The following is a 288,358-nucleotide window of genomic DNA, read 5'->3' on the forward strand; positions in this document are numbered from 1 at the left end:
AAGCTTCTATATTCTTACATTTGTCCTCTAGCCATCCTGCGTAGCTATTTTGCATTTCTTGTCAGTCTGCTGGTTTTATTATTATTATTATTATTATTATTATTTGTGTTCCCTCTCACCTGCTTCATTTACTGCATTTTTATATTTTCTCCTTTCACCAATTTCAATATCTCCTGTGTTACACACACAACTGAGTTGCATTTGTGTGTGTGTGTGTGTGTGTGTGTGTGATCTATTGTTGACAAAGCCCTTAATGGCCAAAAGCTTTATTTGTAATGGTCTTTATGATGTGCCTATCTGCAACTCAGCATCTCCACTATATAGTGAGTAGCAACTTTCCTTTTCATAATATTGTTACTCCTTTTCAACTGTTCATGTAATAAAAGTACCATAAGAGACATGACATAATTTATTAATTCTTTACTACTAACTTATTTAAATTTATTGCTTCGTTTCTACTAACTCTGTTCGCAACACTTTTTGTAGATAGTATCCACAGATGCCGCCAAATGTACCTACAAAATTATAACATTGTATGTGCCACGTAGCTCAGGAGATATGATGTCATAAACATGCTGCGTGGTATGGGTGTGGACGCACAGCTATAAATTAATATCTGGGCAACGCCGGGTTTGTCAGTCAATAAATGGTATATTTCAAATGGAAATGCCAACTTTTTGCATAATATAAATGGGAAAATATCACAATTTGAAGCACTGATTACCAACAGTGCACACAGATGAGTTACTTTAAATATGACTGACTGTTACGGGCAATATAATTTCCAGAATTATCTGACATCAAACAATTATGAGCACTTTCCCCAGTTAATATTGAACTGCATTGTTCAGTACGAGTGGCACATTGCATAGTCGTAGCAAACAGAAGATTCCTCCACAGATGCAGAGAAAGTCACTTTACAGACAGTATTTCATGTTGTGGAATTTGGGTTCTGGAAGCAGATTAATGTCATATGTCTTAGCACAGGGATTAAAAATGGATTTTTGATTATATAGATATTTAACAACTCAAATTGCGTAAGAATGAACATGAATAATGTGACACACTTACATAACAGAAATTATACTAATGACAACATTATTCATACAAAACATTTGATAATACTTTGCACAGATCACTGCATCAATCTGGTTATCTCATCACCATCATCTGCTTCTTGCTCTTCACATGCACCCTCTTCAATAATTTCCTCTTCCACAATGTATCTTCTTACCTGGAACATTCAAGAATATAAACATGCAATATCTTGTACACGATGGAGTAAGATAACTCTGAAATAGATCACAGAGTAATGAAACAATTATCACAAAGTTGGGCAGATTTGTTTATTGTCTGTTTGGGTCTCATGTGATTAATAAGCATTTTTACTTCTAAAGTGCAGCACTATGATTGATGATCATTAGGTTGCACTTTAAGTTTGATGGTGAGTTTCAATCAAAGAACCACAACATGAACCTGGAAATCAAAACCCACTCTGCTCCAGAATGAAAATTAGTTGTGGAAAGAATCCTAGGCTGTGGCTATGTCTTTACTCTGCAATATCCTTTCTTCCATGGGTGAAAGTTCTATCAGGTGCAGAAGAGCTTGGAGGCAGAAGATGAGGTACTTGTTGAATTAAAGCTGTGAGTCATGCTCAGTCAGTACAGCTTGCCTGCAAAAGGGAGAGGTTTCAGGTCAACTTCCTATCTGGCAGAGTTTTAATCTGCCAGTGTCAGTTTCTTGAGAGAATTTTAGAAAAGTGTCATTCTGTGCTAAAGGAGACCACATACAGAACAATAGTGTGACCCATTCTTGAGCACTGCTTGAGGGTTGGGATTCCTACCAGTGTGATTAAAGGAGGACATTTAAGCAATTCAGAATTGGGCTGTTAGATATGTTAACAATAGATCTGACCATTACGTGAGTGTTACAGAGATGCTTCATGAACTGAAATGGGAATCCCTGGAGGGAAGATGAGCTCTTTTCTTGAAACACTATTGAGAAAATTTAGAGAACCAACAACTGGAGCTGACTGTATAACAATTCTACTGCTGTCAACATACATTTCATGTAAGGACAACTAAGATAAGAGAAATTAAGGCTTGTATGGAAGTATACAGCTGTTTTTCCCTTTGCTCGATTTGTGAGTGGAACAGGAAAAACAATGACTGTGGTACAAGATACCCTCCACCATGCACCATACAGTGGCTTGTGAAATATGCAAATAGATGTAGACACTGCTATAAAGCGCAAATTCATTCTGGTACCAAGCATCCTGTTTTAACAGAATAATTTGAAAGTACAAATTTATCCGCCAATTTGAAAAAATGACTTCTTATTTTCAATTAATATATACTGTCTTCCTCAACTAAAAGAAAAAACACCACACATGTAGAACACATTTCAGATAATAATTCAGATATGAAGACGTAATTTTAAGAAGAAATGGATATTAAGACTTAGGCCATATCTGACATATCATGGCCTTTTTTTCCCATTGAGTAACTTGAAAAGGAGTCTTTGGATGTATCAGACTTTTATGTTTCCAAGGACATAATTCCATGTAAATAAACTGTAAACTGAAGGCCCCCCCCCCCCCCCCCCCATGAACCATGGACCTAGCCATTGGTGGGGAGACTTGCGTGCTTCAGCAATACAGATAGCCATACTGTAGGTGCAACCACAATGGAGGGGTATCTGTTGAGAGGCCAGACACATGTGTGGTTCCTGAAGACGGGCTGCAGCCTTTTCAGTAGTTGCAGGGATCACAGTCTGGATGATTGACTGATCTGGCCTTGTAACACTAACCAAAATGGCCTTGCTGTGCTGGTTCTGCGAACGGCTAAAAGCAAGGGGAACCTACAACAGTAATTTTTCCCGAGGGCATGCAGCTTTACTGTATGATTAAATGATGATGGCATCCTCTTCGGTAAAATGTTCCGGAGATAAAATAGTCCCCCACTCATATCTCTAGGCAGGGACTACTCAGGAGAATGCTGTTATCAGGAGAAAGAAAACTGGCGTTCTACGGATCGGAGTGTGGGATGTCAGATCCCATAATCGGGCAGGTAGGTTAGAAAATTTAAAAGGGAAATGGCTAGGTTAAATTTAGATATAGTGAGAATTAGTGAAGTTCGGCGGCAGGAGGAACAAGACTTATGGTCGGGTAAATACAGGGTTATAAATACAAAATCAAATAGAGGTAGTGCAGAAGTAGGTTTAATAATGAATAAAAAACTAGGAGTGCGTGTAAGCTACTACAAACAGCATAGTGAATGCATTATTGGGGCCAAGATAGATACGAAGCCCTTTCGTACCACAGTAGTACAAGTTCATATGCCAACTAGCTTGAATGACAAAGGGACTGATGAAATGTATGATGAGATAAAAGAAATTATTCAGATATTGAAGGGGGACAAAAATTTAATAGTCATGGGTGACTGGAATTCAATAGTAGGAAAAGGAAGGGAAGGAAACATAGTAGGTGAATATGGGGTGGGGGTAAGAAATGAAAGAGGAAGCCGCCTGGTAGAATTTTGCACAGAGCATAACTTAATCATAGCTAACACTTGGTTCAAGAATCATGAAAGAAAGTTGTATACATGGAAGAGGCCTGAAGATACTGGAAGGTTTCAGATAGATTACATAATGGTAAGACAGAGATGTAGGAACCAGGTTTTAGATTGTAAAACATTTCCAGGGGCAGATGTGAATTCTGCCCACAATCTATTGTTCTTAAAATAATTGAAAAGCCACGATCACTTCAATCGTTTACTAGATGACCGGTTTCAGCACTCTGAAGGTGCCATCATCAGATCTGTGAAGGTATAACATAACAGGTTTGAGGGAGGGCTTACATGAGTTAACTATATACATTACAGTTATTACAGAACCACATACCTGAAATGTGGATTAACATTTATAAAACAATATGGACCACATGGCATATGAGGCGGACCGTCTGATAAAAGCATTGTCACATCCAATAAAAAATATGCTCTCATGGTCGTTCTTTCCATAAAATATAAAACTGAAGTCACCAGATAAAACTACCACTGCTCGCCTAACACCGGTCGGCATCATCACTGCCCTAATCTGCGCAGGCTTACCTGCTGTGATTCTAGCGGTTCACGACCGGCCACCAGATAGCGCTGTCCAAGCAGCGCATACACAGTCCCACGGTATAACCATTCATGACTACTAAAACACAACTTTACTGTAACTGCTTGTCACATACCCATGCAAAGCCCACAGTTGCCCATACATTTCCTGTACGTACTACAATCACTATAAAGTACGCCAATTACAAAGTGAAAGCATCTGAGGCACAGACATTATCCATTAGCGCCTTACAAAACTACATATTATAATTTACCTTTATTCATATAAGGACGTGAGGAATATGCACACAGAAAGCTGTTCATAACACGACTTAGGTACAATGTGATGAGTGATAAAAACCTGTATGCTGGGCTTTACCTGTCTAGGCAGTATGGTCTTAGGTATTGTAAGCACTAAAAAAGAACTTATTCACTTGCTATAAAGTCTTTCACCATCTACACATTCGTTATGAGCAAGGAATAAATCAACTACGAAAAACTGCATAGGTACATGCAATTAAGGAATGCCAGGTCAGAAGCAAACCGAAGGGCACAAGAACAGGAGGGAAATTACATGTGGACCAAGCTGCACCGTGACTCCACGTACGCACCCATTGGCATGGCACTCGTATCGTCCAAGGGGCCTCACCGAATGAGGAATAATGACAAACTACATTACTATGATACCAAAACCACAAGCGTTCTAGCTTCATACGCTAATATATCTGTAAAATATAAAAATAAATAAAATAAGAACGTAACGAAGACACGCTAGGCGGGCAATGGTAATCGTCGAGTAAAGTTTTACTGGCAAAACTGGCCAACTACACTTCAAGCCTTATAACAAGTATTTACTTTACCAAGGTAGGCCCTCCTAAAAAACATATAAATAACATTAGCAGTATTCTAAAGGTGGCTTTCTGAGCATAATAGATACACAGCACGCATCACAACGTGTGAATAGGTCACACAGGGTCTCTAGAGCACCACATCAAATATGTCAAAGAAATTATGATCCACCGATTCTAACTGGTCGTTCAACAATTTACTCGAAACCCTCTTTCTGTTTTTGTAAATTTTGATGTTTTCCAAAACGTTGAGTTTGCTTCCTTTCGGTGCTGTATGCAAGATTTTCATACCTTGCTGCATATCACTAATTTTATGGTTCGAATCCCGCAGATGGTCACCCAAAGCGGATTTATTGTGGGCACTCGTGTGCTCACGAAAATGCGTAAAAAATGATCTCCCTGTCTGCCCCACATAAAAGCCTTCAAACCCACCACATTGTGATCTGTATACCCCTGTTTTTCTAAATTTATCAACGCTTTCTTCAATCGTGTGCCTAAGTTTCGAGCGCAAACTATTTTTCGTGCTAAATGCCAGGACCATGCCGGACTTACGAAACTGTCAGTCTATTTTGTCAGACAGCGACCCTTGATATGTCCTTATAACTTTTTATCCCTATTATTGTTAAATGGCCTTTCCTTCTTATCCTTGCTGTTTTTAATTTTTGTGTTCAACTTGTCCACCATGGCTGCATCATACCCATTGCTACAGGCTATATGTTTGAGGACATCTATCACTTGCTTAACGCTACTCCGTTGCAGCGGCAACTTTAAGAGCCTATGTATCATTGAGAAAAAATAGGACTTTTTATACTTAGATGGATGATTGGATTGGGCATGAATAACCAGGTCTGTAGCTGCTGGTTTCCTGTAAATACTAAATGTATGACATTTCAGGAATGTGGTTCTGTAATAATTGTAATGTATATAGTTAACTCATGTAAGCCCTCCCTCAAACCTGTAATGTTATACCTTCACAGATCTGATGATGGCACCTTCAGAGTGCTGAAACCGGTCATCTAATAAACGATTGAAGCAATCGTGGCTTTTCAATTATTTTAAAAACAGAGTGATCGCCCCATGACACACCATGTGTTCACTGCAAAACAGTATGACACGCCAGGCAGTGGGACATATTTACACCTTGTTATCTTTAAAGACAAGAATAGCTAAATATTCATTACATATAGCTTTTGATAAGAAAAGTTTATCGTGTAATGTAATTCCTAAGTATGCCCAGATTAGAATTATGAATATGTCTAAAGTAGCACGAGTAGTGAAGCACAAATCTGTAATATTGTGGATTAAAACGCAAATACGAGATTTTTACAAACAAAGGCACATAATGTTCAGTAAGGTTGAGAAATTGAAGTGTGACCTTGCTGTGGCACTAACTAGTGCACAGCTCGAGGTAATGAGGGCCTTTATTCAAGATAAGGTAAATAATATGAAGTTGCGTGTGCAAGCTATTCATGACAGGAAATTTAGGAAACTCAAAGAATAACCTGCGTATCATTCGGAAACAGTTCCTACACCTAATGTAAAATTTGCAGAACGGGTAGTGAATTTAACAGATATCGTCTTCAGTCAACAAGAAGAGGAGTTGCTCAATAAAGGTTTGCAATACATTATTCTGCTAAAGTGTAGCTCTAAGCAGGTTAGCGAAGTCGTTGCTGAAACAAAAATAGCGTTACAAGTAGCGCATTTAAGAAAGACTCAAGTAATGGCCAAAACGACTAAGGTAGCTAAGATATTGGAAGATAGTACCAAGTTCCGGACACAAACAAGTAAAGACAGTAATACATTAAATTGTATAAATCAAAAATTGCTAGAAAATCGGGCTATTGCTGTCCCAGCAGATAAGTCTAAGGCCACGGTCATCATTCGGGAAGCTGATTGTTTCCAAAACAGAGAAATTTTTTCGTGAAAACAACATCACGCAGATGACTAAGATTCCAATTAATAATTTTAATACGGAAGTTAGGAAAGCAATAGATCGGTCACATTTTTTGCTGGCTGATAAATCTAGGCGTGATTTAAAATTGATGGTGGTCGAATTACCTAAGCTGAGGGCACAGGTTAAGACCCACATCATCATCATCATTTAAGACTGATTATGCCTTTCAGCGTTCAGTCTAGAGCACAGTCCCCCTTATAAAATTCCTCCATGATCCCCTATTCAGTGCTAACATTGGTGCCTCTTCTGATGTTAAGCCTATTACTTCAAAATCATTCTTAACCGAATTCAGGTACCTTCTTCTTGGTCTGCCCCAACTCCTCCTACCCTCTACTGCTGAACCCATGAGTCTCTTGGGTAACCTTGCTTCTCCCATGCGTGTAACATGACCCCACCGCCTAAGCCTGTTCGCCCTGACTGCTACATCTGTAGCGTTCATTCCCAGTTTTTCTTTGATTTCCTCATTGTGGACACCCTCCTGCCATTGTTCCCATCTACTAGTACCTGCAATCATCCTAGCTATTTTCATATCCGTAACCTCAACCTTATTGATAAGGTGACCTGAATCCACCCAGCTTTTGCTCCCATACAGCAACGTTGGTCGAAAGATTGAACGGTGCACAGATAACTTAGTCTTGGTACTGACTTCCTTCTTGCAGAAGAGAGTAGATCGTAGCTGAGCACTCACTGCATTAGCTTTGCTACACCTCGCTTCCAGTTCTTTCACTATGTTGCCATCCTGTGAGAATATGCATCCTAAGTACTTGAAACTGTCCACCTGTTCTAACTTTGTTCCTCCTATTTGGCACTCAATCCGTTTATATATCTTTTCCACTGACATTACTTTCGTTTTGGAGATGCTAATCTTCATACCATAGTCCTTACATTTCTGATCTAGCTCCGAAATATTACTTTGCAAATTTTCAATCGAATCTGCCATCACACCTAAGTCGTCCGCATATGCGAGACTGCTTATTTTGTGTTCACATATCTTAATTTCACCCAGCCAGTCTATTGTTTTCAACATATGATCCATAAATAATATGAACAACAGTGGAGACAGGTTGCAGCCTTGTCTCACCCCTGAAACTACTCTAAACCATGAACTCAATTTACCGTCAACTCTAACTGCTGCCTGACTATCCATGTAAAGACCTTTAATTGCTTGCAAAAGTTTGCCTCCTATTCCATAATCTCGTAGAACAGACAATAACTTCCTCCTAGGAACGCGGTCATATGCCTTTTCTAGATCTATAAAGCATAGATACAATTCCCTGTTCCACTCATAACACTTCTCCATTATTTGCCATAAGCTAAAGATCTGGTCCTGACAACCTCTAAGAGGCCTAAACCCACACTGATTTACATCCAATTGGTCCTCAACTAATACTCGCACTTTCCTTTCAACAATACCTGAGAAGATTTTACCCACAACGCTGATTAAAGAGATACCTCTGTAGTCGTTACAATCTTTTCTGTTTACATGTTTAAAGATTGGTGTGATTATTGCTTTTGTCCAGTCTGATGGAACCTGTCCCGACTCCCAGGCCATTTCAATTATCCTGTGTAGCCATTTAAGACCTGACATTCCACTGTATTTGATGAGTTCTGACTTAATTTCATCCACCACAGCTGCTTTATTGCACTGCAATCTATTGACCATTTTCTCCACTTCCTCAAATGTGATCCTATTTCCATCATCATCCCTATCCCACTGTACATCGAAATCTGAAACATTGCTGATGGTATTTTCACCTACATTGAGCAACTCTTCAAAATATTCCCTCCATCTGCCCAAGGACTCCACAGGATTCACCAGCAGTTTTCCTGACCTGTCCAAAATACTTGTCATTTCCTTCTTACCTCCCTTTTGAAGACTGCTAATTACACTCCAGAATGGTTTTCCAGCAGCTTGACCGAAAGTCTCCAACCTGTTTCCAAAGTCTTCCCAAGATTTCTTCTTGGATGCTGCAATTATCTGTTTGGCTTTGTTTCTTTCTTCAACATAACTTTCTCTGTCTACCTGAGTTCTAGTATGTAGCCATTTTTGATATGCCTTCTTTTTCCTTTTACAGGCTGCCTTTACTGTGTCATTCCACCAAGCTGTTTGCTTCATCCTACCTTCACACACTACTGTTCCAAGACATTCTTTAGCCACTTCTAGTACTGTGTCCCTGTACCTTGTCCATTCCTTTTCCAATGACTGTAATTGACTACATTCAACTAATTGGTACCTTTCTGAGATCACTGTAATGTACTTGTGCCTGATTTCCTTATCCTGAAGTTTCTCCACTCTTATCCTCCTACATATGGACCTGCCCTCCTGCACTTTCGGCCTCACAATACCAATTTCACTGCAGATTAAATAATGATCAATGTCATCAAAGAATCCCCTGAATACATATGTGTCCCTCACAGCCTTCCTGAATTCCTGATCTGTTATTATATAGTCAGTGACAGATCTGGTTCCCCTGCCTTCCAAAGTATACCGGTGAATGTTCTTATGTTTAAAAAAGGAGTTTGTGATTACTAAGCCCATACTGGCACAGAAATCCAAGAGTTGTTTCCCGTTCCTGTTGGCCTCCATATCCTCTTCAAATTTACCCATAACCTTTTCATACGCTCCTGTTCGATTTCCAATCCTGGCATTAAAATCACCCATGAGCAGAACACTGTCCTTGTCCTTTACTCTAACAACTACATCACTGAGTGCATCATAAAAACTATCCATCTTATCTTGATCTGTCCCTTCACAATGCGAATATACTGACACAATCCTAATTTTCTTGCTAGACACTGTCAAATCTATCCACATCAGTCGTTCGTTTACATATCTTATTGTAGCTACGCTGGGTTCCATTTCTTTCCTGATGTAAAGCCCTACACCCCATTGTGCTATTCCTGCTTTGACTCCTGACAGGTAGACCTTGTATTCTCCCACTTCCTCTTCTTTCTCACCCCTTACCCGAATGTCACTAACAGCTAAAACGTCCAGCCCCATCTTACTTGCAGCCTCTGCCAGCTCTACCTTCTTCCCAGAGTAGCCCCCATTGACATTAATAGCTCCCCATCTCATTACCATTTGTTTGCCAAGTCGTATCTTAGGAGTCCCTGGTTTGTCAGTTAGAGGTGGGACTCCGTCACCTCCAAAGGTCCGAGGCATTTTGCTCTGATTGTTGCCAGCATCATATTTAAAGTACCAGGGAAGCAGGTTGCTAGCCTTACTTGCCCCGAGTCCCATTGAGTTTTACCCCTAACGGTTGAGGGACTAACCGGTGGATTTGGTAGTCTTTGCCGTATGAGCACAAAGGCGACCACGACTCAGAATATGTCCGAGATGCCCAGCCTTATTCCAAAGTAACTGGTATCCCGACTGTTGGGACCACTTACTTGGCCACTCATACGTTGCCTGTGGTTCATGAACTAGGACATGACAACAGGAACCCACACCATGAACCACAAAGTAGAAAAAAGCATTAGGCCGATTGTGGATGGAAGGCAAGCTCCGAATGCTAAGTTGAATAAATATCTTAATAGGAGGTTGAAACAACTGTATGTGTTTGAAACCTCTTACAGTGTAAAGAATAGTTACGAGTTGGCACGTTTTCTTAAGGAGGGTGCACGTCTGGTATCTTTTGATATAAAAAATGTATATACTAATATTCCAGGTAAAGAATGTCTAAAGGTGGTCAAGAATAATTTGATAAAGCATTGTAAGCTGAGCCAGGCAGAACTTAACGGAATTTGTCGATCTATTAGAAACGTCGCTATCATTTAACTGCTTTCAGTTTAATAACAAGTATTACAGTCAGCATGACGGCTTAGCAATGGGCAATTACTGAGCTAGTATGCTGGCCGATATATTTATAAACAGTTTGGAAAGTAAGTTATTCAGGGACAATATAACGCTAAGAGAGATAACGGATTATTATAAGAGATATGTAGATGACGTTATAGCCCTTGTGATAGGGAAGATATCAATGAGTATTTAAATGCGCTGAATGCTATGCATAAGCAGATCATATTTACAGTAGAAGTTGAAAGTAATAATAGTATCAACTATTTAGACTCACTATTACTAGAGCGGCCGGCCATCATACATTTAGTATTTACAGGAAACCAGTAGCTACAGACCTGGTTATTCATGCCCAACCAAACATCCATCTAAGTATAAAAGGTCCTATTTTTGCTCAATGATACATAGGCTCTTAAAGTTGCCGTTGCAATGGAGTAGCGTTAGGCAAGAGATAGATGTCCTCAAACATATAGCCTGTAGCAATGGGTATGATGAGGCCATGATGGACAAGTTGTACACAAAAATTAAAAACAGCAAGGATAAGAAGGAAAGGCCATCTAACAATAGTAGGGATAAAAAGTATGTTCCAATGACATATCAAGGGCCGCTGTCTGACAAAATAGATTGACAGTTTTGTAAGTCTGGCGTGGTCCTGGCATTTAGCACGAAAAATAGTTTGCACTTGAAACTTAGGCACACGATTGAAGAAAGTATTGATAAATTTAGAAACACAGGGGTATACAGATTACAATGTGGCGGGTGTGAAGGCTTTTATGTGGGGCAGACAGGGAGATCGTTTTTTACGCGTTTTCGTGAGCACACGAGTGCCCACAATAAATTCGCTTTGGGTGATCATCTGCGGGATTCGAACCATAAAATTAGTGATATGCAGCAAGGTATGAAAATCTTGCATACAGCACCGAAAGGAAGCAAACTCAACGTTTTGGAAAACATCAAAATTTACAAAAACAGAAAGAGGGTTTCGAGTAAATTGTTGAACGACCAGTTAGAATCGGTGGATCATAATTTCTTTGACATATTTGATGTGGTGCTCTAGAGACCCTGTGTGACCTATTCACACGTTGTGATGCGTGCTGTGTATCTATTATGCTCAGAAAGCCACCTTTAGAATACTGCTAATGTTATTTATATGTTTTTTAGGAGGGCCTACCTTGGTAAAGTAAATACTTGTTATAAGGCTTGAAGTGTAGTTGGCCAGTTTTGCCAGTAAAACTTTACTCGACGATTACCATTGCCCGCCTAGCGTGTCTTCGTTACATTCTTATTTTATTTATTTTTATATTTTACAGATATATTAGTGTATGAAGCTAGAACACTTGTGGTTTTGGTATCATAGTAATGTAGTTTGTCATTATTCCCCATTCGGTGAGGCCCATGGACGAAACGAGTGCCATACCGATGGGAGTGTAAGTGGAGTCACGGTGCATCTTGGCCCGCATGTCATTTCCCTCCTGTTCTTGTGGCCTTCAGTTTGCTTCTGACCTGGCATTCCTTAATTGCATGTACCTATGCAGGTTTTCGTAGTTGATTCGTGAGCAAGACGTATGAGACAAGCGAAATACTCTCAGAATTCAAGACGAATATAATAATTCCAATCCCAAAGAAAGCAGATGTTAACAGATGTGAAAGTTACTGAACTATCAGTTTAAAAAGTCACAGCTGCAAAATACTAACGCGAATTCTTTACACACGAATGGAAAAACTGGTAGAAGCCGACCTCGGGGTAGATCAGTTTGGATTCCGTAGAAATATTGGAACACGTGAGGCAATAGAGTAAAGGAAACAAAGGAAAAATTCGGAGTAGGAATTAAAATCCACTGAGAAGAAATAAAAACTTTGAGGTTCACTGATGATATTGTAATTCTGTCAGAGACGGCACAAGACCTGGAAGAGCAGTTGAATGGACTGGACGGTGTCTTGAAAGGAGGATATAAGATGAACATCAACAAAAGCAAAACAAGGATAATGGAATGTAGTCTAATTAAGTCAGGTGACGCTGAGGGAATTAGATTAGGAAATGAGATACTTAAAGCAGTAGATCAGTTTTGCTATTTGGGGAGCAAAATAACTGATGATGGTCGAAGTAGAGAGGATATAAAATGTAGACTGGCAATGGCAAGGAAATCGTTTCTGAAGAAGAGAAATTTGTTAACATTGACTGTAGATTTAAGTGTCAGGAAGTCGTTTCTGAAAGTATTTGTATGGAGTGTAGCCATTTATGAAAGTGAAATGTGGTGCTACAGAAAAATGCTTTAGATTAGATGGGTAGTTCAGATAACTAATGAGGAGGTATTGAATAGAATTGCTGAGAAGAGAAATTTGTGGCACAACTTGACTAGAAGAAGGGAACGGTTGGTAGGACATTTTCTGAGGCATCATGGAATCACCAAATTTAGTATTGGAGGGCAGCGTGGAGGGTAAAAATCGTAGAGGTAGACCTAGAGATGAATACACTAAGCAGATTCAGAAGGATGTAGGTTGCAGTAGGTACTAGGAGATGAAGAAGCTTGCACAGGATAGAGTAGTATGGAGAGCTGCATCAAAACAGTCTCTGGACTGAAAACCACCACCACAACAACAACAGCAACAACAACAAACTAAAGTATGAAACTGTGGTGTCACCGCCAGACACCACACTTGCTAGGTGGTTGCCTTTAAAGCGGCCGCGGTCCGTTAGTATACGTCGGACCCGCGTGTCGCCACTGTCAGTGATTGCAGACTGAGCACCGCCACACGGCAGGTCTAGAGAGACTTCCTAGCACTCGCCCCAGTTGTACAGCCGACTTTGCTAGCTATGGTTCACTGACAAATTACGCTCTCATTTGCCGAGACGATAGTTAGCATAGCCTTCAGCTACGTCATTTGCTACGACCTAGCAAGGCGCCATTATCAATTGCTATTTATCTTGTGATGCATGTACCGTCAGACCGATGTTCACCAATTATGGATTAAAGTTAAGTATTCCAGAAGCTACGTACTATTTTTGCTACTATAAAGACCTTGTCCTGTTCCAGACCTCACGCCATCCTGCGTGAGCTTAAACGCGTGCCTTTCGGCCTCCCGTCCTCGTGGATTGGCCGTCTTGCCAGTCCACAAAAGTTGACGATGAGGATTTTGTGTTCATCTTGCTGTTGCCCTAATTTACTTGTGTCATGGCTTCGCCACAATCTCCAGATGTACTGTCCGAATTTTATCGCTAGCAGAACCAGCAGACGCAGGCCTTATTGGATGCCCTTGGACAGCTCGTCCAGGGTCAACGTGCAATGCAATACGATGCGGCAGCCGCCGCTCCACCGCTACTGCAGCCACAACACACAGTTGCACCGCCTTTTCGTCCTTTTGATGCTGCACTGGAAAGCTGGACGGAGTGGTCACGCCAATTTGGATTCCATCTCGCTGCCTACAGAATTCAAGGTAACGAGCGGCAGCCTTTCTTATTATCGTGCGTCGGAGTGTCCACATACCGTGTGATAGTGAAATTATTTCCCCGACGCAACGTAGCAACTCTGTCCTACGACGAAATTTTGTCTGCATTAGATGCATAGTTCAAAGAATCAGTCAATGTAGTTGCAAAAAGGTATACCTTCTTTCGTACAAAACATACGGCTGGTCAAACTAATCGGGAGTGGGTTGCAACTTTGCAAGGCCTTACTAGGGATTGTGCTTTTGAGTGTAAATGTGGACTCCCTTATTCAGATACTATGGTACGTGATGCAATTGCACAGAACGTTTCTGATGTTCGTGTATGAGAACAGATTTTGAAACTAGTCAATCCCTCCCTTCAACAAGTGATAGACATATTGGATCGGCAAGACACACTTGACTTTGCTCAGGAATCATTTGAACCTTCACCAGGCGTGTGTCACATTAACCGACCTGCCGGGCGAGCTGCACGGAACAGTAAACAGCCCTCGCGCCCGTCCGCGCAGCTGCCGCCAAGCTCTCAGCCACGTGTGCCGTGCAAGCAAGCAAATGCAGTGCTAAAATCATGCCCGTGGTGTGCTACTAGACATTCGCGTGAGAATTGCCCGTCACGCCAGGTTATTTGCTTTTTCTGTAATAAAAAAGGACATGTTCAAAGTGTTTGCCAGAAAAAGCTCAGAACGGACACTCACAACCATTCCAGGCCCTTTGCTTCGCGCCGGAATCAGAATCTAACCCAGAATGATCAGGCTCGTGAACCTTCGCCCATGGAAATTCATGCAGTTCATTCCACTCCTCCCAGTGCCACGCTCTCTAACAGTGGCTGTGTTCGTCCCACACCTAGTGTGCTTCGACATCGCCGGAAATCCCGTCAAGTCGCACGTGATTCTGTACCAGTGTCAGTTCACGTTGCACGAGACAGTCGCTCTTGTCATCAGCAGGACAATAAACTTTTTGTAGACTTGGACATTAATGGCAACGTGATACCATTCCAGCTCGATACTGGAGCTGCAGTTTCCTTGATCAATCACGACACGTACAAACAGCTGGGCCCACCTCCGTTGCGTGCCGCAAATGTTAAGCTCAGTAGTTATTCAGGACAAGCAATCCCTGTGTTAGGACAGTGCAGCCTTCTTGCAACATACAAGGGACAAACAAAACTTGTGTCATTGTACGTCCTTCGTTCTTCTTGTGCAGTGAACTTGTTTGGTTTCGATTTGTTTCAATTGTTTAACTTGTCTATAGTAAATCAGGTCCTATCAGTGAACCAGACTGTGCATTCAGACAATGTTTCTTGTCTATGTGAAGAATTTGCAGACATTTTTGCACCGGGCCTTGGTTGCACTAAGAACTATGAAGCACATTTGGAACTGAAAGTAAACGCGCAACTGAAATTTTTCAGAGCGCGCAATGTTCCCCACGCATTGCGTGATGAGGTCGCAAGAACATTACACGATTTGGAATCACAAGGTGTGATTGAACGTGTGCAGGCTTCTCTCTGGGCATCACCCTTAGTAATTTTGCCAAAACCTTCCAGAAAATTGAGACTTTGTGTCGACTTCAAGGCAACAGTGAATCCACAACTAGTGATTGCAACTTTTCCTTTACCCCGCCCGGAAGATCTTTTTGACAAACTGTGCCCGGGTAAATATTTTTCGAAATTGGACCTAGCAGATGCGTACTTGCAAATACCGGTGGACAAAGAATCCCAGTGCGTTTTAGTGGTTAACACGCATCTTGGTTTGTATCTATTCAAACGACTGCCATTTGGGTGTGCATCCGCCCCTGCATTGTTTCAGCAATATCTACAAACTGTTTGTGCGTAAGTCCCTACTGCAGCAAACTATCTGGACGATATTGTGATCTCCAGAAAGACGGAAGAAGAACATTTAGCCAATCTCAGAACACTATTTCAGGTCTTGCGACAAAATGGTCTTCGCTTGCGGAAGGACAAATGTGTGTTTTTTGCTTGTGACTTACCCTACCTGGGCCATGTACTCAATGCCCAAGGCAAACGTCCCAGTCCCGAGCACCTCCGTGCCATACAAGACTTGCCTTCGCCACAGAATTTGAAGCAGCTACAGAGTGTGCTGGGAAAAATCAATTATTATCATCGCTATGTGCGCCACGCCTCTTCCATTTCAGCTCCACTTCATCGCTTACGCCGTAAAGGTGTTCCGTTCATCTGGACGACGGAATGCGAACACGCCTTTCGCCAGTTGAAATCGGCGTTGCTTTCCAATACTTGCCTTACGCCATTCGATCCCCAGAAACCCCTTTTGTTGATGGTGGATGCATCAGATTTCGGGATCGGTGCTGTGCTTGCGCACAAAGATGGTTCGCATGATCGCCCTATTGCCTTTGCGTCCAAATTGCTCTCGTCTGCACAAAGAAATTATTCACAGATCGAGAAAGAAGCTTTGGCTCTTGTATTTGGTGTTACAAAGTTTCATGATTTCTTGTATGGTCGTCACTTTACCATCATCACAGACCACAAACCTTTGACATCGCTTTTTCATCCGAACAAGCCTGTACCTTCACGTACAGCGCAGAAATTCATTCGCTGGTCTATTTTCCTCTCGCAGTACTGCTACGATATCTTGTATCGGTCCACTGCTAAGCACGGAAACGCCGATGCGTTGTCCCGTTTGCCTGTTGCTGAGGATAGCGCATTCGATTCTTCCGAACTGGCTCGCATGTTCATTGATGCGGAAACCGATGACGTGGTCGAATCATTTCCGATTGATTTTCGTTGTGTAGCTACAGCCACAGCTGCTGACCCTGTCCTTGCTACCGTTTTGCGTTTTGTTGCTACACAATGGCCTTTGTCGAAGTCGCGGATCGCGGATCCGTTGGTTCGCCGATTTTTTGCTCACAAGGAGGGAATTTTTGTACGACGTGGTGTTTTGCTGTTGCGTTCTGATAATGATCAGTCCAGGGTCGTGGTCCCACGTTCGTTACAGTCCTCTGTCTTACAGCTTCTCCACCAAGGACATTGGGGTATAGTGCGAACGAAACGACTTGCTCGTCAGCACTGTACTTGGTTCGGAATCGATGCTGCGATTACGAATATGTGCTCTTCTTGCATGGCGTGTGCCGAACAACAATCCGCACCACCGTGGAAATTCTTTGCATGGCCGAAAGCCACTACTCCTTGGCAATGCTTACACATCGGTTTTGCTGGTCCATTCTGGAATGCTCGATGGTTGGTTGCGGTAGATTCATTCAGTAATTTTCCTTTTGTTGTCCGGATGTCTTCCACGACGTCTTCTGCCACCATCCAAGCGTTATCCACTATCTTTTGCATTGAAGGTCTTCCACAGACTATTGTTTCCGACAATGGCCCACAATTCATGTCCGCCGAATTTCAGTCATTCTGCAAGGCTAATGGTATTCAATATCTGACGTCAGCGCCGTTTTCGCCGCAGTCAAGCGGTGCCGCAGTCAAACGGTGCCGCTGAACGTTTGGTCAGGACTTTCAAGTCACAGATGTTGAAGTTGAAAGAGTCTCATTCTCGGAAGGACGCGTTATTGCTCTTTTTGTCCACGTATGGCTCTCAGCCCCGAGATGGTCGCTCGCCGGCTGAGTTTTTGCACAGTCGCCCTCATCGCACCTTGATGTCTTTGCTACATCCACCGCATCAGGTTCCTGTGCAGCGGCAGACACCTGCTTTTGCCCCAGGCGACGTTGTATTCTATCGCAACTATCAAGGTTCACGGCATTGGCTTGCAGGGCGCATTCTTCGCTGCCTCGGCCGCTCTATGTATCTGGTTTTGGGGGCCTCTGGTGAGGTGCATCGCCATCTCAATCAGCTGCGCCTCTGTCGTCGCACGGGTTCTGCCGCTCCCCGTCTGCTTTCAGCGACGGTGCCGTCCGGTCAGCGCCCTCGGGACCCATCTACTGGCTCGCCTCAGCCCCAGGTGTTACCGACGCTGCCTTCCATTTTGCCCCATGGCGACACGCCGCCGCCGCCGCCGCCTGTTCTCCCGCCGGCGACGCCCGCAGTGGACGCGTTGCTGCAGCTGCCAGGCGCCTCCCTGTGTCACGCGCCGCCGATCGCTTCCCGTGACCAGTTGTCCTCCGCCATGGAAGTCTTGCCCGCTCTGGACCATATGTCGTCTTTGCCCGTCGGGTGCCCCGGCTCGATGGAGGTCGACCCTTCGGCCCCTCCTGTCTCTCTAAGGGCGCATACACCGCATGTTGGTGTGCACCCTGGACTAGGTTTTCAGGCGTTTCCTAGCTCCCCTCGGACCGAATGGCAGGGTGCGTGTGGCACAGCCTCGCCTGTTGTTAGGCTCCCCACCTCGTCGCATACGTCAACATGGGGTCCTCTCCACGGCAGGTGGAAGCTTTATGCCACAACCGTCCGCCAATTTGCGGGGGAGAAATGTGGTGTCACCGCCAGACACCACACTTGCTAGGGGGTTGCCTTTAAAGCGGCCGCGGTCCGTTAGTATACGTCGGACCCACGTGTCGCCGCTGTCAGTGATTGCAGACCGAGCGCCGCCACACGGCAGGTCTAGAGAGACTTCCTAGCACTCGCCCCAGTTGTACAGCCGACTTTGCTAGCGATGGTTCACTGACAAATTACGCTCTCATTTGCCGAGACGATAGTTAGCATAGCCTTCAGCTACGTCATTTGCTACGACCTAGCAAGGCGCCATTATCAATTGCTATTTATCTTGTGATGCATGTACCGTCAGACCGATGTTCACCAATTATGGATTAAAGTTAAGTATTCCAGAAGCTACGTACTATTTTTACTACTATAAAGACCTTGTCCTGTTCCAGACCTCACGCCATCCTGCGTGAGCTTAAACGCGTGCCCTTCGGCCTCCCGTCCTTGTGGATTGGCTGTCTTGCCAGTCCACAAAAGAAACTCCTTCTGTGAATCCTATGGCCCAAATATTTCCACTCCAACCCCAAAACCTTTATGTCTATAAAGCGCGCACCTCCACACCTGAAGACAGCTTTTTTTTTTATGTCACATGTCTAAAAGTCGCTAGTGAATCACTCGATTTACCACCAACACTGATCAATGGCATAATTTTGAAATGTCTTTAATCCTTGCTCCAGCAGCTCCAGAAAAACTCTTCTCTTAATGAGGTACTTTACCATGCTCATTTTCTAAGGAGTGGAGCTCAGGACCTACGTCACAGACTGTTTAGTTGTGACAGACTATGCTTTAACCACTGGCACAATTTCGCTATTTGTGGGGCAGGGGGAAATTCTGCTCTCTTGGTTGACTTGGCAGGCCACCAGCCACACAATAAAGTCAGTCTGTGGTTATTTTTGGTACACTTTGCAAATGTATTATCTGTGGCTGGAGTCTATGCTTTTGCATGCCTACAATAGCATTTCTCTGAAATCCTTCATACCACCAGCAAGTTTTTCTCATCCAACTGAGGGTGCACTTGCTCTATGTGATCCAGAGGTTGGACTGGGGAGAGGGAGCAAGGATAACTGTTAAATTTTTAGCACCATAACTGAATCCTGCTGTACTGTCCTAGGACGTGGCGGTCTGTGACATGGCGACGTCCAAGTGCCCACACAAAGCCCGTTTTCATGCTTTCCCTCTGCCGTGAGTTCTCTGTCTAGCTTGTGAAAGGACACTGCCATCTACATCCCAAGGGAACGACCCCTATGGCGGTCCCTTACTTCCTAGCGCTTACCCGCCCCGGACAGCACAACGTCGGCATCTATGCATAACGATACGGCATGCTTGAAATACCACCGTGAAATAAAAGACACAGCGAGTTAGTACTGCCCCTCAATCATTGCCATATCCCTCCTTATGATTCTAAGTGCAGTTGTTCTGCTATAAATGTCATTAGCATATTACTCCATCCCATCACTTACATGGATGATGTGTGGTCAGCTGGAATAGTTATCAGCCTCTCAATTTTTAATTGCTGGAGCAAAGGGAAACATTGTCTCGAAGGCAAACAATCTCTTTGCCTCACAATGTAGAAAATGTGTGTGTCAATTTGATATTTCACAGTGTAAGTTAATAAGGTGTGTATTTTCACCAAGCAGCCGTACAGTGCAAACACTTACGTACAAAGTTGCTGTGAGCTCTGCAGCAAATTGATGTTACACTTCCAGAGTGATAAGGGGCGGCTGCACAGACATCATCATTGGCTGTGTTCAACAGCTTCTTGAGGGTGACAAGCACTTGATGGTCACTGAGACTGCCAGTGAGGTTTGGATAAATTGTGGTAGCATTTTTGCCATTATCATAGACAAGCTAGTGTCTAGGAAAGTATGTGCCAAATGGGTTCTTCTACTTTTGAAAACTGATCAAAAACTGAACAGTCTGCAGTTATGTGAGCATCTCTTTGCTACATTTCAGGATTAGACTTGTTACTGACTCACATCATTGTCTGTGATGAAATTTGGTTCATTGCTGTACTCCTGTATCAAAAGAAGTGGACAGGGAATGGAGAAAAAAGGGGACCCTGGACCGGTGAAATCCAAGTAAGAGTTTTCTGCTCACCAAGTCACAGCAACTGTTTCTCAGATCAGTCTCAATTGCTGCATCTTGACTTTTGCACAGTAAATCTGCGCACTACAGCGAGGTTTCAAGCAAGTTTAGACAGTTGTGGCAAAAACACTTGAACACCCTCCCTACAGCCCAGACCTATCTCCCTAAGACTTTCATGGCTCTGGTTCACTCAGAGACACTCTGGGAGGCCAAAAGTTCAACAATGACACTGAGGTTGAACCTACAAACAATACTGTTGGGGGAACATCCACAACTGCAACTGAGCATTATACCAGAGGTTGAAAATACCACTTCAGTTGTAAAGTTCTTTTTATTCACACACAGCCAGTTTCAGGCTCTTATAAGCTCTATCTTCAGTTGTCGTAACTTGGTGCTGTGGCCCCTGAGTGCCACGTTGGACGTGTACTAGGCTCGGCATGCTACCTACCAGCACAGAACAGGGAGTTGAAGCCTATGTGTGCAACTGACTGCAGATACCACAGACTTCATTCTACAAGGGTGGGATGTCAGAGTTACCCATTTGCTGGGGAAATGTGTTCAGAAAGCATGGAGCTATATAGAAACATACATCCACTTATACTTTTTATTTTGAAATAAAAAATTAAAAAATATCTCATTTATGTTTGATTCAGTCTTGTGTACCACCCCACACATGGAAACAGTCTTGACGAGTGCATCCTTTCCACTGATATTTGGTATAATAGGTTTAAGCTTCTTACAATACCGGAAACATCTGCTGCCACTATGACATTTAGTGACACATACCGCTCTAGAGGAGTTAAGTGTATCCCTGCATTTTCTTAGTGATGAATAATTCTCAGAAATAAAAGTTATTAAAAGAAGAGAGAGATCGACTGTAAATATACAGATATTGTGTGGGGTTGATATTTTTGTTTTGTATGTCTTCAGCAACGGACAGCGACCACAGCAACTTCGCGAGAGGAATAAACGTTCTGTGTACCGCCAAGTGACCTCGAAGATGCACGGTCTCAAAGCACAGATACATGAACAATGGAAGTTAGTTAACAAAATATGTGAAAATAATGTCTGTTATTAATTCTTATTCAGTATATTGAACCAAGCAGGCTAATGTAATCTGATTACTGTTGTTTTGCAAAGACATTACATACCTTGTTAATTCAACTGGAATTTCACAAGTTATTTGATGGAAATGTGGTATAACAATTCTAAGCTGAAATGTAGTAAAAGGTACAGCAGAAGTCCAAGAAGCATACAAAAGCACAATCGCCATTAGTAAAGATAAAGAAGATCTAAATTATATTACACATTACACTTGAGGCTGCTTGGCAGAAGCACATCAAACACTATGAAATTGTAGTGCATGAAAATTGAATGTTCACCTTCTGTTCCCTTACACAGCATCCAAACAGTGTTTCACCTGCTTGTGCATTCAAATGAAAAGCTATTTTTGTATCAGTGACAAGCCCTAGAATGTCAAAATATTGACTACACAGGGTTTGAGTTTTCTTACACTCCAGCAGTTAAACACTACCATGTAATACAGCTATCACTGACAAATCATTATCTGGTTATAATTAAACAAGTCAGTCCCTCTCAAAAAATGTTTATGTTTCGTGCATTATCAGTATTAACTCTGTTACAACAAACTTGCACATTGCGACAACAACTTAAAAGTTAGAGTCATTGTTCAAAATGTTTACCACCAGCCTGGAATATTGCAATTACTTACATTTTTGCACATTCTCTCAAATGTACATGCTATTTGCTGTACTGCTAACTATTAGACAGGCAGCTAGGACACTACCAACCAGTTCCTCTCCTGTTTCTTACTGTTTTTCATACCTCAACTTCTTCATGTGATCTGATAAGAAAGTATCCAAAGAATTGTGATCCAGTGGTTGCTATGGTCATGGACAGAACCTTCTCCCTTCCCCCTCCCTTTCCAATCCAACCTGTTATTCAGATGCTTTAGTTACACAGTTTGAAGCTGCAGTGGATGGGCATCACTGATGTGGGCCAGCCATGGGGATCTAATGGACGTCCGGCATGTCTAAGTCCACTGATTGTTCCGCACCAGTGACCAGCCCAGCCCAGTTACTGCTCACACTGATGTCTACCCCTCACCCATGGTTGAGTGGTGGATCATGTCGGGGCACAGCAGGTGGTGAAAGAATTCCCTATTAGTTTGACAAACAGGTTTCCGATGCTGTCTGTGGTTGACACTGTCCCTCACCCGGATGCAATCACTTGTCCTGTTTCAGAGGAAACCTCTCAGCCTGCAAGATCTGGGAAATCACAAAGGGTTGGATTATTGGTAGTTGGAGCTCTCCAGTGTTCGGCACATTTTGGGGGCTCTTAGGGACATGACTGCCAACGAGGCGAAGAAATCCAATGTGCACTCTGTGTGCATACCAGGTGGAGTTATTCCATATACTATGAAGAGCACAGGATGCAATCAACTGCAGGTGGTGGCTCACATTGGTTTTGAACGGCTAACAGAAGTGGTAAAGGCTGCCAGTCTTGCTTGCGAGAGGAAATCAGAGCTTACCATTTGCAGCACAGTCAACAGGACCAATTGCAGACCTCTGGTGCAGAGCCAAGTGAAGGGTCTGAATCAAGAGGCTGACAGTTCTGTGACCGTGTAGGCTACAGATTCCTCGACTCGTGCCATAGGGTGGTGGAGTTTTGAGTGCCATTAAATAGCTCAGGAGTCCATTAGACGCAGGGAGTGGCTACATGGGTAGCAGTGGCTGTGTGGTGTGGTTTGGTTTTTTTTTTTAGGTTAGAGGGTCTTGGGGAAATACAAAAAGGGTTTCAGTGTTAAAGACTGCAGGTTGAACACAGGAAGAATATAGATTCAGGAACCAACAGTATACATACCAGTTGTAAATTGTAGTATCTGTGTTGGAAAAGTACCAGAGCTCCAAGTATTAATAGAAAGCACTGTTTCTCGAATCGTTATAGGCACTGAAAGCTGGATAAAGTGGGAAATAAGTTCACTCAAAATTTTTGCGAAGGACCTAACAGTGTTCTGGAAGGATAGGCTAAACATAGTTGGCAGTGGCATGTTTGTTGATGTTAGAAGTAGTTATCTTGTGTCAAAATTGAAGTAGACAGCTCCCTTGAGTTAGTATGGGTAGATGTAATTTTTGGCAACTAGAATAAAATAATAACTGGCTCCTTTTACCAACCTCATACAATTATAGTTGGAGGTGACTTCAATTTACCCTCGATATTTTGGCAAAAATTCACATTTAAATCCGAAAGTATGCATAAAATATCCCCCAAAATTGTGCTAAAAGCATATTCTGTAAATTATTTTGAGCAGTTAGTTCATGATCCCACTTGAATAGTAAATGGTTATGAAAACACACCTGACTTAGCAGCAAATAATCCTGAGCTAATAACCATCAAAATGGACATAGAGTTTAGTAAACCCAGGGTTGTCGTAGTGAGAATGAATACTGTAACCCCCAAATCCTCCAAAAATAAATGAAAAATATACCTATTCAAAAAAACAGATAAAAATTCACTTGACACCTTCCTGAGAGACAATCTCCACTCCTTCCAAATTAACAATGCAAGTTCAGATAATATTCACAGAAATATTACCGACAGCAACTGAGAGATTTATACCAAATAAATTAATAAACAATGGAGCTGACCTTCCTTAGTACACAAAAAAAGTCAGAACACTGTTGCAGAAGCAAAGAAAAAAGGCACGCCAAATTGAAATGAATGCAAAATCTCCAAAATTGGGAATCTTTTACAAAAGCTTGAAATTAAGTGCAGACTTCAATGTGAGATACTTATAACAACAAAACTTTGTCTCGAAACCTGGCAGAAAATCCAAAGAGATTTTGGTCACATGTAAAGAAACCTAATGGCAAGACACAATCAATGCCTTTTCTGCATGAGAGCAACGTTAAGTGCTGTTGATGATAGTGCTGCGAAAGCAGAGTTACTAAACACAGCCTTCCAAAATTCCTTCATCAAAGAAGACAAAGTAAATACACCAGAATTTGAATCAAGAACAGCTGCCAACATGAGTAACTTAGAAATAGATATCTTCGGAGTAGTGAAGCAATTTAAATCACTTAATAAAAGCAAGTCTTCTGGTCCAGACTGTATACCAGTTAGGTTCCTTTCAGAGTATGTTCATGCAAAGCTCTACGTTTAACAATCACATACAACTGCACACTCCACAAAAAATTCATACCCAAAGACTGGAAAGTTGTAGAGTGGTAGGAGTAACCCACTAAAGTACAGACCCGTATCATTAACGTTGATATACAGCAGGATTCTGGAACATATATTGTGATGGACCATTGTGAATTACCTCAAAGAGAACTGTCTATTGACACTCAGTCAAGACAGATTTAAAAAACATCATTCTTTTAAAACACAGCTAGCTGTTTACTCACACAAAGTGTCGAGTGTTACTGACAAGGGATTTCAAATTGTCTCTAAATTTCTAGATTTCCAGAAGGCTTTTGCCACTGTTCCGCCCAAGCCGCTTGTAGTTAAATTGTGTGCTTATGGAATATAATCTCAGTTATGTGACTGGATTCGTGATTTCCTGTCAGAGAGGTCACAGTTCATAGTAACTGATCGAAAGTCATCGAGTAAAACAGATGTGATTTGTGGCATTCCCAAAGGTAGTGTTACATGCCTGCTGCTGTTCCTTATCTATATAAATGATTTAGGAGACAACCTGGGCAGACATCTTAGGTTGTTTGCAGATGATGATGTCATTTACCATCTAGTAAAGTCACCAGAAGATCAAAACAAAGCAAAATGATTTAGAAAAGATATCTGTATGGTGTGAAAATTGGCAATTGACCCTAAATTATGAAAAGTATGAGGTGCTGAAAGGAATCTGTTAAACTTCAGTTACACAATAAATCAGTCAAATCTAAAGGCTGTAATTTCAACTAAATACCTAGGAATTACAATCACAAACAACTTCAATTGGAAAGAACACACAGAAAATGTTGTAAGGGAGGGAAACCAAAGACTGATTTTTATAAGCAGAACACTTAGAAAATGTAACAGCTCTACTAAAGAGACTGCCTACACTATGCTTGTCAGGCCTATTTCGGAGTACTGCTGCACATTGCGTGATCCTTACCAGATAGGATTAATGGAGTGCATCGAGAAAGTTCAAACAAGGGCAGCATGTTTTGTATTATTGCAAAATAGGGGAGAGACGTGATACAGGTGGGCTTCACTAAAACAAAGATTTTTTTATTGCAGCGGAATCTTCTCACAAAATTTCAGTCACCAACTTTCTCCTCCAAATGCGAAAATGATCATCATAATAAAATAGGGGAAATAAGAGCTCGCACAGAAAGATATAGGTATTCATTTTTTCCGCGCAGTTTTCGAGATTGGAATAATAGAGAATTACTGTGAAGGTGGTTAAATGAACCCCCTGCCAGCCACTTAAGTGCAATTTGCAGAACATCCATGCAGATGTAGCTGTAAATGTAGATGTAGCACTACGGAAGTGAGCTGGTGCACTACTAGAATTAAACCACATCCTTGTGCAGACAATACTGGTATGAACTCCAACAATTTTGGCAGCACATCTCAAATCAATACCAACAAGATCTTGTTAATAGATCTTGTACAATTCTAGCCAACAAACTAATGATAATTTCTAGTAATCTCAGACAAATGTGGACACACCATCATGGTTAAAAGCCATGTCTTCTGTGAGCAATACAAATAGCAGTCAGTTCAGCACCGCAGAATTGAACGGGAGAAGTCACTGACAGAAATGAAATCGGGTTCAGAATCATTTGGTCACATTCTGTGTACACATTTTTAAGATAAGAACATAACCTGTACTGCATCAGTAATTTCCACAGTGCATCCATCAAAGCGTGCCTTTGGAAGCACATTGGCATGTGGCTAATGACGGATGTCCTCCCACACAACTCAACACCATCTCTTCACATTTTACTGCATAAACAGTTCTTTGTCAAGAATCTGTGGCTTGGATGACCCAGTTCATTTTAAGTTTCCATCAGTGGCAATAAATTTTCTTATGAGTAGCATACCCCTGTTCAGAAACTTTCTCTATCCATGCATTTGACTTTCTGAGCATTACATTCTGGTGCACTGTACATTAAATGTCTGTCACCAATGTCAATGCAGGATGTGGTTGCGTGTTATAAACTGTAAGAATCATTTGACATCTCACACTACCATAAATTCTCGCACTACCAGAAATACTAATTTCCAATGATTCATTCCTCACATTGAAAAACTCACGATTAGAATTTTTGTGCCATTTACACAATTCTGATACTGAAGGCTGGTGAGAACATGCATATTTTTTTGAATGGGTAACTTGCACGGTAAACTTCATAAATTACTTTATGTGTGTGGTTTGCCATTTTCCTAGTTATACTCTTGCTGAACCCCTATTAACATTTTTTTATTTCTTCTTTTTTTTCCAAAGAATGGAACTGCACTGTATGATGGAAAAAAGTAAACTATTTAAAAGTATGAATTTTTTATTGTTTTGTGTCATTTGTGTTTATGACTTTTCATGACAACATACTTATGCTGAAACATACAGTGCAATTTATTTTATGACAACTAACTGCAAAGGAATCATTCAATTACCCAGATAAGCCTAGTTCATAGTACATATAATGTGTTCAATACAATGTGTTCACTCTGTTTTCTGTGCTGTGCACAGGGATGCTAGTTTCTGCCATCTGTCATACAGCTGATATTTACTCAAAAGCCTAATTTGTACCTTGCTGCACTAAATTTCTTGTGAGTGCTACGTTGTCAATAAACTGAGATGATGTTACACAAATTAGACAGTTAAATTACAGACCCTGGACTGCCCATCATGCCTCCTCACAGTATTCCAGTTGTTGCTTTCAGTTTCACCAATGTTGTTTGTCATCAGCCCGTCAGAGCAGCTTATGCATTCTGGATCATATTCCTCCTCCACTATGTACAACCGTTTGACTTTGTGATTGCCACTGCTATTTTTTCCGATGTCTTCTGTATCCTCCTTGACAACTTCCTCAGGTGCACCATCCTGTTTATCCACCTGTGGAGTTAATACAGTGCAGAGTTTTCTGTCATTTGGCATTACAGTTAGCTCCAGCAGTTAAGCAATCAACCTATCGTATCTTTCTCATAAGAAGAAACACAAATTGTATATCTAGTAGCCACAGTGGGATGAAATTCACGGATCTAGTGATCATAGTTAATTCATGCCTTTATCTGTCCACATCTCATGTTTCTTCCATCTTAACATAAGGCAGAACCCTGAGAGACATGGAACAAGTCAAATGTACATTAGTTACATAAAAAGAAATTTCTCTTGAGAAATCTATAAAATTATGAGACAGAACTGTTGCCTAGTATTTAACTTCATAGGAGACAAAACTTTTAGTACAGCCAGTATTAAAGTACATGAATCTGTCATAGCTTTTGGACCTATTAGTACTTTTCTTGTTAGTTACTTGTTCCACACATAATATTCATGAAAGATGTTATGACGTGGAATGTGTCAACAGAACAAACATATAACTCTTATATACAACTTAATAACTAAAACAAAAATAGAAAATAATATTTATATGGCTGTCTGCTTTTTTCCCTACAGTACAGGAGGAGTTGTCAAGGTGAAACATCTTTAACTTACATTTGAAAACACTATTGCTATATGTCAAGACATTTTATTTCAATTGCTAGATTGTTAAAGAGTTTCATACCCACATATTTCAGCCCTTCTTGTGCCAATGTTAGATTCATTAAACAATATTGTAGATCATTTTTCCTTCTAGTGTTGCACTTATGAACTTGCCTGTTACCCTCAGACAGACAGATTGTTGATAACAAATTTCATACATGAATAAATGTATTGTGAGGCTGTGGTTAATATTACCAACTGCTTAAAGAGATGTCTGCTAGATGTACATGTGTTAACTCCACACATATTTCAGTTCTCCTGTGCAATGAATCCTTTTTGCCTAAGCGAGGTGTCACCCCAGAATATTATCGCACAAGACAAAAATTAATGAAAATATGCTAAATTCATTAACTTGCTGACTTCTATATCTTAACTTATTGACTTCTATATCCCCACCATTGACAAGAACAGATGGACAAACGGTAGTTACTGTTATTCTGAAGAAGGTTGGGTTATCCCGACTGAAACCTAGGTAAATTCTAGGTAAACGGTGCAACTGAGGCTCAGAATAACAGTAACTACCATTTGTCCATAGTGGACAAACAGTAGTTACTGTTACTCTGAAGAAGGTTGGCTTATCCCGACTGAAACCTAGGTAAATTCTAGGTAAACGGTGCAACTGAGGCTCAGAATAACAGTAACTACCATTTGTCCATAGTGGACAAACAGTAGTTACTGTTACTCTGAAGAAGGTTGGCTTATCCTGACTGAAACCTAGGTAAATTCTAGGTAAACGGTGCAACTGAGGCTGTTGATTATTAAAATTAAAATTTATATTTATACAGCTGCTGAAAGGGCCACAAAATGTTGAAGATATTTAAAAAGAATACAGTAGAAGAAGAACTGGTAGCGTTGAGAGATGAAATAACGAAGACAGCAGAGGATCAATAAGTTAAAAAGTTGAGGCTAATAGAAATCACATCACAGGTGTGGAAATTATCAAACTATCAGTTTAATAACTCAGGATTGCAAAATACTAACAAATTCTTTGCAGAAGAATGGAAAACTGGTAGAACCTGACTTCATGGAAGATCAGTTTGGATTCTGGAGAAATGTAGGAACACATAAGGCAATACTGACCCTACAACTTCTCATAGAAGATAGGTCAAGGAAAGAAAAAACCTATGTTTACAGCACTTGTAGACTTAGAGAAAGCTTTTGACAATGTTGACTGGAATACTCTCTTTGAAATTCTGAGAGTTGCAGCGGTAAAATACTATTTACAACTTGTATGGAAACCAGATGGCATTTATAAGAGTCAAGGAGCATGAAAGGGAAGCAGTGGCTGAGAAGGGAGTGAGACAGGGTTGTAGCCTATCCCCTATGTTATTCAGTCTTTACACTGAACAAGCAGTAAAGGAAACAAAAGAAAAATTGGAGTAGGAATTAAAGTCCAGGGAGAAAAAATAAAAACTTCAAGTTTTGCCAATGACATTGTAATTCTTTGAGAGACAGCAAAGGACTCGGATGTGCAGTTAAATGGAAAGGAGGATGTGAGATGGACACCAACAAAGGCAAAATGAGGACAATGGAATGTTGTCAAATTAAATCAGGTGATGCTATGGGAATCAGATTAGGAAATGAGGCACTTAAAAAGTAGTAGATGAGTTTTGCTATTTGGGCTGAAAAATAACTGATGATGGCCAAAGTAGAGAAGATATAAAATGTAGACTGGTAATGGCAAGAAAAGCATTTCTGAAGAAGAGAAATTTGTTAACATTAAGTATAGACTTAAGTGTCAGGAAGTCTTTTCTGAAAGTATTTTTATGGAGTGTAGCCATGTATAGAAGTGAAACATGGACAAAAAACGAAATGAAGAGAATAGAGGCTTTTAAAATATGGTGCTACAGAAGAATGCTGAAGATTGGCTGAGTAGACATGTAACTAATGAGGAGTTACTGAATAGAACTGGAAAAATTTGTGGCACAACCTGTCTAGAAGAAGGGATCGGTTGGTAGGACAAATTCTGAGGCATCAAGAGATCACCAATTTAGTACTGGAGGAAAGTGTTGTGGGTAAAAATTGTACAGGAGGACTGAAACATGAATACAGTAAGCAGATTCAGAAGGATGTAAGTTGCAGTAGTTACTCAAGAGATGAAGAGGCTTGCACAGGATAGAGTGGCATGGATAGCTGCATCGAACCAGTCCTCAGGCTGAAGATCACAACAACAACAACAACATCATCCCCAAAGTTGGCACTTACTCTTACTGCAAAAGTAGCCACGCTTGGGTAGCAGAGAGAAATGGGTTGGGCAAAGTTAAAAAGAAAGGATAGATCACTGAGATACCAGATGAGAGAGGCCCACCTTTAGTGACGACAGAGTAGAGACTACTCTGCCTGTACCCAAGTCAGAAAAACAATGTGACTGACAGGTGGTTTACCAAAGGTCCACTATAACCACAACCAAAGTCAAATAACAAGCTTAGCTGTGCCTTCTGTTTTGTTCACTCTGCAGTCGACAATTATGATCATTAACATAGCTGATGCGCTTCATTTTCATCACATAGTTTGTTTGTTTGTCTTGATTTTTTTTATATATCATTCTAAAGGAAGTGTGTAGCCATGGTGGTCTAGGAGGTAGAGCTCTAGTCTAGGCCCTGGAGTTGCCAGGTTCAATCACAGATGGGGGCCGGGATTTTTCCTGGTTCCAGTTCCTCCAGGATGGTCCCATCTTCACTCAGCCTGCTGTACAAACAAATACCCGGGACCTTTACTGGGTGTAAATGGCAGCTGGGGCAGGGGTCACACAACCCCTCCCTCTCCTAGTGCTGCTGCGGATAGAAGGGCTGCACTCTACTTGCAGTGAGATCAATAGACCAGTCAGGGACTTGCGCCACAGATTTTACCTATAAAGGATGTGTACAGCTAATAGTGAAAGGCAGCAGAAAACTGATAAAGAATGACAAACAACCACTTCGTTGCCCAAGCTTTGCTTAGAGTCAATGGGCAGAAAATTATCTGACAAAGTGGTTGGCCTCGAGTCCGGTTCAGACTGCTGGCAGTAACATGAAAGTGTTGGTGGTGGATTTGCCTTAGGACCACTCTTCTAATGTGAACTCCAGGTCAGATGTTTATTGGTTCAGTAATGATATCCCTTATCTGTTGAATTGGTGTGTATTTATTGTGTTTCAAAACACTGGTATGTGGCATGGAATATGGAGACAGCATTTTATCATGAGTGGGACCCTATGATCTGTGATTGTAAATACAAATTGAAAAGATTAGATGCTTTGAGGGATGTGAGGGAAATAAGTAAGCTGTTAGAAAGCAATGTTCACAATGTGAAAAAGACAATATAATCTTTTTTGACATATTTTCACAGTGAACAAAAAACAGAAAAGAAAACTGGAATTGGTGCTGATGAAGTCTACAAACCAACATGGTTTGCTTTTAGCAGTATGGGGTCCCTGCAGGATAAACTAGCAGTAAAAAAAAAAAGAGGAGACAAAATCTTTGAAAATTTTAGGGCCTACACAATTCAATAACAATTCAAAATCTGTAGCTTTCGTTCAGAAAAAAAATTATCAAAGAGCCTACATTCCAATTCTGCTTTATAGTTAAACATTAATTTTATCACACCACACTGCTCCCAACTTTTTAAAAGAAAGGTCATCCAACAGCAACATTTCTTCTTCTTCTTCTTATTCAGATAATAAGCTTCTCGAGTAAAATAAACACTGCACTTGCAACGGCTGCTAAATCCTTCCCTCATAGTATCGGCTGATGAAACTATAGTTAAAACTCTACTTTATAACAATAACAAAATAGGAGCAACCTCAATAATTTATAAGAGTCAATTGCAATTCCACATGGTCGAATCCCTTGGCCCCAAACCCATCGTTTGGTGAGGATGAAAGGCCAAATGTCAATTTGTTGTCGACCAGTGTTCAGGTGAATCCATTGGTTGTCGTTCAATGGGCCATGTGTGTACGCGTCTTAAGGCTGTTGCAGTACTGGAAGGTGAACTCATGACAGCAGGTTAATAGAAAACATATGAAGGAATTCAGTAATGAACAGCACAGCTGTTGCTACTGCAGCTGTACTGGCCTGCAGGTAGTGGTGAAACACTAGCATCACCCCTTTCCCTGTCTAGCTGTCAATCACTTTGTTAACGAGAATAAAACTTTAATTCCAGTCAACATTATTTAAAGCCTTCTCCAAAACTACAAGTGCAATTTATGTTTTCTTCTATCTCCTAAATCTGTCGTCTTTTTATTAGTATCAGAGTGGTGAAATCATCATTATTTTCACATTGCGAGTAGTCTACAGTTGACACTGCTTCTAGCTTTCCGTATTCAACACGAAATTTTGCTTTGGCATTTTTTTGTAGATGATGAACTGCTGGCTCGATGTCCCAACACCCCCCCCCCCCCCTGGAGGACTGGATCATTTTTACCCACTTTTTTTTCCATTTAAGTGACTGTCTTTCTAGGGAACAATGCTCAGGTCTGCCCCTACCTCCTGAAATCTTCTGCCCTCTACACCAGTAGAATGTTGTTGATCCTGCTCTGCCTTTGAGGCTGCTGGTTCCTGTATGCTGATTTGCCCTTGATATCTTAAGATGCAACAGACTCACCTCTCACCCTACTCTGTTAGTTGCATAATGCAAGTCCATTGCAGGCCATTCACTGTCCAAGGGGCATGTGTCTCATGTCTTCTTGGACATGTAAATAGAATTTTTTGGCAGATCTCACTTGAGTCTTGAGCCTTGAGCCTTCAAGTTTTTCCATTTCACCAGATATCAGTGGATGTTACTTGGGGTTTTATCCTATCTTGGACAGGCTCTGAGGACCTTCAGCAACATTTGCCTTTGCCTCCCCCCTCCTCCCCCACCCCCCTCCCCTGCCCCCTTGCTGTGGCATTCTAATTGACGTATTTTCCTTCTACTTATCCCTGTCTCTTCTTTTAGGAATGAACTAATAGGTCCAAAAGCTAGTACAATTTAGTATATTTGTAAGTGTATCTATCATCAGTACTAAAAATTTTGCACCTAAGCTAAGGTACTGGCCAACCCTTCTGTCTCATACTTTTGATGTATGCTTTAAGACAGACATGCTGCTCTAAAGAGCTGTGTTTGCAGAATACATTAATAATTAACTACAATTAAGTTTAAGTGCATTAAGTATTTTACCAGTGATATTATTTGCATTTAATTTACATTTAAAATGGCTGCAAATCATTATCACACATGATAGTAGACACAGTAAAATAGCGATAGTTTTTTTTAAAATGGAAAACTGAGGAGCAACACATCCAACAAATTTAACATAATTAGTAAAGACACTAATAAGTTCCAACTCAGAATACTCTCCTTACAAGTATATAATGTGTTTTTCAGTTTTAGAGCTACATCAATTCAAATCATACACACAGCAATGCACATGCCAAAACTACTATTTTCTTATTACTGCCATCCATTTACCAGAATCAGAAATGGAACATAAAGAGCAGTAATATGATAAGTTGTTATATGTTAGAATAACAACAGATAGACAGCCATGCTCAAAGACTCAGGATGCTTTAGAAATTTATTTCTTCTTTTTCTTCTGTCAGAGTCATTGTCATTGCAGAAGGAAGGAAAATATACAGATTAGAACAACATAAACGTAATTTGCATTTTCTAAATTAGAGAAGGCTTTTAATCATATGGAAAGGAGTACCATTTATTCTTAGGTAACACTGTATTCCATTACCTTTACCCTCAGTAAACTAGTTTCATTAGCACTAACAGAGCATTACAAAAGGCCATAAACAGGAAAGGAGTAAGGCAGGGTCTATTATTGTCACTGTTCTTCTTTAATTTGCACACTGAAGAGAGAATGTGGGAAGATTATTTTGTTGCGAGAGTCATTTGACATAGAAGATAATCGACGTAATACAGTCTGCTGATGACATAACTGTAGTCACCAAAACAAAAAGGAGCTGAGCTGGGGTCATTTGCCGTAGCAAATAATCGACGTAATACAGTCTGCTGATGACATAACTGTAGTCACCAAAGAAAAGGAGATGAGCTGGGTTCTTAATGAAATGGAACTTGTGCTAGCTGATGGCTGTGATATGAACATAAGCAAAAATGAAACTAAGATATGGTGTATGCAAGACGTGGAAATGCTGCATGGCTAAATGTTAAACTTGGACAAGAGATTATTAATGAGGTGGATGGATTTTGCTAGCTTGGAAGTAGAACAGATGAAGAGGGAGAATGCAAGGAAGACACTGTAGTAATGTTTGCTGTAAAGCACAGGGGCTTTCTATATTACATAAAAAATCAGCAGTTTATGAATAAAATATAAATTTCAAAACAAGAGAGAACTGTGAAAAGCATAACTCTGTATGAGTGTGAAAGAGGGAGTATGGAGAGAGAGGAGGGAAATCATTGAAATATGGTGCTTCAGTAGACTGTTGGAAATCAGGAGGATTGGCAAGTAAATATGTAAGAAGAAATATGTGACTGGATTGATGATTTCTTGGTAGGGAGGGCACAACTCAGACTTTTCACAGATGTGTTATCTATAATGACATATAATGTGAACAAAGTTGTACAAATATTCAGTTAGACCTTGATAAAACTACAAAGTGGTGCAATGATTGGCAGCTTGCTTTAAATGTTCAAAAATGTAAACCTGTGCACTTTACAACACAAAAAAAACGTAGTATCCTATTAAAATAATATTAGTGAGTCACAGTTGGAATCTGTAAACACATACAAATACTCAGCACATAGTAGGGACAAAGTGGAATGATCACATAGGCTCAGTCCTTGGTAAAGCATGCAGCAGACTTCAGTTTATTGGTGGAATACTAGGAAAATGCATTCAGTCTACAAAGGAGATTGCTTACATATTACTCATACAATCCATCCCAGAACACTGCTGGACCTTGCAGGGGATACTGAACGTATACAGAGAAGAGCAGTACAAATAGTCGTAAGTCTATTTGGCCCATGGGAGAGGGCCACTGTTATTTTGAAAGAACTGAACTGGCAGATTCTTGTAGACAGACAAAAACTATCCCCAGAAAGTCTACTGACAATGTTTCAAGAATCAGCTTTAAATGTTGACTGCAGGAATATATTACAGCCCTCTACACATCGCTCCCATAGAGATTATGAGGATAAGGTTAGTGACAGCACACACAAAGGCATTTAAACAATTATTTTTCCTGTGCTCCATAGGTGAATAGAATGGGTGAAAGTCCTAATAATGGGCACAGTGGGACGTACTCTCTGCTACGCACTTCACAGTGGTTCGCAGAGTACAGATGTAAGTTATGATGACATGAGAAAGCTTCAAAATGAAAAAAAAATCCCTATTAAATTATAAAGAGATAGAATGGGTGGGCACACATAAAGACAAAAGTCGTTACTAAAAATTGTAGCTGAAAGGTTGGTGGAATGATAGAAATGCTGGGGCAGGCCCAGTGACACGTGCTATTCATTCACTCTGTTAAGGCTCTTGGCATGGTGGCTGATGGAAGTAGCTGTTTCAATTGAAGCTGAACGGCCTCTGTTAGAACCGAAAGCTTTTTAGCACAGTCAACATAATCTAGCTTGGCTAGCACATGGCATGGTACTCAATGTATCTGCTTCTGCTTCTTCTTCTTCTTCTTCTCCTTCTTCACTACCCAGTTCCAGCTTCCTGAGCCAGGTTGTGAATCAAGGATCTGCACTGGTGTCAATCTCTCGGCACTCCTCTTGTTGTTTAAGTTCATCTACTTTCTTTGTCTTCTTTATGCTCTCTTTCCAACTAACCTTTCAGAAAATCCTTATTTGCCACAACCTCTTCCCTTGGCATTAGTCCTTACTACATCACCTTTGTTGTTTCTGTGTTGTCCTGAAGTTTAGACATTCCCATCCTTTTCCTATCTCCTCAATTCTTTTCTTCCCTTTGATACCTCTATGTGTCACCTACATATGCTACAACAGGTTCATAATAAACGGAATACAGAAAATTGTTACATTCCTTTGGGACTTCCATCCCATAGTTTACCCTTTACGATTTGGTAGGCACTGTTTGCTTGTGTTCTTTTTCCAATTTCCTTGGCTCTCATGCATCTTTTTTAATCACACTTCATAACTAATTCCTGGAATTTTTGACTACTTCTAAATTTTTTCCAGTCAGTTGTACCTTTCTACTTTCTTCCTCCCTTCCTTCCTATTGTCATCACTACTGTTTTGCTCATCTGTGTGCTTACAGACAAGTTCAAATTATTAAAGACATTTTTTCCAAAACTTTACATTTCTTACACATTTACATCCACATACAGATTATATTTGTACAGTCAATACTTTGTATGCATACCATTGTTCTTAATGAACATTTTTATCCTGTTTGGCATAGTTTTTATTAATGTTTCACATGGCATCTTAATATCATTGTCATTGTACCAGATTTCCTTGTTTCTCCATGAGATCTTGCCTGATGGTTGTTGTAAATTTCCTTATCCTCTGTTTCACAAAAGCCCATAAATTTTCAACTGGGTTCACATCAGGGTTTTTCCCTGGCTATGACAACACTTTCACTTTCTTTTCTTCCAAGTACTTGGAAACACTTTTGGCTTTGTGGCAAGGTGCCCCATCATGCATAAAAATGGCATCTTTGTTAGGAAACCACTCATTTATTTGGGGAAAAAGTTCCTTTTCAAGGATTTCTTTACATTGTTCTTGCCTCATCGTCCCTTCAACAGTGTGTAATCTGCCAGGACCTTTCACGGACATCACACTCCAGACCACAACAGAAGTTGGATGCTTCACACATTGCTGCACACACTCAGCTTTGAACTGTTCTCCAGCTCTGTGATGAACATACTGGCTGCTTTCGTCCATCACAGTGAATACAGATTCATCACTGAAGCATACCTGAAGTATGTGTACAAAATTGAAAGTTAGAAAAGTTGGGAATAGTAGAGTAGGAGACCTCAACAGTCCCAAAATTCAAATGTGCATTCCTTCAGTATCAATAAAACATCACAATTTCAAGCCAAAACTCCTAACTTAAGAGATTAGACTCACTTAACCTACCATATCATTGCACATACCTTAACCCAGTCCTCACTTGTCCACTCCTGAAGTTGTTTAGCCCACTGTAATCTTTTGGTTTTCATGACAAGTGCAATTTTCTGATTTTTCCTTAGCCAGTATGCCTTTAAACTACATTCAAACAGCCTTCTCCTCACTGTCATAGGAGAAACTTCAACACCCAAACCTTTCAGCTGATGGCTCATGTCTGTAGAAGTAAGTTTATGGTTCATTGTTGCCATGTTTGTAAGTCTTCTCATTGTTCTAGCACTGATTTTTCTTTTACGTCCACATTTTCATTCCCTGTTTGGCTAGTATTCACGACCTGTCAGCACTGGAAGTTTAATCCTGCTGACAGTTTTCTGTGATATTCTCATTCTGTCAGCAATTTCTTGCTGTGTTTAATGATTTTCAGCAAGAAGTGCTACCACAGCTGAAACTTTCCGAGGTGAAATGTCTTTTGCCTTCCCCGTAACCTCACTTTCTTTGGAAACTCCAGGATTTACTCCTACAGCTAAAAACATGTAAGTTAACAAGCTATTAACGTCTTGTTAATGTAGCAAGGAGTTGATAGAATAAATAACAAGCTGAAGTACACCACAGAAACATAAAACATTACTGTAAACACAGTTTCAAAGCATGTACACAAACAACTAACACCAACACAATTTGGAGGGAAAATGACAAATGTTACCAACTGTGAAAAATTCAGTGATCTGTGAGTTGCTTGGAAGGGAAAATGAAATGATCGTATGACATTTATTGGCTGGGATATCCCCTTTGGGCTTCGGCCACCGTATTGCAAGTCTTTTTAGTTGACGCCACTTCAGCGACATGCGTGTCAATGATGATGAGAAAGATGATGAAGGACACACAACACCCAGTCCCCTGTAGGGAATCAAACCCGGGCCCCCTTGCGTGGTAGGCAGTAATGCTACCGCTGCGCTACGGAGGCAGACGCTTGGAAGGGAAATTTCAGGGGATCAATCAAACCATTAAAACAAATCAATTATAACACTTTTCTCTCCTATTTTTGCACTAGAAAACTTAAGAGTATCAAAAATAATTGTTTAGTCTAATAATTTGAACACGTCTGTACTCTTGTCCCAAATTATGCTGTCTCCTGGTCCCATATACCTACATGCCTTTGCACTTCCTTTCATCCTAACCCCATATCACCATGCAACACAACATTCAGTCCACCTATATATTCGTAAATGAAACTTTGTTATTAACAATGTATGGAAAAGGATACTTTGCTACTCACATAAAGATGACGTACTGAGAAGCAGAAAGGCATAATGAAAATACTGTTACACATCTAGCTTTTAGCTGAAGTCTTCTTCAGAACAGAAAACACACACATTCATTCACACAAGCTAACACACCCCACACCCACACGACTGCCTTCTCCAGCAGTTCAGACCAGACTGCATCTGTCATATTGAATGAAAGCAGCAATCTGGAGTGGACAGGGGAAGGATAACAGGGTACAAATGGAGACAGAGAAGAGCACTGTCTGGATGAGCCTGTCACATGAAGGGGGAGGCTGTGGGGCAGGGAGCCGGGACATAGGAGGGGAGGAGAGAAGAGGGACACGGGAAATATGGGCAGATGCATTTGCAGAGGGCAGCACACAATGAGAGTGAGGGGACGTGAATAGGGAAGATGTGATAGGACACAGAAGGAGGAAACTGTCAGCTGGAGGGTATGCCACAGAATAGTGTACTCTGCCCTTGGCCACAATTTGGCAGTGACTGTTCATCCCGCTGGACAGCTGGTTGGTAGTCATCCAATATAAAAAGTTTTGCAATGATTTCAGCAGAGCTGGTATATCAAATGGCTGCTTTCATATGTGGCACCAGCAGAGACAGGGCCACATGTATGTGAAGCAGCCATGTCACATACCACCACTGCTGCAATCATTGCCTGTGACAGGGCTGCAATAGGAAGTGCTGGGTAGTTGGATTGGGCATGTCTTGCACCTTGGTCTTGTGTAGGGATGAAATTCCTGTGGCATGTAGTTGGGATTGGGACTGGCATAGGAACGGACCAGGATGTTGTGGAGGATGAGTGGGTGACAGAAGACCATTTTAGGAGGGTTAGGAAGAATCTTGTCTAGGATGACCCTCATTTCAGGCCATGGCAATAGATAATCAAAGTCCTGATGAAGGATGTAGTTCAGTTGTCCCATGCTGGTGTGGTACTGGGTGACAATGCAACCACATCCTTTGTCGGGGCTTTGATTACCTACCATCATGCCCTGCAATGAGGAACATCCTACACAAAATCCTTCCTAAAGTGTTGTTCCGTCACGTACCCAACCTCCACAACATCCCAGTTGATCCCTGTGCCACTACCAATTCCCTGCCACTTGCCACAGATATCATGTCACTGTTGAAGACCTGCAAGACACGGCCAATCCATTCACCCAGCACTTCCAATTCCAATTCTGTCTTACGCTTATTCACCCCATCAGAGGTCAGGCACCTGTCAAAGCAGCCATGTCATATACCAGCTCTGATGCAATCACAACACAGCTTTTTATATTGGTATGACTACCAACCAGGTGTCCAACAGAATGAATTGCCATCACCAAACTGTTGCCAACAGAAAAGTGGAACACCCTGTGACAGACAGGCAGCTGAACATAACAAGCTTGATTTCAATGGCTGTTTTGCAATCCAAGCCATCTGGATCCTCCCCTCCACCACATGGTTTTCTGAACTGCACATATGGGAGTTATCCTTACAACACATTCTTCACTCCTGAAATCATCACAGTCTCAACCTATAAACTATTGACCCCATACTTCCCATCCAACAGTTTCCGCCCTCTCTGTTCTATCATCTCCTCCCTATTCACATCCTCTCGCTCTCATTGTGTGCTGCCCTTTGCCAACACATATGGCCATCAACGCCTTACCTTCCAACAGTTTCCGCCCTCTCTGTCCTATCATCTCCTCCCTATCCACATCCTCTCACTCTTATTGTGTGCTGCCCTTTGCCAACACATCCGGACGTCAACCCCTTACCATGTTTCTCTCCTTTCCTCCTTAGCCCCACCCCCACCCACCTCCCTGCTCCACGGCCTCCAGACACTACGCCTGACAGTTTTGTCCAGTCCCTATCTAGCCTTTGCACATTCCCCCACCTGTACCCTGCTGTCCCTTCCCTGCCCCCACCAGATTGCTGCTTCTGTTCAATCTAATAGCTACTTTCCTATACGAGTTCCCACAGATGGTGGACACGTGTGCACGAGGTGTGCTTGCTTGTATGTGTTTTCTTTTCTGAAGAAGGCTTTAGGTGAAGGCTAATGTCTACCAGTCTTTTCAGTTCAATGTGTTATCTTTACAGTGAGTATCAATCTACCCTTTTCCTTATATTGTTGATATTCAAACCTGGAGTTTCCACTGTCTGAGTTAAACTTTATTATTAGTTTTAAATACAAGGGAGAGGATGTCCTTTGTACATGACCATAATAACATGTGGACATTAACATGTACACAACATCGCTACAACAATGCCAGTATTTTAGCACACCATATTGACAGGTAACATTGGTAACAATCAACTACAAGTGGATATCAATCCAAAGTTACACCCTGTCAACTAACTTCTGTCAAAACAGCTACTCCCATCGGCCACCGCACCAAGAGTCTTCTGAGAGTGAATAATATCCAGGGTAGTGTGTATTGTTTTACCAACTGCAGTTGGCAACCCTGAAACATGCATACATGGTTGAATAGATGACAATCGAGCAATTAGTATGCCGTGGGGTGGTGGTCTATCCAGCGGTGAATTGCAGTTGTGGAAGTCTTTATTAGCTGGCCGGTGTGGCCGAGCGGGTCTAGGCGCTTGTCTGGAACCTCGCAACCACTACGGTCGCATGTTCGAATCCTGCCTCGGGCATGGATGTGTGTGATGTCCTTAGGTTGGTTAGGTTTAAGTAGTTCTAAGTTCTAGGGGACTGATGACCTCAGATGTTAAGTCCCATAGTGCTCAGAGCCATTTGAACCATTTGAAGTCTTTATCTGAATGGGCTCTGGCATGTAGGCTCAGTAAGAATTGCAACGGAAAAGTAATGATTGCCATTTGGCTGTACCTGAGAGGCACAGTGTTTGAACATGTAAGAATCTGTAATAGGGGCACATGTAAGAAACTGTAATCGGGGTACATATCATGTGAAGCTTGAACGCAGTCCCAAACATTCACCACCGCGATATGCACAAATATTACAACTGTGATGAATTTTGTTGGGCTTGACTGATTGATTTTAATTTTCATCCATACAAGCTGCAGATGGTTCAAGAGTTAAAAACACAATGACAGGTAAAACATACTTGCAAGTTGCACTGACACTCTTGCAATGATAACCGAGAACCATGGTTTCTACAACAACAGCTGATGTCCAACGAAGCAAACTATTTCATGACTGGATATGCTTAAGCAAACTATTTCATGACTGGATATGTTAACAAGCAAATCTTTTGGTATAGTTCTTGGGAAAATCTATGAAATTTACATAAAAAGACAAAGGAGTCCAAATGCTGTGGTAAGGTGTAAAGTTGCTGTGTATGAGATTATTGACACCTAGTATTATCATTACGTGCATCATTATTTTGAGGATGACATCAGACTTGCAGTAAAAACTGAATGCCAACCACTACTGCGCAAAATTACAGAATTGCAGGCAAGAGGGTTGCTGAATAACACTTGATTTCAGTTGGATGGTGCAATGTCATAAAACATGCCAAAGTATAGCTATACTCAGTAAAATGTTTCCAAACCACGTGATTTCGCACTCTGGTGATGTAACATGGCCATCCTGCTACCCAGATGTAATAGGACATATCACGTTGTGTTATGGTATCCTTTCCATGATGCCTTCAGCAGTACATCCAAGCAAATGGCAGAAACTTATGGGAAGCTGTTTTGAGAGTGTGGTGAGGTCTGTCAATACATTTTACATACTGTAGTGCTTCCCAGTTTACATACTTGTATTTCATTATTGTATAAAGTTATTACTTGCTTTCAACATTTTTCTACTGTCATCTGAAGTTGGTGCATATAATGTTGCCTGGAACACATTCCCTGAAATTCTGAAGGGTTATTTACAATTTCATAAAAATAAAACTGCACTTACAAGAACTGAAGGACATGAAAGGGAAGCAATGCAGTAGTTGAGAAGGGAGTAAGACAGGGTTGTAGCCTATTCTCAATGTTATTCAGTCTGTACTGCTGAAGGAAGCAGTAAAGAGAAATCTGAAAAGGGAATTAAAGTTCAGAGAGAAGAAATAAAACTTTGAGATTTGCTCATGACAATGTAATTGTCAAGAACAGCATAGCACTGGGAAGGGCAGTCAAATGGAATCGAACAGTGCCCTAACAAGAGGTTATAAGATGATAATCATAGAAAGTAAAACAAGGGTAATGGAATGTAGCTGAATTAAATCAGACAGTGCTCAGAAGATATGATTAGGCAATGAGGCACTAAATGTAATAAAAAAAGATTTGCTGTTTGGGCTGTAAAATAGTTGATAATTGCTCAAAGTAGAGAGGATGTAAAATGCAAACACACTGTAGTAAAGAAAGAATTTCTGAAACTTACAAATTTTTTAACATCTAATAAAAATTCAAAATTTTCATAATAAGAATTGAAAATCCCCAACGTCAAAACTGCCAATTATTTTTTCTTATTTTGATATCCAGTTTCAGCTATGCAAGAGACATCTTCAGCTCATAAAAACATTGTTGGTTAGTGTAATTGCCATATTGGCTCAACATATCATTAAAATGACAGCATCCATACAGAATGTATACGTAAAATAACCTTACATAGTTCAAAGGTCATAAAACTGATTCATTTTGTCATTAAAACTTAGTAACTGATACAATTTAATCAGTATTTCCGTCAGCTCATTTCATCATGATGACCTATGCTATGAGATCATATAAATACTGATTAAATTGTGTGAGTTAATAAGTTTTAATAATATAATGCCTTAGTTTTATAACCTTCCTTCTACTTGATTGACAATGAATGATGTAACCATATTTTACCAATATGTTCTATATGGATGTTGTCACTTTAAAAAGATCTTAATGATGTTTTGAGTCTATATGGCAGTTACACTAATCAAAATTATGATAGATCGCTTGTCTCCAATGCTGACAATGTCAACAAAAATGATAAATTTAAAAGTTGGGTAGTCTTTCCTGGGAGTTTTTGTCTGGAGTGTAGCCCTGTATGGAAGTGAAACATGGATGATAAACAGTTCAGACAAGAAGAGAATGGAAGCTTTTGAAATGTGATGCTACAGAAGAATGCTGAAGTTTACCTGGGTAGATTGAATAACCACTAAGGAGGTAATGAGTTGAAATAAGGACAGATATTTATGGTAGAGCCTGAGGAACGAAGGAATTGGTTGCTAGGACAAATCCTGAGGCATGAAGGACACATAAATTTGGTACTGGAGGGAGATTGAATTACAGAGGGAGACAATGTTTGACTACAGTAAGTAGGTTTAAATGGGTGTAGGCTGCAGTAGTTATTCGGAGATGAGCAGGCTTGTACAGGATAGAGTAGCATGGAGAGCTGCATCAAACCAGTCTTCAGACTGAATATCATCACAACAACAACAGATACAATACTTCCCACCCTGTCTTAGGCAGATCATTGATGGTATGGGATAAAACAGTTGTGCTTAAATGGAGATAATATCTGGCAAGTGACACGACTGGAGAACTGCATTAGATTGACCCTAGTATTGATGACAGAAAACAAGAACAGAAGAACACATGACAGTAAATGCAGCAAATAGGTCCAGTGTAATTCATGACAGCCATGTGTGACAGATCAAAACTATGTGCCTATGTAGACACCACACACATAATTCACCATCTACTTCAGCTAGCCTGGTCTGCAAAACATGGGGAGCTACATTTGAGTCCCACATAGAGTCAACAGTAAGTCAGTCAGATATCAGGATAAGAGAGCTAATGCAACAAAATGTATGCAGTACTTCTCATCTATGCCCACATACATGTCTGGATTACAACAAATGCAGATGCTTTCTGTCTGATTCTCAGTGCACTTCAAGTGATTCAAAAATTGGAGGCAGTAGTTAACACTGTTGTGAATTGGACCTTATTTTTGGATTTTTACTTTGGACTCTGCTGTGTTACGGTAATGAGTTGTCACCTTTGCTTCCTTTTAGACTGATTACCTGCGCTCCTAATTACAACAGTTTGCTTGTCTCTGGACTTTCACACAGCTATTACCACTTGTAATTGTGTGGCTGTGCTTCAATTAAAATGCAAGACACGGTTAAAAAATGATTGTTAAGATACCTCTAAATCCACAACTGATTGGGGGATGTGGCAGAATGCAATAGCTTGAAGTGAGCATTGCAAACAACACCAGTCATAAATGTTCATGGCTGTTTTTATGAATTATCTAGGAAAGACAAATGAATTACAGACACTGGCTGTGAGAGGGCATTGAAATTAATGAGGAAAGATGAAAATATGTGCCGGACCGAGATTCAAATCCAGGTCTCCTGCTTATTAGGCAGATGTTCTCACTAGTACACCACACAGATGCATGGTCATTGCAGCTGCACGGACTACCCTAAGATGCCTCCTATCAGACCAAATTTCCAATTAGATACTGCCTAGTTAGTAGGAGACTCAGGTTCAAATCCCATCCAACTCAAATTTTCAACTCTCCCCATTGATTTCAGTCAACACCTGTTTGCAGCCACTGTCTGTAATTCCTCTGCATCTTAATTCATAATGACTGCTGGATCAAAATGATGTCTGTTCTTTCGGACATGTGATGGCAAATGATTTCTTCCATACAGATGCAAACCAGGCTTGAACTCTTATGCAAAATGGTGAAACGCTGTGAGTAAGGAAGATAATGGGCAAGGGGCACTGCATTCCTTGTGTGTGGATAAGTTAACAATTTTTGTCTGATGCGAGGTAGGGTAGTCGTTGACTACTGTGTCCATATGGCATAGTGCTCAGAGTATCTGCCTAGTTAGCAGGAGACCCAGTTTGGATCCTGGTCCAGCAAAAATTTCAACTTTCCTCATTGATTTCAATCAATGCATGCTCGCAGCCAATGTCCATAATTCCTTTGTGACTTAATTCATAATGGATGCTGGATCAAACTAGTGTCTAGGAAACATCCGTGCCAAATGGACATGGTGAATATTCAGAATTGCCCATGCAGCAAAGAAATAGATATAATCAAAATTAATTTGGTTGTTGTCGGAAGAAATCTGTTGATTCATGAAAATGATCGTGTGCTTGGGAGACTACTTGAGTAATCTCCTGCAGCAATTTGCACATTAATGAGCATCATCTGATAGTACCACAACATGCCAGTCCAAAAAGAGTACCTTAATCAATGTTAGCTGAGTCTTTGCATTACTCAACAGTGGTGAATCCAAATAGTCTACCACTGTACATGAGTGGTTAGTCTTTATTGCCTTAATTCTTTTCAATCTCTACCAACTGTATACCTTTACACCTCTAACACCTTTACAAATTGCATTAAACCAGCCTGACAACAGAAAAGGAAGAACACCTGACAGAAAGTGCACTAACTCTACAAGAGTGTAATTTACAACAACCATATGTGACAGATTAAAACTGTGTGCCAAAGTGGAGAGCGCATATACAATTCATCATCTGCTTCAACTTGCCTGGCCTGCAAAATGAGGGGGTCCACATTTGAGGCCCCAGTCTGACACAATGGTTCAAACTCTCACCTAGAGCAACACTAAGTCAGACAAAAATCCAGGCTGAGAAAGATAATGCAACAATATGAAAGGTAGTTTGTTGTGAAGTATCTTTGCAAATGGCCATGAATATAATCGTCAGTGAGGTTTTGTGTTTAGACAAGTAATAGTATAACTGCATAAAAAGTAGTGTTTAATACCAAATAATTAGTGAGGTTTTGTGTTTAGACAAGTAATAGTATAACTGCATTAAAAGTAGTGTGTAATACCAAATAATTAGTGAGCTTTTGTGTTTAGACAAGTAATAGCATAACTGCATAAAAAGTAGTGTGTGATACCAAATAATTAGGAGAGCACTAAAAGGTCATGTGCATGGTATAAGTACTTAAGTGTGAAGAATTCAGCTGTTTTCAAACCATGCTGCAAAATCTTCCCAGCAGGCAACTGTTTTCTTTCATTGAAGTACCACATTATGAAACTGCATGATTCTGTAAAAGACCAAGAGTCAAATCTGTACACACTTAGTCCAACTTGGTGCCTTTGCTCCTTTTGTGTTCTTTAGTGCCTGCTCCACTTCTATACACACTAGGTCTTTCTCCATTTCCAGTTCACCCTTTAGCTGTTCTATCTTCTTACACCGCTAGTGAGTAGTGTTAGCAGAATTCACTCTTTCAGTTAAAGAACTGCAAGGGCAGACATGAGTGTGTAGTCAGCATGCACAGCAATGTGTTAAGACAACAATGGATGTACAAGGTTACCTGCCAATCGTGGCTGACGCTACGAGCTGGACTTGAAGCCGATTGTTCACTGTCTTTTCCTGTGACTGCCAATCGTCTGCAACCAGAGAAACTTCAAGATGAAAACAGTCAGTGTGCACCGTTATACTGCCCCAGTGCCAGATTCGTAGAAGAAATTGAGAGAAAATGATCAATGGAGAGACATTTGACGGTGAGCAAGGAACTGCAACAGTTGTAAAAAAGTACACTTACTAGCAGAAGTGCGGATTCGCTTGTGGCGAAAGCAGCAAGATGAAGCATTTGGCAACCATGAGAATGTCAATGAATTAAAAGAATGCTGAAGAACTAGTAGGGACAATGTGGTACCAGTAGGCAGAACCATGTTAGCTAAGGTAGAACATGTTCCTTTCCGACCACCATCACACGTAGTGTTCGCAAATTAGCTCCTGGATCTCCATTCATAAACATGAAAAGATCAATACTGTTGTTTCATGGGATAGTGAAACCATAAAAAACTCAAAACAGGCTGAAATGCCGTGAAGATGGCAGACATTATGAATGAATCCAAGGGGGGAGGGGTTTTTCATGACCCCCCCTCCCCTTGCAAAGGATACTTTACTAAAAGCATTTATACACACAACAAAAAAAGTTTTGCATCACCTCAGTTCCAAGAGTTTCAGAACCTGTACAGAAAACTGGAATAGAGATCAATACAAACATCATTTCCACCCTTTTTATTGCTCACGAAAACCACGCATTGCATGTTGTACCACCATACAGCGAGACCTTCAGAGGTGGTGGTCCAGATTGCTGTGCACACCTGTACCTCTTATACTCAGTAGCATGTCCTCTTGCATTGATGCATGCCCATATTTGTCATGGCATACTATCCACAAGTTCACCAAGGCACTGTTGGTCCAGATTGTCCCACTCCTCAGTGGCGATTTGATGTAGATCGCTCAGAGCGGTTGGTGGTTCACATCATCCATAAACAGCCCTTTTCAGTCTATCCCAGGCATGTTCGATAGGGTCCATGTTTGGAGAATATGCTGGCCACTCTAGTCGAGCGATGTCATTATCCTGAAGGAAGTCATTCACAAAATGTACACGATGGGGGTGCAAATTGTCGTCCATGAAAATGAATGCCTCGCCAATATGCTGCTGATACAGTTATACTATCGGTCGGAGGATGGCATTCACGTATCGTACAGTCGTTACGGCACCTTCCATGATCACCAGCGTACGTCGTTCCCACATGATGCCACCCCAAAACAGCAAGGAACCTCCACCTTGCTGCATTCGCTGGACAGTATGTCTAAAGTGTTCAGCCTGACCGGGTTGCCTACAAACACGTCTCAGACGATTGTCTGGTTGAAGCCATATGCAACACTCATCGGTGAAGAGAACGTGACGCCAATCCTGAGCGGTCCATTCGGCATGTTGTTGGGCTCATCTGTACCGCCCTGCATTGTGTTGCGGTTGCAAAGGTGGACCTCGCCATGGACGTTTGAAGTTGCCCATCATGCAGCCTATTGCGCAGATTTTGAGTCGTAACATGACGTCCTGTGGCTGCACGAAAAGCATTATTCAACATGGTGGTGCTGCTGTCAGGAATCCTCCACACCATAATCTGTAGGCAGCGGTCATCCACTGCAGCAGTAGCCCTTGGGTGCCTGAGCGAGACATGTCATCGACAGTTCCTGTCTCTCTGTATCTCCTCCATGTCCAAACAACATCACTTTGGTTCACTTCGAGACGCCTGGACATTTTCCTTGTTGAGAGCCCTTCCTGGCACAAAGAAACAATGTGGATATGATCAAACCGCGGTATTGACCATCTAGGCACAGTTGAACTACAGCCAACACAAGCTATGTACCTCCTTCCATGGAATGACTGGAACTGATTGGCTGTCAGACCCCTTCCATCTAATAGGCACTGCTCATGCATGGTTGTTTACATCTTTGGGCGGGTTTAGTGACATCTCTGAACAGCCTGAGGGACTGTGTCAGTGATACAATATCCACAGTCAACATCTTCAGGAGTTCGGGGAACCAGGGTGTTGCAAAACTTTTTTCGATGTCTGTATTTGTACACACACTGCCCGACAAAAAAAGTGAAGCCCCTAGAAACACAGGAGAAAACAAAGTTCAACTTCACAGGTCAAGAGGGTGTGTGTCTTATTTCAGTGATTGCAAAGAATTTCACAGTATGAGCCCACTTATCAGGACAACTTTGCACCCTCTCTGGCCTGGATGCATACACTGATTCAGATGGGAATGGTGTAATAAAGCCATTGTATCCTCTCCTGAGGCAAGCTGGCCCACAACCATTGTATCTGGGCCTTAATATCCTGGGTAATGGCACTGGGACAGATTTGATGTCCGAGCTTGTCCCACACATGTTCTATTGGAGACAGAGCAGGGGATACTGCTGGCTACGGGAATACCTTAATGCCACACAGGCAGTTCATAGAGACATGGCACGTGTGGATGAGAAATATCCTGACAAAATACAGCATCGTGATACTGTCGCACGACAGGTAACACACGAGGACAGGATGTCTGTGGCATATCTTTGCGCCATCAGAATTCCCTCTATCACTAGCAACCTGAGCTGAAGTCATGCCCAATGGCTCTCTAGACCATGCATCAGGGTTAACACTGTTGTGCCATTCCAAAACATTGGAAGAAGGGGACTCCTCTTCAGGTCGCTGCCCTACTCGCCATCTACGGTCATCCAGGGTAGAGCAAAATCGTGATTCATCACTGAATATGATGCAAAGCGATTCATCAGCAGTCCACGCTTTCTGGTCATGGCACCATTCCAAATGCACCCATTCATGTTATGGTGTTAATGGCAGCCTACATATTGGATGGTAGTTCCCTGTTTCAGCTGCTGCTAGCCTCTGACCGATGGTGCAGGATGACACAGAACATTGCAGGGAGGCCATTACTTGTTCTCAGGTAGCAGGCGCAGATGTGAAGCAGTTACCACGTTCTTAGTGCATAATAAGGTGATCTTCTGTTGCGGTGGTCAGACATGGTTGACTGATACAATGAACATGCCTCCCTCATGTTCCTGCACAGTCCAACATCTGACCACTGTCACGTACAAATGCCCCACACATATGAATATTGCACAATTTGACCAGCTGGCCAAACAGACATCCACAAACACACCTCTTTCAAATTCTGTCTGGTGCTCATAAGACTGTCTCACACGAGTACATGGACATCTGTGTTCTCTAACGTGATCACTCAAAGTCTGATGTTGTCCATCCCCTTGAATACCCTTCCAGGCCTAGTGACAATCCTAAACACAAACGACACTAATGCACTCTGGTGGACGTCATATCTGTCTACATCTATACTCTGTAAACCACTGTGAAGTCCACAGAAGAGGGTACATCCCAATATACTACTTACTAGGTTTTTTTCCCATTCCATTCGTTTATGGAGTGCAGGATGAATAATCGATTGATTGCCTCGATGTGAGCAGTCATTATTCTAATCTTATCCTCACGATCCCTATGTGATCGATACATAGTGGTTTGTAGTACATTCCTTGAGTCATCCTTTAAAGCCAGTTCTTGAAACTTTGTTAATAGACTTTCTCAGAATAGTACATCTATTTTCAAGAATCTTCCAGTTGAATTTCAATTCCTTCAATAACTTATGACACTCTCCACCGAATCAAACAAACCTGTGACCATTTGTGTTGCCCTTATCTGTACATATTCAAAATCCCTTGCTAGTCCTATTTGGTACAGGTTCCACACACTTGAGCAATATTCCAGAACCGGTTGCACGAGTGATTTGTAAGCAATCGCCTTTCTAGACTGATTGCATTTCCCCAGTTTTCTACGAATAAACTGAAGTCTACCATCTGCTTTACCCACAACTGAGCCTATGTCACAGAGAACTGCAACTCTAATCATTTACATATGCACCAATGGTGCGTACGTTTGCAGATTCAGACTGATATGCGACTATATCTTCTCGGTGCTCCACTTCTTTTGTCTGGCAGTGTATATGAATTTCCAAGTTTCTTAGATAATTTCTGAAAAATAAAGTAGCATGAGAACAGTCTAAACATGACAGGGAATTTTAAAAAACTACAAGCTGTGTTTAACACATGACACTTTTCAGCTGTCCATTCGAGGGGCTGCTCACATGGATGGGCTTGTGGTCTGCCCAGCTACAGAAAGTATTCCAGCCAGCAGAAGGCAACCAGTCACAGGCTGATCGTACCTGTTGCCAACAATAAATCCGACAAGGTTAGTGAGTCCACAGATACACCCAGCAAACCTCAGGAAGTTGAGTAAGGCAGGACAGAAGGGGATAGAAATGACTGAAGGAAACAGCATTTCTCTCATTTACACATTCTCATAGCTGCAGTCAGCAGACCTGTGTTCGCATTATGGTGCTAAGTGAAATACCAGTAATGGAAGCTGCACATTTCAATTTTATATGATGTTAACCATTATTCTTGTAAATTACACTAATGTGATGTATTGAGCAATACTAAAAGCATAAGCATTTTACATATTTCACTGTTATTATTATCATTAATTCCTAGGCAACTGTGGTACATTCATTGTGAGGGTGACGGAAATTTATACTGGGTGGGTGGGGGACTATGGATTCCCCACTGACGGGCGGATATGCGTGCAGGTGGCTTTGTGCCTGACATATGCAGCTTGAACGATATTGCAGTACCTGTGTCACTTTGAATTATGATGCAACGTCTGAAGGAACATTTCATTGTAATTTGAAATAATACAGGCACTGCAATATTGTATTTATCTGCAGACACCGGGAAAGCAAATTTCAAGTAAAATTTCTCCCCTGGGATTATACGTAACGGATGTATGAGTACAGAATGTAAATACATGGTTGATGACATATGGAAGTTTGGGTCTGGCCCTGTGTTGAGCTCACATAGCTTAATGCTAAGGCAACTGCTCACGATAGGCAGGAAATCTAAGTTCGAGTCCTGGTTCGGCACAAATTTTCACTGTCGTCATTCCATTATATAGCTGATAGTTGTGCAACTGCGAATATATTTCATGTACACAGCTTGTTTCCATTACAAGAAGGGCAGAAGTATAATAATGTGTGCCAGGAAGAGAGGAAGGCTCCTCTTTACCCAAATCCGATCTGAGACAGATGGCTAGTTGTAGTTTCCCACATACTTTTTTGTGCTCTTCATGTATTAATATTAATACTGACCTCATGCCTTTTGAAGATGGTGAAGCTATCTATAATGAAATAAAAAAGCTGTGCAAATATCCAGTCAGGTCTTGATAACATTTCAAAGTAATGCAAATGCTGGCTAGTTACTTTAAACGTGCAGAAATATAAAACTATTCACTCCACACAGCATATGAACACAGAATCCTATGATTAAGATGCCAGTGAACTGCAAGATAAAAAAAAAAAAAAATTGCTTCTCCTGGTAGAATTTTGATATATCAGTATCACAATTTCAGGCATTAAAACACAACACACCAAGAAAAAAACAATATCTATAGGATAGATCTATAATGCGCTGTAGCACTGAAACTGCATATTTGCGCAATAAGCAAGTATACATATGATACCCACCAAATGCAACATACAGCTTGGGAAATTGTGGAATTGAGATTGCGCTGTACAATGGGCTTTTGTTACACGATATTGGCACAGAACATGTGACCTCCTCAGTCAATCAGAACAAAAAATGAGAGCATATTACACATAATGTAATTAGCCAATCATATCATCACATTCCCTATACTCGAGCACACAAATGACAAAACGTACAGTGCCAAACAAAGCAATGCTGGAAATTGAAGGCACCAGTTTTCCCAAGAGGCATGTAACTGTAGTCACTAGTCATTGTTTGCAACATTCTTTGAAAGAATTGTTGCATCACTGTTCTGTCGGGCAGATAAGGTTTACCCACTTCAACAAAAAAGTGATGTAATATTTTTTTCTGGCAATGGGCTCAAAGGAACATATACCACCTAGGTGACCTGCGTAATGTCTGGTCTTTCTGCCATACCGCAGGAAGGCATCTCTCTATGTCTCGTCACATTCTCTCCACATTCTGTGTGTGAACGGAATGATCATTTGGATCTACAAAGTTCAGTCTATGGTTCACTCTAAGATGCAGAAAACTTTCAGTGTTGTATGAACTGAACCAGTCACTAATGATCATTGTTCTAGGAAGGATCTTTTCTTTGATTATTCTGAACAACACTTCCCTAATTCAAAATTCAACTGGCTAAAAGTGGGAATTTTTCGACCCCTGCTGAATTCCACTGAACACTCAATTTCCTATGATTTCACTGCAGTTTGTCACCATAAGCAGAATTTTTTGCTTTCACATTTGTTGGCTTCACCAACTCACAACCAAACTGTTGCATTTCAACCTAATCTGGACCTCTGGCAAGGTTACAGATCAGCCTGTCACCAGTACCATGGTTTTTACTTTCACATTCGTTGACTTCACCAACTCTCAACCCAACTGCTGCATTCCAATCTAACTTAAAAGCACTCCATTGTCAGACCACGAATGGCCTACCAAGACCATCCGACTGCCGTGTCATCCTCAGTGGCGGATGCGGATAGGAGGGGTGTGGGGTCAGCACACCGCTCTCCCGGTCGTTATGACGGTTTTCTTGACCAAAGCCTCTACTATTCGGTCGAGTAGCTCCTCAATTGGCATCACGAGGCTGAGTGGACCCCGAAAAATGGCAACAGCACATGGCGGCCTGGATGGTCACCCATCAGAGTGCCGACCACGCCCAACAGCGCTTAACATCGGTGATCTCACGGGAACCGGTGTAGCCACTGCGGCAAGGCCATTGCTGTCAATCTAACTTAGACCTGTGGCTGTAATACAGATCAGGGCATGTGCTGGCATAACCTAGATCTCTGGCTATGCTATACGTGTTACCACAATAACTCCTTTTGCTTTCCATGCATTGGCTTCGCAAACTCACAAACAAATTATTTTACTCCAGCCTAACTTAGACCTCTTGTTATGTTACAGATCAGTCAGTTACCACAACGAGGTTTTTTGCTTAAATGAGTGTGAATCCTAAAAATTATGTAGCATATGGTACAGAAGGGGTAATTCGCATACACTATAGGGAGCTTCAGAAAGAGGAAGTTGCATTTTATAAATATTTTAGAATATCAAAGCACCAATTTTTTCACTTGCTGCTCAAATTGCACCATAAATTACTAAATGGAACACAGTGTTACAAGCTGCCATGAACCCCATGGAAAATTGGTTTGTTTAAGGTTAAGTTTAGGTGCCAGTCCTGTCCAAATTTTTGTGCAATACGCATTTCTCTCTCTCAGTACCTTTCCCTTAAAGATTTATATATGTTTTCTTGACATTCTGTACTTAGCTTTTTATAGTTCCAAGTGCCTTGTTTGTACTGGGATTAGCAAGTGAAACCACACATACACGACCACTAGTGCTAGCAAAATTGTTTCACGCGCACTCTACATCGCTACTTAACAATATACAAGCCGTCCACAAATACATATTTAAACAAATAACTCTAATATGTTACGTGATGTACTTCACAAAAATGGAATTTTGCTACTGTTCCGGTGTCTGGAGGTTTCAATCAATTTCTGTACGAAATATTATAAATGCCAGACAAATACATACTAATCAGTCTGATTCTATCCACAGTAGTCTACTTTTTTCATTTCAAGTTACGGCTGTACTGCAATCCATTCATTGTAAAATATCAAATACGATACCGGTACGTATAAAAATTCACTTTATAAATGTAGTAGAGGGCAACTAATTTAGTATGCTTATGTCGAACATTTCAGACTGGTGCCTCACCGTTTCAATTACTCTTTCGTCATTCATTATCAAATCATAAATTTAAACAAAAAGTTGCGAAACGAAACAATTTACAAAAAATAACAAAAATAATGAACAACAAATATTTTCAACCGCGAAAAGCGCGACGAAACGAAGAACGGAGATATGCGCATTGCTGTATAACGGGAGGAAATAGGGGTTACGCGACCAACAACGGATGGTAAAACCAGTAGTCAAAACTTTCTTCCAGACAAATCTTGATGGTACTGCGGCGTTATGTGAAGGTCAGTGTGGATGCTGTCCTTTGAAATGCATTGCGGAATGTTTTGACGGGGCGTGACGTGACTGCCAGTGTGAATTGGCCTTAAGACGATGAATCCTTTAAAATTATAACGTTATCGTAAACATACATTATTTAGTCAAGTATCTAGACAACAGCTTATACGCCTAAAGTTTGCAATGGACCGCCCTCGCGCAGGTGTTGGCAACGCCTGTGCGTGTATGATTAAGAGCAAATGTGTCGTTACTTTTGCAAATAAAAACTGATCACTGATCTTCACCCAGACACCTTCTTAGCCCCATGCTTTAATTTTAAAAAAAGCCAAAAACAAAAATCATATGAAATATTCATTTACAATTCAGCTGTTCCGCCATCTTAGATTCCTCCGACAGTCCTTATAAAGTTTTACCTCTTAAACATTTATATACTACTGCCGCAGAGCGTAATAAAATAAATTATACAAATAAATAATGCACTGATGCTGAAGCGTACAAAGGAGTCTGTGACAGAGTATATATTTTTTTTTCCTCTGCGGTACATACGTTGGCAATGCGTCAAGTAGCCAATGGGAATATAGTTTTAGGTATCCAATCAGAATCGAGAAAAGAGACGATGTAGTTCGAGCGGCTAAATTGAAACTATTCCAAGTTCCTCATGTCTGTTAGGTTAGTGGTTTTCATAAATTTTGGTCGTCAAAAGTTAGACACTTTTCATTTTCTTAACTGAAATGTAGTTTGTGGAGACAGATAGCTTTGTAGCGTGCTTCGACGTCTACGTTAGGTTGAGAGGTGACACTCTCTTTGTGAGTTATCGGAGCTAACAAACGTGATTTGAAAAGAAGGAATTTCTTGAAACGGAGGTTTTGGTGACAGACTGATCTGTAGGGTAATGTGGTGTGTATGTTAGTTTAAAAGTTTATTTTTTGCAAATTAACGAAAGCAACGGATGATGAAGTACGGCAAAGGTGCTCGGCTTTATTTTCCGGATAGTTGAAGTAGTCATTTGGAAGACGGTCAGTGATCACAGGTAACGTACGTCTCAGTTTACCTTACATTGTCATTTAGGCTATACATCGTGCCACAAATTTATTTATAATGTACGTCTCACATTACTTGCCATTTTCATTTTAGCCACAGTGTATATAACTTGCCACAAATTTAGTTTTATTGTTACGTCGACTACCTTCTTAGCATGTGATTATAACGTTTATTATTACTATTATTATTTGAATACAAAGCGTATTTCCTGTTTATATTGATTCCAGGATGTGAAACAACTGGTTGCATTTGTTCCTACGAGACTCGTCTGCCCGCTGGTCTCTCATTAGTTATTTTGAAACTGCTGCTAACACTATGGACAACCTGCGGCCCATATCACCATGTGTTAAAGCCACAACTCGCGGCTTAGGCTGTCAACATCGCTCAGTTAAATGGGTAAGTTTAGCCACTGCCAATTATTTATTAGGGCTGTGTTGGGTTCTGATCGAGTTTTGAACGGCCTGCAATCTAGTTTTTGTTGGTTCTGTTACAGTTATCTGTGTTATCGTTTTTAATGCGCTGTGGATTTTAATAATATGTATAACTGTGATACAAGTACTGCAATATCTTCTAGGGCGTAGGTCATTCGTAACAACGGCAAATTATTGCTCAATGAAAGACTGCAATCATGATTCCGTCCAATTCTCGAGCTTCCGCTCGTCCCGCAATGTAGTGAGGTCTATCTCCAAGACTAATGTTGTCGCTGTAATTCATTCTCGCGATAGAGATTACACTTTATTACTATACATTTCGTTTGTTCGGCATTTAATTAATAGTGAAATCCCTTTATTGTTTCATCTGAACGTTGCCGTCTTGTGTTCAAACTGATTAAAATCTGGTAAAGTTTTTGTTATTCTAAATTATGAACAAGTATTGAAATGCTCATTTGCAACCTAGCATTACCGTCTCTCATAAATATAATGTTATACACTGGGTTCAGTCAAGTAATTTTTTCAGACGGACAATATTTTCGCCTTTTGTTTTCTTACAAATCAGCAAAAGCGTTTATAAATCCATTATACATACCGGTACTTTTGGAGAACTCTTATTGTAAATTTGTTCACAGTTTGTGCAGTGGACGGATTTAATGCTATTTCCTCCATTATTTCACTGAATTGTTAAATTTTAAGCAGAGCCATGGCTTATTGTGGCTACTTCGTAGTTCTTGCATATCCCTTACACTCACGCCGCGTGAGTCAAATGTCACGTGATCGTTCGAACAAGCTTGATACTACTGTATCGTACACTGCGGCGTATCGGGATATCTGGAGCCTGTTCCAACGCGAGTATCGTTTGTCCGGCCCTACGATTAATAGCTATAAAATTATCGGCTACGTAGGTGACGTGGTTGTTCTCCGAAATGGCCCTCTTTCCGAACGGATAGGAAACGTATGTGACTGCTACGTAGTACGGATACTTTGCGACTGCATATCGCCAGGGGAGTGACGGGCCAGACTGTAATATACGACCCGGGAAAACCCGGGAATTTTTCATTGTTTTAGTTTTCAGTTAAATTTTCGTAATTTTGACTGGTAAGGACCGATACTCTAACGAAGGGTATTACTGTATCCCACTAACTGCAGAATAATACTGCAGCAATAAAACATGAACGAGAGAAAAAATCGAAAATAAAACTTAAATTGCAAGGGAAATGCGCCATATATAACAAAACACAGTGCTGATACAAGCGTCTTCCAACTGCAAAATGTGTCAAAGGCTTTAGGAACACTACATTCGTTTTAGCCGTTAGCGGCGGACTCAAGTGAATGCGCAGTTGAGTCGCGTATGGGTAGTACCTTCTCCCGTTTCTGGCTACATGGCTGTTGGCTATGTAAGTAGTCGCAGCAAGCAATTGGATGCTACATGGGAAACTGCAACTGGCGCGCCCAAGCTGACAGAAGTGTATGCGCAGTAAGTGAGGATCAGTGGTGAGGGGGGGAGGGGGGGGGGGGTGCAAACCGTGGTATGTGACGCGGGCGGCAATTTCGTGGATGGAAGGGAGGGGGGGGGGGCACCGCAAGCTCATATTCTTGAGGGAAAAACCTTGTTTCACAAAGCGCCAAGCATCCTGCGCACGTTGGTCTATCGATTATTCATATGATTTTGAAACACATCCCTGTTGGTTTTTGAACATTTTTGGCTACATTCTAAAGTCATTTCTGAATTAAGCATAAGTTGATTTTTGAATGCGTGCATAGTGTACGTGATGTCTCGGTCTGGGGAATCCTAGTCGCATCTAGAAATAAACTTTCCTGCAGACAAAAGGGCACGGAGCTATGCGAGCTGAGCGGAGTAATGTCGAATGGATGAATGCCAGTCGCTGTCTGATTACGTGGTTGATTGGGTTTGCGGATGATCATCGTTGTTGTGATTACTAGCGAAATCCACAGATTCAGACTACAAGAGTGGAAATAAACGACTAACAGGAATAACAAGTAATAAAGATTACGTATTTTCTTCTCGGTGTATCCAAGAAAATGAAATTTTGACAAAATTTTTGGCCAGATCGCTACCCTAGTACGTGCCAGTTGTACAGTCCCCGGCTAGCAGATGGAAGCAGCGCGGAAAACGCGTTGTACGAACATGTAACAAAGCTTAACCGGAGAACAATCGCGGGGTAACTAAACCGGTGATTCTGGCAGGGTTAGTGAAGTTAATCGGCGAGTAAGTTTTGACAATGGCAGAAATAGTCACAGAATTAGTGATGACAAGATTGTTTGTTAGAACGAGGAAGAAGATGAAACAGGGACATCACACAAATTATGGAAAAATATGACTGTTCCAAATTTTAATAAAAGTTTTGTACTACTACTTATCGATCTCATGCATGAGAAACTGGAGCGTATAATGAAATGTGATACTATTTCCTAACATAAAATTTTTTGCTCGTAGTAGGGCTAATAGGCATTTGATATTGGTAATTCATAAATTATTCTGTCGTGTTATAAAAATGATCATTTGTGCTAAAACAGTCTCGTTTATTTGATGTGCTGCAATATTAGAACGCCTATTTTACCTAGCAAACAATGACAAAATAGACGCAATCAGATTGAGAAACCACACCAGTCTTGGGTACTATTTGTATTATAGTGGCCAACACGAAAATAGGGCTTGAAGGTCATCTCGCCGTCTTACAGCATTGCCATTTTTTTTTATACCGATAATTTCAAATGTTCGTAAAAATTCAATGAAAAATATTGGGCAGCTCTATTTTTAGTCAAGAATATACGGAGTACTCTCCAAAAGAAAATTCTCACTAGCTGCTAGGAAAAAAATGAAAACCTTTACAAGAAATTTTTTAGAAATGTAAGTTTTCACTTCAACCTGTGGTAGTAACCGAATCATTAATGTAATTGGACTGAAAAAAAAATGAACATCCTCAAAGTTTACAGATGCATATGCTACGTCTTTTATTTCGGAAACATAAAAGTATTCTGCGATAAAAAATAAAGTATTGTAAGAGGTGTGAAACTGTACCGACTGCGTAGCGAAAAATGTAGTCCCCGATGAATTTTCGTTCTGTAGGACTGCGAAGAAACTTCCCGCGAGAAAGTTCTTAAGAAAACTACAAAATTTTTTTTTGTAACATTTCAGACATCATTATTGTATCGTATCACGTACAGAGGCAAATTACTTCCGCGATATTCCGTGCGCCGGCCGTTGTGGCCGAGCGGTTCTAAGCGCTTCAGTCAGATGATAAGTCCCATAGTGCTCAGAGCCATTTGAACCATTTTTGATATTCCGTGCGCAGCAGCGCGCGAGTCATAGGCCGTCGTGAAGAGTTTTGTTCGGACTGTTCGCGTTAATATGACCGAGAATATTCCCTACTTCGCGAAAACATTTTACTGGCTGCTAATACATATCCTTCGTCATTTCATCCATCACTCAAAACGCCAATATATGCTACACAAAAGTAATTGTAGTTAATTTTGAAGCCAATATTTTCACTGAGGTCGAGCAAAATATTTGTTCGAAAGGTTTTGTAAAACCCAAGTTTTATCTAAATTTGCTGTAAGACTATTATTATCAGCACGCAATACGTGCTTGGTACACAAAATCCTTGTTCTTACTACTGCAATGTCCCTGTCCTATGTTACAGATTTCGTCAATCATTACAGTTTCTGAATTAAAAACAAAGTGGGCAGAGAAGACAGTGCATTGAAGTGACTGGCCAGAGTAGTCAATTTTATTTCTCTAGCCATCGGATACTTTCCTCTGTCATACTAAAGTAATACAATTCTACGTTCTAGCTTTTTGTAAAAGTCGTCAAATATCATAGATTTCTATGCTCTTCTCGGAGAATCAGAATAGGTGCTGGAACTGTTCTGATGTTACTGCACTGTTTATATATACAGTCGATACAGAAGCACCACAATGTTTTGTCATTTTATGAACTGCATTACCCTTACTACGAAACAGCCAGTAAATGCTTGCATGAAAAAAAAAAAGAGTTAAATTTCGAATATACAAGTAAACCAAATGCAGTAAGATTATATCCGAATGTAAAGACATTTGATACAGGTTTTTAGGAAAAACTTGTTAATTAATGCAGAATTGACAATGTTATTTTAATTGACAGTTATTGTCGAGTAAACTAATCGCCACCAATTGTGATACATTCATCAGGGGTCTACCGTAAGTGAAAAACATTCGCAGTATGTCCTCTATAACTGAAATGAATAGACAAACATTTAAATCAAGTCATCTTTTTACTTACCTAAACTGAAGGATCTTCTGGCTCCGTGTCTTCAGATTCACTGTCGCTTGTTTCAGCCAAGTGTATCATCACAGATTCCACTATCGTGTCTCTTAAAGCATGGTTCAAGAAATCAGTTTCTTGCAATGCTTCTGCGTGTTTTACGCATTGTCAAGAGCTTCGTGTATTAGCTTCTCGACATCAGAAAGTTTGAAAGTATTATGTGTTTTCGCTACTTCTCGCTTTACTTGGGTCCATATCAATTTAATGGGATTACACTGGCAGTGATACTGTGGTCGACATACAACTTGGTGCCCCATTTCGCTTGCCAGTTGATATAATTCGTAAGTCTTCTTGGCACCTACGACTTCTTCCTCAGACAGAAGTTCAGCCTACGTTTCATCAACTGAAAATGAAACATTCTTTCTCTGTAACCACTCCATAATATCTGTCTTGCGCCAATTTGAACGGGACAGCTTTTCTATCTGAATGGAGTGGTAGCTTCGAGCGCAGACAACACTCAAATAAACCATTTCTTAACAACTTTTCCATTCATTTCTGAATGGTAATCGGATTGCAAAGAACTTTTGCCACCACGAAAAACAAGTCTGGCCTCTGGTATGAAGCCTGTGGTCAATGAACCAGCGTGGGCGATGATTAATCGGCTACCTCTACCAATAGTCACTTTTAAACCGCCGTTTCCTTTGGAGCTGTGCCATATATACCTATTGGTGTGGTTCTGTGATACACAAGTTTCATGCAAGTACACTACAGGCATGGTGTCTTCAGCACGCAAGAAGTGCATTCTACGCAAAAACTTCGCTCTTGCTGCTGCAGTGTCTCTGCGTGCCATTAAGAATTTCCGTACGTCATTACACTTGAATCGGAAACCAAGGGAGCGGAGAAGACGAAGAACGGTGGTCTCAGGGCCCGAGTAATTAATTTTTTCACGGAGGTCAGCCCGTATTTTTTAGCCGTTGGATACTCTGTCGTAATATCCAAGTACAGTTCTACGCACATGCTCTTCGTTAAAATCGTAGAAGTCGGTCTTTTCTGTTCACGTTCGTATCCCTTTCTTGGAGAAGCGAAGCACTGATTGATGTCTGGAGATTCTGCCAATGACACAGATTTGCTAATACGGCCTCCAGTTGACTTGGTGACACCACACGCTTTAGCAGTAAGTTTATGAATTTGCGCAAAATTTAACTTATTCCTCGCCTCTTCATTGCCGGCCAGATCAGTAAAAAAGTTGAGTACATTCGATATGATAATTTTCGATTGTTTATGAATGTCTTTCCGCCCTTTACGCACGCTGACCGGAGGAGTACTACAAGTAGGCCGTTGCTCCTGCATTGTTGTTCACCACCGATCACACGTCAAAGCACCTTTCTAAAGACAGTAAGACACTGAGATCAGACGTGTACACTCGATATAGCACGGTAACACTGAGCTTTCATCTGCTCTGACCTGCCGCACTGCTAATGGTACCTACATGGCAACAATGCCGAGGGGCGGGCGAATCACAGCCCGCAGCCCCTCCTGGCGGCATGCAGCGGCCGTGACCTTGAGGGCTTCACTTTCGTGCCGGCCTTTTTTTTCTCTTCTTAATAACAGCTTTTTCAGTATTAGGCTATGACATTTCCATTTTTCATGTAGCAAAACGTTTGACGAACTTTCATGTGGTAATAGATTCTTTTGCAGAAACGAAAGCACGCCGTGTAAAGCTGTAGCAAGATTAGAGAGAAGAAAATGCTGGGAACTAAGGATTGAATTAATGTGTAAAGTGGGGGGGGGGGGGTTGCTGAATGCTGTGTGAAGAGGATGGCACTGCACTTTGGCACACTTAAGACCATCTTACATTTCCTTTAGCATATATGTTTTATATCTTCAGAAAGATGTGCACTACAAAGTGAACATATTTTTGAAATTTTTTTAAATTTTTAACATCCTGTCTCAAACGTTCGAAGGAGGAGGAGGGGGGGGGGGCACTATCTAGTATTGCCACGGTTCGGAAATATCGTAGATCAGAGGCTGACGCGCAGAGCAGTCTCAGTTATAGAGAGGAAATGGGTAGTCTCCACGTGACCCGTGTTTCCTTTTCGTTATTTTGTTTCCTGGTCGTTTAATGCTCTCACCTCAAATGAAAATAAAACGGATTTCTGTGGTCGGGAGCTGCTGTTATTGTTGTGGTCTTCAGTCTAGAGACTGGTTTGATGCAGCTCTCCATGCTACTCTATACTGTGCAGGCTTCTTCATCTCCCAGTAACTACTACAACCTATATCCTTCTGAATATGTTTAGTGTACTCATCTCTTGGTCCCCTCTAAGCTTTTTACCCTCCACGCTGCCTTCCAATACTAAATTGATGATCCCTTGATGCCTCAGAATATGTCCTACCAAGCGATCCCTTCGTCTAGTCAAGTTGTGCCACAAATTCCTCTTCTCCCCGATTCTATTCAATACCTCTTCATTAGTTATGTGAGCTACCCATCTAATCTTCAGCATTCTTTTGTAGCACCACATTTCGAAAGCTTCTATTCTCCTCTTGTCTAAACTATTTCGTCCATGTTTCACATCCATACATGGCTGCACTCCATACAAACACTTTTAGAAAAGACTTCCTGACACTTAAACATATACTCGATGTTAACAAATTTCTCTTCTTCAGAAACGCATTTCTTGCCATTGCTAGTCTACATTTTATATTCTCCCTACTTCGACCACCATCAGTTACTTTGCTCCCCAAACAGCAGAACTCATCTACTATTTTAAGGTTCTCTATTCCTAATCTAATTCCCTTAGCATCACCTGATGTAATTTGACCACATTCCATTAACCTCGGTTTGCTTTTGTTGATGTTCATCCTATATCCTCCTTACAAGACACTGTCCATTCCATTCAACTGCTCTTCCAGGTCCTTTGCTGTCTCTGACAGAATTACAATGTCATCAGCAAACCTCAAGTAAATAAGTTATAAGAACTGCAACCAGTCACTTTTTTGAATAATAATGCTTTATTCCATGAACCGGTTTTCGAACCTTTTCAGGTTCATTTTCAGATGGTTTCGGGAGGATCCGGGAAGTTACATCATTACTGGTAGTAGCATAATGCTGGGTGCTGGTTCTATGGCAGAAAGATGGGTGACACTTTAATGTATCGCCATGACTATAGCTTATCTGTCGATATGGGTGTAAATTTAGTTTTTACTTACTGCGACAGTATTTAAATTAATTAAGGTTCGAAAACCGGTTCATGGAATAAAGCATTATTATTCAAAAAAGTGACTGGTAGCAGTTCTTATAACTTATCTACATTCAATATACAGTCACGGTTCTAAAATATCCTTAATGGATAAGCATAATAAAAACCTCAAAGTTTTTATTTCTTCTCCATAGATTTTAATTCCTACTCCGAATTTTTCTTTTGTTTACTTTACTGCTTGCTCAATGTACAGATTGAATAACATCTGGGATAGGCTACAACCCTGTCTCACTCCCTTCCCAACCACTGCTTCCCTTTCATGCCCCTCGACTCTTATAACTGCCATCTGGTTTCTGTACAAATTGTAAATAGCCTTTCGCTCCCTGTATTTTACCCCTGCCACCTTTAGAATTTGAAACAGAGTATACCAGTCAACGTTGTCAAAAGCTTTCTCTAAGTCTACAAATGCTAGAAACGTAGGTTTGCCTTTCCTTAATCTATTTTCTAAGATAAGTCGTAGGGTCAGTATTGCCTCACGTGTTCCAACATTTCTACGGAATCCAAACTGATCTCCCGCGAGGTCGGCTTCTACCAGTTTTTCCATTCATGTGTAAAGAATTCGCGTTAGTATTTTGCAGCTGTGACTTTTTAAACTAGTAGTTCGGTAACTTTCACATCTGTCAATACCTGCTTTCTTTGGGATCGGAATTATTATATTCTTCTTGAAGTCTGAGGACATTTCGCCTGTCTCATACATCTTGCTCACCAGATGGTAGAGTTTTATCAGGACTGGCTCTGCCAAGGCTGTCAGTAGTTCTAATGGAAAGTTGTCTACTCCCGGGACCTTGTTTCGACTTAGGTCTTTCAGTGCGCTGTCAAACTCTTTACGCAGTATCATATCTCCCATTTCATCTTCATCTACATCCTCTTCCATTTCCATAATATTGTCCTCAAGAACATCGCCCTTGTATAGACCCACTATATACTCCTTCCACCTTTCTGCTTTCCCTTCTTTGCTTAGCACTGGGTTTCCATCTGAGCTCTTGATATTCATACAAGTGGTTTTCTCCAAAGGTCTCTTTAATTTTCCTGTAGGCAGTATCTATCTTACCCCTTGTGATATACGCCTTTACATCCTTACATTTGTTCTCTAGTCATCCCTGCTTAGCCATTTTGCAGTTCCTGTCGATCTCATTTTTGAGACGTTTGTATTCTTTTTTGCCTGCTTCATTTACTGCATTTTTATATTTTCTCCTTCCGTCAATTAAATTCAATGTTTCTTCTGTTACCCAAGGATTTCTACTAGCCCTCGTCTTTTTACCTACTTGATTCCCTGCTGCATTCACTATTTCTTCCCTCAAAGCTACCCATTCTGCTTGCTCTGTATGTCCTTCCCCCATTCCTGTCAATTGTTCCCTTATGCTCTCCCTGAAACTCTCTAAAATCTCTGGTTCTGTCATTTTATCCAGGTCCCATCTCTTTAAATTCCCACCTTTTTGCAATTTCTTCAGTTTTAATCTACAGTTCATAACCAATAGATTGTGGTCAGAGTCCACATCTGCCCCTGGAAGTGTCTTACAATTTAGAACCTGGTTCCTAAATCTCTGTCTTACCATTATATAATCTATCTGATACCTTCTAGTATCACCAGGGTTCTTCCATGTATACAGCCTTCTTTCATGATTCTTGAACCAAGTGTTAGCAATGATTAAGTTATGGTCTGTGCAAAATTTTACCAGGCGGCTTCCTCTTTCATTCCTTACCCCCATTCCATATTCACGTACTACGTTTCGTTCTCTTCCTTTTCCATCTATCGAATTCCAATCACCCATGACTATTAAATTTTAGTCTCCCTTCACTATCTGAATAATTTCTTTTATCTCATCATACATTTCATCAATCTCTTTGTCATCTGCGGAACTAGTTGGCATATAAACTTGTACTACTGTAGTAGGCGTGGGCTTCGTGTCTATCTTATCCACAATAATGCGTTCACTATTTTGTTTCTAGTAGCTTACCCGCTCTCCTATTTTTTTATTCATTATTAAACCTACTCCTGCATTACCCCTATTTGATTTTGTACGTAAAACCCTGTATTCACCTGACCAAAAGTCTTGTTCCTCCTGCCACCGAACTTCACTAATTCCCACTATATTTAACTTTAACCTATCCATTTCCATTTTTAAGTTTTCTAACCTACCTGCTCGATTAAGAGATCTGACATTCCACGCTCCGACCTGTAGAACGCCATTTTTAATTCTCCTGATAACAACGTCCTCCTGAGCAGTCCCCGCCCGGAGATCCGGATGGGGGACTATTTTACCTCCGGAATATTTTACCCAAGAGGACGCCATCATCATTTAACCATACAGTAAAGCTGCATGCCCTCGGGAAAAATTACGGCTGTAGTTTCCCCTTGCTTTCAGCCGTTCGCAGTACCAGCACAGCAAGGCCGTTTTGGTTAGTGTTACAAGGCCAGATCCGTCAATCATCCAGTCTGTTGCCCCCTGCAACTACTGAAAAGGCTGCTGCCCCTCTCAACAAATACCCCTCTGTTGTGGTTGCACCTACGGTACGGCTATCTGTATCGCTGAGGCACGCAGGCCTTCCCACCAAAGGCAAGGTCCATGGTTCTTGCATATGCAGCATAAATGTTGTTTCACATCAAAGATCTTTCCAAAAGGTGTTTTTTTCCCTGAATTCTAAAGTGACAGTAAATTCTATGCTCGTGTATAAAACCATAACCATTCAAAGGGCTGATAAGTTTACAGTGTCGAGGGAAAATGTACTGTCACTTAACACGGGAAAAGTGTGTTTTCAACCGGCAGAATTTGTATTTTTAACCGGGATATCCGGGAATTTTTTTCCTTGTCCGCGTGTACACCCTGAATATTGCACAGGTTGTTTGGGGAATGAAACAGCACTTTTGCAGGGAAAGCTAATAAAGAGGTGCGAAATCTCTTACCTCGGTACATAGTGAGAGTTTTTATAACCGACGGCGATGTAAGTAGTGGGATTTTCCAAGGTCTAGGAGGCAATGGGTGACTGAGGAAGTAATGCTTGGCAGGCAGTCAGTCAGCAGTAAAACCAGCTCTGTTGAGATTATTGGAAGAAATTGTCCAAGATATTTATGTATGTACTACAGACTGATCAGTCATCTTACCCATGTCTGTCGACATATAATTAAAGTTGGAAAGGTTTCGATTGCCTGATGTTTATATCTAAATGATATCTGCCTGTCCTAATTTCTGTACATTATTTCCACCCAAGAATTTTCATTATCACGATGCTAAACAACATGCTATCTAAGTTTTGAGAGTAAAAATTAGAGTACAGAGCAACGACTGGTTTTCACGACCACCCACATGTGAGAGTTGCCTGTTTTCTCTATCGATTATAGGTAGAAATTACTTCGTCAGTGTACAGAAATTTTAGAAATAATTTGTAACTACCAGATCACCAATAATAATTCACAGATTTCCTGCTGCTTTACAGGACATTTTTTTTAAAAAAAGTGTCACATTTTCGTACAGGAACTAGAATTGGTCAAAAGTAGAAAAAGGTTCCTATACTTATATGTCCAGAAACCAATGCTACCAGTGAAGTGGCGCAGTGGTTAGCTCATTGGACTCTATTAGGGAGGACGACGGTTCTAACCCGCGTCCGGCCATCCTGATTTAGGTTTCCTGTGACTTCGCTAAATCGCTTCAGGCAAATTCTCGATTGGTTCCTTTGAAAGCGCAAGGCCGAATTCCTTCCCTATCCTTCCCTAATCCGATGGGACCGAGGACCTCGCTGTTTTGTCACGACCACTAAGTTAGCCAACCAACCAACCAACCAACCAACCATTGTACGTATCTGAATAGTTATACATTGCACGACGGGGCAGCTCCAGTTTTCTACGTATCGTGCGACAGTACCTCATCGCAACGTTTCATTGGCAATAAATTGGTCGAGGAGGCCCGGTATCTGAATCCATTGGATTTCGGGCTACAGGATCTTGTGACCAATGCGTGTAAAGAAGTCCGAATGGCGCCAGGTGTATTTTCAAAGAATGTGTGATTCACTGCGAAAGGAGGCCTGGAAGATGTGTGATAGCCACATTCAGGACTACCTTGATGTTTATTTTAATGTAACAAAGAGATGGCAATGAGAGGGCAGATTGGTCCGTGTCTCAACTGGTACTGGCTTCCAGACACATCATTGTAGGAGCTTTTCTAGTTTTGACCGCTACTACATTTTGCAGGAATATAGGAATATGTAATTTTCCCCGGCTTGTATAATCTTTCCTAAAGGCTCTACTCACACTGCTGTACTTTACATGTTTTCCTCGCCACACTTGTGCCCAGCGGCGCCCGCAGGCTTTTGTCTCAGTAGGGGCAAAATATTTTCACCATATACGTATATATTCCCAAATTATATGTTTCTGAATTGTATTCTGTCAGTTGTTCTCTTACGATTAATAATTGTTTAAGCGCTTAAAAACAAATTTTAATGATTATTTTTCATTATGTTTATTGCTCATGCAGTGAACGCAGTTGGGTTTAAATTAACAGTTCGAAAAAAAAAATTAGTTCATTACACTCAACTACGTAAAGTTGGTCTAGTTCACTTACATTGCAGTGAAAGCTTATTTTATGCGCTTAACATTAGTGATCTGCAGCTGTGTAGTGTAGTAACTAAGAACGAGTGTTTCATGTGATACAGCTTTATTTTGAAGTAGGCCTACGCACTGTTATATGCTTACTGAATTACTATTGTTCACTGAAGAGCATTTGTCGTTTCATGGTAAGCCCTTATATGCAATTTAGAAATACTGATGAATGAATGTCTGCTTATCGTTTTCTCCTGTTTATTTCTGCAATACGCTTTTAGTACCATGCCGGAGTACTGACAGTGTAACTATAGTAAAACCTCTTTTTACATTCGCAGAATGTAAATTTTCCCGCCATTTTCGTTTGTTTGTTTGGTCCTGTCGTAAGCTTTTTCTTTCAGCACCAGTTGTTTTCCTGATTTTAAAAATTTGAGATGGATAACGTTTCTCACATTTTGCGCTTTTCAACCACTATCACAAGATTCAACATCGATTTTCATACTGAGTTATATGGAAATTACATTGAGTTCCCGTTCACGCAAAACAAGAAGTTATACAATTTGTTTCAGATTAACTACCCGTTGGAGCGCGGGGAGCAGAGGAAGACGAGGAGTTTGAGGTGGAATGTTTTCTTGTTTGCCTCAGGCTAGAACACGTTTCGTACGGATAACAGCTTTGGTATAAATTACACACGGAAGTTACAAGTATTAGCGAATGCGCGTTGTGGAGGCGTTAGTACTAACCTTCAGTCCTGAGGTACACATATGCGCTGCCAGGACTTTGCTGTGTAGTCATGACTAGAGACCTTTTTTCTGAACTGACTTGTGCCGCGATCATTTGTAGGACTAACGTTACGTTGTACACCCCTACTCTTCAGGTGTCACTTTGGAAAAATGGGGGCCAAACCGCACAATAACCCTGGGGCGGCGGTGGGGTGAATCGACTGCTGTAGCCTGTTGCGGGGTTGTGTACCACTGAGGGCCTCTCCGTCGTTTCTAGGTCCCCGGTTCACTACATACATGGGTAGAGGTTATGCTTGACAATCGGACTAAACTATTTATTGTGTCGTTTTACCGACCACCGACTCAGAAGATATAGTTGCTGAACAGTTCAAAGAAATTTTGAGTCTCAATTCAAATAGGTACCCCACTCATACAATTATAGTCGGTGCTGACTTCAATCTACCCTCGATATGCTGGAAAAATTATATGTTTGAAGCCGGCGGCAGGCATAAAACGTCATCCGAAATTGTACTGAATGCTTCATCAGAAAATTATTTTGAACAATTAGTTCATGAGCCCACTCGAAATGGTTGCGAAAGCATACTTGACGTCTTGGCAACAAATAATCCTGGACAAACAGGGAGTACCATGACGAATACAGTGATCAGCGACCAAAGTTGCTGCTAGGCTGAATACGGTAACACCTACAACCATAAAAAAAGAAACGCAAAGTACATCTATTTAAAAAAAAGATGATAAAAATGATTTTAACGCCTTTTTAACAGTCTCCACTCCTTCCAATAGGATCACATAAGCGTGGAAAAGATGTGGAATTATTTGAAAGAGATAGTATCGACGGCAATTGACAGTTATATACCACATAAATAATAAGTCAAAATTTTGAAAAACACAGCCCTTAGTCGCGAACACAATTAAATTTGTAACCTAGGTTTCGGTGTCACAAGGGACACCTTTTTCGGACAAAATTAAACTAAATGTTACAGCATAACGTACCAAAAAATACGAAAGCTACGGTCATACCTGACAGCGTCAGATAGAATTAAAATGAAAGTACATTGTCATTAATCGGCTGACTCCAGCGGCGGCGACGGCGATTTTATCGCCGTGGATTTCTGACAACGGCGACGGTCAACTGACCCGGCGGAAAATATCCACTTTGAGTGCAACCGGCCCTAAAGGCCTGCAGCCTTTAACAGCAAAGGCTAGGCCGCGCCGTTGAAATGCTCGTTGGTGTATAGAGGTGTCTGCCACACAGAACGCGACTCTGCAGCAGCAGCACCCTGCCCGGTGCACCGGCTGACGAGATTCGCAGCAGCTCCGAGCTGTTGTCTGCACGTACTGACTCATTTGACAGCAACGGCGCGAGACAGATCTTTCTTACCGCCCAGGCTAAGGCTCCTTCCTGTAAGTACGAGCTGGCACATCCGCCATTTTGTTTCCCAGAGCTCTGAATAAACGATCTGCGGTGCTAAAGGATTTGCGTCACTGCACTTAGCACGAAATTATGCGAAACTGTGGGTGGTTGTGCTGCCATAAACTGTTCTAACCACTCTAGAAGTGTATTTAGAATGGTTCGTTTCCCAGAAGATTCGGAGAGAAGAAAAAAGTGGACTGTTAACAGTCGTCACGAAAAATGGGTACCCGGACGGAGCGCACAATTATGTATTGATTTTAAGTAAATAATGTTTAATATGACCTGAAGCAATATGTAATAGTAAAATTGAATGTGATACTCGAACGTAAGTTATTGTTTAGCTTTTTTGAAAGTACTACCTGTTGTGTCTAGACCATACAGCCTAGACACAATGCTGTAGCCGATAGGGCACGCAAGGCTAACACAGACGGGCGTGAAGTCTGGAACATGAGACTTATAAATGAATAAGAAGAAAAGTACGTAGATGCTTGTTACTTAACTTTTAATTAGTCCTTGGAATACATCTCTCTTGCATACTCGTAAGCTATAGGCACTGATACAAATGGCGCCTTGCTAGGTGGTCGCCAGTTAACTTAGCAGAGGGCTATTCTACTGTCTATCTCTCGGCAAATGAGAGCAAGGCTTAGCACGTCCAATCGCTAGCTATGTTGTCCGTACAACTGGGGGCGAGGTCTCCTCAGTCTCTCGAGACCTGCCTTGTGGTGGCGCTAGGTTTGCGATCCCACAGTGGCGACACGCGGGTCCGACATGTACTACAGGACCGCGGCCGATTTAAGTTACCACCTAGTAAGTGTGGTGTCTAGCGGTGACACCACACTACCTCTTTACAGAGATTCTGCCTGTAGGGAGTTAGCCTAGAATTAGGCCTAAACTGCCGTCATCGGATCTGTATCACAATAGTAAACATAACACTTAGGAGCTATCTGCTATTTTTAAAGTTGAGAAAGCTCTTCAGTTCCACTATCGGCATTTCACAATGAACACATTATGTAAAACTTTAAGCTCCTGGGTTGATACGGCCTAGGTCACGTCAAAAGCTATACTCAGTTTAATTCTGCCGAAATCGGTCATTTAACTAAAAGTTTTAATCGATCTTGGCTTGTATTTCAATAATGTCATCGATATCAGATCGCCCCCCCCTCCCCCCCCCCCCCCGCCAGAAATCACAATGACGAACTTTGATACTGACAGTGCCTCTGCAGTAATGTTTGTTGCTGTGACTGTAGTATTAGTAGCCCTGTAGTATGTAGGACTCTACCTTGAGGTGGGCATTTGTTATTGTCCGAGATAGGTACTTCATATATCATTCAAGAAAAGCTTATATACAAAAAACATGTACAATATTACATCAACATAAGAGGAAAACATGAGCTCAGAAAATACTCAACTTTGTGGTATTGAGCTCATCCTATAACAGTGTGTGTACCAAGACTTGGCTATTTATATATTTCAATTTGAAACATAGTACTGAAAGTTTAGCAGAATCAGCAGGTAAAAATCTTTATTTATCAGTATACAGTTGATTTATATTTCTTGTAAATGCTGACTTATAAAAATTACATAAATAGACATGTTTCTTGCACCACTATTCTTCATTTCGACAACAAAGAAAAGCAGGAATAAGCAAATAAAATGCGAGATTTTTGTGTCTAATCCACATATCAATGTAAACATGAGCGGAAGGACAGCTCAAAATTGCACGACCTAAGGTTCTACGCAGGACACTTAAAATATTTCAGAAAACTTGAACAAAACAACACAGTTCCGATAAGCTACGTGCTGTGTTTAGCATGAAACAGAATGGCGGGTGCGCCAGCCTGTGTTTTTAGGAGCTGTAGCCCAGGCTGCTACGTAATGAGCTTTCACCCGCTTCCACAGTGTGACTGCCTTTGTGGCGTCCCTTGCCCCGGCCATCCGCCGTGTATTGAATTGCACAGGCAGGCCGCGTTCCAGGCCAGGCCTGCAAGAGGCTGCTAATCAGTTTTTATCTTTCCTGTCCTACATTTGAAAACCAGCACATCCTGTACGTATTATAGGAACGAAGCCTAGAAACGCAGTTTGTGACTCCTAAGAGATTGAGACGACTCATTACTAAGTCATTATCAACCTGTCGCAAACTTGCCATCATTGTCTCATTCATCATACGTCACTAATTAGTTACCATCTCTCTACAGTATTCCATATCGATCAAATGCTGGATGGTTAGTGCCATACCTTGGCTTGCAATACTGAAGTAAGTAGCAAGTGCCAAATGTTTCATACACTCCTGGAAATTGAAATAAGAACACCGTGAATTCGTTGTCCCAGGAAGGGGAAACTTTATTGACACATTCCTGGGGTCAGATACATCACATGATCACACTGACAGAACCACAGACACATAGACACAGGCAACAGAGCATGCATAATGTCGGCACTAGTACAGTGTATATCCACCTTTCGCAGCAATGCAGGCTGCTATTCTCCCATGGAGACGATCGTAGAGATGCTGGATGTAGTCCTGTGGAACGGCTTGCCATGCCATTTCCACCTGGCGCCTCAGTTGGACCAGCGTTCGTGCTGGACGTGCAGACCGCGTGAGACGACGCTTCATCCAGTCCCAAACATGCTCAATGGGGGACAGATCCGGAGATCTTGCTGGCCAGGGTAGTTGACTTACACCTTCTAGAACACGTTGGGTGGCACGGGATACATGCGGACGTGCATTGTCCTGTTGGAACAGCAAGTTCCCTTGCCGGTCTAGGAATGGTAGAACGATGGGTTCGATGACGGTTTGGATGTACCGTGCACTATTCAGTGTCCCCTCGACGATCACCAGTGGTGTACGGCCAGTGTAGGAGATCGCTCCCCACACCATGATGCCGGGTGTTGGCCCTGTATGCCTCGGTCGTATGCAGTCCTGATTGTGGCGCTCACCTGCACGGCGCCAAACACGCATACGACCATCATTGGCACCAAGGCAGAAGCGACTCTCATCGCTGAAGACGACACGTCTCCATTCGTCCCTCCATTCACGCCTGTCGCGACACCACTGGAGGCGGGCTGCACGATGCTGGGGCGTGAGCGGAAGACGGCCTAACGGTGTGCAGGACCGTAACCCAGCTTCATGGAGACGGTTGCGAATGGTCCTCGCCGATACCCCAGGAGCAACAGTGTCCCTAATTTGCTGGGAAGTGGCGGTGCGTTCCCCTACGGCACTGCGTAGGATCCTACGGTCTTGGCGTGCATCCGTGCGTCGCTGCGGTCCGGTCCCAGGTCGACGGGCACGTGCACCTTCCGCCGACCACTGGCGACAACATCGATGTACTGTGGAGACCTCACGCCCCACGTGTTGAGCAATTCGGCGGTACGTCCACCCGGCCTCCCGCATGCCCACTATACGCCCTCGCTCAAAGTCCGTCAACTGCACATACGGTTCACGTCCACGCTGTCGCGGCATGCTACCAGTGTTAAAGACTGCGATGGAGCTCCGTATGCCACGGCAAACTGGCTGACACTGACGGCGGCGGTGCACAAATGCTGCGCAGCTAGCGCCATTCGACGGCCAACACCGCGGGTCCTGGTGTGTCCGCTGTGCCGTGCGTGTGATCATTGCTTGTACAGCCCTCTCGCAGTGTCCGGAGCAAGTATGGTGGGTCTGACACACCGGTGTCAATGTGTTCTTTTTTCCATTTCCAGGAGTGTATTTGGTCCCAGTGTGGTGACTCCACAAAGTCATAGATATGAGACAAATAAAACAGACTGGAAACGCATTTCCGAATAAAATTATACTGTTCTGCGAAGCTTAGCTTCGTACAAACATATTAATGTAGTTGGAAATATTGTTGCAAATTTAATATCAAGAACAAAAGAAGGCACATGATTCTGATACTAATAATGCGCAAAACTTAACTACTATACATACCGGCATTACTTAAGCAGAAACTGAATTCATATCGGGTCCTTCACATATCTGTCTACACTTTTTCGATAAAAGAATCCTACTCTGATTTTATCTTATTATGATGAACTGACGCCGTACGCAAACCACTGAGTCGTCTATCTGCCATGGTAGTTCTTGGCGACGTTTTTACGCGCTTGAGTGCTACAAACAAACGTGACATATATAAATTCATATAATGTAACGTTCTTCAATTACTCTGTCGTGATAATATTTCAAGCAAGATTTAAAGATAATTAGAAGAAATACGGACACATTTGTGTGAATAAAGAAATCTTTGTTTAATCTGACTTAAGAAGTTGTTTAAAAGTGTTTCTCCTTAAGTAATTGCAATTAGAAATATGTAACTGTGGTAAATAAGTACCTGAACGATCTTTCCGCAGAGCAAGTGGTTGCCGGTAAGTTAAAGGCTATCTTCAGGGGTGTAGCTACTGCGGGCAAGAATTTGGCTTTATCCATTAGATCAATCAGGCTTAATTCAGCAATATCTCCTTTCAGTTACTGTATCACGTTTCCACATACTGATCCATGTGCGTGATTCTTCAAAAACTTATCTAAAATATCGCCAGAAAATCTTTTGGTATTTTCAATTATTCTTTTCATATCTAGGTCGCTTTTGGATGTACAGGGTGTCCAGAAAAGGGCTCCCTGATTTCAAAATTAAATATCTCGAAAACAAAGATCGATATAGGAATGCAGTAAACGGTATGTTTATTGTGAAAGCTGTAAGAAGTTTATACAGCAGTTTGAAATAATAGTTACAAAAGCTGCTAACAGATGGCGCTGTACGCTGTACAGCTCATATCAGCATACATAAGTGTAATAATCGTATGAAAACAATCTTTGCAAACAATCACATCACAATGTTTTCAAAATGTTCACCATTGGCACTACAGAGGTGGGGCAAACGAAGAATGAAATTCGCCATCACATTTCGTAGTGTCTCAACCGAAATGGATTCACATGCCACAGAGATCGCCGATTCAAGCTCGTCCAGCGTGGGGGGATGCTTCGGGTAGACCATGTCTTTCACTGTGCCCCACAAAAAAAAAGTCACAGGGAGTCAAATCCGGCGAATATGGAGGCCAATCCATGCCTGCACCAGTAAATTTGGGATATTCCAAAGCAATGACTCGATTACCGAAGTATTCTTCAAGAAAGCGAAACACTTGTTCGGTCCGATGTGGTCGGGCTCCATCTTGCATAAACCATCGATCCTCTAACGCTTGCTGTGTGGCGACAAATTGTTCCAAAATTGCAACGTAACGCGCACCAGTGACCGTTTCTCGAATGAAAAAAGGGCCAATAATGCCTCTGCTGCATACTGCAGCCCACACAGTAACTTTAGGAGAATACAGGGGTTTCGCTTCACACCAGTATGGCTTTTCGGAACCCCAAAATCGCCAGTTCTGCTTATTCACGTATCCATTCAGGTGGAAGAGTGCTTCGTCTGTAAACCAGATGCAGCCAACATCAAATCCTTCACTATCAATCATTGTGAGCATCTGATTAGCAAAGGCAACCCTTTATTGCACAGTTCGTACGGGTATGGCCTGGTGCGTTTGAATTTTGAATGGAAACATGTGTAGGCTCTTTCTCAGTATTTTCTGCGTGCTGGAACGCTTCAAGCCAGTCTCAGATGCAATTCTACGGACGGATGGCATTGGATTTCGCTGAATAATTCCAGAAACTGTGGCGATATTTTCAGGCGTAACTGCGGTTTGCTTGCGGCCAACATGCCCCACTAGATCATCAGTTACGCTGCCTGTTCGTTGAAATTTTGCGAAGAGCGTACGAATGGTTTTCGCATCGGGTCCTTTTGGAACATTAAATCGTGCTTGAAAACTTCGCCTTGTTGCCGTAGGACTCTCTTCTAACCTGTGGTACTCTAGCACCAGAAAAACGCGTTGTTCAATGGAGTACATGGTTTTAATCTCTTCTTTCGGTACGCTAACCTCCTTTCACGTTTCAATAGTGGAACTGATCGCTCTGCTCTTCGGATCACTATTTATACTAGGCATTACGTATGGCGATTACAGCGCCATCTGTTAGCAGCTTTTGTAACTATTATTTCAAACTGCTGTATAAACTTCTTACAGCTTTCACAATAAACATACCGTTTACTGCATTCCTCTATCGATCTTTGTTTTCGAGATATTTAATTTTGAACTCAGGGAGTCCTTTTCTGGACACCCTGTAATTACCTTTGGCCGCAGGCAGAAAAGTTCAAATGTGCCGTGTTTTCTTCTGAAAACTGTTCTTGCAAGGGCTGGACTAGGGAATCCAGATACGGAATAAAGAGAGGTTTTCTACATTTCTCTGTGACAGTAGCTGATGGATGATTCAAACGATGGATTTGTCGTGCAACGACTCGTGACTGTCGAATGCCAGGGACATTTATTCCAAGTTCAGCACTTTTCATGATCATTTCAAGTTCGGTTTCTGCTTTTTCCCAGTCATCCATTAAAATTTTTACAATTTCTTGAATATGTCCTGAAACATCTAAGTTAATGTTTACTCATTGAAGGATGTTGGTTACAGGTTCTAGTTTGGCTGAATATTTAGCAACGACTTTTAGCGTAACAAATTTTGGAGGAGTAAGTGTGTAGTAAAGTTGCCACGCTTTCTGCCTAGTTTCACGTCTCCTTCTTTATGTAAAATTGTTACAGCTTCAATAGTTTATAAAAACTTTTCATTAAATTTCGTCATAGATTTATGCTTCTCAGACCAGCGTGTCGTGTTTTTCGTAAAACACTTCTAGAAAATGCCTGGATGGTTCCTTTGAAAGGGCACGGCCGACTTCCTTCCCAGTCCTTCCCTAAGGATCGATGCAATCCGCCGACGACCGACATCGGCTGGAGACGCCCGATATTTTCAAATTAGTACGCCAGTAAGTGCGCGATCTTATCTCCCGACTGTACGGACGACAATAGGTGAAATTCGGATCAGTCTGTTTGCTTCGGCCAAATCGACCGACGTTCCCGCAGACGAAATTTGGAGCATGAGAAACTGATACGTTTAGCCAAGAAAGAGTGAGTTTGTGATATCCAGAGGTTGAAAAATAATCCGGATACAGTTCGGAATCAATGGATTGAAATCGCAAGTTTATTCTAAACCTCAACTCGGCAAAATCTTTTTCAGAAGTTTTAGGCTTGGATTATAACCTCAAAAAATAATTTGTTCAAGTGAAAAGGATGGCGTATCTTATATACGTATAGCTACTGTACTCGATCTTGTTTGTGGTAGGTTATCATTAGTTACCTACAAATTATTATTACTGCTTCCAGAATGAGATTTTCACTCTGCAGCGGAGTGTACGCTGATATGAAACTTCCTGCCAGATTAAAACTGTGTGCCCGACCGAGACTCGAACTCGGGACCTTTGCATTTCGCGGGCAAGTGCTCTACCATCTGAGCTACCGAAGCACGACTCACGCCCGGTCTCACAGCTTTACTTCTGCCAGTATCTCGTCTCCTACCCTCCAAATTTTACAGAAGCTCTCCTGCGAACCTTGAAGAACTAGCACTCCTGAAAGAAAGGATACTGCGGAGACATGGCTTAGCCACAGCCTGGGGGATGTTTCCAGAATGAGATTTTCACTCTGCAGCGGAGTGTACGCGAAAGGCAAAGGTCCCGAGTTCGAGTCTCTGTCGGGCACACAGTTTTAATCTGCCAGGAAGTTTCATTATTACTGCTTGTTGGCATTTTATGTTAATATGAAGTGGTTTGCAAATGTAGTGTACGGTATGTATTTCCACTTTTAAATACTGTAGGATTTCAGAGTATCTTATGCTACACTTTATACTTGTCTTCTGATCGTGTGCTAAATGACAGTCATTGAAGGTTAACTGACGCGTGTCTGCACAACTTTAAATAAATACAGTGAAACAGAGTGTTTATAACTTGCTTTTCGAGGTCACCACGGGTCATCTCGGGTATGCAACAGAACTTTTCTCCTGTCATCTCATATATTGGTAAAACTTGTCTGGTTTTTCCATAACTGAGGACAGTATATAGTACTCGCTACGTTTTTCACGAGACAAGAAAGCTCATCCGGCATCTCTTTAATAGCAGAAGCCGCTATGCAGCACTCGTATCCAAGCACAGAGGCCTTGTGGTATTCACCCCATCCTAAGAGGTGAAAATCTAGCCTACTTCATACATAGAGTAGCCTCCTTTGACTCTGAAAAAAGTGACGAAGAAGATAGGACGCACTATGTTCAAATGTGTGTGAATTCCTAAGGGACCAAACTGCTGAGGTCATCGGTCCGTAGACTTACACACAACTTAAACTAACTTATGCTACGAACAACACCCACACCCATGCCCGAGGGAGGACTCGAACCTCCGGCGGGAGGGGCCGTGCAATCCGTGACATGACGCCTCACACCGCGCGGCCACTCCGCACGGTTGACGCACTATGTCCACGCTATCGGGCGACGTTATTTGGCGACCTCTGCCGACGTGTCTGACGACCGTTGTAGGTGCCACTGTGAACACAGCCTAATCCGATGTGACCGATGACCTCTCTGTTTGGTTCCCTCCCCCAAGTTAACTAACCAACTTGCATGGATCACATAAATTTTGAATGTTTGCAACTAGACTTTCCTTTGCAAGCTCTCCAGAAGAAAGAAATTGCTTCTTTGGTAGTACCAACGGCATTTCTAACCTCTGGTAAGGTATTCGTTCACAACTAAATTAAGCCTATCCCTAGCTCAATATAGCTCAATATTTCTCAACAAATATTTTCTGTACTCCGCCGATTTTAGCGGCCATCGTACTACACCAATCATAATCTTGCCCTACTATTTTACGTAGTTTTAAACCTTAAGCAGATAAAGCAGATATTATTGTGTCAGAAATAAGTTTTGCATCTAGCCTTGCTAATGGTGTAAATCCAAGGAAGTCTTCGCTGACAATACTTGTTCTGTGCCTGCAATATCCATTGTTTCGTCTGCCAAAACTGAAAGTGATTTGCTGTTATTAGTGTGTTAATCAAATCATTTCTTAGTACTTCGACGCATACATCAATTATATCATATCGGATTCTATGAGAAACATAGGTAGCATTTTTAGGTGCACTCTCAAAATATTTTTTCGCAATGTTTCGTCACTTGACTGTACTTTAAACTGTAATAAATCATCAAATACAGCATTTGAATTTGTTTTTCGTCTTAAAGGCAAGTCATGTAACGCACAAAACAATACACAAGAAACAGTAGGTTTTAACTTGGCGCGATTAGCCTTTGGTAATTTTGCAAGATTCTCGTTGACCGAGTTCTTCCAAACTTTCAGCTTTGTTTGTCACAACACTAATTGGAAATTTGTGGTATGTCCTATGGGACCAAACTGCTGAGGTCATCGGTCCCTAAGCTTACACACTACTTAATCTAACTTAAACTTTACGCTAAAGACAACACACACACACACACCCATGCCCGAGGGAGTACACGAACCTCCGACGGTGGTAGTTGTGCGAACCGTGACAAGGCGCCTCAGACCTCACGGCTACCCCGTGCGGCACAACACTAATAAAATTATTCGATTTTTCTACTGAATATTTATACCATTCGCAATTCATATGCATTTCTGTATATTCATGAAACTTTTTTAAATTTGTGAATGGGCGGCTTAAGAATGCTCCATGATGACTCCAATGCGTTATGCGTGGGCGTAGAAGCACACCAAACTTGCAGAGGGCTCCTTCATCTGCTGTAGAATGGACCAACCACGGGTATAACGACAGCCGGTCTGGTCGAAATGTTCTTTTGGTACCGTTTACGTCATTATTAAAATTATGATTTTTTCAGGTTGCCATGGATTGAATAAAATGTTATATTTTAGGTAATGGTCAATATCTCCCCTTTTTTCAATGTAAGTTCCGACATAGGGAATACTGATACCACTACACTTTCATCAAAGCACTTGAAGTCAGCAGAGGTGCTGGCCCTGTATCTGTTTTCGCAATCAGTACAGTTACTGAGATTTTTAATAGCAATGGTTGCGTTTGACTCGCTCTTTTCCTGTGATACCTCATCATAGACCGTATCTTTTTCGACTCCTTAACTTTCATTAGTAGTTTTTATTCACTTACGAGGTACAAAAACGTATATCACAAACTCCCTGCCCTAAACCTACATCTACATCTACATCTACATCTACATCTATACTCCGCGAGCCACCTTACGGTGTGTGGCGGAGGGTACTTATTGTACCACTATCTGATCCCCCCTTCCCTGTTCCATTCACGAATTGTGCGTGGGAAGAACGACTGCTTGTAAGTCTCCGTATTTGCTCTAATTTCTCGGATCTTTTCGTTGTGATCATTACGCGAGATATATGTGGGCGGTAGTAATATGTTGCCCATCTCTTCCCGGAATGTGCTCTCTCGTAATTTCGATAATAAACCTCTCCGTATTGCGTAACGCCTTTCTTGAAGTGTCTGCCACTGGAGCTTGTTCAGCATCTCCGTAACGCTCTCGCGCTGACTAAATGTCCCCATGACGAATCGCGCTGCTTTTCGCTGGATCATGTCTATCTCTTCTATTAATCCAACCTGGTAAGGGTCCCATACTGATGAGCAATACTCAAGAATCGGACGAACAAGCGTTTTGTAAGCTACTTCTTTCGTCGATGAGTCACATTTTCTTAGAATTCTTCCTATGAATCTCAACCTGGCGCCTGCTTTTCCCACTATTTGTTTTATGTGATCATTCCACTTCAGATCGCTCCGGATAGTAACTCCTAAGTATTTTACGGTCGTTACCGCTTCCAATGATTTACCACCTATGGCATAATCGTACTGGAATGGATTTCTGCCCCTATGTATGCGCATTATATTACATTTATCTACATTTAGGGAAAGCTGCCAGCTGTCGCACCATTCATTAATCCTCTGCAGGTCTTCCTGGAGTACGTACGAGTCTTCTGATGTTGCTACTTTCTTGTAGACAACCGTGTCATCTGCAAATAGCCTCACGGAGCTACCGATGTTGTCAACTAAGTCATTTATGTATATTGTAAACAATAAAGGTCCTATCACGCTTCCTTGCGGTACTCCCGAAATTACCTCTACATCTGCAGATTTTGAACCGTTAAGAATGACATGTTGTGTTCTTTCTTCTAGGAAATCCTGAATCCAATCACAAACCTGGTCCGATATTCCGTAAGCACGTATTTTTTTCACTAAACGTAAGTGCGGAACCGTATCAAATGCCTTCCTGAAGTCCAGGAATACGGCATCAATCTGCTCGCCAGTGTCTACGGCACTGTGAATTTCTTGGGCAAATAGGGCGAGCTGGGTTTCACATGATCTCTGTTTGCGGAATCCATGTTGGTTATGATGAAGGAGATTTGTATTATCTAAGAACGTCATAATACGAGAACACAAAACATGTTCCATTATTCTACAACAGATTGACGTAAGTGAAATAGGCCTATAATTATTCGCATCTGATTTATGACCCTTCTTGAAAATGGGAACGACCTGTGCTTTCTTCCAGTCGCTAGGTACTTTACGTTCTTCCAGAGATCTACGATAAATTGCTGATAGAAAGGGGGCAAGTTCTTTAGCATAATCACTGTAGAATCTTAAGGGTATCTCGTCTGGTCCGGATGCTTTTCCGCTACTAAGTGATAGCAGTTGTTTTTCAATTCCGATATCGTTTATTTCAATATTTTCCATTTTGGCGTCCGTGCGACGGCTGAAGTCAGGGACCGTGTTACGATTTTCCGCAGTGAAACAGTTTCGGAACACTGAATTCAGTATTTCTGCCTTTCTTCGGTCGTCCTCTGTTTCGGTGCCATCGTGGTCAACGAGTGACTGAATAGGGGATTTAGATCCGCTTACCGATTTTACATATGACCAAAACTTTTTAGGGTTCTTGTTTAGATTGTTTGCCAATGTTTTATGTTCGAATTCGTTGAATGCTTCTCTCATTGCTCTCTTTACGCTCTTTTTCGCTTCGTTCAGCTTTTCCTTATCAGCTATGATTCGACTACTCTTAAACCTATGGTGAAGCTTTCTTTGTTTCCGTAGTACCTTTCGTACATGATTGTTATACCACGGTGGATCTTTCCCCTCGCTTTGGACCTTAGTCGGTACGAACTTATCTAAGGCGTACTGGACGATGTTTCTGAATTTTTTCCATTTTTGTTCCACATCCTCTTCCTCAGAAATGAACGTTTGATGGTGGTCACTCAGATATTCTGCGATTTGTGCCCTATCACTCTTGTTAAGCAAATAGATTTTCCTTCCTTTCTTGGCATTTCTTATTACACTTGTAGTCATTGATGCAACCACTGACTTATGATCACTGATACCCTCTTCTACATTCACGGAGTCGAAAAGTTCCGGTCTATTTGTTGCTATGAGGTCTAAAACGTTAGCTTCACGAGTTGGTTCTCTAACTATCTGCTCGAAGTAATTCTCGGACAAGGCAGTCAGGATAATGTCACAAGAGTCTCTGTCCCTGGCTCCAGTTCTGATTGTGTGACTATCCCATTCTATACCTGGTAGATTGAAGTCTCCCCCTATTACAATAGTATGATCACGAAACTTCTTCACGACGTTCTGCAGGTTCTCTCTGAGGCGCTCAACTACTACGGTTGCTGATGCAGGTGGCCTATAGAAGCATCCGACTATCATATCTGACCCACCTTTGATACTTAACTTAACCCAGATTATTTCACATTCGCATTCGCTAATAACTTCACTGGATATTATTGAATTCTTTACTGCTATAAATACTCCTCCACCATTGGCGTTTATCCTATCCTTGCGGTATATATTCCATTCTGTGTCTAGGATTTCGTTACTGTTCACTTCCGGTTTTAACCAACTTTCCGTTCCTAATACTATATGCGCACTATTTCCTTCAATAAGAGATACTAATTCAGGAACCTTGCCCTGGATACTCCTGCAGTTTACCAATATTACGTTAACTTTTCCTGTTTTTGGTCTCTGAGGACGGACGTTCTTTATCAACGATGATAATGTTCTCTCTGGTAAGCCGTCAGGTATTTTATCGTTTCGCCCAAGGGGGGGTCCCTCTAACCTAAAAAACCCCCGTGTGCACGCCACACGTACTCTGCTACCCTAGTAGCTGCTTCCGGTGTGTAGTGCACGCCTGACCTGTCTAGGGGGGCCCTACAGTTCTCCACCCAATAACGGAGGTCGATGAATTTGCAACCATTATAGTCGCAGAGTCGTCTGAGCCTCTGGTTTAGACCCTCCACACGGCTCCAAACCAGAGGACCGCGATCGACTCTGGGCACTATGCTGCAGATATTAAGCTCAGCTTGCACTCCGCGTGCGATGCTGGTTGTCTTCACCAAATCAGCCAGCCGCCGGAAGGAACCAAGGATGGCCTCAGAACCCAAGCGGCAGGCGTCATTCGTTCCGACATGTGCTACTATCTGCAGCCGGTCACACCCAGTGCGTTCAATAGCTGCCGGAAGGGCCTCCTCCACATTACGGACGAGACCCCCCGGCAAGCACACCGAGTGCACACTGGCATTCTTCCCCGACCTACCCGCTATTTTCCTGAGGGGCTCCATAACCCGCCTAACGTTGGAGCTCCCTATAACTAATAGGCCCGCCCTCTGTGACTGTCGGGACCTTGCCGGAGAATCGGCCACTGGCCCAACAGGCGAGGCATCCTGTGGTGGCTCGGAAACGATGTCATCACCACTAGGAAGCACCCCGTACCTGTTGGAAAGGGGTAAGGCAGCCGCCACGCGGCCAGATCCCACCTTCGCCTTTCGGCCAGGCACGCGCGAGCCCACCACTGTCCGCCATTCACCCTGGAGTGATGGCTGACCGGTAAGATGCTCACTGCCGGAAGACGCAGCGACATCAGGGGTTCCATGTGATTCCAAGGCCACCGAAGTAGGCATAGGTCTCACCACAGTTGCCCCAACGCCACTACGAGCCGACGCCTGCGCCTCGAGCTCGATGAGCCTAACAGACAAAGCCTCCACCTGTCCCCGAAGAGTGGCCAATTCTCCTTGCGTCCGCTCACAACAACCACAGTCCCTACACATGACTATGTTTACCCTACTCTATACGGTGACAAATTCCCAAGATAATCTTCTGATGAGCTACTCTGATAATCAAGAAACACTCACTGAAATACGAGACGCGAAAACTACGCTAGGTTTTCCCAGAAAAACTATTTAAAAGCTAAGCGCAGCAAATAAGTACAAAAACACTGTTATTGAAATAAAAGGTTCTACCTAGTAAGCACTCGAACACGCAACAAATTACAAAAATAAACTAGTAATTACACAGATAACTGAAAATAAGTCGCTGCTGTTTGTAAAATATGTAAGAAGCAAACGGTGTACTCGCCTTAGTAGTAGCAGGAGCTAGCGATGCGCTCTCGCTGACGGTCTAACTGACCTAAGGTAACTTGCTGTCCTCCCACCCTCCACCAAACAGTGTGTGTGTGGCTCTGTGTGTTTCCTATTACCACCACCCAAAACATGTCAGCTCAGCTAGTTGTCTGCGGCCACCTCACGCCCTAGTCTGCTCAGACGTCTGCCACATGCCCCCTCTACCTGCATCCCTGGCTAGCCCAAGGTCACCGACGCCTCCCCTCTCTCCCACGAGCCGCTAGACTCTTCCCCCCCCCCCCCCCCCATCGAGCTGGCAGTCGAATGAGCACAATGTAGGCAAAGACGCGTGTGTGTGTTTCTACAGCTTAAGAAAGGAATTCCATTCCGAAATCAAGCAAAGTAAAGCTTTGTACCTTTTGCGTGTGTATCTGTCGACGACACAGCGCTTCTGCCTTTGGGTGAGTCGTCCCCTTTATTCCTAAATAATTCGTTAACGCATATCGGTCATTGTGCCATTGTATTCACTGCGCTTTTACTCTTCGCGATGCACAAAAGTTTATGGAAACCGCAGCCATGCACCCAGTGGCGTAGCTACCACAGAGCTAGGCGGGGTAATGACCCAGGGCCCCAAACTCAAAGGAACCCTCGGCCTCTATGAACGACATTCAAAAAAGTTGTATAATACCATAGTTGAATCAAGAATTTTGTACTTTTAACTTTTTGAACCCTGACCAACAAACCTCGAACGGCACGAACTGAAACCATAAAAATTTTCCCATCTCCAGAACATAAACAAAACAGGGTTTATAGCTTGTCCGCAAAGAGCCACTGTTCGGGTGTTGCCGGTTGAAGTCGGAGTTCCCATGGCTGCCAATCTTTGCGGACGAACACTGAGTGGCGCTGAATTACTAGCAGCGTGTTTGACAATACATTGTGTGACCACATGTGAATATGAAGTATCTAAGTGTATTGCTTCATCTCTAGCGTCGAAAACAATAGGTATTGCGCGCGAAATTGCAGGCGCTGGCAAGCACGTACCTTTTCTCTCTTCGCCCGCAGAGGCCTTGACCTGTAGAATCCCAGAATTCTCTGCGGCAGCCAGGGGTCGTGTCGTAGCAGAATACGGCATTAAGCATGGTAATTCAACTATTTGTGTAGTGAATTCCTTAAGCTAACGATCCGTAATCAAAGATACCGAAAAATTGTTGTAACCAACTCCAGTCCAAATTTCATAAAAGGAGAAAAAAGAAAATGTGGGTCTTTGTCTTGGATGGTTTTGTGAATTGTGTTAGTGGCCGGCTCGTCATCAATACAGCAAATAACAGCTCCAGTGGTGACCTGTATTGCTGTATCCATTGGATTCAGATATCGAGGGAATTAAGAGACTACCAAATGAGTTAATGACGATAGGTACTGCCTTCAGTGCCTTCACTTTGTTTACCTGCTCTTTTTTTTTTTTTTTTTTTTTTTTTTTTTTGAACTAACAAATCCTTACCACCTGGCTGTTATTATGCATATTTCCGAAGTTTTGCCCTATTTTAATTCATTGCCTTAAAATCCATTAGCATCTGCTGTTTTGTTGTTTTTCTGTCGGTCATCGTATCTACAAATTATATGCAGGTCGTCACATAACTAGCTGGCACTGCTGGCCAGTCAGCGTAAATGAACCGCTAATATCTGTGCGGTTGTGTGTTTCTTCGTTCTTGTCGGTGACATTACAGCACAACTTGCCTTATTGTCATCGTACTTTATCGTACTCGAGAGCGAGTGCTTTAAGCTCCACGTAAACGACTGGCCAGAGAGGTAACAGCAAACGCGGAAATATACATAGCATAATGTTTACATCAGGTTTATGCATAACAACGTATAGTTAGCGCAGAGCAGTATGTACTCGTCTCGGGCACGTACGAGTAACCAAGCAGTAGGACCGTTTTCTCGTTTGCAAAATTTTTGTTGAGCTGAACCAGAATCATGGATAAAAAAAAGGAACCCAGTGGTGCGTTTAAGCAAAAACGTCAGCAAAAATAAGAGAGTAAACAAAAATTGACCAAAACTGCCAGATTTCTTAGTCAGCCTTCTACAAGTACTTACGGCCCAAACATTTGTGATGATTGTGACTCAGATAATGTTGTATCTGTTGAGAAGCGCCGGCCGGTGTGGCCGTGCGGTTCTAGGCGCTTCAGTCTGGAACCGCGCGACCGCTACGGTCGCAGGTTCGAACCCTGCCTCGGGCATGGGTGTATGTGATGTCCTTAGGTTAGTTAGGTTTAAGTAGTTCGAAGTTCTAGGGGACTGATGACCTCAGATGTTAAGTCCCATAGTGCTCTGAGTCATTTTGTTGAGAAGCACATTGAAGACGATCCGAAAATAATTGCAATTAACAATACCATCGGCCACGACGACGTTACCGATCATGTGGACGACACCCGCATGGCATACGAAACAGGGAAATAACGGTCGACCTATCACTCTTCGAAAAGAGACTTCGGAAACTTCACGAGTAAGACACTATGTCAAAGGTCCCATTTCCTAAAGATTCCCACCAGAACCAGTTTTTATTCACTCACTGCACTGCTTTTTCGGTACCTCTCTTCGTCGCTGATAAGAAACTGACGTTCGAACCCAGGACGAGTCTTGCTTTATGTAACCCTACCAGTAGGTAGTCCCGCCAGTGGCAAATTCCACAAGATACCAAAAACGCTTTTAATGGCCCGCAATGTTCCAGAACATTCCACAACATACGAATGGAATGTTCCACAATGATCCTTGATGTTCTGGAATCTTCCCGAATGTTCAAGACTATTCCCGAACATTTCAGAACGTCCCGGATCATTGAGGAACATTCTGGAATGTTGTAGATTGCTCTCGAATGTTCTGGAATGTTTAGAAATTTCTAGAGGGCGTAACTTCCCAGCGTTCATACCTTCAAAAGCACGCCCTTCAGGTACAAACGGGAATCTTATTCAAGGATGGCGGATCGAGGGATACCATGCCATATAACTCCCTTGGTCGCACAGGAACTCGTTTCTGAGTTTTAGCTGCACACACATTGTACAATTACTTTTATAATATACTGGGTGATCAAAAAGTCAGTATAAATTTGAAAACTGAATAAATCACGGAATAATGTAGATCGGGAGGTACAAATTGACACACATGCTTGGAATGACATGGAGTTTCATTAGAACCAAAAAATACAAAAGTTCAAAAAATGTCCGACAGATGGCGCTTCATCTTATCAGAATAGCAATAATTAGCATAACAAAGTAAGTCAAAGCAAAGATGGTGTTCTTTACAGGAAACGCTCAACATGTCCACCATAATTTCTCAACAATAGCTGTAGTCGAGGGATAATGTTGTGAACAGCACTGTAAAGCATGTCCAGAGTTATGGCGAGGCATTGGCGTCGTATATTGTCTTTCAGCATCCCTAGAGATGTCGGTCGATCACGATACACTTGCGACTTCAGGTAACCCCAAAGTCTATAATCGCACGGACTAAGGTCTGGGAACCTGGGAGGCGAAGCATGACGAAAGTGGCGGCTGAGCACACGATCATCACCAAACCACGCGCGCAAGAGATCTTTAACGCGTTTAGCAATATGGGGTGGAGCGCCATCCTGCATCCAGCAGGTGTTATTCAGCTAGGTTGGGGATGATGCGATTCTGTAACATATCGGCGTGCCACTCACCCGTCACGGTAGCAGTTTTGCTGTCCAGCGCCATCTGTCGGACATTTTGTGACTCTTTTTGTTCTAATAAAACCCCATGTCATTCCAAGCATGTGTGTAAATTTTTACCTCTCTATCTACATTATTCCGTGGTTTATTCCGTTTTCAAATTTATACTGACTTTTTGATCACCCAGTATATTGATTAGAAAGAGTAAGATTTTATTGAGTATGTTTTGTCTTTCAAACTGCATCGTGTTGCCAGTCGAGGTTTATGAAGATTTGCATATCTACTGAGATGGGATTTGCATATCTACTGAGATGGGACCATTTTTGTACCCTAGAAGCTATTTCCGAGGCGGATCTCTCACCATGGATACTATTCTTAATGGAGCCAAGTACACATGTAGTAGTTTCGTCACTCAGTCGATCGGCAGTTTCGCTGTATTTTATTTTAGCTTATTGGTAATGCCGTTTGGTAACATGCAATCGTTCTTTTCGTATGAGATATGCATTGTTTGCAGCTGCTGACATCTCGAATATTCTGGCTGGGATTTGCATATCTACTGAGATGGGACCATTTTTGTACCCTAGAAGCTATTTCCGAGGCGGATCTCTCACCATGGATACTATTCTTAATGGAGCCAAGTACACATGTAGTAGTTTCGTCACTCAGTCGATCGGCAGTTTCGCTGTATTTTATTTTAGCTTATTGGTAATGCCGTTTGGTAACATGCAATCGTTCTTTTCGTATGAGATATGCATTGTTTGCAGCTGCTGACATCTCGAATATTCTGGCTATAGAAATGTATCTTTAATTTTGTATTTTTCATCATATAGATACAGTATCGCAGTTCGTTTTTCAAGGAAACTATCATCTTTAAAGTTCTACTTCATTTTTTTATGTGTTTGTGTTTAAAGTCCATTTATGACACAACAAATGATTATTTTAATCTGTAAAGAACGAACAAGGCACGCGCCTTCAGAAAAACGCTTAAATGTTGCTCAAGAATGTATTCGTGTATGTTGACAATGAACTGCTGGTTCATCTGCTTATTACTATTGTTACCTCACTTGCTGTTATAACTTTACCACAGTTGAGTACAAAAACAAAAATAACGATACTTCGTTGCCAATAGGTATAAGATGGGTATACAACAATTTTGCACTACTTTAACGAACGAGATTCCTTAAATAAAAGCACACCATTTTTAAATTCAGTATCAGTTTTTAATTTTAGTTGCATCCTCTTATAAAGTTTTTCGTTTCTCTAGTTCATTTTGTAACTCAATTTACGTATGTCTTACATAATTTTTACGTCATTTTATCGATGTTTTCCTACTATTTTAGTGGTAATTTTGTAGGTATTTTATATCATATAAACCTGAGCCATAAAGTTTCAGACATTTTTTTTATATTCGTAAACAGTGAATTCTCACTAGAGACAATAACCTCACTTTCCCCTCTCCTCTCCCCCCCCCCTCCGCCCCCTCCCCCCTGCCCTGCGGGCACCCCTGCCTGCGTAGAAATTTAGCTGTAGCTACACGGTAGGCTAACTGCTTCAGAAAAGTCCACACTGTTGCTCTCCAGCATGCACCTGTTTCCTACTGTAACAGCCTGTAGATTTTTTTCCTATGAACTGTACAAACTCAGGGAGAAACAATAATTTATCCATTTTCCATGTTGTTGAGCTCCGTGGTCGATTATTTTAAGAAACACAGGAACCAGTCGCAGTATGCGTATTGGGCTTTCACCCATTTTCAGTTGACGTCATACATATTCGAATCTTCAGTTAAGTATGTCGTTAAAACACCGACAGCCGTATGGATGCCTCAGCTGACCTGTGCAAAACTAACGTATTTTTTTAGTTGTAACACTTCGCGAGTTGTATTTTTACGATATATTACTGGTGAGGTATACTGTACTTATTTTCTACTCTGCTTGTTGTTACTCCGATTTTCGCTTTTGTGAATGTGGTACAAACATTTTTTTTATTTGTATCTTGTAAGATCTTGTGCCACATCTGTAAATGTGAAAATCTGCGTAACAGCAAGCAGAGTAGAAAGGAGGTACATCTAAACAGTAACACAGCGTGTTCCGAAACTATTTGTACACATTAATATGAGAGGTAGAAAACATCAAAACATGGTCTCTGAAGTCATCTTTGAAAAGTGGCGCTGACGTAAGCTGTTGTGTCGGTGTCGCCGACTGGGAATGTGTACTGACATTCAGAACTGCTCTCTGTACGGATGGCTGGGTGTACTGGTTGTATGTACCTCTAAATGTTAGACAAAGTATGTATTTACAGAACCGTGGGGCGCCAGCCCATTTCAGCATTGCTGTAAGGAATCGTCTGAGATTCGCCTTTGGGAATCGACGGATTGGCCTAGGTGGCCCTTTGGCCTGGCCACTCAAGTCACCTGACCTCACGTGCTGGTGTATGGAACCGTTGTGCAAACAGACGAAGACCTCGTCGCTGCAATTGGTTGCTGCTGGTACCATTGCGGACATCTTCGAACGGACACGACAGTCAGTGGTGTGACGACGTACTGCATACATACAGGCCAGTGGTCGCGCATTCGAGCGGGAGCTATGAATGCCACTGCTGTAATTAGCATGCTGAACTACCTTCTGTGTAAATCATCTCTCGTTTCAGAAACTGCCGTCAGGGACCATAGGTACCATATTCAAGTATATTTGTTTTGATGTTCTCTACCTCTGGTGTTAATTCGAACGAACTGTTTCGGAACAGCTTGTATATATCGTGAGTATACAACTCGCAAAGTATAGTAGCTAAACAAAATTGTTAATTTTACACAGGCCAGCTGCAACTGCTTTCGAAGTTTTAATGATGTACGTACTGAAGATGCAGATATGTATTAGGCCAACGGAAGATGGGTGAGAGCCTGATCCGCGTAATGGTATAAATAAAAATACATAAGAAAAGTGGCTAGTTGCTGTATGTCTTAAAACAAGAAAAAACAAATAGGAAATATCACAAGAATGAGACTGCCCACAATAGAAATATTTAGAACTGTTGACTGAAATGATGGCAAAAAGCAATGTGAATGAAATTACCTTGGAGGCCGACACCTCTGGACTGTCCACTTGCGCTTCTGTCGATTTTCTCCCCTTTGGCTTGATTGCCTGTTTGCTGCCATCAGTAGTCCTTTGTTTCAGTACCTCTCCTTGTTCCCTATCGTCACTGTTCTTATCACTCTTTACTTCCGTTCTTCCATTTGCACCAGCAGTCTCGGACCCACCACTTGGACTTTCATCTCCTGCCCTATTTAGCTGTGCAGATTTCTCTCTCGTACCTTCTTCGCCATTGTTTTTCTTCTTCCACTTTTTCTTCTCACCGGGTACATTCTCGTCGCTGCCACTGGAACACAACTCGTCTTTGGCACACACACTGTTGTCCTCACTTGACTTCCACTTCTCTTTCTGAGCTTGTTTCTCCGTCACTTTCGAACCCTGTTTCAGTTTATCCACGTCAAACCTCTTGCCCTCTCCACTCGATGTCCGCCTCTCGGCCTGCAGACTTTTCTCTTTGCTCTCCTTCCACGACTTGTCCTTTGTCAGCTTTCGTCTGCTCGCAGCGTCCCGTTCCAGGTACTGCGCAGACCTCTTAGCCTTCTTCTCCCTCGCTTCCTCGGCTGCTGCCTTCCATTTCTCCTTACCGCTCTTCGCCATAGCTTTCTCCTTGCGGAGAGCCGCTTTCTTTGCTTTTTTGGAACTCGGAGGCTTGTACCTCTGCCACTTCTGCTTCACGCGCGCCTTCTCGGAGTCGAGTTGAGTGTCATCCTTCTGCTTCTTGCTGGCAACATAACAACATTCCAATGTTACAATAACACAGGACAGCAATGAAAACACTGTTTTTAAAGTGAAAGTGGCTTATTCTTGAGTTTCTTTTTGTGCGATGAACTCTAATACGAGATCACTCACCGTACGTTTACAGTTAATAGTTAGTATTTAAAAAATGCATTTCTTAGCGTTTTGTATGCTTTATCTTGACCATCTCAAATAACTTCATTTCCAGAAGCAAACTAAAAAAAAATTATCATGCAAATTTTGTAAAGTAGCAGGAGGACATTAACCAGCATGATTGCCTTTCTTGTAACTTCGTTCGTTAGGTGGATATGAAACAGCAGCGCGTGTGTCTATCTTTTTCAAACTGGATCTCTCCTTCTTCTTTGCCTTGACCCATTTTCATATGGGGCGGTATTGTTATGTGGGTTGAAGCAACGTTACTTGACAGTTGATGATCAGATGCTCTTCCAAAGGCCACCACTCCCCTTAGTACGGAATTTGTGAACACCACTTGTCTGTGTCTAGTGTAAATCTCCTATCAAATGTGGGAACGGTTTCTAAATGTTTGTGTAGCGGGTAACTGGGGTGGGGCGTGGGTACCAGTCCTGTATTTACCGAGGTAGGCTTGGAAAACCGCCTAAAGATCACATTCAGGCTGGTCGGCTTACCAGCCCTCGTCGTTAATCCGCCCGCTACGTGGATTCTGTCTGGGACTGGCTCATCTCCCTGAATCACAGGAAATTGGTCGCTAAAGCGCTCTTCTAATTAGGCAGGTCCTTGTCAAACTAGATCTGTAAGTATGTAAATACAGGGTGGTCAGAAACAGTCTGAAAATCATGTAATGGTGTTGCAGGGGAGTCTTTGCTGAGAAATAATGATTAAGGGAAAAAAATCATACGTTGCGTCGTTTCGTTTCTGAGGTATTTACCATTCAGGTTAGTCAGTTCAAGCACTTGCACGCGCTATAATGCGGCAATGTGTAGACATCTGTGGGTCTATGCTCATTAGCAGTCAAAATGTGCCTTTCTTGGAAGCGAAAAAATTTAAACTAGATGAGCAAATGCTACGGTTGTTCTATGTGAGGAAACCAAACGAAAAACACATTTGGCGACACCACCTCTAGCAGTTCGCTTGAATTTGTGCACGCGAAGACTTGATTGGCTAATTTCACTTCTAAATAACTTGTAAACGGCACAACGTATCGAATTTTTTTGTTAACAATTATTTCTCAGCGCAACCTCCCGCACAGCACGGTTACAAACTTGTCAGGCTGTTTCTGACCATCTTGTAAATGAATTTTGTTCTTAAATTGGAATACCACTGTATGTCCAATATTCTTGTAAAAGTGATCTACAGATGAATACTACTACTACTACTACTACTACTACTACTACTACATCTACATCTATCAGTCTCCTTTGCAGTTTACACGTAAGTGCCTAGCAGAGGGTTCATCAAACCGCTTTCAGACTATTTCTCTATCATTCCATTCTCAAATAGCGCTCAGGAGTAATGACCACTTAAATATTTCCGTACGAATTTTAATCTCTCTTATTTTATTCTGACGATATTTTCGCATTCAGAAGATTAAATTAGTAATTGAAATTTCGTAAAAAGATCTTGACGAATTTGAAAAACGCCTTTGTTCTGATTTTCGCCCTTCCAATTCGCGTATCATATCCATGGCACTTGCTCCTCTATTTCGCTATACTATCTGCTACGGATCCCAACCCGCGCAGCAGTATTCCAGAAGAGCACGGACAGTGGAGTGTAGGCAGTCTCTTTCGTAGACCTGTTGCATCTTCTGTGTGTTCCGCCAAGAAACGCAGCGTTTGGTTCGTCTTCCCACAACGTTTTCTATTTTTATTACGTGGGTGTATAGCTGAACTGACAGCCTTTAGATTTGTCTGATTTATCGTGTAACCAAAGTTTAACAGATTCCTTTTAGTACACATTTGGATGACCTTACACTTTCCATTATTTAGAGTCAATTATTACCTCTTTTCTCACCATACGGTTATCTTACCTAAATCGTTTTGCAGTCTTTCATGACCCTACTAGACGGTAAAGGACAGCATCATCTGCAAGCAATTTAAGAGCGCTGCATAGGTTGTCTGCTAAATCGTTTATACAGGTTAGGAACAGCAGAGAGCCTATAACACTTTCTTAAGGAATACAAGATATTACTCCTATTTTACTCGATGACTTTCCGTCCGTGACTGCAAACTATGGCTCCTCTGACAGGTAATCATAAATTCAATTTAATTTTACCCATATTTTTCAGCTTCAAACGTGACTATACTCAATACACTCGAGGTATGAGTTAAAAAACGCCTTCAGTCACAATTTTTCGTGTTTTACTTAGTACACGGTGCATTTCGGACCCTGTGGGTCCATCTTCAGGTGTAATTCGTTTTAATACATGATATATTTGTTCTCTTGAATGAGATGAAATGCATTTCATCATTATTTATTTGTTCTCTTGAATGAGATGAAATGCATTTCATCTCATTCAAGAGAACAAATATATCATGTATTAAGACGAATTACACCTGAAGATGGACCCACAGGCTCCGAAATGCATCCTGTACTAAATAAAACACGAAAAATTGTGACTGAAGGCGTTTTTTAATTCATACCTCGAGTGTTTCATAAATTCAGTCGCACAAGTGAGACGATACTCCATTCCATAGGCACGCAATTTGATTAGAAGTCGAATGTGAGGAACGATGTAAAAAGCCTTCCGGAAACGCAGAAATATGGAATCAACTGCTACAGTCCGCCGGCCGCGGTGGTCTAGCGGTTCTGGCGCTGCAGTCCGGAACCGCGGGACTGCTACGGTCGCAGGTTCGAATCCTGCCTCGGGCATGGGTGTGTGTGATGTTCTTAGGTTAGTTGGGTTTGGGTAGTTCTAAGTTCTAGGGGACTTATGACCAAAGATGTTGAGTCCCATAGTGCTCAGAGCCATTTGAACCATTTTTTTGCTACAGTCAGCGCTGCATGAGTTCATTCGTTTGTTCGGCAGGGGAGAACGACAGCGTTTGCCACCTTTCAGGCGGTCAGCGATGACGAAGTTGAGACGCATATTCTTCAATCTTTCTCAAACGATTTTATGGAAACTATTCGGTAAAAAAGGTCATTTTTGCATCACTTATACCAGGAGTGGGCAAATAGCGGCCTGCGGGCCACATGTGGCCCGCGGAGGGATTTTGTGTGGTCCGCTAAGACATTTATAAAAATCATAGGAAAAACAAAATTTCCCTTCCCCGCGCGACTAAAAAAATCCGCTAGCGTCTGCGCTACTTGGTAGTGCGTACTACCGACAGATGTCTCTACAGTCACGCAACCAACCTAGCTGCATGTGGGCGCAGTGGATTATGGGAGCACTACCATCAGCCACCACGGGCACGGAAAAAAGCACTGTGCATCCTGGTATTGGCGCAAATTTATGCTCCACGCGGTGGATGATGGTAGCACTGTATTCTCCCACGCCGAGTGAATAGTACGACATACTGAGCAATTTTCTTCTTTTTCGGGTGGTTTAATTGTGTTTTGTCTGTGCAGCAGTACAACGTAATATTTCTTTATTGTGCAGGAAATAAATCCGCATGCTTACTATGCCATGAAACAAGGAGTACAATCTGAAACGACATCACGAAACAAAACACAGTGACTTTGGTTGCAAACTTTCAGATGAAGAACGAAAGAAAAAACAGCGGAAGTCGTGAAACGCTTGAAGAAGCAACAAGCGTTATTTACGAAGCAAACACCGCTTCAAAATAGTGCTACAGAAGCAAGTTTCATGGTCGCCCATAACCTTGCTAAACGAAACAAACCTTTTTCGGATGGCGAGTTTATTAAACAGTGCATGGTAGTGTGCAAGTGTATTGTGTTCTGAGGTTAAAACCAAATTTGAGAGCATTTCGTTGTCAAGGAGGACTATAGCGCGGCGCATTGATTCAATTAGTGACGAACTTGTAGACCAGCTAAAGACTTGAGCGAATATTTTGTTTGGTTTTCACTGGCAATGGACGAAAGCACAGATATTGAAGACACTGCACAAGTACTCATCATTATCCGTGGAATTAATGAACATTTCGTCATCACCGAGGAATTACTTGGCATAGTATCCATGAAAGATAGAACCACTAGTCAGGACTTGTTAGAATGTATTGTTAATTGTGTGGAAACAAGTGGCTTATCCTGGAACAAAATGGTAAGCATTTTAGGTATGGTGAAACTTTTAAAAAACAAGTTACAGGCCGAAGACACAGCCAGTGATATTTCGGATTTTCATTGTGTTTTACATCAGGAAAGCCTCTGCAAGGCTGCACTAGACTTAGAGCATGTGGTAGATCCTGTTGTTGGTGTTGTGAACACAATCAGAGCAAGGGCACTCCATCACAGACAGTTCAAATCTCATCTTGAGGAGGTGGGGGCAGAACATGAAGATGTAATTTACCATAACTGTATGAGGTGGTTTAGCTCGAGCAAAGTATTAAAAAGAGTCTGGGCATTACAGGATGAAATTATTTTATTTCTGGACACTAAAAGGAGGTATCTCATGATTTTGTTGCAAAAATAGAATGTGAAGGGTGGAGATATGAGATGATGTTTGCAGCTGATATTTTTGAAAAACTGAATGAGCTGAATGTCACTTTGCAGGGAAAGGGGTTGTTTGCTCATGAAATGTGGACACATGTCGAAGCATTTTAAACAAAACTAGGTCTGTTTGCAAAGCAAGCAAATGAAGGCAAATTTTGTCATTTCCCTTTACTAGGGAAACAGAAACTACCTGGAAGTGTTTCAGCTAAGATTAAGGATTATCTGCAGAGTTTAGAGGCTGAGTTTGCTACAAGATTTCAGGATTTTAAGAAAATTGAGCCTCAATTTAATGTTTTATCGTATCCCATCACTGCTGATATTGACACTGCACCACAGGAGCTGCAACTTGAACTGATTAACATGCTGGCAGATCACGCAGTGAAAGAAATGTTTAGTGCTGTAACTTTAGTTGACTTTTATAAATCATTGTCAGCTGAAAAATTTCCATCTATCAAGAAATTTGCGGGCAAAATGTTCTCCATATTTGGATCGACGTATATTTGTAAACAAAGTTTTTCTTGCTTGAAAATCAACAAGAGCAAATACCGAAGCTGTTTAACAGACAGTAATTTGCAGGCTGTGATGAGAATATCAACTAGCAGTCTGACTCCTGATTTAAAAAAAAAAAAAAAAATGTGCAAAATTGTGATAGGATGCATTTGTCCCATTAAAGTTGTTTTAAAATTTAATGTACTTGGAGATGATACTAAATTAGCAAAATAAATGAAATTGAACACAACTATCTTATTTGATTTAGTCTAATCAAAATTATAAGAAGTATACTTATACCCCTTTGCTTCCGACTCTTCCATTTATATCTAATGATTTTTATGATACCTTTTATGAAATGTAAAGCTAACTAATCAATGCATTTTAACGCTTTCACTGCTACACCCGAAACTGCAACTCTGTGTGTGATATGTGATTAGAAATAAAGAAAACTTGCATTTTCATAAAAATTTTGGGAATACTGCACACACACACACACACACACACACACACACACACATTATATACGGCATTAGAAATGAAAGGTTTATAAGGTGCGGTCCTCCGCTAACCTCTGTGTCTATAATGTGGCCCCCGAACCAAAACAATTGCCCACCCCTGACTTATAGCTTTATATGTCAGGTTTATGATGATGTGCCCACATTTCGTTAATGGTCATAGTTATTGCGATATATACGTGGAAGTAAGACAGTGCACGAAATTCAAAAAATGTTTGCAGTGAAAAATATGGGTCGCTATGATTTTGCGTTTGGTACATATTACATAATAAATTGCTGCGTATGAAATATATCAAACATATTGAATTTTTCTTTAGACTTGGCTGCAGGTCTCTATCTGTCACCAATGTCGAGAAAATTGATCTGATGTAGCGAACTCATCTGCAATCGCACCGCGCCAGCGATAAAGCCAGAGTGAAATACCCACAACATTTCTCATATTTCATAAGCGGTTTGAGATAGCGAAATGAGATTTTGGCAAATGACAGCACGCAAAGAGGAGATTATTTTGCCGTATGGTTATTACGCGAAACGTAATTATCTACCGTATATTGCACTAACCTACAGACTTTGTCGATGAAAGAATGTAATTTTCAAGGGCCATCGGTAGCTGGTGAAACAGTTTTGGAACAACATAAGTGAAAACACTACACGTTTGTTTTGTAGTGAGTATGTGCTTTTTCATAAGCTACTGATCCTCATTTCCCTTAGTTTCTCATTTAAGAAACCATTTTTTCAGAATTCTCTCGCAATTGGGTCTGCACAACATGTTAGTGAGGTGACACTTTGCAAACACCACCGTGTTTTGGCAAAATAAGCAAATTCTGACATTGAAAGAAGAGAAATGAAGGTTTTATTCAAATTTCGCGACCCATGACGCTTCTCTGAAAGTTACAAATGTTTAACAAGCCAGGCGAGAATAAATCGCTCCATTTTCAGCGAAATTCGTTTTAGATACTAATCAAAGCAGACGAGACGGATCTCTATGAATGGTCATCACTCATGTGTGGGGGTGGAAGAGCTCCACTTCCTATTTACAAAAAATGTGAGCATAGGCTTCAGTTTAGAACGGCACTTCGCTTTCAGCACTCGGCATTTTCTCTAGAGCGCCTGCCCACGCCCATAACCCCCACCATAACCACTCTCCACAGGCGTGCCGAGCTAACTGTGGATCTATTGGCCACGTTATTCTGCGCCGACTCTACCACTAGCTCACAGAACAGGTGCCCAGGGAAACACAACTCGTCCGCTTGCTGGAGTTGACGGTAAACAAATGGAAACACAAGGAAAATTGACATTGTTGATGCAGTCAACAGTTTTTAGTTTATGTGAATGCAGTGTACACAGAGGAAGAGAAGGTAAAAATGTTTCTCATCAGTCGTACTGCATTTACCCATATTGTAAACATGAAAATGTTATTGCAGTTACTGTTCTACTAATTTACATTCTCTATACATGACCAGTATTTTTATCTGCTCTTTCTTGGTGTACATCGTACTCCCACAAACCTTTAACTGAAGATGGGTGACTGAATGACTAGTGTGTATTTTCCTTGTTCCCATTTGTTTACTGTTTACTCCAAAAAGTGGAACTGGCTCTGAGCACTATGACTGCTAAGGTCATCAGTCCCCTAGAACTTAGAACTACTTAAACCTAACTAACCTGAGGACATCACACACATCCATGCCCGAGGCAGGATTTGAACCTACGACCGTAGCGGTCGCACGGTTCCAGACTGGAGCGCCTAGAACCGCTCGGCCACCCCGGCCGGCAAAAAGTGGAACTACACCAGGTACTTGCAATGTGTGCTAGTGCAAGAGAGACAGTCAGTTTTGTGTTGTGTTTTAATAGCGCTGTGTTTGCATAAACGGTACACTGTGATTCATTTCTCAACAGGTAATTCCATGTCAATTCAACGCCGAAAAGTAAGATTTTCAACCTGACCATCTCTGATTTATTTCAAATTTGGTGCGTTCAGTGATCCAGATAAGAGATAGAATACTACCAGTTTGAACAGGTACATGTCAATTGTGAAGAAAATTACGGGTTTGGAAGTTGTGCGAAATTTAAGTGCGTCTGTCTCAACAAAAATTATTTTAATCCAGATACAGCAACGAAACTTGTCTAATTGAAAAGCTAATGGTCAGAGCTTTACGCAGATATGCAGCATGGAGGGTTTCTAAGAATTTTTACATCCAAGATCATTGACCTTAACCTTCTTTGATTTTCAATATCTCAAAATAAACCATGTTTAATTTAAAAAAAAAAAAAACATTGCATTGCTCCATTATGCTACTGTAAACATAGTAAATATCAACATGGCACATCAAAGACATATAACTCAAAAATTTTTCAGTATCAGTACACTATCAAAATGCGAAAGATGCTAACTATGAAACACAAATTATTAAAAAAAAAAAAAAAAACCAATTCATCAGTCATGTTGTATAAGAGTACGATTTATATTACTGTAGTGGTACTATGAGCCATTTTCAGTGTAGCTTCCAATGAAAAGGCAACAAAAAGTGGTTACATCAGGTTTCACAAGTCTCCAATTAAATTGTTAATGTTCACCAGATGTTATGTAGGGAGAGAGTGTGTCTTTCCAGTTTGCGTCAGGTACATCTCCACGTTGTCTGCCTGTTTTGAGTTGCGTGGCCAAAGCAGCAATATCGCGGTGTCTGAAAGCGGATGTTGGGTATGGATAGAAGAGCCCCGTTACCTGTCGCTTTCTTGCTTTCGCCCTATCTGACCGACTGTCCCCCTTCACTCCTCATCATCTTTCAGCGAACGATTTCTCGAAATTTTCTCCTTGTCATTGGCGGTCTCAGTTTGCAGTTCCGCCCAGTGACTGATCGCCGTTTCATGACCACTCTTCTCTGTACAGGGTGGACATTTCCTATCTTGCGTTGGCTGGTGTGTGACTCGGGAATTGACGTCTTTTTTACGGTTTCACCAGCGTTGGTGGCAGTCTTCCGACGTTTTTCTGCATACCGAAGCTGTTGTAAAAGCAGCCACGAAACACTTCTTTGTAACCGCTATCTCTGTGTGAGGTCTGGACAGACTCTTTTTGGGCTTCATATTAGAGTCTGCTGGCGTCCGTGATTTACAAGGAATGTCCTTGCTATATAGAAAACAACAGGCTGACTTCTTCATACGCTTCCGTGTGTGAATTCTTCGCGCTTTGTGTACGCTCCTCTCAGTGCCTATGGGGTGCTGGACTTGTTGATAACGTTCTCGCTTTCTAAGGCAGATAAAGCGGCTGCTGCCAGGCCAGAAAAATTCATATGCGTTTACATCTGCATTCTTGACGTTTCGTCCCAATGACTGCAGGAATCCCTCGGTTTTCGGCGTGCTTCTCTTTGTCCACCAGGCTCTTTGCAACGTGTCCATTCTCAAGCGACGCATGGGCATCCTGCCGCCTACCCCCTGTGCGGTTGTAGAATGGCTCCAGTGTCCACGTCTGGGGCGCTCGCCGCATAGTGTCTGGCAGGCTTTCTCCTGGGTCGCTGGCGGTGTGAGTCAGTGAAGGTGGCTCCCAGAGGAGGTATCACACTGCTCAGTAAAGAAGCAGAACATGCCTTTGTTTTTACCTTACCTTCAGTAGTCGGCATTACAGAACGAAGCTTATGGGTATCTTGAATCGTACTTTTACTCGTGAAATATTGCTTCAGCTTGGCAGTATCTTAGTCATGATGGAAAACCAGTTTATATTCGAAGACGAATGTTTTCTTTGCCTACTGAAACAACTGTCATTGTGTCAAAATATGATTTCATAAGGTCGCTTGAGGCTGGCAAGTGTGGCTAATCTCTTTACAGCCCCAGTAACCTCATCTCTAGGTCCTTAACATGTGCTGTAGCAAAAAAATACCAATCATAATCTTCCTGATGGTAGGACAGATTCACGAAATACTTTCTGTTTTATCATTGTGTAGCCCATCCATCCGAAAAATAGCAAATGTGCTTTGTAATTGAAAGTGACATTTTAAGAAATTGATGAAATTGTGCTGGAAAGAACACAAACACACACACACACACACACACACACACACACACACACACTCACACTGATCATGCTGAAGGCAATCAGATATTTCCACGTATGACACATGGCATACTTCATTAGTATTTGCGTCTCTGTTGTAAGCAACCAACGGATGAGTTGTAAGCTGTGAATTATTCCAGTGAAATCCCTGTACTTCATCCTGATTGGCGAAGGAGTAATTCTCTACAAAATCACAAACAACATGACATTTATTTGCTTTGTGTTCTTATTTTGTGATTTTAAAAATCTGTGACTGCTGCTGTGTGATACGTGATAGTGGTAGGAGCTGTTGGAAACTCGATGCAAAAAAAATCGTCTGTTGATTTTGTTATAGTCTCTAGAACTGCAACGCCTGCGGCGAATCAACACCTGTTTGGAATTTCATCAGTGCAGTTCGCACCAAACAGTTCAAACAGTAGTGTGTCAACCTTGTCAGACTTGAAGAATAGGAGTGTGTGCCTAAGAAACATATTGAAAGTGCATTGCATGAATCAAATGCTACACAGTGCTTTTATGATGGTAATGTGTGTTCTTCACACTTCGTTAGTTCATTTAATTTACACCCTTCAACCATTAACTTAAAATTCTGGCGTGAGACTCATAAACAAACAGCATGGATTCCACTGGCATAGGCAAGAACACAGTGCTGTAGCAGTAACACACAAAATTTTGATTGAACGTTGGGCCCAACAGAGCAGTTCTCTGAGTAGTCCGCCCGTCTCCCTCAGATTCGGGAGAGGAAAAAAATTGAGAATCGATATTTACATCTGATTGTGTATCTTTGAAAAATGCATACAATTCCTTAAGAACGTGTAACCATGGCTGCTTCTGCTAACGTACTCTAATTCCAATTTCTTTCACAGATACATACCGTAGCCTTTTCTTCCTGGCATCCGACGGCTTACATTATGTTCACAGTGGAAACTAAGTACACGTTGAACAGTTTTTACAACATACCTTACCTACCTTTGGATTTGGTGTTGCTGATCTTTCATGTTCTGCTTCTAACTGTTTTGCCCTTCATACCATGTAATCTGAAGTGGGCCGGGTTGAGTGCTGCTTTGAATTGACTTGGTATTATCCCAACAGGTCTTGAAGAGAAGAAGTGGATTACCGAATGAGAAATATAGGGTTCTGTTGAAAAAAGACACACTGAGGAAAGTTACAGGAAAGGCAGTTGTGCTGGTTAATTCCGCCTGGTAGCTATACAGCACTTGCTTGTTAATCTTTCAGGTTTTCTCAGTGTGACTGACTAATTGTTTGCTTACAGATGCTGAGCCGAGCTGTTCCATTACGCACACAATATTTTGACGACCGACCCAAGGAAGAAGACTGGGTCGATCGTCGAAATATTGCACATGAAATGGAACAGCTCGGCTCAGCACCGGGAAGGACACCATTGCTATTTGCTTGAAACATTTTTAATTTGTTTTTGTGTAAAAAGTTATTTGGGGTGGTCAAGATAATTGGCAGACTCTGAATACTTTATGTGCAATGGTGTGCAAAACTTAAGGGCGAAAGTAACTTTCGTATGATGTGTCACTGCCAAGTAGCTTGGACCATACATAGAAAGAACTGCTACAGTATAGCAGAAGATAACCGAAAGAAATATCCAAAGAGATGAACAGAAATGGCACTTTTATTCAAATACACTAATCACGCAGCGCCATTTATGTTGGTTCCTCACACATTAAAAAAGGAAGGGTATGGTTCTTTATGGATGTCTGTGCAACGTGCTTCCATGTAGGAAGGAGTAGTTGTGGCAGGTCGTTTCATTCCTCCATCAGCGCAGTTGACAACTGCTGTATGGTCATTGGTGCATGAGGACGTGTTTGTTGCTGTACGACTCCCCATCACACTCCACACATACTCGATGGCATTTAAGTCAAGCGAAATGGCAGGCCATTCCATTCCAATATCCTCTTGTTCCAAGAACTTCTCCACCTGGCTGTTCAATATGGTCGCGTAGTGTCATCCATTCAAATGAAGGTCGAATGTACCCCTCACCTGGCTGTTCAATATGGTCGCGTAGTGTCATCCATTAAAATGAAGGTCGAATGTACCCCTGAAAAGACGCACGTGGGAAAGAAGTACAGAATGACATTGACCGACGAATGCACCTTTTTCAAAGATTTGTATGTCAGTAGGCCAATGCAGCATTATGTATCTCCACATCATAACACCTGCCCCACCAAACAGATCATGTGTGGCAATGTTACTGGGTGCATCACGAGTTCCCACATCTCGCCATATGACGGTACGCCCAACGTTGTCGAACTTGATCATTTTGCTGGTCCACCTGTTACGGTGAGCAGGCATAATGTTGCATGGGCGTACTGACCTTCACATCCGTGTACACGGTACACTCACAGGTCAACGTTATTGTGACACTGTAGTCCTTCCCATGTGCGTCTTTTCAAGGTTGCATTCTGCCCTGACTTCCTTTTTCGTGGATGACGATGCCCCATCTTATCGAACAGCGCAGGAGGAGGATGAGGACCTGGAGACGAGAGGATGTGCAGGTAATGTGCATAATGTTGCATGGGCGTACTGACCTTCCTGTTCCCCCCGACTTAAATCTCATTAAGCATGTGTGGGCTGCGTTGGTGAGACGCATTGCAGCACGTCTATGCTGATCAACAACCCTCCAGCAGTTGTCAACCACGTTGGTTTAGGAATGGAACGCCCTACCACAAGAACTAACCAACATCGTGACCAGCGTGTGAGCGCGTTGTGTCCAGGGGACCACAATAAATCGCGATTACTTCATTGTAATTTTTGTCTTTGAGTAACAGTGTCATTTTTGTTCGTCTCATTGCGTATTTCTTTCTTTTATCTTTTCTATTACGGCGCAACAGTTCTTTCTATGTATGGTTCAAGTTTCATCGAGCTATGTAACGTAGCAGTGACATATCATGTAAAAGCTACTTTCGTCCTTAAGTTTTGCACATCAGTGAATTTTATGTACTATTTCCAGTAATAAAACTATGGAATTGAAATTTAGGGGGCAGTGGAAGGAAGGAAATTAGGCTTAACATCCTGTCGACGATGAGGTCATTAGTGACAGAGCATAATCTTGGGTTGCAGAAGGAAGTCACTGTGCTCTTGCAAATGAGCCATCCCGGTATTTGCTACAAGCGATTTAGGGAAGCCACAGAAAATCTGCATCTGAACCGACGTCCTCCTGAACGCTAGTCCATTGACAACTGCTAGATGGTGGTTGATGCAAGTGGACGTGTTGCTATACGACTCCGCAACACATTGCACATGTGCTGGATGGGATTTAAGTCAGGGGAAAGAGCAGTGGTTGCACTAGTTGGCAATTATCGTAACCATCATGACAGTGTCTTTGACTCTTCTCTTTGTGAAAGAATCCCGTTGTGGGACATACATTTATCAAACATGGACAATTTTTACGTCCTTTTATTCCATAAAGTATACACACATGTGGGATTTCATTCAGTTTAGTAAATTATATATTGTTCTATCAGGCCGTTATTGTTTGTTTCTGGCCTTAGCGATAGGCGTCCGCAAGGGGGAAGAGGGAGGGGGGGGGGGGAAGATACAGAATTAAAGGCTATGTGGTATGTGTTAGGTCAGTTAAAACAAAATAGAGAGTAAAATACAGATAAAAATGGTATTTCGGTACATTCTACATAACTAGATAATTAATAGATTTACATTACTGATAAAAGTAATACCAATGTACTTGTTTTATACACCGAAGCGCCAAAGAAACTGGTATAGGCATGCGTATTCAAATACAGAGATATTTAAACAGGCAGAATACGGCGCTGCGGTCGACAACGCCTCTATAAGACAAGTGTCTGGCGCTGTTAGATCGGTTACTGCTACTGCGATGGCAGGTTATCAAGATTTCAGTGAGTTTGAACGTGGTGTTATAGTCGGCGCGCGAGCGATGGGACACAGCATCTCCGAGGTAACGATGAAGTGGAGATTTTCTCCTACGACCATTTCACGAGTGTACCGTGAATATCAGGAATCCGGTAAACCATCAAATCTCCTACATCGCTGCGGCTGGGGAAAGATCCTGCAAGAACGGGACCAACGACGACTGAAGAGAATCGTTCAACGTCACAGAAGTGCAACCCTTCCGCAAATTACTGTAGATTTCAGTGCTGGACCATCGACGAGTGTCAGCGTGCGAACCATCCAGTGAAACATCATCGATATGGTCTTCCGGAGCCGAAGGCCCTGTCGTGTACCCTTGATGACTGCACGACACAAAGCTTTACGCCTCATCTGGGCCCGTCAACACCAGCATCGGACTTTTGATGACTGGAAACATGTTGTCTGGTCGGACGAGTGTCGTTTCAAATTGTTTCGAGTGGATGGACGTGTACGAGTATGGAGACAGCCTCATGAATCCATGGACCCTACATGTCAGCAGGGGACTGTTCAAGCTGGTGGATGCTCTGTAATAGTGTGGGGTGTGTGCAGTTGGAGTGGTACAGGACCCGTGATACGTGGACTCTTGACAGGTGACCCGTTCGTAAGCATCCTGTATGATCACCAGCATCCATTCGTGTCCATTGTGCATTCCGACGGACTTGGGCAATCCAGCAGGACAATGCGACACCCATCACGTCCAGAATTGCTAAAAAGTGGCTCCAGGAACACTCTTCTGAGTTTAAACACTTCCGATGGCCAACAAACTCCCCAGACATTATTGAGCATATCTGGAATACCTTGCAACGTGCTGTTCAGAAGAGATCTCCACCCCGTCGTACTCTTACGGATTTATGGACAGTCCTGCAGGATTCACGGTGACAATTTCCTCCAGCATTACTTCAGACGTTAGTCGAGTCCATGCCACGTCATGTTGTGGCACTTCTGCGTACTCACTGGGGCCCTTCACGATACTAGGCAGGTGTACCAGTTTTTTTGGCTGCTCGGTGTAGTTCCTAGAAAAGTGAGTTATAGTTAACTGTATCAGCTCGTGTAAATTAAGAGGCAAATTGAAGTTCACAATTTCCTTCTCTCTTAGTTTAACGCTACTTCATCTGAATGCATATATTTATATTACGTATCTGTGCTGACAGAAAGGGAAAGAGCTCCTTGTACACCCCGTATTCGCTTGTCGCCAGGAGCGTCAGTTCAGAAGCTGGAAAAGAAGATTTTGGCGCCATCGGCGCCGAATCAGTGGTACGGATTGTTCTCTTCGATTGTCGCATCCAAACAAGTGGTTCACATCGTCGGTGAATCAGCATTTACAAAGCGATGACTCAACGGCGTGAATTCGGAATCATGCATGATTGAAGATCAGTTCTACAATAGCGGCTACAAACTTTCTGCCATAATAGCCCTTTGCGTACCAAGGTTTGCTTGGTATTTCTGGTGATATACGGTACTGGCATAAAGACAGCCTCTTGATTTCGAATATTGTGCCCGTTCCTTATTTCATTCATTTCTTGTTAGTCGCTTATGTATTTGTAGAATGTCGTTATTCTTCGCAGTCATATACTGCCTCTTTGCCATGCCTGTCTGAAATTTCGTTTCCTTTCATCCCACAGTGCCCTTCTATCCTACACATTTTATATTTCTCCCAGCACGTCTTCTATTCAGTGTGCTATGGGCTGACTCATTTTTCCAGCGTTGTTGTTCTTTAGCAAGGCAAGAGCTGATACAGGATGTGAAAGATAATATTATTTCTTTCTGTAGTATATTGAATAGGAAGAACAGCTCCCACAATTGCAGTTAGTTCCCCTATGATGATTGTGTTGTCATTTGCTAGTTAAAATTTTCTACTGAAGACTGAGGTATACGTTGACCAATACAGAAATTTTACCAAAACATTAGTACCGGGTAAGAGAAAATTCAACGAAAAACATATCGCTAAAATTTCAGACACAACCTGTGTCTGTACCTGTACTGATAATAAAACTGTATCAACCATCGTGTCTGTACATTGAAAATACTTACCAAAAATTGATTGTGAGTAATGTAGGGATTGTGGCAGAATACAACAAGACTAGTTTAAAAACTTGATCTCTATGCCTATTTGAACACGCTAATTTCCAAAACTACTTGTCAGTTTTTATGGGGATTTCAGAGGTAATTTTAGCGTAGCCTGGGCAATGTATAGGTTTATTTAATCAAAATCGGATCACCGCAGAAAAGGTATCGTAATTTAAATTATCTAAAACCGTCGTATATATCTGATTGTCTGTTTTAACACACTAATCTCCAAAACTAGTACACGAATTTTCATGGGGATTACACAGGTAACTTGAGCGTAGCTTGAGGCAGCTTATAGGCTTTACTTCATCAAAACCGGACCACGGAAAAAATATCGTAATGTGAAGTTCTGGGAGTCTAATGAGCTTAGTAGTTCTGATGTTTACGTTGGTGATGGCGTCGAACACGAAACAACCAGTAGTTGGCGCTGTTAGTTTCGTAATACACCAAAGAACCAATAGATGGCACTGATAGTTTTTTTACCTCAGTGACTGAAGCTTTTCGGATGTTTACATCACTGACAGAATAAGCGCTGCTTTGCGAATACAAACTAACGCTGAAATTATTTAGCCAAGATATATGGATTTACTGATTTCCCTTTTTCCATTAAGAACTTAACGACATTGATTTGCTTCTTTCAATAGATCTTATTTATATTCTTTGCTATGGAAAATGAATCCATTGAGTTTGCTTTGTGATTTGGGTGCCTACTAATTACTAAGGCCGCTCTTCTTACACCCCTCACAAAAGAGAGGTATTCGACCTACAAGGGGAGAAGAGGTGGCGGCGTCAAGTTTCTGATCACGAGGATTTGCCGCAGTGACTTGGTTTTAATACAAAACCTCTCTACAGCGTCTCATGAAGTGAGGGCATGTGACATTGTTGGTAATACGTCTAGTGAGAGCACTTAGTGACTTCCAACAAGCTTTAAGTATAATTTCAACCCTTTCTAAACTTCGCAGCGTAGTGAGTCGTCCGTGGGTAGCTCAGTCGGTAGTGCACTTGTCCGCGAGTGTGAAAGGTCCCAAGCTCGAGTCTCTGTCCGGCACGTAGTTTTAATCCTGCAGAAAGTTGCTATCTGAGCTACTTCTCGCTTACATGCTTAACGTCTAATACTTAGCAAAGTGACTAATATGAAAATAAATCAGTCATTGGAAGCTGTTTTCTACATGGAAGTTCGATTCTTGAAGGAATCGGAGGGGCGGGGGCGTCGGCATGCGGGCTTATTGTTTGTCCCCGTTTGTTTATAAATATATAAAAGTAACTTTTATTGTGAAAAAGGAAATATCTTACAGAAATGTTTAATACAGCACTGAATATAGTATATCTTAAAATGTTTTATTTACAAATGTTCAATGTGGCTATCTTTTGTAACACGACAAATGCCCCATGTGTAACCCTATGAAGCAAGGCTTGACGTATGGTGGCAACTTCTTACGTTATCTATTGTCACACCTAGTCGATGTTTCCCAGAAGCCGAGGAAAGAACACACTGTTCTTAATGTAACCCCATACAGAAAAGTTCATTGAGCTTAAATCAAGTGACTTTGGTGGCATGTTATCTTGCTGGAAAATAAATACTGTGCCCAAAGGCCGCGCGGTTAGAGGCGCCTTGTCACTGATTACGCGGTCCGTCCCACCGGAGGTTCGGACCGACGACCTCAACAGTGTGGTTCCTTAGGAATTCACACACATTTGAACATTTTTTCTCTGCAAATATCCTTTTGTATTTGAGGGCATTAGGTGCTGTTCAGGCATGTCCGGTTACGATATGCCAGTACAGCTGACTTGGCAAAAAAGGAAGGATCGTAAATCTTGTTACAGCTTACAGCGCAAAACAAACATTTACCTTAGGGAGTCTCGTACATGTTCGATTACGTGACGTGGTTTTTCCTCACTCCATATCCGAACATTATGCTGATTCACTATATCGCAGGTATGGAAGGTGGCTTCGTCAATGAACACAATTTTATTAACTCTACACAAAACTTAGCTCGTTTCTCTTTGTCACTTTCTCTTAAAGATTGCAGCAGTTCTAATTTGTATCGTTTGAATGACAGGCGTCCACAGTGTAACACGGTAACACCAGGCATATTCAATTCTAAGCTGGCATGGCTTTTTGAATTACCCGAACTACAAATTTACTCTGCCAAAATTGTTCAATTGCTGCGTCAGTGACTGCTGATTGACCCTGACCCGGCGTCAGATTCGGTTAAATGATTGTAACAATTAATAAAAGTTTGTATTTGTGGCTAGCGATATTTAGTCCAAAATCGTCTGTGAAGCGTAGTAGCGGATTAACAGAAACAACACTGCGCATACTCTGCTCTCTGATACGACTTCATTTTGACTGTCAGAATAATTTATTCGCACATGCCACGTAGCGAGGACGTTGGGAACTAACAGTGGTAAGCAGATAGACTGCATTCAGTGCTGTGTCAAACATTTCTGTAAGTTATTTAACCTTTAAAGGTTACTTTGTATAACTAATTTATAAATACACTGTGTACTGAGAGTAAGCCGGCCGGAGTGGCCGTGCGGTTCTAGACGCTACAGTCTGGAACCGCGAGACCGCTACGGTCGCAGGTTCGAATCCTGCCTCGGGCATGGATGTGTGTGATGTCCTTAGGTTAGTTAGGTTTAAGTAGTTCGAAGTTCTAGGGGACTGATGACCTCAGAAGTTGAGTCCCATAGTGCTCAGAGCCATTTTTTTTTTTTGTACTGAGAGTAAATTGGTGGTGCGCGAGACATGTAATAGGATGATTGGTTGTTGGATGGACCAAGGAACAGATATGAAAAGGATTTCAACAGGTATGAAAAGGCCGATGCAACGACTGAATGAAAGACGGGTGGATGGCATTATAAATTACGCAGAAATAAAATGGATGAAGACAGCGGAAGACTGTAATGACGGGAAAAATCTGGAGGCGGCCTTTCTCCAGCAGTGGATGTCACATGGATGGTGGTGGTGGTTTTGGTGGTGGTAATGGTGGTGGTGGTGAGGAGGAGAAGGAGGAAATTCTCTGACATTCTTGTTAGTATCACTCAGGAAAAGCGAGGCCAATCCATGCAGAAACAGCCAGGGCAGCCATATAGCACTGCCTTCCAAAACGGGGTATGATGGCTGTGGATGGGTTTGACACCGTTGCGGCATGTATTCGATGAAATTCCCATGCATTTCTCAAGGGTAGAACTCTGCAGCGAAGTGTGCGCCGGAATGGGACATCTTGACAAATTTTAAACTGTCAGTAAGACCATCGCCTTCTACAGCAAAGCTGCAAGTACGCTTACTAGGTCGACTAGTAGTATTAATACCCTGGGAAATCTGTTGCAGATATTTACGCCATTTCTCAATAAGAACTATCGCCAGCACTGTGGCAGTGGTGAGAGATGCTGGTGGAGTCAGAATATGTGTTCCATCGAATCTCAGACACTGAGCTGCGGCCACATTGTGTATATGACAGGACTGCTGCTGGCTAGCACTTTGTCTTCTCTTTTGTTGCTTTGGCCCAACACCAAACAGATTGGTGTCATGGCTATAGTACACCAAGACCACAGTCGAACAGTTGCAATTCTGCAGTTACATCTCCTGACAAAATTACTTTGCAGGGATCATTTCCAACTGTAATGGCAGTGATATGTATTTCTAATTGTTGCAGTTTTCTTCTTTGTCCTAGTATGGGGTTAGTCGTTAGTATGCGACACAACTCGACAAGAAAGTTTTTGATAAACACCTATTGTGCCAGAAATTTCAGAACGTTCTAGCAATGATTTTTTATTGCTACAGCAGTTCTTCTCACTGCAGATTTCATTCGGACGATGTAACGTACAGTGTTACCTATACCTCAGTGTGTGGATGTCGTCGTCATAGATACTTTCCACAGCATAGAAAGTTAAAAGCAGTTACAATTGAAGTAACAAGAAATTGGTGGTTTTTCTAAAGAACAGGTAATTGGAGGTTCTCACTTTGAATTTTTCTGTGTTAGTGGGTACTGTTTTGCTGGAAGTACAGTATCTCTTCAACTGTATCCGGGCACTTATTAGTGAATACCTCTAAATTTGAGCGGGTCGGTGTGGCCGAGCGGTTCTAGGCGCTTCAGTCTGGAACCGCGCGACCGCTACGGTCGCAGGTCCGAATTCTGCCTCGGGCATGGATGTGTGTGATGTCCTTAGGTTAGTTAGGTTTAAGTAGTTCTAAGTCTAGGGGACTGATGACCTCAGATGTTAAGTCCCATAGTGCTCAGAGCCATTTGAACCAATTAAATTTGACATGTTCCACATCCACGAGGATCTCCTCAGCACGGATCTGTGGAACGAAAAACTAACCTAATCTAATCCCCGAGACCTGAAGGAAACGAATTACATGCGTAAAACAGCTTCAAATGTCTGATTACTTTATAAATGATTTAATTGTTACATATTTTACTTAAACATGCAAGAGAGAAAAGTTTAGGAAAGGTTTGAAATTATGCTTGTTGGAAGTCGCTAAGTGTCCGTAATACGAAACACTGAATGAATACAGTTTGCGTAATTCTCGCTTCGTTTTAAGCAAAAGCTATGTTTTCACGCATCTCAATGTTTATGAGGTCATATCTCCTAAACCATGTGTGGTACAATATGTAATTTTGCGCTACATTCAGTGATATATGTAGATACTTTGTCAAAAGTGTTTTGCGAATAGGGTTGGTAGTGAAGAAATAATAAATTAAAACATCTTGCGTGTTGTTGAAGTTCTACTGTGCACCATTTGAATGAGAAGCTAGTTTTTCACCAATCTAAATATCGATGACGTCATACCTTCCGAACTACAAGTTGTACAACTTTGCTTCCGCTGTCTGCCGATAGGTGGTGACAATGGTAAGTAGCGGTCGAAAGAAACAGACCCCAGACATCAGGCAGTTAGCTTGGAGGACCTCGGTCAGCATAACCTCATTCAAACATTAGTCGATTTGTGTCTGCGTCATAAAGTTGTTCTTGATTCAAAATGTCAGTTTACGAGCCTAATTCTCGTCATTTGCGGGAGGAGCTACAGTTTTGTTTCAATATGAAGAAAACAGCGGCTGAGTCTCATCAATGCTCTCAAGTACATATGGTAAGAACGCTATTAGTGAAAGAACGTGTCCTGAGTGCTTTCAACGCTTCAAGAACGGTGATTTTAACGTTGTAGACCGGCATAGTGGTGGGAGAGTGAATGTTTTCGAAGATGCAGAACTGGAGACATTGCTGAGTGAAGACTCGCGTCAAACTCAAGAAGAATTGGCACGATTAGTGGGAGTGACACAGCAAGCCATTTCAAAATGTCTCAAGGCTATGGGCATGATTCAGAAAGAAGGCAACTTCGGTCCAGTGTGAGCTGAAACCAAGAGACGTTGAACGGCGTTTGTGTGTTTGTGAACAGTTGCTTCAGAGGCAAAAACGGAAGGAATTTCTGCATCGCATTGTGACCGGGGACGAAAAATGGGTTTATTACAATAACCCTAAACGCAAAAACTCATGGGGATACCCCGGCCATGCTTCTAAGTCGACGGCCAAATCGAATATTCACGGCTCCAAGATCATGCTCTGCATTTGGTGGGACCAGCTCGGCGACGTGTACTATGAGGTGTTAAAACCAAGTGAAACTATCACAGGTGTTCGTTATCGAACGCAATTAATGCATTTGAACATAGCATTAAAAGATGAACGGACGCAATCCAGCGAGAGGCAAGATAAAGTGATTTTGCAGCACGACAACGATCGACCCCACGTTGCAAAAGAGTTCAAAACGTACTTGGAAACGTTAAAATGGGAAGTCCTATCCCACTCGGCGTATTTTCCAGACGTAGCTCCCTCTGACTATCACGTGTTTAGATCAATGGCGCATGGCCTGTCTGACCAACACTTCCGATCACATGAGGAAGTCATAAAGTGGATCGATTCGTGGATCGCTTCAAAGGACGAAAGATGGGAGAAAGTAGTGGCCAGCGATGGAAAATACTTTGAATGATACATGTGTAACCAATTTGTTTCATTAAAAGCCTCAAATTTTGGGGAAAAAACGGCGTAAGCAAAGTTGTACACCTTGTATGGATCGTACAGTGATATAATTTGACAGGTACATTTAGTCATATACATACACCAAAAAAAGTTTTGCATTACCCCAGTTCCCAGAACTCCTGAAGATAGACGTTGACTGTGGATTTTGTATCACAGACACAGTACCTTTGACTGTTCAGAGATGTCACTAAACCCGCCGAAAGATGTAAACAACCATGCATGAGCAGCGTCTATTAGACGGAGGGGTTCCGACAGCCGATCAGTTCCAGTCATTCCACCAGGTAGGAGGTACACGGCTCGTGTTGTCTGTAGTTCAACTATTCCTAGACGGTCAATACTGCGGTTAGATCGCGACCGCATTTTTACTTTGTGCCAAGAAGGGCTCTCAACAAGGGAACTGTCCAGGCGTCTCGGAGTGAACCAAAGCGATGACATGTCTCGCTCAGGTGCCAAAGGGGTACTGCTGCAATGGATGACTGCTGCCTACGGATTGTGGCTCGCAGGAACCTTGACAGCAGCGCCACCAAGTTGAATAATGCCTTTCGTGCAGCCACAGGACGTCGTTTTACGACACATACTCTGCGCAATAGGCTGCATGATGGGCAACTTCACTCCAGACGTCCATGGCGAGGTCCACCTTTGCAACCACGACACCATACAGGACGGTACAGATGGGACCAACAACATGCCAAATGGACCGTTCAGGATTGGCATCACGTTTTCTTCACCGACGAGTGTCGCATATGCCTTCAACCAGACAATCGTCGGAGACGTGTTTGGAGGCAACCCGGCCAGGCTGAACGCCTTAGATACACCGTCCAGCGAGTGCAGCAAGATGGAGGTTCCCTGTTTATGGACGACGTGAGCCACCAACCACTCTGAGGATCTACGCCGAATCACCGTTCAGGATTGGGAAAATCTGGACCAACAGTCTCTTGATGAACTTGTGAATAGTATGTCACGACGAATACAGGCATGCATCAATGCAAGAGGACGTGCTACTGTGTATTAGAGGTATCGGTGTGCACAGCAGTCTGGACCACCACCTCTGAAGATGGTACAACATGCAATGTGTGGTCTTCATGAGCAATAAAAAGGGCGGAAATGATGTTTATGTTGATCTCTATTTCAATTTTCTGTACAGGTTCCGGAACTCTCGGAACCGAGGTGATGCAAAACTTTTTTTGATGTGTGTATGTGGATACTGTCTGCAAAGTGTTGCGAAAGGAGTCGGTAGTAAGGACGTAATAAATTAGAACGTCACATTTGATGCTAAATTTCGCTACATGAAGAGCGAAAATGTAGTTAGCGACAAAAGTTTTTTTTTCTTTTCACATTTTGTGGGAATTGCAGGCGAACAAAAGTTTCGTAAGGATTTGAAATTGTGTGTAAAATTTATTGGAAATCGCTAAGTGCTCTAATTTTCAAATACCGGATGAAATGAAGTTCAGGTATTTGTGCGCCGGTAGTTAAGTTACCTCATGACAAACATACAGTTTATAACTGTAATACTTGTCTTATTGTGTTACGCTTTTGACATAAGGTTATGCCTCTTAATGAGTAGATTATGAAAGCAATTTAAATTTGGTCAATAATCACGCGAAATATTGAAAATGAAATTTTTGTTGCCCGTGAGGTAGGCAGCCTGCAACTGATAGCGGGTTCCGGTACAGTCAGTAATGTAGATTAATATGGGGAGTGTCTACCCTCCGCCTTTCTGAGGGGTTGTAGTCTGCTGGGAACACATTCAATAAGGTTCCGAATAATGTCTCTGGGGGTATAGCACCCCATATTTCCTCAAAAACTGTCACAGCTCTGGAGCGAAGTCGACGGTGTATATCATCCCAAATGTGTTCCATTGGGTTCAAGTCGGGACTCTGGGGAGGATAGTTAATTTCAGGAACTTTATTGTTCAGAAACCAGTGCTTATGACAGACTGAATTGTTATGCTAATACAATCAACCACCATTTCCCAGCTGTTTCTCTATTGTACGCAGTACACAATGGTCTAAAATGTGTTCATATCCTTATGCGTTTACCTTTTTCTTAAGGGAAGCACACCCTAACCATGAAGAATACCCCCATACCGTAACACCACCTTCTCTATACTTAACTGTTGGCACTACACATGATTGCGGGAAATGTTCTCCAAGCATTCGCCTAATCCTAACCCTTCCATCCGACAACCACAGAGTATAGTGTGATTCATCACTCTAAATCAGTTGTTTCCTATCATCCACTGTCCAGTACCTCGCTACTTACAGAAACTCAAGTGTCGATTAGCGTTTAAAATACAAACTGTAGTGGTTATGAGTGCAGATATTACTGTCGATGGATGATGACTGAGAATGGTCTACTGATCAACATTATGTCATTATTCACGTCATTTTGAGACTAATAATTACACAGATAGGTTGGTTAGTACATCCAAGTACACGGGGCGAGAGCAAGCCGTTAACGCTTATTTTCCCCTGGGCAGCAGGTCAGGTATTTAAGTGTGGACGAAAAACGGTTAGTCTATGCTGACAGGTGTAGTCCACTTAGTGTTGCAGTTACGACCGTGCAAAAAACATTCGGTAGTAAATTATGTGATGTGTTTATGGAAAGACTTTTCGACGCAGAGAAAAAACAACCAACACACTGAGTGAGCATATATTAAGGTACCGCATATAAAAATATCTGCAGCTATACCCGTTATACGGTGTATAAACTTATGGTTTATGCGGAATTGCTCGATCATTGTAACCCATTATTTTTAACTCCTGACACACACTCATTGTTCTAGCTGGACAGTGATTCCTTCTGCTGATATCATGCGATTTTCCACAATTATCCTCCGCAATGCTCGAAGATCCCCATTCGTTAGTACATGAGGTCTCCCTGGACATGGGCTAGCTTTAGTTGTTCCTTCGTGTTTCCGCTTTACAATCACATCACCAACACTCGACATTTGCAGCATTAGGTGGGTTGAAATGTCGATAGATTTGTTACTCTGGTGACTTCTAACTACTAGCCCATGTACGAAGTTACTGAGCTCTGCTGCTCAATTCCACTGTTACTGCTTCTGTATCCCTACTGACAGCACAACACACCCTGCCTCCTTTTATACTGGCGGGTCCGACACTCGTGGCATCTAGTGCTCAATTCTGCGTTACATAGGGACTTCCGGATTCTTCTCATCAGATAGCGCACGTGGATGGCTGCAGCAATTGCAACAAGAGCACATACTAATTTTGGAAGACCTTGTCTCAAACGAGAGGTAATGGCCCCGTATGGCGGAATCCTTAGTCGCTGTGTTTACTCCTGGTAACCTACCGTCGTCGCTCAGTATGATCTGATTAAGAGCTGTGATGACACATTTTGACTTGCGTACAGGTCTCTACCAGAAATCTGCGCACTTAGCAAGACGGTGCACAATCCTATACTCCAGGTCAGCGCCATACCGTGCCAAAGAACATTTCACCATCCTAAGGCTTTTTGCTGTCCACCAAAGTTAACTCTTCTCATTTCTGTTATACTCGTCTGGACTTTCCCCAGTGCAGAATAGTCTCATGGACACAAGTTTCTAATTTTCGTGACGCGTGGGTGATAGGTTAAACGCGTTTGTGTTTAGCCAAAGGTACCAGAAATTCTGCTATCTCGTGAAGTTTGTTCTACAATGAGTCACAGTAGCCAATGTGGAAGAAAACGTCACTACATCGTAGTGTGGAGATGCGCATAAGTCATTCAGTCACATATTACGAAACTTATTAATTAGCCTCTCCAGATCATTTGACTTCCTGCCTTTAAATTGGTATTACACCGTCTTTTATTTTATGCGCTGGTATTTGGTTTTCTTGAGCAAATCTATTTCCGTTGTGTATTTTACTGTCAGCATTAACATATCTTTACCCGTGTTTCTAGAGATTTTTGTGATTCAGCAACTGTCTAATTGTAAGAATAGTCTGCTGTACTGTCTCACTGGCTTGGTTCTGTGCAGAAATGTTTTTCATCTTTTCTTTCGTACTCTTACGTGTGAACGAAATGCTTCATGCTCCATAATTGCACTGCAGTCGGCTGAATATCGATCTATTTCTTTAATACCTTCTGGTGTGATCATTTTTAATTGAAGAATTTGTTTTATTGACATCCCTCACACACAGAAGTTTCGTTCAACTTCTTCCGAGGGGAGGTATCATGTTGGAGTTACAGTGTTATTTAACTCTCGTAAATAAACGCTACAATGGTGATATGAGACTATTCTGTAGCTTACTGTAAAAATATGGAAGCAACTTGAATGCTACAACTCTTATATCTGGCTGTGGCTGCATGATCACTAAAGCATCTGGCTTGTATTTCTGCAAAAAAAAAAAAAAAATAAATAAATAAATAAATAAATAAATAAATCGCAACACGTAAAAGCTTACGGAAATGACACAGCTCAAGATGTTTTAAAATGTGCATCACTTCCTTTTAATGTCACCCATATACATCCTCTAGTGTTATAAGCAAAGATACGAGAATAAGTAAATCAGAGAACTGTTAATGGGTGGAGAACGTGACATTTCATCATAATTAGGCTAAATCATTAAATATCTGAAGCGTGGAAATTGAATAGGTTCCACGCGACATTTTTTTCACAAAACGCATTTCAGTGTTGCTGTATTCTCGGTAATCGTGCTTGTTCCTACACTTCATCCGGATGCCAGTCCACGAAGAAACCATTTTAAGCATGCCTCAGCTGATGGCGCATGGTCTTTGAGCCAAGTTCTGCTTCTCTAGAGTTTCAAAATTCAAAAGATATGAGACTACAGTTCTACCAGGTAAAAACTTAATGCTGTATTTCTATACTTGTATTATCGCAAATAAAATGTAGTGCCTCATTATTAATGGCACTCGGAACAAAACTGTCTTCCTGCTGTTCTGTTAAAAACTGTATGAATCAACATGTATTTTGTATATAGCCAAGCTATCAAAAATGTCGAAGACTCCAAATACAAACAGATTCATGCAACGACGAGTACAACAACCAGCCACTGGGAAAAATGCAATTTGTTTACATATATAGCGCTGTTACTGGTTTCGCACCGACAAGTTCATCATCAGACGGCTGTTCATGTTTATATTACATGTGTTATTGTTTAGTTGTTGACAAAACAGCCAACAACTAGGGTAAACAACAACAAATGTCTGAAAACGTGAACAGCTGTCTGAATATGAACCTGTCGGTTCAGGACCGGTAACGGTGATTTCCGTACAAATAAATTGCGTTTTCTTCTTTGTAAGAATCAACTAGTAAAGACTTCCTTATTACTCTTAGAACCAGTCACTTTCTTGGTATGGCACTTATAACTTTCCTAATAAAGGACTTATTTACTTATTTGTCTGCCTCCTTTTTTCAGTGCTGAGGTGGGCAGCATAATTTGCAGTATCAGAATCACTTCTCAATTTTTTAGATACAAATAAGTTATGTACATAGAGAGATACATTGTTTTTGAGTCTCCTGACAAATGTGATTTTTTTTTTGGGGGGGGGGGAAGGTTGGTTGGTTGGTTTGGGGAAGGAGACCAGACAGCGTGGTCATCGGTCTCATCGGATTAGGGAAGGACTGGCAAGGAAGTCGGCCGTGCCCTTTCAGAGGAACCATCCCGGCATTTGCCTGGAGTGATTTAGGGAAATCACGGAAAACCTAAATCAGGATGGCCGGACGCGGGATTGAACCGTCGTCCTCCCGAATGCGAGTCCAGTGGGGAGGGGGGGGGGGGGGGAATTTGTGGTAAGTTCCTATGGGACCAAACTACTGAGGTCATCGGTCCCTAGGCTTACACCCTACTTATCAGATTAAACTAACTTACGCTGAGGACAACACACACACCCATGCGCGAGGGAGGACTCGAACCTCCGACACGGGGAGCCGTGCGAACCGTGGCAAGGTGCCACAGACCTAGCGGCGACAAATGTGAAATTTGGTACTTAGAATCTTTTCAATTTCCACTCTTCAGTCACCTTCAGAAAAATATTTTGTCAGTGAAGCATGAATTATAACAAGGATTTCCAACCTCTTTTCACCATCTGCTTGCAAGTCTGTGCTTTCATCGCTGTCCTGTCGTTTCGTTTCCTCGCGTGCTGCTACGCTTCCGGCCATCACCAGGACGACCAAGGCTGCCAACAGCAGTAACCGAAAGCTGCACCGAAAGAGAAATGTATCAGTTAGTGCATAACTCTAATTTGATTACATTTTGCCAGTTCAACCAAGATTATTTGTGCATTAGGAGAGTCCATGAAAATAAAAGTATTATAGAAGCAGCAAAAAGGCATCTGCTCATTCGTCATTGTTATCTGCCTAGCATTAACACACATACCCATCGTAGGAAGACATGGGAGCAGCTGTGTTGCTGTTGTATGTTTGTATAAAATGTTTGTTTACGGTGCTGTAAGATTCAGTATGTTATGGCTTCTTTGGGAGACGAAAATTAAATGTTATGTTGCTAGTAGCGAAGTAGTTTCGTTTTTAAGTGATAAGGGGTGGTCTCGAACGCTCAGAAACGCACGAAAATGTGCTTAGAATAAACAGTGGTATGAGACATTCTCTTGTAAAACTGCGCTTCTTACTATGAGGGACATTTGAATAATCACCTATTCAATGACCAAGAAAAGGGAAGGAAAAAATATCGATATAAAGGGACCTAAACACGCAAGTTGCAATGGCGTCACTTATTGCTGTATTTGCTGCAAGGCTGTATAGTATCTCTGTAAACTATGGAGCGGGGAGCGCTTGTTGTGGAGAAAGTTTCCTTTCCTGTAAGAGCGCTAGAACTACCGTACTGGATGACTAAGAATAGTTCTCCTTGTACCAAATCAGTACACCCTGCGTTCATTTATGCTGACCCTTTTCGTGTGTGTTTCGTCTGTTTCTTATATTAGTTACTAATAGTACTCTGCCTGAAGCAAAATAATTGAAGCATCCAGAAGACATGGTCAGAGGTCAGTGTATTTCGTACGTGTACACACCATCGTCGAGTAAGTAAATGAGTACAGTTGCAATTTTCTGTGACATGTAAACGGCTACCAGAGTGCATTAATGTTATTAGTGTTTAGTGTTGATACAAGTTTCTGTAGGGTATATAAGGGACGTGAACAACGTCGGATGCCAAGTAATCACTATGAAGGACATGGTGATGCCATGTAGTCGTGTGAGACAGCACTTTCAACACCTGATAGAGTTCGAAATGGGTCTCACTGTGGGTCTCATTTGGTCTGTTGTCGAGTTGTACGATATCCAGATTTATGGGACATTTGGATGTGACAGTGGCCCGATGTTAGACTGCGCGGGAACGTGACGGAAAGCATACTCGTTGTCAAGGTTCCAGTCGACCACAAAGGAGGATCGCCGAATTGTGCACCAAGCACATCGTAACCCCTTCACATCAGCGCCAGCCATCCAGTAACAGGTAATGGTCTACTTGTGACCTGTGTCATCCTACTGGTTGGAGACTAGCAGGAGCCGAAGTAGAGAATTACCGTCTTAAGCGTAAGGTGCCATTGACACCACAACGTAACCAGTTTGCTTTTGGAGTGGTGCCGAAATACTGATGAATGATGTCGATGTATCATGATTGTGCACTATCCCGGTTGACCACCGTCGGCGAGTATTGCGGCGACAAATTAGATTAGATTAGATTAGTACTTGTTCCGTAGATCATGAATACGACACTTCGTAATAATGTGGAACATGTCAGGTTAATAAAAGGTATCTATACAAGATATTACATTACACAAAATATTACATGACACTCAAAATTTTTAATTTTTTTTAATTTTTTTGTGGGGGTTTGGAAATTACCCACTTACTATATCCAAAAATTCATCTAATGAGTAGAACGAGTTCCCATTAAGAAATTCTTTTAATTTCCTTTTAAATGCTATATGACTATCATTCAGACTTTTGATGCTATTAAGTAAGTGACCAAATACTTTTGTGGCATCATAATTTACCCCCTTCTGAGCCAAAGTTAGATTTAACGTTGAGTAGTGAAGATCATCCTTTCTCCTAGTGTTGTAGCCATGGACACTGCTATTACTTTTGAATTCGTTCGGATTGTTAATAACAAATTTCATAAGTGAATATAGATATTTTGAGGCTTAAATAAGGGTCTGCAGGATGATATTGGATGAGCTCCAGCAGTTATTCTGATTACACGCTTTTGTGCAATGAACACTATTTTACTCAATGATGAGTTACCCCAGAATATGATGACATACGAAACCAGAGAATGAAAATAGGCGTGGTAAGCTAATTTACTCAGATGTATATCCCCAAAATTTGCAATGACCCTAATAGCATAAGTAGCTGAACTCAAACGTTTCAGCAGATCCTCAGTGTGTTTTTTCCAGTTCAACCCCTCATCAATGCATACACCTAGAAATTTTGAATATTCTACCTTAGCTATTCTACCTTAGCTTAGGGAGAGATCCTATTTTTCCAGTGATTTGAAAAGGTACAGCAGAGTTACTCCTGGCGTAATGGTGTGGGGAGCCATCGGGTACGACTTCAAGTCGCAACTGTTAGAGACAGACGGAACTCCGACAGCACAGTGGTACGTCACTAACATCCTGCGTCCTAATGTGTTACCGCTCATGCGACAGTATTGTGGTTGTCAACAAGAAAAGGCTCGTCCACTCATGGCACGTTCCTGTATGAACTGCCTGCGTGATGTTGAGGTACATCCGCAGCCAGCAAGATCCCCAAATCTGTCCACGATAGAACGTGTATGGGAACAGTTCGGACGTTTACTCCATTCTTGTGCCGATCTTCATAACATGAAAGACCAGACGCAACAGTTGTGGGCCTTCTTGCCTCAGGAGAGGATAGAACGGCTTTGTGACAACCACCCCAACCGAATCAGTACATGCATCCAGGCCAGATGTGGAGCAGCGTCATTCTGATAAGTGGGCTCATGCTGTCAAGTTTCTTGTAAACCTCACTGGAGTTTTTAATCATCACAGACTCTCTCAACCAGTGAAGATTAATTTCGTTTCCAACATCCTTTCTGGGGCTTTACTTTTTCTGCCAGGCGGTGTATTTCACAGTGCGCAGAAACGTTGGAAGTAGTAGGGGGCGAGTAACCAAGGTCACCACTGTGTTCTCCAACACAAAGCATTTCAGTAACCATGGATCTGTGGACTAAGCAACAACGGTCGTTTGCAGTGAAAGCATTCTACCAAAGCGGTAGCTATGTAGCCGCTCAGCGTCGTTTCTAGGCGCATTTTCAAATTAGTCGTAATAGGCTGGTGCCTTCGGTTAACTCAATAAAAAGTTGGGTCGAAAACTTTGAAAACGTCGGTGAAACAACAAAGAAAAGAGATGGCAGAACGAAGACAGTCGCAGTCCCGAGAATGTGGAACGTGTAAGAATTGCTGTGGGAAGAAGCCCCCGGAGATCAGCGCGTAGACAGAGTGTTGTTGAGCTTGGAATTTCTAACAGGACTGTCCGAATGATTCTGAGGTTACACTTGCATCACCACCCATACAAAATCCAAGTGGTTAACGCTTTGAATAATAACGACTTTGATGTCCGACAGCATTTCTGAGAAAGTGTTTTGCAAATGGTTGAAGGAAACGAGGAGCTTGTTGACAACCTCTGGACGAGTGACGAGGAATATTTTCACAATAGATATTTGAAAAATTTGAACTTTAGATATTGGAGTGATCGGAACCCTCAGCGACTACTCCATGAAAAACACTTGCACTCAACCAAGATAACAGTTTGGTGTGCAATGCCGTCATGGGAAATAATAGACCCTTATTTTTTGAGAATGAAAGAGGGCAATCTGTTACCGTGAAGGATGAGCGCTATTCAACAATGTTAAGGACATTCTTCATACCTCGACTTCGTCAGTATGCAGTGAATGGTGAAACATTATTTAAAACAAGATGGAGCAACAAATCACACAGCCCGCATGAGCATGAATGTTCTCAGTGGTTTTTCCTAAACGGTTGATTCCCCCCCCCCCCCCCCTGCCCGCCGTTCGCCCCACCGCACAGCTTTTGATTTATTTCTTCTGGAGTTACCTTGAAAGCAAAGTGTACGAAGAAGGACGTCATAACATTGGCAAGAATCCCGCTGGAAATCGAGAGAATTCCTTAGGGTTTGCTCTATCATGTGATGAACAGCTGTGTCAACCGCCTGCGAGAATGCCGTGATCGAGATGGACGCCATCTGGCTGATGTTATTTTCAAACAATGAAAAAAAGTGTTGATGTTTCTTAAATGTTTTTTAACGTAGAATGAGATATGCTACTCTATCCTGTGCAAACTTCTTCATCTCCCAGTAACTACTGCATCCTACATCCTTCTGAATCTGCTTAGTATATTCATCTCTTGGTCTCCCTCTACGATTTTTACCCTCCACGCTGCCCTCCAATACTAAATTGGTGATCCCTTGATGTCTCAGAATATGTCCTACCAACCGATCCCTTCTTTTACTCAAGTTGTACCACAAACTCCTCTTCTCCCCATTTCTATTCAATACCTCCTCATTAGTTATGTGATCTACCCATCTAATCTTCAGCATTCTTCTGTTGCACCACATTTCGAAAGCTTCTATTCTCTTCTTTTCTAAACTATTTATCGTCCACGTTTCACTTACATACATGGCTACACTCCATACAAATACTTTCAGAAACGACTTCCTGACATTTAAATCTATACTCGATGTTAACAAATTTTTCTTGTTCAGAAACGCTTTCCGTGCCATTGCCAGTCTACATTTTATATCCTCTCTACTTCGACAATCTTCAGTTATTTTTCTCCCCAAATAGCGAAACTCCTTTACTACTTTAAGTGTCTCATTTCCTAATCTAATTCCCTCAGCATCACCCGACTTAATTCGACTACATTCCATTATCCTCGGTTTGCTTTTGTTGATGTTCATCTTATACCCTCCTTTCAAGACACTATCCATTCCGTAAACTGTTCTTCCAAGTCCTTTGCTGTCTCTGACAGTATTACAATGTCATCGGCGAACCTTAAAGTTTTTATTTCTTCTCCATGGATTTTAATACCTACTCCGAACTTTTTTTTTGTATCCTTTACTGCTTGCTCTGTATACAGATTGAATAACATCGGGGTGAGGCTACAACCCTGTCTCACTCCCTTCCCAACCTCTGTTTCCGTTTCATGTCCCTCGACTCTTATAACTGCCATCTGGTTTCTGTACAAATTGTAAATAACCTTTCGCTCCCTGTATTTTACCCCTGCCACCTTCAGAATTTGAAAGGGAGTATTCCAGACAACCTTGTCAAAAGCTATCTCGAAGTCTACTAATGCTAGAAACGTAGGTTTGCCTTTCCTTAATCTTTCTTCTAAGATAAGTCGTAGGGTCAGTATTGCCTCACGTCTTCCAATATTTCTACGGAATCCAAACTGATCTTCCCCGAGGTCGGCTGCTACCAGTTTTTCCATTCGTGTGTAAAGAATTCGCGTTAGTATTTTGCAGCTGTGACTTATTAAACTGAAAGTTCGGTAACTTTCACATCTGTCAACACCTGCTTTCTTTGGGATTGGAATTATTATATTCTTCTTGAAGTCTGAGGGTATTTCGCCTGTCTCATACATCTTGCTCACCAGATGGTAGAGTTTTGTCAGGACTGGCTCTCCCAAGGCTGTCAGTAGTTCTAATGGAATGTTGTCTACTCCGGGGGCCTTGTTTCGACTCAGGTCTTTCAGTGCTCTGTCAAACTCTTCACACAGTATCGTATCTCCCATTTCATCTTCATCTACATCCTCTTCCATTTCCATAATATTGTCCTCAAGTATATCGCCCTTGTATAGACCCTCTATATACTCCTTCCACCTTTCTGCTTTCCCGTCTTTGCTTAGAACTGGGTTTCCATCTGAGCTCTTGATATTCATACAAGTGGTTCTCTTTTCTCCAAAGGTCTCTTTAATTTTCCTGTACGCAGTATCTATCTTACCCCTAGTGGCATACGCCTTTACAGCCTTACATTTGTGCTCTAGCTATCCCTTCTTAGCCATTTTGCACTTCCTGTCGATCTCATTTTTGAGACGTTTGTATTGTTTTTTGCCTGCTTCATTTACTGCATTTTTATATTTTCTCCTTCCGTCAATTAAATTCAATGTTTCTTCTGTTACCCAAGGATTTCTACTAGCCCTCGTCTTTTTACCTACTTGGTTCCCTGCTGCATTCACTATTTCATCCCCCAAAGCTACCCATTCTTCTTGCTCTGTATGTCCTTCCCCCATTCCTGTCAATTGTTCCCTTATGCTCTCCCTGAAACTCTCTAAAATCTCTGGTTCTGTCAGTTTATCCAGGTGCCATCTCTTTAAATTCCCAAGTTTTTGCAATTTCTTCAGTTTTAATCTACAGTTCATAACCAATAGATTGTGGTCAGAGTCCACATCTGCCCCTGGAAGTGTCTTACAATTTAGAACCTGGTTCCTAAATCTCTGTCTTATCATTATATAATCTATCTGATACCTTCTAGTATCAGCAGGGTTCTTCCATGTATACAGCCTTCTTTCATGATTCTTGAACCAAGTGTTAGCAATGATTAAGTTATGGTCTGTGCAAAATTTTACCAGGCGGCTTCCTCTTTCATTTCTTACCCCCATTCCATATTCACGTACTACGTTTCCTTCTCTTCCTTTTCCATCTATCGAATTCCAATCACCCATGACTATTAAATTTTCGTCTCCCTTCACTATCTGAATAATTTCTTTTATCTCATCATACATTTCATCAATCTCTTTGTCATCTGCGGAACTAGTTGGCATATAAACTTGTACTACTGTAGTAGGCGTGGGCTTCGTGTCTATCTTATCCACAATAATGCGTTCACTATTTTGTTTCTAGTAGCTTACCCGCTCTCCTATTTTTTTTATTCGTTATTAAACCTACTCCTGCATTACCCCTATTTGATTTTGTACGTAAAACCCTGTATTCACCTGACCAAGTCTTGTTCCTCCTGCCACCGAACATCACTAATTCCCACTATATTTAACTTTAACCTATCCATTTCCATTTTTAAATTTTCTAACCTACCTGCCCGATTAAGGGATCTGACATTCCACGCTCCGACCTGTAGAACGCCAGTTTTCTTTCTCCTTATAACAACGTCCTCCCTAGTAGTCCCCGCCAGGAGATCCGAGTGGAGGACTATTTTACCTCCGGAATATTTTACCCAAGAGGATACCATCATCATTTAATCATACAGTAAAGTTGCATGCCCTCGGGAAAAATTACGGCTGTAGTTTCCCCTTGCTTTAAGCCGTTCGCAGTACCAGAACAGCAAGGCCGTTTTGGTTAGTGTTACAAGGCCAGATCAGTCAATCATCCAGACCGTAGCCCCTGCAACTACTGAAAAGGCTGTTGCCCCTCTTCAGGAGCCACACGTTTGTCTGGCTTCTCAACAGATACCCCTCTGTTGTGGTTGCACCTACGGTACGGCTATCTGTATCGTTTAGGTACGCAAGCCTTCCCACCGACGGCAAGGTCCATGGTTCATGGTGGGGGAATAAAATGAATAAAATTTTGCTTTCTGCATCCGTGTTTATTTTACACTCTTTTAAAAAATGAAGGTTTGGCTGACACATCCTGTATTAGAGCATTTAGCAAACAATAAAAAATATACCGTGTTCACTAGCCCCTTCACCATAGGCGAATAACAACATCGTAAAGTTGTCACTGTAATAGACGCCTTTCACATTTTTCCATCTAATCTGTAATTAATGATCGCCATAAAATACGAACTAATCGCTATAAAAAGAAGAAGAATTTTAAATCGGAAATGTCAGATGAAATTTCTTTGAATTTTTCTAAAGTTTCGTCATTAAATTATAAATTCTATACTACAATTCTATAAAATTAAATAATAATTCCAAAAAATTGTTTTGTGGGTTAAACACATTCATGGTTAAAATTTATTTTGCGTATATTTGAAAATAAAAGGTCAAAAACTCTCTTTTTTATGATGACTAATACACTTTCACCACCAAAACATTTTGAATCAAAATGGTTTTATCCGGATGGTAGTTATGGAAAAAATATAATAAATCAGTACCAAATACATTATTCTCCTGACAATGAAAAACATGAAATATTAGTATACAACAGGTACTTTTGAAAATGAATGGGGTACCTCCTCGCAGTGTTAGCGTCATTTTGTGCAAATTCTACTGAGATTTTAGAGAAATTTGCTCTTCGCCAACTTTTCGTGAACTGTTGTTAATCAATTAGAGCAAATAAAAATGCTGTTGCAAGCAGACCTGACTTAAATTTCAGGATGCCTTTATTGTCCTACAAGTTTTCCATGTTTAGGCGACCCATTATTAACATATATAATCTGCTCTACAACTAAGTTTGTTGTTCTCTTGATGACACTGATATCGTTGTGCACAGTGGTCAAACTCAACGATCAGCTACGTGTTATTCATTGGAGTTAATCAGCATGATTATAGACTGGTTTACTGATTAGAGCGAGTTGTGTCGATTTCCCCTAGGATTATAAGTTTGTTGTGTGTTGTTTCACCATAACTTGGCTAACGACCCTTCAGTATTCAGACATAATAAGCAACATCATATCATAATGCAGGTCAAGGGCACACTACCCGACAAAGAACAGCACATGAAACTTTTAGGGAGAAATGATATTAGTAGGCTGTGTAGCCTTTGCCATACCACTGTTCGGTGTCTTGCAAGGTGGTGTGTATGTGTGTATCTACATACACACTCTGCAAACTACTGTGAGGTGCGTGGCGCAGGACACTTGGTATGAAAACATGTGTTAGGGTCTCTTCCCGTTCCAATCGCGTATGAAGCGTGTTGAAATGCATGCATGCGTGTCGTAATGAGTCTAATCTTGTCTTCACCGTTCCTACTGGAGCTATACGCAGGGGACTGAGGAATAACAGTAGATTATTCACGCATTACTGATTCTTGAAATTTTGTAAGCAGGTTTTTACGTGATGGTTTGCATCTAGAGTCGGCCAGTTCAGGTTTTTCATTACGGCAACTGTATCCAGTGAGTCAAACAAAGTGACTATTCGTACCGCCATTCCCTGCATACATTCAATATCCCCCGTTAGTCCTGTCTAGTATGAGTCATGCACACTAGAGCAATACTCATTGCATTTGTCTCTATCCTGCAAACGAACCGAAGTCTGCCACTTGCCTTACTTACCACTGAACCTACTTTCATGTGATCGTTTCAATTCATATCCGTACAACTGTTACACCCAAGTATTTGTAAGAACTGACCGATTCCTCTTGTGACTTGTTAATGTCGTAGTCATACGATATTACTTTTTTTCGTAAAATTTTACGTTTTTTAACATTTAAAGCAGGTTGTAAATCTATACACCACTTTGAAATCTACCGGGTGATTAATGTACAACAGGAGCTACAAGGGCCCTAACACACTTCACTGGGACACACTTGAAGCTGCTTTCACATCTATCGATGACTCGTCATCCGTGTTGCTTCTGTCTACCATGAAATTCTCAACCCAGTGAAAAATATTGTTTGATATCATAATAATTGTACTTTCGTTAAATAAACGTATGTGTGGTACTGAATCTGACGCTTTTTGAACTTCAAGGAATACTGCATCTGCCTGATTTCCTTGACCCGTGGCTTTCAGGGCGACATGTGAAATAAAAGCACATTCTGGCTTTCACATCTGCAGACAACTCAAACACTGTGGAAACCTAGACAGTAACCAGATTTGGCGAAGATGGGGAATTGATTCAGTGAGTTGGGATGTAGTGGTTCCCGCCGCGGTTTGACTGCGATGGGTAGTCCAGCGCACACGTAAACTCTGCTTACTACCGGACGTGACGCAAGTCGCGGACGTAAACCAGCACCCCTGCCTACATGGGACGCCAGACGCTACGCCTGTACGTCGTCGGGCTACAAGACACCTGCTCACCATTTGTCTCAGACCCGGCAGTACTAGCAGAACGTCAGTTTCTGGCTACGACAATTGGCGAGTCTTTCATCTATTCTCCTCACTGTCCACATTCCATCTTGAAATGCAGCATGACTGGGCGCAACGCCATGTTAGTAGATATTTACTCGCTCACTTCGCAAGCCACTACGCAGCGCATTGTGGAGCGTACTTTGTGCTGTAACAGCTGGAATTAGTCTGGGAACTGTGAGCTCAATTAGTTTGATAGAATATTGTAAACTCAGCTAGCTGTGCCCGGCACGTGTTGCAATGCCTCATTTTCTTTCTAAGAAGGTACACAAATATTAGGATGGTGCATAAGTTTGTTGCCTTTGTGTTTTGCATATTGGTATTCAGGTTGCTACGGGTTTATTTATCGATTGTCATTTTTTATTTGTAGTTCACTGTTGTTATTTGAGTTTAGATATTGTCATTTTGTCGTTTGGAAATCGTGAGTTGAGCTGCGGACGCTAGAAAATGGAGTGCTAAGTGGAGAAATCAGAACATTTCCGACATAGTCTTCTGCCTGGTTTCAGTAGAGGGGTGACAGCAGCGGAGGCAGCCAGAAATATTTGCGCCATATTTGGGGGTAATGCTGTTTGACAGAAGAGCACTGCAACAAAATGGTTTTATCGTTTTCAGGAAGATCGTTTTGACATTGGTGACTCTCCAGGAAGACTTTCGGATTTTGATGAAGATCGTTTAAACGCATTAATCGACAATGATACACGTCAATATACTCAAGAACTGGTATATGTAATGAATTGTGATCATTCCACCATCGTGCGACATTTGCATGCAGTGAGAAAGGTTAAAAAATCGGGCGAACGGATACCGAAAGCAATGGTTGAGCCCAAACAAAGCGGCAGCTCCTCCCCATACTAAGACCTGCGCGCATCCACAAAGAATAATGTTATGCATCCGGTGGAACAGTGACTTTGTGGTGTACTATTAATTGCTACCCCGAGGTGTAATTATTACTGCTGACATTTATTAACAACTGCGACGTCTTGGGACACAATCCGAGAACAACGACCAGGAGGCTGCATTAAGTGATGCTACTCCAGAGGAGGAGATGAAGGGGGTGGAGGAAATAGAGGAGGAGGGGAAGATGTATGAGGGAGGTGGAAGATCTAGAGGGACAGTGGGCGGGTTATTGTGGCAGGCCAAGAAATTTTTACTCGCATGCTGCACTACACTTCAAAGGGAATCCGATATATGACACTATTTTTTAATATAGTCATCAAGTCTGTAAACAACGTTCCACCAATCGCTAAACTGACGAATTAGCTTGTTGGCTTCAGCCACAGGTTCTTCGGCTACCGTTTGTTTGACGATTTTTCTATCGTTTCGTCCGCACGAGTGGCTGGCGAAATTTCAGAAAAATCGTCAAACAAAAGTCAGCCAAAGAAACAGAGACAGAAGACAACAGGAAAATTTGTCAAGTGGCCACGAACCCTTAACAATTTTGTGATATTTAAATTCGTAGACGATAGAAATCTGCTCCTTAGTCACGGAGCCATTCGAGGACGACTGTGTGAACGTCCTCATCTTTTGAATATCGCTTTACCTTCAGATATACTTTCAGCTTCCCGAGAAGACGGAAATCGCACGGTGCACGATCTGAATTTCCCGATTAGCATCACCCACGTCTATGCTGTCTTGGTCGAACTGTGGGCACCATTTCAAAATGGCTGGACGAGACATCGCATTTGATCCATATACCACCAGAATTTCACCATGAATCTGTGTGCAATTTAGATGTATTCTCCTCAAGAATCGCACTGTCTCGCGCATTTCAGCCTTGAAGTACGTTTCCTACCGCCGCACCATTTCACTCTTGACACTGGTTCACCTATTATTCGTACAGTAGTAGAACTGTCTCTGCAGAAAAACCGGAAGACCTCATGTGACAACGCGCCATTCACGTTGCGCAATGGTCGACTGTGTAGCTTACTTTCTGAAGTCCCTGCATATATTTAAACTACAACACCAGTGAGTCAATACATAGAAATACGTAGGTGTAACAATTTGTCGGAATATGACATGGGACGATCCCATAACTCAGACGTTGGTAAAGCAGATGTCAGACTTCAGTTCATCGGTAGTATACTGGGAAATACAGCTTACAAAATACCCGTGCGATGTTTCTCAAGTGTGTGGGTCCCGTACCATAGAGGACTAACTGTAGATGTTGAACGCATACAAAGAACAGAGGTACTAGTGGTCACAAATGAAAACTGAAATGGAAAACGCTTGAAGATAAACCCCAACTACTCCGCGAAAGTTTGAAGTATCAGTAATAAATGTTGAATCTGGGAATACGTCGCCTCCTACGCATCGCACCCGTGGGGATTCGGGAAGACAAGATTAGACTAAATACACCGCGCACAGAGGCGTTTAAACAATCTTCTTCCTGCACACCATACCCGAATGGAATGAGAAGAAGCTCTTATAGTTGGTACAGTGAGAAGTGCTTCCTGCCATGCATTTTTCAGTGATTTTGCAGTGAACAGACGTAGATATATAACTATTATGGGTTTACAAGTACTCGAAGGTATCTACAGACAAATGGTAATCCGAAATTTGACAATCAGTGGCTCTGAGCACTATGGGACTTAACATCTGTGGTCATCAGTCCCCTAGAACTTAGAACTACTTAAACCTAACTAACCTAAGGACATCACACACATCCATGCCCGAGGCAGGATTGGAAACTGCGACCGTAGCGGTCACGCGGTTCCAGACTGAAGCGCCTAGAACCGCACGGCCATACCGGCCGGCGACAATCAGTCTGGAGCATTCAGAACCACATGGTGTAGAGTCCTGAGATCATTGCCCTCTGCTCCTAGGCTGCACGGTCACAGTCACCGGATGAGCGGAAACCCAACTTCCTCAAGGTGTAATCACGCCTACCTTGACCCGTCCTAGTACAGTTCAGTTTCGACCAGTTCTGACTTTGTAGACAGAATCTCTCAACCTTGGATTTTGAACCAGGTGAACAGTGTTGAATGGATGTTCGTTCCAGCGTTGTTGCCACTTAGAGGTCATATCAAAAGAACTGATACTTTCTGAATACACATATGGTGCTTTGCGTGATTTCCGTCGTTCCCCAAGAAAGTATTATAGGCCCTCTGTTGTTCCTCGTACAGGGTGTATACGACCGGGGACATCCGGGAGATCCGGGACAAACCCGGGAATTTTTTAGAATTCCGGGAATTTTTCATTGTTTTAGTTACCAGTTAAATTTTTGAGGGACTTAAGATCTTAGGTCATCAGTCCCCTAGAACTTAGAACTACTTAAACCTAACTAACCTAAGGACATCACACACATCCACGCCCGAGGCAGGATTCGAACCTGCGACCGTAGCAGTCCCGCGGTTCCGGACTGCAGCTCTAGAACCGCACGACCACCGCGGCCGGCTGCAGTGCTTCCTAACAACAAATTGCCTCCGATCAGCGTGACGTGACAGCTGTTTACATTGGATTCATTGGAGCAGTTGCGGGTGGGCTCTTGCGCATGCGCAGTTGAGTCGCGTAAGAGTAGCACCTTTTCCCGCTTCTGACTACAGATGTGTGGCTGGGCGCCACTATCTAAATTGCTCCGTTTCTGAAATATCGTAGATCCGGGGCTGATACACTGAGCAGTCTGAGTTGTAGTGGGGAGGTGGGTAGTCTCCACGTGACCTGTGTTTACGTTTAGTGATTTTGCTGTTTCCTCTTCTTTTATTGCTCTCACATTAAACGAAAACAAAACAGATTTCTGTGGCCGGGAGCTACCAAATGAATTAAAATACCTTCGCATAATTGCGGAAGGCTAAAATATGTTGTTAGTTTCAGGTTTTATTTCCACCTTTCTGACAATCAAGCATTAATCGCCTGGCAGAACAATGAAGATATTTTTGTCGGTTTGCTTAAGAGATTTGGCTTTTATTAATCTTTTGCGCTGAGTCAGTCAATTTATTTGAAACGAAGTGTTTAATTTCACACTGTTGGCTAGTTTCAACTGTTCGCTGCATTTCAAATGCACGCTTTCCATCTTCTAGCTCATATGGCATTATGCCATAATAAAGAACCAAACATGAGATAATACAGTACTGGTACTCAAGAAAATTTACATCCGAATCTGGACATACGAATGTGCACTTTAAGACGAATTATGAATTTTAGTATTGTTCACGAAATTCCGATGCTCTTGAAGTAGCCTTTGATGTCTTGTTTCTTTTACGACATAAGATCTTTTAATGTTTTACACGTACGAGCATGCGGGCTTCCTGCGTCATCGTAGCTGCGCAGGCTCAGTGACGCCTGTTATCTGGCGCTCTCTGGCAACTGCTGAAACGAACAATTTTCTAACAGGCCACAGGAAGATATTGCGAATGATAGTTTGAAAAGTGTTACTTTCAAAGTAAATTTCCTTTTACGCAAGATGAACTAAGTGCGAGAATGTACGATGAATTTCTTAAATCACAGAGCGTTTGACTCTCATTTAAAAACCAACTCTTTGAGGACGACCATCTAGAAGAATTTAGAGAGATCAGACATTAACGTCGTTATTAAAAATTTTACTGGCACATTTGTGTGATATAGATCAGCATTATATGTGGAAGCTTAGCTTCTCTTGCAGGTTATTTATCTTCGAGACCAATATTATTTGTGAAGGCTTTGTTTTTCTTGTAGCAACACTATATATATTAATTTAAACCATTAACTTTTCTTTTTTGTGTGTTCGCACTACTTAAGAGTGATCTTGCTACTGGTTGACTACATCAAGTGTCCTACGCTGTCATCAGCTGGCGAGATCACGTGACATGAGCTATGACTGGCTTAGAAAAGCGCGTCGCAATCTCGATTTCATTGCTTCGGAAAGTAACATGCAGTGTTTGGCGGAATTCGAATTTATACCTCCGTAACACGAAAAAATGCAGCGTACATGTTGTTGCACATCAAAGACCTTTCCAAAACGTGTTATTTCACCCCCTGGGTTTCGTTTTCTAAAGTGCCGGCAAATTCTACGTCTGTGTAGAAAAGCATAAACATTCTAAGGATTGATAAGTTTTACAGTGCCGAGGAAAAGTATACTGTCACTTAACACGGAAAAAGTGTATTTTCACCCGGGAGAAAGTGTATTTTCAACCGGGAAATCCGGGAAAAATCCGGGAATTTTTTTTCCTTGCCCGTGTATACACTCTGTCATATATATTAACGACATGGGAGACAATCTGAGTAGCCGTCTTAGATTGTTTGATGATGATGCTGTCATTTACCGTATTGGAAAGTCATCAGATGACCTGAACGATTTGCAATATGATTTAAATAAAGATATCTGTTTGGTGCGAATAGTGGCAATTGACTCTGAATAAAGAAAAGTGTAAAGTTATTCACACGAGAACTCAAAGAAATTCATCAAATTTCGATTACGCGACAAGTCACACAAATCTGAAGTCTGTAAATTCAACTAAATACTTAGGGATTACAATTACAAATAACCTAAATTGGAATGATGACATAGATAATGTTGTGGGTAGAGCAAACCAAAGACTGCGATTCATTGGCAGAACACTTAGAAGGTGCAACAGGTCTACTAAAGAGACTGCTTACACCACGCTTATCCGCCCTATTCTGGAGTACTGCTGTGCGGTGTGGGATCCGCATTAGGTGGGACTGACGGATGACATCGAAAAAGTTCAAAGAAGGGCAGCTCGTTTTGTATTATCGCGAAATAGGGGAGGTCGTGCCACAGATATGATACGTGAATTGGAGGCAATCATTAAAACACGGCGTTTTCGTTGCGACAGCATCTTCTCATGAAATTTCAGTCACCATTTTTCTCCTCCGATTGCGAAAATATTCTGTTGGCACTCACATATATAGGGAGAGTGATCATCACTATAAAATAAGAGAAATCAGGCCTCGCACAGAAAAATTTAAGTGCTCGTTTTTCCCACGCGCCGTTCGAGATTGGAACAGTAAAGAGACAGGTTGAAGGTGGTTCATCGAACCCTCTGTCAGGCACTTTCTTGTGAATAGCAAAGTAATCACGTAGACGTAGATGTAGATCCTTAGGGCGTCACACAAGAGAGAGTTCTTATGAGAAATGGTCTTCTTGAACAAGTTTTCCGCAGACGCCTTCCTCCTTAGATATTGAGGAGCAGTATTAGCTAGGACAAATAGCCACTGAATGGAAGTAGATCTAATACCAGTGATAACTATCGTGGTTTCATTAAGCTGCACGTTAATATTTGTTGTGTGAGCGCTGTTTTTCCACACAGGAGCGAAATATTCGACAGGAGAATTCACAAGAGTTTCAGACAATCTTGCGAAGCAGATTTACTCTTGAACCAAGTTTGTTAGATGACTTGATGCACTGTCGTGTGAAAGACCGTACCAATACTGAGTGATTCCTAGACATATTAGATTCTAATTATGAGATTTCTCACAGTGAATAAGAACTTTACTCTGGAAGAATAATGCTAGGTCCTCTGCATACTGGACTTTCATGGAGCCCGTGTCTGGCACATCAGAATGTACTGGTTAAATACATTGGGGCCAGAACTGATCCCTGGGGTAGACCATTATCTAGAGTCCTCTGACTGCTAGCTTCTATTGAGGAACACGCCAAACCCACTGAGGTGACAGAAGTCATGGGATACAATTTAATATCGTGTCGAACCTCGTTATGGCCAGCGTAATGCAGCAGGTCGACGTGGCATAACAAGTCCCCTGCTAAAATACTGAGCTATGCTGCTTCTGTAACTGCCCACAACTGCGAAGCTGTTGCTGGTGCACGATTTTGTGCATGAAGTGACTTCTCGATTATGTCCCATAAAAGTTCGATGGGATTCATGTCGGGCGATTTGATGGCCAAATCATTCGATCGAATTGTCCGGAATGTTCTTCAATCACCAACAGTTGTGGCCCGATGACATGGCGCAGTGTTATCCATAAAAAATTCCGTCGTTGTTTGGAATATGAAGACCATGAACGGCTGCAAATGGTCTAATCCAGTCAATGATTGGTTCAGTTGGACCAGATGATCCAGTCCATTCCATGTGAACACAGCCCACACCATTATGGAGCAGCCGCCAGCTTGCACAGTGCATTTTGGCAACTTGGGTCCATGGCTTCGTGGAGTCTGCGCCACACTTAAATCCTACCATCAGCTCTTATCAACTGCAATACGGACTAGTCTGACAACGTTACGGTTTTCCAGACGTGTAGGGTCCAACAAATATGGTCACGAACCAAAGAGAGAGAGGTGCTGCAGTCGATGTCGTGTCATTAGCGTCGGTCATCTGCCGTCATAGCCCACGTAAACGCAGCTGCTCTCGGTCGTTAAATGAAGACCGTCGGTCACTGCATTGTCCCTAGTGAGAAGTAATGCCGGAAATTTGGTATCCTCGTCACACTCTTGAAAATATTGAATACCTTTTTGTACCTTGTGTACGCATTACTACCGCTGTCTGCATAAGTGCATATCGCTAACCCCATTACTTTTGTCACCTCATTGTCGCATTCCCTTTCTCTCTGCTTGTGATATGCAGTGCCGGGAGCAGATCTGCAGCTCAGAGTACCGGTTCATGCAGCTCGACTGGACTTCGCTGGACGGAGGTCTCACGACAGGAGGCGATATAAATAGGCTGCCGCCCGCTCAGCCAGAGACGTGGGCGGGCGGTAAACTGTGCGAAATGCCGCAAACAAACGTCGAGCAGTCTGCAGAAAACGCTGACACTCAGACACATCGCAGACACCCGGCCTCCTCTCCTCGCCAACTGGTAAGGCACTTGCCTTCAGGGAGGATCGTATCTACATCTACATCCACATCCACGTCTACGTGCTCTGCAGCCCACTGTGCAATGTTGGGCGGAGAGTACTTTTTACTACTGCTTGTCATTCCTCTTCGTATTCCACTCGCAAAGGCCAATGTACGAGCCATAATTTTGCCTTAACGCTTTCAGACCTTCTGGCTACAATTGTGTACATTAACTTTTACTGTGTCTTTACTGCAGCAGAAGTATTTTTGCCCAATAGAAACCAGAGGTACATATTCGTGAATGTTAAATCTTATCATCATGTGCAAGTGCTGCCAACTGTTGGACATCATGAAAATATCAGCAAGTCAATGTAGCAGTGTGCAGCAGCTGATGACCACCAGATTGGTTCGCTATATTCTGCCGTATAATTCAATATTTTTATTGTTATTTTGAATTATAATTATTGAATGATCATGTTACTATTTATTTCAATAGATAATTTCTCATGATTAGTTATTTTAGTCAATAAAATGAAGTCAAGTACACAAAGTATGTTTTGAAAGAGGGTACATATTTTTGTATCAAGCTTGCATCTGAAAATTTTTTAAAAAATCGCCTAGGAGCATTACCACATAAAGAAAAAGTTTCCCTTCTCTAGAACAAATTCAGGTCTGAAAGGGCTAATTTGTCTTTGCAGTTTTTGCGCGAGGTAAACGTTAGACGCGAAAGAACCATTTTGAAGGCCATTGCCAATGCTGGTTCTCCGAGCTCCCTCATTGAGTTTCGCAGACAAATCGCTGTCTTACCTCCAAGGACCTATATTACTGAACAGCTGAAACGGTCACACATCCTTAGTTGCAGATTGCCTATCTAACGCCTTTCAGGGGAAGGAAAAGTTTGATTTTCAATATTTCATATAGTTGTTGGCCGAATTTAAAAATTTAAAATACTTTCATAATCAACTGATTAAGAAATGTAATCTCATGTTAAAGACTTAACACAGTAAGACTAATATTACAGTTAGAAATTCTGTATACGTCTTGAGACACCGTAATACTCAGCACAGAACTTACCCAATCTATATTCATCCAGTATTTGAAAATGACAGCACTTTGCGACATCCAATAAACTTTGTACATAATTTCAAACCTGTTAGAAAGTTTTTTCGCTGACACTCCCTACAAAATAATGAAAGGGAAAAGGTTTCTCGCTTAATACGTTTTCGTTGTTCATGCAATCAAACTTCATTAGCAGGCAGCTCGTTTTATTACTTTTTCACAGCTTACTCTGTTCGCAAAACATTTTGCAGACAGTATCCACATATACTACCCAACGTACTGGCGAAATTATACCATTGTACGACACATGGACTAGGAGATATGACGCCATAAACATGGTAACGCTTGAAAAACTAGCTTTGGCTTAAAAAAGAGTGCCAACTGCGTAGACTACACCCATCCATTGTTTGATAATGACAGCACTAAGAAACTTCCAATAAACTTTAAACATAACTTCAAACAAACTTTCTCTTGCTTACATGCTCTACTTCAAATACACGTGTAAGAAACACATGAAAAAAAGAAAAAAAATACGGCACACCACGAAGGAACCGTCCGAATGGGACGGAAACCGGTATATATGATGTACATTTACAGACAAATAAATGATTACAATTTCAGAAAAATAAATATGCAAGAGAAAAAGCTTCGCAAATTGATACAAATAAAACAGTTTCTACGTCAGACAGTTTTTAGATGGTTCACATCATCATCTTCAGACATAAAATGGTGTATTTACATGGCTTGTGTTGGTGATTAGCACAGACGTCTTTTGACGGCAGCAGACTAGGGACAGTTATTTAGAAAAAGACTTTCCTAAGAAAACAATTTTTATCATTAGCAAAAGACGCAAAATAACCTACATTGCCCCTGGTCTGCTACTGTGAAAAGACGTCTTTACTCTTCACAACGCCAGCCATGTAAAGAGACAGTTCTCCGTCTGAAAGTGATTGTCTGAAGCATCGAAACGTGTAGTGGCGAAATAAACAAGTGACTGATGCAGAAACTGATTTATTTGTATTTATCTACAGTGGCAGCCTCATAAATGGCGTCTCTTTTACGGCCGAAATATTCATTCAAATTGAGCAATTCAATAAGGCCTGGTTCACTTCGAGCCCTTATGCAAGCAATCATTCGCTTGGTATTGACAGATAGACTTGTTGGATGTCCTCCTGCCAAATTCTGTCCAATTGGTGCGTTGGATCGTGAAAATCACGAGCTGGTTGGCAGGCCCTGCCCATAATTCTCCAAATGTTCTCAATTTGAGAGAGATCCGGCGACTTTGCTGGGCAAGGTAGGGTTGAGCGAGCACGAAGACAAGCGGTAGGAACTCTTGCCGTGTGCAGATGGGCATTGCCCTTCTGAAACGTAAGCCCAGGACGGCTTGCCATGAAGGGCAACCAAACTGGGCGTAAAATATCGTCGACTTACCGCTTTGCTGTAACGGTGCCGTGGGTGACAACCAAAGGGATCCTGCTATGAAAAGAAATGGCACCACAGACATATGCTCCTTGCTATCGGGCCATATGGCCGATGACAGTCAGGTTGATATCCCACCACTGTCCCGGACGTCTCAAGAGGCGTCTTTCCTGGTAATCGGAGCTCATTTCGAAGCGGGACTCATCACTGAAGACAATTCTACTCCAGTCAGTGGGATCCCAGAGCTCTTGTGAGACCAGTTCTCCTTGTTCAAAATCATATCTCTATAGCAGTTCTTCGCGTAATTTTCCTCTCGCGCAGCGCGACGCCAAGAGCGCGTGGAATCTGGCCGCAGTTGCTGACTAGGCGTGGCGTCACAGAAGCTGCGAGTCGCGGGGGAAACAAACGCTTCGAATATCTGATCACTTTACAAAATGTATTAAATGTTTGGCTTTAAGCATATAAGCGAGAAAAATTTTGAAAAAGATTTGAAATTATGCTCAAAAATTCGTTGGGACTCCCGAAGTGCGATGCTGCTCGAATATAAACAGGGTAATTTGTATTCCATTTCAAGCAAAAGTTGACTTTTCAGGCGTCTCAGTTTTTATGACGTCGTATTCCCTGAACTATGCGATGTACCGCGACGTACAGTCAGTGATGTAAGTAGATATTCACTACAAAGTGTGTTGCAAATAGAGTTAACAGTAGAGAAACAATGCATAAAAACATCACGCCCGATACTGCAGTTTTACTGGATGAACAGCGTAAATGAGCTAAGCGTTTTTTTTTTTTTCCTTTCATTTTGTGATGGATGTCAGCCGGAAAAAATTTCTAAAAGCTTTGCAATTGTGTGTAAATTCGTTGGAAGTCGCTAAGTGCGACGCTGCTTGAATATAAACAGAGTAATTAGCGCTGCGAAGTGCTTTCATTTTCATATAGTGGACGAATAATGTCTGAGCACCTCGGCGCCCTCAGTGACGTTGCCTCGAGGCAAACACACAGTTTCTAACTGTAATACTTGTCTTATTGTATTCAACTTTCAACGTAAGATTATATTTCTTAATGAATACATAATGACAACATTTTAAATTCGGTCAGTAATTCAATGAAAATACTGAAAATCAAATTTTTGTTGCACTTTGTAGCTGATTGGTAGGCACCCTGCAAACGGACCTGGATACCGCGACCGAGGTTCCGGGTTTGTCGATTAGTATTAGAGATCTCCTAACCACCCTCATTAACTTACGTTTATCCACATCTCTTTTATTATATTTCTCGTCCTCCGGTCACGCAAATGGTAGATCATGAACTGTTTCCACTTCCTAGGAAGTCATCATCTTACGATCTCACCTCGCATGGCGCACTGGAGCTCTCGCTTTTGATTAGACCTGTGCCTTTTACTAATAGCTTGGAACCCTGCGTATATCCAGAAAAGATGATGAAGCGTTGCTAGAAAAAGAGCAAGTTTTTCTCGCTTAATCTGTAAAGAATCGTACAGGCATTTCACCGGGTTCAGAGAGCTTTCCTGTATTGAGAAATTTTAGTTGATTTCCTATTCCTCCGTGGTCACTTATTTCACACTCTATCGAATACGAGTGCAAAGAGAAAGCGTATCAAGATCTTCTGCAGTGAACAGTTTGTGAAGACCGAATTTAGTGAAACTTCCTGGCAGATTAAAACTGTGTGCCGGACCGAGACTCGAACTCGGGACCTTGCCTTTCGCGGGCAAGTGCTCTACTAACTTTATTTTAAATTTTTTAAATTTAATTTTCGTTTTGTTCGCTTTATTTCGTTGCATCTGCTCGGGGCGGACGTCGTAAGACATCCACTTAAGTTCGTTGTTGATCTGTTAACTCAGTTCTTTTCTTGCAGAGGTCACATTACCCTCTGACCGAACACGCTGAGCTACCGTGCCGGCAGTAACTGAGCTACCCAAGCACGACTCACGCCCCGTCCTCACAGCTTTACTTCTGCCTACCTTCCAAACTTAACAGAAGCTCTCCTGCGAATCTTGCAGAACTAGCACTCCTGAAAGAAAGGATATTGCGGAGACATGGCTTAGCTACAGCCTGGGGGATGTTTCCAGAATGAGATTTTCACTCTGCAGCGGAGTGTGCGCTGATATGAAACTTCCTGGAAGATTAAAACTGTGTGCCGGACCGAGACTCGAACTCCCGAGTGACTATTCGTGCTGTTCTTCTAATACAGATTCAGTACATCCTGTTAGTCCTATTTTCTGTGGGTCCCATACACTTTGACAGTGTTTTAGGATGGGTCACACGTTTTGTAAGCACTCTCCTTTTAGGCTGACTACATTTGCCTAGTACACTACCAATAAACCGAAGTCTGCCACCTGCCTAAAATACAACTGAGTTATGTGATAGATCCATTTCATTTCAGTACAAATTGTTACAACCAGGTATTCGCATGAGTTGACCGGTTCCAATTTTGACTCATTGATATTGTTGTCATGAGGTACTACGTTTTCGCATTTTGCGAAAGGAATCATTCTGCATTTCTGAACATTTAAAGTAAGTTGCCGATCTTTGCACAACTTTGAAGTCTTATAAAGTTCTGACTAGCTAATTGTCCAACATTTTTGAAGTAGTTCTTCGTTATGGATAACTGTATAGTTTACGAAAAATTTGCGGTTTCTTTTAATATTATCTACTAGTTCTTTGGCATACAACACGAACAGCAGTGGTCCCATCACACTTCCCTGGAACACATCTGAAGTTACTTCTATATCTGTCGATGACTTTCCATCCAAGATAACACGCTGCGTCCTCCCTACCAAGAACTCCTCAGTTCGGTCACATACTTCGTTTGACACCCCATATGACCGTACTTTCGTTTATAAACGTAGGTGTGTTACTGAGTCAAATGCTTTTCAGAAGTGAGCAAAGATTATCGGAGTGCAAACGGTGCTTGCTTTAGAGGTGCAGTCAGGATGTTTCGGCAGACGCACTATGGATGTGGAACAGGTGGATTCTGTAATGGACAGTTGATTTCACCGGCTGCGTTTGTTTTGGTCTCAGACGCGAATTAACGAACGCGACTGTAATTTGGTTGTACTGTCAGACCGCATCCTGTTCCGACCAAACACTGGCTGGCAACAGATGGCTCGCCATCCCAAGCTGTCATTCAAAGATCCACGGAGCGAATTTTATTGTAAGTAGCCACATTTGTGGACGAATGTAATTTCTATCTGATTTTTCCGGTGAATCGCAGCCGTAATTTAGGATTTTTTATAACTAATTTATTGCTGTCTTCCCATTTTAAATCACTCCAGACGCATACTCTGAGAAATTTCGTGCATGTAACTATTTACGTTAATTGTCAGTTGCGTAATCAGAGAATGACATGACTTTCCGACTTTTTTTTGCGCAGTAAGAGACATTAATTTACGCTGATGGTCAACTGCCTGTTTCTGTACGAAGTATTGATCCTCGGCAGTTTGCTTTAATTTTCGTACAATTTCGACTTTCCCATTGCTTTCTAAAAAGAGAAGAATGCACCACGAAGGAATTGTGCGAATGGGACGGAAGTCATTGGCAGATATTACGTACATGTACAAACGAATGGTAACAATTTGAGAAACACATTGGAACGCGGTCCATCTCTGGGCCAAACGCAATCTTGGGGGATATCGTGCCAGATTCTGTCCAAATCCCGAGCGTGCTGGAGGACACTACCTGTAATGCTCCGAACAATCTCAATTGAGGATAGATCTGGTGACCTCGCTGGCCAAGGCGGGATCTGGCAACCACGAAGACAAACAGTAGAAACTCTCGCCGTGTGCGGCGGACGTTCTCTTGCTGAAATTTAAGCCCAGGGTAGTTTGCCATGGAGGGCACCAAACCGCGACGTAGTAAATCGTCAAGGTACCGGTGTGCTGTAACGATACCGCGGATGACAACCAGCGGGAGCCTGCTATGAAAAGGAATGGCACTGGAGACCACCACCCCTGAGTGTTGGGTCGTATAGCGGATGTCAGTCAGGTTGGTATCACACTGCTGTCCGAAGCATCTCCAGACTGGTCATTTGGGCTCAGTTCGAAGGGGAATTCATCACTGTCTCTCATCAAGAACTCGTCACTGACTGTTACCTGCTGTACGACTTGACACCGAGGGGCGAAGGTCTCGGCTGCCATTTCTTTGCATAGTGGGATCCCTTTGGTTGTCATCCGCGGTACCCTTAAAGCACAGCGGTACGTCGACAATATTCTGCACCACGTTTTGGTGCCCTTCATGGCTAGCCATCGTGAGCTTATATTTCAGCAAGAGTTCCTACTGCTTGTCTTCGTGTTTGCCAAACCCTACCTTGGCCAGCAACGTCACCAGATCTCTCTCCAATTGAGAACGTCTGGAGTATTATGGGCATGACCCTCTAATCAGCTTGGGATTTCGACGATCTAACCCGCCAATCGGACAAAATTGACACGATTCCCTTAACAGGACATCCAGCAACTGCGTCAATCAGTGCCATGCCGAATAACTGCTTGCATATGGAGTAAAGGCGGACCAGTGTTTTATTGACTTGCTCAGTTTGTGTAGCTCTTTCACTTAAATAAATCATCCAATTTTTCAGAAATTGTAATCATTTATGTATACATGAATGTAATATCTACCGATTTCCGTCCCAGTCTGATAATTCCTTCGTGGTGTATCTTGTTTCCTTCTTAGAGTGTAACTATTAATCAGATTACTACTATTCATATGTTTATGGATGGAATCCGCCTTTAGCAAAACGCAGTTTTGTTTTTTTATCCCAAACGTGTTTCGCTGCAGTTGCAGCTTCATCAGTGGGCTTTTATTTTATGGCTGTTAAATATAAAGAATAAAGAATACACATGTAAATATTAATTTTTTATTGTTTATTCTTTGTCTGTAAATATTTACATGTGTACAAACAGTAATGAACATTAAGAGCCCTAAAATAAAAGGCCACTGATGATGCTGCAACTGCAGTGAAACATGTTTGGGATAAAAAAACAAAATTGTGTTTTGCTAAAGTCGGACCCCATCCAAAGACGTATGTGTTGTTAAAGCAAACACGGACAAAAGAGCTTCAACCTCAAGATCAGATCTTGCTATTTTCTTCTTTCCTTCGGCAACTAATGATACTACATGTGCTATTACAGCTAATGTAATGCTGCATTCCATTACAGTAACTATTTCTTCTACTAATGAAGACTACACCCACTACCACATCTTACTATCTACCACAACTGTTCCATTACAATCGCTACTGTATACTACAACTGAAATACACTGTGAATAGTAATGACAACAGTTTTTACCTGCCATATTCTCTTCAATGTCCATTCCGCAGGCACTGGAGCATCCGCAAAGAGCCTCATGCACCTTACGATGTTATCCGCCGGATCATTTACGCATCTGTCACAATAATAGTTCTACGCCCATGACTACAAACTTGACAAGCATGTTGCAGTGTACAAATTAATTGGGTCAAGCTCATATTTTGCAAGGAATTGAGCTCGGGTATCTGTAACCAATTTTATCAGCCCAATTGTAGGACTCTTTATGGACTATTGTTGGCGTGATTATGAACGACAATTACAGGTTCTCTTCATTTCAGCTGAGTGCTTGTATGTGTACCAACAGAGTGTGTTACGTCTATGTTCTCGTAGGAAAACTTTGTGTTTGTCTTAAAATGCGAATTTCACGTAAGAAGCGGACATAAATAGTTGTTTCTTCATAAACACACGTCCATGAGTATAAGAGATAATGCCTCTGTTGTTGGTGTGGGGCAAATGTAGTCTTTCAAGGCTTTTTAGTGCTCTTAGTAATACTGCCACATCGTCTCGAAAGAGAAAAGGCAGATGTGGACGAAAACGAAAAACCACTAGTAGAACTGAGAAATCACTACTTAGATACTGTAGAATTAATCCTCACAAATGAGGATGTCCGAGGAGATTTATTGGCTACTGGGTTTGAGACTGACTCCTTAAGGGTACGGCGTAGACTTCTTGATTTGGGCGGAAGGCACGAAAGCCAATAAAGAAGCAGTTATGAACACCTTTCATGAAGAAAAAGCGGTTTGCATGGACCAAAATATATAAACATTAGACCTTCAGTGACAGGAAACGTGTAATTTTCACTGATGAGTCACATTTTATTTTTCAAGATTACAGAACAACAGTTGTCAGGCGAAGCACCCAGGAGGCAGTGAGGGCTGGTCATCTTAAAAACACTGTAAAAACCCTTCCAAAAATTGTTTTGGGGTTTTTTCACTGCAAGTGGCCTTGGTGCATCATGAACTCAACCAAATACATGGAAATCCTTAGGCATTGGATTTTTTCATTCCTATAGACCTTTGAAGATGGTAGGGGAGATTTGAACGTGATCTGGCCCAATTACACTTCTAAAGCAGTCAAGAAGTACGTGGAAGAAAACAATATTATTGTACTTCAGTGATCTGGTAATTCGCCGGACTTAAATCCCTTCGAGAATTTGTGGAGTATTGTGAAAAGGCGTCCTGGTAAAACGGACTGAAGCAGTTAGTAAATAAGGTAAAAAGTGTGGTTTCTTGCCTACGAACTCGAAACATTTGCTCTAACCTGGTCGAATGTATGCCACAACGTGTTCGGAAGCATATTAAAACAAAAGGAGGGCGCTTTGCTTATTGCTTTGAGTAAGCTACTAACCGTATTATACATATAGTTATAGATGTGCGCAGTTACTCTTTGTTCGTCTTGTCACAATTTATTTACACACTACTGTACACGTGTAAGCATTTTTTTTAACAAGCAAGAACAAATCATCCCCTTGTCCGTATGTACGGCAAAGAGATATGGACATTAAATGCACAGCCCATCCATAAACTGATATCTGCCCGTAGGATTCGGGAATAAACGACTGAGTATGACGAGGAGGCACAACAATTGATACTCGAACAGATGAGAGATGTCGTCATGAAACTGAACTGGAGATCAGCTGAAGTAGTGGGCGATAGACTAAAGAAATTTCTTATTGGATTCTTCGTGACTAGAAAATATTTAATAGCACCATAGGGGCAACGCCAACAGCCACAGATTAGTTTAGACACATACTTCGTTCTATAGGACCATAGGGGGGAGGCCCCCTGGATGTGAGACATGGCAGTAAAACATTACGGTAAACATGTTAACAACTTTGCGTTTAGTTTTCGTTCCACACATCTATATTACTAACCACCTAAGAGTTTCAAGGTGCATTACACCAATTTCAAAGTGCCTGTCAAGTAACCTCGGGAGGCAATAAAAATTTGATTTTCATTATCTGTATAAATAAAAATCAGTTGTCACATGTATGAAAGCCCATCACCTGAGAACTGATTCACCGATGTGGTTGACTTTTGTTTTTGTTTGTATGTTCGTTATTGTCAGGAGAAGGTTTGTAAGAAATAAAATTTTCGGAAAATTTAATGGAAAAGTTGGAACTTAATATCAGTTGCCTCATGTGTGAAATATCATCAATTAAGAACGCCTTGACAGATTTGATTGATTTATTTTATTTTTATTATTTTTTGCGTGTTCTTAATTGTGGATGATAATGGTATTTTTTATATGAAAAAGAAAATAAAGGATTTGCAGTAAGTTTGACACTTGCGCTGTCACATGTTTTAATAAAAAAAATCGATAGGACGTAACATATAAATACATATGGTATATACACACATCAAAAAAAGTTTTGCCTCACCTCCGTTCCGAGAGTTCTGTAACCTGTACAGAAAATTGGAATAGAGATCAACATAAACATCATTTTCGCATGAAAACTACACATTGCATGTTGTACCACCATACAGCAAGACCTTCAGAGGTGATGGTCCATATTGCTGTACACACCGGTACCTCTAATACCCAGTAGCACGCCCTCTTGCACTGATGCATGCCTGTATTCGTCGTGGCATACTATCCACAAGTTCATCAAGGCACTGTTGGTCCAGACTGTCCCACTCCTCAACGGCAATTCGGCATAGATCCCTCAGAGTGGTTGGTGGCTCACATCGCCCATAAACAGGCCTTTTCAAACTATCCCAGGCATGTTCGATAGGGTTCATGTCTGGGGAACATGCTGGCCGCTCTAGTCGAGCGACATCGTAATCCTGAAGGAAGTCATTCACAAGCTCTACACAATGGGGGAGCGAATTGCCGTCCATGAGGACGAATGACTCGCCAATATGCTGCCGATATGGTTGCACTATCGGTCGGAGGCTGGCATTCACGTATCGTACAGCCGTTACGGCGCCTTCCATGACCAACAGCGGCGTAAGTCGGTCCAACACAATGCCACTCCCAAACAGCAGGGAACCTCCACCTTGCTGCACTCGCTGGAGAGTGTGTGTAAGGCGTTCAGCCTAACTGGGTTGCCTTCAAACACGTCTCTGACGATTGTCTGTTTGAAGGCATATGCGACAATCGGTGAAGAGAATGTAATGCCAATCCTGAACGGTCCATTCAGCATGGTTTTGGGCCCATCTGTAGCTCGCTGCATTTGTCGTGGTTGCAAAGATGCACCTCGCCATGGACGTCGTGCAGCCTATTGTGCACAGTTTGAGTCGTAACACGACGTCCTGTGGCTGCACGAAAAGCATTGTTCAACATGGTATCGTTGCTGTCAGGGTTCCTCCGAGCCATGATCTGTAGGTAGCGGTCATCCACTGCAGTAGTAGCTGTTGGGTGGCCTGAGCGAAGCACGTCATCGATAGTTCCTATCTCTCCTCCATGACCGAACAACATCGCTTTGGTTCACTCCGAGACGCCTGGACACTTCCCTTGTTGAGAGCCCTTCCTGGCACAAAGTAACAATGCGGACGCGATCGAACCGCGGTATTGACCGTCTAGCCATGGTTGAACTACAGACAACACGGGCCGTGTACCTCCTTCCTGGTGGAATGACGAACTGATCGGCTGTCGGAACCCCTCCGTCTAATAGGCGCTGCACATGCGAGTTTAGTGACATCTGTTAACAGTCAAAGGGACTGTGTCTGTGATTCAATAACCACAGTCAACGTCTATCTTCAGGAGTTCTGAGAAGCGGGTGTGATGAAAAACTTTTTTTGATGTGAGTATAAAGAGGAAACGTTACCGAAAATCTCGATAAGTTCTTGGCCGATTTACTACAATTTTTACAAGACACTCTAAAGGTGATCCGGACGGACATAGGCTATATATTTTTGTAATATATAAAAAGGGAACCGTTGTTACTGTCAATCTCGAACAGATCTGATGGATTTGCTTCAAATTTTTACAAGATAGTCTACTGAACATTCAGATGGACATAAAGAGGGGGGAAGGAGGAGATGGACAGAGAGTGGGGGAGGGGATGCGGTTATTTACAGAGAGACAGGGGAGGAGGAGGTAATGGTTGGAGAGAGGGGATGGATGACAAGACGGGCAGAGAGATGGGGTGGGGGGTGGGGCAAGAAATTTAGGATGTATATGCAATTCCCCCTCCTATTTAGCAATTACGAAGCACTGCCGCGTTCGCTAGTAATCATTGACAGAATCTAAAATTTCATCATAATGTACCCATAGGAGGGAGGTATCGTTACGGTGCGGAAGCGCTCTGACATGTTTGTCTGAAAAGGCCGCGGGCGGCAGACTCGCGATTTGAGGGATGGGGAGCTCTTGTGCTTGGTTCCCATCTGAGCTAGGATCATGGAGCAAGAAATTTCTGGTTTAACCCGGACCAGGGTCCATTTGTTTAGGCATTCGAACATCCGTCTTGCTGTAGTGTGTTACAGTATGTTAAACAACGACTCACAGGCAAATTGTACGAATCGATTAATTCCTTTTGCAAAAGATTTTGATTGGGCTGAAATTGACGCTCAGATGATGGCCTCATTTGTAAGCGTACCGTTCGGATTTTAGTGCAAGAACAATAACCCTTAAATAACTCCGGACTGGAGTGAGACTGATGGTACATCGCACCTTGCTCTAAGATGGATTGTAAGTGTTTCAAAAAATTATTGATTCTTTTGGATTTTAAGTTCAAACAACACGTTTTTGTGGGAGGTTTTTGATGCGTACCACTTCTATGTTTCAAACCTTTGCCACCCGGTTCAAACTTTGTAGCAAGGGAGACAGATAGATGTAATAAATGGCATCCTGCTGTTTTGTGGAAGCTTTATCCATTGCTGCAATATGATCAACGTGGCTCGAAAATACATATACCTGAACAATCGTTACCCGAGTCAACAAAAATCGAATTGGTTTCCAAGCTATGGCTGCCTAATATTAAAACTGTGATAGAGAAGAAGTTGGGAACCAGAATGAAAAATTCTCCTATCGCTGCACAAAAATGGTGAATAGGTCCTGGGCAGAGTTAAGTCTGTTAAAGAAGGGAATTAGCTTTTCCACTTCTCTGTTAGCTTGAAAGACATTTAAATCAAAACATCTTGACATTATTCGCCCTTTTTCCGAGTTTACCCTATTTCCCCAATGGAGTGAGCCCTCCTAGGCCCACCACCTGTTACATGTATGGTGAGGGGCGTAAGAACAAGTAGACCCAAATTTATTTGCCTCTAGGAAGTGGGATGCATCTACAATAGGAATTGCGCGAGAGTGCGGGTGCATGTATAATAGGATGTATCCCAGAGCGTGGATGCATGCATGCTAATTCTTAGTGACACGTTGTGTCATATTGCACGAAATTACATATGCCATGTTCGAAGACACGATGGCGTGTGTCATGTTGTATGGCATGACATCATGTATCATGTTAGTTTACATGACGTGATGCATTATATTACATGACATGAGTACTAATACTAACAAGTAAAACAGCTCGAATATGTCGAGATGTTTTGATTGAAATGTCTTTGAAGCTGCAGTCAGATAAGTCGAAAAGCTAGTTCCTTCTTTTACTTGCATAATTATGTCCAGGACATATTCGCCTTTTTGTGCTACGATACGAGCATTGTTTCATTCCGGTAATCGTATATTAGAGATTTTGAAACTGTGTATGTTTTAAGGTAGCATAACTCACAGTACGCAAATTACTGAATCTACATTCATGTATTTGAGAAAAAGAGCACTTAGCGGCTTTCAGAGCAGACTTTACTCATAATTGCAAACCTTCGCGAAACTTATTCTCGCTGTCACCGACCCCCCCCCCCCCCTCCCCCACTCCCCCCTGAAACAATAATGAAAGAAAAAAAGTTTAGTCACTCACTGCATTTACGCTGTTCATGCAGTAAAACTTCAGCGACCTTTTAATTTTTTATTTCTGTACGAGTAACTGTATTTGCAACACATTTTGCAGACGGGATACATGTATACCACTGAATGTACCTGCAAAATTATATCACTGTGCGACACACAGTTCACGAGATATAAAGTCATAAAATTGAAATACTTGACAAACTAGTTTTTGCTTAAAACGGAACACAAATTACCCAGATTATTCACATCCACTGTTTCATAATGAGTGCATTTAGCGACTGCCAAGCTTTTCTAAACTTTTTCTCCTCTACAGGCATAATTTTAAATTGACTGTATAATAAATTTTAAGGGACAGTTTTTGAAACACCGTCAGTTTCCCTTAGTGCGATGCAGAAGTTAGAAATGTCGCTCGGAGGTGCCAAAATCTTCCTTTGTAATGGTTCAAAAGCCTGACGCCCTGCGACATCACCCTCTAGCTTTGCTATGTCTCAAATTGCAGGATGTCGACCTATGTGTGGAGGGGGGGGGGGAGGCAGGGATCCAGAGCTCGGTAGTCATGTGATGTGCAAGGTGGCTTAATGATGTCACATTGGCACCGCCATTCTCCACAACGTCACCCTCCCCTTCTTCTCCCCCCCCCCCCCCCCTTCCGCCATCACTCTTGACTTATGTGAGACAGAGGCCAGAATAGCAACATCCAGTGTTGAAATCACACGGTTCTCTAATGGATGGCTCACGAAAACATTTCGGACACACCGTTACTTAGGATCGACACGGAAAGGCCTCAGCATGTGTCATAAATGGGACGATCTTTGACACTGCTCAAACCCTCTCAGATGATTCAACCCTTCTCTAAGTACATCGCGGAATATTTTGAAGAGATGCTCAATGTAGGTGAAAATACCACCAGTAATGTTTCAGATTTCGATGTACAATGGGATAGGAATGATGAAATAGGATCACATTTGAGGAAGTGGAGAAAATGGTCAATAGATTGCAGTGCAATAAAGCGGCTGGGGTGGATGAAATTCAGTCGGAACTCATCAAATACAGTGGAATGTCAGGTCTTAAATGGCTACATAGGATAGTTGAAATGGCGTGGAAGTCGGGACAGGTTCCATCAGACTGGACGAAAGCAGTTATCACACCAATCTTTAAACATGGAAACAGAAAAGATTGTAACAACTACAGAGGTATCTCTTTAATCAGCGTTGTGGGTAAAATCTTCTCAGGTATTGTTGAAAGAAAAGTGCGAGTATCAGTTGAGGACAAATTGGATGAAAATTAATGTGTGTTTAGGACTAGATCTTTAGCTTACGGCAAATAATGGAGAAGTGTTACGAGTGGAACAGGGAATTGTATCTATGCTTCATAGATCTAGAAAAGGAATATGACCGGGTTCCTAGGAGGAAGTTATTGTCTGTTCTACGAGATGATGGAATGGGAGGAAAACTTTTGCAAGCAATTAAAGGTCGTTACATAGAGTTGACGGTAAATTGATATCATGGTTCAGAGTAGTTTCAGGGGTAAGACAAGGCTGCAATCTGTCTCCACTGTTGTTCATATTATTTATGGATCATATGTTGAAAACAATAGACTGGCTGGGTGAGATTAAGATATGTGAACACAAAATAAGCAGTCTCGCATATGCGGGTGACTTAGTTGTGATGGCAGATTCGATTGAAAGTTTGCAAAGTAATATTTCAGAGCTAGATCAGAAATGTAAGGACTATGGTATGAAGATTAGCATCTCCAAAATGAAAGTAATGTCAGTGGGAAAGAGATATAAACGGATTGACTGTCAAATAGGAGGAACGAAGTTAGAACAGGTGGACGGTTTCAAGCACTTAGGATGCATATTCTCACAGGATGGCAACATAGTGAAAGAACTGGAAGCGAGGTGTAGCAAAGATAATACAGTGAGCGCTCAGCTACGATCTACTCTCTTCTGCAAGAAGGAAGTAAGTACCAAGACTAAGTTATCCGTGCACCGTTCAATCTTTCGACCAACTTTGTTGTATGGGAGCGAAAGCTGGGTGGATTCAGGTTACCTTATTAATAAGGTTGAGGTTACGGATATGAAAATAGCTAGGATGATTGCAGGTACTAGTAGATGGGAACAATGGCAGGAGGGTGTCCACAATGAGGAAATCAAAGAAAAACTGGGAATGAACTCTATAGATGTAGCAGTCAGGGCGAACAGGCTTAGATGGTGGGGTCATGTTACACGCATGGGAGAAGCAAGGTTACCCAAGAGACTAATGGGTTCAGCAGTAGAGGGTAGGAGGAGTCGGGGTAGACCAAGGAGAAGTTCCCTGGATTCGGTTAAGAATGATTTTGAAGTATTAGGCTTAACATCATAAGAGGCACCAATGTTAGCACTGAGTAGGGGATCATGGAGGAATTCTATAAGGGGGACTATGCTCCAGACTGAACGCTGAAAGGCATAATCAGTCTTAAATGATGATGATTATTATTATTGTTATTCAGTTCAATGGCAGGATGCGATGGTCAATCTACAAATGAGACTGCCTGCAAATCACTCGTGCGTCCCGTTTTAAAATATTGCACAAGTGAGTGGGATTTAAACCGGGCAGAACTTACAGAGAATGTTGAATGTATCAAAAGAAGGGCGCCATGAATGGTCGCAGGTTTGTTTGATGCACGGAAGAACTACGTAAGAAATGGTGTAAAACCTAAATCAGCAGACTAGAAAAAAGAGGCCATATATGCCCGCAAAAGCCTACTTGTGAAGTTTCAAGAACCAGTATCAAGTGAAATATGGAGAAATTGTCTCCAGCTCCCTATATATCACTCATGTAGGGACTGTGAAGACAATGTGGTTGCTGAGCTCGGTCTCTAGTTTATAGTCGGAGTTAGCTGGCATTTGACAGCTAGCGGTCTGGACTTCTCGTGCAGGCAATACACCAAATGAAGCTGTACTGACGTTACCGGCTCCCACTTCGTTGCAGATAGAGCTGCACAGATTATTATTTCTCCAGTTCAGAAGTAGAGACGTTTTATACACACACAAAAAAAGTTTTGCGTCATCCCGGTTCCCAGAACTCCTGAAGATAAACGTTGACTGTGGATGTTGTATCACAGACACAGTCCCTTTGACTGTTCAGACATGTCACTAAACCCCTCCCAAAGATTTAAACAACCATGCATGAGCAGTGCCTATTAGACGGAGGGATTTCGACAGCCGGTCAGTTCCAGTCATTCCACCAGGAAGGAGGAACTCTGCTTGACTGTAGTTCAATCATGCCTAGACGGTCAATACCGCGGTTCGATCGCGTCCGCATTGTAACTTTGTGCCAGGAAGGGCTCTCAACAAGGGAAGTGTCCAAGCGTCTCGGCGTGAACCAAAGCGATGTTGTTCGGACATGGAGGAGACACAGAGAGATAGGAACTGTCGATGACATGCCTCACTCAGGCCGCAAAATGGCTACTACTGCAGTGGGTGACCGCTACATACAGAGCATGGCTCGGAGGAACCCTGACAGCAACGCCACCATGTTGAATAATGCTTTTCGTGCAGCCACAGGACGTCGTGTTACGACTCAAACTGTGTGCAATAGGCTGCATGATGCACAACTTCACTCCAGACGTCCATGGCGAGGTCCATATTTGCAACCACGACATCATACGGCGCGATACAGATGGGCACAACAACATGCCGAATGGACCGTTCAGGATTGCATCGAGGTTGCTTCACCGAAGAGTGTCGCACATGTCTTCAGCCAGACAATCGTCGGACACTTGTTTGGAGGCAACCCGGTCAGGCTGAACGTCATAGACACACCGTCCAGCGAGTGCAGCAAGGTGGAGAGGTGGTCATGGAAGGCGCCGTGAAGGCGCTACGACGGATACAGGCATGTATCAAGCCAGAGTACGTGCTACTGGGTATTACAGGTACCGGTGTGTACAGCAATCTGGACCACCACCTCTGATGGTCTCGCTGTATGATGGTACAACGTGCAGTGTGTGGTTTTCATGCGCAGTAAAAAGGGCGTATATGATGTTCATGTTGATCTCTGTTCCAAATGTAGAAATGCACATACTTTCAAGATCACTTATTTCATTGGACAACTAGTTTAGACCCTTTTTAGGGCATCCTCAGATAAGTTAATTACTTAAAAGTAAAAAAAAAGGGTGTGCAGTAGCCCATAACAATCGTAAAGAAACATAAAATACATGCAGAGGCAGTAACAAGAAACATAATGACTCGAAGCAAAAGATAGTTACTGTGGTTATAAATTTGTTAACCAGCAGTGATTCAGTTAAAACTTATGAACTTACTGAAATTGAACTACAAAAAATGTTACGCACATATTGTGTTGTCACGTGGGTAACAACATACTCCGACGCTCTCATATTGTTTCCATTTACGTCTTTCAGTGCTCTGTGTAATTCGTCTCGCAGTATCATATGACCTATCTTGTCTTCATTTACTACTTCTTCCCTTTTTGTACTACGTATTATCTTCAAACTTGTCTCCTTTGTTTAACCGTTCCACACTGCACAACAGAATTAAAGTATTACTTTCTCGAAACACCGAAATTGCCTCTCATTGCGACGCGTTAGTGTGAAATTCGCCTGAAATCAGCGTACAACATTCATCTGTAATGTTGCAAAAACGTGGCATACTGCGACATCACCTTAGGACTCGACGCCGCTTCAGACAGGGAAGGTATGACTCTGCTGACACCCTCGGGCGTTTCAACCCTTCTCATATCACATTGTGGGGCTGCATCCCATTGTAAGTGATGGCACCCCTTTGTAGTGCACCGTGACTACAGTTGTTGCTCTCGTATAAAGATTGGAAGACTAGGGCCCATTCTAAACCGTACGACGAAATTTAAACGTGATGCAAGGCAGCAAAGGGTACTTACACTTTTTCAGCTCATCTTTCTTGCACGCTCCTGTGCCCTAATATCAGGTGAGTGCAACATTAATTTGTGCTTGGCCGGCCGCGGTGGTCTAGCGGTTCAGGCGCTCAGTCCGGAACCGCGCGACTGCTACGGTCGCAGGTTCGAATCCTGCCTCGGGCATGGATGTGTGTGATGTCCTTAGGTTAATTAGGTTTAAGTAGTTCTAAGTTCTAGGGGACTGATGACCAGAGATGTTAAGTCCCATAGTGCTCAGAGCCATTTTTTTTTTTTTTTTTTGTGCTTGAATGAAACGGCAAAGGGTCCCTCTGAGACCTCCAAGTCAGGTAACATCCTTGGAGTCACCCATGCACCTTTGTTGAGCACGTTACAAATGTATATAACTGAAATTTTGACATTAATTACGTAGCCTTTCGATACCCATTAGGTGGAGTTCGCCTCACTACAGACCTAGAGCAGCCGCGAGTTTCTGACGGGTACTTTTGTAACGTTATCAACAAAGAAGCCTGGGTGCGCTGCGAGTGTTCCCGAACTAGGGTCTTTTAAAGGGACGCTTTGCCGTTTGCTTTTAGCCACACGTTAATGTTGCACTGCCGCGTGATTACTCCACTTCAGGGCGTCGGAAAATGAGGGCTGAAAAAGCATAATACTCTTTGCTGCTACGGATCATGTTCATATTTGGTCGAATGGTTTAGAACGGTCCCTAGTGCTTCCACTCTATATACCAGAGCAAAAACTGAGGTCGCATTACACTCCAAAGGGCCAGGTCACGTTCAGTAGGGTTGCAACCCCGCGATGTCCTTAGAGTTAGGGAGTGGCAGCAGTGTCGAACGTTGTCGAGAATGTCGTGCTGTTGCTCTTGCACTGTGAACGGTCGTTTTCAACTGCGGAATGTGTGGGAAACGACGTCCCAAGTGAAGAGGTGGTTTCATTGACGCCTTTCATGCCAGCCCCTGAGGCGCTTTCGTGTCGCTTCTCAGCGACGATGTGTCTGAAATGTTCTCCTCGGCCATCCATAAAAAAAAAAACCCGCGTGATTTCAACGCTTGGTGTCGCTGTTCTGACCTCAGTCGCAGAGGCGTCAAAAGAAGGGATGGAATGTGAGTAAGATGGGGCGTGGTGATCTCCCCATCACGCGACACGTTCACGGGGCATTTGGCAGAATTGTGTAGAAATTTGGTTACAGTATGACGTTATTAATCACCTTACAACTGATATGAACTTCTGACCGATGGTCTTTTCTTCGCATATGTCGACACCTTGCTGTTGGAAGCGTTGCCGGGCGCGAGGATGATGTCGGAGGGTACCACGCTTTTGCGCCATTACAGAGGAATGTTGAAGGCTCTTTTGAGCTAATTTTCAAACTTATGCGTCGCAATGGGAGACAATCAGGGGATTTCGAGAAAGTGATCCTTTAATTTTGTCGTGCCGAATAGTATATATCCCTTCTAGCTTTCAACTTTCTTCGCTTAGTAGTTTCTTCTCATTCGAACTCTTGGTATCCAAACACGTGCTCCCCTTTTGTCTAAACATCTCTTTAATTTTCCCACAGTCGGCGTCTGTGTTTCCTTAGTTTTGCTTCTACAGCCTTGCATTTGTCCCTTCGCCATTCCTGCTTAGTCATTTTTCACTCTGTCAATCTCAGTTTTTAGATGTTGGTGTTACCTTTCGCCTGCTACATTTACAGCATTTATATATTTTCTCCTTTCTCTTTAATATAGGTTGCAAAAGTTCTTCAGTGCATTTACGTCAACTGGGAGGAAGCTTGGCAGCTGATCGATTGCGCTGGGGGAAACTTGCAGCTCGATATGTTGTCTAGCACTGGAGGAACTAAGTCTAAGTAAGTCACTATCACAATTCATAAGCAACCTTTTAATTGTCACGTTTGATAAACTGCGCATGAACATCTTCAGACTGCTTTATAACTCGCCCCTGCCCGTCAATTCCGCCAGAGTAAGTGAAAGAGAACTAGTATAAAAGCCATATCTGTATAAGCAGTGGTTCTGTAATTATTTCAGTAAGTAACGACATCAAGAATCGCTTTAGGCACCAGTCGTGTGATCATCTTGCGTTAAAACTTCGAAACTGATAAATCAAACATTTGCCGTGATGGCACTATTTGGCTTCTGCCATGTATATGGGATGTCAGAAAAAAACTGTTCCATATTTTGAGAAGTGGTATTCTCGACCAAAAAATGTCCAGTAAACATGGGCTTAAGAGCTATGAGCACGTGTTCATCTTCGATGTTGTAAAACATACACTGATTAGCCAGAACTGTATGACCATCGACCTACTATCGATTAAACCCATCCAGGGGATAGCACCGTTACCTGGCGAGGAATCGCTGCTACTCAAGACTCACGCAAGGTACATATAGTATCAGTGAGCGTGCTGTCCGTGTGCAGAATGAGGAAGGCACACGATCATCAGAGTTTGACCTAGGGCAGATTGTGATGGTCCGGAGGCTCGACACAAGCGTTTCGGAAACTGTACGACTTACCGGGTGTTCGAGGAGTCCTGTACTGAGTGTGTCCAATATATGGCGAAACTAAAGAGATACCACGACCAGACGTCATTCGGTTGGGCGGCAACCCCTCATTACAGATGTCGGACGCCGTAGGCTGGTAAAACAGGGCAGGCTTTAATGCTGGGCTGAGTACAAGTGAGTCTGAACACACAGTGCAGAGAACACTCCTGGCGATGGGCTTCCACAGCCAATGTTAACACCACGATATCAGTAGCTACAACTGATATGGGCACATGACCATTGACACTGGACGTTTGCGCAGTGCCAGAGCGTTGCATGGTCTGATGAATCCCGATACCTTCTTCAATCATGCCGATGGGAGAGTGTGAACCCATCGCCTTCCAGGGAAACAGCTCCTTGACACCTGTACCACAGGACAGAGACAAACTGGCGGCGGCTCCATTATGCTTTGGGGAACATTCATATGGGCATCCGTGGGTCCAGTGGAGCTGGTGCAAGGCACCATGGTGGCCAAGAAGAGTTGTACACTGTTTGCAGACCACGTTCACCCCTTCATGACGATCATGTTCTTGACGGTAATAGCATTTTTCAACAAGATAATGCGCCATGTCACAAGGTCCGAAGTGTGGTAGAGTGGTTGGAGGAACATAGTGGCGTGTTCCAATTGATGTGGTGGCTTCCAACTCACCAGATCTGAACCTGATCAAGCACATCTGGGATGTGATTGATCATGGCGTCAGAGCTCATCGCCCCCCTCCCTGGAATTTACGGGAATTAGGTGACTTGTGTGTACAGATGTGCCAACTCCCTCTTGCGACCTACCAAGGCATCATTACTTCCAAGCCATGATGAGTCGCCGCTCTTATCCGTGCCGCAGGTGGACATACCAGCTATTAGGTAGGTGGTCATAATGTTCTGGGTTATCAGTGTATTCGTCTACTGCAAGTTATTTGCTATTACAAAAGACCTACAGAATACAGTAAACAAATGAGGGCACATTCCGCTGCTTTTGTGCACACGTACAGAATGCAGTAAACACATGTTAGTGTTTTCACTTTAAACCGCATTCACAGTTCTGGGTAACTGCAGCACGTACTTTAGTTCTAATGGAACCAATATGTGTCTTGATAAATTTGTGGTATGCTTTTACATTGTAGTTTTATCTTTGAACTTAGCACATAGTGATAGGTGTTAGCGGACACCACAGTTGAAAAGAGAACCAAAAGAAGCTTCTGTCATATAGGCAGAATTAATTGTTTAAAGTATATTTAGGACAATCTGTTGTCATTTATCATTAGCACACTTGCACAAGAATTCTGGCTCATTTATTTATGAACTAACTATTATTGATATTTATTGTAAATGATACGAGTGTAAACAAATGTTTATGAGATTACTTTTTTAAATATTCTTGTAATATATTAGTTTAGTCCTGGAAGTGGTCAACTTGAGTAGAGCTTAAAGACGATGTATTTTTGGTGGGAACTGCCTTCAGCCAATGGAAAAACAGACAATAGCAGAAGACTACAGAAGTCAAGTGGAGATAGGGGCTTGTCGAGTGACGAACTGAAGGGAGTGATTCTGGGCATTTTATGTGGAGTACTGGAAGAAGCAGACCTGCCTATGGCAATGCATGATTAAGTCATGTAGGGGATTGATTCTGGGCGGTGAATGACCGCTACCATATTATAACTTCTAAAGGGATTTCATATTTCTAGAGGTCTGAATGTGCGCCAGCAGTGCCAGAGCGTTGCGTGGTCTGATGAATCCCGATACCTTCTTCATCATGCCGATGGGAGAGCGCGAATCCGTCGCCTTCCAGGGAAACAGCTCCTTGACATCTGTACCACAGGGCAGAAACAAACTGGCGGCGGCTCCATTATGCTTTGGAGAACATTCATGTGGGCATCCGTATCGAGCCCAAACGTAGGCTTGTCGGCTGTCGTTCTTCCCGCGAACCATTCGCTATTGGAACACGGAAGGGGGGAAGTGACACTCATACAGAAAGTACCCACCGCAAATACACCGCAAGGTGGCTTGCAGAATATAGATATAGATGTAGACGTTTAGTAGACAATGTAGTGGTCGGGTACTCCCAATACATTGGCCAGCACGTTCCCCTGATCATCTCTTATAATTTTGGTTATGGGGATACTTGGATTGTTTGGTGTATGCAAGCCCCATTAATGATGTACAAACACTTCAGGAGCACGTCATCTATCCCTGCCAGCTCATCCTCGGCCATCCTGGAGTTATCTGAAAGTAAGTGATTCCCTAAGACGTTGGACAGAGGAAGCATGTCTTACAGTGAGAGAATATCACGTTGAGCACTTCCTTTAGCGATGGCTCACAAGTGCAGGTCGTATGTAACAGCGAACAGGTTACATTAGAAGCTCTGCTGATTTACAGTAATCGCATAATTCAGTTGTTTAAAACTGCATTTTCTTTATTCAGTAGAAGAGATGCCTATCACAGTACTGAAGATGAACAAGTTCTCATAGGTCGTAAGATATACGTTTTGGTGCCCATGTTTATTCGACATTATTTCTTGTTTTCTCCATACTGCCCCCTATAAAAAATAGAATACTTTTTCAACTCCCTGTACTTTCAATTATCAATTCCTTCACCTCTGGCAATGTTTTTTTGGCGTAAAAAGTTACGAACTGCTCATTGGTTCGGAATCCACGTTAAGCAGTCCTCCTATAACCTGCTGGGAGAGTCAGTTCTAAGGTCGAAGGAAGGCAACAGCATACCACCTCCAGCAGGATCATGTCAATGCCTAGTAAAGTACTGTGGTGTTCAAAACAGTCTGATGCCAGAATGATGGCAGCTCACTCATGCATCGTTAGCACAGAGAGCGCACAAGTTCACGAAGTATGTGTACGACATGTATTGAAAAATTAATGCAGATTATGTAATTTCGCATTTTGTATTAGTCTGGATCGTACGAGTTTTTCGTTGCAGTGTTGATAGACGTTAGTGAAAAGTATCTTACATCGTTAGCCATGTCGGATATTTAGCCTATTGTCAGCTGTCAGAAAGTTTACATGTTTTTTTTTTAAATGACGGCGATTATTTGTTTTGTATAAAAAGAGGAAGCAGTGGTTGAGAAGGGAGTGAGACAGGATTGTAGCCTATCCCGATGTTATACAATATTTACATTGAGTAAGCAGTAATGGAAACCATAGAAAAATTTGGAGTAGGAATTAAAGTTCAGGGAGAGGAAATAAAAACTTTGAGGTTTGCCGATGACATTTTAATTCAGTCAGAGTTAGCAAATGACTTGGAAGAGCAATTGAACTGAATGGACAGTGTATCGAAAGGATGACATAAGATGAAACTCAGCAAAAGTAAAACAAGGACAATGGAACGTAGTAGAATTAAATCAGGTGACGCTGAGGTAATCAGATTAGGAAACGAGACACTTAAAACAGCAGATGAGTTTTGTTAATTGGATAGCAAAATAACTGATGATAGCCGAAGTAGAGGGGATATGAAGAGTGGAGTGGCAACGGGAAGAAAAGTGTTTCTGAAGAAGAGAAATTTGTTAACATCGAACGTAGATTTATCTGTTAAGAAGTCTTTGCTGTAAGTATTCGTATGGGGTGTAGCCATGTATGGAAGTGAAAGATAGACGATAAACAGTTTAGACAAGAAGAAAATAGAGGCTTTTGAAGTATGGTTATACGGAAGACTGCTGAAGATTAGATGGATAGATCACGTAACTAATGATGATACATTGAACAGAATTGGGGAGAAAAGAATTTTGTGGCACAACCTGACTAGAAGAAGTGTCCGTTTCGTAGGACACATTCTGAGCCATCAAAGGATCACTAATTTAGTATTAGAGGGAAATGATGGGCGTACAAATTGTAGAGAGAACCCGTGACATTAATACAGTAAGCAGATTCAGAAGGATATAGTTGCAATAATTATTTGGAGATGAAGAGGCTTGCACAGGATAGAGTAGCATGGAGAGCTGCCGCAAACTAGTTTTCGGACTGAAGACCACAACAATAGCATAAAAATGCAACAAATTTATATTAAACATAGACATAAAAACGGAGTAAAGAAGCGTATATGTTTTAAAAATGTTAAAGAAAGGTTTCGATGAGTCTTCTGTGAGAAAATCAAGGGTTTACGAGTGCTATAAGCGTTCTGAATACGACGCACCAACACATCAACAGCCGATGAAACACTTGGAAAAAGTGAAAGAAATTGTTATAAGCGATCACCCAATCGCAGTCAGTGAAGGTGCCAATGATGTTGGCATATTGTCTCGTGCCTTGAAATATTTTCGGATATTTTGGGCTTGAAGTTTCCTGAAACGATATCTGTTAAAAGATTGTTCAATTTCGAGCAAAAAAAGCGGCGAATGTAAGTCACTCAGTACTCGACAGGTAAAGTTAACAACGATGCAGAACTTCTGAAGCAGGTCATAACAGGAGGTGTCATACGGGGTTTACGGATATGGCGTCGATATTAAAGTTCAGTCGTCCCACTGGAAGCATTCTGGGTTGCCAAGACCGAAGACAGTTCGAAAGTTGCGGTCAAATTAGCGGCTTTAGCACAAGTCGAATGATAAATGAGGAGAATTACTTACAAGTTCAACGCTGTTTGCGTGAAACGGTTCGAAACAAGCGCCTGGATTCCTATCGAAACAGTTCATCCCACGATAATGCACCTGCTCTCACTCGCTGCTTGTTCGTCAATTTGTGGCCAAATTTTGAAAAAAAAAAAACGCTGGCATTAGTGTGTAATATTTTGTGGCGACTGGTTTGAAGGGTTATAACTCTGGTGTAGACGAGCAGTCGTAGGACCTGTTGTCCGCCTATCCCAAACTACGTACTAATGGATAAGTCTTGGCACCATTCAGAGCACTTCGTGTCGACTATTCTATATTTCAGTTTGCTGCCACCCTCAGCGACGCCAAAGACATGACTCTGTAATTACCTGACTAATTTCTGTTGTGCTGTCTCTGTGAGTTGATGATTAATTCATTTATAACAGTAACTGGACTAATTTTTAAATACATTATACAATAAGAGACACGATCACAAATGTTTTCAAAATGTTTTATACGTATTTTTTCTGTTACTATGCTCATTGTGTTTCACTACAATAGTATTAACTTAATTTCATATTCCGCGCTTCAAATAAGTATCCCATTTTAAGATGGCCGTCTCTGCAATTCATAGACGTGAATCCATGTTACTTCTATATCAAAATTTATGCCGTAGCCACTGACGTGTCTGTTTTTCTTCTGTATTTTCGGCAACTGTCATACTATACATTGGTTATAGAATATGGGTCAAGTGTTAAAAATATATTACCGTCGCAAGTAAATTTGATGATTAGTGAGAGCATGCGAGATGCCGCATAGACCTCTCACAGAAACGAAAACAACAAATATACGGGTGTGAACTACGTTACAACAAGGAAATTCAAGAATCAAAACTTCCAAAACGGAACGCAAGAGTCATGAACTTGGTACATCCGTAGAACAAATAGGAGGCACGTACGTCTGGGGGTCCCATCCTTACACCGTACTGTTGCAAACCGACGTTACACGACGACACGACACAGATTTGAATACAGCGGAGAGACACGTCAGTGACTAGACGCAAAGTTCAAAATTTTATATGAGGCGCGAGGGAGATTTGAAAGCGGATCTCCCCCTTAGCAGTCCAACACCGTCACCGTATAACCATGACGCCGTGGCTTTTCATGGACCTTTTTCTGTTTCTATTTTGCCTGTTTCTTCACAGTTCAGCACGCCTTCTTCCTGTTTATTTGTGTTCAGTTTTTGACGGAATGGGAAGTTTCCCTTGTAAGAGTCTATTATCCTCAAATACGGCTGCGAACAACGGCCGCACGGATACCTGGTACGGGCCGCAGTATAGATCACTGACGAAGACGAATGCCGGTTAAGTAAAATTCTGTGAAAGTAAATAAATAAATCTTGATTTTTTTACGTCGCGACGTAAATCGTAAGCTATTAAAGGTTGATTTTTTTATATCCTCTACAATTTGTAAGGAAATAGTTCTCTCTGTTTATGAATTACCAAGGTACTGTAACCTCACTTCACCGTTCTGACAAAATTTACGAACACCATTCGTGAAAAACGATTAATGTTTGTAGAACTGTTTTCTGATAACACAAGCAAAATCGATTCAAGTGTAACACGAAAATACGGCAACGAAAATTCTTTCCCGAAATTCGGTTTTCGTCTTCCGCAAAACGTGTCGCGTGTAAAGGCGCTGGCGCTACGGTGGTACTCACCCGAGCTTCATGGCTGGTTCCGACGTGCACGGAGGCCGACGGAGATATGAAGGGAGCAGATCAGGCCACTAGGCTGAGGAAACAGCGCAGGCTGCGGAGGCGGTAAACACCTCCCCCCCCCCTCCCTGCCCCACCCACGCTACAGTGCAGGCGTTGCGACGCGAAGCTCCTGACAAGACGCCACCGCCGTTCAAAATAGCCCGCCTCGTGGGTCACCACCTTCACTCCGCGCTCTTGCGGAACTGGAGACCACCAGACCTAAAGCCGTCCTCACACGACCATGTTTCTCATCGTTAAGCACGCCAGACGTGGCTTACGTCGGGTTGGTCCACGCACAGAAACGAGCTTGCGACTCAGGGGGGACGTGCACATTATCATTACAGAAGGGATTTTTAAGTGCAGCACATTTCCAATAATACAGTCATTTTCAAACCGACAGATCAATATAGCCGGCCGTGTGGCCGAGCGGTTCTAGGCGCTGCAATCCTGCCTCGGCATGGGTGTGTGTGATGTCCTTAGGTAGGTTTAAGTAGTTCTAAGTTCTAGGGGACTGGTTACCTCATATGTTAAGTCCCATGGTGCTCAGAGCCATTTGAACCAAGATCAATATAGTTATTTGGAGACATGGAATGACGAAAAATAAGCACAGTTGGTTGCATTTTTTTGTGAGATTACTACATTTTGCACGTTTTCTCTTCCATTCCATGTTTAAGCACATGTTCTCTCATATTTATCTGCGTTTTTAATAGATTAGACAGATTTTTTCTCTTCTTGAAAAGGATTTTATGATTCTGTTTAATCAGAAGTCAACAATGGTCAATAAATATTAAAATACACACTGACGGAAAAAACTCGCAACTCCAAAAAATAATTTATGTAGAATAATGAAATTTCGGGAATATATTTGCCTAGGTAACATTGTTCAGTGATTAACGTTACAAGGTCAGAGGTTTATGTAAACGCGAGAGAAGGCAATGCAAATGTTACCTACCTGCTGGTACATTAATAACCGGTGCATGCATTGTGTTGTACAGATGTCGGATGTCAGTTTGTGGACCGGAGTTCCATACCTGTTGCACTTTGTCGGTCAATACAGGGGACGGTTAATGCTGTTTGTGGATGACGCTGGAGTTGTTTTCCGATAATGTCCCTCATGTGCTAGATTGGAGACAGGTCTGGTCGTCGAGTAGGCGAAGTCAACATGTCCGAACCCTGTGAAACATGTTGGGTTAGAACAGTGGTATGTGGGCGAGTGTTACCCTGTTGGAAAACACCCCCTCGAATGCTGTTCATGAATGATAGCACAATACGTCGAATCACCAGATTAACGTACAGATGTGCAGTCAGAAATTACACCCCGGACCATAACTCCAGGTGTAGGTCCAGTGCGTCTCGGCCGCAGATAGGTTTTTGTAGGCGCTTACCTGGCCTCCTTCGAATCAACACATGGCCATCACTGGCACCGAGACAGAGCCTGCTTTCATCAGAAACACAAAATAACTCCACCATGGCCTCCAGTGATCTCTTGCTTGACACCACCGAAGTCGAAAATAGCTGTGATTTGGGTGCAGTGGAATGCACGCTACAGGGCTACTGGCTCAGACCTTTCCTTGAATTAACCGATTTTTGACAGTTCGTTGTGTCACTGTGGTGTCAACTGCTGCTCAAATTGCTGCTATACATGTAGTACGATGCGCCAGAGCCATACGCTGAGCACAATGGTCTTCCCTCTTGGTAGTAGCTCCTGGCCGTCCGGGGCCCGCTCTTCTTGCGACCGTACATTCTCGAGAGCACGGCTGCTACTACCAGTTGCGTACAGTGGCTACATTCCTCCCAAGTGGCTCTGCAGTATCGCAGAAGGAACATCCAGCTTCTCGTAGCTCTATTTACACAACTTGGTTCAAACTCAGTGAGGTGTTGATAATGACGCCTTTGTAGCCTTAAATTCATTCTTGAATAACATCAACTCAGCACGTCCAATCTCAAAGGTAACTAACTCTCATGAGCAAACCTGATTTGCATCCCCATAGTGGCGCTACTTGCACCACTCTTACACGACTGGCACGAAATTTATATAGACATCACCTTTCAGATGTAGAAACACACCTACCAGGTTTAGTTTGGCGAGCCGTTGTGGCCGAATGGTTCTAGGCACTTCAGTCTTGAACCGCGCTGCTGCTGCAGTCGCAGGTTCGAATCCTGCCTCGGGCATGGATGTGTGTGCTGTCCTTATTGGTTATGTTTAAGTAGTTCTAAGTCTAGGGGACTGATGACCTCAGATGTTAAGTCCCATAGTTCTCAGAGCCATTTGAACCATTTCAACTTTCGTTTATGCCGCACAACTCCTTCTTGGTCTTCCGATTTTTTCTTCCATCAGTGTATTTTATGGGAATTAACAGGAGTTATTCACACCCACAGCAACAATGGCCAAGTTCAGCACAATAATCAACCTCACTAAGAATGGTCAACCTACAGTTGTGTTATCAAATGAAATTTAAACAATTATGCTGCAACAGTTGAAACCTAAATTCATTTAGCACTGGCTTTACCGGAAAGGGTTTTTCGCATCAAAACCATGCTGATGGCTAATAAGTAATGCTTGCAATACGTTCCACTTCCAGCCAGCTCTCAGAGTACGAGTCCCACTTGAATCGGAATTTTCGTAAGTATAAATGAACATTAAAGTATTCGCGCAGCCGGCCAAAATGCATCTTTTTACTACCAGTCTGAAACCTCAGTACCAGCTTCCCAACACTTTACCTCAGTCCATACAGACTGATCACCTGACGCAGAATCCCTGAACGACCGCTTGACTCATAATGACCTGGAGTGACCATGCGCTCGCACTTTTAAACCTTCAGTTACCTTCCAATATTCACAACGTACTTAGAATATAGAAAATGGACCATCATTCAAAATATACGTGAGTTACAAATATGTCCTATAATTTAAGTTAAAGGTCTTTTCTTTTGCAGTCCCCAGCACATCAAGGTGCATCACCATGCAGATACAAACAGTTATCGTCTCCGAATTGTTCCTGTGCTGTACGCAGTAGACAGTGGCGCAAAACGTGTTGATATACTTTCGCATTTAGCGGTTTCTTACGCGCAGTTAGGGGACCTGACCCTAACCACGAAAAATACCGCCATACCGTAACACCGCCGCCTCTCAACTTTCCTGTTGGCTCTGCACGTCACGGCAGATAACATTCTCCAGGGATTCGCCGAACCCAAATCTTTCCATCCGATTGCCACTGGGTATAGCATGATTCACTACTCCAAATCACTCGTTTCCAGTCAGCCGCAGTCCACTGCTCAGTGTCAGATTGAATAATATCAGGGATTGTCTACAACCCTGTCTCTTCCCTTTCTCAATTATTGCTTCCCTTTCATGGCCTTCGACTTTCTGTGTTCACACAAAGTTCTAAACAGTTTTTCGTTGCTTGTATTTTACCCGCTACGGTCGCAGGTTCGAATCCTGCCTCGGGCATGGATGTTTGTGATGTCCTTAGGTTAGTTAGGTTTAACTAGTTCTAAGTTCTAGGGGACTAATGACCTCAGCAGTTGAGTCCCATAGTGCTCAGAGCCATTTTTGTATTTTACCCGCGCCGCTTTCAGAATTTCAAAGAATGTATTAGAGTCACAACTGTCGAAAGCTTCCATATAAATGCTGTAAATTTAGACGTTAGGTACGTCGTAATGTCAATATTGCCTTGTTCCTTTTCCGGAACCAAATCTGATGTTCCAGTTAGTCTTGGCAGTGTTTTGCAACCGTGACTTCTTATAGTTCAGTAATATTCACGCGTGTTAGCAGTGCCTTCTTTGCAGAAGTAATTATTACATTCTCCTTGAGGTCTGAAGGTATGTTGCCTTTCTAGACGGTTGGATTTTCGCATCTTCTATCTGAAGATTCGCTTGAACACCACTGTGCTAGTGCAACTAGTATCCTCATTCCTTTCCCCAACCTTAGAACTACGATTTATAAGAAGTTAACGTTTGTCGTTTATGTACTCTGCAGAGATACGTGTATCGTTGAACTTGATGTGCTAGTGGATTAATTTTGTCCTACTTACTTCACAGTGTTTCATCTGTCTAGATGCATGTAATGTTTGTAGCTTTAAGTTAATTATGAATAGTAACCTAGGTATGACTTACTGTTTACTAACTACCGTACCGTAAATGTCACTAATTCTGTTTATAAGTTTAATACATGCTTCACCAGTTTAATTCCGCCGGGAAGCGAGAGTTTGATGATGTGACGATTATACACCATCTGCGTGCCATCATATGCATATTTACATCCTTTCTCTTCAAACCTGCAGCCTAAATTGTTCGTCATACGAAGTCCAATTATTCTCGCTGTGCACTGCGATATGTTTTGTCGCATTGTGTTGCATGTTAACATGGTCAACCATCACACAACTTACTGCTCTCCTACAGCGATCTCTGCACCTCATTTCATTATAACACAAAAAATAATGGTAACAATGCGATGAATCAGTTTCAGCGAGGGGTTTTGTTTGGATCGTATCTTAACTGCAAACTAGACAAAATCATTTTCAATCCTACTGCAGCCATTGTGATTTATCCCACCTCAGAACAATTAGTATTCTGAGTCACAATACAGTTTAACATACCATCTTTTTGATGTGATTTGCAGGTTGAAAAACCACAACAGCCGGACAAAAGAAGTGAAGCATCCAGAAGGGGTAGAGGGAAATGAAATAGCACTCCAAACGTTGGGAGGTAAGTGACATTATATCAGTGATTACAAAATCGAGTCAAATTTACAAAGAAGTTGACAGTACGAACCCAATTATCAGTATACCTTTGCACCCCATCTCAGCTGGATGCATGCACTTATTCAGTTGAGAAGGGTTTGATAAAGCCATTGTATCCTCTCCTGCGTCAGGCTAGCCCACAACTGTCGTATCTGTCCCTGATAACCTGGATAGTGGCACTGGAACGGAGATGACGTTCGAGACGATCCCACAGGGTAAAGTTGAGGCAAACAGACAAAACGTAAGAAAATGCCTGGTATCATCTTGTTGAAGTTGGCAATAGTATTGGAGCAAAGGGGACACCACCCCTCTCTGCATTGCTGTTTGTGTGCAAGATGGCGCCGATGACATCATTCAAGATAGCGGCATGTAGACTTGGCAACAGCACATGACGTCAACCAAGATGGCGGCTGTGAGGTCATCTAAGATGGCTGATTTTGGCGGGAAGTTTGAATTTTGGCGGGAGATAGCTCAATTGGGCTACCTCCATTAACCTAACCAACTCCCCCAGAAAATGGTGGGAAATTCAAATTTCAAGAGGATAATGCAACTCACCACAGTTATCTCTTCTATCCTAAGAAAATCGAAGGAAGATAGGTCACTTGCGCTACATCCACTAACCTAAGTCACCTGACTGCCACCTCTTCCTAGAAACTGGCGCCAAGTTTGAATTTTGGTGGTAAAGAAAGGTCAATTCTCGTATCTCGACTAAGCTGAGAAAATGGCGTGAAAGAAAGGTTACTTCCACTAACCTAAGTCACCTGAGCACCACCTCCTCCTAAGGATTTCTGGGAAAAGAACTCAACCAGTGCTGGATATAAGTCTTTATTTCAACAATTTCATGCAGTACAGCCATCCAGTGTGTTCACCACGAGGTCCAGGCTCCAACTGACTTAGTAAACAGTACTGCAGCCAGAGGGCGCTCTCATCTGTGATGTAATCCAAGATGGTGGGAAACAGTGTGTTGGCCATGAGGTCCTGACTCAAACTGACCTAGTACACAGCGCCACCACCAGAGTGCGCTATGGTCCAAGATGGCGACCATGATGTCAGGGAAAGATTCAAGTGCCATTAGACCTATGATGTCACAGACACACTGATAAGGTTCGCACCCCAAATCCAAGATGGCGGCGGCGGGAAAATAAAAAAGTGCCACATCCCCCACCCAGGTGGGAAATTCCAATTTTCACAGATTTTCGCGAGTGCCACGACCACCTGGACTTAGAAGGAAATAGTTAAAGTCTCCACCACAATCCTCAACTGACCACCACGTCCCCTTACCAACCCGTGTTGGTGGGCTAACGTGTACTAACGTGCACAGTGAATGACGTCATCCAAGATGGCGGCCATGACGTCAGTTGATGATGCAAGTGTCACACCCCCTCTGGTGAGAAGTTTGAATTTTTGAGGGAAGATAGGTCAATTGGGCTACCTCAACTAACCTAACCCTCCTTCCCTCCCACAGGAAATTAGCAGGAAGTTCAAATTCCAATGGGATAATGCATCACACCACTGTTATGTCTACTAACCTAAAAAAATCGAGGGAAAATATGTCATTTGAGCTACCCCCACTATCCTAACTCACCAGACTACCACCTCTACCTTGGAACTGGCGCCAAGTTTGAATTTTGGTGGTAACGAAAAGTCAGTTCGCATATCTCTACTAAGCTAAGAACATGGAGTGAAAGAAAGGACACTTGGACTACCTCAACTAACCTAAGTCATCCAACCGCCACCTCATCCTAGGAACTGGCGCCAAGTTGGAATTTTCACAGGAAGATACGTCAATTGGGCTACCTCTGCTACCCTAAGAAAATGTCGCAAAAGAAAGGACACTTGGACTATCTCCACTAACCTAAGTCACTAACCTAAGCCACCTCCTCCTAGGGATTCGTGGGAGAAGGACTCACCCTGCAGTGGGCTGGTGGAGAGAGGAACGAGTGTACTTCATTTATTTTGGAACAATTTATTTAGGGATGGAGTATATTTATTACACTGATACAAAACACACGCTCTGACATGCTTGGGGTCACGTCACACAGCCGACAGATATGCAAACAACTAAAAGACTCTGCAAACATGCTTGCTAATCATCAACTGTCGAAATCATGCTGCTGTCTTTATTTAAACAATTTGAGCCACTACCACTATCCAGTGTGTTTGCCACAAGGTCCAGAGCCCAACTGACCTAAAGCACAGCACCACCACCAGAGCGCACTATCATCCCTCTGTTTGACCGCTTTCTCTCTATCGTCATTATAACGGGACACCTCTGATGCATGGATACCAATGTCACAGATTGCGCTGTTCCACCCCTCGTGACATGTGTGTGACGTCCATACTGATGTTACAGATCATGCTGTTCCAACACTCGTGACGTGTTTGTGCGTGTAGTGGCATATGGATGTCACAGACCATGCTAAACAAAAACTGTTCCACCACTTCTAAATAATTCAGTAGACTGATGTGCAGACACGAAATTGTAAACTGTCTAAATAACGCATAGCACAGCCTACAGACTGCTTGCAAAATAATCCAACAGACATGCACAAGCTCCCTTCACCACCCTCTGTCCAGTAGACAGCTCAAGAGGTTAACGGTAGCCCCTGCAAAGTGACGCGGCCGTGAGCAGTCAAATCACACACATGTGCCCATTAATGTCCCACACACATGATGTGGTGGCGCCCCTTTCATACTTGACACTTGAGAAATTCCTTCCGAAATACTTCATCACCTAGATGCCGGACGTACGCGTTGTCATAGCCGTGTGCCGCTGTTGAACTCAGGTGAAAGTTACATCTATTTCAAGTATACACTGTTATACTGACGTCACAGAACTCCAAGGCGCACTCACACAGCCTCCAAATGCGAGACACCTCCGTGCAGCACATGTTCGTACCATTGATGACAGAGTAGCTAACAAGGTTCTCAATCTTATACTCGTGTCACGTGACAATGTAAAAAATAAGAACTGCGGAAATTGTATGGTGTCCCAGAAATAGTTAACGCTCGCTTTCCTGATGCCTCAGCTTGTATGCAGGAAAACAGAACCTGTTTACGAAAATAACGCATAATAAACGTCGAATGAAGTCTTCGTCACGGACCTAACGTGGTACCCACTCCATCACATGTTACCCTTACTGCTTTCAACACACACAAACGGTCCCTGGGATATGTATATCCCAGCACAAAGGATGTGAATGAACTGAGCATTATAATTGGCTCTTATCTAATTTACCCGCCGAATTACTGATGCCGCTGGTATCAAAGCACCATCCACATTTTCTTTCATTCTGGAGATGGGACTTTCAGCGGTAAAATTATTTTGCACAGATCGCTAAATTGCATTCAAAGTTAAACCCGCAAAGTGTTCTACAGATCATCAAATACATGCGAGACTCACAAGAATATTGGAAGCCAGGAACATATTTATCAGTCTAACTACAATTAAATATTATCACAATTGCCGCAGCAGTCCGACACCGATCGATGTACACATAATTTCTGCTCTTGACGGTTGTGCTTTTGGATCGAATCTCAGTATCTGTAGTGCACATAATTTTCCACGTAAAAGATTTCTCTCATACCCTGGCAGTTATCGATGTGCTGAATCTGTACATCAATGCAATATATAACATTTTACACAATGTAAGCCACATGAACTTTACAATACAATATATACACATTTTACACAAACAGTGCAGTTATCTTTTGTATCTGTACAGCACCTGAAAAAATTATGGTATGTCGACACTGACAGCAGCTATATGTCACGATGCTCTTCAGTCCTAGGTAAGCACTGTTAGCCTTTTCTTTCTTTCTACAGACATGACATTCAACGGCAATAAACTATTTTACACTGTTCACCATATTGCACCGACAACTAAACCTCGCAAAGTGCCATACATATTGTCAAATACGGAAATATTCTTACTCAATTACAGTGCTCTAGCACTGAGGACAGGAGCTTGAATATATTACTGTATACTGTGTCGATGTAGTAAGCATACAATTCATATCCTCCGCCATACAAAATCATCCCTTTTACATCAGAGCACCCTAAGCGGACCAAAGTCGCTCTCAGAACTGCTCTACAAATTCGGAATCATTTCCCCTCGGGACAAACGCGTTACTGTTCCTGATCTGAACCTGATTCCTTGCTTTTCGCTTTTCTACGCACATATACAGATTCGGTGATTACAAGAACACACGTATTCTCACATGGTTCGCCATAATAAGAGACCATTTGCGCGGTACTTCTCGATAGTAAGCACTAGGCAGCATCCTACCGATCGCTGGCGCAACATAATTCCCAAGATATAGACTGGAAATTATTTCTCTACAAACCCCAAACTTTAGCGATGTTCAGCATGCTATAGACCACTGAGTAACTTGAAACAAATAGAGGAATCTGATATTTCCACTCTGGAATACCGATGCCGGTGATGTGACACATTCCAAATCATCCCTATAATTTACAAGCCATATGAGGTCTTTCCCATGTCTGGATAACAAACGTGTCTTCCACATGCTAGATGCATACTCCACAATCGATCTTTTCTCAACTAGATAAAGGCGCGAAATGTGCAGAACCAGACAACTGAACAATTCACATGGGAGGGAATAATGGTCCAGCACAAACGCACCTCCATACACAATCTTCTCAAATTTCCGCTTGATCACAAAACAGCCCAACACATATTAAGTATAGTTCGCTATTTGGTCGTCTACACGATGGCAAGTTAAGTCAGATACATTCTTACACTTCAACAGGCCTCTGCATTCGGACGGCTGCTGCTGTTAATGGGAAACGTGAATCATTCCCACAATGCATACACTTTATCATTCTCGAAAACCAGTCTCATATATGCTTTATAATTATACTTAGAATTAAATGTTATGATCGTGGTCTCAATTGAATTGCATTTGACGGTGAGTGAAGTATCATAAATACACCCTGTTGAAGGCTGTGGCTCTGGAAGTGGAAATATCTGTACATTCCTTATGCCTGACCATAGTCATCTCCTTTACATACATCAGAACACAAACATATACATTATAAGCCTGATGCTCAAATGCGAACATATCACGCACTGCACACTACTACTAAATATAATAATACTTGCCCAATAAATGATTCCGCACTATGCAAAGTAATACTGATCGAAAATCAATGATTGGTGGGCATGTCTCTTAGGTTTTTCTTGCGAGTGCTACCACTGTGTCTTGGAGACGTAATCGGCCAGATGTTAAAAAAAATCTAATTGAACAACCACTGTATGTTATTGTCACAAGCAGTCTTGGTTCTACAGCTGCACGCAAGTATCCATGTTAAAAGCTATACCCGCTTTAGAAATCGAGGTACTACATTACCTCTAAAAGAGGTGTTTTTTCCGGACAAATATTATGACGGTGATCGTAGGAATGTGTATTATCAGACCAACATGTAGCCCACGGTGCAACCTCGTGATAAAATTAAGGCATTTTGAAAGTGATTCGGCTAAGGAACATGGTATGTAAGCAGGATTTGGGACTCCCTCACACCATACAGCTAGATAATTCTATAGTATTTGTAGTGCATTCTGTCCTGATACTATATCAGAGGTTCTGCAATATATCCACTGAATTATAGGCGACGACTGATTGAGAATGAACACAACAGTAGTAGTAGATTATGTGCTGATTGAGGTTGTAAGAAAATGTACACTATGTTCTCAGATTAGTGTCACACTATCCGCTAGAAATGTTCTCCATGATTTCGAATCAGGTATTTCCATTCACGCACTTACCTGCATCGGATCACATCCACAAGTGAATCATATTTTTGGCACACTCATATCTCGCAACGAGTCAACTTCCTTGAATCTGTCTGCTACAGTAAAATTACAATCTGCTTGTACCCAGTTCCTATGCATCTTGCAGCTGAGCCCATTTCTACAGCTCCGTGCATGTTATCGTTCCATTTTAAGTCGGAACTGAGCAGAAGTCAGAGAAAACCATACCCACCACCTTCTGCAACCCGTGTAGAAACAGAGCGACCTGAGTTAGTGCGACAGGAGTATGTTTTGACCATTCCATGGAAATGCGCGCATTGTGTAAACTACTTACAGGTACTACAGAGCCACGTCCATTCAAATCTGTGACCGCAACATCCTATCAACATTATTCTCTACACCCAAACAGAGAAAAATTAAGGACTATAGAAGTTCCACTAACTTCGTTCAACATAGAACTCACCTAGGCACCATTGCTCGCACGATGATGCATAGCTGTGCTGTGGCTCCAGCGCGGAGAGGGAGTTTTCGAAATTGTTCCCCAGAATAGCGCAGCATGCAGCCCTCCAAGCATTCCTAACGGTATACCCAGTCCCTCACCGAACTTAGACCTCGAACTGCTGCTGCTGCTATCGCCTGTGTGGCACGATCCTATTAAAATACAGGCCCTGCAGAGGCCACTTTAAAGTTTGATCACCGATCTAGGCGAACGATCGTATCCGACAGACTGTTGTGTGAGACTCTCCGTCTGGTCCTGTTTAGTTGTTAGAAACACTGTTTTCTAATACGCTTTTGTGCAATGCCAAACATTTCGTTTTTCTGCCACGACTTCGAGGCCTGTGCCTGGTTCTAACCTGACATTAAGAAGTTCTGAGCCAAGGCATTTTGCTGGAACGTAGACGTTGCATGGTGTAAATCATGTTCTTACGGCGGATAGCATAACACCCCACACATCGGCTGATATAAAATAAAAGATAGTTACAACATAAGGAAACCGGAAGAGTCTTACAGCGTTGGCGTAGGTTTCCAAACTACAGTCCAAAGGTGATTCACGAGCTCTACATTTAGACTTGTCTCTCACAGTGAAGGAATAGCTGATGGCTCTGCGTTCCCTTTGCGACTCATGTACGCGATCAGTATTTTTGCGTTATCCACCCCAGAAGGTGCTTTCCATCCAGAAAAACTCTTTCCTCATCTGAACCAAGCGATATCAGTCAATCATTATGTGGTAACCAACATCATGCCAGTGAACAGATGGGATTGAAAAGACACCATCGATGTATTCTTATAGTAAGCATCATAGTTAATAGCGTGAACAATTTAAGCAGTTTCACAGTACAACACAGGCCAATGATGTGACAGCATGTTTCCCCAATTTCAGTATCATAGTTAAACCACGCCTTCTCCACTCTGTGATTATCATTGTGAATATGGGCAGATGACTGTGCAGTACGTCCTTTCCGAGTCGTCACCCATCTGGAGCGGCACCCATGTCGAGGAGTTTAGCACTCCTTATCTATGTATAGTAACAGATTTCAAAGTGTCGTGATGTAATAGCAGACAGTTAGTGAAGAAGAACAAGATGAGAATGATTTTTATGCACGATGGACCTCCGGATGGATGGAGTTAGACATATTGTTAAGTAAATCAACCAAGCTATCAACTCTAAAGTATTGTTTTAGACTCTAGGATCGGTACCTGGAAGGTACTGGCTACAATGTTCTGCACTTAAAACGGGCTATAATGTTAGATCACATTGTTTCTGACGTCCTATCAGTGGTATGGAATGTAGCATTGTTTTCACTGTGCGAAATATATTTTAAGTGCATGACATACATTCTTCTGCCCGGTTTCTCTACGATAAACTATGTTATCGAACCGTAAAATGAAAAAAAACTACTTCTCTAAAACACTTGCTCTGTGTGATACGAGCGCAATATAGCTTTCTGGAGATGTATATTGTCCACTGTTCACATCCGATCACGGTTTAGAAATTATATGATGCCTTCATCAGTCCTATATAAAATGATCGTTAGTAGTGGGGGATACCTCCTACAAGGAAACAGATAAACGCATAGCAGCAGCATCCGACATGTGAAAATTACAAGTCGTTCCGTCACTAACTTGGTAAACAGCACATCTGTCGGTCAAATGTGTACACGGGGACTACAGCACCTCCTAAGCACCTATCGCTACCTTAGTTATGACGCTGAAGTCACGATTTTACATCCGAGATGCGACAGGGGGGATGGAGTACATCGCATAAATCAAAGTTCCCTTAGAGGAATGTGTCAAGTTTCATCACACATGAGATGGAAGTATGGAAGTCCTTTGATGACCGACAGGTTTACCGTTAACCATCAAAAGTAGATAGTGCTTTAAACCACATACAGAACACATGGCTTTATATGACTAGAACTATATCACGTGACTGATGCATCCAGACAGAACAATGGAAAAATTGATCCGCAGCAACTTTTCTTTCTCTAGAATGCATCAGTCAACCATTAAATTGTACCTTGTTACAACTTCCTCTCAATTGGTCACCCTGTCCACTCACTGTTATCCTTTAACGCAGCTGCAAGTAAGTTTACAGGTGGATGGTTCTCTGTCCTCATGAAAAGCATCAAATACAGTAGTCAACTCACGTGTATCACTGGCATTACAATAGACATACAGTATAATGCTGCCTCAACGGGAAAAAATTTTCTTCCTCCCTGATTCCCTCGTTTTGATGTCGACGTTTTCTCGGATTCCTCTTGTTGCCGCATTCTTGTTCCCATGTATAAATTGTTCGGCGCGAACCAGAAGATATGCAAGTACATTCTCAATTTCCCCACATTTTTGTGTATATTTGGTCAATTTATACATATTCCCTCATCATTTTTCCTAATTCTATCGATTTTATGGCAGATCTATCCATGCAATCATGACATAACCTCTTGTACTGTGTTTTAAAATTGCTTGTAAATGTAGCACAGCTGACGCCTAGCCCAAATGCACTGATCGGGAGGTGTAATATAGCACTGTACTCTACTGGATCCAGTAACCCCCATTTTCAGAGAGCATTTGCTCTGTTTTCTGTATGTCTGTGTATATGCATGCCTTGCGGAAGAATCCCGGGAGGAGTCGTGGCAGAAAAACGAAGTGTGTTAGAAAACGTTGTTTCAAAGAACTGAACAGGACCAGAGGGAGGGTCTCATGTGATTTAGTATAGTCTGTGGGATACGATCATTCGTCTAGAGTATAGGTGATCAAACTTTAAAGTGGCCTCTGCAGTGCCTGTATACTTAATAGGATCATGCCACACAAGTGGTAGTAGCAGCAGCAGTTTGAGGTGTAAATTCAGTGAGTGACTGTGTATACCGTTAGGAATGCTTGGAGAGCTGCATGCTGCGCTATTCTGGGGAACAATTGCGAAAACTCCCTCTCCGCGCTGGAGCCACAGCACAGCTATGCATCATCGTGCGAGCAATGGTACCTAGGTGAGTTCTATACTGATCGAAGTTAGTGAAACTTCTATAGTTCTTAATTTTTCTCTGTTTGGTGGTAGTGAATAACGCTGATAACATGTTGGGGTGATGGATTTGAATGGACGCGGCTCTATAGTACTTGTATGAAGTTTGCACAATGCGCACATTTCCATGGAATGGTCAAAACATGCTCCTGTCACACTATCTCAGGTCGCTCTGTTTCTACACATGTTGCAGAAGGTGGTGGGTATGGTTTTCTCTGACTTCTGCTCAGTTCCGACTTAAAATGGAATGATAACATGCACGGAGCTGTAGAAATGATTGCAGCTGCAGGATGTGTAGGGACTGGCTAAAACCATATTGTAATTTTACTGTAGCAGACAGGTTCGAGGAAGGTGACTTGTTGCAAGATATGAGTGGGCCAGAAATATTATTCACTAGTGGATGTGATCTGATGCAGGTAAGTGCTTGAATGGAAATACCTGATTCAAAATCATGGACATCACTTCTAGTGGATAGTGTAACACTAGAGATCTGAGAACATTACATTTTCTTACAACCTCAATCACCACATAATCTACTACTACTGTTGTATTCGTTCTTAATCAGTCGTCGCCTATAACTCCGTGGATATATCGCAGAACCTTTGATATAGTATCGGGACAGAATGCACTACAAATACTATAGAATTATCTAGCTGTACGGTGTGAGGGAGTCGCAAATCCTGCTTACATACCACGTTCCTTAGCCGAATCACTTTCAAAATGCCTTAATTTTATCACGAGGTTGCATCGTGGGCTACATGTTGGTCTGATAACACACATTCCTACGATCACCGTCATAGTATTTGCCCGGAAAAAACACCTCTTTCAGAGGTAATGTAGTACCTCGACTTCTAAAGTGGGTATAGCTTTTAACATGGATACTTGTGTGCAACTGTAGAACCAAGACTGCTTGTGACAATAACATCAGTGGTTGTTGAATTAGTTTTTTTTTTTTAAACATGTGGACGATTACGTCTCTCTTTCTAAGACACAGTGGTAGCACTCGCAACAAAAACCTAAGAGACATGCCCACTCATCATTGATTTTCGATCATTATTACTTTGCATTGTGTGGAATCATTTATTGGGCAAGTATTATTACATTTAGTAGTAGTGTCCAGTGCATGCTATGTTCGCATTTGAGCATCAGGCTTATAATGTATGTGATTGTGTTCTGATGTATGTAAAGGAGATGACTATGGTCAGTCGTAAGGAATGTACAGATATTTCCATTTCCAGAGCCACAGCCTTCAACAGGGTGTATTTCCAACACTTCACTCATTGTCGAATACCATTCAATTGAGACCATGATCATAACATTTAATTCTAAGTATAATTATAAAACATATATATGATCGGTTTTCGAGAATGATTAAGTCTATGCATGGACTATGGAGGGAATGATTCACGTTTCTCGTTAATGGCAGCAGCTGTCCGAATGCAGAGGCCTGTTGGAGTATAGGAATGTATCTGAGTTAACTTTGCCATCGTCTAGACGACCAAATAGCGAACTAATACTTAATATGTATTGGGCGGTTTTGTGATCAAGTGGAAATTTGAGAAGATTGTGTATGGAGGTGCGTTTGTGCTGGACCATTATTCGCTCCCATGTAAATTGTTCAGTTGACTGGTTCTGCACATTTCGCGCCTTTATCTAGCTGAGAGCGATTGTGGAGTATGCATCTAGCATGTGGAAGACACGTTTGTTATCTAGACATGGGAAAGACCTTAGTTGGCTTGTAAATTATAGGGATGATTTGGAATGTGTCACATCACCAGCATCGGTATTCGAGAGAGGAAATATCAGATTCCTCTATTTGTTTCAAGTTACTCAGTGGTCTATAGCACGCTGAACATCGCTAAAGTTTGGGGTTTGTAGAGAAATAATTTCCAGTCTATATGTTGGGAATTATGTTGCGCCAGCGATCGGTAGGATATCTGCCTAGTGCTTGATATCGAGAAGTACCACGAAAATGGTCTCTTATTATGGCGAACCATGTGAAAACACGTGTGTTCTTGTAATCCCCAAGTCTGGACATGTGCGTAGGATAGCGAAAAGCAAGGAATCAGGTTCAGATCAGGAACAGTAACACGTTTGTGCCGAGGGGAAACGGTCCCGAATTTGTAGAGCAGTTCTGAGAGCAACTTCAGTCCGCTTAGGGTGCTCTGATGTAAAAGGGACGATTTTGTACGGCGGAGGATATGAATTGTATGTTTACTACATCGAGACAGTACGCGGTAATATATTGCTGGGTTGGATATCGGTTTCACGCTCTAATATTCAAGCTCCTGTCCTCAGTGTTAGAGCACTGTAATTCAGTAAGAATCTTTCCATATTTGATGATATGTATGGCACTTTGCGAGGTTTAGTTGTCGGCTCAATACGGTGAACCGTGTAAAATAGTTTATTGCCGTTGAATGTCACGTCCGTAGAAAGAAAGAAAAGGCTGGCGGTGCGTCCCTAGGACTGAGGAGCATCGATACGTATAGCTGGTGTGAGTGTAGGCATACCATAATTTTTTCAGGTGCTGTACAGATATAAATGATAACGGCACTGTTTGTGTAAAATGTGTACACATTGTATTGTAAAATTAACAATGGCTTACATTGTGTAATATGTATATATATGACTGTGTGTCCTGTCGTGAGGGACGTATAGATTCAGCACATTGATAATTGCCATATGCGCGTCACACACACACGTCATGAGCGGTGGAACAGCACAATCTGTAACATCTGTATGGGCATCACACACACGTCATGAGCGGTGGAACAGCACAATCTGTGACGTTGTTATCCATGCATCAGAGGTGTCCCGTTAGAATGACGATAGTGAGAAAGTGGTCAAACAGATGAGAGTAATGATAGTGCGCTCTTGTGGTGGTGCTGTGCTCTAGGTCGGATGGGCTCTGGAGCTCGTGGCAAACCCACTGGATGGTGGTAGTGGCTCAAATTGTTTAAATAAAAGACAGCATCATGATTTCGACAGTTGACGATTAGCAAGCATGTTTACAGAGTCTTTTAGTGGTTCGCATGTGCGTAGGCTGTGTAACGTGACCCCAAGTATGTCAGAGCATGTGTTTTGTATCAGTGTAATAAATATACTCCATCCTCAATAAATTGTTTGAAAATAAATGAAGTACACTCGTTCCTCTCTCCACCAGCCCAGTGCATGGCTGAGTCCTTCTCTCACGAATCCCTAGGAGGAGGTGGCGGTCGGGTGACTTAAGTTAGTGGAGGTAATCCAAGTGTCCTTTCTTTCTCGCCATTTTTTAGGGTAGCAGAGGTAGCCCAATTGTCATATCTTCATGCCAAAATTCAAACTTGGCGCCAGTTCCTAGGATGATGTGGTAGTTGGATGACTTAGGTTAGTGGAGGTGGCCCAAGTGTCCTTTCACGCCATTTTCTTAGCTTAGTAGGGATATGCGAATTGACCTTTCTTTACCACCAGAATTCAAACTTGGCGCCAGTTTCTAGGATGAGGTGGATTTTCTTGGACGGTGGTGGTGGTGGTGGTGGTGGTGGTGGAGGAGGGGGGGGGCGGACGGACGCTAGTCCGTGGGGGCAAATGGACACATTAATTTTTTCTTAAAAAAAGTTGGCAGTATTTCTGACTACTAATTTTAATAAATGTCAGAAATGGTGATTGGACACTGTATTTAATTACAGAATGATCCATGATCGTAAGAGGTATGTTCCTTGTTATGAAAGGGGTACGGTACAATGACAGTTACGAACTAGGTATGCCTCCTGGTACAAAAGGACATTCTCACAGTTCCTTGGGCATTTTATTAATGTGAAGCCTCCTGGACCAGTAGTTCTTATTTAGGATGGCCATTTCTCACATTGTTCAGATCCTCCAACTCAGGAGAAGGCTGTAACAACAGAATGCGTCCGTTGTGTTAGCCCCCACAGAGCACTCAGAGACTCCAGCACCTCGTTGTCTCTTTCTTCACTCTGCGAAAAACATTTTACAATGATGGCTACAGGGTGTACATCACAAGAAACCCAAGGAAAGTAATTAACAAACTGACATTTGGGACTATTTTTGCCGAAGCATGGAACAGTTTAACTACAGCCTGGAACGCTGTAGACGGTTTCAGTACTTGTGATATTCATCCTTTCAACCCGAATCCCTTGCGTGAACAAATGTTTGCTCTGGCAGCTGCGTATGAATAACTCACTATTTCCACAATACCAAATCCCGAGAATTAGACAGCAGACCCACAAGCGACAACTGTACCAGGAAATAATCGAGGGGAGGAATTGCAGGCACAGCCAACAAAAGACGTCAACAAAGATACTGCGAATGGGAGAAGAAGTTTCAGGGACTCACTCTTGTGCCATTGGCTTCAGGATCTGCAAACAACAAACAGAAGTTGGGAACACCATTCATTTTGATAGATTCTACTATTATTGATATAAAAGAGAAAAGTGCCAGGGCGGGAGACAAGAAGTTGATAAAAATACAAAATGTGATACCCGTAAAAATGATATGTGCAATGTGTCTAAAAAAACTGTACAAACATGGTGAAAATTGGCTGCATTGTAACGATGTTCATTCTGGTTTCGTATTGTGTGTGTTACAAATGGAAATGATTCCTACTTTGTCTGCCACAATTGTTCCGATGATGATAGTGATTAAGAAGTCAGTTGTCTGTCTGCCCCGTATGAGTGTCCGTTTTCCCCTATACTGGCGGACAAAGGAAATTAGTGAACCGTTTATTTATTTCAGTTTTCGTGCTCTGAAAATAAAATTTGAAAAAAACAGTTAAACTTGCATTGCTTCGGAGTAAAGTATGAGCTTGTTAGTGATATAAAATAAAAAATTGAAATTTGATTTTTTTTAGAAGTTATTTTAAAAATCCCCTTAGGATGCCAATATGCCTCAACTTCACCCTACACTTTCTGTCAAGAACAGATTGATATGTGAGTATTTCAACATCACGCAGACAGTTCATAGAGATATATGCCATGTGTGGATGAGCATTATTCTGTTAAAAAACGGTATCGCGATACTGTCGGGTGAGAAGTAACACACGAGAACGTAGCTGTCAACGGCTATTGAAAATTACTTTGTTTCATGGAAAAGTATCTATTTAGTGAACTAACATGATAGATAATGAAGTTTCGCAAAATAACGGTATGGTACGGTATTGTGCTCTTTGCGTGCTATCGTTTGCTTAAATTTGTTTTCGGTATCTCCAACCACTTATGAAATATGAGGAATGTTATGGATATTTCACTCTGACTTTATCGCCGGCACGTGCGATCACAAATTCTATATGTTAGCTAAATTTCATACCCTGTAACATATTATGTAATATGCAACAAATGCAGAATCATAGCGACTCCGTATTCTTCATAGCAAACTTTCTCTAATTTCGTGCTGTGTCTTACTAAAATGAAAATATCCCGATGACTAATACCATTAACGAAATGATGGGCACGTCATCACGAAGATGAAATTGAAGCTGTAAGTAACGCAAAAATGAAGTTTTTAACCGAAGTTTCTGTAAAGTCCTTTGAAAAAGACTGCAGGGCTTGCGCATTGATTCTGTCAGCGCAGCCTGTCTCCAACCGTCCGAAAGATGGCAAAGAATGTCGGCCTTCCCTTCCCTTCCGCCCAGCACTTCGGACGAAAATTGGACGCTGTGCACCCGCCACAGGTTTCTGCTCGGAATCTGCTATTTGGCACGTCTCAACTATGCAAATTATTGTCGAAGGTAAACGAAGGGATACGTTCCAGGCGAAAATTTAAAAGACTAAAGATCGAATGCTGGAGATTTGGATTTTTAGTCCTTCGTTATGGATTAGATTTTGATTGCCTTAATAAAGAAGAACGACTCACTGAGTAGTCAGTTCCACTTTCAGAGCTGTCGGTTACGTTTTGATATGCGATTTCGTCTCAGATAAGTAGAGAGCGGAACTGCCGCGATAAGATGCTACTAACTACTCTTGGACAAAAGCAGAAGCGACACGGATGTAGCTCTTGAGTAATACGCTTTTAATCCCAGGCAATAAATCAGAACGATGGCCTCGCAGACGCCACAGAGCTCACTGAACTGCGCAGGAAGGGATGCTCAGTAAACAGCTATCTCTGGAACTAGCTTTTGTACCCAGATACAGCGTAAAACTTATTCTGTGTTCTGAACCGCCTGCACAAATCTTCTCTTCGCTTCAAACTCAACAGCCACGTAAGGATGGGAAGTAGAAGGGTTTGAGTCAAACTTTGTTAGCACTTTCCAAATATAGCTTCCCGTCACCTTCACTTGTAACGAGCCACAGATTACGAAAATTTTAGAAATAGTAACAGAATATTATTATGATTTTATTAAAACTTTTATAACCCGGTAACTTGTTTATATTGCCGCAATGTTTTGTGATTGCACTGTGGCGTAGAGGTTAGCGCCACCTAAGTTTTTCCTGGTACTTGTCACTTTTTTTCTCTTTGACAATAATTTTCATAGTAGAAAAATACCAAATTGTCGAGTCAGTACAGGAGACGGTGGCCGTTGCGTAGTGAGTGGTTTTCGTCCGAAGCAGTGTGAGTTCATTCGTTTGGTCGAAGCAGGAAATCGACATTGTTTGCCCACTGGCATTCAAACACGACCAGCAGCTGTTACTGTGATTTAGTATTTATCATCTCTGTAAGGTTCTCAAACACCTTATGTTTGTAACGTTTTTATATTCTGGAATATTCGATTATTATACAGAGGGTCAGAAATTGTAATGGTGTTGCAGAGGAGATAATGTTGAGAAAAAATTATTACGAAAAAGTTCGATACGTTGCGCCATTTCCATATTGTATAGCCTTGAAGATAGCCAATCAGGTCGTCGCGCGTACGAATTCAAGCAACCTACTAGAGACAGTGTCGCAAACTTGTACTACGTTTGGTCTCCTCAGATCGAACGAACGTAGGTTGTACTCATGGAACATAAATTTATCGCTTCCGAAAACGGCACATTGTAAGTGGCAATGAGAATCTGAAGAAATGGTAGAGCACTAACCCATGGTTGTCTGTGCACCTCCGCATTTTAGCGCGTGGAAGTGCTAACTTTAATGGCTAACTTAAAGGTAAATGGCTAACTTAAATGTAAATTAGTCGGAAACGGCACAATATATCGGATTTTTGTTCTTAACAATTATCTTTCAGCGTAGCGTCCCCTGTAACACCATTACAAGTTTTCAGACGGTATCTGACCACCTTGTACAAATAGCAGCACTTCCTGTCCAGGATATAAGTTCTCTTCTGCCTATACGTTTGTATTTGTAATAAACGTGCTGTCAGTGCTCAGCGTTGTATTTCATTGGCGACCCTGCCTTCGGATTTTTATTTGAGTGTCAATGCAACACGGCAATATCAGTGGTTAGTACATCACCTCAGCATGCGCATCGGTTAAACTGAACTGCCTACTCTAGTATTTTTATTGTTTGCCTGTTTCCTCATAGAGTTACAAATTGATGTCATCATTGCTTAGGATTTCAGTATCTTTGCACATTCAAAAGATTACCTTCATTTCTGTAGTCATGAACTTACCTGAACATATTTGTAGATCATTCTGTCCTCAGTCACTTGTAATATTTCTCAGGAACCAAAGTTTTTTTTTTCTTGCCCCTTTTAAAGGACCGCTCCTCTTCATAGAATGCCTACTGCGGTATGTCTTATCGCAGTATCCATAGAGAATTTCGAAGCTGTCATCATTTCCTACTACATCAGGATACTGAACGTTTTGTATCTCATTTCTTCGTCAAACACTGGAGTATTTCTTTTGTTTCTTTAATATTCCGCAGTTGTGTTACTTGTACGTAAGTTTCTCTGATTACTGTGATTCTCCCGTTTAGAGTCATCCACTGCTCTTCAACTGAACTGTTTGCTTTAGTATGACTTCTTGCACTACAGATATAATCAATGAATGAATTTCAAACACATGTCGTTCATCCCAGTATTTTAGTATGCCAATTTTTGCACATCGATGAAAATACCAATATTTGATTATTCATGAACTGCTCTGATAATTTCGTACTGTATCGTAAGTGTCACATCAAGTACCTCTCCTGTTCCGCAAAAAGTCTTGGCAGTTATCTTCCTTCTAGAAATATTTGTCTACCCTTTGTCACTGTCGTTTTAAGAGACATCCACTCCTTATACAATCAGCAAATTACACACACACACTATTCGTAATCCCTCGTTATGTCAATAAGTGTTGGCTTGTCATATTAATTAAAATACCTGTATTACTATATTCACGAATACCCATGAACGTTGTTCTACTTAAGTCAATTGCGGATGAGCCTGAGTATTGCTTCATTAAACCAACTTTTCTTCACTGTCTCTTTCCTACTTAGTATTTTTCTCTGGCTGCTAATATTTTCCTCTAACTTATCCCTTTTAATGACATCCTCTCCTCTTCATGAGAACTGTCCACTGTGATATTTCTTTTCGCAAAACGTATATAATCAGTGCATTTCAAACATACGTTTCAAGAATTTCGTATTGATTGTATTATTCCTTAGACTTCATAATTGAGCGACATTCAACATAGAGTAATATACTTGCAATTCTGTATTCATGAATTCCCATGGACATTTATATAGCTCATTCTTTCGTCAATCATTTGAAGTAGTTCTTTGTTTCCCGTAATTCTTCGCAATGGTGTTCCATGTACGTACGCTAGTGTAATTTCCCTGTTTCCCGTTTTTGAAATATCTACTCCTGTTCATTGCAGGTTCTGTTACCCAAAGATTTCTTTTAAGTTACCTTCATTGTACAGATGTTTGTGTAATTTCTCTCATTTTTCCCATTTAAACACATTATCGCTCTTCAACTGGTCTCCGATGGTTTTCTTATGGAAGAGCCTTGCACAATTTCAAACTCTTGTCATGTTTCTTAACTATTTCGGTAACCTATGTATTTGCACATGAAAGAACATTATCTCCTATTGTATTGTTGATATCGCTTGAATATCTTCTTCTTCTTGCGTTACGGTCTCTGTAGGGCCACGGGTAGCCACTTCGTGACTGCATTATCGCTTGAATATTTTTGTAATTCTTTCCTTCGTCAGTCAGATGAAGTAATTACTCTAGTACCCAAACATTTGACCCTGGTATATTCCTCGAATGCATTTCTCCTTAATTTCTATGATTTTCCCTTTACAACAATGCGTATCAGTTAAACTGAACTACCTACTCTAATATTTCTTACTGCGTGCCTATTTCATCAAACAGTTACAAATTGATGTCATCTTTCCTTAGGATTTCAGTATTCCACATCTTTGCACATTCAAAACAATACCTTCATTTCCGTAGTCATTAACTATCCTGAACACTTTTGTAGATCATTCTTCCGTCAGCTATTTGAAGCAGTTCTCATGAGACCAAACTTTTTTTGCTTGCCTTCTTTAATGGACCTATGCTCTTCATACTGTTGTACGTCTTATCGCAGTATCTATAGACTCAGAGAATTACGAAGCTGTCATGTGTCCTGTTGTACTGCTTATCGCAGTACGCAAGTAATCAGTGAATTCCAAACACATGCAATTTTTCTGCGGTACTTCACTATGGCAGGTGTTTTTACACTGATTAAAATACCTATAATTCTGTATCCATGATTTGCGCTCAACATTTTTCTATGCCATTGTTTCGGCAGTTATCTGAAGTACTTCCTCCGCTATCCAAAATGGCTTCACAGTTGTCATCCTTGTACCTCTGTGTTTGTACTTTCTCCGACTCCCAAGTTTAAAGAGAGTCACTACTCGTCAAATGAACTGAATTACTTGTATTTCTGTAATAATGATTTCCTCTGAACATTTTTGTTCATTAGGTGAAGTAGTTCATCTGTTTCCAGTAAATTTGTGGGCGTGATGTTCCCGCTACGTATGTTTGTCTCACGCCTCTGATTCACCAATTTGAAGACATCGACTGCTGTTCAACTGAACTGCTTTCAGCAATATTGCTTATTGGGAAATATGTATAAGCTATGAATTTCAAACACGTGATATTTTCCCTGTGATTCAGTACTTCATATATCTTCACATTGAATATCTTTATGGCAGTAATCAGTAACTGCCCTAAACATTTTGTACTTCATTCTATCGTCACTCAGATGATGTATTTGTTCTGTTCCCCAAAGATTCCATTTCAGTTTACTTCATTGTAGAGATGTTTGTGTAACTTCCGTCATTTTTCCCATTTGAACACATTATCGCTGTTCAACTGAACTTTCTCTTGTGGCTTTCTTATGGAAGCAGCCTTTCATAATTTCAAACTCATGTCATGTTTCTATACTATATCGGTAACCTATGTCTTTGCACATGTACGAACATTTTTTTACTTCAGTCTTTCGTCAATGAGTTAAAGACCTTCTTCTGTTACCCAGAAATCTTCCACAGCGATCTTCGCTCTACGTATATTTGTCTAACATCCGTCACTAGCCCGTTTAAATGTATCACTCCTGTTCAACTGGAATGGGTACGCAGTATGTACAACCCAGACAGTTTGAAACATTTGTGATTATTCCTTAGTATTTCAGAATCTTACGACTGCCCACATTGGTTAATTACTTGTATCTTACTGTAATCATGATTTCCTCAGAACATTTTTGTGGGTCATTCCTTCGTCAATCAAGTGAAGTAATTCATCTGTTTCCAGTAAATTCGTCGCAGTGATTTTCCGTCTACGTATCTTTGTCTAACGTCTCAGATTCTCCATTTTAAAGTCATCCACCACTGTTCAACTGAACTGCCTTCAATGGTATCCACCGCTGTTCAACTGAACTGCCCTCAACGGTATTTCTTATCGGAAAATGTGTATAAGCTATGCATTTCAAAGCCGTGATATTTTCCGTGTGTTTCAGTACTTTACGTCCTTACACATTGAATAACATATCTTTATGGCAGTATTCAGTAACTACGCTAAACATTTTCTACTTCATTCTTACGACATTCAACATTAAGTATTTGTTCTGTTACCCAAAAATTCCGTTTAAGTTACCTTCGTTGTACAGATTTTTGTGTAACCTCTCATTATTCCCATTTGATCACATTATCGCAGTTCAGCTGACCTGTCTCCTGTGGTTCTCTTATGGAAGCAGCCTTTCACAATTTCAAACTCATGACATGTTTCTTAACTATTTCGGTATCCAATGTCTTACCACATGTACGAACATCTTCATCTGGTGTATTGATGATATCGGTTGAATGTCTTTGTAATTACTTCCTTCGTTATTCAGATTAAGTATTTACTCTAGTACCCAAAAATTTGAGGCTGGTATCTTCCACGAATTCATTTTTCTTTAATCTCTATGATCTTTCCTTTTCAAGAATACGCATCAGTAAACCTGAACTACATACTCTAGTATTTCTTATTGCCGGCCTATTTCCTCATAGAGTTACAAATTGATGTCATCATTGCTTAGGATTTCAGTCTCCCACATCTTCGCACATTCAAATGAATTTCGGTAGTCATGATCATTCCTGAACAGTTTTGTAGATCATTCTTTCCTCAGCCATTTGAAGTATTTCTCATGAGACCAATTTTTTTCTTGCTTGCCTCCTTTAATGGACAACTCCTTTTCATACTGCTGTATATCTTATCGCTGTATCCATAGACTCAGAGAATTACGAAGTCGTCATCATTTCCTACTATATCAGGACACTGAACGTTTGTGTACTTCATTTCTTCATCAATCACTGGAATATTATGTTTCTTGAACATTCTGCAGTTGTCTTCCTTGTACGTACGATTCTGTGATTACAGTGATTCTCCCGTTTAAAGTCATCCATTGCTCTTCAACTGAACTGTTTTCTGTGGCATTGCTTCTTATACTAGAGAGAAAATCAATGAATTTTAAACAGATGTTGTTCTTCCCAGTTTTTTAGTATGCCAGTTCTTTGAGCATTGATTAAAATATCTTTATTTGATTATTCATGAACTGCTGTGAACAATTTGTACTTCACTCTTGCGTGTCACATTATGTACTTCTCATGTTCCGCAAGAAGTCTTAAAAGTTATCTTGCTTCTAGAAATGTTTGTCTAATTTTGTCACTCTCGTTTTAAGAGACATCCACTCTCAGTATTTATACAAAAATGGTTCAAATGGTTCTGAGCACTATGGGACTTAACATCTGTGGTCATCAGTCCCCTAGAACTTAGAACTACTTAAACCTAACTAACCTAAGGACATCACACACATCCATGTCCGAGGCAGGATTCGAACCTGCGACCGTAGCAGTCGCGCGGTTCCGGACTGCGCGCCTAGAGCCGCTAGACCACCGCGGCCGGCAGTATTAATACAATCATCAAATTACATACACTATTCATAATCGCACATTATGTCCTAAGGTGTTGGCTTCTGACATTAATTAAAATACCTTTATTACTGTATTCACGAATACCCATGATCGTTGTTTTGTTTAAGTCATTCGCGGATTAGTCTCAATTTTTCTTTATTAAACCAACTGTTCTTCACTGTCTTTTTCGTATCTAGTATTTTTTCTGGCTGGGAATATTTTCTTCTGACTTATCCCTTTTAAATTAATCCACTCTTGTTCATGAGAACTACCCACTGAGGTATTTCTTTTCTCGAAATTTATATAATTAGTGTATTGGAGACAAATGTTTCAAGAATTTCGCACAGTTTAGATTATTCTTTAGCATTTTAGAACTGATCGACTTTCAACATTGAGTAAAATACTTGTATTTCTGTATTTATGAATTCCCATTAACATTTTTATAATGATTGTAAAGAATCCGCTTCGTTTGCGAATAGTAACCGGCTGTGGACCTAGGTGTCGGTACGGATAAGTATACCTTCTTCGGAACACACTAAAACTACAAAGTGACTAAATAGTCATGTGCCAACACTAATACAGATCGCCCAAAGGGGCAAAATGTTCGCATAAAATGTAAAATAAAAGGTACGTGTATACCATGCCAATAGCTGTACATCAGAAGCTTGCTTCCTCACTCCTGCCAACGTTCGGTGGGCCGCGGGCTCTGAGGTAAACTGATGTGGCGCCTTCAGATAGGCTGTGAGAATGTCAGCAAGAAACGCGCAGGCGCAAATTGAGAAATTGTCTTCATCTATGTGATTGGCATAAAATGTGTTACGAAAGTGTTCCGATAAGCGGGTTAGTCGCGCAGGGAGTTAATGTGTGTGAATGTATAATGTCCTAGCTCGAGGGCAATCTTATAGAAGCTATATATGTGGGATAGCATATTCCACAGATGGTCAAAACGCATGTTCGTAGGACAGACAAAATAGCATTAGCTAGAAGCAGGCTAAAAATATGGGGGATGTATAACCAATTTTTCAATTACTCGGTGTCGGTGACTGTATTTGATGATTACGCTTGGATAAGCGTGTAAAGCTACTATATTTAATTTTAGTCGTTATTGAGCAGAAAAGGGTCAAATTAGTATGACAGGCTTAATGTGATTGCGTGAAATGACGTGAAACGTCGCCTTAATCGCCCTTAATATCTCCGGACCGACAGAGGTCATTTTGAATAGTGCTATCGCATATGTAGCATAATAGTATGAAAAGAATCTAAAGCTATACTAGTTTATTAAAATCTGGTACTTGAGGTGTGAACTCTGCAACTTAATCAAGTGAGGTCTGTGAACGCATATAGCGTTCAACAGACAAACGACCTTTATGTTCTAATAGCTGTTGACGTGAAAGGTCATATAATGAAACAGGGTTAATATACATGCGTGAAAGAACATACAACATTCCTTTCATCGTCCTTATTATCTATTGACCGACAGACGTCAATGTGATTAGTGCTATCAGGTGTTACCAAAATGGTATGAAAGTTATGTGTATATTTTGAAGAGCGTACGGTTTCACTTCAACGTTTTTTAAAAAGGCTAAGGAATTATTTATTAAGTTTAGGCCAGATCTCGGACTTGGAATGAATATGACTAAGAACATCCTTGCATCACCATATTCTACTTGGATAATTATAACTTAGTGGGAATTGCTATTTGGACCATATTGGAAATATTGCAACTTGCAAGAAGAACTGTGAACATGTACAAGAATCACTCATTATAAGGCGTTAAATGAAGAAAAAGCGTGTGTAATGTATTAGTGTGCCCACTTTTGTAAGGGCAGCCGTCATAACTAGGATTAAGGTAATCTAGAGCCTGACTGAATGAATTGACCATCCGTGGCACCAAGCGACCGCATGAAGGCATCGGCTATCGTCTATGTCGTATGGTATATTGTCAAGCACTGAGCAAGGGGATAAAACGTACGTAATTTTATATTTTGTTTTGTTAACTGGAGTTTGTCGTTAAGGATTTAGTCTTTGTCATACCATAGGCGTTTCAAAATCTCTATTTCATCTAATATATATCTAATTTCATACCCTTACCTTCTGAATGAAGCAGCTCGGTACAGGCTGGAGGATTAGGCGCGTGAGCCATTTGTAGGAAATGTTCAGCGAAAAAATTCCCACTTCTGGTGGGAATATGTTCCATATATCTAGTAGCAGGCGCTCGACCTGTTTGCCCGATATAATATTTGGGACAACATCGCAAGTAGTTTGGAAAACCCCAGACTGAGAAAGTTTATTACCAGCGAATTGTAAAGAGGGGATTTGGTTCTATTTCAAATTATTATTAGTGGAGAAGGCTACTCTGAATCCATAGGTTTTGAATAAACGTCCTATTTTGTAAGTTATTTTACCGATGAAAGGAACAGTTATAATTGACACTGGATCGTCATCGTCTGCGTCACCTAATGTGGAAGCCGTATTATTATTTTCATTCGTTTTCTTCCTTTATATTCGTGTTACTAAGCGTGAATGGTAGCCGTTATTTTTAGCGATAATTTCCAGCGTAATTAATTCCGATTCTAGCGCCTCCAAGGAAGGGGGATAGCCATGCCACGATGTAGACTTGAATGAAAGAAGGCCATTTTTTGGGCTTGCGGATGTGCAGAGTCCACCAGGAATAATGTTAGCAGAATATGTATTTTTTCGATGTATATTAAAAGCAATGTGCCTGTCCCCTATAGTGAAGGTGCGATCTAAATAATTTAAGGACCTCGTAGAGGACTCAATTCCATACGTGAAATTGATGTTTTCTTGAAATTCGTTAAATATAGTAAATATGTGGTGTGCCGTTTCGAGTGCCATTAATGGCAACGATTGTATCGTAAATATATCTTGCACTAAATTTTATTTTACTCAAAATCAAAATCTCTGGAGAAAAAATCAGATTTTATAGAGCGCAGAAAAAATTTCAGAAAGAATACCAGCTATTGGATTTCAATGATAAAATTCTCAACCCTTCGGATTAGCTATGGGAATCCCACTAACTGGTATTCTGTCTGAAATTTTTCAGAACTTTATAGAATCTGATTTTTTGTCCAGTTATGCAGAGATTTTGATTTTGAGTGAAATAAAATTTTATGCAGGTATGTTGTCGATATAATCTTTGTCATTAATGAAACTCAAAATGATATAGACCACGTATTTCCGATAATTAACGAGTTTCATGAAAACATCAGTTTCACTTATAAAATTGAGTCCTCTACTAGGCCCTTAAATTATTTAGATGTCACCTTGACTGTAGTGGAGAGCCACATTGCTTTAATATATATCTAAAAAATACATATTCAGATAACATTATTCCTGTGACTCTGCACATCCGCAAGCCCAAAAAATGACCTTCTCTCATACAAGTCTACATCGTGGCATTGCTATCCCCCTTCCCCGGAGGCGCTAGAAACGGAATTAGTTACGCTGGAAACTATCGCTAAAAATAACGGTTACAATTCACACTTAGTAAGACGAATGTACAGTAAGAAAATAAATTAAAATAATAATACTGTTTCCACATTAGGTGATGCAGTAGATGACGAACCAATGGCAGTTATATCTGTTCCTTACATAGGTAAATTAAGTTGCGTATTAGGACGTTTACTTAAAACCTATGGATTTGGAGTAGCCTTCTCCACTGATAATAGTCTGAAAATTCGCTGGTGATAAACTTTCTCAGTCTGGGGTTCACAAAAGTACTTGCGGTGACTGTCCGAAATATTATATCGGTCAAATAGGTCGAACGCTAGCTACTGTATATAAGGACACATTCCCACCAGAAGTGGTGACGGTACGCGTGGCTCCACCTTCGCTGAACATCTCCTACAAATAGCTCACTCGCCTAATCCCCCCGCCACTATCGAGCTGCTTCATTCTAAACTTAATGGTATGAAATTAGACATATTAGAAGAAATGGAGATTTTTAAACATATATGTAGTATGACAAAGACTACATCCTTAACGACCAACTTCAGTTAATACGACATAGAAGTTACACGCTGCATTATTTCGGTGGCTTCTTATCATGGATGGTCCATTCGTTCAGTCACGGTCTATTTGGACTTTATCTTAGTTATGACGGGTGCCCTTAAAACGTGGGCACACTAATACAATACACATGTTTTTATCTTTCATTTAACACCTTATAATGAGTGATACATGTTCACAGTATTCTCACTTCTTACAAGCTCCAATATTTCTATTATGCTCCAAATAGCAATTCCCATTTAGTTATAATATCCAAGTCGAATATGGTGATGCAAGGATGATTTTAGTCATATTCATTCCAAGTCCGAGCTCTGGGCTAAAATTAGGAAATAAAGCCGTAACCATTTAAAAAAAAAAACATTGAAGTGACGTCGTATGTCTCTTCTCGATATACACATAATTTTGCATACCATTTTGGGAACACCTGATAGCACTAATCACTTTGAACTCTGTCGCTCAGTAGATAATAAGGACGATGAAAGCGACATTGTACGTCCTTTCACGAATGTATATTAAACCCGTTACATTATTTTACCTAACACGTCAACAGCTATTGTCTTTTGAACACTATATGCGTTCACGGTCCTCACTTATATAAGCGTCATGGTTCAGTACCTCAAGTACGTGATTTTAAGAAACTAGTTTAGCTTTTGGTTCTTTTTACACTAATTTGCTACATATCCGATAGCACTATTCGAAATGACCTCTGTCGGTCATTAGATATTAAGGGAGATTAAGGCGACGTTGCACGTGCTTTAACGAAACTACATTAAGCCTGTCATACTAATTTGACCCTTTTGTGGTCAATAGCGCTTAGAATTTATTATCTTTACACCCTTATCAAAGCGTAGCCATCAAATACAATCACCGACCCGAAGTAATTGAAAAATAAGTTATTTCTCCCCCATATTTTTAGCATGCTTTTAGCTGATGGTATTTCGTCTGCCCTGCGTGCATGCGTTTTGACCATCCGTGGAATTTGCTATCCCACGTATATAGTTTCAGTCTATGCACGTTTGTAGTTCTATATATATGTCTTCGAGCCAGGACATTACACATGCACACGTATTATCCTCCTGCGCCTTTAACTCGGTCATGGGATCACTTTCGTAAAACATTTTATGCCAATCACATGGATGAAGACGATTTCTCAATATGCGCAAGCGCGTTCCTTTCTGACATTCTCACATCCATGTTGCCGGCACCACCTGAGAGCCCACGGCCACCGAACGTTGGGTGTGCGACGAATCACATTTCTGAAGTTTGAGCTAAGCACAGCTGTTGACATGGTACACACGTACCGTTTGTTTACGTTGTTTGCGAGTGTTTGGCCCCTAAGTTCTCAACATTTTTATAGCCCATTCTTTGGTCCATCAGTCGAAGTAGTTCTTTGTTTCCCGTAATAATTCGCAATGATGTTCCTTGTACGTATGCTTGTCAAATTTCCCTTATTCCCATTGTTGAAATATCTTTCCGGTTCATTGCAATTGCCTCCTGTTATAATACTTGTCGCTGTACGCATGTAATCAGATAAACACTAACTCATGCAATTTTTCTCCGGTATTTTAGTATGGCACCATTTTTGTACACCATTCTTTCATCAGTTATTTCATGCACTTCCTCCGCTATCTAAAATGGCTTCACAGTTTCTTCCTTGTACCTCTGAATTTGTACTTTCTCCGACTCCCAAGTTGAAAATGAGTCAGGGCTCCTCAACTGAACTGCTTACTGTGCTATTTCTTATTCCAATATCTATAGCCTGAGAGATTTCAAACAGATGCGATACTGCTTAGCATTACAGTTTTTGCACATTGATTTTGAAGCAACCTGAACGGTTTTGTAGCACATTTTTTCGTTACGTGGTTGAAGCATTACTTCTGTTTCCCACAAACTGTTCGCAATTGACTTCCTTGTACGTATGTATTTCTAACTTCTCTTATTCCTACCCTAAAGACATCGACTGCTCTTCAATTGAACTCCTTGCTGTGGTATTTCTTATCGCAGAACGTATGTAACCAGCAAATTATAAACACGTGCGATTTTTCCCCATTATGATAGTGTGCCAGCTCTTTCCACACCGATAATAATACCTTTATGTCTGCACTCTGGAACATCAGTGGGCATTTTTGTACTGGAGTCTTTCGTCAGTTAGTTCAAGATTTTCTTCTGTATCCCAAAAATCCCTCGGAGCGCTATTCGCTGTAGGTATATTTGTCTAACATCTGTCACTACTACTTTTAACTGCATAAACTCCACTTCACTGGCATAGCTACACAGTATGTACAGCCCAGACAATTTGAAATGTTTGTGATTATTCCTTAGTATTTCAGAATCACACGACTGGACACATTGGTTAATTACTTGTATTCTCTAATTATGATTGCTCTGAACCCTTTTGTAGGTCATTCCTCCGTCACTCAGGTGATGTAGTTCATCTTTTTCCCCTAAACTCGTCGCTGTGATGTTCCCTCTACGTATATTTGTCTAATACCTATGATTCTCCATTTTCAAGACATCCACCACTGTTCAACAGAACTGCCTTCAATGGTATTTCTTACCGAAAAATGTGTTTAAGCTAAAAATTTCAAACACGTGATATTTCCCCTGTATTTCAGGACTTTACGTATTTACACACAGAATAACATATCTCTATGGCAGTAATCAGTTTTTTTCTGTTACCCAAAAATTCAGTTTAAGTTGCCTTCATTATATTCATGAACAGCTCTGAACATATCGTGCTTCACTCTTATATGTCATATGAATTACTTCTCCTGTTTCGCAAAAAGTCTTTGCAGTTATCTTCCTTCTAGAAATATTTGTCGAACTTGTAAAGATGTTAGTGTAACTTCTCTTATTTTTTCGATTTGAACACATCATCGCCGTTCAACTAAAGTCTTTCCTGTGGTTTTCTTATGGAAGCAGCCTTTCACATTTTCAAACTCATGTCATGTCTGTTAACTATTTCGGTAACCTATGTCTTTGCACATGTACGAACATCTTTATTTAGTGTATTGATGATATCGTTTGAATGTCTTCGTAATTCTTTCCTTCGTCTGTCAGATGAAGTTTTTACTCTGGTACCCAAAAATTTGACGCTGGTATATTCCTCGAATCCATTTTTCTTTAATTTCTATGATTTTCCCTTTTCAAGAATGCGCTTCAGTTAAACTAAACTACCTAGTCTAGTATTTCTTATTGCGTGCCTATCTCCTCATATAGTTACAAATTGTTATCATCATTGCTCAGGATTTTAGTATCCCACATCTTTGCACATTCAAAAGAGTTTCCGTAGTCATGAACATCCTGAATACTTTTGTAGATCATTCTTTCTTCAGCCATTTGAAGTATTTCTCATGAGACCAAATTTATTTGCTTGCCTCCTTTTATGGACCACTGCTCTTCATACTGTTGTACGACTTATCGCAGTATCCATAGACTCAGGGAATTACGGAGCTATCATCATTTCATACTGTATCAGGATACTGAACATATTTGTACTTTATTTCTTCGTCGTTTACTGGAGTATTTCTTGTGTTTCTTGAACATTCTGCAGTTGTCTTCCCTGTACGTAAGTTTCTCTGATCATTGTGATTCTCCCATTGCAGTCCAACTGAAATGATTGCTGTCGTATTACGTCTTGGACTACAGATATAATCAATGAATTTTAAACACATGTCGTTCTTCCTAGTATATTAGTATGCCAGTCTTTGCACATCGATGAAAATATCTTTATTTGATTGTTCATGAACTGCTCTGAACATTTCGTACTTCACTCTTACGTGTCACATCAAGTACTTCTCTTGTTCCGCAAAAAGCCTTGACAGTTATCTTCCTTCTAGAAATGTTTGGCTAACTTTGGTCACTGTCCATTTAGGAGACATCCAGTCCTCATCAACTGAACTGTATGCTGTGGACTTTGTTCTATCAGTATTTGTACCAGCAGCAAATTACATGCACTATTCGTAATCCCTCATTACATCAATATGTGTTGGCTTGTAACATTAATTGAAATACGTTTATTACTGTATTCACAAATACCCATGAACGTTGTGTTATTTCAGTTATTCGCGGATGAGCCTCAGTCTTTCTTCATTAAACCAACTGTTCTTCACTGTCTTTTTCGAAGTTCGTATTTTTCTGTAGCTGCTAATGTTTTCCTCTAACTTATCCCTTATAAAGACGTCCACTTCTCTTCATGTTTGAACCTCCCACTGTGGTATTTGTTTTCGCAGAACGTATATAATCAGTGTATTTCAAACACATATTTCAAGAATTTCGCACTGATTGCATTGCACTTAAGCATTTCAGAGTTGAACGACTTTCGATATTGAGTAAAATACTTGTAATCCTGTACTCATGTATTCTAATGACCATTTCTATAGCTCATTTTTCGTCAATCAGATGAAGTAGTTCTTTGTTTCCCTTAATTCTTCTCAATCATGTGCCTGGTACGTATGCTTGTCTAATTTCGATGATTCCCGTTTTTGAAATACCCACTTCTGTTCATTGCAACTGCCAACTGTTGCAGTGCTTATCGTAGTTCGCAAGTAATCAGTGAATTCCAAACACATGCATTTATCGCCAGTTATTTCATTATTTAAGGTATTTTCACACTGATTAAAATATCTATAATTTTGTATCTATGGTTTGCGCTCAACATTTTTTACGCCATTTTTTCGTCAGTTATATCAAGCACCTCCTCCGCTGTCTAAAATGACTTCAGAGTTGTCCTTATACCTCTGTGATTGTACTTTCTCGGACTCCCAAGTTTAAAGACAGTCAGTGCTCCTCAACTCAACTACTTGCTGTGCTGTTCTTAATGCAATATCTATAGCATGAGGGATTTGAAACAATGCGATACTGCTTAGCATTACAGCATTTGTACGTTGATTGAAATAGGTCTGATTGTGTATTACTGAAGCACCTTGAATGTTTTTGTAGCGCATTTTTTCGTAACATGGTAGGAAGCATTTCTTCTGTTGCTGTAGTATTTCTTATCGCATTACGTATGCAATCAGCAAATTATAAACACATGCGATTTTTCCACATTGTTTTAGTGTGCTCTTGAATTGAACTTCTTGCTGTAGTATTTCTTATCGCAGTACGTATGTAATTAGCAAATTATAAACACATGCGATTTTTCGACATTATTATAGTGTGGCAGCTGTTCGCACACCGATTAAAAAACCTTTATATCCGTGTTCAGGAAATGCCCTGAACGTTTTTGTACTTCAGTCTTTCGCCAGTGAGTTGAAGACTTTCTGCTCTTCCCACAAATCTTTGGGATCGGTCTCCCATTAACGTATCTTTGTCTAAAATCTGTCACTAGCGCTTTTATGTGTGTCCTCTCCTGTTCAACTAGCATGGCTACACACTATGTACAGCCGATACAATTTGAAATATTAGTTTTTATTCATTAGTATTTCAGAATCACACGACTGGCCACATTGGCTAATTACTTGCATTTCTCTAATGATGATGTCCTCTGAACATTATTTTAGGTGATTCCTTTGTTAATCAGGTGAAGTAGTTCATCTGTTTCCAGTAAATTCGTTGCAGTGTTTTTCGCTCTACCTATCTTTGTCTAACGTCTCTGACTCTCCATTTTGAAGACATCCACCACTGTTCAACTGAACTGCCTTCAATGGTATTTCTTATCGGAGAATGTGTATAAGCAACGAATTTCAAAGATGTGATATATTTCCTGTGTTCCAGTACTTTACGTACTTACAAATTGAATATCTTATCTTTATGTCAGAAATCAGTAACTACGCTAAACATTTTCTACCTCATTCTTTCGTCAGTCAGATGAAGTAATTGTTAAGTTACCCAAAAATTCCTTTTAAGTTACCTTCATGGTACCGATGTTTGTGTCACTTCTCTCATTTTTCACATTTGAACACATTATCGCTGTTCAACTGACCTCTCTTCGGTGGTTTTCTTATGGGAGCAGCCGTTCACAATTTCAAACTCGTGTCACGACTCTTAAATATTTCGGTTACCTATGTCTTTGCACATGTATGTACATCTTTAACTAGTGCATTGATGATATCGCTCAATATATTTGTAATTGTTTCCTTCGAGTCAAATGAATTAATTATTCTAGTACCTAAAACTTTGACGCTGGTGTAATCCTGGATTACATTTTTCTTTAATATCTATGAATTACCCTTTTTAAGAATGTTCTTCGGTTAAACTGAATTACCTACTCTAGTATTTTTACTGCGTGGCTATTTCCTCAAAGAGTTACAAATTGATGTCATCATTGCTTAGGATATCAGTATCCCACATCTTTGCACATTCAAAACAATAGCTCCATTTCGGTCGTCATGAACTTTTCTGATCACTTTTGTAGTTCATTCTTCCTTCAGCCATTTGAAGTTTATCTCATTAGACCAAATTTTTTTTTCCTTGCCTCCTTTAATGTACCACTGCTATTCATTCTGTTGTACGTCTTATCGCAGTATCCACAGACATTGAGAATTACGAAGCTGTCATCATTTCATACTATATCAGGACACTGAACATATTTGTACTTTATTTCTTCGTCATTCACTGGGGTATTTCTTATGTTTCTTAAACATTCCGCAGCTTTTTTCCTTCTACGTAAGTTTCTATGATTACTGTTATTCTCCGATTTAAAATCATCCATTGCTCTCCAACTGAACTGTTTGCTGTGCTATTACTACTTGTACTACAGATATAATCAATGAATTTTAAACACATGTCGTTCTTCCCAGTATTTTGGTCTGCCAATTCGTTGCACATCGATGAAAATATATTTATTTGATTGTTCATGAACTGTTCTGAACATTTCGTACTTCACTCTTACGTGTCACATCAAGTACTTCTCCTGTTCCGCAAAAAGTAATACTGTATTCATGAATTCCCATGACCATTTTTATAGCTCATTCTTTCGTCAATCAGATGAAGTAGTTCTTTGTTTCCAGTAATTCTTCTCAATGTTGTTCCTGGAATGTATGCTTGTCTAATTTCCATGATTCCCGTTTTTGAAATACCCACTTCTGTTCATTGCAACTGCCACCTGTTGCAGTGCTTATCGTAGTACGCAAGTAATCAGTGAATTCCAAACACATGCAATTTTCGCCAGGTATTTCATTATTTCAGGTGATTTCACACTGATTAAAATACCTATAATTGTGTATCCATGATTTGCGCTAACATTTTTGTCCGCCATTCTTTCGTCAGTTATTTCAAGTACTTCCTCCGCTATCCAAAATGGTACAGAGTTGTCATCCTTGTACCTCTGCGTTTGTACTTTCTCCGACTCCTAAGTTTAAAGAAAGTCAGTGCTCCTCAACTGAACTACTTCCGTGCTATTTCTTATTGCAATATCTATAGCCTGAGAGGTTTCGAACAGATGCGATACTGCATAGCATTAAAGTTTTCGCACATTGATTAAAATAGCACTAATTGTGTGTTCATGAAGCAACCTGAATGTTTTTGTAGCGCATTGTTTCGTTAAATGGTTGAAGCATTTCTTCTGTTTCCCACAAAGTGTTCGAATTTGATTTCCTTTTACGTGTGTCTTTCTAACTTCTCTGATTTCCAACTTACAGACATCGACTGCTCTTGATTGGAACTGCTTGCTGTGGTACTTCTTATCGCACTACGTATATGAAAGTATGTCAGCTCTTTGCACCATCGATTAAAAAACCTTTATATCCCAAGACCTTTTTCTCTTACCCAGAAGTCTTTCTCAGCGGTCTTCCCTGCACGTATCTTTGTCTAACATTTGTCACTAGCGCTTTTAAATGAATCCACTCCTGTTCAACTGGCGTGGCTATACACTATATACAGACGACACAATTTGAAAAGAAAAAAAAATGTTCAAATGGCTCTGAGCACTATGGGAGTTAACAACTGATGTCATCAGTTCCCTAGATCTTAGAACTACTTCAACCTAACCCACATAAAGACATCTCACACATCCATGCCCGAGGCAGGATTCGAACCTGCTACCGTAGCGGTCTCGGGGTTCCAGACTGAAGCGCCTATAACCGCATTGCCACTCCGCCCGGCACACAATTTGAAATATTTGTGATTATTCCTTAGTATTTCAGAATGACACGACTGGCCGCATTGGTTAATTACTTGTATTTCTCTAATGATTATGTCCTCTGAACATTTTTGTGGGTCATTCCTTCGTCATTCAGGTGAATTAGTTCATCTGTTTCGAGTAAATTCGTCGCATTGTCTTTCCCTCTACGTATCTATGTCTAACGTCTCTGATTCTCCATTTGGAAGACATCCACCACTGCCTTCAATGGTATTTCTTATCGGAAAATGTGTATAAGCAATGAATTTCAAAGACGTGATATTTTCCCTATGTATCAGCACTTTACGTACTTGCACATTGAATAACATATCTTTATGGCAGTAATCAGTAACTACGCCAAAACATTTTCTACTTCATTATTTCGTCAGTCAGTTGAAGTATTTGTTCTGTAACCCAAAAATTCCTTGTACGTTATCTTCATTGTACAGATGTTTGTGTAACTTCTCTCATTTTTCCCATTTGAACACATTATAGCTGTTCAACTAATCTCTCTCCTGTGGTTTTCTTATAGGAGCAACCTTTACAATTTCAAGCTCATGTGATGACTTTTAACTATTCCAGTAACCTATGTCTTTGCATATGTACGAACATCTGTAACTAGTGAATTGATGATATCGCTTGAATATACACTCCTGGAAATTGAAATAAGAACACCGTGAATTCATTGTCCCAGGAAGGGGAAACTTTATTGACACATTCCTGGGGTCGGATACATCACATGATCACACTGACAGAACCACAGGCACATAGACACAGGCAACAGAGCATGCACACTGTCGGCACTAGTACAGTGTATATCCACCTTTCGCAGCAATGCAGGCTGCTATTCTCCCATGGAGACGATCGTAGAGATGCTGGATGTAGTCCTGTGGAACGGCTTGCCATGCCATTTCCACCTGGCGCCTCAGTTGGACCAGCGTTCGTGCTGGACGTGCAGACCGCGTGAGACGACGCTTCATCCAGTCCCAAACATGCTCAATGGGGGACAGATCCGGAGAGCTTGCTGGCCAGGGTAGTTGACTTACACCTTCTAGAGCACGTTGGGTGGCACGGGATACATGCGGACGTGCATTGTCCTGTTGGAACAGCAAGTTCCCTTGCCGGTCTAGGAATGGTAGAACGATGGGTTCGATGACGGTTTGGATGTACCGTGCACTATTCAGTGTCCCCTCGACGATCACCAGTGGTGTACGGCCAGTGTAGGAGATCGCTCCCCACACCATGATGCCGGGTGTTGGCCCTGTGTGCCTCGGTCGTATGCAGTCCTGATTGTGGCGCTCACCTGCACGGCGCCAAACACGCATACAACCATCATTGGCACCAAGGCAGAAGCGACTCTCATCGCTGAAGACGACACGTCTCCATTCGTCCCTCCATTCACGCCTGTCGCGACACCACTGGAGGCGGGCTGCACGATGTTGGGGCGTGAGCGGAAGACGGCCTAACGGTGTGCGGGACCGTAGCCCAGCTTCATGGAGACGGTTGCGAATGGTCCTCGCCGATACCCCAGGAGCAACAGTGTCCCTAATTTGCTGGGAAGTGGCGGTGCGGTCCCCTACGGCACTGCGTAGGATCCTACGGTCTTGGCGTGCATCCGTGCGTCGCTGCGGTCCGGTCCCAGGTCGACGGGCACGTGCACCTTCCGCCGACCACTGGCGACAACATCGATGTACTGTGGAGACCTCACGCCCCACGTGTTGAGCAATTCGGCGGTACGTCCACCCGGCCTCCCGCATGCCCACTATACGCCCTCGCTCAAAGTCCGTCAACTGCACATACGGTTCACGTCCACGGTGTCGCGGCATGCTACCAGTGTTAAAGACTGCGATGGAGCTCCGTATGCCACGGCAAACTGGCTGACACTGACGGCGGCGGTGCACAAATGCTGCGCAGCTAGCGCCATTCGACGGCCAACACCGCGGGTCCTGGTGTGTCCGCTGTGCCGTGCGTGTGATCATTGCTTGTACAGCCCTCTCGCAGTGTCCGGAGCAAGTATGGTGGGTCTGACACACCGGTGTCAATGTGTTCTTTTTTCCATTTCCAGGAGTGTATTTGTAAATTCTTTCTTCGTCAGTCAGATGAAGTATTTACTCTAGTACCCAAAAATTTGACGCTGGTGTATTCCTCGAATTCATTTTTCTATAATGTCCATGATTTTCCCATTTGAAGAATGCACATCAGAAATCTGAACTACTTATTCTAGTATTTCTTATTGCGTGGCTATTTCCTCATAGAATTACAAAGTGATGTCATCACATCTTAGGATTTCAGTATCTCACAGCTTTGCACATTCAAAAGAGTTTCCGTACTCATGAACATTCCTGAACACTTCCGTAGATCATTCTTCTCTCAGCCATTTGAAGTATTCCTCACGAGACTAAATTTTTTCTTGCTTGCCTCCTTTAATGGACATCTCCTTTTCATACTGCTGTAAGTCTAATCGCTGTATCCATAGACTCAGAGAATTACGAAGTTGTCATCATTTCCTACTATATCAGGATTCTGAACATTTTTGCACTTCATTTCTTCGTCAATCACTGGAGTATTACTTATGTTTCTTGAACATTCTGCAGTTGTCTTCGTTCTACATAAGATTCTGTGATTACAGTGATTCTCCCGTTTAAAGTTATCCATTGCTCTTCAACTGGACTGTTTGCTGTGTTATTACTTCTTGTACTAGAGACAAAATCGATGAATATTAAACACATGTTGTTCCTCCCAGTTTTTTAGTATGGCAATTCTTTGCGCATCGATGAAAATATCTTTATTTGACTGTTCGTGAACTGCTCTGAACATTTCGTACTTCACTCTTGCGTGTCATATTAAGTACTTCTCCTGTTTCGCAAAAAGTCTTGTCAGTTATTTTCCTTCTAGAAATGTTTGTCTAACTTTTGTCACTGTCCTTTTAGGAGACATCCAGTCCTCACAACTGAACTGCCTCCTGTGGAATTTGTAATCTCAGTATTTATGCAACCAGAAAATTACATACACTATTCATAATGCCTCATTACATCAATATGTGTTGGCTTCTAACATTAATTCAAATATGTTTATTACTTTATTCACGAATACACATCAACGTTAATCTATTTCAGTCATTCGCGGATGGGCCTTAGTATTTCTTCATTAAACCATCTGTTCTTCACTGTCTGTTTCCTAGTTAGTATTTTTCTCAGCTGCTAATATTTTCCTGTGACTTATGCCTTGTAAAGACGTCCACTCCTCTTCATGAGAATGTCCCACTGTGGTATTTCTTTTCGCACAACGTTTATAATCAGTGTATTTCAAACATATGTTTCAAGAATTTCGCACATATTCCATTATATCTTAGCGTTTCAGAGTCGAACGACTTTCGACATTGAGTATAATACTCGTAATCCTGTAATCATGAATTCCCATGACCATTTTTATAGCTCATTCGTTCCTCAATCAGATGAAGTAGTTCTTTGTATCCCGTAATTCTTATTAATTATGTTCCTTGTACGTACGCTTGTCTAATTTCCCTGATTCCCGTTTTTGAAATACCCATTTCTGTTCATTGCAACTGCCTCCTTTTGTAGTGCTTATGGCAGAACAGAAGTAATCAGTGAATTCCAAGCACATGCAATTTTCCCCAGGTATTTCATTATGGCAGGTTTCTTCACACTGAATAAAATACCTATACATTCTGTATCCATGATTTGCACTCAACATTTTTGTACACCGTTCTTTCGTCAGTTATTTCATGTACTTCCCCTTCTATCTAAAATGGCTTTAAAGTTGTCTTCCTTGTACCTCTGTGTTTGTACTTTCTCCGACACTCAAGTTTAAAGAGAATCAGTGCTCCTCAACCGAACTACCTGCTGTGCTATTTCTTATTGCAATATCTATAGCCTGAGGGATTTCAAACAGATGCGATACTGCTTAGCATTACAGCGTTTGCACATTGAATAACATAGCTCTGATTGTGTATTAATAAAGTAACCTGAATGTTTTTGTAGCGCATTTTTTCGTTACATAGTTGGAACAATTTCTTCTTTTTCCCACAAACTGTTCGATTTTAACTTTCTTGTACGTATGTGATTCTAACTTCTCTGATTCCCAACATAAAGACATCGACTGCTCTTCAATTGTAGTGCTTGTTGAGGTTTTTCTTATCGCAGTACGTATGTAATTAGCGGATGATAAACAGATGCGATTTTTCTCCATTATGATAGTGTGTCAGCTCTTTGCACTTCGATTAAAAAGCTTAACATCCGTGTTGAGGAAATGCCCTGAAAATTTTTGTAGTTCAGTCTTGCGTCAGTGAAATTACCTTCTTCTCTTACGCAGAAATTTTTTGGAGCAGTCTTCCCAGTAGATATCTTTGTGTAATATCTGTCACTAGCGGCTTTATATGTATCCAATCCTGTTCAACTAGCATGGTTACACAGTATCTACATCCGACACAATTTGAAATATTTTTGATTATTCCTTAGTATTTCAGAATCACACAACTGGCCAGATTGGTTAATTACTTGTATTTCTCTAATCATGATGTCCTCTGAACATTTTTGTAGGTCATTCCTTCGTCAAACATGCGAAGTAGTTCATCTGTTTCCAGCAAATTCGTCGCAGTGATTTTCCCTCTACGTATCTTTGTTTAACGTCTCTGATTCTCCATTTTGAAGTCATCCACCACTGTTCAACTGAACTGCCTTCAATGGTATTTCTTATCGGATAATGTGTATAAGCTATGAATTTCAAACACGTGATATTTCCCCTGTGTTTCAGTTGTTTACGTTTTTACACATTTAATAACATGTCTCTATGGAAGTAATCTCTAACTACGCTAAACATTTTCTACTTCATTCTTTCGTCAGTCAGATGAAGTATTTGTTCTGTTAGCTAAAAATTCTATTTAGGTTACCTTCATTCTACAGATGTTTGTGTAACTTGATCACATTATCGCTGTTCAACTGACCTTTCTCCTGTGGTTTTCTGATGGAAGCAGCCTTTCACAATTTCAATCTCATGTCATGATTCTAAACTGTTTTGGTAACCTATGTCTTTGCACAGGTACGAACGTGTTTAACTAGTGCATTGATGATATCGCTTGATAAAATTTTTAATTCTTTCCTTCGTCAGTCACATGAAGTAATTACTCTAGTACCCAAAAATTTGAGGCCGGTACATTCCTCGAATACATTTTTCTTTAATTTCTATGATTTTCTTTTTGCAGGAAAAAAACCATCTACTCTAGTATCTTTTATTGCGTGGCTGTTTCTTCATAGAGTTACAAATTGATGTTATCATTGCTTGGGATTTCAGTGTGCCACATCTTTGCACATTCAGATGAATACCTTAATTTCCGTAGTCATGAACTTTCCAGAACAGTTTTGTAAACGATTCTTCGTTCAGCCATTTGAAGTATTTCTCATGAGACCAAACTTTTTTTTGCTTACCTCCTTTAATGGACCACTGCTGTTCATACTTTGTTAAGTCTTATCGCAGTATCCATTGACTCAGCGAATTACGAAGCTGTCATCATTTCATACTATATCGGAAAACTGAACATATTTGTACTTTATTTCTTTGTCAGTCAATGGAGTATTTCCTATGTTTATTAAAATTTCCGCAGTTGTCTTCCGTGTGCGTAAGTTTCTCTGATTACTATGATTCTCCAATTTAAAGCCAACCATTGCTCTCCAACTGAACTGTTTGCTGCGTTATTACTACTTGTACTACAAATATAATCAATGATTTTGAAACACATATCGTTCTTCCCAATGTTGTAGTATGCCAATTGATTGCACATCGATGAAAATATCTTTATTTGATTGTTCATGCACTACTCTGAACATTTCGTACTACACTCTTATGTGTCACATTAAGTATTTCTCGTGTTCCGGAAAAAGTCTTTGCAGTTGTCTTCCTTCTAGAAATTTTTGTCTACCTTTTGTCACTGTCGCTTTAGGAGACATCCAGTCCTCATCAACTGAACTGACTGCTGTGGAATTTGTTCTCTCAGTATTTATACAACCAGCAAATTACATAAACTATTCATAATCCCTTATTAAATCAATATGTGTTGGCTTGTAACATTAGTTAAAATACTTTTGTTACTGTATTCACGAATACCCATGAACGTTGTTCTGTTTCAGTCATTCGCGGATGAGCCTCAGTGTTTCTTCATTAAACCTACTCTTCTTCACTGTTTTTTCCCTATTTCGTATTTTTCTCTTGCTGCTAATATTTTCCTCTTCATTATCCCTTATAAGGACGTCCACTCCTCTTCATGAGAACTTGCCACTGCGGTATTTCATTTCGCAGAACGTATATAATCTGTGTATTTCAAACATATGTTTCAAGAATTTCGCGCAGATTGGATTGTTCCGTAGCATTTCAGAACTGAACGACTTTCAAAATCGTGTAAAATACTTGTATTTGTGTATTCATGAATTTCCATGAACATTTTTACAATTGTTATAAAGAATCCGCCTCGACTGCAAATAGAAACCGGATATTGACCATGGTTTCGGCGCGGATAAGCACGCCATCTTCGGAAAACACTTAAACTACAAACTATGGTCCAACATTGATACAGAATGCCCAAAGGGGCAAACTACTCGCATAAAATGTAAAATAAACGGTACGTGTGTACCATATCAATAGTTGTCCTTAGCTCAAATGTCAGATGCGTACCGAGCGAGGTGGCGCAGTGGTTAGCACACTGGACTCGCATTCGGAAGGACGACGGTTCAATCCCGCGTCCGGCCATCCTGATTTAGGTTTTCCGTGATTTCCCTAAATCGCTCCAGGCAAATGCCGGGATGGTTCCTTTGAAAGGGCACGGCCGACTTCCTTCCCCATCCTTCCCTAACCCTATGAGACCGATAACCTCGCTGTTTGGTCTATTCCCCCAAACAACCAACCAACCATCTTCACCCCAGCCAACATTCTGTTGGCCGCGGGCTATCAGTTAAACTGAGGTGGCACAGGCAGGTAGGGTGTAGAGTGTCAGAAAGGAACGCCCTTGCGCAAATTGAGAAATCGTCTTCTTCCATGTGTGTGTCATAAAAAGTGTTACGAAAGTGATCCGACGAGTGGGTCAATGGCGCAGCAAGTTAATGCGTGTGTATGTATAATGTCCTAGGGCGAAGACAATTTTATGTAACTATAGAACGTGGATATGCTGATACTATATATGTGGGATAGCCAATTCTACGGATGGTAAAAACGCATCCGCAGAGGACAGACAAAATACCATCAGCTAGAAGCAGGTTATAAATATATGGGATGAATAACACATTTTTCAATTACTTGGGGTCTGTGATTGTGTTTGATGATTACGCTTGGATACGGTTGTAAAGTTACTATATGAAATACTAAACTCTATCGACCACAAAAGTGTCAAATTGACAGACTTATGTAATTCCGTGAAAGGACGTGCAACATTGACTTCGTCGCCTTTAATATCTATTGAACGACAGAGGTCAGTTTGAATAGTGCTATCGGATGTGTAGCAAAATACTGTAGAACGTACCCAAAGCTAAACTAGTTTCTTAAAATGAAGTACTTGAAGTACCGAACCATGAAGCTTAATCAAGGGAGGTCTGTGAACGCATATAGCGTTCAAGAGACAAACTACCTTTAAGTTCTAATAGCTGTTGAAGTGAAAGGTCAAATAATGTAACGGGCTTAATATACATGCGTGAAAAGACGTACAACGTCGGTTTCATCTGACTTATTGTCTACTGACGGACAGACTTCAAAATGATTAGTGGTCTCAGTTGTTACCAAAATGGTATGCAATTTTGTATGTATATATCGTGAAGATACGTACAATGTCACTTAAACGTTTTTTAAAAATTGGTTATGGATTTATTTCCTAGCCCTAGGCCAGAGTTCGGACTTGGAATGAATATGACTAAAAACATCCTTGCATCACCATATTCGACTTGGATAGTTATAACTAAGTGGGATGACTATTTGGACCATATTAGAAATATTCCTTCTTGTAAGAAGTGAGAGTACTGTGAACATGTACAAGTGTCACTCATTATAAGGTGTTAAATGAAAGAAAAAAATATGTGTAATGTATTAGTGTGCCCACGTTTGTAAGGGCACCCGTCATAACTAAGATAAAGGGAATCTAGTGCGTCACTGAACGAATTGACCATCCGGGACACCAAGCAACCGCATGAATGCATCAGCTTTCGTCTATGTCGAATGGTAGAATGTGAAGCACTGAGTGAGAGGATAAAAACATGGAATTGTTTTTTTTTTTTTGTTTTTAACTAGAGTTGGTCGTTATGGATGCAGTCTTTGTCATACCAGAGATGTTTAAAAATCTCCATTTCTACTAGTACGTCTAATTTCATACCCCTAAGTTCAGACTGAAGCAGCTCGGTACTGGCCGGGGGAATAGGCGCGTGATCCATTTGTACGAGTTGTTCAGCGAAGGTGGAACCTCGCGTACCGGTACCACTTCTACATCTACATCTACATTTATACTCCGCAAGCCACCCAACGGTGTGTGGCGGAGGGCACTTTACGTGCCACTGTCATTACCTCCATTTCCTCTTCCAGTCGCGTATGGTTCGCGGGAAGAACGACTGTCTGAAAGCCTCCGTGCGCGCTCTAATCTCTCTAATTTTACATTCGTGATCTCCTCGGGAGGTATAAGTAGGGGGAAGCAATATATTCGATACCTCATCCAGAAACGCACCCTCTCGAAACCTGGCGAGCAACCCACACCGCGATGCAGAGCGCCTCTCTTGCAGAGTCTGCCACTTGAGTTTATTAAACATCTCCGTAACGCTATCACGGTTACCAAATAACCCTGTGACGAAACACGCCGCTCTTCTTTGGATCTTCTCTATCTCCTCCGTCAACCCGATCTGGTTCGGATCCCACACTGATGAGCAATACTCAAGTATAGGTCGAACGAGTGTTTTGTAAGCCACCTCCTTTGTTGATGGACTACATTTTCTAAGCACTCTCCCAATGAATCTCAACCTGGTACCCGCCTTACCAAGAATTAATTTTATATGATCATTCCACTTCAAATCGTTCCGCACGCATACTCCCCGATATTTTACAGAAGTAACTGCTACCAGTGTTTGTTCCGCTATCATATAATCATACAATAAAGGATCCTTCTTTCTATGTATTCGCAATACATTACATTTGTCTATGTTAACGGACAGTTGCCACTCCCTGCTCGAAGTGCCTATCCGCTGCAGATCTTCCTGCATTTCGCTACAATTTTCTAATGCTGCAACTTCTCTGTATACAACAGCATCATCCGCGAAAAGCAGCATGGAACTTCCGACACTATCTACTAGGTCATTTATATATATTGTGAAAAGCAATGGTCCCATAACACTCCCCTGTGGCACGGCAGAGGTTACTTGAACGTCTGTAGACGTCTCTCCATTGATAACAACATGCTGTGTCCTGTTTGCTAAAAACTCTTCAATCCAGCCACACAGCTGGTCTGATATTCCGTAGGCTCTTACTTTGTTTATCAGGCGACCCTGCGGAACTGTATCGAACGCCTTCCGGAAGTCAAGAAAAATAGCATCTACCTGGGAGCCTGTATCTAATATTTTCTGGGTCTCATGAACAAATAAAGCGAGTTGGGTCTCACACGATCGCTGTTTCCGGAATCCATGTTGATTCCTACATAGTAGATTCTGGGTTTCCAAAAACGACATGATACTCGAGCAAAAAACATGTTCTAAAATTCTACAACAGATCGACGTCAGAGATATAGGTCTATAGTTTTGCGCATCTGCTCGACGACCCTTCTTGAAGACTGGGACTACCTGTGCTCTTTTCCAATCAGTTGGAACCTTCCTCTAGAGACTTGCGGTACACGGCTGTTAGAAGAGGGGCAAGTTCTTTCGCGTACTCTGTGTAGAATCGAATTGGTATCCCGTCAGGTCCAGTGGACTTTCCTCTGTTGAGTGATTCCAGTTGCTTTTCTATTCCTTGGACACTTATTTCGATGTCAGCCATTTTTTCGTTTGTACGAGGATTTATAGAAGGAACTGCAGTGCGGTCTTCCTCTGTGAAACAGCTTTGGAAAAAGGTGTTTAGTGTTTTAGCTTTACGCGTGTCATCCTCTGTTTCAATGCCATCATCATCCCGGAGTGTCTGGATATGCTGTTTCGAACCACTTACTGATTTAACGTAAGACCAGAACTTCCTAGGATTTTCTGTCAAGTCGGTACATAGAATTTTACTTTCGAATTCACTGAACGCTTCACGCATAGCCCTCCTTACGCTAACTTTGACATCTTATAGCTTGTCTGAGAGGTTTTGGCTGCGTTTAAACTTGGAGTGAAGCTCTCTTTGCTTTCGCAGTAGTTTCCTAACTTAGTTGTTGTACCACGGTGGGTTTTTCCCGTCCCTCACAGTTTTACTCGGCACGTACCTGTCTAAAACGCATTTTACGATTGCCTTGAACTTTTTCCATAAACACTGGACATTGTCAGTGTCAGAACAGAAATTTTCGTTTTGATCTGTAAGGTAGTCTGAAATCTGTCTTCTATTACTCTTGCTAAACAGATAAACCTTCCTTCCTTTTTTATATTCCTATTAACTTCCATATTCAGGGATGCTGCAACGGCCTTATGATCACTGATTCCCTGTTCTGCACATACAGAGTCGAAAAGTTCGGGTCTGTTTGTTATCAGTAGGTCCAAGATGTTATCTCCACGAGTCGGTTCTCTGTTTAATTGCTCGAGGTAATTTTCGGATAGTGCACTCAGTATAATGTCACTCGATGCTCTGTCCCTACCACCCGTCCTAAACATCTGAGTGTCCCAGTCTATATCTCGTAAATTGAAATCTCCACCTATAACATGCTGAGAAAATTTATGTGAAATGTATTCCAAATTTTCTCTCAGTTGTTCTGGTGATAATACGTTCCTTATATCCATTAGCTAGCGCTCGACCTGTTTGAGCGATATAATATTTCGGACTGTCACAGTAAGTAATTTTGTAAACCCCAGAATGAGAAAGTTTATCACCAGCGACTTGTAAAGAGTGGATTATTTTCTTTTTGAAATTACTGATAGTGGAGAAGTCTACTCTAAATCCAAAGGTTTTAAGTAAACGTCCTAATTTGTAACTTATTTTTGCACTGAAAGGAACAGATTTAATTGCCATTGGTTCATCATCTACTGCATCACCTGATGTGGAAGCCGTATTATTATTTTTATTTATTTTCTTACTGTACATTCGTGTTACTAAGTGTAAATTGTAACCGTTATTTTTAGTGATAAGTGTCCAGCGTACCTAATTCCGTTTCTAGGGCCCCCAGGGAAAGAAGAATAGCCATGGCAAGATGAAGACTTGAATGAAGGAAGACCATTTTTTGGTCTTGCGGATGTACGGAGACACCAGCATTAATGTTATCAGAATATGAATTTTTTCGATAAATATTAATAAACAATGTGGCTGTGCACTACAGTCAAGGTGAGATCTAAATAAGTTAAGGGCCTGGTAGAGGAGTCAATTTCATACATGAAATTGATGTTTTCATGAAACTCGTTAAATATTGAATGTATTGTGGTCTATACCATTTTGAGTGTCATTAATGACAAAGATTATATCGTAAACATATCTAACATAAAATTTTATTTTACTCAAAATCAAAATCTCTGCATTACTGGACAAAAAGCTCAGATTCTATAGAGTTCTGCAAAATTTCAGAAAGAATACCAGCTACTGGGATTCCCATAGCTAATCTGAAGGGTTGAGAGTACATTATATCATTGAAATCCACTAGCTGGTATTCTTTCTGAAATTTTTCTGAACTCTATAGAATCTGATTTTTTCTCCAGTAATGCATAGATTTTCATTTTGAGTAAAATAAAATTATATGCAAGATGTTTTGACGGTATAATCTTTGCCATTACTGGCACTCAAAAAGAAATAGACCACATATTTTCAATATATTACAAGTTTCAAGAAAACATCAATATCATGTATGGAATTGAGTCCTCTACGATGGCCTTAAATTACATAAATCTCACCTTCACTATTGTGGACAGCCACATTCCTTTTGATACACATCGAAAAAAAACGTAATCTGATAATATTATTCCTGGGGACTCAACACATCCGCAAGCCCATAAAACGGCCTTGTTTCATTCAATCTACGTCGTGGCATGTCTATCCCCCTTACCCGGAGGCGCTAAAAACGGAATTAGTTACCCTGGAAACTATCGATAAAAATAACGGTTACAATTCACACTTAGTAATACGAATGTACAGTAAGAAAATAAAAAAAAAAAAAAAATACGGCTTCCACATTAGGTGATGCAGTAGATGACGATCCAATGGCAGTTATATCTGTTCCTTACACAGGTAAAATAAGTTGCAAATTAGGACATTTACTTAAAACCTATGGATTCAGAGTAGCCTTCTCCACCAAGAATAATTTGAAAAAAACCTAATCCAATATTTACAAGTCTCAGATGATAAACTTTCTCAGTTTGGGGTTTACAAAATGACTTGCCGTGACTGTCCGAAAAATTATATCGGTCAAACAGGGCGAGCGCTAGCTACTAGATATAAGGATCATATTATCACCAGAAGTGGTAGCAGTAAGCGAGGTTCCACCTTCGCTGAACATCTCGTACAAATGTCTCACGCGCCTAATCCCCCGGCCAGTACCGAGCTGCTTCATTCTCAACTTAGGAGTATGTAATTAGACATATTAGAAAAAATGGAGATTTTTCAACGTGTAAAGCATGACAAATACTGCACCCTTATCGATAAATTCCAGTTTAAAATTAAATTAATTTTTTTTTCGAAGGTTTTATCCCCATGCTCAGTGCTTCACATTCTACCAAACGAAATAGAAGATAGCCGATGCATTCATGCGGTCGCTTGATGTCACAGATGGTCAATTCGTACAGTCACGCTCTATTTCCCCTTTATCTTAGTTATGACGGCTGTCGTTACAAACGTGGGCACACTAATACAATACATAAGCTTTTTTCATTCATTTAAAGCCTTACAATGGATGATTCTTGTGCATGTTCACAGTATTCTCTCTTCTTACAAGCTGCAATATTTCTGATATGGTCCAAATAGCCATTACCACTTAGTTATAATTATCCAAGTCGGATATGGTGATTCAAGGATGATTTTAGTCATATTCACTTCAAGTCCGAGCTCTGGCCTAAAATTAGTAAATAAATCCTTAACCTTTTTTAAAAAGAATGTTTAAGTGACATGGTACGTCACTTCACCATATACTCATAACTTAGCATTTCAATTTGGTCACATTTGATAGCACTAATCACTTTGACTTCTGTCGTTCAGTAGATAATGAGGGCGGTGACAGCGACGTTCCTTTCACGCATGTGTATTGAGCCCGTTACATTATTTGACGTTTCACGTAAACAGCTCTTAGAACATAAAGGTAGTTTGTTTGTTGAACACCATATGCGTTCAAAGACCTGACTTGATTAAACTTCATGGTACAGTAACTCAAGTACCTGATTTTAAGAAACGAGTTTAGCTTTAGGTTGTTTTTACACCGTTTTGCTACACATCCGATAGCACTATTCAAAATTACCTCGGCCGGTCATTAGATATTAAGAACGATGAAGGCGACGTTGCACGTCCTTTCACGCAATTACATTAAACCTGTTATTCTAATTTGACCCATTTCTAGTCAATAGCGCTTACAATTTAGTATAGTAACTTTACACGCTTATCCATGCGTAGTCATCAAATACTATCACTGACCCCAATTAATTGAAAAATGGGTTATTCATCCCCCATATTTTTAGCCTGCGTCTAGCAGATGGTATTTTGTCTGTCCTGCGTCCATGCGTTTTGACCATCCGTGGAATTTTCTATCCTACATATTTAGTTTCAGTCTAGCCACGTTCTATAGTTTTATATAATTGTCCTCGAGCTAGGACATTGTACATGCACACGTATTAACTCTCTGCGCTTTTGACTCGGTCATCGGATAACTTTCGTAACTCATTTTATGCCAATCACATGGATCAAGACGATTTCTCAATTTGGGCCAGCATGTTCCTTTCTGACATTCTCACATCCTAGTTCCCGGCATCACCTCAGTTTACCTGAGAGCCCGCGACCCACTAAACGTTGGCTGGGGTGACGAATCATGCCTCAGAAGTTTGGGTTAAGCACAGCTATTGACATGGTACACACGTACCGTTTGTTTACGATTTTGTGCGAGTGTTTGGCCCCTAAGTTCTCAACATTTTCATAGCCCATTCTTTCGTCAATCAGTCGAAGTAGTTCTTTGTTTCCCGCAATTCTTCGCAATGATTTTCCTTGTACGTATGATTGTCAAGTTTCTCCTATTCCCATTTTAGAAATATTCACTCCGGTTCATTGCAATTGCCTCCTGTTATACTACTTATCGCTGTACGCATGTAATCAGTGAAATACAAACACATGCTATTTTTCCCCGGTATTTTAGTATGGCAGTTGCTTTCACACTGGTTAAAATAGCTATTTGAAGTACTTCCTCCACTATCCAAATTTTCTTCACAGTTGTCCTCCTTGTACCTCTATGTTTGTACTCTTTCCGACAACGAAGTTTAAACAGTTAGTGCTCTTCAACTGAACTGGCTGCTGTGCTATTTATTATTGCAATATCTATAGCCTGAGAGATTTCAAACAGATGCGGTACTGCTTAGCATTACACTTTTTGCACATTGATTAAAATAGCTTTGATTCAGTACTCATGAAGCAACCTGAATGTTTTTGTAGAGGATTTCCTCTGTTTCCCACAAAGTGGTCGCATTTGACTTCCTTGAACATATGTCTTTCTAACTTCTCTGATTCCACACTTAAAGACATCGACAGTTCTTCAATTGAAGTGCTTGTTGTGGTATTTCTTATCGCAGTACGTATGTAATCTGCGAATTATAAAGACATGTGATTTTTCCTCCTTTTTAATAGTGTTTCAGCTCTTTGCGCATCGATTAAAAAACCTTTATATCCGTGTTCAGGAAGCGACGTGTAAATTTATGTACTTGTTCGTCAGTCAAGTGAAGACCTTCTTCTGTTACCCAGAAATCTGGCGCAGTGGTCTTCCCTGTACGTATCTTTGTCTAACATCTGTCACTAGCGCTTTTGAATGCATCCACTCCTGTTCAACTGGCATGGTTGCATAGTATCTACAGCCCACACAATTTGAGACATTTGTTTTCATTCCTTAGTATTTGAGAATCAGAAGTCTAGTCACATTGGTTAATTATTTGTATTTCTGTAATCATGATGTACTCTGATCATTTTTGTAGGTCATTCCTTCGTCAATCAGGTGAAGTAGATCATGTATTTCTAGTAAATTCGTCGCAGTGATTTTCCCTCCACGTATCTTTGTCTAACGTCTCTGATTCTCCGTTTTGAAGACATCCACCACTGTTCAACTGAAGTGCCTTCAATGGTATTTCTTATCGGATAATGTGTATAAGCTATGAATTTCAAACACGTGATATTTCCCCTATATTTCAGTAGTTTACGTATTAACATCTCTTTATGGCAGTAATCACTAACTACGCTAAACATTTTCTACTTCATTCTTTCGTCAGTCAGATGAAGTATATGTTCTTTTACCCAAAAATTCCTTTTAGGTTACCATCATTATAGAGATGTTTGTATAATTTCTCTAATTTTTCCGATTTGAACACATTATCGCTGTTCAACTGGTCTCCTGTGGTTTTCTAATGGAAACAGCCTTTCACAATTTCAAACTCATGTCATGGTTCTTAACTATTTCGGGAACCTATGTCTCCGCACATTAACGAACATGTTTAATTATTGTATTGTTGATATAGCTTGAATATATTCGTAATTGTTTCCTTCGTCAGTCTGATGAAGTAATTACTCTAGTACCCAAAAATTTGACGCTGGTATCTTCCTCGAATGCATTTCTCTTCAATTTCTATGAATTTGCCGTTACCACAATGCGTATTAGTTAAACTGAACTACCTACAACAATTAAACAATTTTTTTTTCATTTTTTTCAGCCTTCAGTTGCAAGGTAATTTTATTCGTTTACCTAGGTTTCGATTCCAGTAATGGAATCTTCTTCAGAACCTATAAATTAAACCACATACAGACATATGTTACTACTACAATGCATTATCAGTCTAATGTTGAATATTAAAGAAATTGGGATACTTACAAAAATTAAATTATTTTGTGAGCCAAACTCTGGCCATGTCACAGATTAAAAATTAACATTAACGACGCATAATCATAAGATTATGTCAGTCAAAATTAACACCATTGAGGCGAACGTGGACGCTACGCCGGCCAGAAATAAGGACCACACGTAAGCGGCTCGAAAACTAGGCGTTGTGAGCCGTTACGCGGCGAGGCTGGCCGCGGCCATGCGCATGCGCAAGCGCAGGGGCGAGAGACAACTGTCTCAAAATTACTTAGAGCAACTATACATATAAGCAAAATGTGACTGAAAGCCGTCCTAAATTGGACAAACCTATCTATTAGTATAGCAACATTAAACAATTTTTTTTATATATATAACGTAGTACAAAGATACACATGTACAATTGCATTATAATAAAGGGACGAAGCAGATGGGGAAAACAGCATCGGTCATTCGAGGCGGACTGTTGGTCAACTCCACTGGAGTAAAGGTTGGAATCCTTCGAAATAACTTCTATTTTTTAATTGCAGCTGATCATTAAGTAAGTTGTCTCTATCAATACTAAGATGTTTAAAAATTTTTTTTTTGACAGCACCAAAAGTGCATACCACAAACTAGCTTGGTTCCTACACCGTAAATTGAAAGAGTATTTTGTGTTTGAAAAAAATTTCTCCGTCAAAAATTCGGTAGACGTGGCCAACAAACTTAAAACTTTAGCCTGTTCTGACATCACAAAACTCGTATCATTTGATATTAAAAATTTATACACTAATGTACCCGTTGAACAGACGATGGACATTATAGAATCCAATTTGCGATACCATAAAAAATTATCGGCCCCTGAGATCGATGAACTAATGGTTCTGTTACGCACCACCCTCAAGTACAATTATTTCTCTTTCAATAATAAAATATATTCGCAACCCTGTGGTCTAGCTATGGGCAGCCCGTTAGCTGGTATCATGTCAGATATTTTTATAAACTCAATGGAGCAGATGTTTTTTCGGAATTATCCAGATATGGAAAATAATATAATATTCTATGCGAGATATGTAGATGACCTGCTATTTGTGTTTGAAGGTTCCCATGAAGAGCTAGAACTGTTATTTACCACTTTCAATAACCTACATGAAAAAATCAGATTCACGCAAGAAAATCAGACAGCTGATAGGACCTTAGACTATCTCGATCTGACTCTATCCATTATTGGCAACAAAATAGATTTTAAAATTTTTCGGAAAGCAACCTATTCCGACATCATCATCCCAGCTGATTCCACCCATCCTCAGGCCCAAAAAATGGCCTTTTTTCACTCGAGTATCCATCGAGCTCTTTCCATTCCACTTTCGCCAGTCAACTTACAGAACGAATTAAAAATCCTCGAAAACATCGCTCAGAATAATGGATATAATCCCAGTATAGTGAGACAGTTGTTCAATAAAAAAACACGAAAGAAGACTACCACTCTTTCCAGTTCAGATACTCACAATCAACACCAGGCAACGAAATACATATCAGTTCCCTTTATAGGTAACATCTCCTATAAGGTAGGTAGGTTATTAAAAAACCTAGGGTGCAAAGTTTCATACTCTACCACCAACAACCTCAAAAAGAACTTAATTCATTCCCTGGTTAAAGGTAATGATAAATCATCGCTGTCAGGTGTGTATAAAATCACGTGTGCTGAATGCCCTTCTTATTACATTGGCCAGACAGGAAGGGCCCTGTCTGTTAGGTTTAAAGAGCATCTGCCGACAAAAAGCGGTGATGGAACTCGAGGATCTACATTTGCTGAACATCTGGTCCAAAAGGCGCATGCTCCCAAGCCTCTAAAAGACGCAGAGCTTTTGCATAATGAAGTAAAGGGATGTAGGCTAGACACCCTCGAAGAATTGCAAATTTTTAAACATCTTAGTATTGATAGAGACAACTTACTTAATGATCAGCTGCAATTAAAAAATAGAAGTTATTTCGAAGGATTCCAACCTTTACTCCAGTGGAGTTGACCAACAGTCCGCCTCGAATGACCGATGCTGTTTTCCCCATCTGCTTCGTCCCTTTATTATAATGCAATTGTACATGTGTATCTTTGTACTACGTTATATATATAAAAAAAAATTGTTTAATGTTGCTATACTAATAGATAGGTTTGTCCAATTTAGGACGGCTTTCAGTCACATTTTGCTTATATGTATAGTTGCTCTAAGTAATTTTGAGACAGTTGTCTCTCGCCCCTGCGCTTGCGCATGCGCATGGCCGCGGCCAGCCTCGCCGCGTAACGGCTCACAACGCCTAGTTTTCGAGCCGCTTACGTGTGGTCCTTATTTCTGGCCGGCGTAGCGTCCACGTTCGCCTCAATGGTGTTAATTTTGACTGACATAATCTTATGATTATGCGTCGTTAATGTTAATTTTTAATCTGTGACATGGCCAGAGTTTGGCTCACAAAATAATTTAATTTTTGTAAGTATCCCAATTTCTTTAATATTCAACATTAGACTGATAATGCATTGTAGTAGTAACATATGTCTGTATGTGGTTTAATTTATAGGTTCTGAAGAAGATTCCATTACTGGAATCGAAACCTAGGTAAACGAATAAAATTACCTTGCAACTGAAGGCTGAAAAAAAAATTGTTTAATTGTTGTACATTTCACAGTTGCTGACACGCTGCAATATGTTAAAGATTTGAACTACCTACGCTAGTATTTCTTATTGCGTGCCTATTTCAACATAGAGTTAGAAATTGATGTCATCTTTGCTTAGGATTTCAGTGTCTCACATCTTTGCACATTCAAAAGAATACCTTCATTTCCGTTGTCATGAACTTTCCTGAACTCTTTTGTAGATCATTCTTCCGACAGCTATTTGAAGCATTTCTCATGAGACCAAACTTTTTTTGCTTGCCTCCTATAATGGACCACTCCTCTTCATACTGTTGTGTGTTTTATCGCAGTATTCATAATCCCTCTTTACATCAGTATGTGTTGCTTTCTAACATTAATTGAAATAAGTTTGTTACTGTATTCACGAATACCCATGAACGTTGTTTTGTCATTCGCGTATGAGCCTCATTGTTTGTTCATTAAACCAAATCTTCTTCACTGACTTTTTGCTAATTCGTATTTTTCTCTAGCTGCTAATATTTTCGTCTGACTTATCCACTCCTGTTCATGAGAACCTCCCACTGTGGTATATCGTTTCGCAGAATGTATATATTCAGTGTACTTCAAATATATGTTTCAAGAATTTCGCACAGATTCCATTATACCTTAGCATTTCAGAGTTAAACGACTTTCGACCTTGACTAAAATACTTGTAATCCTGTATTCATGAATTCCCATGACCATTTTTATAGCTCATTCTTTCGTCAATCAGATGAAGTAGTTCTTTGCTTCCCGTTATTCTTCGCAATGATGTTCTTTGTACGTATGTTTGTCTAATTTCCATGATTCCCGTCTTTGAAATACCAACTTATGTTCATTGCAACTGCCTCCTGTTGTAGCGCTTATTGCAGTACGCAAGTAATCAGTGAATTCCAAACACCTGCAGTTTTCTCCAGGTATTCCATTATGGAAGGTGTTTTCACACTGAATAAAGTACCTTCGGAACACACAAAAACTACAGACTATGGTCCAACATTGATACAGAACTACTCGCATAAAATGTAAAATAAACGGTACATGTGTACCATGTCAATAGCTGTCCTTAGCTCAAACGTCAGAAGCGTGCTTCCTCACCCCAGCCAACGTTCTGTTGGCCGCGGGCTGTCAGTTAAACTGAGGTGGCGCCGGCAGGTAGGGTGTGAGAGTGTCAGAAAGGAACGCCCTTGCGCAAATTGAGAAATCGTCTTCATCCATGTGAGTGTCATAAACGTGTTACGAAAGTAATCCGACGAGTGGGTCAAAGGCGCAGCAAGTTAATGCGTGTGTATGTATAATGTCCTAGGGCGAAGACAATTTTATATAACTATAGAACGTGGATATGCTGAAACTGTATATCTGGGATAGCAAATTCTACGGATGGTCAAAACGCATCCATGCAGAACAGACAAAATACCATCAACTAGAAGCAGGTTATAAATATATGGGATGAATAACACATTTTTCAATTACTTGGAGTCTGTGATTGTGTTTGATGATTACGCTTGGATACGCTTGTAAAGTTACTATATGAAATACTAAGCTCTATCGACCACAAAAGTGTCAAATTGACAGACTTATGTAATTCCGTGAAAGGACGTGCAACGTTGACTTCGTCGCCTTTAATATCTAATGAACGACAGAGGTCATTCTGAATAGTGCTATCGGATGTGTAGCAAAATACTGTAGAAAGTACCCAAAGCTAAACTAGTTTCTTAAAATCAAGTACTTGAAGTACTGAACCATGGAGCTTAATCAAGGGAGGTCTGTGAACGCATATAGCGTTCAAGAGACAAACTGCCTTTAAGATCTAATAGCTGTTGAAGTGAAAGGTAAAATAATGTCACGGCCTTAATATACATGCGTGAAAAGACGTACAACGTCGGTTTCATCTACCCTATTGTCTATTGACGGACGGACTTCAAAATGATTAGTGGTCTCAGTTGTTACCAAAATGGTATGCAATTTTATGTATATATCGTGAAGATACGTACAATGCCACTTAAACGTTTTTTTTTAAAAATGGTTATGTATTTATTTCCTAATTTTAGCCCAGAGTTCGGACTTGGAATGAATATGACTAAAAACATCCTTGCATCACCATATTCGACTTGGATAGTTATAACTAGGTGGGATGACTATCTGGACCATATTAGAAATATTTCTGCTTGTTAGAAGTGAGAGTACTGTGAACTTGTACAGGTATCACTAATTATAAGGCGCTAAATGAAACAAAAAAATATGTGTATTGTATTAGTGTGCCCACGTTTGTAAGGTCACCCGTCATAACTAAGATTAAGGGAACCTAGAGCGTGACTGAACGAATTGACCATCCGGGACACCAAGCAACCGCATGAATGCATCATCTTTCGTCTATGTCGTATGGGAGAATGTGAAGCACTGAGTAAGGGGATAAAAACTTCGAATAGTTTTCTTTTTGTATTTTAACTAGAGTCGGTCGTTAAGGATGCAGTCTTTGTCATACCAGAGATGTTTGAAAATCTCCGTTTCTACTAATATGTCTAATTTCATACCCCTAAATTCAGATTGAAGCAGCTCGGTACTGGCCGGGGGAATAGGCGCGTGAGCCATTTGTACGAGATGTTCAGCGAAGGTGGAACCTCGCGTACCGCTACCACTTCTGGTGATAATACGTTCCTTATATCTATTAGCTAGCGCTCGACCTGTTTGAGCGATATAATATTTCGGACAGTCACAGTAAGTAATTTTGTAAACCCCAGAATGAGAAAGTTTATCACCAGCGACTTGTAAAGAGTGGAGTAATTTCTTTTTCAAATTTCTGATAGTGAAGGAGGCTACTCTAAATGCAAAGGTAATAAGTAAACGTCCTAATTTGTAACTGATTTTTGCTATGAAAGGAACAGATTTAATTGCCATAGGTTCGTCATCTACTGCATCACCTTATGTGGAAGCCGTATTATTATTTTTATTTGTATTCTTACTGTATATTCGTGTTACTAAGTGTGAATTGTAACCGTTATTTTTAGCGATAGTTTCCAGCGTACCTAATTCCGTTTCTAGCTCCTCCGGGGAAAGGGGAATAGCCATGGCAAGATTGAGACTTGAATGAAAGAAGCCAATTTTTTGGGCTTGCGGATGTGCGGAGACATCAGGATTAATGTTATCAGAATATGAATTTTTTCGATAAATATTAATAAACAATGTGGCTGTGCACTACAGTGAAGGTGAGATCTAAATAAGTTAAGGGCCTGGTAGACGAGTCAATGTCATACGTGAAAATGATGTTTTCATGAAACTCGTTAAATATTGAAAATATGTGGTCTATATCATTTTGAGTGGCATTAATGACAAAGATTATATCGTAAACATATGTAACATAAAATTTTATTTTACTCAAAATCAAAATCTCTGCATTACTGAAAAAAAAAGATCAGATTCTACAGAGTTCTGCAAAATTTCAGAAAGAATACCAGCTACTGGGATTCCCATAGCTAATCTGAAGGGTTGAGAATACATTTTATCATTGAAATCCACTAGCCGGTATTCTTTCTGAAATGTTTCTGAACTCTATAGAATCTGATTTTTTCTCCAGTAAAGCATAGATTTTCATTTTGAGTAAAATAAAATTATATGCAAGATGTTTTGACGATATAATCTTTGTCATTACTGGCACTTAAAAAGAAATAGAACACATATTTTCAATATATAACAAGTTTCATGAAAACATCAATATCATGTATGGAATTGAGTCCTTTACGATGTCCTTAAATTACATAAATCTCACTTTCACTATTGTGGACAGCCACATTCCTTTTAATACACATCGAAAAAGAACATATTCTGATAACATTATTCCTGGTGACTCTGCACATCTGCAAGCCCATAAAACGGTCTTGTTTCATTCAAGTCTACACCGTGGCATGGCTATGCCCCTTCCCCGGGGGCGCTAAAAGCGGAATTAGTTACCCTGAAAACTATCGGTAAAAATAACGGTTACAATTCACACTTAGTAATACGAATGTACAGTAAGAAAATAAAAAAATAAAAAAAAATACGGCATCCACATTAGGTGATGCAGTAGATGACGATCCAATGGCAGTTATATCTGTTCCTTACACAGGTAAAATAAGTTGCAAATTAGGACATTTACTTAAAACCTATGGATTTGGAGTAGCCTTCTCCACCAAGAATAATTTGAAAAAGAACCTAATCCACTATTTACAAGTCGTAGGTGATAAACTTTCTCAGTCTGGGGTTAACAAAATTAGTTGCCGTGACTGTCCGAAAAATTATATCAGTCAAACAGGGCGAGCGTTAGCTACTAGATATAAGGATCATATTATCACCAGAAGTGGTAGCTGTAAGCGAGGTTCCACCTTCGCTGAACATCTCGTACAAATGTCTCACGCGCCTAATCCCCCGGCCAGTACCGAGCTGCTTCATTCTCAACTTAGGGGTATGTAATTAGACATATTAGAATAAATGGAGATTTTTAAACGTGTGTGGTATGGCAAATACTGCACCCTTATCGATCAATTCCAGTTTAAAATAAAAATAAATTTTTTTTTCGAAGGTTTTATCCCCATGCTCAGTGCTTCACATTCTACCAAACGAAATAAAAGATAGCCGATGCATTCATGCGGTCGCTTGATGTGACAGATGGTCAATTCGTACAGTCACGCTCTATTTCCCCTTTATCTTAGTTATGACGGCTGTCGTTACAAACGTGGGCACACTAATACAATACATAAGTTTTTTTCATTCATTTAAAGCCTTACAATGGATGACTCTTGTGCATGTTCACAGTATTCTCTCTTCTTACAAGCTGCAATATTTCTAATATGGTCCAAATAGCCATTACCACTTAGTTATAATTATCCAAGTCGAATATGGTGATTCAAGGATGATTTTAGTCATATTCACTTCAAGTCCGAGCTCTGGCCTAAAATTAGTAAATAAATCCTTAACCTTTTTTAAAAAGAATGTTTAAGTGACATGGTACGTCACTTCACCATATACACATAACTTTGCATTTCAATTTGGTCTCATTTGATAGCACTAATCACTTTGACTTCTGTCGTTCAGTAGATAATGAGGGCGGTGACAGCGACGTTCCTTTCACGCTTGTGTATTGAGCCCGTTACATTATTTGACGTTTCACGTCAACAGCTATTAGAACATAAAGGTAGTTTGTCTGTTGAACGCCATACGCGTTCAAAGACCTGACTTGATTAAACTTCATGGTACAGTAACTCAAGTACCTGATTTTAAGAAACGAGTTTAGCTTTAGGTTGTTTTTACACCGTTTTGCTACACATCCGATAGCACTATTCAAAATTACCTCGGCCGGTCATTAGATATGAAGAACGATGAAGGCGACGTTGCACGTCCTTTCACGCAATTACATTAAGCCTGTTATTGTAATTTCACCCATTTCTAGTCAATAGCGCTTACAATGTAGTATAGTAATTTTACACGCTTATCCATGCGTAGTCATCAAATACTATTACTGACCCCAATTAATTGAAAAATGGGTTGTTCATCCCCCATATTTTTAGCCTGCGTCTAGCGGATGGTATTTTGTCTGTCCTGCGTCCATGCGTTTTGACCATCCGTCGAATTTTCTATCCTACATATTTAGTTTCAGTCTAGCCACATTCTGTAGTTTTATATAATTGTCCTCGAGCTAGGACATTGTACATGCACACGTATTAACTTCCTTCGCTTATGACTCGGTCATCGGATAACTTTCTTAACTCATTTTATGCCAATCACATGGATCAAGACTATTTCTCAATTTGGGCCAGCATGTTCCCTTCTGACATTCTCACAACCTAGTTCCCGGCATCACCTCAGTTTACCTGAGAGCCCGCGGCCCACTAAACGTTGGCTGGGGTGACGAATCACGCCTCAGAAGTTTGAGCTAAGCACAGCTATTGACATGGTACACACGTACCGTTTGTTTACGAATTTTTGCGACTGTTTGGCCCCTAAGTTCTCAACATTTTTATAGCCCATTCTTTCGTCAATGAGTCTAAGTAGTTCTTTGTTTCCCGCAATTCTTCGCAATGATTTTCCTTGTACGTATGATTGTCAAGTTTCTCCTATTCCCATGTTAGAAATATTCACCCCGGTTCATTGCAATTGCCTCCTGTTATACTACTTATCGCTGTACGCATGTAATCAGTGAAATACAAACACATGCTATTTTTCCCCGGTATTTTAGTATGGCAGTTGCTTTCACACTGGTTAAAATAGCTATTTGAAGTACTTCCTCCGCTATCCAAAATTTCTTCACAGTTGTCTTCCTGTTACCTCTATGTTTGTACTCTTTTCGACAACGAAGTTTAAACAGTTAGTGCTCTTCAACTGAATTGGCTGCTGTGCTATTTATTATTGCAATATCTATAGCCTGAGAGATTTCCAACAGATGCGGTACTGCTTAGCATTACACTTTTTGCACATTGATTAAAATACCTTTGATTCAGTACTCATGAAGCAACCTGAATGTTTTTGTAGAGGATTTCCTCTGTTTCCCACAAAGTGGTCGCATTTGACTTCCTTGAACATATGTCTTTCTAACTTCCCTGATTCCACACTTAAAGACATCGACAGTTCTTCAATTGAAGTGCTTGTTGTGGTATTTCTTATCGCAGTACGTATGTAATCTGCGAATTATAAAGACATGTGATTTTTCCTCCTTTTTAATAGTGTTTCAGCTCTTTGCGCATCGATTAAAAAACCTTTATATCCGTGTTCAGGAAGTGACGTGTAAATTTATGTACTTGTTCGTCAGTCAAGTGAAGACCTTCTTCTGTTACCCAGAAATCTGGCGCAGTGGTCTTCCCTGTACGTATCTTTGTCTAACATCTGTCACTAGCGCTTTTGAATGCATCCACTCATGTTCAACTGGCATGGTTGCACAGTATCTACAGCCCACACAATTTGAGACATTTGTTTTCATTCCTTAGTATTTCAGAATCAGACGTCTAGTCACATTGGTTAATTATTTGTATTTCTCTAAACACGATCTACTCTGATAATTTTTGTAGGTCATTCCTTCGTCAATCAGGTGAAGTAGATCATCTATTTCTAGTAAATTCGTCGCAGTGATTTTCCCTCCACGTATCTTTGTCTAACGTCTCTGACTCTCCGTTTTGAAGACATCCACCACTGTTCAACTGAAGTGCCTTCAATGGTATTTCTTATCGGATAATGTATATAAGCTGTGAATTTCAAACACGTGATATTTCCCCTATCTTTCACTAGTTTACGTATTGAGTAACATCTCTTTATGGCAGTAATCACTAACTACGCTAAACATTTTCTACTTCATTCTTTCGTCAGTCAGATGAAGTATATGTTCTTTTACCCAAAAATTCATTTTAGGTTACCATCATTATAGAGATGTTTGTATAATTTCTCTAATTTTTCCGATTTGAACACATTATCGCTGTTCAACTGGTCTCCTGTGGTTTTCTAATGGAAGCAGCCTTTCACAATTTCAAACTCGTCATGGTTCTTAACTATTTCGGGAACCTATGTCTCTGCACATTAACGATCATTTTTAACTATTGTATTGTTGATATAGCTTGAATATATTCGTAATTATTTCCTTCGTCAGTCTGATGAAGTAATTACTCTAGTACCCAAAAATTTGACGCTGGTATCTTCCTCGAATGCATTTCTCTTCAATTTCTATGAATTTGCCCTTACAACAATGCGTATTAGTTAAACTGAACTACCTACCCTAGTATTTCTTATTGCGTGCCTATTTCAACATAGAGTTAGAAATTGATGTCATCTTTGCATAGGACTTCAGTGTCCCACATATTTGTACATTCAAAAGAATACTTTCATTTCCGTTGTCATGAACTTTCCTGAACTCTTTTGTAGATCATTCTTCCGACAGCTATTTGAAGCATTTCTCATGAGACCAAACTTTTTTTGCTTGCCTCCTATAATGGACCACTCCTCTTCATACTGTTGTGTGTTTTATCGCAGTATTCATAATCCCTCTTTACATCAGTATGTGTTGCTTTCTAACATTAATTGAAATAAGTGTGTTACTGTATTCACGAATACCCATGAACGTTGTTTTGTCATTCGCGTATGAGCCTCATTGTTTGTTCATTAAACCAAATCCTCGTTCTAGAAATGTTTGTCTAACTTTTGTCACTGTCTCATTAGGAGACATCAAGTCCTCATCAACTGAACTGCGGGCTATGGAATTGGTAATCTCAGTATTTATACAACCAGAAAATTACATACACTATTCATAATCCCTCTCTACATCAATATGTGTTGTTTTCTAACACTAATTAAAATACTTTTGTTACTGTATTAACGAATACCCATGAACGTCGTTCTGTCTTCGCGTATGAGCCTCAGGTTTTGTTCATTAAACCAAATCTTCGTCACTGTGTTTTTCCTAATTCGTATTTTTCTCTAGCTGCTAATATTTGTAGTGCTTATCGCAGTACGCAAGTAATCAGTGAATTCCAAACACATGCAGTTTTCCCCAGGTAGTTCATTATGGCAGGTTTTTTCACACTGAATACAATACTTATAATTCAGTATCCATGATTTGCGCTCAGTATCTATGTAGTGAGCGGATTTTAAACACATTCCCCATTATGATGGTGTGTCAGCTCTCTTCACATCGATTAAAGAACCTTTTTATCCGTGTTCAGGAAATGCCCTGAACAGTTTTTTACTTCAGTCTTTCGTCAGTGAGTTGAAGACCTTTTTCTCTTACCCACAAATCTTTCGAACCAGTCTTCCCTGTACGTATCTTTGTCTAACATCTGTCACTAGCGCCTTTAAATGTATCCACTTCTGTTCAATTAGCATGGCGACACAGTATGTACAGGCGACACAATTTGAAGTACTTGTGATTATTCTTTAGTATTCCAGAATCACGCGACGGGCCACATTGGTTAATTACTTGGATTTCTCAAATGAGTATGTCCTCTGAACATTTTTGTAGGTCATTCCTTCGTCAATCAGGTGAAGTATTTCATCTGTTTCCAGTAAATTCTTCGTAGTGATTTTTCCTTTACGTATCTTTGTCTAACGTCTCTGATTCTGCACTTTCAAGACATCCACCAGTGAACAACTGAACTGCCTTCAGTGGTATTTCTTATCGGAAAATGTGTATTTGGTATGAATTTCAAAGACGTGATATTTTCCCTGTGTTTCAGTACTTTACGTACTTTCACATTGAATAACATATCGTTATGGAAGTAATCAGTACCTACGCTAAACATTTTCTACTTCATTCTTTTGTCAGTCAGGTAAAATGTATTTGATCTGTTACCCAAAAATTCCTTTTAGGTTACCTTCATTCTACACATGTTTGTGTAACGTCTCTCATTTTACCCATTTGATCACATTATCGCTATTCAACAGACCTTTCTCCAGTGGTTTTATTTATGGAAGTAGCCATACAAATTTCAAACTCATGTCATGATTTTTTACTGTTTCGGCAACCTATATCTTTGCACATGTACGAACATCTTTAACTAGTGTATTGATGAGATCTCTTGAATATATTTTTAATTCTTTCCGTCGTCAGTCAGATGAAGTAATTAGTCTAGTACGCAAAAATTTGATGCTGGTATATTCCTGGAATGCATTTTTCTTTAATTTCTATAATTTTCCCTTTTCAAGCATGCGCTTCAGTTAAACTGAACTACCTACTCTGGTATTTTTCATTGCGGGCCTATTTCCTCATAGAGTTACATATTGATATCATCAATGCTTGGGATTTCAGTATCCTACATATTTGCACATTCAAAAAAATACATTGACTTCCGTAGTCATGAACTTTCCTGAACACTTTTGTAGATGTTTCTTGCTTCAGCCATTTGAAGTATTTCTCATGAGACCAAAATTTCTTTTTCGTGCCTCCTTTGATGGACTACTGCTCTTTATACTGTTGCACGTCTTATCGCAGTACTCATAGACTCAGCGAATTACGAAGCTGTCATCATTTCATACCATATCAGAATACTGAGCATAATTGTATTTTATTTCTTCGTCATTCACTGGAGTATTTCTTATGTTTCTTAAACATTCCGCAGTTTTCTTCCTTGTACGTAAGATTCTCTGATTACTGTGATTCTCCCGTTTAAAGTCATCCACTGCTCTCCAACTGAACTGCTTCCTGTGTTATTACTACTTGTACTACAGAGATAATCAATGAATTTTAAACACATGTCGTTCTTCCCAATACTTTAGTATCCCAGTTCTTTGCACATCGATGATAATATCTTTATTCGATTGTTGACGAACTGCTCTGAATATTTCGTACTTCACTCTTACGTGTCACATCAAGTACTTCTCGTGTTCCGCAAAAAGTCTTGGGAGTTACCTTCCTTCTATAAACGTTTGTCTAACTTTCGTCTCTATCGATTTAGCAGACATCCAGTCCTCATCTACTGAACTGCCTGCTGTGGAATTTGTTCACTCAGTATTTATACAACCAGCAAATTATATTCACTATTCATAATCCCTCATTACATCAATATGTGTTGGCTTCTAACATTAATTAAAACGCGTTTATTACTGTATTTACGAATGTCCATGAACGTTGTTCTATTTCAGTCATTCGCGGATGAGCCTCAGGCTTTCTTCATTAACCCAACTGTTCTTCCTATTTCGTATTTTTCTCTATCTGCTAATAGTTTCCTCTAACTTATCCCTTATAAAGACGTCCACTTCTCTTCATGAGAACCTCCCACTGTGGTATTTCTTTTCGCAGAACGTATATAATCAGTGTGTTTCAAACATATGTTTCAAGAATTTCGCACAGATTGCATTATACCTTAGCATTTCAGAGTTGAACGACTTTCGGCTTTCAGTAAAGTACTTGTAATCGTGAACTTTCCTGAACACTTTTGTAGATCATTGTCCTTCAGCCATTTGAAGTATTTCTCTATCTTTCTATCGGTATCTGAATCCCGCTCGAGTTACTGCTGGGTCTGGGTGCTGATGGGTCCTCTACTTTTGGCTCTGTCCTCCCACCACTTTTCTTCCTCCACTTGCTGCTAGGTCACACCTCTCCTTTCTATTGATATTCTCACTCCCATTTTCCACCGTGTTCTTGGACGCCCTCTAGGTCTTTTCCCATCCATCTTTAGTTCTTCCATAATTTTGTGGAGTCCCTGCACATGCATCCTCTCAACATGCCCATACCATCTAAATCTGTTTCTTTCAATTTCTTCTCTCATACTTTCTTGTTTGAAGTCCTTTCTAATCTCTACAATCTTTACTCGGTCCCTTCTTGTTTTTCCCTTAACTGCTCTGAGAAATTTGATTTCCTCTGCTTGCAGTCTGCTCCAGTCCCTTTCTGTCATTGTCCATGTTCCTCCATCATAGGTGACAAGAGGGATGTAATAATTCTTATACATAAGGAGTTTTTCTCTTTCTGAAACTTCATTATTCCAAATTCAAGGTAATATTTCCGTTGATTCCTTTCTCTCTTCCAAATACGATTACTTCACTCTTTATTTATTTTTCATCCATACCTTTTCATTATTTCCTTGCAAGCATCAAGCTGTAACTGTACATCTACCTCTTTATCACCCCATATTACCATATCATCTGCAAAAATCATCTTTTTGTCTTTTTCTTTTACTATATCTTTAACTGCCCTATTCATTCCCTCCATCACAACATTAATAAGTGCAAGACATAGAATACTTCCCTGCTTAAGTCCTTGTCTTTTTTCGAAGTATTCAGAGTTCCCCAATGGTGTTCTAATTCTACAATTGTGTCCTCAGTACATTGTCTTTATAACATTAATGTATCCATCTTCTATATTCATCTTCTTCATTTCTTCCCAGAATCTTTCCCTGTCAACTGTTATATGCCTTTTCTATGTCTATTCAAACCATTATCACCCTTTTGTTATACCCCCAACTTGTTTCCATCAGTTGATGGATAGAAAATATCAGGGCGATCGTGCTTCTTCCTTTCCTGAACCCATGCTGTTCTTCACTCACCTCCTTTTCTGGCTTTTCCCTTATTCAATTTAGTAAAATTCTTTCTAAAATCTTGGCTGTATGACTTATAAGGGTTATTCCTCTGTAGTTTTTAAAAAGTCTTTTATTGCCTTTCTTGAAGATGGGGACAATGTCTCCTGTTCTCCAGTCGTCAGGTACTATTTCTCCACACGCTTGATCGTATTCTATACAGTCACTGCATTCCCACTGGACCTGCTGCTCTTGTCATGTCCACTGATACTTCATCAGGTCCTGGGGCTTTCCCCTCATTCATCTTCTTCAGAGACCTAACGCAAGAAAGGATTTTCTTTTGGGGTTATCTCCCTTAGCCTTTGGAGTTTCTCCTCCACCACAAGGCAGTGGTTCCCTTCTCATTTAATCCCCAGATAGGAGGATTGCCTTATCTGCCAGCTACGCCGTTCCGAAGTCTTCCTTCTCCGCCGTCGCTGCCATTAGTCTTCACCCGTAACCCCGGGCATGGGTTCCGTGTTATACCCCCCGGGATTGGGTCCCTGCCTGAACTCAGCCATCCTAGCACTCCGGCCTATATGAAGTGTAGGAAGCCCACCCCCGCGACGTGGACGCGCCAGACAGGAATTACCCCAGTGGAGGAATAGGGAAGGGCACCCTACCTCCCTGGAGCCGGGGTAATGATTGTGTATGGTGCCACAATCAACGGTGAAGTATTACTCATGAGATCAAATTTTTTCCTCCCTCCTTTAATGGACCACTGCTGTTCATACTGTTGAATTTCTTATAGCAGTATCCATAGAGTCAGAGAATTAGGAATCTGTCATCATTTCCTACCATATCAGGATACTGACATTTTTGTACTTTACTTCTTCGTTAGTCACTGGAATATTTCTTATGTTTCTTAAACATTCCGTAGTTGCCTTCCTTGTACGTAAGTTTCTCTGATTACTGTGATTCCTGCGTCATCTATTGCTCTTCAACTGAACTGTTTGCTGTGGTATTACTTCACGGGTCGTTCTTCCCAGATTATTAGTATGCCAATTCTTTGCACATTGACAAAAATATCTTTATTTGATAGTTCATGAACTGCTCTGAACATTTCGTACTTCACTCTTATGTGTCACATCAAGTACTTCTCGTGTTCCGCAATATGTCTTGGCAGTTATCTTCTTTCTATAAATGTTTGTCTAACTTTTGTCACTGACCTTTTAGGAGACATCCACTCCTCATCAACTGAACTGCCTGCTGTTTAATTTGTCCTCTCAGTATTTGTACCAGCAGCAAATTACATACACTATTCATAATCCCTCATTACATCAATATGTGTTGGCTTCTAACATTAATTAAAATACGTTTATCACTGTATTCACAAATACCCATGAACCCTGTTCTATTTCAGTCATTTGCGGATGAGCCTCAGTCTTTCTTCATTAAACCAAATGTACTTCACTGTCTTTTTCCAAGTTCGTATTTTTCTGTAGCTGCTAATATTTTTCTGAATATCCCATATAAATACGTCCACTCCTCTTCATGAGAACCTCCCACTGTGGTATTTCTTTTCGCGGAACGTATATAATCAGTGTATTTGAAACATAACTTTCAAGAATATCGCACTGATTGCATTATACCTTAGCATTTCAGAGTTGAACGACTATCTACATTGAGTAAAATACTTGTAATCCTGTATTCATGAATTCCCATGACCATTTTTATAGCTCATTCTTTCGTCAATCAGATGAAGTAGTTCTTTGTTTCCCGTAATTATACGCAATGATGTTCCTTGTGCGTATGCTTGTCTAATTTCCATGATTCCGGATTCTTAAATTCGCGCTTCTGTTCATTGCAAATGCCCCCAGTTGTAGTCCTTATTCGAGAACGCAAGTAATTAGTGAATTGCAATTTTCCCCAGATATTTCATTATGGCATGTGTTTTCACGTTGAATGACATACCTGTAATTCTGTATCCATGATTTGCGCTCAACATTTTTGTACACCGTTCTTTCGTCAGTTATTTGAAGTACTTCCTCTGCTATCTAAAATGGCTTCACAGTTGCCTTCCTTGTACCTCTGTGTTTGTACTTTCTCCGACACTCAAGTTTAAAGAGAGTCAGTGCTCCTCAACTGAACCTCTTGCTGTGCTATTTCTTATTATAATACCTATGGCCTGAGAGAATCCAAACAGATGCGATACTGCTTACATTACAGTTTTTCACATCGATTAAAATAGGTCTGATTGTGTATTACTGAAGCACCTTGAATGTTTTTGTAGCGCATTTTTTCGTTACATGGTAGGAAGCATTTCTTCTGTTTCCCTCAAACTGTTCGCATTTGACTTCCTTGTACGTATGTCTTTCTAACTTCTCTGGTACCCAACTTAAAGACACCGACTGCACTTCAACTGATGTTCTTGTTGTGGTATTTCTCATCGCAGTACGTATGTAATCAGCGGAATATAAACACATGCGATTTCCCCCATTATGATAGTGTGTCAGCTCTTGGCACATAGCCGGCCGGTGTGGCCAAGCGGTTAAAGGCGCTACAGTCTGGAACCGCGTGACCGCTACGGTCGCAGGTTCGAATCCTGCCTTGGGCGTGGATGTGTGTGATGTCCTTAGGGTAGTTAGGTTTAAGTAGTTCTAAGTTCTAGGAGACTGATGACCTTAGAAGTTAAGTCACATAGTGCTCAGAGCCATTTGAACAATTTTTTCTTGGTACATAGATTACAAAACCTTTATATCCGTGTTCAGGAAATGCCCTGAACATTTTTGTACTGCAGTCTTTCGTCAGTGAATTGAAGACCTTCTTCTCTTACCGAGAAATCTTTCGGAGCAGTGTCACCTGTACGTATCTTTGTCTAACATCTGTCACTAGCGCTTTTAAATGTATCCACTCCAGTTCAACTGCTATGGCTACACAGTATGTACAGCCCAGACAATTTGAAATATATGTGATTATTCCTTGGTATTTCAGAATCACACGACTGGCCACATTGGTTAATTACTTGTATTTCTCTAATGATGATGACCTCTGAACATTTTTCTGCGTCATTTCTTCGTCAATCAGGTGCAATAGTTCATCTGTTTCCAGTAAATTTGTCGCAGTGATTTACCCTCTACGTACCTTTGTCTATCGTCTGTGATTCTCCATTTTGAAAACATCCACCACTGTTCAACTGAACTGCCTTCAATGGTATTTCTTATCGCAAAATGTGTATAAGCTATGAATTTACTACTCGTGATATTTCCCTGTGTTTCAGTACTTTACGTACTTACACGTTAAATAACATATCTTTAGTCAGTATTCTGTAACTACTCTAATCATTTTGTACTGCTTTCTTTCGTCACTCATATGTCGTATTGTACTGTTCCCCAAAAATTCCCTTTAAGTTTCCTTTATTGTAAAGATGTTTGTGTAACTTCTCTTATTTTTCCAATTTCAACACATTATCGCACTTAAACTGAAGTGTATGCTGTGGTTTTCTTATGGAAGCAGCCTTTCACAATTTCAAACTCATGTCATGTTTCTTAACTATTTCGGTAACCTATGTCTTTGCACATGTACGAACATCTTCATTTAGTGTATTGATGATATAGTTTCAATTGTCCCCTATCGTTTGACTTGTCTCCTTCGTCAGACAGATGAAGTATTTACTCTAGTACCCAAAAATTTGACGCTGGTATATTCGTCGAATTCATTATTCTTTAATTTCTATGTTTTTCTCTTTTCAAGAATGCGCTTCAGTAATCCTGAACTACGTACTCTAGTATTTCTTATTGTGTGCCTATTTCCTCATACAGTTACAAATTGATGTCATCATTGCTTAGGATATAAGAATCCCACATCTTTGCACATTCAAAAGAATTTCCGTAGTCATGAACATTCCTGAACAGTTCTCTAGATCATTCTTCCCTCAGCCATTTGAAGTATTTCTCATACGACCAAATTTTTTCTTGCTTGCCTCCTTTAATGGACAACTCCTATTCGTACTGCTGTATGTCTTATGACACAGAGAATTACGAAGTTGTCATCATTTCCTACTATATCAGGACACTGAACATTTGTGCACTTCATTTCTTCGTCAATCACTTAAGTATTTCTTATGTTTCTTGAACACTCTGCAGTTGTACGTACGTTTCTGTGATTGCTGTGATTCTCCCGTTTGAAGCCATCCATTACTCTTCAACTGAACTATTTTCTGTGGTATGACTTCTTGTACTAGAGATAAACTCAATGAACACATATCGATCTTCCCAGTTTTTTAGTATGCCAGTTCTTTACGTATCGATGAAGCTTGCGTGTCACATCAGATACTTCTCCTGTTCTGCAAAAAGTGTTTGCAGTTTACTTCCTTCCAAAGATTTTTGTCTAATTGTGTCACTGTCTCTCCTTATCAACTGAACTGACTGCTTTGGAGTTTGTAATCCCAGTATTACACAATCTTCAAATTACATACAGTATTCATAATCCCGTAATATGTGATTCTCCAGTTTGAAGCCATCCATTACTCTTCAACTGAACTATTTTCCTAATGTGTTGTCCTTTCACATTAATTAAAATACCTTTATTACTGTATTCACGAATACCCATCATCGTTGTTTGTTTCACTCACTCGCGGATTAGCCTCAGTATTTCTTCATTAAACCAACTGTTCTTCACTGTCTTTTTCGTATATAGTATTTTTGTCTGGCTGCTTATATTTTCCTCTGACTTTTCGCTTTTAACTAAATATACTCTTCTTCATGAGATCTGCCCACTGAGGTATCTCTTTTCGCGGAATGTATGTAATTAGTGTATTTGAGACAAATGTTTCAAGAATTTCGCACAGTTTGGATTATTCTTTAGCATTTCATAATTGAACAACTTTCAACCTTGAGTAGAATACTTGTATTTCTGTAATCATGAATTGCCATTAACATTTTTATAATGGTTGTAAAGAATCCGCTTTGATTTCAAATAGAAACCGGCTGTTGACCTAGGTGTCGACACGGATAAGTACGCCTTTTCGGAACACACTTAAACTACAAACTGACTAAATGGTCACGTGCCAACATTAATACAGAACGCCCAAAGGGGCAAAATGCTCACATAAAACGTAAAATAAACGGTACGTATGTGCCATGACAATAGCTGTACTTAGCTCAAACGTCAGAAGCGTGCTTCCTCACCCCAGCCAACGTTCGGTGGGCCGCCTCCTCTGAGGTAAACTGTGGCGCCGGTAGCTAGGCTGTGAGAATGTCAGAAAGAAACGCGCATGCGCAAATTGAGAAATCGTCATCATCCATGTGATTGGCATAAAATGTGTTACGAAAGTGATTCTTTGAGCGGGTCAGTGGCGCAGGCAGTTAATGCGTGTGTATGTATAATGTCCTAGCTCGAGGGCAATTCAATAGAACTTGGATAGGCTGAAGCTATATACGTGGGTAGCAAATTCCACAAATGGTCAAAACCCATGCTCGTAGGACAGACAAAATAGCATTAGCTAGAAACAGGCTACAAATATGATGGATGAAGAACCCATTTTTCAATAGCTTGGTGTCGGTGACTGTAATTGATGATTACGCTTGGATAAGCATGTAAGCAACTATATTAAATTTTAGGCGTTATTGAGCGAAAAAAGGGTCAAATTAGTATGACAGGCTTAATGTAATTGCGTGAAAGGACGTGCAACGTCGCCATAATCGCTCTTAATATCTCCTGACCGACAGAGGACATTTTGAATAGTGCTGTCAGATATGTAGCACAATAATATGAAAAGAACCTAAAGCTAAATTAGTTTATTAAAATCAGATTCTTGAGGTACTGAACAATGCAACTTAATCAAGTGAGGTCTGTGAGCGCACGTAGCGTTCAACAGACAAACTACCTTTATGTTGTAATAACTGTTGACGTGAAAGGTCAAATAATGTAACTGGGTTAATATACATGCGTGAAAGGACGGACAACTTCGGTTACTTCGACCTTATTATCTATTGATCGACAGAGGTCAAAGTGATTAGTGCTATCAGGTGTTACCAAAATGGTATGCAAAGATATGTATATATTGTGAAGAAACTTACGATGTCACTTGAACGTTTTTTAAAAAGGCTAAGGAATTATTTATTAATTATAGGCCAGAGCTCGGACTTGGTATGAATATGACTAAAAACATCCTTGCATCACCGTAATCGACTTGGATAATTATAAGTAAATGGGAATGGCTATTTGGACCATATTAGAAACATTGGAGCTTGTAAGAAGTAAGAATACTGTGAACATGTACAAGAATCACTCGTTATAAGGCGTTAAATGAAGAAAAAGCGTGTGTATATTATTAGTGTGCCCACTTTTGTAAGGGCACCCGTCATAACTTAGATTAAGGTAATCTAGAGCGTCACTGAACGAATTGACCATCCGTGACACTAAGCGACCTAATGAATCTTTCGGCTGTGCTCTATGTCCTATGGTAGAATGTGATGCACTGAGCATTTGGATAAAACGTTCGAAATTTTATTTTTTATTTTTTTAACTGGGCTTGGTCGTTACGGATTTAGTCATTATCATACCATAGATGTTTTAAAATCTCTATTTCATCTAATATGTCTAATTTCATACGCTTAACTTCAGAATGAAGCAGCTCGGTACAGCCTGGGTGATTAGGCGCGTGAGCCATTTGTAGTAGATGTTCAGCGAAGGTGGAACCTCGCGTACCGTCACCAATTCTGGTGAATATGTTCCAGATATCTAGTAGCTGGCGCTCGACCTGTTTGCCCGTTAGAATATTTCGCACAATCATTGCAAGTAGTTTTGTTAACCCCAGACTGAGAAAGTTTATTACCAGCGAATTGTAAAGAGTAGATTAATGTCATTTTCAAATTATTGTTAGTGGAGAAAGCTACTCTAAATCCATAGGTTTTGAGGAAAGTCCTAATTTGTAACTTATACCGATGAAAGGAACAGATATAAATGACACTGGATCGTCATCGACTGCATCATCTAATGTGGAAGCCGTATTATAATTTTTATTCATTTTCTTACTATATATTCGTCTTACTAAGTGTGAATTAACCGTTTTTTTAACGATATTTTCCAGCGTAACTAATTCCGTTTCTAGCGCGTCCGGGGAAGGGGGATAGCCATGCCACGATGTAGATTTGAATGAAAGAAGGCCATTTTTTGGGCTTGCGGATGTGCGGATGTTAGCAGAATATGTATTTTTTCGATGTATATTAAAAGCAATGTGGCTTTCCACTATAGTGAAGGTGAGATCTAAATAATTTAAGGACCTCGTAGAGGACTCCATTTCATACGTGAAATTGATATTTTCATGAAATTCGTTAAATATTGTAAACTTGTGGTCTATTTCGTTTTGAGCGCCATTAATGACAAAGATTGGATCGTAAACATATTTTGCATAAAATTTGATTTTACTCAAAATCAAAATCTATGCATTACTGGAGAGAAAATTAGATTTTATAGAGTGCAGAATAATTTCATAAACAATACCAGCTAATGGGTTTTAATGATAAAATGTATTTTCAACCCTTCGGATTAGCTAAGGGGATCCCACTAGCTGTTATTCTTTCTCAAGTTTTTCAGAACTCTATAGAATATGGCTTTTTGTCCAGTAATGCAGAGATTTTGATTTTGAGTAAAATAAAATTTTATGCAGCCATGTTGTTTAATATAATCTTTGTCATTAATGGCACTCAAAATGATATAGATAACATATTTTCAATATTTAACGAGTTTCATGAAAACATCAATTTCCCGTATGAAATTGACTCCTCTACGAGGTCCTTACATTATTTAGATCGCACGTTGACTGTAGTAGAGAGCCACATTGCGATAATATGTATAAAAAAAATACATATTCCGATAACATTATTCCTGGTGACACTGCATATCCGCAATCCCAAAAAATGGCCTTCTTTCATTCAAGTCTACATCGTGGCATGGGTATCTCCCTTTTCCCGGAGCCGCTAGAATGGGCATTAGTTACGCTGGAAACCATCGCTTAAAATAACGGTTACTTTTCACAGTAAGAAAATAAACGAAAATAACAATACGGCCTCCACGTTAGGTGCTGCAGTAGATGACGCACCAATGGCAATTATATCTCTTCCTGTCATAGGTAAAATAAGTTACAAATTAGGACGTTTACTAAAAACCTATGGATTGAGAGTGGCCTTCTCCACTAATAATAATTTGAAAAAGAATCAAATCTACCCTTTACAATTCGCTGGTAGTAAACTTTCTCAGTCTAGGGTTTACAAAAGTACTTACCGTGACTGTCCGAAATATTACATCGGTCAAACAGGGCGAGCGCTAGCTACTAGATATAAGGATCATATTATCACCAGAAGTGGTAGCAGTAAGCGAGGTTCCACCTTCGCTGAACATCTCGTACAAATGTCTCACGCGCCTAATCCCCCGGCCAGTACCGAGCTGCTTCATTCTCAACTTAGGGGTATGTAATTAGACATATTAGAAAAAATGGAGATTTTTAAACGTGTATGGCATAGCAAATACTGCACCCTTATCGATCAGTTCCAGTTTAAAATTAAAATAAATTTTTTTTCGAAGGTTTTATCCCCATGCTCAGTGCTTCACATTCTACCAAACGAAATAGAAGATAGCCGATGCATTCATGCGGTCGCTTGATGTCACAGATGGTCAATTCGTACAGTCACGCTCTATTTCCCCTTTATCTCAGTTATGACGGCTGTCGTTACAAACGTGGGCACACTAATACAATACATAAGCTTTTTTCATTCATTTAAAGCCTTACAATGGATGATTCTTGTGCATGTTCACAGTATTCTCTCTTCTTACAAGCTGCAATATTTCTAATATGGTCCAAATAGCCATTACCACTTAGTTATAATTATCCAAGTGAATATGATTTTAGTCATATTCACTTCAAGTCCGAGGTCTGGCCTAAAATTAGTAAATAAATCCTTAACCTTTTTTAAAAAGAATGTTTAAGTGACATGGTACGTCACTTCACCATATACACATAACTTTGCATTTCAATTTGGTCACATTTGATAGCACTAATCACTTTGACTTCTGTCGTTCAGTAGATAATGAGGGCGGTGACAGCGACGTTCCTTTCACGCCTGTGTATTGAGACCGTTACATTATTTGACGTTTCACGTCAACAGCTATTAGAACATAAAGGTAGTTTGTCTGTTGAACGCCATATGCGTTCAAAGACCTGACTTGATTAAACTTCATGGTACAGTAACTCAAGTACCTGATGTTAAGAAACTAGTTTAGCTTTAGGTTGTTTTTACACCGTTTTGCTACACATCCGATAGCACTATTCAAAATTACCTCGGCCGGTCATTAGATATTAAGAACGATGAAGGCGACGTTGCACGTCCTTTCACGCAATTACATTAAGCCTGTTATTCTAATTTGACCCATTTCTAGTCAATAGCGCTTACAATTTAGTATAGTAACTTTACACGCTTATCCATGCGTAGTCATCAAATACTATCACTGACCCCAATTAATTGAAAAATGGGTTATTCATCCCACATATTTTTAGCCTGCTTCTAGCTGATGTTATTTGCCGGTCCTGTGTGCATGCGTTTTGCCCTTCCGTGAAATTTGCTATCCCACATACATAGTTTCAGGCTATACTCGTTCTATAGTTCTATAAACTTGCCCTCGAGCTAGGATATTATACATATACACGCATTTACTTGCTGCACCTTTGATCTGGTCATCGGTACACTTTCGTAACACATTTTATGCCAGTCACATGGAAGAAGACGATTTCTTAATTTCCGCATGCGCATTCCTTTCCGAAATTCTCTCACCACAGTTTTCCTGAGGCCCTGGGGCCCAACGAACGTTGGCTGGGTTGAAGAAGTACGCTTCAGACGTTGAAGCTAAATACAGCTACTGACATGGTGCACACGTACCGTTAATTTTACTCTTTTATGGGAGTCTTTGGCCCCTTTGGGCGTTCTGTATTAATGTTGAACCATGCCTCTTTTGGCAGTTTGTAGTTTAAGTGCGTTCCGAAGAAGGCTTGGTGATCCGCGTTGAAACGGAGGTCAACATACGGTTTCCATTTACAAAAGAGGCGGATTCTTTATATGCATTAAATTATTCACGATTGCTGACGCACTGCAATGTTAAAAATTCTCAACATTTTTATAGTCATTATTTCGTCAATCAGTTGAAGTAATTCTTTGTTTCCCATCATTCTTCGCAATGATGTTCCTTGTACGTATGCTTGTCTAGTTTCTCTGATTCCCGTTTTTGTAATATCCACTGCTGTTCATTGCAACTGTGTCCTGTTGTATTGCTTATCACAGTACGCATGTTATCAGTGATTTCCAAACACATGCAATTTTTCTCCGGTATTTCAGTATGACAGGTGTTTTTACACTGATTAAAATACCTATAAATCTGTATCCATGATTTGCGATCAACATTTTCCTATGTCATTGCTTCGTAAGTCATGTGAAGTACTTCCACCGCTATCCAAAATGGCTTCACAGTTCTCATCCTTGTACCTCTGTGTTTGTACTTACTTCCACTCCCAAGATTAAAGAGAGTCAGAGCTCTTCAAACTGAACCTAGTGCTGTGTTATTTCTTATTGCTACACTTAAAGCCGCAGAGCTATCAAAGAGATGCGATACTGCTTCGCATTACAGTTTTTTCACAATCATTAAAATACCTCCCATTCTGTATTCGTGAAGCAACCTGAATGTATTTGTAGGTCATTTTTTCATTAAATATTTGAAGCACAAACTGTTCGCATTTGACCTCCTAGTACGTCTGTGTTTGCAAATGCTCTGATTCCCAACATAGACTGCCCTTCAGTTGAACTGCTTACCGTGTATAACATGTGGCAGTGCATATGTAATCAGCGAATTACAAACACATGCGATTTTTCCCCATTATGACAGTGTGTCAGCTCTGTCCACACCGATAATAATACCTTTCTGTCTGCACTCTGGAACTGCCGTGAACAGTCTTTCGTCAGTTAGTTGAAGATCTTCTTCTGTATCCCAAAAATCTCTCGCAGCTCTATTCGCTGTAGATATATTTGTCTAACATCTGTCACTACTGCTTTTAACTGCATAAACTCCACTTGACTGGCATGGTTACACAGTATGTACAGCCCAGACAATTTGAAATGTTTGTGATTATTCCTTAGTATTTCAGAATCACACGACTGCCCACATTGGTTAATTACTTGTACTCTCTAATTATGATTGCTCTGAACCCTTTTGTAGGTCATTCCTTCGTCACTCAGGTAATGTAGTTAATCTGTTTCCCGGAAACACATCGCTGTGATGTTCCCTCTACGTATATTTGTCTAATGCCTCTGATTCTCCATTTTCAAGACATCCACCACTGTTCAATAGAACTGCCTTCAATGGTATTTCTTACCGAAAAATGTGTATAAGCTAAGAATTTCAATCACGTGATATTTCCACTGTATTTCAGGACTTTACATATTTACACACCGAATAACATATCTCTGTGGCAGTAATCAGTTTTTTTCTGTTACCCAAAAATTCCGTTTAAGTTGCCTTCATTATATTCATGAACAGCTCTGAACATGTCGTGCCTCACTCTTATATGTCAGATGAATTACTTCTCCTGTTTCGGAAAAAGTCTTTGCAGTTATCTTCCTTCTAGAAATGTTTGTCGAACTTCTAAAGGTGTTAGTGTAACTTCTCTTATTTTTTCCATTTGAACACATTATCGCTGTTCAACTTAATTCTTTCCTGTGGTTTTCTCATGGATGCAGCCTTTCACAATTTCAAACTCATGTCATGTTTCTTAACTATTTCGGTAACCTATGTCTTTGCACATGTACGAACATCTTTATTTAGTGTATTGACTATATTGTTTGAATGTCTTTGTAACTCTTTCCTTCGTCTGTCAGATGAAGTATTTACTCTGGTACCTAAAAATTTGACGCTGGTATATTCCTCGAATCCATTTTTCTTTAATTTCTATGATTTTCCCTTTTCAAGAATGCGCTTCAGTTAAACTAAACTACCTACTATAGTACTTCTTATTGCGTGCCTATCTCCTCATAGAGTTACAAATTGTGATCATCATTGCTCAGGATTTTAGTATCCCACATCTTTGCACATTCAAAAGAGTTTCCGTAGTCATCAACATCCTGAATACTTTTGTAGATCATTCTTTCTTCCGCCATTTGAAGTATTTCTCATGAGACCAAATTTATTTGCTTGCCTCCTTTTATGGACCACTGCTCTTCATACTGTTGTACGACTTATCGCAGTATCCATAGACTCAGGGAATTACGGAGCTATCATCATTTCATACTGTATCAGGATACTGAACATAATTGTACTTTATTTCTTCGTCGTTTACTGGAGTATTTCTTGTGTTTCTTGAACATTCTGCAGTTGTCTTCCTTGTACGTAAGTTTCTCTGCTCACTGTGATTGTCCCATTTAAAGTCATCCTTTGCTGTCCAACTGAAATGATTGCTGTTGTATTACTTCTTGGACTACAGATATAATCAATGAATTGTAAACACATGTCGTTCTTCCCAGTATATTAGTATGCCAATCTTTACACATCGATGAAAATATCTTTATTTGATTGTTCATGAACTGCTCTGAACATTTCGTACTTCACTCTTACGGCCGGCAGGAGTGGCCGAGCGGTTCTAGGCGGTACAGTCTCGACCCGCGCGGCCTCTGCGGTCGCAGGTTCGAACCCTGCCTCGGGCATGGATGTGTGTGATATCCTTAGGTTAGTTAGGTTTAAGTCGTTCTAAGTTCTAGGGTACTGATGACCACAGCAGTTAAGTCCCATAGTGCTCAGAGCCATTTGAACCATTTCACTCTTACGTGTCACATCGAGTACTTCTCGTGTTCCGCAAAACATGTTGACAGTTTTCTCCCTTCTAGAAGTGTTTGTTTAACTTTTGTCATTGTCGCTTTAGTAGACATCCACTCCTCATCAACTGAAATGCCTGCTGTGGTTAGTTGTCTTAAGTGACTCCTGTACTATTTCTTATTGCAATATCTATAGCCTGAGAGATTTCAAGCAGATGCGGTACTGCTTAACATTACACTTTTTGCACATTGATTAAAATACCTTTTATTCAGTGTTGATGAAGCAACCTGAATGCTTTTGTAGCGCATTTTTTCGTTAAATGGTTGAAGCATTTACTCAGTTTCCCACAAAGTGTTCGCATTTGACTTCCTTGTACGTATGTCTTTTGAACTTCTCTGAACCCAACTTAAAGACATCGATTGCCTTTCAATTGAAGTACTAGCTGTGGTATTTCTTATCGCGGTACGTATGTAATCAGCGAATTATAAAGACATGCGATTTTTCCCCATTATGATAGTGTGTCAGCTCTTTGCACATCGATTAAAAACCTTTATTATCGAGTTCAGGAAATGCCCTGCACGATTTTGTACTTTTTCGTCAGTCAAGTGAAGACCTTCTTCTTTTACCCAGAAATCTGGCGCAGTGGTCTTTCCTGTACGTATATTAGTCTAACATCCGTTATTGGCGCTTTTAAATGCATCCACTCATGTTCAATTGGCATGGCTGCACAGTATCTACAGCCCAGACAATTTGAGACATTTTTTATTATTGCTCAGTATTTCAGAATCACACGATTGTCCACATTGGTTAGCTACTTGTGTTTCTCTAATCATGATTTCCTCTGAACATTTTTGTAGGTCATTCCTTGTGAATCAGGTGAAGTAGTTCATCTGTTCCCAGTAAATTCGTCGCAGTGACGTTCCCTCTACATATGCTTGTCTATCGCCTCTGATTCTCCATTTTGAAGACATCCACCGCTCTTCAACTGAACTGCCTTCAGTGGAATTTCTTATAGGGGAAATGTGTATACGCAGTGAATTTCCTACTTGTGACATTTCCCCTGTGTTTCACTACTTTATGTACTTATACATTGAAAAACATATGTTTATGGCAGTAATGAGTAACTACCCTAAAGATTTTGAACTTTATTCTTTCGTAAGTCAGATGAAGTATTTGTTGTGTTACCCAAAAACTCCTTTTAAGTTACCTCCATATTAGAGAAGTTTGAGTAACTTCTATCATTTTCCTCATTTGAACACATTGACGCTGTTCAACTGAACACTGTCCTGTCGTTGTGTATGGAAGCAACCTTTCGCAATTTCAAGCTTATGTCATGTTTTTTGACTAATTCGGTAACGTATTTCTTTGCGTATGTACGAACATATTTAACTACTGTATTGATGATTCGTATGAATATTTTTGAAATTCCTTCCACTCTCAGTCAGATGGAGTAATTACTCTAGTACCTATAAATTTGATGCTGGTATATTCCTAGAATGCATTTTTCTGTGATTTCTATGATTTTCCCTTTTCAAGAATGCGCTTGAGTTAAACTGAACTACCTACTCTAGTATATTTTATTGCGTGCCTATTTCCTCGTAGAGTTCCAGATTGATGTCATCATTGCTTAGGATTTCAATATCCCACAACTTTGCACATTCAAAAGAATACCTTCATTTCAGTAGTAATGGACTTTCCTCAACCCTTTTGTAGATCATTCTTCCTGCAGTCATTTGAAGTATTTCTCATGAGACCAAATTGTTCTCGCTTGCCTCCTTTGGTGGACCACTGCTCTTCATACTGTTGTACCTCTTATCTCAGTATCCATTGTTGTTGTTGTTGTTGTGGTCTTCAGTCCTGAGACTGGTTTGATGCAGTTCTCCATGCTGTTCTATCCTGTACAAGGTTCTTCATCTCCCAGTACTTGCTGCAACCTCCATCCTTCTGAATCTGTTTAGTGTATTCATCTCTTGGTCTCCCTCTACGATTTTTACCCGGCACACTGTCCTCCAATACTAAATTGCTGATCCCTTGATGCCTCAGAACATGTCCTACCAACCGATCCCTTCTTCTAGTCAAGTTGTGCCACAAACTTCTCTTCCTTCTCTTCTCCCCAATCCTATTCAGTACCTCCCCATTAGTTATGTGATCTACCCATCTAATCTTCAGCATTCTTCTGTAGCACCACATTTCGAAAGCTTCTTTTCTCTTCTTGTCCAAACTATTTATCGTCTATGTTTGACTTCCATACATGGCTACACTCCATACAAATACTTTCAGAAACGACTTCCTGACACTCAAACCAATACTCGATATTAACAAATTTCTCCTTTTCAGAAACGCTTTCCTTGCCATTGCCAGTCTACATTTTATCTCCTCTCTACTTCGACCATCATCAGTTATTTTGCTCCCCAAATAGCAAAACTCCTTTACTACTTTAAGTGTCTCATTTCGTAACCTAATTCCCTCAGCACCACCCGACTTAATTCGACTACATTCCATTATCCTCGTTTTGCTTTTGTTGATGTTCATCTTATATCCTCCTTTCAGGACACTTTTCATTCCATTCAACTGCTGTTCCAAGTCCTTTGCTGTCTCTGACAGAATAACAATATCATCGGCGAACCTCAAAATTTTTATTTCTTCTCCATGGATTTTAATACCTACTGAGAAATTTTCTTTCGTTTCCTTTATTGCTTGCTCAATATACAGATTGTATAACATGGCGGAGAGGCTACAACCCTGCCTCACTCCCTTTCCAACCACTGCTTCCCTTTCATGTCCCTCGACTCTTGTAACCGCCATGTGGTTTCTGTACCCCTAGTGAGATAAGCCTCTACATCCTTACATTTGTCCTCTAGCCATCTCTGCTTAGCCATTTTGCACTTCCTGTCGATCTCATTTTTGAGACGTTTGTATTCCTTTTTGCCTGCTTCATTTACTGCATTTTTATATTTTCTGCTTTCATCAATTAAATTCAATATTTCTTCTGTTACACAAGTATTTCTACCAGCCCTCGTCCGTTTACCTACTTGATCCTCCGCTGCTTTCACTACTTCATCCCTTAAAGCTACCCATTCTTCTTCTACTGTATTCTTTCCCTCGTTCCTGTCAATTGTTCCCTTATGCTCTCCCTGAAACTCTGTACAACCTCAGGTTTAGTCAGCTTATCCAGGTCCTATCTCCATATATTCGCACATTTTTGCATTTTTGCAGTTTCTTCAGTTTTAATCTACAGGTCATAACCAATAGATTGTGGTCAGAGTCCACATCTGCCCCTGGAAATGTCTTACAATTTAAAACCTGGTTCCTAAATCTCTCTGTCTTACCATTATATAATCTATCTGAAACCTGTCAGTATCTCCAGGATTCTTCCATGTATACAGCCTTCTTTCTTGATTCTTGAACCAAGTGTTAGCTATGATTAGGTTATGCTCTGTGCAGAATTCTTCCAGACGGCTTCCTCTTTCATTTCTTAGCCCGAATCCATATTCACCTACTATGTTTCCATCTCTCCCTTTTCCTACTCTCGACTATTAAATTTTCGTCTCCCTTCACTATCTGAATAATTTCCTTTTATCTCGTCATACATTTCATCAATCTCTTCGTCATCTGCAGAGCTAGTTGGCATATAAACTTGTACTACTGTAGAAGGCATGGACTGCTTGTGTATCTTGGCCTCATTAATGAGTTCAATATGCTGTTTGTAGTAGCTTACCCGCACTCCTATTTTTTATTCATTATTAAACCTACTCCTGCATTACCTCTATTTGATTTTGTATTTATAATCATGTATTCACCTGACCAGAAGTGTTGTTCCTCCTGCCACCTAACTTCAGTAATTCCCACTATATCTAACATTAACCTATCCATATCCCCTTTTAAATTTTCTAACCTACCTGCCCGATTAAGGGATCTGACATTCCACGTTCCAATTCGTAGAACGACAGTTTTCTATCTCCTGATAAATACGTCCTCTTGAGTAATCACCGCCTGGAGATCCGAATGGGGGACTATTTTACCTCCGGAATATTTTACCCAAGAGGACGCCATCATCATTTAACCATACAGTAAAGCTGAATGCCCACGGGAAAAATTACGGCTGTAGTTTCCCTTGCTTTCAGCCGTTCGCAGTACCAGCACAGCAATGCCGTTTTGGTTAGTGTTACAAGGCCAGATCAGTCAATCATCGAGAGTGTTGCCCCTGCAACTACTGAAAAGGCTGCTGCCCCTCCTCAGGAACAACACATTTGTCTGGCCTCTCAACAGATACCCTTCCGTTGTGGTTGCACCTACGGTACGGCCATCTGTATCGCTGAGGCACGCAAGCCTCCCCACCAACGGCAGTATCCATTGACTCAGAGAATTACGAAGCTGTCATCATTTCATACTATATCAGGATACTGAACATATTTGTACTTTATTTCTTCGTCAGACACTAGAGTATTTCTTATGTTTCGTATACAGTCCTCAGTTGTTTTCCTTGTGCGTAACTTTCTGTGATTAATGTGATTCTTTCATTTAAAGTCATCCATTGCTCTCGGACTGATTTCTGTGGTATTACTACTTGTACTACAGATATAATCAATGAATTTTACACATGTCGTTCTTCGTAGTATTTTAGTATGCCAATTCTTTGCACATCGATGAAAATATCTTTATTTGATTGTTATTGAACTGCTCTGAAGATGTCGTACTTCACTCTTACGTGTCACATCAAGTAATTCTCGTGTTGCGCAAAACGTCTTGGCAGTTATCTTCGTTCTAGAAATGTTTGTCTAACTTTTGTCACTGTCTCTTTAGGAGACATCAAGTCCTCATCAACTGAACTGCCTGCTGTGGAATTTGTAATCTCAGTATTTATACAACCAGAAAATAACATACACTATTCATAATCCCTCTCTACATCAATATGTGTTGTTTTGTAACACTAATTAAAATACTTTTGTTACTGGTATTCACGAATACCCATGAACGTGGTTCTGTCATTCGCGAAATAGCCTCAGGTTTTGTTCATAAACCAAATCTTCGGCACTGTGTTTTTCCTAATTCATATTTTTCTCTAGCTGCTAATATTTGTAGTACTTATCGCAGTACGCAAGTAATCAGTGAATTCCAAACACATGCAGTTTTCCACAGGTAGTTCATTATGGCAGGTTTTTTCACACTGAAAACAATACTTATAATTCTGTATCCATGATTTGCGCTCAGTATCTATGTAGTGAGCAGATTATAAACACATACCCCATTATGATGGTGTGTCAGCTCTTTTCACATCGATTAAAGAACCTTTTTATCCGTGTTCAGGAAATGCCCTGAACAGTTTTTTACTTCAGTCTTTCGTCAGTGAGTTCAAGACCTTTTTCTCTTACCCACAAATCTTTCGAACCAGCCTTCCCTGTACGTATCTTTGTTTAACATCTGTCACTAGCGCCTTTGAATGTATACACTTCTGTTCAATTAGCGTGGTGAACAGTATGTACAGACGACACAATTTGAAGTACTTGTGATTATTACTTAGTATTCCAGAATCACGCGACTGGCCACATTAGTTAATTACTTGGATTTCTCAAATGATGATGACCTCTGAACATTTTTGTATGTCATTCCTTCGTCAATCAGGTGAAGTATTTCATCTGTTTCCAGTAAATTCTTCGTGGTTATTTTTCCTTTACGTATCTTTGTCTAACGTCTCTGATTCTGCACTTTCAAGACAACCACCAGTGAACAACTGAACTGCCTTCAGTGGTATTTCTTATCGGAAAATGTGTATTTGGTATGAATTTCAAAGACGTGATATTTTCCCTGTGTTTCAGTACTTTACGTACTTACTCATTGAGTAACATATCGTTATGGCAGTAATCAATACGTACGCTAAACATTTTCTACTTCATTCTTTTGTCAGTCAGGTAAAATGTATTTGGTCTGTTACCCAAAAATTCCTTTTAGGTTACCTTCATTCTACACATGTTTGTGTAACGTCTCTCATTTTTCCCATTTGATCACATTATCGCTGTTCAACACACATCTCTCCTGTAGTTTTCTTATGGAAGTAGCCTTACATATTTCAAACTCATGTCATGATTCTTAACTGTTTCGGTAACCTATATCTTTGCACATGTACGAACATCTTTAACTAGTGTATTGAAGAGGTCGCTTGAATATATTTATAATTGTTTCCGTCGTCCGTCAGATGAAGTAATTAGTCTAGTACGCAAAAATTTGATGCTGGTATATTCCTGGAATGCATTTTTCTTTAATTTCTATAACTTTCCCTTTTCAAGCGTGCGCTTCAGTTAAACTGAACTACCTACTCTAGTATTTTTCATTGCGGGCCTATTTCCTCATAGAGTTACATATTGATATCATCAATGATTGGGATTTCAGTATCCTACATATTTGCACATTCAAAAAAATACCTTAATTTCCGTAGTCATGAACTTTCCTGAACACTTTTGTAGATATTTCTTCCTTCAGCCATTTGAAGTATTTCTCATGAGACTCAGCGAATTACGAAGCTGTCATCATTTCATACTATATCAGAATACTGAGCATAATTGTACTTTATTTCTTCGTCATTCACTGGAGTATTTCTTATGTTTCTTAAACATTCTGCAGTTTTCTTCCTTGTACGTAAGTTTCTCTGATTACTGTGATTCTCCCATTTAAAGTCACCCACTGCTCTCCAACTGAACTGTTTCCTGTGTTATTACTACTTGTACTACAGAGATAATCAATGAATTTTAAACACGTGTCGTTCTTCCCAATACTTTAGTATGCCAATCCATTGCACATCGATAAAAATATCTTTATTCGATTGTTGACGAACTGCTCTGAATATTTCGTACTTCACTCTTACGTGTCACATCAAGTATTTCTCGTGATCCGCAAAAAGTCTTGGCAGTTGTATTCCTTCTAGAAATGTTTGTCCAACTTTCGTCACTGTCGATGTAGCAGACATCAAGTCCTCATCAACTGAACTGCCTGCTGTGGAATTTGTAATCTCAGTATTTATACAACCAGAAAATTACATACACTACTCATAATCCCTCTCTACATCAATATGTGTTGCTTTCTAACATTAATTAAAGTATTTTTGTTATTGTATTCACGAATACCCATGAACGTTGTTCTGTCATTCACGTATGAGCCTCAGGGTTTGTTCATTAAACCAAATCTACTTCACTGTGTTTTTCCTAATTCGTATTTTTCTGTAGCTGCTAATATTTGTAGTGCTTATCGCAGTATGCGGGTAATCAGTGAGTTCCAAACACATGTAGATTTCCCCAGGTATTTCATTATGGCAGGTTTCTTCCACTGAATACAATACCTATAGTTCTGTATCCATGATTTCGATCAACTTTTGTGTACGCCGTTCTTTCGTCAGTTGTTTCAAGTACTTCCTCCGCTATCTAAAATAGCTTCACAGTTGTTTTCTTTGTACCTCTGTGTTTGTACTTTCTTCGACACTCAAGTTTAAAGAGAGTCAGTGCTCCTCAACTGAACTACTTGCTGTGCTATTTATTATTGCAATATCTACAGTCCGAGAGATTTCAAACGCATGCGATACGATTTAGCATTACAGTTTTTGCACATTGATTAAAATAGCTATGATTGTGTATTAATGAAGCAACCTGAATGTTGTTGTAGCGCATTTTTTCGTTAAATGGTTGAAGCAATTCTTTTGTTTCCCACAAACTGTTCGCATTTGAATTCCTTGTACGGATGTCCTTCTAACTTCTCCTATTCCCAACTTAAAGACATAGACTGCTCTTCAATTGAAGTGCTTGTTGTGGTATTTCTTATCGCCGTATCTATGTAGTCAGCGGATTATAAACACATTCCCCATTATGATGGTGTGTCAGCTCTTTTCACATCGATTAAAAAACCTTTTTATCCGTGTTCAGGAAATGCCCTGAACAGTTTTTTACTTCAGTCTTTCGTCAGTGAGTTGAAGACCGTTTACTCTTACCCTGAAATCTTTCGGACCAGTCTTCCCTGTACGTATCTTTGTCTAACATCTGTCACTAGCGCCTTTAAATGTATCCACCTCTGTTCAATTAGCATGGCGACACAGTATGTACAGACGACACAATTTGAAGTACTTTGTAATTAGGCTGGTTAGGTTTTTATATTGGTAACGCCACGTAGCGCTCTGATGAAAATCACTGGCTGTGCTGTGTGCAGTCAGTGGCTGGTTGGCATTGTTGTAATACTCGCCATTGTAGTGTTGGGCAGCGGCAGCTGGATGTGAACAGCATGTAGCGTTTCGCAGTTGGAGGTGAGTCGCCAGCAGTGGTGGATGTTGGAAAAGAAATGGCGGAGTTTTGAAATTCGTAAGACTGGATGTCATGAACTGCTACATATATTATGACTTTTGATGATATTAAGGTAAATACATTATTTGTTCTCTATTAAAATCTTTCATTTGCTAACTATCCCTATCAGTAGTTAGTGCCTTCCGTAGTTTGAATCTTTTATTTAGCTGGCAGTAGTGGCGCTCGCTGTATTGCAGTAGTTCGAGTAACCAAGATTTTTGTGAGGTAAGCGATGTGTGAAATGTATAGGTTAATGTTAGTCAGGGCCATATTTTTGTAGGGATTTTTGAAAGTCAGATTGCGTTGCGCTAAAAATATTGTGTGCCAGTTTAAGCACAGTCTTGTATAATTGTTTATAAGGGGACGTTTCAACTTGTGATTAATCCTTAGTATTCCAGAATCACGCGACTGGCCACATTGGTTAATTACTTGGATTTCTCAAATACTGAGCATAATTGTACTTTATTTCTTCGTCATTCACTGGAGTATCTTATGTTTCTTAAACATTCCGCAGTTTTCTTCCTTGTTCGTAAGTTTATCTGATTACTGTGATTCTCCCATTTAAAGTCACCCACTGCTCTCCAACTGAACTGTTTCCTGTGTTATTACTACTTGTACTACAGAGATAATCAATGAATTTTAAACACGTGTCGTTCTTCCCAATACTTTAGTATGCCAATCCATTGCACATCGATAAAAATATCTTTATTCGATTGTTGACGAACTGTTCTGAATATTTCGTACTTCACTCTTACGTGTCACATCAAGTATTTCTCGTGATCCGCAAAAAGTCTTGGCAGTTGTATTCCTTCTAGAAATGTTTGTCCAACTTTCGTCACTGTCGATGTAGCAGACATCAAGTCCTCATCAACTGAACTGCCTGCTGTGGAATTTGTAATCTCAGTATTTATACAACCAGAAAATTACATACACTACTCATAATCCCTCTCTACATCAATATGTGTTGCTTTCTAACATCAATTAAAGTATTTTTGTTATTGTATTCACGAATACCCATGAACGTTGTTCTGTCATTCACGTATGAGCCTCAGGGTTTGTTCATTAAACCAAATCTACTTCACTGTGTTTTTCCTAATTCGTATTTTTCTGTAGCTGCTAATATTTGTAGTGCTTATCGCAGTATGCGGGTAATCAGTGAGTTCCAAACACATGTAGATTTCCCCAGGTATTTCATTATGGCAGGTTTCTTCCACTGAATACAATACCTATAGTTCTGTATCCATGATTTCGATCAACTTTTGTGTACGCCGTTCTTTCGTCAGTTGTTTCAAGTACTTCCTCCGCTATCTAAAATAGCTTCACAGTTGTTTTCTTTGTACCTCTGTGTTTGTACTTTCTTCGACACTCAAGTTTAAAGAGAGTCAGTGCTCCTCAACTGAACTACTTGCTGTGCTATTTATTATTGCAATATCTACAGTCCGAGAGATTTCAAACACATGCGATACTATTTAGCATTACAGTTTTTGCACATTGATTAAAATAGCTATGATTTTGTATTAATGAAGCAACCTGAATGTTGTTGTAGCGCATTTTTTCGTTAAATGGTTGAAGTAATTCTTTTGTTTCCCACAAACTGTTCGCATTTGAGTTCCTCGTACGGATGTCCTTCTAACTTCTCCTATTTCCAACTTAAAGACATAGACTGCTCTTCAATTGAAGTGCATGTTGTGGTATTTATTATCGTAGTATCTATGTAGTCAGCGGATTGTAAACACATTCCCCATTATGATGGTGTGTCAGCTCTTTTCACATCGATTAAAAAACCTTTTTATCCGTGTTCAGGAAATGCCCTGAACAGTTTTTTACTTCAGTCTTTCGTCAGTGAGTTGAAGACCGTTTACTCTTACCCTGAAATCTTTCGGACCAGTCTTCCCTGTACGTATCTTTGTCTAACATCTGTCACTAGCGCCTTTAAATGTATCCACTTCTGTTCAGTTAGCATGGCGACACAGTATGTACAGACGACACAATTTGAAGTATGTGTGATTATTCCTTAGTATTCCAGAATCATGCGACTGGCCACATTGGTTAATTACTAGGATTTCTCAACTGAACATTTTTGTAGGTCATTCCTTCGTCGATCAGGTGAAGTATTTCATCTGTTTCCAGTAAATTCTTCGTAGTGATTTTCCCTGTACGTGTCTAACGTCTCTGATTCTGCACTTTGAAGACATCCACCAGTGAACAACTGAACTGCCTTCATAGGTATTTCTTATCGGAAAATGTGTATTAGGTATGAAAATAAAGAGACGTGATATTTTTCCTGTGTTTCAGTATTTTACGTACTTACACATTGAATAACATATCGTTATGGTAGTAATCTGTACCTACGCTAAACATTTTCTACTTCATTCTTTTGTCAGTCAGGTAAAATGTATTTGGTCTGTTACCCAAAAAATTCCTTTTCGGTTACCTTCATTCTACTCATGTTTGTGTAACGTCTCTCATTTTTCCCATTTGATCACATTATCGCTATTCAACAGCCCTCTCTCCTGTGGTTTTCTTATGGAAGTAGCCTAACAAATTTCAAACTCATGTCATGATTCTTAACTGTTTCGATAACCTATGTCTTTGCGCATGTACGAACATCTTTAACTAGTGTATTGATGAGATCGCTTGAATATATTTTTAATTCTTTCCGTCGTCAGTCAGATGAAGTGATTAGTCTAGTACGCAAAAATTTGATGCTGGTATATTCCTGGAATGCATTTTTCTTTAATTTCTATAATTTTCCCTTTTCAAGCATTCGCTTCAGTTAAACTGAACTACCTACTCTAGTATTTTTCATTGCGGGCCTATTTTCTCATAGAGTTACGTATTGATATCATCAATGATTGGGATTTCAGTATCCTACATATTTGCACATTCAAAAAAATACCTTAATTTCCGTAGTCATGAACTTTTCTGAACACTTTTGTAGATGTTTCTTCCTTAGCCATTTGAAGTGTTTCTCATGAGACCAAAATTTCTTTTTCTTGCCTCCTTTGATGGACCACTGCTCTTTATACTGTTGTACGTCTTATCGCAGTACTCATAGACTCAGCGAATTACGAAGCTGTCATCATTTCATACCATATCAGAATACTGAGCATAATTCTACTTTATTTCTTCGTCATTCACTGGAGTATTTCTTATGTTTCTTAAACATTCCGCAGTTATCTTCCTTGTACGTAAGTTTCTCTGATTACTGTGATTCTCCCATTTAAAGTCATCCACTGCTCTCCAACTCAACTGATTCCTGTCTTATTACTACTTCTACTACAGTGATAATCAATAGATTTCAAACACATGTCGTTCTCCCCAATACTTTAGTATCCTAGTTCTTTGCACATCGATGATAATATCTTTATTCGATTGTTGACGAACTGCTCTGAATATTTCGTGCTTCACTCTTACGTGTCACATCAAGTATTTCTCGTGTTCCGCAAAATGTCTTGGGAGTTACCTTCCTTCTAGAAATGTTTGTCTAACTTTCGCCTCTGTCGATTTAGCAGACATCCAGTCCTCATCTACTGAACTGCCTGCTGTGGAATTTGTTCACTCAGTATTTATACAACCAGCAAATTATATTCACTATTCATAATCCCTCATTACATCAATATGTGTTGGCTTCTAACATTAATTAAAACGCGTTTATTACTGTATTTACGAATACCTATGAACGTTGTTCTATTTCAGTCATTCGCGGATGAGCCTCAGGCTTTCTTCATTAACCCAACTGTTCTTCCTATTTCGTATTTTTCTCTATCTGCTAATAGTTTCCTCTAACTTATCCCTTATAAAGACGTCCACTTCTCTTCATGAGAACCTCCCACTGTGGTATTTCTTTTCGCAGAACGTATATAATCAGTGTGTTTCAGACATATGTTTCAAGAATTTCGCACAGATTGCATTATACCTTAGCATTTCAGAGTTGAACGACTTTCGACTTTCAGTAAAGTACTTGTAATCGTGAACTTTCCTGAACACTTTTGTAGATCATTGTCCTTCAGTCATTTGAAGTATTTCTCTATCTTTCTATCGGTATCTGAATCCCGCTCGAGTTACTGTTGGGTCTGGGTGCTGATGGGTCCTCTACATTTGGCTCGGTCCTCCCACCACTTTTCTTCCTCCACTTGCTGCTAGGTCACACCTCTCCTTTCTATAGATATTCTCACTCCCATTTTCCACCGTGTTCTTGGACGCCCTCTAGGTCTTTTCCCATCCATCTTTAGTTCTTCCATAATTTTGTGGGGTCCCTGCACATGCATCCTCTTAACATGCCCATACCATCTAAATCTCTTTCTTTCAATTTCTTCTCTCATACTTTCTTGTTTGAAGTCCTTTCTAATCTCTACAATCTTTACTCGGTCCTTTCTTGTTTTTCCCTTAACTGCTCTGAGAAATTTGATTTCCTCTGCTTGCAGTCTGTTCCAGTCCCTTTCTGTCATTGTCCATGTTTCTCCATCATAGGTGACAATAAGGATGTAATAATTCTTATACATAAGGAGTTTTTCTCTTTCTGAAACTTCATTATTCCAAATTCAAGGTAATATTTCCGTTGATTCCTTTCTCTCTTCCAAATACGAGTACTTCACTCTTTATTTATTTTTCATCCATACCTTTTCATTATTTCCTTGCAAGCATCAAGCTGTAACTGTACATCTACCTCTTTATCACCCCATATTACCATATCATCTGCAAAAATCATCTTTTTGTCTTTTTCTTTTACTATATCTTTAACTGTCCTATTCATTCCCTCCATCACAACATTAATAAGTGCAAGACATAGAATACTTCCCTGCTTAAGTCCTTGTCTTTTTTCGAAGTATTCAGAGTTCCCCAATGGTGTTCTAATTCTACAATTGTGTCCTCAGTACATTGTCTTTATAACATTAATGTTTCCATCTTCTATATCCATCTTCTTCATTTCTTCCCAGAGTCTTTCCCTGTCAACTGTTATATGCCTTTTCTATGTCTATTCAAACCATTATCACCCTTTTGTTATACCCCCAACTTGTTTCCATCAGTTGATGGATAGAAAATATCAGAGCGATCGTGCTTCTTCCTTTCCTGAACCCATGCTGTTCTTCACTCACCTCCTTTTCTGGCTTTTCCCTTATTCAATTTAGTAAAATTCTTTCTAAAATCTTGGCTGTATGACTTATAAGGGTTATTCCTCTGTAGTTTTTAAAAAGTCTTTTATCGCCTTTCTTGAAGATGGGGACAATGTCTCCTGTTCTCCAGTCGTCAGGTACTATTTCTCCACACGCTTGATCGTATTCTATACAGTCACTGCATTCCCACTGGACCTGCTGCTCTTGTCATGTCCACTGATACTTCATCAGGTCCTGGGGCTTTCCCCTCATTCATCTTCTTCAGAGACCTAACGCAAGAAATGATTTTCTTTTGGGGTTATCTCCCTTAGCCTTTGGAGTTTCTCCTCCACCACAAGGCAGTGGTTCCCTTCTCATTTAATCCCCAGATAGAAGGATTGCCTTATCTGCCAGCTACGCCGTTCCGAAGTCTTCCTTCTCCGCCGTCGCTGCCATTGGTCTTCACCCGTAACCCCGGGCATGGGTTCCGTGTTATACCCCCCGGGATTGGGTCCCTGCCTGAACTCAGCCATCCTAGCACTCCGGCCTATATGAAGTGTAGGAAGCCCACCCCCGCGACGTGGACGCGCCAGACAGGAATTACCCCAGTGGAGGAATAGGGAAGGGCACCCTACCTCCCTGGAGCCGGGGTAATGATTGTGTATGGTGCCACAATCAACGGTGAAGTATTACTCATGAGATCAAATTTTTTCCTCCCTCCTTTAATGGACCACTGCTGTTCATACTGTTGAATTTCTTATAGCAGTATCCATAGAGTCAGAGAATTAGGAATCTGTCATCATTTCCTACCATATCAGGATACTGACATTTTTGTACTTTATTTCTTCGTTAGTCACTGGAATATTTCTTATGTTTCTTAAACATTCCGTAGTTGCCTTCCTTGTACGTAAGTTTCTCTGATTACTGTGATTCCTGCGTCATCTATTGCTCTTCAACTGAACTGTTTGCTGTGGTATTACTTCACGGGTCGTTCTTCCCAGATTATTAGTATGCCAATTCTTTGCACATTGACAAAAATATCTTTATTTGATAGTTCATGAACTGCTCTGAACATTTCGTACTTCACTCTTATGTGTCACATCAAGTACTTCTCGTGTTCCGCAATATGTCTTGGCAGTTATCTTCTTTCTATAAATGTTTGTCTAACTTTTGTCACTGACCTTTTAGGAGACATCCACTCCTCATCAACTGAACTGCCTGCTGTTTAATTTGTCCTCTCAGTATTTGTACCAGCAGCAAATTACATACACTATTCATAATCCCTCATTACATCAATATGTGTTGGCTTCTAACATTAATTAAAATACGTTTATCACTGTATTCACAAATACCCATGAACCCTGTTCTATTTCAGTCATTTGCGGATGAGCTTCAGTCTTTCTTCATTAAACCAAATGTACTTCACTGTCTTTTTCCAAGTTCGTATTTTTCTGTAGCTGCTAATATTTTTCTGACTTATCCCATATAAATACGTCCACTCCTCTTCATGAGAACCTCCCACTGTGGTATTTCTTTTCGCGGAACGTATATAATCAGTGTATTTGAAACATATGTTTCAAGAATCACGCACTTATTGCATTATACCTTAGCGTTTCAGAGTTGAACGACTATCTACATTGAGTAAAATACTTGTAATCCTGTATTCATGAATTCCCATGACCATTTTTATAGCTCATTCTTTCGTCAATCAGATGAAGTAGTTCTTTGTTTCCCGTAATTATACGCAATGATGTTCCTTGTGCGTATGCTTGTCTAATTTCCATGATTCCGGATTCTTAAATTCGCACTTCTGTTCATTGCAAATGCCCCCAGTTGTAGTCCTTATTCGAGAACGCAAGTAATTAGTGAATTGCAATTTTCCCCAGATATTTCATTATGGCATGTGTTTTCACATTGAATAACATACCTGTAATTCTGTATCCATGATTTGCGCTCAACATTTTTGTACACCGTTCTTTCGTCAGTTATTTGAAGTACTTCCTCTGCTATCTAAAATGGCTTCACAGTTGCCTTCCTTGTACCTTTGTGTTTGTACTTTCTCCGACACTCTATTTTAAAGAGAGTCAGTGCTCCTCAACTGAACCTCTTGCTGTGCTATTTCTTATTATAATACCTATGGCCTGAGAGAATCCAAACAGATGCGATACTGCTTACATTACAGTTTTTCACATCGATTAAAATAGGTCTGATTGTGTATTACTGAAGCACCTTGAATGTTTTTGTAGCGCATTTTTTCGTAACATGGTAGGAAGCATTTCTTCTGTTTCCCTCAAACTGTTCGCATTTGACTTCCTTGTACGTATGTCTTTCTGACGTCTCTGGTACCCAACTTAAAGACATCGACTGCACTTCAACTGATGTTCTTGTTGTGGTATTTCTCAGCGCAGTACGTATGTAATCAGCGGAATATAAACACATGCGATTTCCCCCATTATGATAGTGTGTCAGCTCTTGGCACATAGCCGGCCGGTGTGGCCAAGCGGTTAAAGGCGCTACAGTCTGGAACCGCGTGACCGCTACGGTCGCAGGTTCGAATCCTGCCTTGGGCGTGGATGTGTGTGATGTCCTTAGGGTAGTTAGGTTTAAGTAGTTCTAAGTTCTAGGAGACTGATGACCTTAGAAGTTAAGTCACATAGTGCTCAGAGCCATTTGAACAATTTTTTCTTGGTACATAGATTACAAAACCTTTATATCCGTGTTCAGGAAATGCCCTGAACATTTTTGTACTGCAGTCTTTCGTCAGTGAATTGAAGACCTTCTTCTCTTACCGAGAAATCTTTCGGAGCAGTGTCACCTGTACGTATCTTTGTCTAACATCTGTCACTAGCGCTTTTAAATGTATCCACTCCAGTTCAACTGCTATGGCTACACAGTATGTACAGCCCAGACAATTTGAAATATATGTGATTATTCCTTGGTATTTCAGAATCACACGACTGGCCACATTGGTTAATTACTTGTATTTCTCTAATGATGATGACCTCTGAACATTTTTCTGCGTCATTTCTTCGTCAATCAGGTGCAATAGTTCATCTGTTTCCAGTAAATTTGTCGCAGTGATTTACCCTCTACGTACCTTTGTCTATCGTCTGTGATTCTCCATTTTGAAAACATCCACCACTGTTCAACTGAACTGCCTTCAATGGTATTTCTTATCGCAAAATGTGTATAAGCTATGAATTTACTACTCGTGATATTTCTCTGTGTTTCAGTACTTTACGTAATTACACGTTAAATAACATATCTTTAGTCAGTATTCTGTAACTACTCTAATTATTTTGTACTGCTTTCTTTCGTCACTCATATGTCGTATTGTACTGTTCCCCAAAAATTCCCTTTAAGTTTCCTTTATTGTAAAGATGTTTGTGTAACTTCTCTTATTTTTCCAATTTCAACACATTATCGCACTTAAACTGAAGTGTATGCTGTGGTTTTCTTATGGAAGCAGCCTTTCACAATTTCAAACTCATGTCATGTTTCTTAACTATTTCGATAACCTATATCTTTGCACATGTACGAACATCTTCATTTAGTGTATTGATGATATCGTTTCAATTGTCTCCTGTCGTTTGACCTTTCTCCTTCGTCAGACAGATGAAGTATTTACTCTAGTACCCAAAAATTTGACGCTGGTATATTCGTCGAATTCATTATTCTTTAATTTCTATGTTTTTCTCTTTTCAAGAATGCGCTTCAGTAATCCTGAACTACGTACTCTAGTATTTCTTATTGTGTGCCTATTTCCTCATACAGTTACAAATTGATGTCATCATTGCTTAGGATATAAGAATCCCACATCTTTGCACATTCAAAAGAATTTCCGTAGTCATGAACATTCCTGAACAGTTCTCTAGATCATTCTTCCCTCAGCCATTTGAAGTATTTCTCATATGACCAAATTTTTTCTTGCTTGCCTCCTTTAATGGACAACTCCTATTCGTACTGCTGTATGTCTTATGACACAGAGAATTACGAAGTTGTCATCATTTCCTACTATATCAGGACACTGAACATTTGTGAACTTCATTTCTTCGTCAATCAATTATTTCTTATGTTTCTTGAACATTCTGCAGTTGTACGTACGTTTCTGTGATTGCTGTGATTCTCCCGTTTGAAGCCATCCATTACTCTTCAACTGAACTATTTTCTGTGGTATTACTTCTTGTACTAGAGATAAACTCAATGAACACATATCGATCTTCCCAGTTTTTTAGTATGCCAGTTCTTTGCGTATCGATGAAAGTATCATTATTTGATTATTCATGAACTGCTGTGAACAATTCGTACTTCACTCTATCGTGTCACATCAGATACTTCTCCTGTTCTGCAAAAAGTGTTTGCAGTTTACTTCCTTCCAGAGATTTTTGTCTAATTGTGTCACTGTCGCTCCTTATCAAGTGAACTGACTGCTTTGGAGTTTGTAATCCCAGTATTACACAATCTTCAAATTACATACACTATTCATAATCCTGTAATATGTGATTCTCCCGTTTGAAGCCATCCCTTACTCTTCAGCTGAACTATTTTTCTAATGTGTTGTCCTTTCACATTAATTAAAATACCTTTATTACTGTATTCACGAATACCCATGATCGCTGTTTGTTTCAGTCACTCGCGGATTAGCCTCAGTATTTCTTCATTAAACCAACTGTTCTTCACTGTCTTTTTCGTATATAGTATTTTTGTCTGGCTGCTTATATTTTCCTCTGACTTTTCGCTTTTAACTAAATATACTCTTCTTCATGAGATCTGCCCACTGAGGTATACCTTGAGTAGAATACTTGTATTTCTGTAATCATGAATTGCCATTAACATTTTTATAATGGTTGTAAAGAATCCGCTTTGATTTCAAGTAGAAACCGGCTGTTGACCTAGGTGTTGACACGGATAAGTACGCCTTTTCGGAACACACTTAAACTACAAACTGACTAAATAGTCATGTGCCAACATTAATACAGAACGCCCAAAGGGGCAAAATGCTCACATAAAACGTAAAATAAACGGTACGTATGTGCCATGTCAATAGCTGTACTTAGCTCAAACGTCAGAAGCGTGCTTCCTCACCCCAGCCAACGTTCGGTGGGCCGCCTGCTCTGAGGTAAACTGTGGCGCCGGTAGCTAGGCTGTGAGAATGTCAGAAAGAAACGCGCATGCGCAAATTGAGAAATCGTCTTCATCCATGTGATTGGCATAAAATGTGTTACGAAAGTGATCCTTTGAGCGGGTCAGTGGCGCAGGCAGTTAATGCGTGTGTATGTATAATGTCCTAGCTCGAGGGCAATTCAATAGAGGTTGGATAGGCTGAAGCTATATATGTGGGTAGCAAATTCTACAAATGGTCAAAACCCATGCTCGTAGGACAGACAAAATAGCATTAGCTAGAAACAGGCTACAAATATGGTGGATGAAGAACCCATTTTTCAATAGCTTGGTGTCGGTGACTGTAATTGATGATTACGCTTGGATAAGCGTGTAAGCAACTATATTAAATTTTAGGCGTTATTGAGCGAAAAAAGGGTCAAATTAGTATGACAGGCTTAATGTAATTGCGTGAAAGGATGTGCAACGTCGCCATAATCGCTCTTAATATCTCCCGACCGACAGAGGACATTTTGAATAGTGCTGTCAGATATGTAGCACAATAGTATGAAAAGAACCTAAAGCTAAATTACTTTATTAAAATCAGATTCTTGAGGTACTGAACAATGCAACTTAGTCAAGTGAGGTCTGTGAGCGCACGTAGCGTTCAACAGACAAACTACCTTTATGTTGTAATAGCTGTTGACGTGAAAGGTCAAACAATGTAACAGGGTTAATATACATGCGTGAAAGGACGGACAACGTCGCTTACATCGACCTTATTATCTATTGACCGACAGAGGTCAAAGTGATTAGTGCTATCAGGTGTTACCAAAATGGTATACAAAGTTATGTGTATATTGTGAAGAGACGTACGACGTCACTTGAACGTTTTTTAAAAAGGCTAAGGAATTATTTATTAATTATAGGCCAGAGCTCGGACTTGGTATGAATATGACTAAAAACATCCTTGCATCCCCGTAATCGACTTGGATGATTATAAGTAAATGGGAATGGCTATTTGGACCATATTAGAAATATTGGAGCTTGTAAGAATTAAGAATACTGTGAACATGTACAAGAATCACTCGTTATAAGGCGTTAAATGAAGAAAAAGCGTGTGTATATTATTAGTGTGCCCACTTTTGTAAGGGCACCCGTCATAACTTAGATTAATGTAATCTAGAGCGTCACTGAACGAATTGACCATCCGTGACACTAAGCGACCTAATGAATCTTTCGGCTGTGCTCTATGTCCTATGGTAGAATGTGATGCACTGAGCATTTGGATAAAACGTTCGAAATTTTATTTTTTGTTTTTTTAACTGGGCTTGGTCGTTACGGATTGAGTCATTATCATACCATAGATGTTTTAAAATCTCTATTTCATCTAATATGTCTAATTTCATACGCTTAACTTCAGAATGAAGCAGCTCGGTACAGCCTGGGTGATTAGGTGCGTGAGCCATTTGTAGTAGATGTTCAGCGAAGGTGGAACCTCGCGTACCGTCACCACTTCTGGTGGGAATATGTTCCAGATATCTAGTAGCTGGCGCTCGACCTGTTTGCCCGTTATAATATTTCGCACAATCACCGCAAGTAGTTTTGTTATCCCCAGACTGAGAAAGTTTATTACCAGCGAATTATAAAGAGTGGATTAATGTCCTTTTCAAATTATTGTTAGTGGAGAAGGCTACTCTAAATCCATAGGTTTTGAGTAAACGTCCTAATTTGTAACTTATAACGATGAAAGGAACAGATATAAATGACACTGGTTCGTCATCGACTGCATCATCTAATGTGGAAGCCGTATTATAATTTTTATTCATTTTCTTACTATATATTCGTCTTACTAAGTGTGAATTAATCGTTATTTTTAGCGATAGTTTCCAGCGTAACTAATTCCGTTTCTAGCGCGTCCGAGGAAGGGGGATAGCCATGCCACGATGTAGATTTGAATGAAAGAAGGCCATTTTCTGGGCTTGCAGAAGTGCAGAGTCACCAGGAATAATGTTAGCAGATTATGTATTTTTTCGATGTATATTAAAAGCAATGTGGCTTTCTACTATAGTGAAGCTGAGATCTAAATAATTTAAGGACCTCGTGGAGGACTCCATTTCATACGTGTAATTGATGTTTTCATGAAATTCGATAAATATTGTAAACTTGTATTCTATTTCGTTTTGAGTACCATTAATGACAAAGATTGTATCGTAAACATATCTTGCATAAAATTTGATTTTACTCAAAATCAAAATCTATGCATTACTGGAGAGAACTCAATTGAATCTGATTTTTTGTCCAGTAATGCAGAGATTTTGATTTTGAGTAAAATAAAATTTTATGCAGCCATGTTGTTTAATATAATCCTTGTCATTAATAGCACTCAAAATGATATAGACCACATATTTTCAATATTTAACGACTCTCATGAAAACATCAATTTCACGTATGAAATTGACTCATCTACGAGGTCCTTACATTATTTAGATCTCACGTTGACTGTAGTGGAGAGCCACATAGCGATAATATGTATTAAAAAAATACATATTCCGATAACATTATTCCTGGTGACTCTGCGTATCCGCACTCCCAAAAAATGGCCTTCTTTCATTCAAGTCTACATCGTGGCATGGGTATATCCCTTTTCCCGGAGGCGCTAGAATGGGCATTAGTTACGCTGGAAACCATTGCATAAAATAACAGTAAGAAATAATACGAAAATAACAATACGGCCTCCACGTTAGGTGATGCAGTAGATGACGCACCAATGGCAATTATATCTCTTCCTGTCATAGGTAAAATAAGTTACAAATTAGGACGTTTACTAAAAACCTATGGATTGAGAGTGGCCTTCTCCACAAATAATAATTTGCAAAAGATTCAAATCTACCCTCTCCGATTCGCTGGTAGTAAACTTTCTCAGTCTAGGATTTACAAAAGTACTTACCGTGACTGTCCGAAATATTATATCGGTCAAACAGGTCGAGCGATAGCTACTATATATAAGGATCATATTATCACAAGAAGTGGTAGCGGTACGCGAGATTCCACCTTCGCTGAACGTCTCGTACAAATGGCTCACGCGCCTATTCCCCGGCCGTAGCGAGCTGCTTCATTCTGAAGTTAAGGGTATAAAATTAGACATATTAGAAGAAATGTAGATTTTTAAACGTCTATGGTATGACATACTGCACCCTTATCGATCAACTCCAGTTAAAAATAAAAATAAAATTTTTTTTTCGAAGGTTTTATACCCATGCTCAGTGCTTCACATTCTACCAAACGACATAGAGGGTAGCCGATGCATTCATGCGGTCGCTTGGTGTCACGGATGGTCAGTACGTGCAGTCGTTCTCTATTTTTCTCTATTCTTAGTTATGACGGCTGCCGTTACAAACGTGTGCACACTAATACAATACACATGATTTCTTCTTTCATTTAAAGCCTTACATGAGTTATTCTTGTACATGTTCACAATATTCTCACTTCTTTCAAGCTCCAATATTGCTAATATGGTCCAAATAGCCATTCCCACTTAGTTATAATTATCCAAGTCGAATATGGTGATGCAATGATGATTTTAGTCATATTCATTCCAAGTCCGAGCTCTGGCTTAAATTTAGGAAATAAACCCTTAACCTTTTCTTGGAAAACTGTTTAAGTGACACGGTACGTCTCTTTGCTATATACACATAACTTTGCATTTCATTTTGGTAACACTTCATAGCACTCACTCTATGTCGGTCTGTAGATAATAAGGGCGATGACAGCGACGTTCCTTTCGCGAATGTATATTAAGTCCGTTACATTATTTGACCTTTCACGTCAATAGCTATTAGAACATAAAGGTAATTTGTCTGTTGAACGCCATTTGCCTTCAAAGACCTCACTTTATTAAACTTCATGGTTCGGTAACTCAAGTACCTGATTTTAAGAAACTAATTTAGCTTTAGGTTCTTTTCACACCGTTTTGCTACATATCCGATAGCACTATTCAAAATGACTTCGGCCGGCCATTAGATATTAAAAGCAATGAAGGCGACGTTACACGTCCTTTCACGCAATTGCGTTAAGACTGTTATACTAATTTGACCCTTTTCTAGTCAATAGCGCTTAGAAAATAAAATAGTAACTTTACACGCTTATCCATGCGTAGTCATCAAATACCATCACTGGCCCCATTTAATTGATAAATGGGTTATTCATCCCACATATTTTTAGCGTGCTTCTAGCTGATGGTATTTTGTCTGTCCTGTGTGCATGCGTTTTGCCCATCCGTGAAATTTGCTATCCCACGTATATAGTTTCAGGCTATACTCGTTCTATAGTTCTATAAACTTGCACTCGAGCTAGGAAATAATACATACTCACGCATTAAATTGCTGCACGTTTGACCCGGTCATCGGATCAATTTCGTAACACATTTTATGCCAATCACATTGAAGAAGACGATTTCTCAATTTGCGCATGCGCGTTTCTTTCTGGAATTCTCACAGCCCAGCTGCCGGCACCTCCTCAGTTTACCTGAGAGCATCTCGAAATTGAACGACTTTCAGCATCGTGGAAAATACTTGTATTTCTGTATTCATGAATTGCCATGAACATTTTTACAATTATTATAAAGAATCCCCCTTGACAGAAACCGGATTATGACCAAGGTTTCGACGCGGATGAGCACGCCATCTCCGGAACACACTATAAGTACAAATTATCTAAAGAGGAATGGACCACATTGATACAGAATGCCGAAAGGGGCAAAATATTCGCATGTTGTTGTTGTTGTGGTCTTCAGTCCTGAGACTGGTTTGATGCAGCTCTCCATGCTACTCTATCCTGTGCAAGCTTCTTCATCTCCCAGTACCTACTGCAACCTACATCCTCCTGAATCTGCTTAGTGTATTCATCTCTTGGTCTCCCCTACGATTTTTACCCTCCACGCTGCGCTCCAGTACTAAATTGGTGATCCCTTGATGCCTCAGAACATGTCCTACCAACCGCTCCCTTCTTCTGGTCAAGTTGTGCCACAAACTCCTCTTCTCCCCAATCCTATTCAGTACCTCCTCATTAGTTATGTGATCTACCCATCTAATCTTCAGCATTCTTCTGTAACACATTTCGAAAGCTTCTATTCTCTTCTTGTCCAAACTGTTTACCGTCCATGTTTCACTTCCATACATGGCTACACTCCATACAAATACTTTCAGAAAAGACTTCCAGACACTTAAATCTATACTCGATGTTAACAAATTTCTCTTCTTCAGAAACGCTTTCCTTGCCATTGCCAGTCTACATTTTATATTCTCTCTACTTCGACCATCATCAGTTATTTTGCTCCCAAAGTAGCCAAACTCCTTTACTACTTTAAGTGTCTCATTTCCTAATCTAATACCCTCAACATCACCCGACTTAATTCGACTACATTCCATTATCCTCGTTTTGCTTTTGTTGATGTTCATCTTATATCCTCCCTTCAGGACACCATCCATTCCGTTCAACTGCTCTTCCAAGTCCTTTGCTGTCTCTGACAGAATTACAATGTCATCGGCGAACCTTAAAGTTTTTATTTCTTCTCCATGGATTTTAATACCTACTCCGAATTTCTCTTTTGTTTCCTTTACTGCTTGCTCAATATACAGATTGAATAACATCGGGGAGAGGCTACAACCCTGTCTTACTCCCTTACCAACCACTGCTTCCCTTTCATGTCCCTCGACTCTTATAACTGCCATCTGGTTTCTGTACAAATTGTAAATAGCCTTTCGCTCCCTGTATTTTACCCCTGCCACCTTTAGAATTTGAAAGAGAGTATTCCAGTCAACATTGTCAAAAGCTTTCTCTAAGTCTACAAATGCTAGAAACGTAGGTTTGCCTTTCCTTAATCTTTCTTCTAAGATAAGTCGTAAGGTCAGTATTGCCTCACGTGTTCCAGTATTTCTACGGAATCCAAACTGATCTTCTTTGAGGTCGGAATCTACTAGTTTTTCCATTCGTCTGTAAAGAATTCGTGTTAGTATTTTGCAGCTGTGGCTCATTAAACTGATTGTTCGGTAATTCTCACATCTGTCAACACCTACTTTCTTTGGGTTTGGAATTATTATGTTCTTCTTGAAGTCTGAGGGTATTTCGCCTGTTTCATACATCTTGTTCACCAGATGGTAGAATTTTGTCAGGACTGGCTCTCCCAAGGCCGTCAGTAGTTCCAATGGAATGTTGTCTACTCGGGGGCCTTGTTTTGACTCAGGTCTTTCAGTGCTCTGTCAAACTCTTCACGCAGTATCGTATCTCCCACTTCATCTACATCCTCTTCCATTTCCATAATATTGTCGTCAAGTACATCGCCCTTGTATAAACCCTCTATATACTCCTTCCACCTTTCTGCCTTCCCTTCTTTGCTTAGAACTGGGTTGCCATCTGAGCTCTCGATATTCATACAAGTGGTTCTCTTATCTCCAAAGGTCTCTTTAATTTTCCTGTAGGCAGTATGTATCTTACCCCTAGTGAGACAAGCCTCTACATCCTTACATTTGTCCTCTAGCCATCCCTGCTTAGCCATTTTGCACTTCCTGTCGATCTCATTTTTGAGACGTTTGTATTCCTTTTTGCCTGCTTCATTTACTGCATTTTTATATTTTCTCCTTTCATCAATTAAATTCAATGTTTCTTCTGTTACCCAAGGATTTCTACTAGCCCTCGTCTTTTTACCTACTTGATCCTCTGCTGCCTTCACTACTTCATCCCTCAAAGCTACCCATTCTTCTTCTACTGTATTTCTTTCCCCCATTCCTGTCAATTGTTCCCTTATGCTCTCCCTGAAACACTGTACAACCTCTGGTTCTTTCAGTTTATCCAGGTCCCATCTCCTTAAATTCCCACCTTTTTGCAGTTTCTTCAGTTTTAGTCTACAGGCCATAACCAATAGATTGTGGTCAGAGTCCACATCTGCCCCTGGAAATGTCTTACAATTTAAAACCTGGTTCCTAAATCTCTGTCTTACCATTATATAATCTATCTGATACCTTTTAGCATCTCCAGGGTTCTTCCATGTATACAACCTTCTATCATGACTCTTAAACCAAGTGTTAGCTATGATTAAGTTGTGCTCTGTGCAAAATTCTACCAGGCGGCTTCCTCTTTCATTTCTCTCCCCCAATCCATATTCACCTACTACGTTGCCTTCTCTCCCTTTGCCTACACTCGAATTCCAGTCACCCATGACTATTAAATTTTCGTCTCCCTTCACTATCTGAATAATTTCCTTTTTTTCATCATACATTTCTTCAATTTCTTCGTTATCTGCAGAGCTAGTTGGCATATAAACTTGTACTACTGTAGTAGGTGTGGGCTTCGTATCTATCTTGGCCACAATAATGCGTTCACTAAGCTGTTTGTAGTAGCTTACCCGCGTTCCTATTTTCCTATTCATTATTAAACCTACTACTGCATTACCCCTTTTTGACTTTGTGTTTATAATCTGACCAGAAGTCTTGTTCCTCCTGCCACCGAACTTTACTAATTCCCACTATATCTAACTTCAACCTATCCATTTCCCTTTTCAAATTTTCTAACCTACCTACCCGATTAAGGGACCTGACATTCCACGCTCCGATCCGTAGAACGCCAGTTTTCTTTCTCCTGATAACGACATCCTCTTGAGTAGTCCCCGCCCGGAGATCCGAATGGGGGACTATTTTACCTCCGGAATATTTTACCCAAGAGGACACCATCATCATTTAATCATACAGTAAAGCTGCATGCCCTCGGGAAAAATTACTGCCGTAGTTTTCCCTTGCTTTCAGCCGTTCGCAGTACCAGCACAGCAAGGCCGTTTTGGTTATTGTTACAAGGCCAGATCAGTCAATCATCCAGACTGTTGCCCTTGCTACTACTGAAAAGGCTGCTGTCCCTCTTGAGGAACCACACGTTTGTCTGGCCTCTCAACAGATACCCCTCCGTTGTGGTTGTACCTGCGGTACGGCTATCTGTATCGCAAAGGCACGCAAGCCTCCCCACCAACGGCAAGGTCTATGGTTCATGGAGGGGGAATATTCGCATGAAATGTAAAATAAACGGTACGTGTGTACCATGTCAATAGCTGTACTTAGCTCAAACGTCAGATGCGTGCTTCCTCTCCCCAGCCACGTTCTGTTGGCCGTGGGCTCTCAGTTAAAATAGGCGGCACGTTGCGGATAGGCTGTGAGAGTGTCTGAATGGAACACGCTTCCGCAAATTGAGAAATCGTCTTCTCCATCTGCGTGTCATAAAATGTGTTACGAAAGTGATCGGATGATCGGGTCAAAGGTGCAGAAAGTTAATGCGTGTGTATGTATAATGTCCTAAGGCGAAGACAATGTTATATAAGTATAGAACGTTGACATGCTGAAACTATATAAGTGGGATAGCAAATTCCCCGGATGGTAAAAACGCATCCACTCAGTACAGTTAAAATACCATCAGTTATAAGCAGGTTATAAATGTGGGTGATGAATAACACATTTTTCAATTACTTGGGGTCAGTGATTGTATTTGATGATTACGCTTGGATAAGCGTGTGAAGATACAAAATAAATACTAAGCTCTATTGAACACTAAAGGGTCAAATTAGTATGACAGACTTAATGTTATTCCGTGAAAGGACGTGCAACGTTGACATCGTCGCCCTTAATATCTAATGACCGACAGAGGTCATTTTCAATATTTCTATCGGATATGTAGCAAAATACTGTCAAAAGTGCCAAAAGCTAAACTAGTTTCTTAAAATCAAGTACTTGAAGTACTGAACCATGAAGCTTAATCAAGGGAGGTCTGTGAACGCACAAAGCGTTCAACAGACAAACTACCTTTAAGATCTAATAACTGTTGAAGTGAAAGGTCAAATAATGTAACGGGTTTAATATACATGCGTGAAAAGACGTACAATGTCGGTTTTACATGCCTTATTGTCTACTGACGGACAGGCTTCAAAATGATTAGTGGTCTCAGTTGTTACCAAAATGGTATGCAATTTTATGTATATATCGTGAAGATATGTACAATGTCACTTAAAGGTTTTTTTAAAAATGGTTATGGATTTATTTCCTAATTTTAGCCCGGAATTCGGATTTGGAATGAATATGACTAAAAACATCCTTGCATCACCATATTCGACTTGGATATTTATAACTAAGTGGGATGACTATTTGGACCATATTAGAAATATTCCTGTTTGTAAGAAGTGAGAGTACTGTGAACATGTACAAGTATCACTCATTATAAGGTGTTAAATGAAAGAAAAAAATATGTGTATTGTATTAGTGTGCCCACGTTTGTAAGGTCACACGTCATAACTAAGATTAAGGGAACCTAGAGCGAGATTGAACGAACTGACCATCAGGGGCACAAAGCAACCTCATGAATGCATCAGCATTCGTCTATGTCGTATGGGAGAATGTGAAGCACTGAGTAAGGGGATAAAAACTTCGAATGGTTTTCTTTTTGTATTTTAACTAGAGTTGGTCGTTAAGGATGCAGTCATTGTCATACCGGAGATGTTTAAAAATCTCCATTCCTACTGATATGTCTAATTTCATACCCCTAAGTTCAGATAGAAGCAGCTCGGTACTGGCCGGGGGCATAGGCGCGTGAGCCTAAGCGATGGTGGAACCTCGCGTACCGCTACCACTTCTGGTGATAATACGTTCCTTATATCTATTAGCTTGTGCTCGACCTGTTTGAGCGATATAATATTTCGGACAGTCACAGTAAGTAATTTTGTAAACCCCAGAATGAGAAAGTTTTTCACCAGCGACTTGTAACGAGTGGATTAATTTCTTTTTCAAATTACTGATGGTGGAGAAGGCTACTCTAAATGCAAAGGTAATAAGTAAACGTCCTAATTTGTAACTGATTTTTGCTATGAAAGGAACAGATTTAATTGCCATTGGTTCGTCATCTACTGCATCACCTGATGTGGAAGCCGTATTATTATTTTTATTTATTTTCTTACTGTACATTAGTGTTACTAAGTGTGAATTGTAACCGTTATTTTTAGTGATAGTTTCCAGCGTACCTCATTCCGTTTCTAGCTCCTCCGGGGAAAAGGAAATAGCCATGGGAAGATGGAGACTTGAATGAAAGAAGCCAATTTTTTGGACTTGCGGATGTGCGGAGACATCAGGATTAATGTTATCAGAATATGAATTTTTTCGATAAATATTAATAAACAATGTGGCTGTGCACTACAGTCAAGGTGAGATCTAAATAAGTTAAGGACCTGGTAGAGGAGTCAATGTCATACGTGAAAATGATGTTTTCATGAAACTCGTTAAATATTGAAAATATGTGGTCTATATCATTTTGAGTGCCATTAATGACAAAGATTATATCGTAAACATATGTAACATAAAATTTTATTTTACTCAAAATCAAAATCTCTGCATTACTGGAAAAAAAAAGATCGGATTCTACAGAGTTCTGCAAAATTTCATAAAGAATACCAGTTACTGGGATTCCCATAGCTAATTTGAAGGGTTGAGAATACATTCTATCATTGAAATCCACTAGCTGGTATTCTTTCTGAAATTTTTCTGAACTCTATAGAATCTGATTTTTTCTCCAGTAATGCATAGATTTTCATTTTGAGTGAAATAAAATTATATGCGAGATGTCATTACTGGCACTCAAAAATAAATAGAACACATATTTTCAATCTATTACAAGCTTCAAGAAAACATCAATATCATGTGTGGAATTGAGTCCTCTACGATGTCCTTAAATTACATAAATCTCACTTTCACTATTGTGGACAGCCACATTCCTTTTAATACACATCGAAAAAAAAAACATATTCTGATAACATTATTCCTGGTGACTCTGCACATCCGCAAACCCATAAAACTGCCTTGTTTCATTCAAGTCTACGCCGTGGCATGGGTATCTCCCTTCCCCGGGGGCGCTAAAACCGGAATTAGTTACCCTGAAAACTATCGGTAAAAATAACGGTTACAATTCACACTTAGTAATACGAATGTACAGTAAGAAAATAAAAAAATAAAAAATTGTACGGCTTCCACGTTAGGTAATGCAGTAGATGACGAACCAACGGCAGTTATATCTGTTCCTTACACAGGTAAATTAAGTTGCAAATTAGGACGTTTACTTAAAACCTATGGATTTTGAGTAGCCTTCTCCACCAAGAATAATTTGAAAAAGAACCTAATCCACTATTTACAAGTCGCAGGTGATAAACTTTCTCAGTCTGGGGTTTACAAAATTAGTTGCCGTGACTGTCCGAAAAATTATATCGGTCAAACAGGGCGAGCGCTAGCTACTAGATATAAGGATCATATTATCACCAGAAGTGGTAGCAGTAAGCGAGGTTCCACCTTCGCTGAACATCCCGTACAAATGTCTCACGCGCCTAATCACCCGGCCAGTACCGAGCTGCTTCATTCTCAACTTAGGGGTATGTAATTAGACATATTAGAAAGAAATGGAGATTTTTAAACGTGTATGGTATGGCAAATACTGCACCCTTATCGATAAATTCCAGTTTAAAATAAAAATAAAATTTTTTTTCGAAGGTTTTATCCCCATGCTCTGTGCTTCACATTCTACCAAACGAAATAGAAGATAGCCGATGCATTCATGCGGTCGCTTGATGTCACAGATGGTCAATTCGTACAGTCACGCTCTATTTCCCCTTTATCTTAGTTATGACGGCTGTCGTTACAAACGTGGGCACACTAATACAATACATAAGCTTTTTTCATTCATTTAAAGCCTTACAATGGATGATTGTTGTGCATGTTCACAGTATTCTCTCTTCTTACAAGCTGCAATATTTCTAATATGGTCCAAATAGCCATTACCACTTAGTTATAATTATCCAAGTCGGATATGGTGATTCATGGATGATTTTAGTCATATTCACTTCAAGTCCGAGCTCTGGTCTAAAATTAGTAAATAAATCCTTATCCTTTTTTAAAAAGAATGTTTAAGTGACATGGTAGGTCATTTCACCATATACACATAACATTGCATTTCAATTTGGTCACATTTGATAGCACTAATCACTTTGACTTCTGTCGTTCAGTAGATAATGAGGGCGGTGACAGCGACGTTCCTTTCACGCATGTGTATTGAGCCCGTTACATTATTTGACGTTTCACGTAAACAGCTCTTAGAACATAAAGGTAGTTTGTCTGTTGAACGCCATATGCGTTCAAAGACCTGACTTGATTAAACTTCATGGTACAGTAACTCAAGTACCTGATTTTAAGAAACTAGTTTAGCTTTAGGTTGTTTTTACACCGTTTTGCTACACATCCGACAGCACTATTCAAAATTACCTCGGCCGGTCATTAGATATGAAGAACGATGAAGGCGACGTTGCACGTCCTTTCACGCAATTACATTAAACCTGTTATTCTAATTTGACCCATTTCTAGTCAATAGCGCTTACAATTTAGTATAGTAACTTTACACGCTTATCCATGCGTAGTCATCAAATACTATCACTGGCCCCAATTAATTGAAAAATGGGTTATTCATCCCCCATATTTTTAGCCTGCGTCTAGCAGATGGTATTTTGTCTGTCCTGCGTCCATGCGTTTTGACGATCCGTGGAATTTTCTATCCTACATATTTAGTTTCAGTCTAGCCACGTTCTATAGTTTTATATAATTGTCCTCGAGCTAGGACATTGTACATGCACACGTATTAACTTCCTGCGCTTTTGACTCGATCATCGGATAACTTTCGTAACTCATTTTATGCCAATCACATGGATCAAGACGATTTCTCAATTTGGGCCAGCATGTTCCTTTCTGACATTCTCACATCCTAGTTCCCGGCATCACCTCAGCTTACCTGAGAGTCCGCGACCCACTAAACGTTGGCTGGGGTGACGAATCACGCCTCAGAAGTTTGAGCTAAGCACAGTTATTGACATGGTACACACGTACCGTTCGTTTACGATTTTTTGCGACTGTTTGGCCCCTAAGTTCTCAACATTTTTATAGCCCATTCTTTCGTCAATCAGTCTAAGTAGTTCTTTGTTTCCCGCAATTCTTCGCAATGATTTTCCTTGTACGTATGATTGTCAAGTTTCTCCTATTCCCATGTTAGAAATATTCACTCCGGTTCATTGCAATTGCCTCCTGTTATACTACTTATCGCTGTACGCATGTAATCAATGAAATACAAACACATGCTATTTTTCCCCGGTATTTTAGTATGGCAGTTGCTTTCACACTGGTTAAAATAGCTATTTGAAGTACTTCCTCCGCTATCCAAAATTTCTTCACAGTTGTCTTCCTTGTACCTCTATGTTTGTACTCTTTTCCGACAACGAAGTTTAAACAGAGTTAGTGCTCTTCAACTGAACTGGCTGCTGTGCAATTTGTTATCGCAATATCTATAGCCTGAGAGATTTCAAACAGATGCGGTACTGCTTAGCATTACACTTTTTGCACATTGATTAAAATAGCTTTGATTCAGTACTCATGAAGCAACCTGAATGTTTTTGTAGAGGATTTCCTCTGTTTCCCACAAAGTGGTCGCATTTGACTTCCTTGAACATATGTCTTTCTAACTTCTCTGATTCCACACTTAAAGACATCGACTGTTCTTCAATTGAAGTGCTTGTTGTGGTATTTCTTATCGCAGTATATGTAATCTGCGAATTATAAAGACATGTGATTTTTCCTCGTTTTTAATAGTGTTTCAGCTCTTTGCGCATCGATTAAAAAACCTTTATATCCGTGTTCAGGAAGTGACGTGTAAATTTATGTACTTGTTCGTCAGTCAAGTGAAGACCTTCTTCTGTTACCCAGAAATCTGGCGCAGTGGTCTTCCCTGTACGTATCTTTGTCTAACATCTGTCACTAGCGCTTTTGAATGCGTCCACTCCTGTTCAACTGGCATGGTTGCACAGTATCTACAGCCCACACAATTTGAGACATTTGTTTTCATTCCTTAGTATTTCAGAATCAGACGTCTAGTCACATTGGTTAATTATTTGTATTTCTCTAATCATGATATACTCTGATAATTTTTGTAGGTCATTCCTTCGTCAATCAGGTGAAGTAGATCATCTATTTCTAGTAAATTCGTCGCAGTGATTTTCCCTCCACGTATCTTTGTCTAACGTCTCTGATTCTCCGTTTTGAAGACATCCACCACTGTTCAACTGAAGTGCCTTCAATGGTATTTCTTATCGGATAATGTGTATAAGCTATGAATTTCAAATACGTGATATTTCCCCTATGTTCAGTAGTTTACGTATTGAGTAACATCTCTTTATGGCAGTAATTGCTAACTACGCTAGACATTTTCTGCTTAATTCTTTCGTCAGTCAGTTGAAGTATATGTTCTTTTACCCAAAAATTTCTGTTAGGTTACCATCATTATAGAGATGTCTGTATAATTTCTCTAATTTTTCCGATTTGAACACATTATCGCTGTTCAACTGGTCTCCTGTGGTTTTCTAATGGAAGCAACCTTTCACAATTTCAAACTCATGTCATGGTTCTTAACTATTTCGGGAACCTATATCTCCGCACATTAACGACCATTTTTAACTATTGTATTGTTGATATAGCTTGAATATATTCGTAATTGTTTCCTACATCAGTCTGATGAAGTAATTACTCTAGTACCCAAAAATTTGACGCTGGTATCTTCCTCGAATGCATTTCTGTTTAATTTCTATGAATTTGCCCTTACAACATTGCGTATTAGTTAAACAGAACTACGTACGCTAGTATTTCTTATTGTGTGCCTATTTCAGCATAGAGTTACAAATTGATATCATCTTTGCTTAGGATTTCAGCGTCCCACATCTTTGTACATTCAAAAGAATACTTTCATTTCCGTTGTCATGAACTTTCCTGAACTCTTTTGTAGATCATTCTTCCGACAGCTATTTGAAGCATTTCTCATGAGACCAAACTTTTTTTGCTTGCCTCCTATAATGGACCACTCCTCTTCATACTGTTGTGTGTCTTATCGCAGTATCCATAGACTCCGAGAATTACGAAGCTGTCATCGTTTCCTGCTATATCAGGTAATTAACATTTTTGTACTTCATTTCTTCGTATTTCAGTATGCCAATTCTTTGCACATCGATGAAAATATCTTTATTTGATGGTTATTGAACTGCTCTGAACATTTCGTACTTTACTCTTACGTGTCACATCAAGTACTTCTCGTGTTCCGCAAATGTCTTGGCAGTTATCTTCCTTCTAGAAATGTTTGTCTAACGTTTCTCACTGTCTCTTTAGGAGACATCAAATCCTCATGAACTGAACTGCTTGCTGTGGAATTTGACCTCTCAGTATTTATACAACCAGCAAATTACATACACTATTTATAATCCCTCTTTACATCAATATGTGTTGCTTTCTAACATTAATTAAAATACGTTTGTTACTGTATTCACGAATACCCATGAACGTTGTTCTGTCATTCGCGTATGAGCCTCATTGTTTGTTCATTAAACCAAATCTTCTTCACTGACTTTTTGCTAATTCGTATTTTTCTCTAGCTGCTAATATTTTCGTCTGACTTATCCACTCCTGTTCATGGTAACCTCCCACTGTGGTATATCTTTTCGCAGAATGTATATATTCAGTGTATTTCAAATATATGTTTCAAGAATTTCGCACAGCTTGCACTATACCTTAGCATTTCAGAGTTAAACAACTTTCGACCTTGACTAAAATACTTGTAATCCTGTATTCATGAATTCCCATGACCATTTTTATAGCTCATTCTTTCGTCAACCAGATGAAGTAGTTCTTTGCTTCCCGTTATTCGTCGCAATGATGTTCTTTGTACGTATGCTTGTCTAATTTCCATGATTCCCGTCTTTGAAATACCAACTTCTGTTCATTGCAACTGCCTCCTGTTGTAGTGCTTATTGCAGTACGCAAGTAATCAGTGAATTCCAAACACCTGCAGTTTTCTCCAGGTGTTTCATTATGGCAGATGTATTCACACTGTATAAAGTACCTTCGGAACACACTAAAACTATAAACTATGGTCCAACATTGATACAGAACTACTCGCATAAAATGTAAAATAAACGGTACATGTGTACCATGTCAATAGCTGTCCTTAGCTCAAACGTCAGAAGCGTGCTTCCTCACCCCAGCCAACGTTCTGTTGGCCGCGGGCTGTCAGTTAAACTGAGGTGGCGCCGGCAGGTAGGGTTTGAGAGTGTCAGAAAGGAACGCCCTTGCGCAAATTGAGAAATCGTCTTCTTCCATGTGAGTGTCATAAAATGTGTTACGTAAGTGATCCGACGAGTGGGTCAAAGGCGCAGCAAGTTAATGCGTGTGTATGTATAATGTCCTAGGGCGTAGACAATTTTATATAACTATAGAACGTGGATATGCTGAAACTATATATCTGGGATAGCAAATTCTACGGATGGTCAAAACGCATCCACGCAGAACAGACAAAATACCATCAGCTAGAAGCAGGTTATAAATATATGGGATGAATAACACATTTTTCAATTACTTGGGGTCTGTGACTGTGTTTGATGATTACGCTTTGATAAGCTTGTTACTATGTGAAATACTAAGCTCTATCGACCACAAAAGGGTCAAATTGACAGACTTATGTAATTTCGTGAAAGGACGTGCAACGTTGACTTGGTCGCCTTTAATATCTAATGAACGACAGAGGTCATGTTGAATAGTGCTATCGGATATGTAGCAAAATACTGCAGAAAGTACCCAAAGCTAAACTAGTTTCTTAAAATCAAGTACATGAAGTACTGAACCATGAAGCTTAATCAAGGGATGGCTGTGAACGCATATAACGTTCAACAGACAAACTACCTTTAAGATCTAATAGCTCTTGAAGTGAAAGGTAAAATAATGTCACGGGCTTAATATACATGCGTGAAAAGACGTACAACGTTGGTTTCGTCTGCTTTTTGTGTACTGACGGACAGACTACAAAATGATTAGTGGTCTCAGTTGTGACCAAAATGGTATGCAATTTTATGTATATATCGTGAAGATACGTACAATGTCACTTAAACGTTTTTTTTTTTAAATGGTTATGGATTTATTTCCTAATTTTAGCCCAGAGTTCGGACTTGGAATGAATGTGACTAAACACATCCTTGCATCATCATATTCGACTTGGATAGTTATAACATAGTGGGATGACTATTTGGACCATATTAGAAATATTCCTGCCTGTAAGAAGTGAGAGTACATGTGAACATGTACAAGTATCACTAATTATAAGGCGTTAAATGAAACAAAAAATATATGTATTGTTATAGTGTGCCCACGTTTGTAAGGTCACCCGTCATAACTAAGATTAAGGGAACCTAGAGCGTGACTGAACGAATTGACCATCCGGGACACCAAGCAACCGCATGAATGCATCAGATGTCGTCCATGTCGTATGGGAGAATGTGAAGCACTGAGTAAGGGGATAAAAACTTCGAATGGTTTTCTTTTTGTATTTTAACTAGAGTTGGTCGTTAAGGATGCAGTCTTTGTCATGCCAGCGATGTTTAAAAATCTCCGTTTCAACTAATATGTCTAATTTCATACCCCTAAATTCAGACTGAAGCAGCTCGGTACTGGCCGGGGGAATAGGCGCGTGGGCCACTTGTACGAGATGTTCAGCGAAGGTGGAACCTCGCGTACCGCTACCACTTCTGGTGGTAATACGTTCCTTATATCTATTAGCTTGTGCTCGACCTGTTTGAGCGATATAATATTTCGGACAGTCACAGTAAGTAATTTTGTAAACCCCAGAATGAGAAAGTTTTTCACCAGCGACTTGCAACGAGTGGATTAATTTCTTTTTCAAATTACTGATAATGGAGAAGGCTACTCTAAATGCAAAGGTAATAAGTAAACGTCCTAATTTGTAATTGATTTTTGCTTTGAAAGGAACAGATTTAATTGCCATAGGTTCGTCATCTACTGCATCACCTGATGTGGAGCCGTATTATTATTTTTATTTATGTTCTTACTGTATATTCGTGTTACTAAGTGTGAATTGTAACCGTTATTTTTAGCGATAGTTTCCAGCGTACGTAATTCCGTTTCTAGCTCCTCCGGGGAAAGGGGAATAGCCATGGCAAGATGGAGACTTGATTGAAAGAAGCCAATTTTTTGGGCTTGCGGATGTGCGGAGACATTAGGATTAATGTTAACAGAATATGAATTTTTTCGATAAATATTAATAAACAATGTGGCTGTGGACTACAGTCAAGGTGAGATCTAAATAAGTTAAGGGCCTGGTAGAGGAGTCAATTTCATACGTGAAATTGATGTTGTCATGAAACTCGTTAAATATTGAAAATATGTGGTCTATATCACTTTGAGTGCCATTAATGACAAAAATTATATCGTAAACATATCTAACATAAAATTTTATTTTACCAAATTCAAAATTCTGCATTACTGGACAAAAACATCAGATTCTATAGAGTTCTGCAAACTTTCAGAAAGAATACCAGCTACTGGGATTCCCATAGCTAATCCGAAGGGTTGAGAATACATTTTATCATTGAAATCCACTAGGTGGTATTCTTTCTGAATTTTTTCTGAACTCTATAGAATCTGATTTTTTCTCCAGTAATGGATAGATTTTCATTTTGAGTAAAATAAAATTATATGGAAGATGTTTTGACGGTATAATCTTTGTCATTACTGGCACTGAAAACGAAATAGACCACATATTTTCAATATGTAACAAGTTTCAAGAAAACATCAATATCATGTATGGAATTGAGTCCTCTACGATGTCCTGAAATTACATAAATCTCACCTTCACTATTGTGGACTGCCACATTCCTTTTAATACACATCGAAAAAAAACATATTCTGATAACATTATTCCTGGTGACTCTGCACTTCTGCAAGGCCATAAAACGGCCTTGTTTCATTCAAATCTACACCGTGGCATGGCTATCCCCCTTCCCCGGAGGCGCAAAAAGCGGAATTAGTTACCCTGGAAACCATCGGTAAAAATAACGGTTACAATTCACACTTAGTAATACGAATGTACAGTAAGAAAATAAAAAAATAAAAAATAGTACGGCTTCCACATTAGGTGATGCAGTAGATGACGATCCAATGGCAGTTATATCTGTTCCTTACACAGGTAAAATAAGTTGCAAATTAGGACGTTTACTTAAAACCTATGGATTTGGAGTAGCCTTCTCCACCAAGAATAATTTGAAAAGGAACCTAATCCACTATTTACAAGTCGCAGATGATAAACTTTCTCAGTCTGGGGTTTACAAAATTAGTTGCCGTGACTGTCCGAAAAATTATATCGGTCAAACAGGGCGAGCGCTAGCTACTAGACATAAGGATCATATTATCACCAGAAGTGGTAGCAGTAAGCGAGGTTCCACCTTCGCTGAACATCTCGTACAAATGTCTCACGCGCCTAATCCCCCGGCCAGTACCGAGCTGCTTCATTCTCAACTTAGGGGTATGTAATTAGACATATTAGAAAAAATGGAGATTTTTAAACGTGTATGGTATGGCAAATACTGCACCCTTATCGATCAATTCCAGTTTAAAATAAAAATAATTTTTTTTTCGAAGGTTTTATCCCCATGCTCAGTGCTTCACATTCTACCAAACGAAATAGAAGATAGCCGATGCATTCATGCGGTCGCTTGATGTCACAGATGGTCAATTCGTACAGTCACGCTCTATTTCCCCTTTATCTTAGTTATGACGGCTGTCGTTACAAACGTGGGCACACTAATACAATACATAAGCTTTTTTCATTCATTTAAAGCCTTACAATGGATGATTGTTGTGCATGTTCACAGTATTCTCTCTTCTTACAAGCTGCAATATTTCTAATATGGTCCAAATAGCCATTACCACTTAGTTATAATTATCCAAGTCGAATATGGTGATTCAAGGATGATTTTAGTCATATTCACTTCAAGTCCGAGCTCTGGCCTAAAATTAGTAAATAAATCCTTAACCTTTTTTAAAAACAATGTTTAAGTGACATGGTACGTCACTTCACCATATACACATAACTTTGCGTTTCAATTTGGTCACATTTGATAGCACTAATCTCTTTGACTTCTGTCGTTCAGTAGATAATGAGGGCGGTGACAGCGACGTTCCTTTCACGCATGTGTATTGAGCCCGTTACATTATTTGACGTTTCACGTCAACAGCTATTAGAACATAAAGGTAGTTTGTCTGTTGAACGCCATATGCGTTCAAAGACCTGACTTGATTAAACTTCATGGTACAGTAACTCAAGTACCTGATTTTAAGAAACTAGTTTAGCTTTAGGTTGTTTTTACACCGTTTTGCTACACATCCGATAGCACTATTCAAAATTACCTCGGCCGGTCATTAGATATGAAGAACGATGAAGGCGACGTTGCACGTCCTTTCACGCAATTACATTAAACCTGTTATTCTAATTTGACCCATTTCTAGTCAATAGCGCTTACAATTTAGTATAGTAACTTTACACACTTATCCACGCGTAGTCATCAAATACTATCACTGACCCCAATTAATTGAAAAATGGGTTATTCATCCCCCATATTTTTAGCCTGCGTCTAGCAGATGGTATTTTGTCTGTCCTGCGTCCATGCGTTTTGACGATCCGTGGAATTTTCTATCCTACATATTTAGTTTCAGTCTAGCCACGTTCTATAGTTTTATATAATTGTCCTCGAGCTAGGACATTGTACATGCACACGTATTAACTTCCTGCGCTTTTGACTCGGTCATCGGATAACTTTCGTAACTCATTTTATGCCAATCACATGGATCAAGACGATTTCTCAATTTGGGCCAGCATGTTCCTTTCTGACATTCTCACATCCTAGTTCCCGGCATCACCTCAGTTTACCTGAGAGCCCGCGACCCACTAAACGTTGGCTGGGGTGACGAATCATGCCTCAGAAGTTTGGGTTAAGCACAGCTATTGACATGGTACACACGTACCGTTTGTTTACGATTTTTTGCGACTGTTTGGCCCCTAAGTTCTCAACATTTTTATAGTCCATTCTTTCGTCAATCAGTCTAAGTAGTTCTTTGTTTCCCGCAATTCTTCGCAATGATTTTCCTTGTACGTATGATTGTCAAGTTTCTCCTATTCCCATGTTAGAAATATTCACTCCGGTTCATTGCAATTGCCTCCTGGTATACTACCTATCGCTGTACGCATGTAATCAGTGAAATACAAACACATGCTATTTTCCCCCGGTATTTTAGTATGGCAGTTGCTTTCACACTGGTTAAAATAGCTATTTGAAGTACTTCCTCCGCTATCCAAAATTTCTTCACAGTTGTCTTCCTTGTACCTCTATGTTTGTAGTCTTTCCGACAACGAAGTTTAAACAGAGTTAGTGCTCTTCAACTGAACTGGCTGCTGTGCTATTTATTATTGCAATATCTATAGCCTGAGAGATTTCAAACAGATGCGGTACTGCTTAGCATTACACTTTTTGCACATTGATTAAAATAGCTTTGATTCAGTACTCATGAAGCAACCTGAATGTTTTTGTAGAGGATTTCCTCTGTTTCCCACAAAGTGGTCGCATTTGACTTCCTTGAACATATGTCTTTCTAACTTCTCTGATTCCACACTTAAAGACATCGACTGTTCTTCAATTGAAGTGCTTGTTGTGGTATTTCTTATCGCAGTACGTATGTAATCTGCGAATTATAAAGACATGTGATTTTTCCTCGTTTTTAATAGTGTTTCAGCTCTTTGCGCATCGATTAAAAAACCTTTATATCCGTGTTCAGGAAGTGACGTGTAAATTTATGTACTTGTTCGTCAGTCAAGTGAAGACCTTCTTCTGTTACCCAGAAATCTGGCGCAGTGGTCTTCCCTGTACGTATCTTTGTCTAACATCTGTCACTAGCGCATTTGAATGCATCCACTCCTGTTCAACTGGCATGGTTGCACAGTATCTACAGCCCACACAATTTGAGACATTTGTTTTCATTCCTTAGTATTTCAGAATCAGACGTCTAGTCACATTGGTTAATTATTTGTATTTCTCTAATCATGATGTACTCTGATCATTTTTGTAGGTCATTCCTTCGTCAATCAGGTGAAGTAGATCATCTATTTCTAGTAAATTCGTCGCAGTGATTTTCCCTCCACGTATCTTTGTCTAACGTCTCTGATTCTCCGTTTTGAAGACATCCACCACTGTTCAACTGAAGTGCCTTCAATGGTATTTCTTATCGGATAATGTGTATAAGCTATGAATTTCAAATACGTGATATTTCCCCTATGTTTCAGTAGTTTACGTATTGAGTAACATCTCTTTATGGCAGTAATTGCTAACTACGCTAGACATTTTCTGCTTAATTCTTTCGTCAGTCAGATGAAGTATATGTTCTTTTACCCAAAAATTCCTTTTAGGTTACCATCATTATAGAGATGTTTGTATAATTTCTCTAATTTTTCCGATTTGAACACATTATCGCTGTTCAACTGGTCTCCTGTGGTTTTCTAATGGAAGCAGCCTTTCACAATTTCAAACTCATGTCATGGTTCTTAACTATTTCGGGAACCTATATCTCCGCACATTAAAGACCATTTTTAACTATTGTATTGTTGAAATAGCTTGAATATATTCGTAATTGTTTCCTTCGTCAGTCTGATGAAGTAATTACTCTAGTACCCACAAATTTGACTCTGGTA

At 40.7% G+C, this 288,358-nt stretch overlaps 1 protein-coding gene across 3 annotated transcripts; it reads right to left on the minus strand.

Moving 5' to 3' along the window:
• Positions 1-670: 670 nt before the first annotated feature.
• LOC126215259 (uncharacterized) lies at positions 671-165,186 on the minus strand. Of its 3 annotated transcripts, XR_007542112.1 has the most exons (6): positions 165,122-165,186; positions 120,151-120,276; positions 91,709-92,447; positions 27,487-27,708; positions 1,072-1,234; positions 671-952 (listed from the first exon to the last, which is right to left on the minus strand). XR_007542112.1 is itself a non-coding variant. In XM_049941937.1 (5 exons), exons 1-5 carry the CDS (start codon positions 165,130-165,132, stop codon positions 1,136-1,138), a joined length of 1,197 nt encoding a protein of 398 aa, XP_049797894.1. In that variant the 5' UTR covers positions 165,133-165,186; the 3' UTR covers positions 1,034-1,135. The 3 variants fall into 3 exon arrangements, 2 of the variants coding, with proteins under 2 accessions (XP_049797894.1, XP_049797895.1); XM_049941937.1 differs by lacking the exon at positions 671-952 and having other exon boundaries at positions 1,034-1,234; XM_049941938.1 differs by lacking the exons at positions 671-952; positions 27,487-27,708 and having other exon boundaries at positions 1,034-1,234.
• Between the last annotated feature and the right edge of the window lie 123,172 nt (positions 165,187-288,358).

Source organism: Schistocerca nitens, chromosome 12 (assembly GCF_023898315.1).
Source record: "Schistocerca nitens isolate TAMUIC-IGC-003100 chromosome 12, iqSchNite1.1, whole genome shotgun sequence".
In the NCBI taxonomy this organism is placed as follows: domain Eukaryota; kingdom Metazoa; phylum Arthropoda; class Insecta; order Orthoptera; family Acrididae; genus Schistocerca; species Schistocerca nitens.

What these genes read in the sequence shown, in the direction of transcription:
- LOC126215259 (XM_049941937.1), bottom strand. An exon ending in CAGAGGTGTCGGCCTCCAAG is followed by an intron (nt 27,709 to 91,708) that starts GTAATTTCATTC and finishes TTAACTCCACAG; the next exon opens with GTGGATAAACAGGATGGTGC. An exon ending in GGCATGATGGGCAGTCCAGG is followed by an intron (nt 1,235 to 27,486) that starts GTCTGTAATTTA and finishes TGAATGTTCCAG; the next exon opens with GTAAGAAGATACATTGTGGA.